General features: G+C 39.2%; 1 protein-coding gene across 1 annotated transcript; it reads left to right on the forward strand.

The window, feature by feature from the left end:
• Nucleotides 1-78,094: 78,094 nt before the first annotated feature.
• Nucleotides 78,095-78,961, forward strand: LOC128655811 (ankyrin repeat domain-containing protein 9-like). The gene has a single exon (XM_053709379.1). It carries the CDS (start codon nt 78,095-78,097, stop codon nt 78,935-78,937), a length of 843 nt encoding a protein of 280 aa, XP_053565354.1. The 3' UTR covers nt 78,938-78,961.
• Nucleotides 78,962-288,358: the final 209,397 nt, after the last annotated feature.

Consider the following 288,358-nt stretch of genomic DNA (forward strand, 5'->3'; position numbering starts at 1 on the left):
TCAAGTGTAAAGTCAGTGGGGATTGATAACATATAATGTGCAGTATCTTTGATACCAAATCGACACAAAACGTTTCTTTATGTGGCACAAATCAGCACAAACGGGATTTTTGTTTTTTAAATTTAATAACATGGGTGCAAAGTGGACCGTACTTGAATGTCCATTATCTCAGAAACCAAACTGGCACAAACAATTGTTTTTGCTACACAAATCAGCACAAATGCAGCACAAACAAATGCTATATTTGTTTTTAAAACTTAATAACATGGGGTGCAAAATGGGTGGAGTTTCAGCAAATTTACACCGAGATTACGAGTTTTGCAGTAACAGGGGTGCGTTGTTAACAAGCATTTTCTTTTTCAACGCTCCCTTAAGACAACGCTGGTATTACAGGATTTTTTAAACCCGGCGTCAGCCTCAAAAAAGTGAGCGGAGAGCAAAATTTAGCTCCACATCTCACTGTAATACCAGCGCTGCTTACGGTAGTGGTGAGCTGGCTAAACGTGCTTGTGCACGATTTCCCCATAGGAAACAATGGGGCTGAGCCGGCTGAAAAAAAACCTAACATCTGCAAAAGAGCAGCGTTCAGCTCTTTCCTATGGGGAAAGTAAATTTATGTCTACACCTAACACCCTAACATGAACCCTGAGTCTAAACACCCCTAATCTTACACTTATTAACCCCTAATCTGCTGTCCCCGACATCGTCACCACCTACATTATATTATTAACTCTGACGCTCCGGACACCGCCGCCACATACATTATATGTATTCACCACTAATCTACCTCCCCCAACATTGCCGAACCCTACATTATATTTACTAACCCCTAATCTGCCCCCAATGTCGCCGCAACTATATTAAATGTATTAACCCCTAATCTGCCGCCGCCAACGTCACCTCCACTATAATAAAGTTATTAACCCCTAAACCTAAGTCTAACCCTTACCCTAACACCCCATAATTTAAATATAATTTAAATAAATCTAAATAAAATAACTACAATTAAATAAATTATTCCTAATAGTTACATTGTGGCTAGCTTAGGGTTTATTTTTATTTTACAGGCAACTTTGTATTTATTTTAACTAAGTACAATAGTTATTAAAGAGTTATTAACTATTTAATAGCTACCTAGTTAAAATAAATACAAATTTACCTGTAAAATAAATCCTAACCTAAGTTACAATTACACCTAACACTACACTACCATTAAATTAATTACCTAAACTACCTACAATTAATTACAATTAAATTAAATAAACTAAAGTACGAAACACAACAAACACTAAATTACAGAAAAAAAATTACAATTTGTTTTAAACTAATTACACCTACTCTAATCCCCCTAATAAAAAAAGCCCCCCAAAATAAGAAAAATCCCTACCCTATACTAAATTACAAATAGCCCTTAAAAGGGCCTTTTACGGGGCATTGCCCCAAAGTAATCAGCTATTTTACCTGTAAAAAAATACAATACCCCCCCAACATTAAAACTCACCACCCACACACCCAACCCTACTCTTAAACCCACCCAATCCCCCCTTAATAAAACCTAACACTTCCCCCTTGAAGATCACCCTACCTTGAGCCGTCTTCACCCAGCCGGGCACAAGTGGACCTCCAGAAGTACAGAAGTCTTCATCCGATCCGGGCAGAAGAGGACCTCCAGACGAGCAGAAGTCTTCATCCAGACGGCATCTTCTATCTTCATCCATCCGGCTTCAATCCAGCCAACGCGGAGCATCCTCTTCAAACGAAGTCCAAGCGAAGAATGAAGGTTCCTTTAAATGACGTCATCCAAGATGGCGTCCCTTTAATTCCGATTGGCTGATAGGATTCTATCAGCCAATCGGAATTAAGGTAGAAAAAATCCTATTGGCTGATCCAATTAGCCAATAGGATTGAGCTTGCATTCTATTGGCTGTTCCAATCAACTCGAGTCGCAGAAGAAAAGTGAGCAGTACCCCTGTACCTGCCAGACTCGTAATACCAGCGTTAGAAAAAAAGCAGCGTTGGGACCTCTCAACGCTGCTTTTTACGGCTAACGCAAGACTTGTAATCTAGCCAAAATTGCGCAATATCTCCAAAACCAAACTGGCACAGATGTTTGTTTTGAGGCACAAATCAGCACAAACAAATGGTATATTTGTTTTTAAAATTGCATAACATGGGGTGCAAAGTGGGCGGGGTTTCACAAAAAATAATGCGCAATATCTCCTAAACCAAACCGGCACAAACATTTGTTTTTGCAGCACAAATCAGCACAAACACAGCACAAACAAATGGTATATTTGTTTTTAAAATTGTATAACATGGGGTGCAAAGTGGGCGGGGTTTCAACAAATTTATTGCTCAGTATCTCCAAAACCAAACTGGCACAAACGTTTGTTTTTGCGGCACAAATCAGCACAAACGCAGCACAAACAAATGGTATATTTGTTTTGAAAATTGAATAACATGGGGTGCAAAGTGGGCGGGTTTTATAAAAAATAATGCGCTATATCTCCCAAACCAAACTAGCACAAATGTTTGTTTTTGCAGCACAAATTAGCACAAACACAGCACAAACAAATGGTATATTTGTTTTTAATATTGCATAACATGGGGTGCAAAGTGGGCGGAGTTTCAGCAAATATAATGCGTAATATCTCCGAAACCAAACCGGTACAAACTATTGTTTTTGCAGCACAAATCATCACAAACAAATGGTATATTTGTTTTTAAAATTGCATAACATGGGGTGCAAAGTGGGCGGGGTTTCATTACAAAGTAATGCGCAATATCTCCTAAACCAAACCGGTACAAACTTTCGTTTTGCAGCACAAATCAGTACAAACGCAGCAAAAAACAAATGGTATATTTTAATTCAGTTTTTACAAACATGGGGTGCCAACTTCACATAGGTGTTCAAATCAGCATGGTTTTATAATTTAATCTGATTATATTTTACGTGTATGTAAATAAAAATATAGACAAAGGGGAACCAGTTGATGTGATATACTTGGATTTTGCAAAGGCGTTTGATACAGTATCACATAAGAGATTCATTTACAAAATTAAGGGACTGGAAATAGCTGAAAATGTTAGTTCATAGATAAATAACTATAAAAGACAGGGAGCAACGATTAGTAGTAAATGGATCATACTCAGATTGGATAAAGGTAATCAGTGGAGTCCCGCAGGGATCAGTACTGGGCCTGTTAAATTTAATAGTTTTATTAATGACTTGGAGCAAGGAATAAATAGCAACATCTCTATTTGTGCAGATTATACAAAGCTATGTAAGTTCATTAGGTCAGTGCAGGATGACATTCTTTACAAGGGGATCTACAAAAATTAGAATAATGGGCAGGTAAATGGAAAATTAGATTTAATACTGGAAAATGCAATGTTTTACATTTTGGAAGTCAAAATAAGCAGGCAACCTATTATTTAAATGGGTCTAGACCTGGCAAAACAAATGAGGAAAGGGATTTGGGAGTACTTATAGATAACAAGCTAAAGATGGGTGCACAATGCAGGGCAGCGGCTTCTAAGGCTAATAAGATAATAGCATGTATTAAAAGAGGCATTGATGCAAGGGAGAAAAGCATAATTCTGTTCTCTATATAAATCCTTGGTAAGACCTCACCTTGAGTGTGGAGTCCAGTTCTGGGGACCAATCTCAAAAAAATTGCATTTAAGACTTAGAAAAAGTTCAGAGAAGGGCCGCAAAACTAAATATATATATATATATTTTGAAATCATAAAATGTCTTAGCCTCTGTGTCTTTAAAGAATATAAATTGATTTTTGTGGACCTAAAAAGAAAAGATTAATAACACTTATTTTTTTATTTTTTTCAGATGGACCATAGAGGAATTCATGCATACAGAAATGGTTGGAGATATAAAACATGCTGTATTTGCATGAATGCCATATCAGGATTTTAAATGCCATTAATTTCAAAATAATTAGCAGCATAATTCTTTTAATATAAAGTAATAGTAAAAAGAATTTGAGGGCATACTGTGTTTCATGTCAAATTGATCAGAATATATAATGTGATATAATACAATACATATAAACATATAACTTATTAATGTAAGGAAATTATGACAGTTATTACACATTTTAAAGAAATATTTTTTTTCAATGTTGGGTAGTAAATGTATTGCTGTGTTTGTTTGTCATGCTGCATGTATTGCTGTGTCTGTTTGTCAAGCTGCCACCCGGTGTTATGATGCGAGAACTACAGCCAGAAGGCTTTTTAGGCTGTTAAAAATAAGATATTCCAGATATCCAATTAGCAGGGACAAGCACAAGGGCCAATCCAAGACAAGGTTTCTGTTTGGGCGTTTCCAAACTCACCAGTGATTAAAAGCTTATATAAGTCAATGCAAGAGGGAGAGAAGGACAGATTGTGCTGAGCTGATTTGCAACTGGGTTCTGGGCGTGAGATACCTTTTTACTTTGGCAAAGCTGATCTACCTTTTTTCTCATTGATTGCAATATATACTTATTGGTGACTCTGAGGTAAGATAATTCCTATTAAGGAGTATTGGATATCGATTGGTGTTTATCCTGGTAACGTATTCAAGATTATTGATAGATTGGAGAAAGCAAATTGTGTTTTTAAATTATATTTCATAGTATTGAATAGCTCTTAGCTTACTTTTTGTATACAAATATTTAAAGTAAATATTCATTATTGCTCTATGTAGCAGATTTAAAGAAGTAGTTTGTATTTGAAGTTAATATTTCATAAGCCTGTGTATTGTTAAACATATATCATTGATGCTAAGTAAATTATCTGTGAAAATTTTGATATTTTAAAGTAGAATTGTGTTAGAGTAAAGTATGGGTAAATAGCTGAGTATCTTACTTAGAATCCCATTGTGTTAATAGAATGAAAGGCTATTTGTAAATAAGGCTGGTTTTAAAGGTAAATTTTTCTGGGCTTTGTAAGAAGTATAGCATATCTTAATAGTTTTAAATGCATATAATATTGTTTCATGTTCTGGTATTACAAATATATTCCAATATGCTCATAGATATTAACTAAATAAAATAATTCAGATATTTATATTAATTGTATGGTTTCTAGTAGATGCATATTGATTGAGGGTTTATATTTTAAAGGATAATTTTTAAATGTATTGTATTATAGCCCTGCCATAGACTGATATATTATTTGGAGAGCACTACTGAATATTCTTATAAATATACTGACATATTAGTATGATATACTAAGTTACCATGGTAAATAGTAATGGAGGGCTAATCTAGGCTTTAGCAATAACAGGAACTGCATCTTGATATCATTACTACTATGGAAACCATCACATGACTTTTGATCTTGCCCAACATGAGATTTTGCACATGCATGCTTGCTGTTAGTTTACCACAGTTAGATACAGGAGTATAGAACATGAGGAGTGTAGTTGCACTTGTGCAATTGACATTGCATACACGCTATTGGTTGGCATTTTGGCACATCCTCACTGTGGGAGGTGCTTTGCTTAAATATTTAGCGTGTATGTATTTATACACAGTTTGCACATATGTTGGGTTGTTTATTTTTTTAAATGTCAACTTAATGCATTTTAATTTTGAGCAAGACTCTTAGAGTGTCAGTGAGGTTTTTTCACACCCCATTCTGCAAATGTTAGATAATCGGACCATCAGTCTTAAACAGCCTGCCTGACTATGCTCATTTCTATATATAGAAAGAATACTGTGCTTCTCTGTCTTTACAGTTCAATACAGTAAGTGTTGGTGAGTAGGTTATGAGTGGTGCTTGGTGACTCCTTCTCTGGAACCTCCTATGACCCTTTACCACTGTCTTTTTATGTACCACAATGCTCTGTCCTTGGTCCCCTTCTCTTCTCAATGTATAAATCTTCCTAAGGTTCCTTAATATAGTCCTAAGGGTTTCAATGTCATTTGTATGCTGATGACACCAAAATCTATCTCTCTGCACCAGACCTATCACCTTCCTTGCTAACCGTGTCACTAACTGTCTATCTAATATTTCATCCTGGATGTCCTCACACTATCTTAAGCTAGATCTCTCCTAAACTGAGCTCCTTATCCCCCCCAATTCCAAAATCTCTATCCCCCATTTTTCTATAACTGTTGATAGTAACATAATTACCCCAACCACGCATGCATGATGTCTTGTGGTAACACTTGACTCAGGTCTTTCTTTCAGTTCTCACTCCTCACATACAGTCCTTTAGATTCCATAAAGAATGCATCTGCCAGGCGGATCTTCCTTACACGTCTCTCCTCATCTGCTGCACCTCTCTGCGAATCCCTACACTCGCTTCCTCTAACCTGCAAAATAAAACACAAAATCTTGTCTAATTCAGTCTTGCAGATCTGCTGCTATTCAAGCCTCAAGATTTTGTTGTTGTTGATTACTACATTTTATTTGGAGATCCCTCTTCAATTCCTAACAATCAGTTTCAGATCCACTTTCTCTGATTATAGCTACTGTAAGGTTGGACTGTTTAAGTATTTGAACTTACATGGGACTTTTTCTCACGGCACTGCCATTTTCATTTCCATTTGTATAAGCTGCTTACCTTTGAAGATGTTCTGTTTCCTATAAACTGCACCTAACAGACTTCTGAGGTTTTCCCTATACTATGTTTCCTGATTATTGAGTTCTAGAGACGATATGCTTTAAGGTATCTGTAACTAACATCAGAATAGGTCTTCCGTCTTTTCTCCGGTATCAAGTCATCTGACCTTTGCACCTGTGACATCACGGCCTCTCTCATTATCCGCTACGAGGTGTAACATAAAGGGACAGTCAACACCAGAATTCTTGTTGTTTTAAAAGATAGATAATCCTTTAATTACCCATTCCCCAGTTTTGCATAACCAACACAGTTATAATAATACATGTTTTACCTCTGTAATTACCTTGTATCTAAGTATCTGCAGACTGCATCCTTATTTCAGTTCTTTTGACAGACTTGCATTTTAGCCAATCAGTGCTCACTCCTCGGTAAATTCATGTGCATGAGCTCAATGTTAGCTATATGAAACACATGAACTAACACCCTCTAGTGGTCAAAATGCATTCAGCTTAGAGGCGGCCTTCAAGGTGTAAGAAATTAGCATATGAACCTCCTTGGTTTAGCTTTCAACTAAGAATACCAAGAGAACAAAGCAAAATTGGTGATAAAAGTAAATTGGAAAGTTGTTTAAAATTACATGCCCTATTTGAATCATGAAAGTTTTTTTTGGACTTGTCCCTTTAACCTTTTTCCTGTGTACCGTGGTCTGTTATTTCACTAGCTGTAAGCTTACTCTCAGTGCTGTTACTTATCTCTCTTCTGTGTTTGCCTGTAAAATTATATCCCACATTTTTGGGTTTGTTTTCGTTCATATTGAGATTCCATTACCATTCTCTATATATGAGCAGTTGTTTAAAGAGACACACATCCTCAATCACATACATTTCTCTCATTTTTATTTGTGTCTACAACCTTCATTCACAAAGTATCAGTTTCACTGCAAATGGTACTAAGTATACTCTCTTACAATTAATTATATTGGATTCAATTATTCCCATACCTTGTAATAATATTCTAAAATTTAAAGGAACATACCCTTGCTATAATCTGCAGTTGTGAGCCACAAAATCATTTCAGCTACCCTGGTTAGTCATAGTATATCTGTCTCAGGCCCTAATGATACAAAATTCACCAGCTTGGAGAGAAATTGTAGTGTAGACTTCATGTGGGCTAAACTCACTGAATGATCAAATAAAAAGGGCGGAACTGTCCAGCACTGCAAAATCTCTCTCATTTCTGTATCTGAAGAAGAGACAAGCCCAGTGCAATATAGCACTGCATGATATGAGAGTTTAATTACACTTACACTTTGTGCTTTGTATTTTATATTACTTTACAATTCAGATTGGTTCTTTTCAGTATTATTACATTCAATTTTCTATTTTAATACATTTAGGTCCAGCAGTGATTTTATAAATTCTGGTTATGCTTTGAAAGAATGTCTGTTACTTTATAATTGAGATCATACTTTGTATATTTCTGTGTATTTTTTAGAACTTGCATTGAACTTGATATGTTCTCTTTTGTACAATAAAACACAGCTTCAGAAAGTGAGAGAGACAGGGATGTTACCTTTGTTCCCAGAGTATGGCTGAAACTCTGTAAGCATTTTAAACAAACTGATCTCACTGATTTCTCTCAGCAGCTGTATGCAGGTGTATTTGCTAAAAATTCACAATTCATTTATTTAACTGAAAGAAAAGTAAAATATATAAAAAAATATAGCCATATCAAGTAAAATTTTTAGTTAAAAAATGTCAGTTTAATTTATAATTGATTAAAAAATTTGTTATCACCCCAGCTGTTTTCCACTTAGTTTCATTACTTTCTGTGGAAAGCATCTCTCATCTCTCTGTGATTTCCAGGTTTTGCCCTTTTTCTTATAGAATTCAGTGAGTGAAGCCCCTGTGAAGTCTGTTCTATAATTTCTTTCCAAACTAGAGATTTAGCTTTTCTGGCCCATAGAAAGAAATAATGCTCTCTGGGGAACTTAAGCTGTCAGTTTTTCAGTTTTATTTTAAAATAAGAAATACAAAGTGCAATGTAATTTGTAAAAGATGCACATAAATATAAAAAGTATCCTTGGAGAAGTATAGCAAAATCTGCCTTTTAAGAATTTCTCTAGGGATCTCGTAGTGCTGGAGGATTATTTTAGATCATCACACCTGAGCAGAGAGCTCTATATCATTAGGCCCTCAGACACTAGAATGAGCACTTTGTCTCCTTCTACGGTATGGTCATCAGATGTGCAGGATTAGCCTCATGTCACTAACTGTTGCTCATTTGACTTTTACTCTTTATCTTCTCTTTTATCTGTCCTCTCTTGCATGCTTGTTTTTAACCTATTGGTGACCAGAGGGGACTGCTTGTGCAACCAGGTTAACATAATACATTTAACTACCTCGTGAAATAATAAACCCTGAAATTTTTTTTAAATTAGAGATTTTTAAAGGGACATGAAATGCAAATTCACTACTGGGAGATAGCTGAACACGAATGAGCCAATGACAAGAGGCATATGTAAGCAGCCATGAATCAGCAGCTAGCTCCCACTAATTAATTGCTGCTACTGAGCCTACCAAGGTATTTGTTCTCTAAATTATTCCAAGAGAACATAGCAAATTAGATAATATAAGTATATTGGGAAGTTATTTTAAAATGCTCTATCTGAATCATTAAAGTTTAATTTTGACTATAATGTCCCTTTAATATTGAATTAACATGTCTATTTAAAGGATACAATATTTATATAAAAGCACCTAGGTATAGGTGCCCAAATTGCCGATATACCCCCCAAGTATATGAAATAATATATGAGGGGTGGCCAGGTGGTGGCCCGAGGGCCACTTGAAGATTTCTGCACTTGTTTTTGCAGCCCCTGGGAAAAGGGTAACTAAAAATATGTGCTGCTTGTGGGTGGGTAAATATTGTAGCCTTCTGGAGGGGAACACAACAGGCAGAGGGTATCTTGTGACCTTACCTAGGTAGTCTAGCCCAGTGCAACTGAATATTTTTATAAAGTATTAGCTATGTTTTTATAGGCATACATTAAAATGCCACCCTTAAGGCTTCTAAAATATTTGTTTACAGCCACCATGTGTTAGGGAGCTGCCAACAGCTGAAATATATATTAAAGCCAGGGGGCAAGTCCAACCCTTCATTGGTTTTAAATTGCTTTCATTAACCAAAGTGTATAGATTATATACATATAAATGCAGTGCGTGTGTGTGTATGTTAGTCTGTGTTTAAAACAATATTAATTGTAAGGGGGTTAAAGCCTTGGTGAATTCCCACACTTATATGAATACATATAAAGGGGCCTATTTATGAAAGGTCTTGTGGACCTGATCCGACAGTGCGGATCAGGTCTGCAAGACCTCGCTGAATGCGGAGAGCAATACGCTCTCCGTATTCAGCATTGCACCAGCAGCTCACAAGAGGTGCTGGTGCAACGCCGCCCCCTGCTGACTCACGATCAATCGGCCACCAGCAGGGAGATGTCAATCAACCCGATCGTATTCGATCGTAGTGAATTGCAGCGATTCCTGTCCACCTCATCAGAGCAGCCGGACAGGGTTATGCCAGAAACACGGCCCTTCAAGCTCCATACGGAGATTGATAAATGGGCCTCATAGAGTGGGTACATCCCTAACATTTTTGTAAATATTTTATTATATCTTTTCATGTGACAATACTGAAGAAATGACACTTTGCTACAATGTAAAGTAGTGAGTGTACAGCCTGTGTAACAGTGTAAATTTGCTGTCTCCTCAAAATAACTCAACACACAGCCATTAATGTCTAAACCTTTGGCAACAAAAGTGAGTACACCCCTAAGTGGAAATGTCCAAATTAGGCCCAATTATCCATTTTCCCTCCCTGGTGTCATGTGACTCGTTAGTGTTACAAGGTCTCAGGTGTGAATGGGGAGCAGTTGTGTTAAATTTGGTGTTATCACTCTCACGCTCTCTCATACTGGTCACTGGAAGTTCAACATGGCACCTCATAGCAAAGAACTCTGAGGATCTGAAAAAAAGAATTGTTGCTCTACATAAAGATGGCCTAGGCTATAAGAAGATTGCCAAGACCCTGAAACTGAGCTGCAGCACGGTGTTCAAGACCATACAGCGGTTTCACAGGACAGGTTCTACTCAGAACAGGCCTCGCCATGGTCGACCAAAGAAATTGCATGTATGTGCTCAGCGTCATATCCAGAGGTTGTCTTTGGGAAATAAACGTATGAGTGCTGCCAGCATTGCTGCAGAGGTTGAAGGGGTGGGGGGTCAGCCTGTCAGTGCTCAGACCATATGCTGCACACTGCATCAAATTGGTCTGCATGGCTGTCATCCCAGAAGGAAGTCACTTCTAAAGATGATGCACAAAAAAGCCCGCAAACAGTTTGCTGAAGACAAGCAGACTAAGGACATGGATTACTGGAACCATGTCCTGTGGTCCAATGAGACCAAGATAAACTTATTAGGTTCAGATGGTGTCAAGCGTGTATGGTGGCAACCAGGTGAGGATACAAAGACAAATGTTTCTTGCCTACAGTAAAGCATGATGGTGGGAGTGTCATGATCTGGGCCTGCATGAGTGCTGCCGGCACTGGGGAGCTACAGTTTATTGAGGGAACCATAAATGCCAACATGTACTGTGACATACTGAAGCAGAGCATGATCCCCTCCCTTTGGAGACTGGGTCACAGGGCAGTATTCCAACATGATAACAACCCCAAACACACCTCCAAGACGACCACTGCCTTGCTAAAGAATCTGAGGGTAAAGGTGATGGACTAGCCAAGAATGTCTCCAGACCTAACCCCTATTGAGCCTCTGTGTGGCATCCTCAAATGGAAGGTGGGGAAGCGCAAGATTTCTAACATCCACCAGCTCTGTGATGTCGTCATGGAGGAGTGGAAGAGGACTCCACTATCAACCTGTGAAGCTCTGGTGAACTACATGCCCAAGAGGGTTAAGGCAGTGCTGGAAAATAATGGTGGCCACACAAAATATTGACACTTTGGGCCCAATTTGGACATTTCCACTTATGGGTGTACTCACTTTTGTTGCCAACAATTTAGACATTAATGGCTGTGTGTTGTTATTTTGAGGGGACAGCAAATGTACACTGTTATACAGGCTGTACACTCACTACTTTACATTGTAGCCAAGTGTCATTTCTTCAGTATTGTCACATGAAAAGATATAATAAAATATTTACAAAAATGTGAGGAGTGTACTCACTTGTGTGAGATACTGTTTATATACCTTTGCAGTCGAGTAGCTGAAAGCATAAATAAATACATGTATGTAGTATTCATATTTAATAAAGTGTTTAACTTTGTTTTTACTGTAAATATATCCAAAGTATTTATAAATAAATAATTATATATATATAATATATATATATATATATATATATATATATATATATATATATAGTCATGGCCAAAAATATTGGCACCTTTGCATTTTTGTCAGATAAAGCACCACTTCGCCCAGAAAAGTGTTGCAGTTACAAATGTTTAGGCATTCTCATGTTTCTTTCTTTTGTTTGTATTGGCATGACACAAAAAAAGTGGAGAAAAAAAGCCAAATCTGCACATTCCACACAAAACTCCAAAAATGGACTGAACAAAATTATTGGCACCTTCTTAAAATTGTAAGAAATAATTGCATTCCAAGTTTTGTGATGCTTGTGAATCTTGTAATTAAACTCACCTGTATCAATTAACAGGTACTGACAACCACACCAGCAACAAGTTAAAATTGTGAAAATTTGACTCAACCTTTCTGTTGTGTGTCTATGTGTGCCATACTGAGCAAAGAATTGTCTGAGGATTTTAAACAACAATTGTGAAAAAGCATGGACAATCTTAAGGTTACAAGTCTATTTACAGAGATCTTAATGTTCCTCTGTCCCCTGTGCGCACCATTGTCAAGAAGTTTACAGCCCATAGCACTGTAACTAATCTCCCTGGACGTGGACAAAAGAGAAAAATTGGTCAAAGATTGCAACGGATTGTTCAAATGGTGGTAAAGAACCTTAATCAACTTCCTGATAAATTCAAGCTGACCTTCAGGCACAGGGTACAGATGTGTCAGCTCGCACTATACATTGCCATCTCAATGAAAAGAGATGCTATGGTAGGAGGCCCAGGAGGACCCCACTCCTAACACAGAAACATAAAAAAGTCAGATTGGAGTTTGCCAAAACTTATCTGAGGAAGCCACAATCCTTTTGGGTGAATGTGCTGTGGAGAGACGAAACTAAATTACAGCTTTTTGGTAAAGTCCATCATTCTACTGTTTTCAGAAAAATAAATGAGGCTTTTAAAGAAAAGAGTACAGTCCCTACAAACATGGTGGAGATGCACTGATGTTTTTGGGGTTGCTTTGCTGCTTCAGGCACTTGATGTCTTGACTGTATGCATGGCATTACGAAATCTAAAGGCTACCAAATTGTGGTACAATGTAGGGCCCAGTGTCAGAAAATTGGGTCTCCGTCAGAGGTCATGGGTCTTACAGCAGGACAATGACCCTAAGCACATGTCAAAAAACACCCAGAAATGCTTTAAGACAAAGTGCTGGAGAATACTGAACTGGCCAGCAATGAGTCCAGGGGGTATATTTACCACGCAGCGGATGCTGCAATCTACCCCCAATGTTTCCGGATCGTCGGAAACAAGAGATAAGAAGCAGCAGTCATAAGACCGCTGCTCCTTAACTCGTCCGCCACCTCTGAGGTGGCGGACCGCAAGCATCCCGATCCCATCTGATCAGGATTGATTGACACCCTCTGCTAGCGGTTGATTGTCCGCAAATGTGCAGGGGGCGGCATTGCACAAGTATTTCACCAGAAATGCTTGTACAATGTTAAATGGTAACAGCGTATGCTGTCGGCATTTAGCGATGTCAGGCGGACATGATTCGCTACAGCAAATCATGTCAGTCCAGCATTTGATAAATAGCTCCCAGATATCAATTCCATAGAGCACCTGTGGAGAGATCTCAAAACAGCAGTTGGCAAAAGCAACCCTTCCAATCTTAGAGACCTGGAGCAGTTGGCAAAAGAAGAGTGGTCCAAAATTCCAGTAGAGAGGTGTAAGTAACTCATTGATGGTTACAGGAAGCAATTGATTTCAGTTATTTTTTTCAAGGGGTGTGCTACCAAATATTAAATTGAGGGTGCGTATAATTTTGTCTAGTCCATTTTTGGAGTTTTGCGTGGAATGTGTCAGATTTGGCTTTTTCTCTCCCCTTTTTTGTGTCATACCAATACAAACAAAAGAAATAAACATGAGACTGCCTAAACATTTGTAATTGCAACAATTCTTTTGGCAAAGTGGTTCATTATCTGACAAAAATACAGGGGTGCCAATATTTTTGGCCATGACTGTATATATATATATATATATATATATAAAAAGAAAGGGGCAGGGTGGCGCAGAAAACTCAAACTAAAAAATATATAATGAATAAATAAATAAAATATAATACAGTTTATAGTAAAATATTATAGCAATACGAAGTTATAAAAAAATATATATATAAAATAAATAGTATAATATATAGTGTATAGTGTTACAAATGTCCATAAGCTATAAGAAATCCTAAACGATCAGAGGTAATCAGGAGCACATCAAAATACGGAGAGCAAAGTCTTCAGATGTTAGTCCCCTATTAGATGTGCACTTACTTGAATGAACCTCAATCACATGAGGTAAGAATGTAGCACTTTCATAAAAGAGTGAGGCACTCCCTGTAGAAAAGATTGAATGATCTACTGGATCTCCCAGAGTGCAGGCTTCTGTATCTTGGAATATGGATAGTAGAATCCTCCAAATGTCCTCGTGCTCTCTTTAGTAAGTAGTAACTTCCAATTCCAGTGTTGGTGTCATCTTTGTGTGGGCTGGACTATTGTTTTCTCTTCTATATATATATTTATATATATCAATCAATCAGGGCTGGGCGATATGGGGGGGAAATAGATAAAGCGTATCCTGATGTGTCCGTCTGATAATGTGTGGCCATAAAGAAGTTGTAACCCCTTCTTTATGGCCACACATTATCAGACGGACACATCAGGATACGCTTTATCTATTTCCCCCCCATATCGCCCAGCCCTGATTGATTGATATATATAAATATATATATAGAAGAGAAAACAATAGTCCAGCCCACACAAAGATGACACCAACACTGGAATTGGAAGTTACTACTTACTAAAGAGAGCACGAGGACATTTGGAGGATTCTACTATCCATATTCCAAGATACAGAAGCCTGCACTCTGGGAGATCCAGTAGATCATTCAATCTTTTCTACAGGGAGTGCCTCACTCTTTTATGAAAGTGCTACATTCTTACCTCATGTGATTGAGGTTCATTCAAGTAAGTGCACATCTAATAGGGGACTAACATCTGAAGACTTTGCTCTCCGTATTTTGATGTGCTCCTGATTACCTCTGATCGTTTAGGATTTCTTATAGCTTATGGACATTTGTAACACTATACACTATATATTATACTATTTATTTTATATATATATATTTTTATAACTTCGTATTGCTATAATATTTTACTATAAACTGTATTATATTTTATTTATTTATTCATTATATATTTTTTAGTTTGAGTTTTCTGCGCCACCCTGCCCCTTTCTTTTTATGTTCTTTATTGAGGAGTGATAGGTCTCCTCTGCTATTTTGGGTTTTGGCAGCTGGATACTTCTTACTGAAAATATATATACTTTTATGAGGTGCTGGGTATAGAGTATATACCTTGTGGCATAGCTTTTATTTGACTGTGAGCGCCCAGGAGTGATTCAGTAGATTCTTTCTACTGGTTCATTTATCTTTTGTCTTTATATATATATATATATATATATATATATATATATAAAAATAAAATCATATAAGTAAATATAGATACAAAGATAGATAGATACAAAGATAGATAGATACAATAGATAGATACAGATATTTGGGTTAGATATATAGAAAAAGCAAATGGAAAGAGGCGCCAATGGTGCAGATCAATGATGCATCTTAGGAGATCAAAGCAGGAAATGTGTGCAGGGTACTAACTTGTAAAAAAAGCATTCAATCATGCCCATAGAGGCAGGCTGGATTTCTGCAGCAGTCCAGCTAGCTGATCAATTCCCAAGGTGCAGGATACCAGTAGACCAGGAGTGCACACCAGCTGACTAGGTGTATACACAGGAGACCAGGATAAGGGATTAGTACCCTATAGGTAGCGTAACTCCAAGAGATACTGAACACTGAGAGTTTTTAAAAACATAAAAAAGTTTTATTTAAAACCTGTTTAAAAAACAACTCATATTTGTGCCAGTCAAAACTTGAGCAAGTTTGGAGAAACAATGCAACGCGTTTCTCAGTAAAAACTGTTTCATCAGGCATGTTTAACACATATTTCTCTGTCCTTAAATAGGACTATGCTACCAACCGGTCTAATGATCCCTCCCCTCTCCTAACAAATCTCCTAACCAATGGGGACCCTTTGTTTTTACACACCCACCTTGCTGCATCAATGTTTATTAAAGTTGTAACCTATATTTATTTGATTGTTTGTAGTGCACAAGTAAGGTGCTCGCAGCGTCCTCAATATATATAAAAAGTGGAGCGTTCACAATGTTTAAATATTAAGCATATTTTGAAATGTCTTTACCAAACATTAATGTGATCAACGGGCCCAAATACTTCACCCTAATTGGTAAATATCAATGTCAATCAAATTACATCAAAGGCGATATCCATACAGGCCTTTTAACTGAAATCGTAAGGCCTGTTTGTCAGAATACCATCATGGCGTCGACGCCACCACCCACTTTTGTGACCAATCATATGAATGGGGAGTTATTCTAGTAATAGAAGCTACGGGGGACTCCGCCTATCATTACGTGATAGGTTATAACTAATGCTGGCGATGTTTACGTCACTTGAATACCTACATTCTTCATATTATGTGTTATGGTCACTGTATAGTTACACTTGTAGTTTTAGTTGTATCCAGCACTAGAATGATCAGTGTGACACTTATTGCCAATATTTTTACTGGATCTCAAAGTATAATACACTCATTGCCCATATTTTTATCGCAACTCTGTAATAAGTTTCTCACTATGTGAGGATTCCCATATGTGTCATAGTTTTATATGAAGGAGCTTTCTAACTTTGCTTATTGGAAACTGTGTATGTTGGTGAATTTTTGGATGTAGTCCTGACTTGGGGTAAGGATGATAAAGTTTATACATCCACCTTCTTTAAACAAGTAGACTGCAATAATTTCTTACACTTCTACAGCAATCATCTTAGCAGTTGGAAAGTTAACATTCCCTACAGCTAATTTTGTAGAATTAGGCGTAACTGCAGCTCCCTAGAAAAATATAATGAACAATCAGAGATTTTGAAAGAGAGATTTAGGGAAAAGGGTTATCCCCTTGAGCTCATAGAAAATGGTTGTAATAGAGCAAGATCTTTGGATAGAGGAGAACTTTTAATCTCCGGAAAAAAACACAAAAAGGAGCATAAGACAAAAAACTTAGAGGGACAACCCTTATTTGTTACTCAGTACAATTCAAACCAAAAGGCTGTTAGTAAGGTTCTAAAGAAACATTGGCCGATACTGCTAAAGAATCCCATTCTAAAGAAAATACTAGCCCCACAACCTAGAGTAGTGTATAGGAGGGCACCAACCCTAAAACAAAAATTAGCACCAAGAAAAGTGGTGATGTCCAGGAAATTTAGTAAAAATAAAAAGAATAACAACAATCTAATTCTACAGAGAAATCCAACAAACAAAGGCACTTTTAAATGTGGTAAAAGACGTTGCCACATGTGTAAATATATAACGCATGGAACGACCTCTTTAACCTCATACACTACAGGCGAACAATTCCATATTTTGGGACGTTTGTCTTGTGATTCCAGCTACGTCATATATGCGCTCACGTGTAAATGTGGGGTGCAATATATAGGACGCACCTGCAGAAAAATTAGAGTAAGATGGGGCGAACATTTGAGAAATGTGTTAAGAAAATCACCAAAACACAGTGTTTCAAGACATTGTTGTCAAGAACATACCCCAGGGAAATGTCAGTTACAAATTACTCCACTAGAAAGTATTCCCTTCAGTCACCATCACAATAGGTTTATACAATTGAGACAAAGGGAAACCTATTGGATTTTCAGATTTCAGACTTTATTTCCAATGGGGCTAAATGAAGTTATAGACTCTGCTGCCTTTGTTTAAATATTTGTGAGTGTTACAGGTATTGGGACCATTATATAGATTGCATTGGTATGTGTTTTCTTCTCGCTAATTAGATAATCCGTTAGAGAGATATATATGTTTTATACATTGGGGGTCCCTTCCCTTCTCCCATTAGATACACGTTTTGTACACCTGAGGTTTTTGTTTGCCCATGTTGCTGTAATAAGAATTGGATTCTTGACAACAATCATTATTATTTACATATTTTTATATTATTCATATTTATTCTGTTACATTTGTTTTAATTATAGCAGCACATGTGGTTGCAGGTGGTGTCCTCACATATATATATATATATATATATATATATATATATATATACCCAGGTCATTTTTTGTCATTATGAATATTTCATACTGAACTTAGGTTTATTAACCTACACATATCTGTGGCGTGCATAAGAAAAGTTGACTATTCACTGTTCAGGGTTTAATTTTCTATTTCTACATTTACTTATTCACACAAATATATTATTTATGTCATATTTAAATAAAATACCACTAATAGGTATTATACACACCACGGGTACACCTTTTTTGGTGACAAGGATGCATATTTTGAATACAATCATGCATCTGTACACGAATATTGTTTTCCTAGAGAGAAGAATCTTACGCCTAGATTTAGAGTTCTGCGTTAGGGTTAAAAAGCAGCGTTAAGGGGTCCTAACGCTGCTTTTTAACGCCCACTGGTATTTAGAGTCAGGCAGGAAAGGGTCTACCGCTCACTTTTTTTCCGCGACTCGAGGCTACCGCAAATCCCCTTACGTCAATTGTGTATCCTATCTTTTCTATGGGATTTGCCTAACGCTGGTATTACGAGTCTTGGAAGAAGTGAGCGGTACAGCCTCTACCGACAAGACTCCAACCGCAAAAAAAAGTCAGTAGTTAAGAGTTTTATGGGCTAACGCCGGAACATAAAACTCTTAACTACAGTGCGATAAAGTACACTAACAACCAAAAACTACCTATGAAACCCTAAACCGAGGCCCCCCACATCACAAACACTATAATAATTTTTTTTAACCCCTAATCTGCCGCTCCGGACACCGCCGCAACCTACATTATAGCTATGAACCCCTAATCTGCTCTCCCTAACATCGACGACACCTATATTATATTTATTACCCCCTAATCTGCCCCCCCCAACGTCGCCGCCACCTACCTGCACTTATTAACCCCTAATCTGCTGACCGGACATCGCCGCCACTATACTAAATGTATTAACCCCTAAACCGCCGCACTCCTGCCTCGCAAACACTATAATAAATTGTATTAACCCCTAATCTGCCCTCCCTAACATCGCCGCCTCCTATCTACAATTATTAACCCCTAATCTTCCGCCTCCAACGTCGCTGCTACTATAATAAAGTTATTAACTCCTAAACCTAAGTCTAACCCTAACACCCCCCTAAATTAAATATAATTTAAATAAAACGAAATAAATTTACTATCATTAAATAAATTATTCCTATTTAAAACTAAATACTTACCTATAAAACAAACCCTAATATAGCTACAATATAACTAATAGTTACATTGTAGCTATTTTAGGATTTATATTTATTTTACAGGCAACTTTGTATTTATTTTAACTAGGTACAATAGCTATTAAATAGTTAATAACTATTTAATAGCTACCTAGTTAAAATAATTACAAAATTACCTGTAAAATAAATCCTAACCTAAGTTACAATTAAACCTAACACTACACTATCAATAAATTAATTAAATAAATTACCTACAATTATCTAAACTAAAATACAATTAAATAAACTAAACTATAATACAGGTATACCCTGCTCATACAGCGAGTTAGGGACCGGAGTCTCGCTGTAAAGGGAAAAGCGCCTTAGAGTGAAACTTTAAGGCTATTTTAGCTTTCTTTTCACTTGCCAGTTTGTTTAAATACTTGAAAACATGTTTGAACTAACATATATTAGGGGTGCAATAGTGCTACGTTTAGTTTAACACTTGCACAACACAGTATTCAATAAATACTGTACCTGTAAAATATGGACAATTACTGTAGTAAAATTTGCCAGACTATAGCACTGAGACACAGATTGCACTGTAATGCTGTAAACAGAGTGAACTACGCATAATAAAATGGTGCCAGTCACTTTTCTCACAATCTCACAATGATTACAGTACTGTTTCAAAATCCTTGGAGGTTGAACTTCAGCTCCACAAAGCGCTGTATTAGCGAAGCGCTGTAAAGTGAAGCGCTGTAAAGTAAGGTATACCTGTACAAAAAAAAACAAACACTAAATTACAGAAAATAAAAAAAATTACAAGAAGTTTAAACTAATTACACCTAATCTAAGCCCCCAAATAAAATAAAAAAGCCCCCCCAAAATAATAAAATGCCCTACCCTATCCTAAATTACAAAGTAATCAGCTCTTTTACCAGCCCTTAAAAGGGCTTTTTGCGGGGCATTGCCCCAAAGTAATCAGCTCTTTTACCTGTAAATAAAAATACAATACCCCCCAACATTACAACCCACCACCCACATACCCCTACTCTAAAACCCACCCAACCCCCCCTTAAAAAAACCTAACACTAACCCCCTGAAGATCTCCCTACCTTGAGTCGTCTTCACTCAGCCGAGCCGAATTCTTCATCCAAGCGGGGCAGAAGAGGTCCTCCATCCGATTGACGTCTTCATCCAAGTGGGGCAGAAGAGGTCTTCCATCTGATTGAAGTGTTCATCCAAGCGGCATCTTCTATCTTCATCCATCCGGAGCGGAGCGGCAGCATCCTAAAGAACTCCGACGCGGAACATCCATCCTGGCCGACGACTTCCCAACGAATGACGGTTCCTTTAAATGATGTCATCCAAGATGGCGTCTCTCGAATTCCCGTTGGCTGATAGGATTCTATCAGCCAATCGGAATTAAGGTAGGAAAAATCTTATTGGCTGATTCAATCAGCCAATCGGATTGATCCCGCATTCTATTGGCTGATCGGAACAGCCAATAGAATGCAAGGTCAATCCGATTGGCTGATCCAATCAGCCAATCGGATTGAACTTCAATCTGATTGGCTGATTGAATCAGCCAATCAGAATTTTCCTACCTTAATTCAGATTGGCTGATAGAATCCTATCAGCCAATCGGAATTTGAGAGACGCCATCTTGGATGACATCATTTAAAGGAACCGTCATTCATCGGGAAGTCGTCGGCCAGGATGGATGTTCCGCGTCAGAGGTCTTCAGGATGCTGCCGCTCCACTCCGGATGGATGAAGATAGAAAATGCCGCTTGGATGAACACTTCAATCGGATGGAAGACCTCTTCTGTCCCGCTTGGATGAAGACTTCAATCGAATGGAGGACCTCTTCTGCCCCGCTTGGATGAAGAATTCAGCTTGGCTGAGTGAAGACGACTCAAGGTAGGGAGATCTTCAGGGGGTTAGTGTTAGTTTTTTTTAAGGGGGATTTGGGTGGGTTTAGAGTAGGGGTATGTGGGTGGTGGTTGTAATGTTTAGGGGGTATTTTATTTTTATTTATAGGTAAAAGAGCTGATTACTTTGGGGCAATGCCCCGCAAAAAGCCCTTTTAAGGGCTGGTAAAAGAGCTGATTACTTTGTAATTTAGGATAGGGTAGGGCATTTTATTATTTTGGGGGGCTTTTTTATTTTATTAGGGGACTTAGATTAGGTGTAATTAGTTTAAACTTCTTGTAATTTTTTTTTATTTTCTGTAATTTAGTGTTTTTTTGTATTATAGATATTAGTTTAATGATAGTGTAGTGTTAGGTGTATTTGTAACTTAGGTTAGGATTTATTTTACAGGTAATTTTGTAATTATTTTAAATAGGTAGCTATTAAATAGTTAATAACTATTTAATAGCTATTGTACCTAGTTAAAATAAATACAAAGTTGCCTGTAAAATAAATATAAATCCTAAAATAGCTACAATGTAACTATTAGTTATATTGTAGCTATATTAGGGTTTATTTTATAGGTAAGTATTTAGTTTTAAATAGGCTATAATGTAGGTAGCGGCGGTGTACAGAGCGACAGATTAGGGGTTAATAATATAATGTAGGTGTCAGAGATAGCGGGGTCGGCAGATTAGAGGTTAATAAGTGTAAGGTTAGGGGTGTTTAGACCCGGGGTTCATGTTAGGGTGTTAGGTGTAGACTTAGAGAGTGTTTCCCCATATCAAATTTTCTTCATTCTCTTGTTATCCATTGCTGAAGGGACAGCATTGCACTACTGACAGGAAGCTGAAAATATCTATTTAGCCAATCACAAGAGACAAATGTGTGCAGGCACCAATCAACAGCAGCTCCCACTAGTGTATGATATGTGCATATTCATTTTTTAACAAGGGATACGAAGCACATTTGAAAATAGAATTGAATTTGAAAGTGTCTTAAAATGACCTGCTCTATCTGAATCATGCAAGTACAATTTTGACTTTCCTATCCCTTTACATCATTATATGAGCTTTTCTAAAGGATCATGACTGATCCCTGTGGATTTAACTCCGGCAAAGGGGTTAAACACATTGATCTAGATTACAAGTGGAGCGCTATTGAGAGCGCAGGGTGTACAATACATATTGCGGCTCTGGGCTAAGAATAGCACACAGTCTGGTATTACAAGTCAATGGCAGAATAGTTTTACCAGAGAATGTAAGCATGGTCAACATTTGTAAGAGCTCCCTATACTTTTAATGGATAGCGCAGCTTTGCTAATATTGTTATGTGTAGCGTGCAAGCACAACATATAATAGTGCTGAAAAATGTAGTGCTACTGGTGACCTGAAGTGTTACAGCAAGAATAAACACATGTATAATAAAATAAAGTATTTCACAAACATATATACATATTTAATGTTGATTAGACTGGGAAGGAGTATAAATTTGTTTATCAGTGTGTGTGTTTGTGTGTTTGTGTGTGTATTTTTTTGTGTACACATACATTACATACTTACATATATACACATATACATAAAAATATATACATATACACATACAAATCCATACTCTCTCACACACACACACACACACCTATCTATCTATCTATCTATCTATCTATCTATCTATCTATATATATATCCTATATAATAAAAGGCCAAGTGTGTTTGTCCGAAGCTGTCATGCGCAGTGGAGACAGCACGAGGACAAAGACACCTGGCCTTTGAGTCCCTAGCTGATCTGCGGCAGAAGTGGGCATGGCCGGCGTGAAGGGGGCGTGGCCGGACATGAGTGGTCATGAAGGGGGCATGGCCGGTGTGTGAAGGGGGGCGTGGCCGGGCAGGTCACGCAATAGAGGGGAGAGAGATAGAGAGGGGAGAGAGATAGAGAGATAGAGAAGGGGGAGAAATAGAGAGGGGAGAGAGATAGAGAGGGGGGAGAGAGAGGTGGAGAGAGAGGGGGGAGAGATAGAGAGATAGAGAGGGGGAGAGAGAGGGGGGAGAGAAAGGTGGAGAGAGAGGGGGGAGAGAGAGGGGGAGAGAGAGGGGGGAGAGAGAGAGAAGTGAGAGAGAGGGGGAGAGAGGGGGGGAGAGAGAGAGAGGGGAGAGAGAGAGGGGGAGAGAGAGGGGGGGAGAGAGAGGTGAGAGAGGGGGAGAGAGGGGGGAGAGAGAGAGAGGGGAGAGAGAGAGGGGGAGAGAGAGGGGGAGAGAGAGGAGGGGAGAGAGAGAGAGAGAGGGGGGGGAGAGAGAGAGAGGGGGGGGAGAGAGAGAGGGGGGAGAGAGAGAGACGGGGGGGGGAGAGAGAGAGAGAGATGGGGGGAGAGAGGGGGAGAGAGAGGGGAGAGAGATAGAGAGGTGGAGAGAGAGGTGGAGAGAGAGGGGGAGAGATAGAGATATAGAGAGAGGGGAGAAATAGAGAGGGGAGAGAGCTAGAGAGGGGGAGAGAGAGGTGGAGAGAGAGGGGGGAGAGAGAGGGGGAAATTGCCCGTGTGAACGGGCTTTAGGACTAGTATATATATATATATATATATATATATATATATATATATATATATATATATGATAAAGTAGAATACACTTCCAACTAGTAGAAGTGTAAGCTTTTGATAAGGGGCACACAACAAAAGGGCAAATAGATGATTAACACATCAATCTTTAATTATAATAAAAGAGCTGAGATTGTGTCTGTGTATTTTATCTACAGGTGTAATTAGTTGTTGTATATTTATAGCAATAAATATACACACTAAACCTAATACAGTCAATGAGTGTGCTAGTGGTATTATGGGTGTACACTGTATGAGCTCCTATGAGTCCCATTAACCAATGGGGCAGGATGACATTTTCCAAGAAATCCCTAACAAGTAGAAAATTGAAACAAAGAAAATGGTACGGTTCCCAGCGCTATATGAAGAGTCCACCACTGTATGTACATCCAATTATTATTATACTTTATTTATAAAGCGCAAACATATTCCGCAGCGCTGTCCATGGGTACAATTAATTTAAATAAAACAATGATATAAAACTTGTAAGAGACAAGACAACATTTTACAAACACATACAGGAGGAATTAAGGGAAGAAATTGAATGTTACTAGAAATATGGTACAAAGCATAAACAGCACATATACTAAAATTAATCCCAATCTCACAGTTGGCACAAATAAACCACTATAAATATAGCTGTGGCTTAATGTTGACACATGTTAACATGCAACATATTTGATACAAATAAAGACTTGCTGGTAACCAATCAAAATGGCAACAGCACAAAGTCTATGGTTTGCACGGAGAGTAAATGAAATGGGTCAGTTCATATAAGCTGAGTTCCGATAATAACACGTAACATCTATTGAAATCAATATCACATGCAGAAAACCATATGGAAATCTACTTACAAATAATTACCCCAATCATAGGAGGTAATTAGGATGCGTATCTGTATTACAGATGTTGCGCTCAAAGAAAACTTGATCAGCTTGTAGCTTTATCTGTATCTACATATGCGTCTCTCCTACGAACTGTTTTACAGCTGGTATACTTCTAGCCCATATAAACGTCTGAGGCTGTGTCGTTATCCACCTATGAGTCTCACTCCGGTGTGAACGTCTCGTCAGAGTATGGGTCGGTGGGTAAGGAGACAAAGCGCAAAATAATAGTGCAACTCTGTTTATTTCAATTAAAACTCACAATAAAAACATAATTTATGTAAGAACTTACCTGATAAATTTTCCTACCTTAATTCAGATTGGCTGATAGAATCCTATCAGCCAATCGGAATTTGAGAGACGCCATCTTGGATGACATCATTTAAAGGAACCGTCATTCGTCGGGAAGTCGTCGGCCAGGATGGATGTTCCGCGTCAGAGGTCTTCAGGATGCTGCCGCTCCACTCCGGATGGATGAAGATAGAAAATGCCGCTTGGATGAACACTTCAATAGGATGGAAGACCTCTTCTGTCCCGCTTGGATGAAGACTTCAATCGAATGGAGGACCTCTTCTGCCCCGCTTGGATGAAGAATTCAGCTTGGCTGAGTGAAGACGACTCAAGGTAGGGAGATCTTCAGGGGGTTAGTGTTAGTTTTTTTTAAGGGGGATTTGGGTGGGTTTAGAGTAGGGGTATGTGGGTGGTGGTTGTAATGTTTAGGGGGTATTTTATTTTTATTTATAGGTAAAAGAGCTGATTACTTTGGGGCAATGCCCCGCAAAAAGCCCTTTTAAGGGCTGGTAAAAGAGCTGATTACTTTGTAATTTAGGATAGGGTAGGGCATTTTATTATTTTGGGGGGCTTTTTTATTTTATTAGGGGACTTAGATTAGGCGTAATTAGTTTAAACTTCTTGTAATTTTTTTTTATTTTCTGTAATTTAGTGTTTTTTTTGTATTATAGATTAGTTTATTTAATTGTATTTTAGTTTAGATAATTGTAGGTAATTTATTTAATTAGTTTAATGATAGTGTAGTGTTAGGTGTATTTGTAACTTAGGTTAGGATTTATTTTACAGGTAATTTTGTAATTATTTTAAATAGGTAGCTATTAAATAGTTAATAACTATTTAATAGCTATTGTACCTAGTTAAAATAAATACAAAGTTGCCTGTAAAATAAATATAAATCCTAAAATAGCTACAATGTAACTATTAGTTATATTGTAGCTATATTAGGGTTTATTTTATAGGTAAGTATTTAGTTTTAAATAGGCTATAATGTAGGTAGCGGCGGTGTACAGAGCGACAGATTAGGGGTTAATAATATAATGTAGGTGTCAGCGATAGCGGGGTCGGCAGATTAGAGGTTAATAAGTGTAAGGTTAGGGGTGTTTAGACCCGGGGTTCATGTTAGGGTGTTAGGTGTAGACTTAGAGAGTGTTTCCCCATATCAAATTTTCTTCATTCTCTTGTTATCCATTGCTGAAGGGACAGCATTGCACTACTGACAGGAAGCTGAAAATATCTATTTAGCCAATCACAAGAGACAAATGTGTGCAGGCACCAATCAACAGCAGCTCCCACTAGTGTATGATATGTGCATATTCATTTTTTAACAAGGGATACGAAGCACATTTGAAAATAGAATTGAATTTGAAAGTGTCTTAAAATGACCTGCTCTATCTGAATCATGCAAGTACAATTTTGACTTTCCTATCCCTTTAAATCATTATATGAGCTTTTCTAAAGGATCATGACTGATCCCTGTGGATTTAACTCCGGCAAAGGGGTTAAACACATTGATCTAGATTACAAGTGGAGCGCTATTGAGAGCGCAGGGTGTACAATACATATTGCGGCTCTGGGCTAAGAATAGCACACAGTCTGGTATTACAAGTCAATGGCAGAATAGTTTTACCAGAGAATGTAAGCATGGTCAACATTTGTAAGAGCTCCCTATACTTTTAATGGATAGCGCAGCTTTGCTAATATTGTTATGTGTAGCGTGCAAGCACAACATATAATAGTGCTGAAAAATGTAGTGCTACTGGTGACCTGAAGTGTTACAGCAAGAATAAACACATGTATAATATAATAAAGTATTTCACAAACTTATATACATATTTAATGTTGATTAGACTGGGAAGGAGTATAAATTTGTTTATCAGTGTGTGTGTTTGTGTGTTTGTGTGTGTATTTTTTTGTGTACACATACATTACATACTTACATATATACACATATACATAAAAATATATACATATACACATACAAATCCATACTCTCTCACACACACACACACACACCTATCTATCTATCTATCTATCTATCTATCTATCTATCTATCTATCTATCTATCTATCTATCTATCTATCTATCTATATATATATCCTATATAATAAAAGGCCAAGTGTGTTTGTCCGAAGCTGTCATGCACAGTGGAGACAGCACGAGGACAAAGACACCTGGCCTTTGAGTCCCTAGCTGATCTGCGGCAGAAGTGGGCATGGCCGGCGTGAAGGGGGCGTGGCCGGACATGAGTGGTCATGAAGGGGGCGTGGCCGGTGTGTGAAGGGGGGCGTGGCCGGGCAGGTCACGCAATAGAGGGGAGAGAGATAGAGAGGGGAGAGAGATAGAGAGATAGAGAAGGGGGAGAAATAGAGAGGGGAGAGAGATAGAGAGGGGGGAGAGAGAGGTGGAGAGAGAGGGGGGAGAGAGAGGGGGGAGAGAGAGGTGGAGAGAGAGGGGGGAGAGATAGAGAGATAGAGAGGGGGGAGAGAGAGGGGGGAGAGAAAGGTGGAGAGAGAGGAGGGAGAGAGAGGGGGAGAGAGAGGGGGGAGAGAGAGAGAGGTGAGAGAGAGGGGGAGAGAGGGGGAGAGAGAGAGAGGGGAGAGAGAGAGGGGGAGAGAGAGGGGGGGAGAGAGAGGTGAGAGAGGGGGAGAGAGGGGGGAGAGAGAGAGAGGGGAGAGAGAGAGAGAGAGAGGGGAGAGAGAGAGTTGGGGAGAGAGGAGAGAGAGAGAGAGAGAGGGGGGGGGAGAGAGAGAGAGAGAGGGGGGAGAGAGAGAGGGGGGAGAGAGAGAGACGGGGTGGAGAGAGAGAGAGGGACGGGGGGAGAGAGGGGGAGAGAGAGGGGAGAGAGATAGAGAGAGGTGGAGAGAGAGGTGGAGAGAGAGGGGGAGAGATAGAGATATAGAGAGAGGGGAGAAATAGAGAGGGGAGAGAGCTAGAGAGGGGGAGAGAGAGGTGGAGAGAGAGGGGGGAGAGAGAGGGGGAAATTGCCCGTGTGAACGGGCTTTAGGACTAGTATATATATATATCTATCGTAACATCTATCGAAATCAATATCACATGCAGAAAACCATATGGAAATCTACTTACAAATAATTACCCCAATCATAGGAGGTAATTAGGATGCGTATCTGTATTACAGATGTTGCGCTCAAAGAAAACTTGATCAGCTTGTAGCTTTATCTGTATCTACATATGCGTCTCTCCTACGAACTGTTTTACAGCTGGTATACTTCTAGCCCATATTAACGTCTGAGGCTGTGTCGTTATCCACCTATGAGTCTCACTCCGGTGTGAACGTCTTGTCAGAGTATGGGTCGGTGGGTAAGGAGACAAAGCGCAAAATAATAGTGCAACTCTGTTTATTTCAATTAAAACTCACAATAAAAACATAATTTATGTAAGAACTTACCTGATAAATTTCTTTCATATTGGCAAGAGTCCATGAGCTAGTGACGTGGGATATACAATCCTACCAGGAGGGGGCAACGTTTCCAAAACCTCAAAATGCCTATAAATACACCCCTCACCACACCCACAATTCAGTTTAACGAATAGCCAAGTAGTGGGGTGATAAAATAAGTAAAAAAGCATACAAAAAGAGGAACTGGAAATATAATTGTGCTTTTATACAAAAATCATAACCACCAAAAAAGGGTGGGTCTCATGGACTCTTGCCAATATGAAAGAAATTAATTTATCAGGTAAGTTCTTACATAAATTATGTTTTCTTTCATTTAATTGGCAAGAGTCCATGAGCTAGTGATGTATGGGATAGAAATACCCAAGATGTGGAAGACCACAGAAGAGTCACTAGAAAGGGAGGGATACAATGGGAATGCTAAAACTGGCAAACAAAAGCAAATAGCATAGCCCTCTGAGCATAAAGAAGGAAAGGAGCATATAGGAGGTGAGGTAAAATAAAACAAACATTTTTGGCGCCAAGTATGACGCACGATGCAAAAGGAAGTTTGACATTTTTTGGCGCCAACAAACATCCGGAAATTACGCAACTCGCATCATAACAAACAAAATATTGCCCCAAACAACCTAGCGTCAACTAAGACGCAGGAAATAACAAACTTGCATCATTACAGATGCACATTCACGCCAAACAATTCTCGCGCCAAGAATGACGCAATAAATAACAGCATTTTACGCCCTCACAAGCCTAATTTGCTTGCAAGTTTATAAAAGAAAAAACAAGTCAAATTGAAAAAAAGACTATACCCCAGGTAAGACAAACTTCCTAAAACATGATTCCCATAATGGAACTGCCAGACTGCAAAGGGAAATACACATAGACCTGACTCATGGCAAATTTAAGTAAAATACATATATTTAAAACTTTATACATATAGCGCCAAACCATAGCAGAGAGTGTCTTACATAATGATACATACTTACCGAAAGACACCCATCCACACATAGCAGATAGCCAATCCAGTACTGAAAACTTTCAGCAGAGGTAATGGTATATAAGAGTATATCGTCGATCTGAAATGGGAGGTAGGAGATGAATCCCTACGACCGATAACAGAGAACCCTTGAAAAGATTTCCCAAATTTGTAACTCTTTAGCTTCCAACAGATCACAAGTATCAAACCATTCACTTTAGGATGTTAGAGCATATTCAATAAACACATGTGTTACTGTATCTTATATGAATCCAGGGAATCCTACTCACCAGAATACGAAAGCTCGGTTTCAATAAGTGCTTTAATAACCGTTTTCTCTGACTTACTCTTTACTCCAGCGTGGAATTGGCATTCGGGTGGCCGTTACAAGCCTGCTGACGTGTTTGTATCACGTGTCTCCTTGCTCAGCCAATCAAGAGGTCAGTTTACCGGTGGTAGTAATATCAAACTTTGATCCGAGATTCCACTTGGTTAAATTCCTTTCAATATATACACTCAGTGTTTCTACCAAGGTTTTTCATGTGTATCCCAAAACACTTGATATTGATAATCTGTCTGTAATCTTTAGCGGAAATGTCATTTTTCAGGATAGCGACGAGTCATTCATACCAAATCCATATATAGATGGTCAGCTGCACAGAACTGCTTATCTACGTGTTTCAGCACAAAGCTTTTGTCAAGATAAGCCTGTGTACTTCCTCTCGTCCTTATATACCTCCTCTCTTAAAGGCATCATTTTGGATTGTTTTGTTCCAAGTTCATTAAAATATATAAATGCACAGAGTCTTGGGGGTTCATTAGTTCATAAGTAATAATGCAGTCGTGTTTTCTATTTTAGGACAATATAACATTGTTTCATGTATAGAATATTTGTGCAAAAGTGTATTTTATTAAAAGGTATATATTATTCAAAATGATACATATTCAAAAAAGCATATTTATATATCGAAAATCTAACCCCTATGTTATCATAATGTATTCCTAACTTCATAACGGGTATACCTAGATCTTAGTAAGAAATAGATGATAAAGCGAACACTTATTCTCCTATACTTACTCTCTCTGTCAACCTAACATTATGTAAAGACATTTATTAGTTAGAGAACAATATTTTATTTTTATTTTTATATATTAAAACATAAAAAGATAAAAATTATAACAATCAATTAAAAGCAAGTTGTAAAATTATATTAAAAACAGTGTTTAAATGAAAGGATTTAAATCTATTTCTGCATTGAGTCCTAATGGGTCTAAGGTCTTAAAAGTATATAGCAATTCTGCTTCTGTTCTTAGCATTTTTTTATTTAGATCTCCACCTCTCCAGTCTTGTGTAATCTTTCTTATTCCCCAATATTTTAAACCTTTTGGATTTTGGTTATGCATCTCTTTAAAGTGTTTAGAGAGCAAATGTCCTTCAAACCCATGTTCTATATTGAGAAAATGTTCTCTAATTCTATCCCTCAACATACGTGAGGTCTCACCTAAATACTGCTTTTTACATGGGCATTCAATTAAATAAACTACATTTCGATCTGAACATTTTATTTGATCCCAAATTTTATATTCTTTATTGGTTACTGTTGATTTAACACTCTTTGTTTTACAACTATATTTACAAGCTTTACAATGTATGATGGAAAATAACTCTCTATTTTATTCCCTCTTAGATCTACATCAATACCCCCCATTTTTTTGGGCTTAAAAGTGCTTGGTGCCAACATGTTTTTAAGATTCCTAGTTTTCTTAAACACCATTCTAGGTTTCTCAGTAAGAGATTCACCAATAAATGGATCTCCCTGTAATAAGTGCCAGTGCTTACGTAAAACATTCCTTAATTTATTGTGGTTACTATTAAAATCAGTAATAAAAGGTATATCTAGCAATCTTTCAGGGCATTCTTTAGGAGTTTTTTCTTTTAACAGTTCATTTTGAGTTTTTTCTTTTGCTCTATTTTTTGCTGTTCTCACATGGTTCATATCATATCCCTTCTTTAAATTTTGCTTCTAAGGTTATTGCCTGTTCCTCAAAATCTTCTATTTTGCTACAATTTTTCTAATTCTTAAAAACTGATTCATAGGTATGTTGTCTAACCATTTCTTATAGTGGCAACTTTTATTATGGATGTAGTTATTCGAATCCACTTCTTTGACGTGGGTTCTTGTAGTTATCTCCTCATTGTTGACCATTATATCTAAGTATAAAAAAACTTATATTTGTTGTACTTTTATCATATGTTAAATCAATACCAAATCTATTATTCTTAAAATCTTCTATAAAAACATCTAAAAGTTCTTCATCCCCCTTCCAAATTATGATAATATCATTTATGAAACGGTGATATAGCACCAAATTCACCTCCCAGATGGACCCAGGTGTCATTTCTTCTTCTATGAGTCCCATAAATAAGTTTGCATAACTGGGGGCGAATTTGGTGCCCATCGGCGTTCCCTTAGTTTGCAAATAAAATTGATTGTTAAAATTAAAATAATTATTATTCAATATAAATTTGATACTTTCCAATATAAAATCAATCTGCTCAATTTGTATTTCACCTCCTTTATATAAAAAATATCCCACTGCTTTTAGTCCTAACGTATGTTGAATATTAGTGTATAATGAGAATACATCGCAAGTTACAGGTATAAAGGCTTTGCTCCATTGTATATTTTTCAATTCTCTTTTAAATAAGAAGGGAGTTGGACCACATAATGTTGTAAATAGTTATCTACAAATTCGTATAAATTAGATGTAATCGATTGAATTCCTGAGATTATGGGCCTTCCGGGAGGATCTATTAGCGATTTATGAATTTTGGGCAGATAGAATAAATCGCTAATAGATCCTGTGAGTGTGGATTTGTATGTTTATATGTATATATTTTTATGTATATGTGTATATATTTTTATGTATATGTGTATATATATATATATATATATATATATATATATATATATCTATATGTAATGTATGTATGTATATATGTGTACACAAAAAAAATACACACACACTCATACACAAATATATACACCTTCCCAGTCTAACACCTTGTCATATACCATATGCATTTAAATCACTGTTAAAGGAACAGTAAAGCCATAATTAAGCTTTGATGATTTAGACAGTGTAAATCTAAATGACTTTCCAGTTTACTTCTATCATCTAATTTGTTTTGATATCTTGGTATCCTTTGTTGAAAAGCATACCTAGGTAAGCTTAGAAGCAGCAATGCAGTAGTGGCAACTAGCTGTTGATTGGTAGCTGCATATATATTACTCTTGTCATTGGCTCGTCTGATGTGTCCAGCTAGCTCCAGTGGCATATTTAGGTTTTGTGCTGCCCTAGGCATTCAGGGTGTAACATTATTTTTTCCCCCCAAAGTAAATAAGATGAGGGAAGAGAAAGGAGGTCGAGGAGAGAAGGAGTTAGATATGGCAGATGAGGGAGAGGAAATAACTAATGTAGTCAGAGTCAAGGAGGTGCTTCTCTATAAGATACCTGCCTAAAATGCACTTATCACAAGCAAAGATAATATAAACCACATATTAAATAAATATAAATAAATATATATATACACACTCACCGGCCACTTTATTAGGTACACCTGTTCAATTGCTTGGTAACACAAATAGCTAATCAGTCAATCATATGGCAGCAACTCAATGTATTTAGGCATCTAGACATGGTGAAGCCGACTTGCTGAAGTTTAAACCAATCATCAGAATGGGGAAGTAAGGGGATTTAAGTGACATTGGACGTGACATGGTTGTTAGTGCCAGAATGGCTGGTCTGAGTATTTAAAAAACTGCTGATCTACTGAAATTTTCACGTACAACCATCTCTAGGGTTTATAGAGAATGGTTTTAAAAAAGGAAATATCCAGTGAGCGGCAGTTGTGTGGATGACATTGCCTTGTTGATGTCAGAGGCAGGGACAAAACTACAGGGGGTACAGAGGTCGCAATTGCGACTTGGCCCCCAAGGGTGGGGGCCCAGGTTAAAAAAATCGTTGACTTGCCACTTCCTGCACTGATATCATGTGAGTGTGACATGATGCTTCACTAGTGTCTCTGACTACAGTGGTTAGTGTTTCTGTTTTACCCATTGGTATTTATGTGTGTGTATTTATGCATGTATGTGTGTATGTTTGCGGAACCAGAAAATTACAGACCTTGTTACTACAGCATGGGGGGGGTAAACAGTGTCCCTATACAGTACCACTATATACAGTACGGGGGGGCTGGATCATGTCACAGACTACTGTGGTCATTTTATAAAGTACTGGGGCGGTTAGGGTCAGGCCAGCCATCTCACCGGCAGATTACAAAATGTGTCACTGACTCACTATATACAGCACTGGTGGGTTAAACAGTGTCACTATATACAGTAATAGGGGGTCAGACCACCTCACAGAGTGTGGGCACAGGGTACCTCCTTTTGCAGACATGTAATCTGATTCACAATTTTTTTCTGTGTTATATGTAAAAAACAAAAAAAACAAAAAAGGTATCAAATTCACTTTTTTGGGGGGTGGGGGTGGGTGGGGGGGCCCTTCTTATATTCTTGCACCTGGGCCCTGTGGTTTCTAGTTACGCCTCTGGTCAGAGGTGAATGTGCAGATAATAGAAACTCCAGTTGTGGCGCTCTGGCTGTTGCCAGGGATGCAACGTTTTTTGTGAGCGTCCGTAGATGACGTAATCGCCGCATGTCTATTCCCCTCTCAAGCCAGTTGGATCCTTATAAATCCTCCTTGGTGTGAATCGGCGCCTATGTAAGTACCTGCATAACTTACATACACTGCCCAAGTATAGGAGTTACTGTGTGTGCTCCTGGGTGTTACTTATTGCTGAATTGCTGGATTTCCTAATTGTTACTGAACTCTGCCTGTCTGATCACTCTGCTGTTTAACCCCTGAATTACTGGATTGCCTTATTGTTACTAAACTCTGCCTGTCTGACCATTCAACTGGTTTACCCCTAAACTGCTAAACTGCTGGATTACCTTTTGTTGCTGACCTCTGCCTGTTCCTGATCATTCTACTGGTTTACCCCTGAACTGCTAGATTGCCTTTCTGTTGCCGAACTCTGCCTGTCTCTGACCATTCTACTGGTTATCCCATGAACTGCTGAATTGCCTTTCTGTTGCAAAACTCTGCCTGTCTCTGACCATTCTCTGCCTTAACCTTATTGCAGTGAAGGACTACCCGGTCTACCATGAGTACTGCTTACCTCATTTTTTAAACTCACTTTGTTCTGGGATATTTCCTTATTCTTCCACTTGACTCCGGGATAAGAAAACTACTGGCCAAGTTTGGTCTGATAGCATTACATTATACTTGGGCCATGGACCAAAATGAGGTAGCAAGAGCAGTCTCTCTTCAGGGACAGACCCTGGGAACCCATGCCATACACTTGCAGAATGTGGATTCTAAACTAGAGGCTATAACCGCTATTGCTCTCCTCCCTGGTTGCAGAGAAAAACGCTGCTCATGTTCCCATACAGCCGGTCCCTGATAATAGTGCTGCAACCTCCCCCCCTGTTTCTGGTAATATACCCCGGATACCGTTGCCTGACAAGTATGATGGTACTACTGACTGTAGGGGTTTTCTGAAGCAGTGCAGGCTGCACTTCCGCAAAAACCCTCACACCTTCCAGTCTCATCAAAGGTCACTTTTATAATTTCTTTATTTAAAGACAAGGCTCTAGCCTGGGTCTCTCCCCTTTTGGAACAGAGTGGTCAGCTCCTGAATGATGCAGATACCTTCATTTCTGCATTATCTTCCATATTTGGGACCTCTGGCCACACTTCTGCTGCAGAATACTCTCTCTTGGATCTCCGCCAGAGCAATAGATCTGTGGCACAATACGCCATCGAGTTTCGTACCTTGGCACATGAGACCAGTTGGGATGGCAGTGCTCTCAAAGAGGCCTTCAGGAGAGGCCTACACGAGCGCATCAAGGATGAGCTCCCTTATCGTGATGTTCCATCCTCCCCTGATGAATTCATAACACTTTGCATCAGTCTGCATTCTCGCTTTCAGGTGAGGCAAGCTGAGAGAGAGAGAGAACTAGCATAATCCTTCCCTCTCATCCTCCTACCCGTCCAGTCTTTAGAATATCCTCTACCCTTTCAGCACCTCCAGTTACCTCTGAAGAAGGACCCATGGATCTCTCTTCCCTTAAGCCCTCTGAATCTGAAAGACAGAGAAGAAGGAGATTGAGACTGTGTTTCTATTTCCCACTAACTCAAGAATTGTGATATACTATAGGGAAAAGCCAATGCTTAGAGGATAAAAGTGGGGTACCTCTAAGCCTGGTCACTACTAATTCCCCTCACTCTTCTCGGATCCTGGTACCTTTTTTTTTTTTTTTAAACAAGCTTTATTAAGGATTCAAGCACTTCAAAAGTAGAGTGATTATCATATCATACAATTTGGAAAGATAAGTACCCATACCAGGATCCTGGTACCTTTTAACCCTTACCTTTCAACGCTCAAGCCTTTATTGATTCAGGGGCAGCTGGAAATTTTCTAGATCACCATTTCATGATTCACGCAGGGTTGCCTCTTCTTCAGAAAAAACAATGTTTAAAATAACCACTCTGGATGGCACTCCCCTTGGATCAGGTTTAATCCATTTTGAATCAGCACCCCTAACCATGACTGTGGGAGTCATACACACTGAACAGTTGTAGTCCGAATTCATTCATTCACCTGCACAAACAGTTATCCTTGGTCTTCCTTGGTTACTTAAAAACAATCCTCAATTCGACTGGACTGAGGGACAGTTAGCCTCCTGGGGTAAATCCTGTTTTCACTCCTGCCTGGCTAAGGTTACTCTGCTGCATCACATCCCTATAGCCAGCCTTCTGACCCCTTCTAATCTACCCTCAGTATATGCAGAATTTACAGATGTCTTTGAAAAGAAAGCAGCTGATGTGTTGCCACCTCACCATCCTTACGACTGCAAAATTTACCTCTTTCCTGGAGCCCCACTTCCTAAAGGGAGGACTTTTTTTTTTGTCAGTAAAAAGGATGGTGGTCTCAGACCCTGTATTGACTACAGAGCCCTAAACAACATTACAATCAAGAATCGTTAACCTATTCCTTTGATCACTAAATTATATGATTCACTCCAAAATGCTTGCTACTTTACAAAGTTGTATCTACGTGGGGCGTACAATCTCATTTGTTTCATCCCAGGACATGAGTGGAAGACTGCCATCAACACAAGATCAGGGCATTACTAATACCTCATAATGCCATTTGGGTTGTGCAATGCCCCTGCTGTCTTCCAAGCATTCGTCAGTGATGTTTTCCATGACCTCCTTAATCGTACTGTTATCGTCTATTTGGATGACATCCTCATATTCTCCTCCACCCTTGAAGAGCATCATGATCATGTAAAACAGGTACTTCTTTGCTCTCAGAAACAATTCTCTGGTAGCCAAGCTGGAGAAATGTGAGTTTGATCAAGTTCAGATCCAGTTCCTTGGATATGTCATCTCAAAGGAGGGTTTTGCCATGGATCCTACAAAGCTAACCACAGTTCTGGAATGGCCTCAACCCACCTTATTAAAGGAACTACAGAGATTCTTGGGGTTTTCCAAATATTATCGCAAGTTTATAAAGAACTTCTCCTAAATCGTTGCTCCACTCACTGAGCTGACTAAATGAAACAGAGACTGCAAGAATTGGCCTCCTGTAGCTGTGGATGCTTTCTCTCATCTGCAAAAATGTATTTTGGGGGGTGGAGCCAAGAGCCAATGCAGTAAGACGTGTGTTGGTGGAGCTCCTGGCTTTACATTTTATTTATTTAAGTTTTTCTAGGGAAAATTACTTCAACTCATACAAAAAAGAATTATATATGGCAGTCTGAACTGAGATACTACTGGGAACTCCACGTCAGCTGTGATTATAATCAAAAAAGATTGGAGCAACTTCTCGTATGGTCTATACCGCTTCTGTAATGGAGGTTTGCACTTTTATTGAGATTCAAGCCCTGCTTCTGGATTATGAGCAACTAATACTCAACAGATTCGACTGCCTAATTGCAGCGGTAGAAGCGGAGAGCTTAAAAAACAAGTTGAATAAACTGGATGATTTGGGAGTGGCAGTTTGCTGCACACAGCTTGACACCATACAGTTGGCGGCAGGAGATTCTCCCTTTGTGCCTGTCCTACCCAAGAGAGAGTGGATCGAGCCCGGGAGTGATGACTCTGGAGGTACAGTGATCTCACCTGCTGTGTGGGACCATGGCCCACAGGCGCCCGAGGGAATCGTTCACGAGAGTAGAGAGGCTCCTGCCGTAAGGTGTGTGATAGTGGGAACAGCCGATGCCTGCCCCTGGGGGGTTCTACTTATTTCAAATTTGGAGTTCCTCATGCTTGGGGGACCGGAGCCGCACTGCACAAGGGTCCCTCCCTTGGACGCAGCCACAATAATCTTGCAAGGCGAGAGCACTTGGTGCTCTGTCAACCGTGTCAAAATTGCAGTTGGCTGATATCTCAAATGCGTCAGGGGATGCCGATTGTTCAGGCCCAGTACACCCTTTTGACCCTAACACACGCGCCTTAATGACCCAGGACATAGCTACTTTCAAGAGAATCTCCATTGTTAGACTTAAGGGCACTACATGCGCAAAAACTAAGGCCTGAAGATGTGTAGATCTTGCATCTACAACTTTTCCCTTTTTCTTTGTTTGTCTGTTCCCCCTGTTTATGAAGATCTGACTCCAGACACTCACCGGGGATAAAACAACCCCTCTTTGTGAGCCAAGTTTTCTTGTTATCTCAAGCCTACTGTGCGAATGGACTTATAATGAGGACGCTGCAGTGAACAAGTTTTATCCTACTTTTCTCTCCTTACAGTTCAAAGTGTTTTGCGTTAGATTTTTCTATGTTCAGAGTATGATTGATGCATGCCATGATTCTGCTATATGCTGACCGGACTACTGGCTACATGCAGTTTGAAGATTGTGAATGGATGACTGCTCCCCTTTCCATATGTCTGGTTATAAATTTAGCTTCCTATGAAACATAGATATAATATATTGTAAAAAGTGAAGCCACCCTCCAGTATATATGGAAATATGGGTTTGTGCCATGCCTCACTAATGCTGCAAAATTACTCAGTTTCTCTTACGCTGCCAATATGCTTATCTACCTTGTACGACTATATGTTCTTAGTACAGGATACCTCAGTTTAAAATTGTAACAGTGCCTTGTTGGTAGCGGTAGATAGTAAGCCATAACTTCAAGAAATATTTAGTCTTTATGGGGCACCTGTTATATTATGCTTGCCGCAAGGTTTCAATAGGCTGCACACATAGTGTAAAGCATATGCATATTGCTATTATTAACTAGTGCAAACAAGCTGACAATTGAGTATATTAAAAGGATCCTCAGTAATTGTCCATAGATTAATTAGGTCAAACTGTTTAGTTCTATTATGAGAACAGGCATATACTAAGCTTGGCACCCTCAGAGTCCTTATTGTGTTGGGCTCTGGAGCTCCTACCCACACACAGCTTGGAGAAGAGACTGCTCCCTAAATGCTGATAACTTGCCCCCCCCCTCCCAACTATGGGGCTAGGGATTAATATCTTATCCTCTGTACCCCCCTTTTTGGCAGAGTTAGGTAGCCTCTGCCCTGTTCGTAGAGCCTAGGTCTAGTTTGTCTCTATATGAGTGTCACTTAGGCTCTCCGGATTTTATTCATGAAATAATTCCTATGTTTATCCTTCTGTGTTTCAATTTTTCCTGACTGCTTACCCCTATAATTTAAGTACAACTGTTAGCTTGCATAAACATTTACTGTATGTGTTGGCCTACAGGCATGGTGTCTAAAGCACAAAAGTTAATGATGGGAGACACTGGTAGATTTGAACTATTACCCTGTTATATATGGCTAATTGCATGTGGAATTATTCTCTCCTTTATATAGCTACTGTACTATTCCCTTATTTGTCATTTTGCTGTTATGCCATCCATATAGATGTGAACAGTTGTATTCCTACATATATTAGTACCTAGATTTTTCTGTGAAGCAGTCCCTGAAGTTTGTTTTCCTTCTTCTCTTTTACACAGTCTTGAGTAATTGTATATTTAATGAGCTTGCTATTAGTTTCATAAACAAGCCTAAAATATTTATACGATGTCCAATTAAGATTAGTCTAAGTTGTATCCCTTACAGCTCCTAACCAGCGATGAGGGCTATCCATAGTTTTGAGACATGTCTTCAGATAGGCCCAGTCATCAGATCCTACGAGAGGATCTCTATTCCATGGAAGACGCTAGCGCCTTAATCATTAAAATTAGAGGCAGGGATGGAGGGTAACATTCTGCCTTGGTAACACCCCACTTACTGATATATTATTGTATACGTCTTTGGACTTGTATTATTGTTTTGGAGATGTTATCCTTCATGTTGTGACTGCTGTATCTGTTAATTGCTAATTAATAAAAAAAAATAAAAATGTATTTTGTTCTGCTCCTGTGCCCCGCCATCCTGATCCTGACCTACAGTTCACTCTAGAGGTTGATGCCTCTGAAATAGGAGCAGGTGCAGTCTAAACCCGAAGAGACCCTTTAACCTCCAAGTTGCACCCTGTAGCCTTTTTTCCCCAAAAGGTTTACTCCAGCAGAGAGGAATTACAATGTGGGTAATCATAAACTTGTATCCATTAAGATAGCCCTGACTGAATGGCGTCATAGGCTAGAGGGTACCACCAACTCTTTTCAGATTCTCACTGACCACACATCTGATGTACCTAGAGAATGCTCATTGACTCAATCTTCGACAGGCCAGGTGGGCCCTATTCTTTTCCCATTTTAACTTAATAGTCTCTTACCTTCCTGAAACCAAGAATAAAAAAGCTGATGCCCTTTCCCGTCAGTTTCCTCAGTCTAACCACTCTTCTGAAGCTCCTATCAAAACATCATACCTCCTTCCTGTGTGGTTGTTCAGCTCAACACCTCTTTTCTTCAAAGACTGCAACGTGCCCAGTCAAGAAAACCTACTGAAGCCCCTGCCGCTCCTGAGATCCTTTATGTTCCTCCAAACCTTCACTCTCCTGTGCTATCCTGGGCTCATGACAGCAAGCTGTCAGGTCATCCTGGTTTGGCAAGAACCGTTAAACTCCTTTCCCAACACGTGTGGTGGCCTACCATGAATGTGAGTTTGATCAAGTTCAGATCCAGTTCCTTGGATATGTCATCTCAAAGGAGGGTTTTGCCATGGATCCTACAAAGCTAACCACAGTTCTGGAATGGCCTCAACCCACCTTATTAAAGGAACTACAGAGATTCTTGGGGTTTTCCAAATATTATCGCAAGTTTATAAAGAACTTCTCCTAAATCGTTGCTCCACTCACTGAGCTGACTAAACGAAACAGAGACTGCAAGAATTGGCCTCCTGTAGCTGTGGATGCTTTCTCTCATCTGCAAAAATGTATTTTGGGGGGTGGAGCCAAGAGCCAATGCAGTAAGACGTGTGTTGGTGGAGCTCCTGGCTTTACATTTTATTTATTTAAGTTTTTCTAGGGAAAATTACTTCAACTCATACAAAAAAGAATTATATATGGCAGTCTGAACTGAGATACTACTGGGAACTCCACGTCAGCTGTGATTATAATCAAAAAAGATTGGAGCAACTTCTCGTATGGTCTATACCGCTTCTGTAATGGAGGTTTGCACTTTTATTGAGATTCAAGCCCTGCTTCTGGATTATGAGCAACTAATACTCAACAGATTCGACTGCCTAATTGCAGTGGTAGAAGTGGAGAGCTTAAAAAACAAGTTGAATAAACTGGATGAGGCGGGAGTGGCAGTTTGCTGCGCGCAGCTTGACACCATACAGTTGGCGGCAGGAGATTCTCCCTTTGTGCCTGTCCTACCCAAGAGAGAGTGGATCGAGCCCGGGAGTGATGACTCTGGAGGTACAGTGATCTCACCTGCTGTGTGGGACCATGGCCCACAGGCGCCCGAGGGAATCGTTCACGAGAGTAGAGAGGCTCCTGCCGTAAGGTGTGTGATAGTGGGAACAGCCGATGCCTGCCCCTGGGGGGTTCTACTTATTTCAAATTTGGAGTTCCTCATGCTTGGGGGACCGGAGCCGCACTGCACAAGGGTCCCTCCCTTGGACGCAGCCACAATAATCTTGCAAGGCGAGAGCACTTGGTGCTCTGTCAACCGTGTCAAAATTGCAGTTGGCTGATATCTCAAATGCGTCAGGGGATGCCGATTGTTCAGGCCCAGTACACCCTTTTGACCCTAACACACGCGCCTTAATGACCCAGGACATAGCTACTTTCAAGAGAATCTCCATTGTTAGACTTAAGGGCACTACATGCGCGAAAACTAAGGCCTGAAGATGTGTAGATCTTGCATCTACAACTTTTCCCTTTTTCTTTGTTTGTTTGTTCCTCCTGTTTATGAAGATCTGACTCCAGACACTCACCGGGGATAAAACAACCCCTCTTTGTGAGCCAAGTTTTCTTGTTATCTCAAGCCTACTGTGCGAATGGACTTATAATGAGGACGCTGCAGTGAACAAGTTTTATCCTACTTTTCTCTCCTTACAGTTCAAAGTGTTTTGCGTTAGATTTTTCTATGTTCAGAGTATGATTGATGCATGCCATGATTCTGCTATATGCTGACCGGACTACTGGCTACATGCAGTTTGAAGATTGTGAATGGATGACTGCTCCCCTTTCCATATGTCTGGTTATAAATTTAGCTTCCTATGAAACATAGATATAATATATTGTAAAAAGTGAAGCCACCCTCCAGTATATATGGAAATATGGGTTTGTGCCATGCCTCACTAATGCTGCAAAATTACTCAGTTTCTCTTACGCTGCCAATATGCTTATCTACCTTGTACGACTATATGTTCTTAGTACAGGATACCTCAGTTTAAAAATGTAACAGTGCCTTGTTGGTAGCGGTAGATAGTAAGCCATAACTTCAAGAAATATTTAGTCTTTATGGGGCACCTGTTATATTATGCTTGCCGCAAGGTTTCAATAGGCTGCACACATAGTGTAAAGCATATGCATATTGCTATTATTAACTAGTGCAAACAAGCTGACAATTGAGTATATTAAAAGGATCCTCAGTAATTGTCCATAGATTAATTAGGTCAAACTGTTTAGTTCTATTATGAGAACAGGCATATACTAAGCTTGGCACCCTCAGAGTCCTTATTGTGTTGGGCTCTGGAGCTCCTACCCACACACAGCTTGGAGAAGAGACTGCTCCCTAAATGCTGATGACTTGCCCCCCCTCTCCCAACTATGGGGCTAGGGATTAATATCTTATCCTCTGTACCCCCCTTTTTGGCAGAGTTAGGTAGCCTCTGCCCTGTTCGTAGAGCCTAGGTCTAGTTTGTCTCTATATGAGTGTCACTTAGGCTCTCCGGATTTTATTCATGAAATAATTCCTATGTTTATCCTTCTGTGTTTCAATTTTTCCTGACTGCTTACCCCTATAATTTAAGTACAACTGTTAGCTTGCATAAACATTTACTGTATGTGTTGGCCTACAGGCATGGTGTCTAAAGCACAAAAGTTAATGATGGGAGACACTGGTAGATTTGAACTATTACCCTGTTATATATGGCTAATTGCATGTGGAATTATTCTCTCCTTTATATAGCTACTGTACTATTCCCTTATTTGTCATTTTGCTGTTATGCCATCCATATAGATGTGAACAGTTGTATTCCTACATATATTAGTACCTAGATTTTTCTGTGAAGCAGTCCCTGAAGTTTGTTTTCCTTCTTCTCTTTTACACAGTCTTGAGTAATTGTATATTTAATGAGCTTGCTATTAGTTTTATAAACAAGCCTAAAATATTTATACGATGTCCAATTAAGATTAGTCTAAGTTGTATCCCTTACAGCTCCTAACCAGCGATGAGGGCTATCCATAGTTTTGAGACATGTCTTCAGATAGGCCCAGTCATCAGATCCTACGAGAGGATCTCTATTCCATGGAAGACGCTAGCGCCTTAATCATTAAAATTAGAGGCAGGGATGGAGGGTAACATTCTGCCTTGGTAACACCCCACTTACTGATATATTATTGTATACGTCTTTGGACTTGTATTATTGTTTTGGAGATGTTATCCTTCATGTTGTGACTGCTGTATCTGTTAATTGCTAATTAATAAAAAAAAATAAAAATGTATTTTGTTCTGCTCCTGTGCCCCGCCATCCTGATCCTGACCTACAGTTCACTCTAGAGGTTGATGCCTCTGAAATAGGAGCAGGTGCAGTCTAAACCCAAAGAGACCCTTTAACCTCCAAGTTGCACCCTGTAGCCTTTTTTCCCCAAAAGGTTTACTCCAGCAGAGAGGAATTACAATGTGGGTAATCATAAACTTGTATCCATTAAGATAGCCCTGACTGAATGGCGTCATAGGCTAGAGGGTACCACCAACTCTTTTCAGATTCTCACTGACCACACATCTGATGTACCTAGAGAATGCTCATTGACTCAATCTTCGACAGGCCAGGTGGGCCCTATTCTTTTCCCATTTTAACTTAATAGTCTCTTACCTTCCTGAAACCAAGTATAAAAAAGCTGATGCCCTTTCCCGTCAGTTTCCTCAGTCTAACCACTCTTCTGAAGCTCCTATCAAAACATCATACCTCCTTCCTGTGTGGTTGTTCAGCTCAACACCTCTTTTCTTCAAAGACTGCAACGTGCCCAGTCAAGAAAACCTACTGAAGCCCCTGCCGCTCCTGAGATCCTTTATGTTCCTCCAAACCTTCACTCTCCTGTGCTATCCTGGGCTCATGACAGCAAGCTGTCAGGTCATCCTGGTTTGGCAAGAACCGTTAAACTCCTTTCCCAACACGTGTGGTGGCCTACCATGAAGTTGGACTCTCAGGATTATTTCTAGGCTGGTCAGACTTGTGCTCTTAATAAGACTCCCCGTTCCTTACCTCATGGCCTACTTCAACCATTGTCCATACCTAAACAACCATGGAATCACATAGCCATGGATTTTGTTGTAGACCTCCCTCCTTCTGACCATCATACAGTCATCTGGATTGTGGTGGATCGATTCTCCAAACTTGCTCATTTTGTACCTATAACTAAGTTACCTACAGCTCAAGAATTGTCCACTCTTTTTCTGTTACACGTGGTACGGCTCCATGGTATACCCGTAAATATCGTCTCTGACAGAGGACCTCAATTTATTTCTACCTTTTGGAGAAGCTTTTGCAAATTGCTTGGAACCTCTGTTTCTTTGTCCTCTGGTTATCAGCTCCAGACTAACGGGCAGACAGAGAGAACCAAGCAGGATCTAGAAGCTTATCCCAGAGCATATGTCAATTCACAGCATACTAATTGATCTGGGTTGTTACCCCTAGCTGAACTGGGAAAGAACACTCATTGGCATTCTTCTCTACGATGCTCTCATTTCCAGGCCGCAGCTGGTTATCAACCTCATGTTTTTCCTCTTTCTGCTCAATCCACAGGAGTCCCTGCTGCAGAACGTAGCTTCACTGACCTCACTAACCATTGGCAACGAATATGCTCTCAGTTACACTAAACCACCTCCAGATACAAGAGGTTTGCCGATCTTCATCGAGCTAATATTCATGCCTTTGTTGCAGACACCAACCTTGTCACAAATTAGGACCTCAGTATATTGGTCCTTATAAAGTACTAAAAAGACTTTCTCCTGTTGCCTACAGAGTGGCCTTGCTTAAGACCTTGCACATTCACCCAGTCTTTCATATCTCCTCAAACCCTACATCACAAATAGGTATAATCGACTCAGATGTCCTCATCCTCCACTCCTGATTCATGGTGAACCAGAGTATGAGGTTGCCAAAATCCTGGATTCCAGAATCAGGCACAGGCAGCTCCAATGCCTCATACACTGGAAGGGATACTCTGTGGAGGAGCGTTCCTGGGTTCCTGCCCATAATGTGCATGCTGCATCTTTGGTCTCCAAGTTCCATGCTGCTCACCCTTCGAAGCCAACTCTGGTTCTCAGACATCATCGCTGCATGTCTATTCCTCTCTCAAGCCGGTTGGATCCTTTGAAGTCCTCCTTGGCCCGAATCAGTGCCTATGTAAGCACCTGCATAACTTATATACACTGCCCAAGTATAGGACTTACTGTGTGTGCTCCTGGGTGTTACTTATTGCAGAATTGCTGGATTTCCTGATTGTTACTGAATTCTGCCTGTCTGACCACTCTGCTGTTTAAGTTAGGAATTACTGGATTGCCTTATTGTTACTGAACTCTGCCTGTCTGACCACTCTGCTGTTTAACCCCTGAATTGCTGGATTGCCTTATTGTTACTGAACTCTGCCTGTCTGACCATTCAACTGCTGGATTACATTTTGTTGCTGACCTCTGCCTGTTCCTGATCATTCTACTGGTTTACCCCTGAACTGCTAAACTGCTGGATTGCCTTTCTGTTGCCGAACTCTGTCTGTCTCTGACCATTTTACTGGTTAACCCCTGAACTGCTGGATTGCTTTTCTGTTGCCGAACTCTGCCTGTCTCTAACCATTCTCTGCCTTAACCTTATTGCCGTGAAGGACTACCCTGTCTACCGTGAGTACTGCTTACCTCATTTCTTAAACTCACTTTGTTCTGGAATATTTCCTTATCCTTCCACTTGACGCCAAGATAAGAAGACTACTGGCCAAGTTTGGTCTTATAGGCTAATATCCCACAAGCATTACAGCCACAGCCTACCTGAGTATTGTTGCTGACCATGCCCATCCCTTTATAACTACAGTGTACCCATCTTCTGATGGCTACTTCCAGCAGGATAATGCACCATGTAATCAAATCATCTCAAACTGGTTTCTTGAACATGACAATGAGTTCACTGTACTCCAATGGCCTCCAAAATCACCAGATCTCAATCCAATAGAGCACCTTCGGTATGTAGTGGAACGGGAGATTGGCATCATAGATGTGCAGCCAACAAATCTGCAGCAACTGTGTGATGCTATAATTTCAATATGGATCAAAATCACTGAGTAATGTTTCTAACACCTTGTTGAATCTATGCCACGAAGAATTAAGGCAGTTCTGAAGGCAAAAGGTGTACCTAATAAGGTGGCCGGTGAGTGTATATATAATATTTTTATATTATTATTTAAAATTATATATTATTTATTTAAATAAACCCACTTACCACTATAATGCTTGTTAGTCCATGGGTTATTAAAGGCTAGACCAGGGCTTGACACATTTCTTAAAAATCAAGGAGGCAACTCAAAACGTTTTGGGGAGTGGGTTGAGATATATAAGTATAGTGCAACACTTAGTGAAGACTGGGCAGGCAGAGGGGTTAATGAGAGGATGAGGGCAGGGAGAGCAGTCAGTAAAAGAAAAGTCAGTGGAGAAGTTAATATATGGGGGTCAGAGACTGGGGCATGAAGTAGTCACTAAGTGGGATAAGCAGAGGTGTTGCAGTGAGAGAGGTAAAAATATGGGCGAGGTCAGTGAATAGGGCAGGCAGAGGAACAAGTGGGGTGTTTCCAATTACAGGGATAAGAATATGGAAACACGTGAAAGGAGTGTTCCAGCATTGGAGGCAGGTAAAGAAGTCACAGGTGGTCACTGAATGTTTTAAGCATCTAGAAGGGTGAGGACCATGCAAAGGACTTAGGAGCTGCTTCTTACCTTACCCCGGGAAATACCCGGTACCTGATCAACTGCATGTCCCACTCAGAACCCCAGTCAGGATCATAAAACAGCACAGGGCTAGCAATGAGCTCCTGTACCAGGCTAAGCTCACAATGATCTTGCGAGAATGTAAAATATCACAGAATGACATCTACCTCGGCAGATTGCCCCTCTAGCTTTGGCGCTCACTTTGGCGTCCATTTGTTGCAATGGAGATCAGTGCAGCTTGAGGGGCTTGTCAAAGAGCTGTAATGCTATGTGCCCAGACAAACAACACACACTTTGGTGTGATTTTGAAGTTTGATAGTTATCATTGCACAAACATCACATGTAATAGAAGTACATAAAAAATATGACAGGCTCCATACACACTGTTGCAAGCCTACACAGTGGCTCCAAAAATTGCTGCCTCCTCCAAGCTGCCGACCTAGGCATGTGCCTAGTTTGCCTAGTCAATACTACACCCCTGGCTAGCTCCCAATAGTGCATTGCTGCTCCTTATACAAAGGATACCAAAAATGCAGCTAATTTGATAATAGAAGTAAACTGGAAAGTTGTTTAAAATTGGATGTTCTATCTGAACTAAGAAAGAAAAATTTGTAGTTGTAGGATTTAGCGGGGCCGTGCTATCAAGCCCTAACATTTTACTTTCCACTTGTAATATAAAGGTAAATTGGAAGTGCTATATATTGAACTCTAGTGATGTTAGTGCACCATAACGCTACACTTCTAGACCAGAATTAAAGGGATATGAAACCCACATTTTTCTTTCATGAGTCAGATAGAGCATGCAATTTTAAGCAACTTTCAAATTTACTCCAACCCATTTTTGGTTCAGCACCCTAGGTAGTGCTTGCTGATTAGTGGCTACACAAGTTTAATTGTGACTTTACTGTCCCTTTAAATGACAAATACATCATGAAATGCTGCTGATCCTTTCCACTCATTAATTATCATTGTATGCAATCTCATCATTTGCTCAGCTCTGTTCCTGATTGATTCGAGCATATATATAACACACATACATGCTGACTTTTTCATTATATTTGCAGGCTCTGTTCAATAATTCATATGAACACACTCAGCTCCATACATTATTCACAATGTTACTGCTGAATCTCAGAAGTATAAGTTGTACCTGCTGCAGTTTCATGCAAGAACAGATCCTAGAGAAAGCATTAAGCATTTACACAAAAAGTTCTATCACAAACAGGGGGTGGAACTACCATTGGTGCTGGGGGGCCCATAGTAGCCAGTTTATATGTATTTGTGTGTCTATGTGGTCATTATCTGTGCAGCTTAATCATCAGTGTATAGTTACATCATTATACTGTGCAGCTTAATCATCAGTGTATAGTTACATCATTATACTGCACAGTTTAATCATCAGTGTATAGTTACATCATTATACTGCGCAGCTTAATCATCAGTGTATAGTTACATCATTATACTGCGCAGCTTAATCATCAGTGTATAGTTACATCATTATACTGTGCAACTTAAAGGGACACTAAACCCAAATTTTTTTCTTTCATGATTCAGATAGAGCATGCAATTTTAAGCAACTTTCTAATTTACTCCTATTATGAATTTTTCTTCGTTCACTTGCTATCTTTATTTGAAAAAAAAAAAAGCCATCTAAGCTTCTTTTTTTGTTCAGAACCCTGGAGAGCACTTTTTTTTATTGGTGGATGAATTTATCCACCAATCAGCAAGAATAACCCAGGTTATTCAACAAAAATGGGCCGGAATCTAAACTTACATTCTTGCATTTCAAATAAAGATAACAAGAGAATGAAGAAAATATGGTAATAGGAGTAAATTAGAAAGTTGCTTAAAATTGCATGCTCTATCTGAATCACAAAAGAAAAAATTTGGGTTTAGTGTCCCTTTAATCATCAGTGTATAGTTACATCATTATACTGCGCAGCTTAATAATCAGTGTATAGTTACATCATTATAATGCGCAGCTTAATCATCAGTGTATAGTTACATCATTATACTGTGCATCCTAATCATCAGTGTATAGTTACATCATTATACTGCGCAGCTTAATCATCAGTGTATAGTTACATCATTATATTGTGCAGCTTAATCATATGTGTATAGTTACATCATTATACTGCGCATTTGAATCATCAGTGTATAGTTACATCAATATACTGCGCAGGTTAATCATCAGTGTATAGTTACATCATTATACTTTGCAGCTTAATCATCAGTGTATAGTTACATCATTATACTGCGCAGCTTAATCATCAGTGTATACTTACATCATTATACTGCGCGGCTTAATCATCAGTATATAGTTACATCATTATACTGAGCAGCTTAATCATTAGTGTATAGTTACATCATTGTACTGCTGCAGAGGTTGAAGGGGTGGGGGGTCAGCCTGTCAGTGCTCAGACCATACGCCACACACTGCATCAAATTGGTCTGCATGGCTGTCATCCCAGAATGAAACCTCTTCTAAAGATGATGCATAAGAAAGCCCGCAAACAGTTTGCTAAAGACAAGCAGACTAATGACATGGATTACTGGAACCATGTCCTATGGTCCGATGAGACCAATATAAACTTATTTGATTCAGATAGTGTCAAGCATGTATGGCGGCAACCAGGTGAGGAATACAAAGACAAGTGTGTCTTGCCTACAGTCAAGCATGGTGGTGGGAGTGTCATGGTCTGGGCCTGCATGAGTGCTGACGACACTGGGGAGCTACAGTTTATTGAGGGAACCATGAATGCCAACATGTACTGCGACATACTGAAGCAGAGCATGATACCCTCCCTTCGGAGACTGGGCCGCAGGATTCCAAAATGATAACGACCCCAAACACTCCTCCAAGAAGACCACTGCTTTGCTAAAGAAGCTGGGGTAAAGGTGATGAACTGGCCAAGCATGTCTCCAGACGTAAACTCTATTGACCATCTGTGGGGCATCCTCAAATGGAAGGTGGGGAGCGCAAGGTCTCTAACATCCACCAGCTCTGTGATGTTGTCAGTGGAAGAGGACTTCAGTGGCAACCTGTTAAGCTCTGGTGAAATCCATGCCCAAAAAGGTTAAGGCAGTGCTGGAAAATAATGGTGGCCACATAAAATATTGACACTTTGTGCCCAATTTGGACATTTCCACTTAGGGGTGTACTCACTTTTGTTGCCAACGGTTTAGACATTGATGGCTGTGTTGAGTTATTTTGAGGGTACAGCAAATCTACACTATTTAACAGACTGTACACTCACTACTTTACATTGTAGCAAATTGTCATTTCTTTAGTGTTGTTACATGAAAAGATATAATAAAATATTTACAAAAATGTAAGGGGTGTACTCACTTTTGTGAGATACTGTATATATATATATATATATATATATATATATATATATACGTGGAACCTACTGGATTTACTATATGGGAACAATGCATCCAGCAGGGTTAAACGATGACATAGACTTAGCAGCATTTCTATAACAATGGAAATATTCAAATACATCCAGGTAGGCATACATACAGGAGTCCATAAAAAACATTTATAATATATACTAAATGAATCAAGGACCCAGAACACTTGATATAGATATCTGTACTGGGAACGCATAACTAAGTACAGACCCTTGCTTCTAAAGGGGTACTAAAAACTACTATAATATACATTAAAAGGGTTTACACTCTATATATCCCTCATATAAATGCAAAACAAAAAATACAATAACCACTTTATAGGTGAAATATACTGAAGGAAACCCTGCACAAATATCTAAGGTACTGTTATTTATAATAAAACATAGTACACAGACAGGTATATGCTTATTTATATTTTTATATATTAATGTGTGTATATATATAATGTCACTGAATATATTGACCTATATTTTCCAAAATGGATCATAAATTTGGAGGATCTTGAAGGAAAGAGAATATAAATGGGTAAATGAAAGCTTATAGAAAATAGATGATTAAAAACAATATCAGATGGAATCAATTTTTTTTTTCTTGGAATCAAATTAGAACTAGTAAAAAAGGTTTTTTGTTTTGTTTTGTTTTTTAAACACAGGCTATTTAAGCAGGGAAGCATATTAAGATAAAATATATGGATACTCAGCACACACATTTTAGGAATATGCAATACACAATGTTAACTGCAAACAGTAGAAAACAATTGGGAGATATGAAAAAAGTTTTTAATACCAAAGTTATAGGCATCTGACAAATAGACATGATATAGGTCACAAGAAAGGAGCGGATTGCAAGTAGAACATATAGAAACCCAGTAGACAATGATTCAAAATATGTTAATCTGGAGGACATTAAGACCATGTAGTTTGAACAGGACACCCCGTGAGCACATTATACTCCACAAGGGTTGTCATAGAAACATAGAAAAACAGAACAGCTGCAGTGGCGTGCGTGATGAGTGACATCACACGCATAGGAAAAGAGAAAAAATACGACCACTTGGCTCCCTTTAAATCGAAAGCTGGATACCCTGTTAATCCACAATCCTCTGAAGAAGTACAACACAACTTTGAAATGCGAACGGACTGCTATAGTGGGCAAGCAGGGACTTATATATACCGGCAGCCCTCCCTTGTGGTTTATTTTAAACATTTATTTTAAACATATGTAAACATTAGAGTCTTTTAATAACAAAATTGTTTTCATGAATATACTCTAAGACACTGAGCCCAATAGTGAGTCAATAAACACTTACTGTTCCAGGCGCACTACCAGCGCAATTTCTAAGGACATTATAAGCATTAACAGGCCATATTGAACCCTTATAAAGACGTGCTCACAAACCATATGCGGTGAACCGCAATAACTCAAACTTCCTAACAAGAAATGTTACTGGTACATACTGTATATATGCAAATGTATATATATATTAGTGACATTGTTTGGGAACAACGTATAAGAAATATACATGCAATTTATATTAGTGACATTTGTTTGAGAACATCGTATAAGGAATATATATGCAATTGGTTTTAAGCCTTAATCTTATCTCATCACAGATTGAGGGCATTTGATGTAAGTGCAATGCTGACTGTGTGTAATAAAAATTCTTATCTTTTACCATACAGTATTACGCTATGTGATTTTTTCTTTTCATATGTTTCTACGTTGGGGAGACTAACCCCACATTTCATGCTCCTGAGGTGGACAGGATTCTCACCACGGTATGAAAGATTGAATAAGAGTCCAAAGATACCATTTGAAGCAAGCATTCCACACAGATTGTTCTGGTATTATCCACTGAAAGCAGTCTGGAACTAAAGACCCTAGGAAGAGATCATACTCTGGGACTGGAGGACAAAGGTGAAATAACCACCCCCACAGAGATGAAAACTTACCTCATATGATTGGGATTAGTTTTGGTAAGCGGAAAATTTTACTGTCATAATTTATTTGAAGTGGGACTACTTCCAGAAGTGAACTGTATTAACTGTTATCAACCAACACTTGAGAACATTTCTCTATCTAAAGAGACATATTATATCAGTGCGCCATTTGTATATTGATTATATATATATATATGATTTTTTCCTTTCCATTAATATATATATATATATATATATATATATATATATATATATATATATATATATATATATATATATAAAATTCATTAAAATTATGGGGGGAGATAAAAAACTAAAATTAAAATCCTCCATGTCTCAAAATTAAATCAATGTAAATATTTGCATAGAAAATTAGTACATCTAGGCAAGTATCCCTGCTTGCTTTTCCCCAGAAATTCTTCATATACAATGTTTCCAATGCACAAGAGATTTGTAGGTAAGATATGCAAATTAGATATGCAAATTCTCAGTTTTTTTGCTTCAAAAATACTGTTTTGACACAGTGATCCTTTTAACAGGATTATGGTTTGCTGTCATAAATTCCTTTGCTGTCATTTAATTCACCAGCACAAACCGGTGTTTGTGCTGGTGAATTAAAAGTCTCTTGGTGCCCGGCTGGGTGAAGACGGCTCAAGGTAGGATGATCTTCAATGGGGTAGTGTTAGGTTTTTTTAAGGGGGTATTGGGTGGGTTTTAGAGTAGGGGGTGTGTGGGTGGTGGGTTGTAATGTTGGGGGGTATTGTATTTTTTTTACAGGTAAAAGAGCTGATTACTTTGGGGCAATGCCCTGCAAAAGGCCCTTTTAAGGGCTATTTGTAATTTAGTATAGGGTAGGGCATTTTATTATTTTGGGGGGCTTTTTATTTTATTAGGGGGCTTAGATTAGGTGTAATTAGTTTAAAATTCTTGTAATTTTTTTTATTTTCTGTAATTTAGTGTTTTTTTTTTCCGTAATTTAGTGGGGTTTTTTTTGTAATTAAGTTTATTTAATTTAATTCGCCTAGATTTAGAGTTCTGCGGCCAAAGGGGTGCGTTAGCTACGCATACTTTTTCCCCCCGCACCTTTTAAATACCTCTGGTATTTAGAGTTCACAGAAGAGCTGCGTTAGGCTCCAAAAAGGGAGCGTATAGCATAATTTACCGCCACTGCAACTCTCAATACCAGCGGTGCTTATGGACGTGGCCAGCTTCAAAAACGTGCTCGTGCACGATTCCCCCATAGGAAACAATGGGGCCGTTTGAGCTGAAAAAAAACCTAACACCTGCAAAAAAGCAGCGTTCAGCTCCTAACGCAGCCCCATTGTTTCCTATGGGGAAACACTTCCTAAGTCTGCACCTAACACCCTAACATGTACCCCGAGTCTAAACACCCCTAGCCTTACACTTATTAACCCCTAATCTGCCGCCCCCGCTATCGCTGACCCCTGCATTATACTATCAACCCCTAATCTGCCGCTCCGTACAGCGCCGCAACCTATGTTATCCCTATGACCCCTTGTGAGGATACAGTTTTGTTTTTAATAAAATTATCAGTAAGTATTTGTAATTTACCAGTTAAAGGTTTTGTATGAATACACAATCTCCTTAATACCATTACTTAGGTATAAGGTTCCTGTGTGTATTCAGTTTTAATGGTGGATTTAGTATTTAATGTCACAACTATGATTCTCTGTAGTTGTGACTGACTCATATGATTTATTTATAGACAGAGATAATTTGTATTTTGAGTTATGAATGTAATAAATGAGCTTCTCAGAAAGTAGGCTAAGATATGGAGATTCGATATAAGTAATAAGTTTGATATGACATATAATAGAAATTGAGCAGTGATGGCTGACGATTTCCAAACATATAAACATAGGAATTTCAGTAATGCATTACCCTTTATATAGTTGTCCTAGCATGCTTATATACTTTATCGATGGTGCACATACCTTGAATAAGAGAAATAAGTAATAGTTACAGCGTGTCTTACTTGGATATGGTGTTTAGTTCAATGTCTAAGGAGACAGGAGAGCAGCGTCTGATGCCTGCAGCGTGTGAGCAACTCCGGCGTGCTGCGCAGTGAATACTGAGAGTCGGAGGTGACGTCAGCAATAGTCTGAGCGTCCGATTGAAAACTGGTAACGTAGAGAGATGCAGCTTGACACAGGTGCAAAAGCAAAAGTGAAATTGATTTCCCATTCAACTTAGTATATCAAGTTATAGCGTAAAGTTAAAGCCATCAATAATAAAGGCAAAAATAGTGAGCAGAGTTTTAGAAAGTGAGAGGTTGAAATTATCCTCCAATATTAAGGATTGCTCAAGGCTAATTATTCTTTAAGATATAAAGAGACAAGATGCTGTCTCAGAACACTCTTTAATAATCAAGCAATGTCTTATGGGTAAAGTGTGTTTAAATAGTCAAACTGAGGGGGAGGAGAACTTGACTTAAAGGTACAGTGAAATGGTTGATGCTGACAGATCCCCCCATTCAAGAGGGCCTCCCAGCAGTCCGAGGGCCCGGCTTAAAGGGAAAGCGAACATGATAGTCCTTCAGCAAATCAGGTGCATTTAAATCACGGAGAGGGACCCAGGAATTTTCATCATCCCCATAGTCCTTCCAATGTACCAAGTATTCAAGGGTTCTTCTTCGATACCTAGAATCCAAAATCCCATCTACTTCATAATCTAGTGGATCAGGTATAGGGAGAATGGAAAGATCAGAGGATGGAGGTGTTGTTCCCAGATAGGGTTTCACCAAGGACACATGGAACGAGGGATGTATTCTCATTGTGGCCGGTAATTTCAAAGTCACCGCATTGTCATTTATTACCCTGAGTATAGGGAAAGGTCCTATAAATTGATCAGCAAGTTTTTTACTGGGTACAGGTAACCTGATATTTTTAGTTGATAACCATACCATATCTCGGGGTTTATATACCGGAGATGGTATCCTCTTTTTATCATAGTATTTCTTCTGAGCTTCTTTGGCAGAGGCCAAATGATCTTGTAGTGTGTCCATAACTTCTTTCAATGAATCAGTGTAGTTGGACACTGATGGAGAATGGGAAGAAGTTATAGTATTTGGATATGTTCGAGGATGAAATCCATAAGTTGCATAAAAGGGAGAGACTTTTGTGGAAGTATTGTTTGAATTATTATAGGCAAATTCCGCGCTTGGTAACCATTCCAACCAGTCATCCTGTTGAGATGAAATAAAACATCTCAAATACTGTTCAAGTGTCTGATTCAATCGTTCTGTTTGACCATTTGATTGGGGATGGAAAGCTGTCGTAAGTCTGAGTGTAATTTGTAAAGCTTTACATAAATATCTCCAAAATTTGGAAGTAAACTGACTTCCTCGATCAGTTACAATTGAAGCAGGTAAACCATGTAATTTGACTACATGGCTATGGAAATATTTGGCAGTGGTAAAAGCAGTTGGTATTCGTTTTAATGGGATGAAATGGGCCATCTTGGTTAAATGGTCCACTACAACCATTATGGTATTATGTCCATTTGAAATTGGTAAATCTACAATAAAATCAATTCCAATCATATCCCAAGGTTTCAAAGGTATTGGTAAAGGTGTTAAGAGACCATAGGGCTTATGATGTTCTTTCTTTTTCTTTGCACAAACGTCACAATTTATCACATAGGAATGAATGGTAGTTTTCATCTGGGGCCACCAGTATTCCCTACTTATTAGTTCAGCGGTTTTTTCAATACCAGGATGTCCGGCTAAAGGGGAATCATGGTGTTGGTGGATAATCTGGTTCCTTAAAGTTGGTGGAACATAGATCAACCCATCTTTCATATATAATCCAGATTCAGTGTCTGGTGTACAAATAGGTGGAATTTGAGTATCCACATTTTGTGCTTGATAAATATCAGATGTCTCTAGTATTGTTGCTGCAATGATTTTAGTTGGTGGAATTATATATGTATTAGTTTGAGACTCCTCAGTTGTCTCAAAAGATCGTGACAAGGCATCTGCTTTTTCATTTTTTGTTCCTGGAATATATGTTAGTTTGAAATTAAACCTGTCCAAGAAAAGGGCCCATCTTACCTGTCTTGATGACAGGGTTTTATTTTTCTTCAAATATTGAAGATTTTTATGATCTGTAAAAACTTGAAAAGGAATTACAGTCCCCTCCAAGAGATGACGCCAATGTTCCATTGCGGATTTCATGGCTAATAATTCCTTATCGCCTATAGAATAATTAGTCTCTGCTGTAGTTAACCGTCGTGAGTAATAAGCGATAGGATATAGTTGATTGTCATGTATATCTGGTTGCATTAATATTGCACCAATCCCAACATTTGAGGCATCCACCTCCAAGGTGTAAGGCAGATCTGGATCAGGGAGTCTCAAAATTGGTGCTGTAGTGAATTGTTGTTTTAAATTGTGAAAAGCACATTCAGCATTGGAATCCCAAACAAATCTTTGTTTTCCTGTCAATCTTGTTAGTGGCTGTACAATGGTAGAATAGTTATTGATAAACTTCCTGTAGAAGTTTGAGAAACCTAGAAATCTTTGTAAGGATTTCAGGTTTGTAGGAGTTTGCCAATTGATTATGGCTGTTACCTTTTCTTGGTCCATTTGTATGCCATTGGGAGAAATTATATATCCCAAAAATTTAATAGTGTCTGTATGGAACTGACATTTTTCCATTTTGGCGTATAATTGATGTTCACGAAGTGTTGAGAGAACCCATCTTACATGTTTTCTGTGGTCCTCTATAGATTTTGAATATATGAGGATATCATCTAGGTAAACAATTACGCACACATCCATAAGTTCTTTAAAGATCTCATTTATAAAGAACTGGAATGTGGCAGGGGCGTTTGTCAAACCAAAAGGCATAACATTATATTGGAATAGGCCATATCTTGTTTTGAATGCTGTCTTCCACTCATCACCGGATTTCATACGTATTAGATTGTATGCACCTTTTAAATCTAACTTGGTGAAGATGTTTGCACCTGTTAGTCGTTCAATTATTTCCGGGATGAGTGGTAACGGATATCTGTTTTTTATCGTGACTGCGTTTAGGGCACGATAATCAATTATGGGTCTAAGTGTACCATCTTTGTTTGTAACAAAAAAGATGGAAGATGCTACTGGTGATGAAGATGGGGTTATAAATCCCTTTCTTAGGTTCTCATCTAGATATTCTCTTAGATGATTTAATTCTTTTTGTGAAAGGGGAAAGATTTTCCCTGATGGTATCTCTATCCCTGGTTTTGTGTCAATTGGGCAATCAAAATGCCTATGAGGTGGGAGAGTTTCAGCATTTTTAAGATTAAAAACATCATTGAAATCATGATATTCTTGAGGTAATGTGGAACTTATATGTGCGATATTGACATATGGGTAACATGTTTTTTGACAGTATTGTGATGTGAAAGTGATTTTATTTTGTGACCAATCTATGGTTGGATTATGTTTTTGTAACCAGGGTATACCTAGTACTATTGGGTGAATTGAAGTGGGAATAATGTCAAATGTTAGAAACTCTTTGTGCCCATCAGGTGTGATGGTTAATAAGGGTATTGTATGGTGTGTGATAGGACCCTTTAAAATTTGAGATCCGTCAATTACCCTAACAAAAACAGGAGAAGATTTCTGCAATATTGGTATTTTATTTTGTTTAACTAAAGATTCAACAAGAAATAAGCCTTCAGCTCCAGAATCAATAATGGCTTCGTTCTGTAGTTGATGGCTGTCCCACTGTAAAGACAATATTATTGACAGGTAGGGTATATTTTTAGATTTTTCACATGAACAATTTTTTAATAACTTACCCTTCTTTTGACGGGATAGAATAGGACATGTGGAAACATCATGGTCTTTATTTCCGCAGTAAAGGCAGAGATTGCCTAATCTTCTTCTTTGTTTTTCTTCTAAACTTAGAGGACCACGTATGGTACCTATTTCCATTGGTATGGGATTTATTTGGGTTTTTTCTTGATAAGATTGAAAATTTCTTTTGGGAGTACTTTCAATGAAATGTTTTTCAGTCTTCCTTTCCCGGTACCTTCTATCCATAGCAATACATAACTTAATCAAAGCATCCAAACTTTCAGGAAAGTCCACTCTAGATAATTCATCCTTTAAGTGTTCTGACAATCCTAGGCGAAATTGATTTTTCAGACTTACTGTATTCCACTCTGAGTCTGTTGCCCATAGTTGAAAATCTGAAATGTAGTCTTCCACAGGCCTTTTTCCCTGTTTAAGGGATCTTAATCTATTTTCTGCAGTTTGTTGCTTATTAATGTCATCGTATAGTATTGCCATAGTTTGGAAGAAATTCTCAAGAAAATTTAAAATAGGATCTTCTGACTCTAGGAATCTATCTGCCCATGCTCTGGGTTCTCCAGATAGATAGGATATTGCAGTAAATACTTTAATCTTTTCTGATCTGTAGGTTCGTGGTTTTAAGGTAAAAAGTAATAAACATGCATTTTTATATTCACGAAATTTCGTGCGATCACCAGAAAATGGAGTTGGGGGATTAACCTGTGGTTCAGGTGTCTCATTAGTTTTTTGACTAATAAATTCATTTATTACTTGCTTAAGACTACTATTTTCATTTTTCAATTCGGTTAGTCCTTGTGCCAATATTTCCACCTTTTGATTTAGTGTGGTGATCTGATTAGCCATTTCATTAGGATCCATGTTGTACCTAGAAATATGTGTGTGAATTTAAATATATTTTTAAGGCTTGATTATTCTGTGAGGATACAGTTTTGTTTTTAATAAAATTATCAGTAAGTATTTGTAATTTACCAGTTAAAGGTTTTGTATGAATACACAAACTCCTTAATACCATTACTTAGGTATAAGGTTCCTGTGTGTATTCAGTTTTAATGGTGGATTTAGTATTTAATGTCACAACTATGATTCTCTGTAGTTGTGACTGACTCATATGATTTATTTATAGAAAGAGATAATTTGTATTTTGAGTTATGAATGTAATAAATGAGCTTCTCAGAAAGTAGGCTAAGATATGGAGATTCGATATAAGTAATAAGTTTGATATGACATATAATAGAAATTGAGCAGTGATGGCTGACGATTTCCAAACATATAAACATAGGAATTTCAGTAATGCATTACCCTTTATATAGTTGTCCTAGCATGCTTATATACTTTATCGATGGTGCACATACCTTGAATAAGAGAAATAAGTAATAGTTACAGCGTGTCTTACTTGGATATGGTGTTTAGTTCAATGTCTAAGGAGACAGGAGAGCAGCGTCTGATGCCTGCAGCGTGTGAGCAACTCCGGCGTGCTGCGCAGTGAATACTGAGAGTCGGAGGTGACGTCAGCAATAGTCTGAGCGTCCGATTGAAAACTGGTAACGTAGAGAGATGCAGCTTGACACAGGTGCAAAAGCAAAAGTGAAATTGATTTCCCATTCAACTTAGTATATCAAGTTATAGCGTAAAGTTAAAGCCATCAATAATAAAGGCAAAAATAGTGAGCAGAGTTTTAGAAAGTGAGAGGTTGAAATTATCCTCCAATAATAAGGATTGCTCAAGGCTAATTATTCTTTAAGATATAAAGAGACAAGATGCTGTCTCAGAACACTCTTTAATAATCAAGCAATGTCTTATGGGTAAAGTGTGTTTAAATAGTCAAACTGAGGGGGAGGAGAACTTGACTTAAAGGTACAGTGAAATGGTTGATGCTGACACCCCTAATCTGCAGCCCCTAACCCCCGCCGACCCCTATATTATATTTATTACCCCCTAATCTGCCCCCCCCAACGTCGCCGCTGCCTACCTACAAGTATTAACCCCTAATCTGCCGACCGGACCTCACCGCTACTCTAATAAATGTATTAACCCATAAAGCTAAGTCTAACCCTAACACCCCCCTAAATTAAATATAATTTTTATCTAACGAAATAAAATAAATCTTATTAAATAAATTATTCCTATTTAAAGCTAAATACTTACCTGTAAAATAAACCCTAATATAGCTACAATATAAATAATTAAATTGTAGCTATTTTAGGATTAATATTTATTTTACAGGAAACTTTGTATTTATTTTAACCAGGTACAATAGCTATTAAATAGTTAATAACTATTTAATAGCTACCTAGTTAAAATAATTACAAAAGTACCTGTAAAATAAATCCTAACCTAAGTTACAATTAAACCTAACACTACACTATCAATAAATTAATTAAACTACCTACAATGATCTACAATTAAACCTAACACTACACTATCAATAAATAAATTAAATACAAATACCTACAAATAAATAGAAATAAATACACTAACTAAAGTACAAAAAATAAAAAAGAACTAAGTTACAAAAAATAAAAAAAAACTAAGTTACAAAAAATAAAAAAATAATTTACAAACATTATAAAAATATTACAACAATTTTAAGCTAATTACACCTACTCTAAGCCCCATAATAAAATAAAAAAGCCCCCCAATATAAAAAAATGCCCTACCCTATTCTAAAATAAAAATTGAAAAGCTCTTTTACCTTACCAGCCCTTAAAAGGGTCTTTTGCGGGGCATGCCCCAAAGAATTCTGCTCTTTTGCCTGTAAAAAAACATACAATACCCCCCCAACATTACAGCCCACCACCCACATACCCCTAATCTAACCCAAACCCCCCTTAAATAAACCTAACACTAAGCCCCTAAAGATTTTCCTACCTTGTCTTCACCACGCCGGGTATCACCGATCCGTCCAGAAGAGGGTCCGAAGTCTTCCTCCTATCCGGGGCTGAAGAGGTCCATCATCCGATCTTCAGATTAGGGGTTAATACATTTAATAGCCTATGTGGGCTATGGCGGTTTAGGGGTTAATACTTAAATAGGTTAATTCCATTGTGGGCTATGGTGGTTTAGGGGTTAATAATTAGGCTTATTGCATTGTGGGGGGTTGTCGGTCTAGGGGTTAATACATTTATTATTAGTAGTGAGAGGGGGGGTTGCGGATATAGGGGTTTTACGTGTCGGGCTGTTTTTGGGAGGCGTGTTAGACTGTTACGGGAGATTTAAAATTATCTTTACTTTTCTTAGGCGCCGGCAGTTTCTAAAGTGCCGTAAGTCACTAGCGACTCCAGAAATTTGTAGTTACGCTTATTTCTGAACATCGCTAGTTTATCAGATTTACGGCACTTTAGGAACTGCCGGCGGGGTATATGTAATACCCCGATGTGCAAGGTGAAATTACGGGCGCCGCAGGTTCCCACGCTTGCGCCGAAACCTGCACCGTATATGGGATCATACCCAAAGACTATCCTTCTCTTGACTGTGCCTTGCCTGTTGGTATTGAGGACCTGTTACACTGTTACAGTCATCCACAGCTAAATTAGGGGAGTATTGTTTTAACTTGTTTACATATATTGCTTGTTTTGTATTCTCTTGTAATTGTGTTATATTTTATTGATCATATTAGTTATAAGAAGTCTTATAGCTTTGTCTGCAGAAAAGTATGCCTTATTTGTATTAGTATACATTATAGTTTATGTACTTAAACAAAGTAACCCTCTAAATAAGTGTAACTCTAAACCTTGCAGTATTGTAACCTATTGAATGGCCCACGGAGTATAGAGAATATGTTTTCACCTTTCTAGTTTACAGACAATGCTGCAATATCTCAGAATATTCTAGACCTTTCACCCTTGTAGAACACAGTGAGGAGTAGGACACGTCTTAGCTAGGCATTTATATCAATTATACAGAGAAATATGAGTTTTGGGAGTAGTATAATTATAATGGTATTGATGGTATACAGTATTTTCTACCTACAATGGCTCTTATTGGATCTGTGTTATGAAACTACATTTATTTTTCCCTTTATTAACTGGTATGGTATCTGCAATTTGAGTTTTGTAATTCCAGATGTTTGTCAGAGAAAGGAATTATCTTACCATAAAGATGTGTTTACCTTTAAAAGATTTTGTAATTTTAATAATGTTATGATTGTATTCTTTCCTCATACAGGAGTGCAAGAGAATTTAGGTTGCATAAAATAATTACAGAAGGGCTAGATTAGATGATAGGAATGGTTATTTTATCAACTCTAACAAACATTTGGGACAAGTAACTAATAACTATAATGAAAATCCTCTTTTCATCACGCAATTTAACTCTAATCATGTATTGATTAGAAAGGTGCTGGCCAAACATTGGGACATTCTAACTAAGGATCCCATTTTGGGTAAGTCGATAGGTACCAAACCAAAAGTGGTTTACAGGAGAGCTCCTACTCTAAAGACCCTGCTTGCTCCCAGCAAGATAGTTAAACATAAGAGACAACCAGCCCTCATAACACCGAAGTCTATTGCACCAAAGTTTGGTGCTTTCAGATGTAGAGCGAGCAGATGCAAGATGTGTCAGTCGATTGACACCAAACAAAAAACCTTTCGATCTACTATCACTAATAGATCTTATTCGATCATTGGACATATCTCTTGTGCTTCAACCTATGTTGTATATTTACTCACCTGCTTGTGTGGCATCCAATATGTGGGCAGAACCTGTAGGCGGTTCAGCATAAGGTGGTCTGAACATAAACGTAATATGAGGAAGAATTACAAGTACCACAGTGTCTCTAGACACTGCAACATTATGCACAATGGTGATACTAATTGCTTCTCCGTGACCCCTTTAGAACATATACCTAAATCTTATATCTATAATAGGTATTTTAGATTAAGACAAAGAGAAACGTATTGGATCCACGTTTTGAAATGCATGCATCCTGATGGGTTAAATTTGTGTATTGACCTAGCAGCCTTCCACTAATTAGGGCCAAGTACTAGAGCTGTATCCAGTCATTCAATCCATATCTTTTATTCTTTATTTTATATTTTTATATTTATATCTGAGCATTTAGTATAGTCAATGACTAAGTTTAATACTGTTTGATTTATTTTTCTTTGGTGCTTATAGTCATTATTAGTACAACTTCCGTTAATTAGGGTCATCCGTTAGAGTTGTTTCCAGTCACTCTACCCATATCCTTATTGGCACAATATCCATCAATTAGGGCCATCCGTTAGAGTTGTTTCCAGTCACTCAGACCCATATCCTTCACTTTCTAATTTTACAATTACATTTGAGCACCTTGTATAGTCAGCGACTAAGATTAATATTGTAATTTATTATTTTATTTGGAGCTTTTAGTAATTAGTAGTAGGATTTTATAGGACCCCCTGATATCCATATTTAGGACTTTGACATGGTCTTTTTCGCTGGTCCTCTTAGTCTTACCCTCTTATTATCTAAGGATTGCCCTTTCCCCCCCCCCCCCTCTTTATAAACACTTCTCTTATTCTTTATTTATTTTTTAAATCATTACTCAGCCCCTTTTTGTTAAAATGGACCATATATTTTTTTCTCTGGTCTGAATCTTTTAATGATACTGGGTTTTTACGATACACTATTATATTTTATTATACTATGATCTTAATTTGTGAGCGCTTTAATTCTTCACATGTTGTATATTGTTACAGTAATATTTATTATATGTATTATTTGAATGTGTATATTCTCTGTAAGGACAGACCAATTACGAACATATAATTCAGAATGTATGAAATATTTGTGTATGTTATTTGTTGTTGGTAGTCCATCCTTAGCTCCGGCTCCTGAGACACCTCCCACTCGATTCACATCCTATCATCAGTCATTCCCACCTGGAGGTGTGTCGGTAGTAGGAGCTCTGTGATTGACACAGGTGTGTTATAAATAGAGCAGGTATTTCCATGTATTAGTATCAGCCTGATGAAACGACTATTTGTTGAGAAACGCGTTGCTGTACGCTTGTTTTTATCTGTTTGTACTCAATAAATGTATCCTTGAGTACATCACACCTGCCTGTTTTCTATTACTATTGCCGCTGGAGCAATTTGGTTACGTTCCTGATCCCCTTTGGAGGTCCGCTGTGTCGAGTTCCCTTCGACTCTATTGGTTCCCCTGCTGGGTTTACTCTGACGCTGCTTGCTGAGTGACGTTTGCCTAGCGTACCGAGCTTACGCCTGTCTAACGGGCGACTTTTGGTTCCGTCCTGCCTGTCTGGGTACACGTTTGTACCGCCGCTCTTGTGAGTAACACTCTGTGTGGGGGGTCCGCTGCTTATGTGTGTCCCTTTGCTGCCTTAAACGATACTTGTCCCATGAGGCGCCTCTTCCATCTGTCATCCACAGGTTCCCGTTGTCCACTTACCATTTCTGAGAGAGCTGCCTGGATTGCTGTTTGCCGAATTCGCCATCTGCCACATGCTGTGATCATTTGCGCACTTCTATAGAGACTCTGTGTGCTATCTCGGTTCTCTTTAATCTAGCAAGTATTTGGGCCAAGGCCCACCGAAGTTTTGCTGCATTTGATTTAGTTCTTATTAGCAACTGCTGTTCCCAATGTATTACGACTTAATACTACTGTTTATTATATGTCTTTTTTAGGGTTTGTTGCCAAACCGATATATTTTTATATACTGCCTTGGTTGTTGCTGTTTTAGTAATTACTACTCTTGTCCAATACGATCCACATTGGTTTATGGTTTAATCATTTATTTATTTTTGATCACACTGTTTTTCGATTTTAGACCTATCTATATTATAGGGTTGTATGTTGTCTTCAATACCTTTTTTATTTGATAATCGTCACTTGTTCTGTTATTTTTTATTATCACGGTAGGAGTGTAGTTTGATAGCAAGTTTGTATCTTCTTTTTTACTTATCACCACTATCCGGAGGTACACTATTAGACTAGTGTATTAGTATAGGATTTATCTGATCAATACACCATTAGTCGTAACTATTTGGTTATTTGTTATAGACACATATTGTATATCTAATTTTTATTTTTTAAGCATTTTTTAGGCATCTAGGATTTGTTATATTTCTGTACTTCACTCATAGATTTCAAGTCTTTTCGATTCACACCATTGTTAGTTATATTATTGTTAGCACATATATCACTTATTCCCAGTTTCAACACTGTCACATTACTATTCACAGTTGTAATACTGCCATATTACATTATTATATTAGTTCACTATTTCTATCACTGGTTTACATTTGATTAAGACTATTTAGTCTCACAATCTAACACACAGGCCACTGCTAATCACGTGACCTGTGCATTTGATTTGTATTTACGTATTTGGATTACAGAGTATAATGTTATCTGTGAGTGAGAGGAACAACAAGAGATTGTTGCTCGTGTCACACACAGAATCCACTGCTGGCACAGCTGCATCTGACAGTTCTGTTGAGAATCTGTCCATTCATGCACTTTTTGCGAGATTAGAAGATGCAATCAATGTCGAGTGCAGACACTGGTTGGATGAAGAAATGCTGCAAAAATATATTGACAAAGAACAAATACCTTGTGGACTTAGGATTTTTAAAAGTTGTTCATTTAAAGATGACCCCACTGTCAATTCCCAATGGGAGAAAGCATTAACTTTATGTTCCATCACACTTTTGAAAATCTTGATTGCCCACAGGAAAATTTTAGTTGAACAATCCTCTAAAGAAATAGATTCCATTCAAAAAAGTTTAGAAAAATTCAAAACATCGCATCTTTATGATGAACTGAATACTATGGTTCTACAGAAAACAGATGCTTACCAAAAAGATTTGATGTTGGTCAAAAATCGTAAACTTATTAGGGATGAAGAGGATTACCAGAAAGGTCAGATACACACCTATCATAAGAATAAGAGAATTCACGAAACATCTAGCCCTGATCCTAAGAGCATCTTAGTTTCAGAAGTGAATGCCACCTCACAGGATAGGGTTATCCAGCAACCACCTTCAAGAGTACCACCTAATGGCCTTGAAAATGAGTGGACCACGGTATATTACCCGAAAAATAAAAATAAACATAAGAATAAAAACAAATCGAATAATACCACTTGGAATAATCATCAGTCCAATAATAATACTAATGAACAGTGGACGAACGCCAACAGACGAAACCATTATTCTTATAATGGTAATAACCACTGGAATAAAGATAGAGATTATCCACCATATGGCCTAGATCATAATGGTTATAGATATCAGGGTGAATATAATAGAGGACATCAATCCAATTATAACAACCCCAATTATGGATATAGACCTGATCACAGAAACCCTAAAGAAAATAGGAATGTTAACCATGTACAGCATTCCAATGGGTACCATAACTCCAGAAATGATACAGTTACACCATCTCACCGTGCTGTAGGAAATTATCATCAGACCCAAGGTGATCCAGCTAACCAACATATATCATTTAATTATGGCCATGGACATATGAGAGATAATTCTCTTAGTGATCAGGGTCCCTCACATACTAGGAGGGCTATTACGAGCAGCCATGAGATTACACCATCTAGAATGCCAAATAATGTGGGTGCAAATGCATATCCTAACCACATGTTTGCCCCCGATGCGACTTTAAGCCCACATTTTCCAAACGATAGCCAAGCTATCATTTCTGATACTGATTCTCCTAATCATTTTTTAGGGACAGGTCACAGACAATCGTCATGGAAACAGAAGACGATTGCCAGTTACCTAGAGCCGGTGATCTCCCTTACTGCACCCCCGAAAGGGAAAAGACCTCACGGAAACGAGGGTGTAGAGGACGGAGCACAGCCCGCAAAAAGGCAAGATTACAGACCCTAAGTAAGGGGATCTTTAATCTATCGTCCCATGTCTTGTCAAATGACGAAATTCGGGTATTGGGCAAAGGTCTTTCTTTTAGTCCTACCAACAAGCATAATGTTTTTTCACTTTTTGTGGATTTGAACCGGTTCACCCAAAAACTGTCATTGCAAAAATACTTTGCTGAAAAGACACTCAAGAATAGTACACTGTTGCCTATTCTGACAGACTCAATGGGAGCCAGACTCAATCAAGAAATGGTTCCGGTTATTGAACCTGACACTTTTATTGACCAACTGTGTGAGGGGTATATACATACCAACTTCAAAAATAAATCGAACTTTGTGCCCCAATTGAAAAACAATGCCCATATCGAAATTTTCAGACAACTTGTTAGTGACGATTTTGATAAAATAACCAAAAAGATACATGGACAAAATAATCTTTTTCCTAATGAGAAAAAAGCTTTGGAAAGTCTTAAAAACAACAAATCTATTGTCATAAGACAAGCCGATAAAGGCGGAGGGGTTGTGCTTCAAGACCTTGCTGACTATCTAACAGAGGCCCGGAAAATTTTATTTGATGTTAACTACTACACGAAATTGAACTCTGACCCCACTACAAGGTTTAAATCATCTCTTAAGGATATTGTTGATTCTGCCTTCAAAGAAGGTATACTCCATAAAAAAGAGAGGGATTTTTTGGTAACTGATGAGCCCAATTTGGCATTTTATTACCATTCTGGAGCACAATTATTTTGTGTTCCAGGATGAATTTTTTCTTCAAACCAAAGGTACTGCCATGGGTACCAGGTTCGCCCCTAGTTACGCGAATTTGTTTATGGGTCATTTTGAAAAGCGTTATATATATGACTCACACTATGGGGCGAGCCTGGTATTCTATGGCAGATACATTGACGATCTGATATTTATATGGAGGGGCAATGAGGACTCAGCCACTTCTTTTGTGGATTATTTGAATTCAAACGACAGGGGTTTGACCTTCACGAGTTCAATTAATACTAAATCAATTGTTTACTTGGACCTGCACTTGAGCTTTAATGAAGGCAAGGTGACCAGTACAACCTATTTCAAGACGGTTGACTGTAATAGCTATCTGGATTTCAAAAGTTGTCATTTTCATGCCTGGAAACAGAACGTACCATATGGTCAGTTCAAACGTATTCGCCGCAACTGCAGCACGTTATCTGACTATGATTCCCAAAGTCAGGTCTTGAGGGAACGTTTTCTGGAAAAGAACTATCCACTTAGCATTATAGACAAAGGTTACAGAAGGGCTAGATTAGATGATAGGAATGGTTATTTTATCAACTCTAACAAACATTTGGGACAAGTAACTAATAACTATAATGAAAATCCTCTTTTCATCACGCAATTTAACTCTAATCATGTATTGATTAGAAAGGTGCTGGCCAAACATTGGGACATTCTAACTAAGGATCCCATTTTGGGTAAGTCGATAGGTACCAAACCAAAAGTGGTTTACAGGAGAGCTCCTACTCTAAAGACCCTGCTTGCTCCCAGCAAGATAGTTAAACATAAGAGACAACCAGCCCTCATAACACCGAAGTCTATTGCACCAAAGTTTGGTGCTTTCAGATGTAGAGCGAGCAGATGCAAGATGTGTCAGTCGATTGACACCAAACAAAAAACCTTTCGATCTACTATCACTAATAGATCTTATTCGATCATTGGACATATCTCTTGTGCTTCAACCTATGTTGTATATTTACTCACCTGCTTGTGTGGCATCCAATATGTGGGCAGAACCTGTAGGCGGTTCAGCATAAGGTGGTCTGAACATAAACGTAATATGAGGAAGAATTACAAGTACCACAGTGTCTCTAGACACTGCAACATTATGCACAATGGTGATACTAATTGCTTCTCCGTGACCCCTTTAGAACATATACCTAAATCTTATATCTATAATAGGTATTTTAGATTAAGACAAAGAGAAACGTATTGGATCCACGTTTTGAAATGCATGCATCCTGATGGGTTAAATTTGTGTATTGACCTAGCAGCCTTCCACTAATTAGGGCCAAGTACTAGAGCTGTATCCAGTCATTCAATCCATATCTTTTATTCTTTATTTTATATTTTTATATTTATATCTGAGCATTTAGTATAGTCAATGACTAAGTTTAATACTGTTTGATTTATTTTTCTTTGGTGCTTATAGTCATTATTAGTACAACTTCCGTTAATTAGGGTCATCCGTTAGAGTTGTTTCCAGTCACTCTACCCATATCCTTATTAGCACAATATCCATCAATTAGGGCCATCCGTTAGAGTTGTTTCCAGTCACTCAGACCCATATCCTTCACTTTCTAATTTTACAATTACATTTGAGCACCTTGTATAGTCAGCGACTAAGATTAATATTGTAATTTATTATTTTATTTGGAGCTTTTAGTAATTAGTAGTAGGATTTTATAGGACCCCCTGATATCCATATTTAGGACTTTGACATGGTCTTTTTCGCTGGTCCTCTTAGTCTTACCCTCTTATTATCTAAGGATTGCCCTTTCCCCCCCCCCCCCCCCCTCTTTATAAACACTTCTCTTATTCTTTATTTATTTTTTAAATCATTACTCAGCCCCTTTTTGTTAAAATGGACCATATATTTTTTTCTCTGGTCTGAATCTTTTAATGATACTGGGTTTTTACGATACACTATTATATTTTATTATACTATGATCTTAATTTGTGAGCGCTTTAATTCTTCACATGTTGTATATTGTTACAGTAATATTTATTATATGTATGATTTGAATGTGTATATTCTCTGTAAGGACAGACCAATTACGAACATATAATTCAGAATGTATGAAATATTTGTGTATGTTATTTGTTGTTGGTAGTCCATCCTTAGCTCCGGCTCCTGAGACACCTCCCACTCGATTCACATCCTATCATCAGTCATTCCCACCTGGAGGTGTGTCGGTAGTAGGAGCTCTGTGATTGACACAGGTGTGTTATAAATAGAGCAGGTATTTCCATTTATTAGTATCAGCCTGATGAAACGACTATTTGTTGAGAAACGCGTTGCTGTACGCTTGTTTTTATCTGTTTGTACTCAATAAATGTATCCTTGAGTACATCACACCTGCCTGTTTTCTATTACTATTGCCGCTGGAGCAATTTGGTTACGTTCCTGATCCCCTTTGGAGGTCCGCTGTGTCGAGTTCCCTTCGACTCTATTGGTTCCCCTGCTGGGTTTACTCTGACGCTGCTTGCTGAGTGACGTTTGCCTAGCGTACCGAGCTTACGCCTGTCTGACGGGCGACTTTTGGTTCCGTCCTGCCTGTCTGGGTACACGTTTGTACCACCGCTCTTGTGAGTAACACTCTGTGTGGGGGGTCCGCTGCTTATGTGTGTCCCTTTGCTGCCTTAAACGATACTTGTCCCATGAGGCGCCTCTTCCATCTGTCATCCACAGGTTCCCGTTGTTAAAATAATTATTAAATTAGTAGTGTCTATATCAGATGAGACAGCTGATTCTATTAAGATCATATTTGGAGAATTATAAACATTGGATATAGTAGCTTTGCAGAATAAAGCAACACTAGGTTATTTTTTTAGTAGTTCAAAGAGAAAGTGTGAAGCAATTAATTTTAAAGAAATTATTTTTATTGACTGTTTTACTTTTCATTTTTGTTGCAGGGCAGGCCTTAGCATAAGTTACTAAGCATAGCCATACAGCCTCTTGATGAAGTCTAGCAGTTTTTACTTGCTCAGTATTTATGTTTAAGATATAATTTAAATTGTACAGGGAGTGCAGAATTATTAGGCAAGTTGTATTTTTGAGGATTAATTTTATTTTTGAACAACAACCATGTTCTCAATGAACCCAAAAAACTCATTAATATCAAAGCTGAATATTTTTGGAAGTAGTTTTTAGTTTGTTTTTAGTTTTAGCTATTTTAGGGGGATATCTGTGTGTGCAGGTGACTATTACTGTGCATAATTATTAGGCAACTTAACAAAAAACAAATATATACCCATTTCAATTATTTATTTTTACCAGTGAAACCAATATAACATCTCAACATTCACAAATATACATTTCTGACATTCAAAAACAAAACAAAAACAAATCAGTGACCAATATAGCCACCTTTCTTTGCAAGGACACTCAAAAGCCTGCCATCCATGGATTCTGTCAATGTTTTGATCTGTTCACCATCAACATTGCGTGCAGCAGCAACCACAGCCTCCCAGACACTGTTCAGAGAGGTGTACTGTTTTCCCTCCTTGTAAATCTCACATTTGATGATGGACCACAGGTTCTCAATGGGGTTCAGATCAGGTGAACAAGGAGGCCATGTCATTAGATTTTCTTCTTTTATACCCTTTCTTGCCAGCCACGCTGTGGAGTACTTGGACGCGTGTGATGGAGCATTGTCCTGCATGAAAATCATGTTTTTCTTGAAGGATGCAGACTTCTTCCTGTACCACTGCTTGAAGAAGGTGTCTTCCAGAAACTGGCAGTAGGACTGGGAGTTGAGCTTGACTCCATCCTCAACCCGAAAAGGCCCCACAAGCTCATCTTTGATGATACCAGCCCAAACCAGTACTCCACCTCCACCTTGCTGGCGTCTGAGTCGGACTGGAGCTCTCTGCCCTTTACCAATCCAGCCACGGGCCCATCCATCTGGCCCATCAAGACTCACTCTCATTTCATCAGTCCATAAAACCTTAGAAAAATCAGTCTTGAGATATTTCTTGGCCCAGTCTTGACGTTTCAGCTTGTGTGTCTTGTTCAGTGGTGGTCGTCTTTCAGCCTTTCTTACCTTGGCCATGTCTCTGAGTATTGCACACCTTGTGCTTTTGGGCACTCCAGTGATGTTGCAACTCTGAAATATGGCCAAACTGGTGGCAAGTGGCATCTTGGCAGCTGCACGCTTGACTTTTCTCAGTTAATGGGCAGTTATTTTGCGCCTTGGTTTTTCCACATGCTTCTTGCGACCCTGTTGACTATTTTGAATGAAACGCTTGATTGTTCGATGATCACGCTTCAGAAGCTTTGCAATTTTAAGAGTGCTGCATCCCTCTGCAAGATATCTCACTATTTTTTACTTTTCTGAGCCTGTCAAGTCCTTCTTTTGACCCATTTTGCCAAAGGAAAGGAAGTTGCCTAATAATTATGCACACCTGATATAGGGTGTTGATGTCATTAGACCACACCCCTTCTCATTACAGAGATGCACATCACCTAACATGCTTAATTGGTAGTAGGCTTTCGAGCCTAGACAGCTTGGAGTAAGACAACATGCATAAAGAGGATGATGTGGTCAAAATACTAATTTGCCTAATAATTCTGCACTCCCTGTATAGAGAAGCTGTGAGTTATTCTCTGTAAAAGTATAATCAATGTATTTAGTTTATATTATATATCCACAATGTTTTCCTGGTTTTAAATGATAGGATAAGTTAAGCTATTAAAGCAAATGGTGATGCTTACAAAAAGGTGAAAGATGTTTTTGTTGGACAGAATTGTGATTGTATCAGGGTGCGTGCTCATCTTGTGCTGTTTTGTTTCCTTCTTAGACTCCCTCTGACTCGAGTGTCTGCTTGCTATGGGGATCCACCTGCTTTCCTTGTCTACCCCATGAACAACCATCCGACTTCCAGCATGTACCTGCAAATGGACACTTGCAAAGCACCCCTACTGCAAATGGACTATGGTATTGAAGCAGAGTGTATGATGGAGGTGGAGCTCTAAGAGGACAAAGACTGTTCTTAAAGTGATCAGAGGTGACCCAGAGATATTTGTGCTGTTCCCATACCATGCTTCACTATGGAGAGTGTACAGAGCAGGAAACTGTTGATGCTATTTGGGGATGCTAGCTATGCAGGATGAGAAATAAAGATGCAGCATTGTTTGGGGGTAGATAGGGGGCTGGTTGGGTCTTTGTGCAGATAGACCAGTAGTTTGAGGATGCTGGGAGGTAGACGGAAAGTATTGGGGAGACGGTACCTATGTGCAGTGACAAATTGTGCCCTACTGGCCTATAAAATTATAGCAGTAAATGTGAATAGATTTCTCTACAGTATTCTCACATATATTCATGTTATACCAAAGTATTAGGCTTATATTGTTGTTAATGGATTTACCAATTTTCTGTGCCTTTTATATAGTCATTCAATTTTCATTTTATGTTATTCTGGTAGAATAAAAGGATGGTATGTTAGGATATAGTTAGCTTTACCGATGCCATTTTGTCTTTAGGCATCCATTTTGTCAAGAATGGTTTATTATAACAGCTTATTATGTACCAAGAAATCTGCAGATGTTAGTAATACTTCTATAGCTAGAATGGCCTTGTTAATGTTCCTGGCAATGCGCCTGGGAGCCACATTATCTATGTAAGATGCCCAAACGGCCTTGCTTTGGGCTGAGCTATGCGCCTAGATGTACTTTTTTTATTGTTATAGAAATACTCCTTAAAACTCCTCTTTTACCAAATTATATTATAATGAGCTTCTTTTGTTCCTGAGAAATATTGTGTAAGATGATGTAGTTATGAGTATGTCATTGTTTAACCCTATATGCTGTAACCACTATCTATAAAAGTATTGTGCACCTTATAATAAACAGAACACTGATTAGACTGACTTGCTGCGTCTCTGATTACTGTTCCCGAGTCATCTCGTCAGGTAACCCATTCAGTTCCAGGTGAAGGTGTAGAATATGGTTAAGTGCTAACTGACACTCCGCCCCTGAAAATTACACCTAACAAGAAAATTAAAATAAACCATCCGCATAGAGGATGATCTTCAACTGGTGTGAGACAATACTAGAGGCTCAAGTGCAAAATTAAATAACAGAGGGAACTTATCTAGAACAAAGTCCGATATGCAGGGGCGCCACAAAGTCCAGCTCTCAACTGAGCAATAAAGGGTCAAAATGCGATGGAATCAATCACAGAAGGATTCTCAAGGATTTGCTCGCTTATACAAGGGTCAGCTACTCTCTCCCATCACATGATGAACGTGAAGAAAAACTACCCAACTTCAGTCTGAAAAAAAAAGAAAATAGAAGAGGCACTTTCTTGTGCAAATCATCTACAATCAAATTAGCAGGTAAGGTATCACTCGCTCACAAAATACTCACATAAAAGGCAGCACTCGTCATGCAATTGAACACAGACTGGAGTCTCACAGTGCTCCAGCTCGCTGACACCGCAATCTCCAGAACAGAGGTTCGCTTGGATCAAACGATGCCTAATTTCAGTCTGAAGGAGCAAAAAATAGAGAACACACTTCTAGTGCAGATCGATTTCAAATTGACAGACAGGTCAAATACTCTCTCGCTCACAAAATACTCACAAGCAAGGCAGCACTCTGGCGTGGTATTGGGCGCAGACTGGAGTCTCACAGCGGCTCCAGCTAGCTGACACCATGTTCTGCATGGCCCGAATCCAAGACTGCTCAGTTTAGGGTAAAGGTATGGTACAACTATTGCAAATAAGCCCCTACTAGCCAGATTCGACTGATCGATATAGGGGAATAATCAAATAGATTGAAAGATACAAAGTGATAGAATAAAAAAACACACTTTAATACTATTAAAAACGATAAAAAACATTACAGCACTCGCAAGTCATCAGTGTGATGTGCTACTTTTTTTTATTCTATCACTTTGTATCTTTCGATCTATTTGGTCATTTCCACTATATCGATCAGTACACTCTGTACTGGAAGGAGGGATAGGGAGGGGGGAAATAAAGAATTAAGTATTGGGAAAGGGATCTGGGAGGGGGTAGGGTATTGAGGGGGGGGGCAGCTACACTGCAAAAAATGGGATATAATTATAAAAAAGCCAAAATTTGACCAAACTGGGTACTGGCAGACCCAGTTAACCCCTGATGAATATATCTTATACCTCCTGAATGCATTCTTGACCTAGTTGGATGCTTGTAGTTCTTTAATTTGATTTTTTTTATTCCATGAGTACATATATGCTTTGATTTCTCCCCTTAAAACAGCTTTAGATGTTACACAACATTTTTCAATCTTGTTAATGAGGAATTTAAATAAACAAAATATTTTCCATTTTTGTCTGATCCAATATGCAAATTTGTTGTTATTGAATAAGAATCGCGGGAACACAAGGCCTGTTTTATTATTTTTTTCCTTGTGTAAAGACCTGAAGGTCAGAGTAAGAATTGCATGGTCAGATATCAATATATCCTCTATCTTAGGGGTTGATTTATGAAGCAGCGGATGCTGCTTCCGACCCACTCTGCTTCAGTTCCACCTGAAGCGGAAGTTAAGAAGAAGCGGTCCTAAGACCACTGCTCCTTAACTCGTCCGCCACCTCTGAGGTGGCGGACAGAAATCAGCCCGATCGAATACGATTGAGTTGATTGACACCCCCTGCTAGCGGCCAATCTGCAGGGGGCGGCATTGCACCAGCAGTTCACAAGAACTGCTGGTGCAATGATAAATGTCGACAGCATATGCTGTCAGCATTTATCTATGTGCGGCGGACATGATTCACTATAGCGGATCAAGTCTGTCCGCACCATGATAAATTTACCCCTAAGTCTCTATTTCCAGGATGGAGAGTCTCTCAGAGATTAAAAAGAAATCGATTCTAGAAAACATTTTGTATGCTTTAGATTCACAGGTAAAAACCTGATTATCTAGATTCTGGATCCGCCATATATCCCTGACTTTTAAAGACTTGCAAAGTTTATTAAAAAATGTGGACATTTTATTCTGTTCCTGTATTCTCTTATTTGAAAGTCTATCCAGTTCTGGCAACAGAGACATATTGAAATCTGCACCTAATATCAAGTTGTCACAGATAAAAGAATATAATTTAGATTTATTTTTTTCCCAGAATGATGGATTAAAAGAATTTGGTTCATATATATTACAAATGACATATTTTGTGTTGTTAATTTCAATTTGAAGAATGATATACCTGGCTTCTGGGTCCTTCTCTATCTTTAAAATCCTATAATCTATTTTTTTATGTATTAAGACCACCCCACACTTCCTTTTAAAGCAAGGATTAGCTACAACCTTTTCTTTCCATCTAGATTTTAACTTAGGAAGTTCTATTTCTTTAAGATGGGTTACTTGTAACAAAATCAAGTCTGGATTATATTTTGCTAGTTGCCTAATAATAACTTTTTGTTTTGCAGAAGAAGTTATTCCCCCTACATTCCAGGACAGTAGAATTAAATCTACCATATTACTACTCTAAGTTTTTGTAATATCTGCATAATACAAAACCCCACCAGAGGGAGGGGGACAGGAGACAAAAAAAGGGGGAAAGAAAATTAAAACCCAACATCAAATACCAAAAGGTACCTATTTGACCAAATGGGTCCAACTTTACTCATTTAAAAAGACTTCATTTGAATATTTATTCAAGTCATCACAAAAGTAAACACAACAGAGAACCCTGCTAATTTTCTTTAGTATCTAGGAAATCTTTGCTTCTTTCATATTGTTAAGTACATATTCTTTAACTGTAAGCAAATACAATTTTTTATTATAATTTTATTTTCCACTTTATTAATATATGTAATATGTATTGCTGCCCTATGCATAGGTCTAGTTTGAATTCTGTAGATATGTGCTTGCATATATTTTTATATGTAAATACATACTGATATTTATTTGAGAACATAAGTGAAACTATTCCTATACATGGGGCAACAATAAATATTACTCATTACAATTTTTTTTCTACATTGAAACACGTGCATTATTTGCAAGATTTAAAATTTAATTGGGGAAATAGGCTTCAAACAGCTAATGTTTCCTCTTTTACACCTAATTGAGCTAGCTGTAATATTTTTTAGTGTATCTACAGCCTCCTACAGTGTATTAATGGTTTGCACTTTCATTGGAAACCTGATATAAGTTATCGCTTAATGACTTCTAATACTTTCTATGGTATAATTCAACATTGGAAGAAGTCAATAAACAAAATTGCTTCTTACAGCATGTCTATCGGTTTGTGACCTCATGCAAACCTAATTACGGCTCACTGGAAACCAGTAATTATCATTACACTTTGTAACAAAGTGTAGCAAAAAAAAATAATATATATATATATACACACACATACAGTATATAAATACACAGTAGAAGAATAATATTTCCTTTCTTTTTTTCTCCAGTAAGCAATAAATACAGCAACATATTTCATAGAAGTTCCACAGACTATAGATTTGCATTCATTTTTATGTATGACACACTATCTTTGTCACAATATTGTCTTCTGTAATTCAAAATATCAAAAAAATGACAAAGAAGCCAAGGATATATTGTTATTTTTGTGTCTCTACAAAGAACATTACCCATAACATTTTACAGTGAATTGCTTGAGTTAAAATCTTTGTTTTATAAACTGAGATGCAGCAAGACGCTACTATCATTGTCTATAATGTGTTGTTTTCTTATTTATGGTGGTCTGACACAGAGGGTCACTGCATAACCTGAAGACACTATATACATAAAACATATACATAATAGAAAATTAATATACAAGTGTTTTCTCACTATGCTGAGCTGACGTTGGTCCCTCCCCCCCTCCCCCTGTCTCAGAATCAATGCATGCAGCATACACCTCTGCTTTTACCACTGCAGTCAGAAAGCACATCAAGAAAATGATTATAAAGCAGTGTTACTGTGGCGGCATTGACAAGAGAGAGTGGGTTGGTGCAAAAATCCTTTAACCTAAAGGAGATAAAAGGACACTGAGACTGCTGCAGTAGCTGCTGCTGATGAGGATGCTTTAATAACATATGGACGTCTTTATTAATGACAAAGCATATGATCTGCACAATGGAACCCAGCACGGAAGGCTGCTACTTCTGTATGATGCACTGGTTTTATGAGATGGTGTTTGTTTCTCTGCAAGGATCATGAATACTACAGATTAATTGCTGTTGGATGTCTACAGGAAGCATTTGATTGATCCTTTTGTTATAACCTTCCCTGTGCATAAGATGTGTAGCAACCAAGCCAGCCTACAGGATGAACAATGCAAATTCTATTCTTACATGTTTTATCAGGCTGTTCGCGATAAGGAGCCTGTGTGGAAGTTGGAAGAAATGAGAACTATGGAATATTTTCACTGGGAGGATGATGCAAGCCTGAGGTGTTATTCTCCATCTGATGCTCTCATGTATGCTGTGGTGCATAATCACCTACGCTATGCCCAGTATTTGCTGTCTCACTTCCCAGAAGAAGCCTTAAAGGTGCCTGGCATAAAATTCTGCTGTTGCCCTCCTTCTGCACCTCACCTAGCCCTGGCTGTTACTTATGACAGAAGAGATATCTTAATAATGATCATTAAAATGGTTCATGAATTCCCTAATCTTCACTCCTATATTAACAGGGCAAGTTGCTTTCATCTATCAGATGGAAAGACTCCATTACATCTGGCATGCGAGCTTCTCAGCCCTGCAACCGTCTTGATCCTTCTTGGCAATGGAGCATCTTCAAGGATAGGGGACCGTAATGGAGAAACTCCACTGGATGTCATTTTGGAGCAATTATGGAGCTCCAAGGTTAATACAGATTCTAAAAAACTCTGCTTAGAATATCTTTTACTTTTTTCACCTTCATTGAATTTCAAGATGAGAAAGATGTTGCGTGACAATCCTGGCTTTTGGACACCTTTACTTGGAGAGGACAAGTTTCATTATCTTGTGGGTATTAAACCTGCTACGCTTTATCTTACAGCTATGCAAAAAGTTCTGCAGTGTCTGCACCCTTCAAATTTCCCCCAAAGCATTCAAGCCCTTCCTATCCCTCATTCTCTAAAACCCCTGCCAGGCTTGCATTAATTATTAGGTAAACCAAATACTCTTGTAGCGACCAGTAGCATTTTGTTTTCCATTTGATTCTGGGATGCTTGGTGCTTCTAATTTAGCATATCACTTTACACAGACAGCTTCTAAAAATGTCCTATGTTCTACAACCAGAAAAAAGAGAGAAGGCAGGAACACTATATGCAATCTGCAGAAGAAAAATAGTCATGGAGCTGTCTTTGTGTAAGATATGTGTCTGCCCCTGCACCATTATTAAAGATGTGCAGAATCCTTGTATACAGTATATACAGTATACACCACAGATAATATATCTATATTGAGATATATCTATATTGTACATTATATATATATATATATATATATATATATATATATATATATGAATATATATATATATATATATATATATATATATATATTATGTGTATATCAACCACTACACTACACATATATAAATTATATCTAATAATATGATATGTTTTATATAAGTAAACCTGAAGCAGTGTATACATGTATATATATATATATATATATATATATATATATATTTATATTTACATACATACAATATAAGATCTCTGGAGCAGGGCCCTCCCCATTCTGTACTAGTTTTGTTTAGTCTGTTATGTATTTTTATCTTATCACATATCTTCATTGTAACCCCCTATCCCTGTACCCAGGGCTACAGAACTCTGCATCACTATACAAGAAAGTGATGATAATAATAATAATAAATAATAATAATAATAGATACAGTATATACATACACACACACATATACATGTATACAGTTATATATGTGTGTGTGTATCTGCTTGGATAATTAAATATACAGTTTAGCTAACATAACCATGATATATGAATATTATTATTATTTTATTTAATACTTCATTTAACCCTTTCGCTGCTAAACCTTTTTTAAACCCTATTGTAAATCAAATTTCAGTAAGTGACCAACTCAAATTATATATTGGGGCCCATTTATCAAGCTCCGTAGTGAGCTTGTGGGCCCGTGTTTCTGGCGAGTCTTCAGGCTCGCCAGAAACAGCATATATGAAGCAGCGGTCACAAAGACCGCTGCTCCATAACTCTGTCCGGCTGCTCTGAGCAGGCGGACAGGAATCGCCGGAATTCAACCCGATCGGCCCCGAGTCTGCAGGGGGCGGCGTTGCACCAGCAGCTCTTGTGAGCTGCTGGTGCAATGCTGAGTATGGAGAACGTATTGCTCTAAGCATTCAGCGAGGTCTTGCAGACCTGATCGGCACTGTCGGATCAGGTCCGCAAGACCTTTAGGAAATAGGCCTCTTAGTTTTGTTTTTTTTCAGGTTTTTTTAATTCAATGCTAGAACACAGGATGCAGCAGAGGCTGAGCAGTGGCAGGTCACAACAGAGGCTAAGGTCACAGCAGAGGCTGAGTGATGGCAGGTCACAGCAGAGGCTGAGCAGTGGCAGGTCACAACAGAGGCTAAGGTCAGAGCAGAGGCTAAGGTCACAGCAGAGGCTGAGTGATGGCAGGTCACAGCAGAGGCTAAGGTCACAGCAGAGGCTGAGTGATGGCAGGTCACAGCAGAAGCTAAGGTTACAGCAGAGGCTGAGCAGTGGCAGGTCACAACAGAGGCTAAGGTCACAGCAGAGGCTGAGTGATGGCAGGTCACAGCAGAGGCTAAGGTTACAGCAGAGGCTGAGTGATGGCAGGTCACAGCAGAGGCTGAGCAGTGGCAGGTCACAACAGAGGCTAAGGTCAGAGCAGAGGCTGAGTGATGGCAGGTCACAACAGAGGCTAAGGTCACAGCAGAGGCTGAGTGATGGCAGGTCACAGCAGAGGCTAAGGTTACAGCAGAGGCTGAGTGATGGCAGGTCACAGCAGAGGCTGAGCAGTGGCAGGTCACAACAGAGGCTAAGGTCAGAGCAGAGGCTGAGTGATGGCAGGTCACAGCAGAGGCTGAGCAATGGCAGGTCACAGCAGAGGCTAAGCAGAGGCAGGTCACAGCAGAGGCTGAGTGATGGCAGGTCACAGCAGAGGCTGAGCAATGGCAGGTCACAGCAGAGGCTAAGCAGAGGCAGGTCACAACAGAGGCTAAGCAGAGGCAGGTCACAACAGAGGCTAAGCAGAGGCAGGTCACAGCTGATGCTGAGTGATGGCAGGTCACAGCCAATGCTGAGAAATGACAGGTCACAGCAGAGGCTGAGCAATGGCAGGTCTCAGCAGAGGCTGAATGATGACAGATCAAAGCAGAGGCTGAGCAGTGACAGGTCACAGCAGAGGCTGAGCGAAAGCAGGTCACAGCAGAGGCTGAACGATGGCAGGTCACCACTGAGGTAGAGCAGTGACAGGTCACAGCAGAGGCTGAGCAGTGGCAGGTCACAACAGACGCTTAGCAGTGGCAGGTCACAGCAGAGGTTAAGCAATGTCAGATCACAGCAGAGGCTGAACGATGGCAGGTCACCACAGAGGTAGAGCAGTGACAGGTCACAGCAGAGGCTGAGCAATAGCAGGTCACAGCAGAGGCTGAGCAATGGCAGGTCACAGCAGAGGTTAAGCGAAGTCAGATCACAGCAGAGGCTAAACGATGGCAGGTCACCACTGAGGTAGAGCAGTGACAGGTCACAGCAGAGGCTGAGCAATGTCAGGTCACAGCAGAGGCTGAGCAATGGCAGGTCACAGCAGAGGTTAAGCGATGTCAGATCACAGCAGAGGTTTAAGTGATGTCAGATCACAGCAGAGGCTGGACGATGGCAGGTCACAACAGAGGCTTAGCAGTGGCAGGTCACAGCAGAGGTTGAGCAGTGACAGGTCACAACAGAGGCTTAGCAGTGGCAGGTCACAGCAGAGGTTAAGAGATGTCAGATCACAGCAGAGGCTCAGTAGTGACAGGTCATAGCAGAGGCTGAGGGATGGCAGGTCACAGCAGAGGCTGAGCAATGGCAGGTCACAGCAGAGGTTAAGAGATGTCAGATCACAGCAGAGGCTGAGCAGTGACAGGTCATAGCAGAGGCTGAGGGATGGCAGGTCACAGCAGAGGCTGAGCAATGGCAGGTCACAGCAGAGGCTTAGCAATGGCAGGTCACAGCAGAGGTTAAGCAATGTCAGATCACTGCAGAGGCTGAGCAGTGACAGGTCACAACAGAGGCTGAGAGATAGCAGGTCACAACAGAGGCTGAGAGATAGCAGGTCACAACAGAGTTTGAGAGATAGCAGGTCACAGGAGAGGCTGAGTAATGACAGGTTACAGCAGAGGCTGAGCAATGACAGGTTACAGCAGAGGCTGAGCAATGGCAGGTTACAGCAGAGGCTGAGCGATGACAGATCACAGCAGAGACTGAGCAATGACAGATCACAACAGAGGCTGAGCGATGGCAGGTCACAGCAGAGGCTAAGCAATGACAGGCCACAGCAGAGGCTGAGCAATGGCAGGTCACAGCAGAGGATGAGAAATGACAGGTCACAGCAGAGGCTGAGTGATAGCAAGTCACAACAGATGCTAAGCAATGGCAGGTCACAACAGAGGCTGAGCGATGACAGATCACAGCAGAGGCTGAGCAATGACAGGTCACAGCAGAGCATGAGCAATAACAGGTCACAACAGAGGCTAAGCGAAGACAGATCACAGCAGAGGCTGAGCAATGACAGGTCACAGCAGAGAATGAGCAATGACAGTTCACAGGAGAGGCTGAGCAATGACAGATCACAGGAGAGGCTGAGCAATGACAGGTCACAACACAGGCTAAGTGAAGACAGATCACAGCAGAGGCTGAGCAATGACAGGTCACAGCAGAGGATGAGCAATGACAGTTCACAGGAGAGGCTGAGCAATGACAGATCACAGCAGAGGCTGAGCAATGACAGGTCACAACAGAGGCTGAGCGATGACAGATCACAGCAGAGGCTGAGCAATGACAGGTCACAGCAGAGGCTGAGCAATGACAGGTCACAACAGAGGCTGAGCGATGACAGATCACAGCAGAGGCTGAGCAATGACAGGTCACAGCAGAGGATGAGCAATGACAGGTCACAGGGGAGGCTGAGCAATGACAGGTCACAGCAGAGGCTGAGCAATGACAGGTCACAGGAGAGGCTGAATAATGACAGGTCACAGCAGAGGCTGAGCAATGACAGGTCACAGGAGAGGCTGAGCAATGACAGGTCACAGCAGAGGCTCATCAACGACAGGTCACAACAGACGCTAAGCAATGGCAGGTCACAGGAGAGGCTGAGCAACAGCAAGTCACAACAGACAATAAGCAATGGCAGGTCACAACAGGGGCTGAGCGATGACAGATCACAGCAGAGGCTGAGCAATAACAGGTCACAGCAGAGGCTGAGCAATAACAGGTCACAGCAGAAGCTGAGCAATGACAGGTCACAGGAGAGGCTGAGCAATGACAGGTCACAGCAGAGGCTGAGCAGTGGCAGGTCAAACAGGAACTGGTAACTAAAAACAAACTTTGCACTAATCCCAGGTGCTGCAAGGCTTCACATACTTGCAGCAAGTTAAACAGGTATGCTCAGACATTACAGAGAACCAGGTGTACTCATGAGCTGCAGCAAACAAGGGATACACAAGAGCTGCAGAGGACAATGAAAGTTCAGGAACTACAGCAAAATAATGAGTTCAGGAGCTGCAGTGGATAAAGTGCTCAGGAGCTGCAGCTCAAACCAGGAAACAAGGTCAGACTAGCTGAGTCGTTATCTCTCTGGCAAATACAGTGCAAGGGTGATCCAGAGGCTTGGTCAGAAAAAATGCAAGGCAAAAAATACCGCAGGTCAGTCTAAAATTAGGCATGAAAGCAACACACAAACAGAATTAGGAACTAGCCAAGCTCAATACCGAAAAAGGAAACAGCAAAGGATTCTTCTTCCACAGAGGCACAGACTGAGTAAACTCAATGTCTGGGCAAAGACTGATTAGCCAGGCAGGTTTAATAGTCTGTTGGTAATTGCATATTACCAACAGCTGGTAAGAGGTGGAGTCTGAGAGAGAAAGCGGAAAACCAACAGAAAAGCCCTCAGGGGAAAGTCACTGGGATACAACATGGAAGATCAGAGTTCAAGACCTGATGGGGGCATGACAAAGCTTTTTTTTCTTGCAAGGTGTTAGTTGTTACCACAATAATCACCTGACTATACAAACAAAATTGATATCTTTTTTAAGAGATGGACTTGTCTACTAGAAAATAAACTTATTAGAGGTCTCTAAACATACTAGATTTTTTTTGTTGATCATATAATGTCCCATTTCCAAGCAAATCCCCATGTGTTATTTTTTACTTTTTACATCTTTCCATATTACAGTTCCATGAACACCTCCATGTTGATTCTCTTTCAAATGAGGGGTCTTGGAGGTTCGTATCTGCTAAGGGAGCTGAGATCAAGGGGCTTGAAAAACATTCCCCATCCAGCTCCCTTGCAGCTACACTAAGCTTCTTGGTTCTGCCCCCTTGTGACATCATCACATGCATACACAGTGATGTCACTGACATTCCCATGAAGCCTGGGAGTGGGAGTGCCGGCCATTAGGCCACCAACCATCCCTTGCCTGTAGTGTGGGGGGATTGCCGAAAACAGCTTGGATTGGTGATCCCCCTGCATGACGAAAAGGACTCGTCATGGAGCCATAGGCTGCGATGAGCACATTTTGTCATGTGCATCGCAGTGGTTAAGATGTTTTTGAAAATTGTTATTGATATTATTATTTTATTTAACACTTAAGATGGTTTTGAAAATTGTTTATCATTTTACATATTATTTATAAAGAATGTCAACAGTTTTGCATGTCTTAAGCAATGCATTTGTTTCTCAATGGGGATTGTGTTTTGGCAAGAAAATAAATGCATACTGAGAATAAAGTGTGTTTAAATATATATAATAGTCTGTTTGAATTAAGTGGAGAAATTGGTTCACACAATCAAAGCTTGTCTACTTTTATATACAAAATAATTTACATCTATTGATAATTTAATGAAATAATAATAATCAGAGCCAAATGATTTTGAAACTGCTTACAATTATACCAAAGATGAATAAGCAAAAATTAGTATTGTGACAATAAATCAATCAATTGTTCCCCTTAACTATTTTTCTGAAATTCAAATCTTTCTATAGAATTGATAACACATTTAAATATTGACTTTTAATATTCAGATATAGAATATTAACAATTCAATAGCAAATATAACATTGGAATATTGATTGTTAACATTTGAATATTACATATGAATATTGATTCCCATAGACATTGATATCTAGGAGAATCATCTTTAGAAGGGTAATATTTAGAAAATGTAACAATCATACAATACAATCGTCAAATGGTACTTTCCATATTCAAAAGTACATTTTATGTATGGACTTTATTAACTTCTTTTTTTTTGTTTTTGCAAAGATAAAAGTGAATTTAACATTTTCTAGAATAAATGCGGCCAACATATATATTTTTAAACAAATGTGCCAAAGCATTTGTACATTTTGAACCACCAGATAGGCCTATGTAAACATGCTTCCTATAGAGACTTCCATTATGTATTGATTTCACCTCTTCTTGAGAGTTACAGTTCACTGGTTACAATGCCGAGATGCTGATATCCAAGCAAGGGGCTATTATTTAGCTTCAATTGACAGACATTTCATTTCAGCATTAGTGGCTTCACTGTCAGTGAGTTACCAAGTGCTAGAAATGGGAGTTCCAGCTTGGAATAGAGCCAGGAGAGAGGATCTGATAACGTAATCAAAAAGGTATGGGCACAATATGGTGGCAAATGTAATATGGTCAGAAAAAAGGGTATGAATGTCACAGAGGTGGATGAATGGTTAAAGGTACAGTCAACACTAGAACTTTTGTTGTTTTAAAAGATAGATAATCCCTTAATTACCAATTCCCCAGTTTTGCATAACCAACACAGTTATAATTATACATGTTTTACCTCTGTGATTGCCTTATATCTATGCCTCTGCAGACTGCCCCCTTATTTCAGTTATTTTGACAGACTTGCATTTTAGCCAATCAGTGCTCACTCCTCTGAAAATTCACGTGCATGAGCTCAATGTTATCTATATGAAACACATGAACTAACGCCCTCTAGTGGTTAAAAACTGTCAAATGCAGAGGCGGCCTTCAAGGTCTAAGAAATTAGCATATGAACCTCCTAGGTTTAACTTTTAACTAAGAATACCAAGAGAACAAAGCAAAATTGGTGATAAAAGTAAATTGGAAAGTGGTTTAAAATTACATGCTTATCTGAATCATGAAAAAAAAAAAAATTTGGACTTAAAGGGATATGAAACCCAAATGTTTTCTTTCATGATTCAGATAGAACATGTGATTTTAAGCAACTTTCTAATTTACTCCTATTATCAATTTGTCTTTCTTCTCTTTGTATGCTTTGTTGAATGAGCAGCAATGCACTACTGGTTGCTGACTGAACACATGGGTGAGCCAATAACAATCAGTAGATATATGCAGAAACCAAACAGCAGCTAGAACCTAAGTTCTTTGTTGCTCCTGAGCATTTCTAGATAAACCATTCAGCAAACGATAACAAGAGAGGGAAGCAAAATAAATAATAGAAGTAAATTGGAAAGTTGTTTACAATTGTATTCTCTATCTGAATCATAAAAGAAAAATGTTGGGTTTTATGTCCCTTTAACTGTTCCTTTAAGTTTAAGTTTAAAGGGACATTCAATTCTAAACATTTCTACTGTGCATACAAAAGAGCACTAATTAAACTATGTTCAAAAAAATTGTATTGTCACTTTTAATATGTTAAAAGTGTTTTTTTTTTCTTCAATATTTACATTTATTGATTGTAAAAGCACCATTTTCGGTTTTCGGTGATCTACATTTTATAACAAGAACAACACTACAGGTTTCTATTGAAGGGACATATGACATCTTGTTACACTGAAATTGTATCTGCAAAGAAGATGGTTAAAAGAGATTGCACCTTCGTGACCGGCTCCAAACACGTACATTTCTTGAAATCCCGTTCGTGAATACATGATCCCGTTGAATAATGTAGGCCTAATGTCATTTCCAATACAAACCTGGTCATGAAGGTGCAATCTTGTTTGAACATCTTCTTTTCAGATGTGATATTGCAATGAGCGGTTTCATGATTATAGTTTCGGCAATGTATAAGAAAATGTCATATATCCTGAAATGCCTTGTTCTTGTTTTGAGATTTAGATCTCATCAAACCAGAAAATGGGGCTTTTAAATCCATAAATGTAAATATTTTAAAAACCAATAGTGATAGAGCAAACATGCCTAGATACAAATCACATGGGAAAAAGTGACAGAATAGTAGCGCCAAAGGCTGAAGTAATCTATCAGTGCTATAAAAAATATAGGCGCAGTTAGCCACTTAAAAATAAAATTAAAAATAATAAAGATAAAATTACAAAAATGGTGGCCTATCTAACATATAACTAATAATAGCAAATGCAACTATAAAATGGGAAGTTTATTATACAGTTTACTCAATCTGGCAAAGCATAAACAGATGTTATATGACTTGTATTAGTATGTATAATGACCTAAGTGCGTGCCACCTAAAGGTGCAAATAATTGGTGCCAGATGTGGTAAGTGACAAATGAAATAACAGATATTGACACATGTATAATGTACCCTAATACAATCAAGTGGGTACCCAAGTGAATGAACGCCCCTCCTGGGGTAAAAAAGGATAACAAAACAATAATAATAAAAAATAATAAAAACAAAAATAAAAAGGTGTACACGTGTACAAAAAAAGTCTCTATTAATCACATGGACCGCCTGTCCTTAAAACATATAAGTGAAATGATCCTGAATAGTGTCCATAGGAATATCCTGATATGAATGTCCTAAAAAAAGTGCCCTTGATGGTGTGGTAATAGCCTAGGTAGTGCAGAACGGCTATGGTATAACAGCCAGTGGTAATGGGACCTGGATATGGTCAGCCTGTAAAAATAAAGATAAAAACAAATGCAAAAACCATCTAACAAAGTGAGTATAATAGGAAATTTACTCACCAGGGAAGAATACAAACCTCCTTATGTAAAAGTCAACGCGTTTCAGCCCAGAAAGGCCTTTCTCAAGACATAAGGAGTAATATGGGGACATGGCAATATATATGTATCACCTACCAATCCTAATTTGATGAATAGAGGGAGAATTGCCGCCAAAACAGTTATGTTCAAGTGTGTACCGTGTGTGTGATGCTGTTATCATTTTCAGTCCCGGTTTGCGGACTTCCAGTTAGGCGTGATCACGTAATTTCTGGTTTACGTACTTACGGTTTGGCGTGATAATACTACTTCCAGTTACGGAAGTGTGAGAAATTCATGTTTGATGAGGGCAATAAATGCCCATACACTAACAGTTATCTGTATAGGTATTAGGGGTATTATAATGTGAAAACTAGATAATAGATTAAAAAGTCGAACTTGTAAGCTCAACATGATAGGTGTTGCCTAAGGTAATATTTACAATAGAATCTTAACACTTGTCAGGCTCAACCTTTTTTAACTAAAAGGATACAGTGTATTTCAAAATATGTAGTGTATAGCTACAGAGAACAAGTGAACTGTGCTCACTATAGATTACAGTTAATGAGCAAGTGCCTGAAATGTAGCAGTGTTACTGAGCAAAAGAAAACAAAGTTCACTTTGATACAACTCACAGACAATGGCAAGTCAGAGTAAGTTACTTCCAGAATTAATTATAACTCTTCAGTAAGACAACAGCTGGTAAACTAACGGTAGCACGCTGTGTAATTTCTGATAGTGAAGACACAGTTAATATTGAGAGCTTTAGGCACGTTGATATGTAAGGTATAAATGGTCCAAAGAATGAACTAACAGCACATTTTAGATCCGATATGACATTGGATAACATAAATATCATTGATAACTCTCAAATACAAAGTTAAAATTGGCACAAGATACACACCAATTACAACATGTATTGTATATATTATACAACTTATTACGATCATTCCGCTCATCATAGTTACAAACATGATGTGAGAACACGAAAACGGCAGAGGTACTGAATGACATTGATAGACAGATCCGTCACCCAATAACATGAGATGGGCGTATGAAAGCCGAGTCACGAATGAGGATGACGTAAATCTGAATAATCTGATATGAATGCAAGATAGAGAGCGCATTCGGGCCAATCAACATCCGTGTCTCTGCTCTTGCAAGTCAAGTCACTATGATTGACAGATGCGGTACCCAATAACAGAAAGGCTACGATCACGACCAACGTAGTCATTTAACTAGTATACTACTATATACAAATAAATGAATGACACTAACATTATCATATAAGAGACCCAATAAGATCATGGTGCCAGCTAAATAACATTGTCAAATGTAAGCAGATAATAACATTGTCGAGTCAAATACAGATAAAAAGCTGAGGCAAATGGACCAATCAATACGCATCTTAAGCTACACACCCTCGATTATGACCAATCCAATCAAAGATTACAGATAAGGCCGTTCCTAACAGCCAATCCGCCAACACCTTAGGGTATTTAAATCTCACGCAAACAGAGTGAGGCTGCCCTTTGATACAGCCACCACGGCGAAACGCGTCAGTGGCGTCCCCCTGTTCTTCCCTAATTGTTGTTTTTAATTTAATTTGTTGATCCACCATCCTTATTCAAATGACAATATAAAATGGCATAAAAATAGTTTCTGCCGCGATAGCGGTGTCTAGTCTAAGCTGATCGAGCTACACTAGGTATACCCCAAACCTTGCTTACTCATAGGTAATATAGGTATTGATCTAGGCCAGGCCTGGTATATATAGTATTAAAGTTAATTACAAAAATATAGTTGGCAACAGAGTCATATCTACCTTAATTCACAATATTCTAGTGATACCTATAAGGTAACGGACTCTCTACCTAATACTTTAGGAAAATCTAGTACAAATCTTTACGGTATTAACAGGTAAAAATCAGGAGTGTGTCAGATATTAACGGTATTAACAGGTAAAAATCAGTAATGTGTTAGATATCCCACTCTCTATATCAGTGTGGGTAGCACAGTACTTATCTTTATGAACATAGATACTTAGTAGCAATATTTCACCAACGGTATTAACAGGTAATCTAATATCTGAGTTCATAACTCCTTACAACCTTACGTAAAAATATTCTAGTGCAAACTACTAAGATATTCATGGATAACCATCAATAGTCTATCTGACCTTTTACTTTTGATAGTCTAATTCACTGTAATTCATCAGTGGCATCCACAATAGTTATTCAGAGGTCTGTTTCCTCAAACACAGAAAAAACTAGTGGAAAACAAGTTCTATAGGCAACCTTATATGAGAGTGTATTAACTGACTCCTTACATTAACACTCTAGGAATTTCAAGTATAAGTCAATACGGCATAAACAAAAAACAAAAAGTATATCAGACCACAAACGTCTTATAGTGGTGGGGGTATACAGTATACATCTACACTAATCCAGATTATTATCAGAGATACCCAATAAAAGTGATTAAAGGTTATACAATATCTCATTTGAGTAACTCTATAAAATTACCATTTTTGGAACTTCAGTGTTCGCTATTGAGGCAGCACTTAGTAATTACTTTATGTATATCTGACTTCCCACTCTCTATCAGAGGAAGAGAATTACAGACAATCTGGGGTGTATACATAGACTATAGGTGGTAGACGTTTAACCAACACCCTCCATTATCAGTGGAGACGTTTAACTTATACCCTCCATTATTAGTGGCTACTGTATATTCCACACATCTTTTTCTTTATTTTTAATATCTGAACCTACCTCGAATCAGGAGTATTGTCACCTTATATGAGTAATATGCCAAGAGATAATCCTGTCATTTGATTTACAAGAGACTCACATATACCTAACAAAGGTGTTTGTCTCTATTAACCAGCAGTGACAGTATCTGGTTAATAAGTGGTGGATCCAAATTTATACTTTTAAAAAATGTCTGTTAATCCCCTGTTTTTAACTTGATCTAGTAAAAGTTATATTTTAATTTCCCATTTTCTGTACTAATAATAACGTTCATAGAGTGCTATATTTGTACCCTTTTGTCAGTTTCTCACTGATTTTCTGTATAGTTAATGAGCAAGTGCCTGAAATGTAGCAGTGTTACTGAGCAAAAGAAAACAAAGTTCACTTTGATACAACTCACAGACAATGGCAAGTCAGAGTAAGTTACTTCCAGAATTAATTATAACTCTTCAGTAAGACAACAGCTGGTAAACTAACAGTAGCACGCTGTGTAATTTCTGATAGTGAAGACACAGTTAATATTGAGAGCTTTAGGCACGTTGATATGTAAGGTATAAATGGTTCAGAATAATGCATAATGTTCAATATAATCAGCGCTGCGGAATCTGTTGGCGCTCTACAAATAACCGATAATAATAATAATAATATGCTTAAAGAAAGACAAGGCAGTATGGTATACAGAGTACTTGTGCTAAGACCGGAGTGGTCTGCAGAAGTTGGTTTTATGGAGTAAAGTCCGGAGAGAGTGCAGCTTAAAAAAGAGGTGAGCTGGAGGAAGACAGACAGCATCTGTAAAAGGAGGTATAGAGATCCGGTCTTATGGTCAGGTGAGGTTTGATTGTACTGGAAGTACACAGACAGCGTTTCTGCAATGTGGATTTGGATTCCGAAGTGCTGATGTAGTTAGTAGGTAAAGAGCAGGTAGAACACAGACAGCATCTGTGCAAAGTGGGAATAGATTCCGGTAATTCAATGGTAACAAGATTTCATGATGCAATAACTACTCTCAGGAGAGAGAGCGAAACAAGGCTCAGGTTATTCTCAATAATCAAGCAATTTGGAAGCACAGGAATTGGACATTTATAGGGAGCGTGGAGAATGGGAGGTATTTAGGATTTAAAGGTACAGGGATCTTACAACACTATACCAAATATTCTTTAACTTCAATGTTAAACATAGTAAACCTGTATAAAAGAAACCCATTAAAGAATGGGAATCGATAAGGCAGATAAAAAACTTTAGAAAAAAAAAAGGATCTTAAAAATCTATTATTGAAGGCAATTTTTAAAAGGACCAAATTCAAAGAACGTATAAAAAGAAATAATTACAAGAAATGGAGGCCTATATTCTTCATTCATAATAGAGTATGCTCAAGGATAACCTAGTCTGTGACATTGAATTTATACCTTGGACTCATCTCAACGATTATAAAAGAAATCATACTTAAACATGGAAACTAAATGATCTATATCATCGGCAGTGTCCTAGTTTCCAAATTGGACATATAAGTCAGTGTCGTCTGGGAATGGAACCAGACCCAATAGTTATATATAACACTATGATTAGTGATCTACAATCAACACTATGGGGCCCATTTATCAAGCTCCGGATGGAACTTGAGGGCTAGTGTTTCTGAAGACCGCTGCTCCATAACCTGTCCGCCTGCTCTGAGGAGGCGAGGTTTAGATGACAATATGTAACAATATGAGGACTACTTGCATTATAAGTGCCACTAATCGTACTGTTAAGAGGATTGCTCTTCGATCTAATGTATCAATTATGTAATCAACACATAATGATTTCAGAATCCCAGACAACTCAAGAGATTACAAACAATTTACAATAAATTACAAAAATTAGACAAAAGTTAATAGATGGATATCAATATACTATTGTGGTTAGCAAAAAAATGGACTGAGCTATACCTTTGTTTTATAATAGGAGCTAAAACAATGCAATACAAGCTAGTACAAACATACATACAAGTAATATGTTTTAGCCTAATATCACTAAAAAATATAGATATGACTCGTCCTAATGATGCATTATACAATACGTGATATGTATGACATTATAATTTATAAATTCTAAATACCAGCCTTAAAACTAAATATTAGAGTAAGATGTCCAAATTTATGGATAGGGTATGTGGACTTACATAGATAGAAACAATATCATATGTAGTGGTGATGTCATTATTTAAAACCTATGTACCACTTCAAAATTATCATTCAGACCTTTAGGGTAAATGCAATCAAGGTTAAAAATCCATTTAGATTCTATCCTGAGTATTTTTTGTTCGATGTCACCCCTGACCAGTCATTTGATATTTTACAAATAGCCATATATTTGAAAGTGGCATCATTCCCTTGATGTTTTTTCTTTGAAGTGTTGGTAAATAGGTAAGTCAATTTTCCCCCATTTAATCTGGAGGAGATGCTCCCTAATTCTGTCCTTCAAATGACGTGTTGTCTGTCCTACATATTGCAGACCACAACCGCATTCTAACAAGTATATGACAAACTTATCCATACATCTGATAGTATCTTTGACATTAAATGTCTCTTGGTTATTATGAGATTTGAAGGTGTCTGTTTTTTTTGCCATGAGTACAGGCTTTTCAAGAATGACAAGGAAAAAAACCCTTAAGTTTATTGCCCATTATATCCCGGTTGTTCTAATTTATCTTAGTTGATAAACTAGGGGATAGAATCATTTTAAGGTTATTGGCTTTACGATATATAATAAAGAACATGTGAGAAGCGCCACATAAATTCATTTAAATGTTTCAAATAAATAAAATAAACTTTGTGTACATATATGTGTATATACGGACCTTGTTTAAATGTACATTTATAATAAACAAACTAATAAATGTTTAAAAAGTATATAGAATATGATACTTAGTCCCAACTGGGTCAATCTTGATCCTAAAATAAAAGAACTTGATCCTCAAATGCTGCTCCTTCTCAGTCTTCTGGTGTTTCCTCCCAGGCTCAAAAAGATATGTGTGACAATTCAATCTGTATAACAGAGTAAATGGAGCGCACAAGAAAATCTAAGTGCAGAGTTAAAAATACATTTTATTTCATCACATAAAATACATATGTATATTCACTCACAAATGAACCCTCAAACATATGAGGTATGTTGTAGCAGTCAATGTATACTCTGTCCCTTTAAGAAAAAACGTCCTGCCCGGATTCACTCACAATCCTTTTGTTTGTCTGGCTCCTTATATTTGTCAGGCTCCTTAAATTGGGCCCCTAATACCTATACAGATAACTGTTAGTGTATGGGCATTTATTGCCCTCATCAAACATGAATTTCTCACACTTCACGCCAAACCGGAAGTACGTAAACCGGAAATGACGTGATCATGCCTAACCGGAAGTCCACAAACCGGAAATGATAATAGCGTCACACACACGGTACACATTTGAACATAACTGTTTTGGTGGCAATTCTCCCTCTATTCATCAAATTATGATTGGTAGGTGATACATATATATTGCCATGTCCCCACATTTCTCCTTATGTCTTGAGAAAGGCCCTTTCTGGGCTGATACACGTTGACTATTACATAAGGAGGCTTGTATTCTTCCCTGGTGAGTAAATTTCCTATTATACTCACTTTGTTAGTTTTTTTTTTTACAATCATTTTTATTGAGGTTACAGCAAACAATGTTATAGAAGTAAGACATAATTAGGTGTTTCTTTTCATTTTACATAGTAAACAAACATGCCGGATGAAAAACATCTTACATAGGTAATCTCGCTTCTCCTTCATAAAGGATCAGCAACACTTCTTGTACCTCAGAAAGATTTTTGTTTTTAAATATATACAAGAGAAAGAAAACAACAGAAAATTCTAAACAAGAAGAAAAGTATTGAAAACTAGCTTCTTGGTAGTATAGAGGTGGAATGCCCGGCATGAGACTAGCGGGGCTGAAGTATACAGCTCTGTACAAGATATGGCACAAAAATACAAAGATATATCCAGCACAGCCATAGTGTGTATCAACAACAATATAGGCTTCCTGTGTCTTCACAACAGGAAGTGCTTTAGGGAAGAAAAAGGAGAAAAGAGAAAGAAAGAAGAAGGAAGGTAGGGAGGGGAAGGGGGGAGAGGGGTAGCAGGCAGATATTAGTGAATAAGTTCTACTAGCCACATTCCATTGGAGCTCATCCCATGGGGCCCAAACATCAGTGTGTAGGTCTAAAATTCCTCTATTTAGGTATACAGCCTCCTCCATTGTCCTAATGTTGAATAGGATCTTTTTTACTTTTTTGATAGTGGGGCACTCTGTTGTTTCCAGTGTCGTGCGATAGCTAATTTAGTGGACATCAAAAGGTAAATTAAGAGGTGTTTTCTGGGCTTTGGGAGTTTGGGGATATCTAGGTGTAGTAGATAGGTTTCAGGACCTTTGTTGGTTGGGAGGGATAGATGTCTGAAAATACTGAAGCCTTTGGACCACAGCTTGCGGATTTCTGGGCATCCCCACCAAATGTGGATTTCATCTCCTCTTTGGCCACAACCTCTCCAGCATCTATCAGAGGTAGCGGGTGAGAATCTATGGAGCCTATTAGGGACCCAATGCCATCTTGTAAGCAATTAATAGTATAATTTGAAAAGGGTAACGCAATGAATTGCCCGTCTGGTGTCTGCAATGGCTCTCATCCATATCTCAGTATCGCGTACTCTGTCGAGGTCTCTCTTCCATGCCAGAACATTGGGTGTTTTTTGCAGGGTAGGGCACTGCGAAAGGTATTTGTAGTGTGCCGTGAGCGGTTTGTATCCCTGTAACCCTAGGGTCCAACGGGACTCCCACGGTGTATTGGTACGTGGAGGAGTTTTAAAGAAGTTCCAGCTATGTAGCAGGGACTTAAATGCATTTTCTGTGGGACTGTATACTGTGAGAGTAGTACCGGGTATGAGGTCCAAACATTCTCGACATAAAAGTCATGAATTGTAGTTATGTTTAAAGAGGTCCAGCCAGTGGCATTGGAGTCAGGTAGACCTTTAAGAAGTCCCTGTATACTTTTGATTGGGGAGAGATGCGGGGCAACCTTTGAGAAGTGATGCAGTTTGTGCCACATAGTTAGGCAATGCTTAATGACTGCATTAGAAGGGGAAGGCAGGGTTTTGCAATGTTGGGGTATCCATATCAGGTCTGATAGGAGGATTTCATGGGGGAGCAAGGCTTGTTCAATGTCATACCATCTGGGTGGTTCCTTAGAGGGGCCCCATCCCGAGATGTGGGTGAGCATGGCTGCCTCATAGTAAAGTTTGCAATTGGGGGGGGCCTAGGCCTCCTATATAAATTGGGGCGTGCAGTATTCTACTTGCTATGTGAGGATACGAGTCTGCCCAGACATATTTGTTTCAAATGGATTGATAGGTATCTAGGTATGTGGTTGACATTTTAAGTGGGAGACATCTATAGAGGTAAGTAAGTTTCGTCAGAATCATCATTTTAAATGCAGAGATTCTACCCATCCAAGACACCTCTTTGTACCGGGGTAGTGTTATCATTTGTTTAAGGGTCCGTAAGAAGTGGTCATAATTGGTCTCTACTGCCTTCTTGAAGTTGTGCGAGAGGAAGACACCTAAGTGTCTAATCCCATTCTGATTCCACTTAAATTTATATTTGTTCTGTAAGGCGTGGAGTTGGGCCGTCGGGATATGTAGTGGATAAGCTTCAGTCTTTGTCACATTAAGCTTATAAAATGAAAGCCGTCCAAAGAAGTCAAAGAGTTCCAGGAGATTGGGGAGAGAAAGTCCTGGGTCTGTTAGGAAGACTGTCAAATCGTCCGCAAATAGGCTAAGCTTCTGATTAGTCCCATTAATGTATACACCTCTAATCCCTTTGTGCGTCTGGATGGCAGTTGCCAGCGGTTCTATGGCAAGTACAAAACGGAGGGGGGAGAGTGGGTACCCCAGTCTGGTACCATTCTTGAAGGCGAAAGACCAGGAACAGAATCCCAGACCCCTCACTCTGGCATTCGGATGAGAATATAATGCTCCAACCGCCCGTCTGAAACTGTCCGGCAAGCTCACTGCGTCTAGTACTGCAGTTAGGTAGTCCCAGCGCACCCTGTCAAACACCTTCTTGGCATCAAATGACAGGGTGAGAAGAGGCCTCCGCAAGCTATCTGCTTCTGAGAAAATGTTCAGCAGCCGTCATGTACTATCCTTGCCCTGGCGGTTGATGATCAAACCCACCTGGTCTGTATGTATCACACTGGGGAGGAGGGAGCTAAGCCTGTTGGCCAATATTTATAAATCTTAATGTCCAGGTTGATGAGTGATATAGGCTGGTAGCTTTGAAATAGAGAGGGGTCCTTTCTCTCTTTCGGGATAGTCAATATGGAGGCTTTTATGAACTCCTCAGGGAGAGACCCTGTCTCTGAGGCCTCAGCGAATAATCTCCCCGGGTAAGGGGTAAGGATACCTGCGTACGTTTTAAAGAAGAGGGTGAACCCGTCAGGTCCGGGAGCCTTATGAATCTTAAGTGATCTGTTGGCATTTTTGATTTCAGAGGGAGTAAAGGGGTCGGAGAGATGTTCAGTCTGTGAGTCGTCCAGTCGCGGGAGGTTAAGGGAGAACAGAAAAGCGGCTATCACTTGTGGGTCGTCTTTAGGGGAATTTGGGCAAGTACCAAGGTTATATAGTCCATTATAATAGGCCATAAAGGCGTCTCCGATGTCCCCAGGGGCATGGAGGGATTTGTCGGAGTATTGGATTTTCTAAATCAGCGTAGACCTTGTCCTGTTTCTGAGCTTAGTGGCTAACAGCCTATCAGCTCTGTTCCCTGATAATAAAACAACTTCCGAAATCTCAGAATGGATTCCTGAACCCGCATTGTCCCTTTAGACGTAATTTCTGCCCGAGTCTGTCCTATACGGGAGGCCAGTATGGGGTCAGGATGGAGTTTATTTTTCTGTTCAAGGGTTCTTAGAGTCCCAAACAGTTGTGCCAAGGTGGCACCTCTTTCATGTCATAATTGCGCCGCCCTTTTCAGGAAAGTCCCTCTAAGGAAGGCCTTCATTGCTGCCCAAAGAGTAGCATCTGAAGTCTGTCTGTTATCATTTAATCTAAAAAAGTCCTGGAGGTCAGTAGCTGTCTGTTGGGTACAAAGGTTTTTGATTAGGTGGTCTGCTAGTCTCCATGACCTCTTAAAGCCCTCCGCGTGCAGTGGGTTAAGTGCGATAGTGACCATATCATGGTATGACCATGGGCCCTGATATGGTCCTATGATATATTCCTATGGACATTATTCAGGATCATTTCACTTATATGTTTTAAGGACAGGTGGTCCATGTGATAAATAGAGACTTTTTTGAACACGTGTACACCTTTTTATTTGTATTATTTTTTATTATTATTATTTTGTTATCCTTTTTTGCCCCAGGAGGGGTGTTCATTCACTTGGGTACCCACTTGATTGTATTAGTGTACATTATACATGTGTCAATATCTGTTATTTCATTTGTCACTTACCACATCTGGCACCAATTATTTGCACCTTTAGGTGGCACGCACTTAGGTCATTATACATACTAATTATACATACTAATACAAGTCATATAACCACTGTTTATGCTTTGCCAGATTGAGCGTATAAAAATTAAGACGTCCAAAGAAGTCAAAGAGTTCCAGGAGATTGGGGAGAGAAAGTTCTGGGTCTGTTAGGAAGACTGTCAAATCGTTCACAAATAGGCTAAGCTTGTGATAAGTCCCATTAGTAAACTGTATAATAAACTTCCTTTTTTATAGTTGCATTTGCTATTATTTGTTATATATTAGATAGGCCACTATTTTTGAAATTTTATCTTTATTATTTTTAATTTTATTTATCTGTTGCAGGTCTCTTTCCCACGTAGTTAGCTGGGTCCTTTGTTAGGAGGTCCCTTTATAGTGAGCTTGTTCCCTTTCCCGGGCGCAGTCAATTACATCTGTCATTGTTAGATACAAATCACAGTCAGATTGTTTAGCAGTGATGATAATGGATACGGATTGCAATAGGTTAAGTACACAATTGTAAAGTAGTATTTCCGTTACACACTGAATAAATGGGTTTATTCAAATGATCATTACTTTAACCTTAGAGGGACATTAAACTACAGTAGGACAGTTACTACTCACCGTGCTAGCGTTTTCCCTCCTGTTAATGCAGCCCTCTGTAAAACCATTCTCTTATTTTATCCCCTTCCCCCAAAAGGACGTATATATACGCTGTACAGTACTTTGACTATCGTACCGCACCACGTTTATATACATCCTAGCTTCAGGTTGCTTCTGGAGCTCCTGAAGCCTCAGGCATCTGCCACATATGGAGCAGGAGCGCGATTGGTTCTCCGCCTCCATATGAGGGCAGCTGCCTGATTGTTACAGACGGTAACACTGTGTGTGTTTCGCCGTCTGTAACAATCTTCTGTTAGCGCCGGCAGGTGATGTGGGTGGGAGGTGGATGGGCGACCCAGTAGTGGAGGTGGAAGGCAGAGGGTCTCTATGCTACAGAAAAAAAAATGGACAGGGAGGGATGGGGCAGCTACACTACAGAAAAGGGTATCTGGGGATGTGGGGGACCCTAAACTATAGAACGTGGGAGAGGGGGACACTACGCTACAGAAAATATAATGTTTTAATTTAAAAAGAAAAAAAAAGCAGTTTTATAGGTACTGGCAGACAGCTGCCGGTACCTAAGATGACACCTAACAGTTAGAGGGGGGAGGTTTAGAGAGCTTTTTTGGGGGGGGTCAGGCAGGTTGGGGGGTAGGGGGGAATTCTACAATGGAGAAATATAAAAAATAAATAAAAACAATTTATTAAGAAAGCCTTATTTTTTCATACTGGCAGACTGTCTGTTAGTACATAAGAAGAGGGTTACCAGTGGGGGGTGGGAGGTGGGGAATCAGGGTGTGGAGAGTGTGAGGTTGGAGGCTAATCTCTAGACCAAAGCTAACATTAACCTTTAAAGGGACACTGTACCCACATTTTTTCTTTTGTGATTCAGATAGAGTATGCAATTTTAAGCAACTTTCTAATGTACTCCTATTATCAAATTTTCTTCATTCTCTTGGTATGTTTATTTGAAAAGCAAGAATTTAAGTTTAGATGCTGGCCCATTTTTGGTAAACAACCTGGGTTGTCGTTGCTAATTGGACAGCACCAATAAACAAATGCTGTCCATGGTTCTGAATCACAAATTTGCTGGCTCCTTAGCTTAGATGCCTTCTTTTTCAAATAAAGATATCAAGAGAACAAAGAAAAATTGATAACAGATGTAAATTAGAAAGTTGCTTAAAATTGCATGCTCTGTCCGAATCATGAAAGAAAAAATTTGGGTTCAGTGTCCCTTTAACGCTACCTAATTAACCTCTTCACTGCTGGGAATAATAGAAGTGTGGTGCGCAGCTGCAGTTAGCGGCCTTCTGATTACCAAAAAGCAATGGCAAAACCATATATGTCTGCTATTTCTGAACAAAGGGGATCTCAGAGAAACTTTTACAAACATTTGTGCCATGATTGCACATGCAGTATGTAAATAATTTATACGAGAAACCCAAAGTTTGTGAAAAAAGTACCAAATCTTTGATGGCATTTGGCAGAGAAATGGTGGCATGAAATATACTAAAATGGGCCTAGATCAATACCTTGGGTTATCTACTTAAAACATATATATATATAGATTTGATAGGTAAATAAAAAAAAACAAGGCTCTATTTCTGTTTAAATGGAGTGATAGCAAAAATTCTAAAAATGCTTTGGTATTTTGGGCAAGTTTTTGGCTGGAAGCCCCGGTGGTAAAAGGGTTAACTCATTACAGAATCCAGTTGTTCAAACTCTGCATTTTATACTGGGAGCCTCCATCTTGTAGCTATTGTATTGTAGCGATTTTGGAGGAACAAGTATAGAGTGAGTGCACCTAGTGTGTGTATATTTAGAGATAAATAATTTTTATCTAAAGAAATAGTTTTTGTAACCTCGCTCTGTACCCTACAATAATTGACAGTTGTTCCTTCAAACGACTGTCTAATAAATGAAACGTGAATTAACCAAGGTGAGGGGAGCTTATGGTGTGGGTTAAGAAAGTTGTGTCAGAGTGTTTTTCACTATGTGTATTATCACAGTAGAAATGAAAATAAAAGTAATGAAGCTTATATATAGATAGTATTTATTTAAAACACTTAAAACAAGTTAGAATTTTAAGTATAGAGCTCTAATACTTTAAAACATTAAAAACAATATACAATAAATATAAGGACAACATTGGAGAATTATGAACAGTCTTTTTGATTTGTTTTCAATTTGTTCATATAGTCTGATCAATTAATTTGATTGAATTCGTTTTTTGTTTAGAAAGTTTTTTATATGAATGTTTTACTTTTACTCACGTTTTTGTCTTGGATAAAAAACTTTTAAAATGGCCTTATTATATGTCCAGGATAGGCCGTTGAGGAGACAAAAGTAAATAGATGACAGTCTTATGTTTAAGACGCTCTTTATCTTAAAAGGTCAAAAATTGCAACTTATGAAAAGAAAAATTGTAACGTTGTTTCAAATTTTTGCAAGTCTTTTAAGAGGAGAGGCAATTGGTGTTTCTATATTGGATATATCAGGAGAAGTCGATGTGCTTAAGGTTTCTTTGCCAATTTCACTTGTAGATGTGGTGTTTGATATTTGATAAAAGGAAGGACTCGTTGGTCTCCGAGACTTTTTACCCTGTTTTTGGTAGATTTGATGTATAGGGTTTGCAGGAGTCTCTAGGAGGCTTGTAGTGTTTGTTGGTATTTGGGTCTTTGGTTAAAATCGTGATCGTTGGTCTCTGAGACTGTTTACCCTATTAATATGGTGAATTTGATGTTCAGGGTTTGCTGGAGTCTCTAAGAGGCTTGTGGTATTTCTGGATGATATTATCTTGGATCCTGAAATCAGTTTCAGATACAGGTAAACTTACTTTGAGGTTCTGAGGACCGGGACAATTTGATCTGTCCGTAGAGGTTCTTTGTAGTGAATTGCTTCTTTTTTGCGTTTGTCAGCGTTCAAATGTTAGTTATGGTGAATCCGCTTGTAAGTTCAACATCCCACAGTGTGGGCATATAGCATCAAAAGAGGGTGCACACTCAGGAGGGCAAATCTACGCGTTTCGGCGGGTGCCTTTATCAAGATCAAGAGCACCCGCCGAAACGCGTAGATTTGCCCTCCTGAGTGTGCACCCTCTTTTGATGCTATATGCCCACACTGTGGGATGTTGAACTTACAAGCGGATTCACCATAACTAACATTTGAACGCTGACAAACGCAAAAAAGAAGCAATTCACTACAAAGAACCTCTACGGACAGATCAAATTGTCCCGGTCCTCAGAACCTCAAAGTAAGTTTACCTGTATCTGAAACTGATTTCAGGATCCAAGATAATATCATCCAGAAATACCACAAGCCTCTTAGAGACTCCAGCAAACCCTGAACATCAAATTCACCATATTAATAGGGTAAACAGTCTCAGAGACCAACGATCACGATTTTAACCAAAGACCCAAATACCAACAAACACTACAAGCCTCCTAGAGACTCCTGCAAACCCTATACATCAAATCTACCAAAAACAGGGTAAAAAGTCTCGGAGACCAACGAGTCCTTCCTTTTATCAAATATCAAACACCACATCTACAAGTGAAATTGGCAAAGAAACCTTAAGCACATCGACTTCTCCTGATATATCCAATATAGAAACACCAATTGCCTCTCCTCTTAAAAGACTTGCAAAAATTTGAAACAACGTTACAATTTTTCTTTTCATAAGTTGCAATTTTTGACCTTTTAAGATAAAGAGCGTCTTAAACATAAGACTGTCATCTATTTACTTTTGTCTCCTCAACGGCCTATCCTGGACATATAATAAGGCCATTTTAAAAGTTTTTTATCCAAGACAAAAACGTGAGTAAAAGTAAAACATTCATATAAAAAACTTTCTAAACAAAAAACGAATTCAATCAAATTAATTGATCAGACTATATGAACAAATTGAAAACAAATCAAAAAGACTGTTCATAATTCTCCAATGTTGTCCTTATATTTATTGTATATTGTTTTTAATGTTTTAAAGTATTAGAGCTCTATACTTAAAATTCTAACTTGTTTTAAGTGTTTTAAATAAATACTATCTATATATAAGCTTCATTACTTTTATTTTCATTTCTACTGTGATAATACACATAGTGAAAAACACTCTGACACAACTTTCTTAACCCACACCATAAGCTCCCCTCACCTTGGTTAATTCACTATTGTATTGTAGCGTCATGTGACTGAAGCAGTGCTCTGCTTTTTGACACCCGCACCTTTCACTTCAGTTTAGCTCACATAATACATAATAGAGAGCATTATTGTTACATTTTTGCAGTTTAAAAGTTACATAACAAATATAAGTTTCAAGATATCTGTGCCCAAAGTGAGGATGCAGAACTTCACTAACTGATAATTGTATGGTGTTAAAAGGAGAAAATGACTTTGAAGACAGTTAGTAACCTGCTACTGCTGTAGTTCTACACAGCAGTTTAATGTCCCTTTAAGAGGTGTGAAAGGGCTATTGTGTATGTCAGTTTTGAGTGTCTTCCCAGTACTTAACACACAAAAAGGCATTTTGGGGACATTTTCTGTTGAAAACACGTTCACGGCTACAGGCTTTTAACGCACAGATCCATTTTTGTCTTGTGATCACTCAAAAAAACACGCTGACCAATTTGGCCAGAAAGGAGAAGCAAATTCCTAATAGATTGTGACCCTTATGTGTTATTGTTTCAGAGGTTGTAGAATTGTTATTACATAACCTCATATTTTCTATGTAAATTATTTTCAACGTTTTCTTTCAGAAAGAAAAGTGATACAGCATTGAAGTATTTCCACATTTTCCCCAAACATTCTCTCTTAATAACAAAAAAATGGAGTTTATTTTTCAGGATGAACAGATTTGTGTTAAAGATAGAAATGAATAAAGAGCTCAACGTTAGATAACAATAGAGACAGGTGAGTACAAAACTTAGTGTAATAGGGATGAGGAGTCTGGAAATAATACCAGTAAATATAGGGCTAGATTACTAGCGGAACACCAAATATAATTAGCGCTCCACTTTGTAATTCCAGTGCACGCTAATGTGCTAGTGTAAAGATGGGCGCATTTCGTGGAGTGTTAGCTCCAATTTATAATCAGCTTGTTTTTAGCTTAAAACATGTAATCCCCTTGGGGAAAACATATTACAGATTATAGCGCATCGGTCTATTTTGGGGCCGAATTATCAAGCTCCGAACGGAGCTTGATGCCCTGTGTTTCTGGCGAGCCTTCAGGCTCGCCACAAACACAAGTTATGAAGAACCTGTCCTCCTGCTCTGAGGTGATGAACAGACATCGCCGGAAATCAACCCGATCCAATACAATCAGGTTGATTGACACCCCCTGCTAGCGGACGATTGGCCGCGAATCTGCAGGGGGCGGTATTGCACCAGCAGTTCACAAGAACTGCTGGTGCAATGATAAATGCAGAGAGCGTATTGCTATCAGCATTTATCAATGTGCAGCAGACATGATCCGCAATATCGGATCGTGTCCGCTCGCACATTAGTAAATAGGTCCCCCAGTAAAACTTATGAAACCTAACGCTCTGACAATATTGTAATTACAAAGCTGAAACAAGGTGTTTATATATACATGGGATGAATGTGTGTATAATTGTGTTCAATAATAATGCACTGAAATAGTACTAGTAGGTAAACTACATCCTTGATCATAATAGGTCTTAAAACTTTCTCCAGTCACTTTTTGGCTTAGCTTATTTAAGTTATTGCTTAAAGGGATAGGGAAGTCACCATGAAACTTACAAGAATAAGATAGAGCATGTCATTTTAAGACACTTTTAAAATCAATTCTATTTTCAGATGTGCTTTGTTCTCTTGGTATCCATTTTTAAAAATGAATACGCTCATATCCTACACTAGTGGGAGCTAGCTGGTGATTGGTGCCGGCATACATTTTTCTCTTGTGATTGGCTAACTAGATGTATTCAGCTAGCTGTCATTAGTGTGTTGCTACTCCTTTAGCAAAGGATAACAAGAGAATGAAGCAGATTTCATGATAAAATTACATTTGCAAGTTGTTTAAAATCTAATGTTCTATACAAATCATGAATGACATTTTTGGGTTTTCTGTCCCTTTAAGTTGAAAACACCCCTCCAATTATATATAAAGTGCAGGTTATAAATATGTTGTAGCTTACAAGCACTGTGTTGCAAAATAAATGTTTAAAATTATTTAACACTGTCATTTTATTAAAATTCTTTAATGCGTCACACAGAACATGGGATTTTAAACAACTTTCCAATTTACTTCTGGGGGTCAATTTATTATAGTGCGACCGGACATGATACGATGTAGCGTATCATGTCCACCGCACATCGATAAGAACTGCTGATCCGTCCCGTAGGCTGTCGGCATTTATCATTGCACCAGCAGTTCTTGAGAACTGCTGGTGCAATACCACCCCCTGCAGATTCACGGCCAATTGGCCGCTAGCAGGGGGTGTCAATCAACTCAATCGTATTTGATCGGGTTGATTTCTGTCCGCCACCTCAGAACAGGAGAACAGGTTATGGAGCAGCGGTCTTTTTCCTTCAGGCTCACCAGAAACATGGGGCATCAAGCTCCGTAGGGAGCTTGATAAATTGACCCCCTTATGTCTAATTTGCTTAGTTCTCTTGGTATCCTTGAAAAGCATACCTCGATAGGCTCAGGAGCAGCAATGTGCTACTGGGAGCTAGCTGGTGATTGGTGGCTGCTCATATATATACCTTTTGTCATTGGCTCACCAAATGCGTTCAGTTAGTTCCCAGTAGTGCAACGTTGTTCCTTCAACAAAGTATTACAAGATAATTAAGCAAATTTGATTATAGAAGTAAAATGGAAAGTTGTTTAAAATGGTATGCTCTATCTGAATTTGAAAGACAAATTTTGGGTTTTATGTCCCTTACCCCTTACCCCAATCCCACGTGCATCTATGTTGGACATGTTGGAAGCCCAAGGAAGTCAAATTGCCAGATTGTTACAGACTGTGACACTGTCTGTGTTGCTGTCTGTAAATATTATCTGTTGGTGCTGGTGGGAGGTGTGGGACCCTACACTACAGAAAAGAAGTTTTGAAAGGAGGTGGAGGATTGGGTACACTACAGAAAAAGGACAAATTAGAGGGAGTAACTACATAACAATTGTGGAGAGGTGGGGGGTGAGGGGGAATCCCTACACTACAGAAAAATATTAATAAATGTAAAATGATTATAAACTGAGGACAGCTGCCAATATCTAAGATGTCTGCTACTATAGTAGGAGGGGAAGGCTTAGAGAGTTGTTTGGGATGGATCAGGGAGCTGGGAGGGTTGAGGAGTGAACCCTACACTACAGGAATAAAAAAGCTCTAAACTGCATACTGGTGATGAGGAGTGTGGGCGAGGGAGAGCTGTTTGGGAGGGATCATGTAGAAATCAAAGAGATGGGAGGTGACAGTTGGGTGGATAATTCCTACACTACAATACTATTACCCCTACCAGCTAATTAATTAACACCTTGACTCCAGGAAATTTCAGAAATGTGGTGCACAGCTGCAATTAGAAAAAGCAATGATAAAGCTATGCATGTCTGCTATTCCTGCTCAAAGGGGACCCCAGAGAACCTTTTACAACCATCTGTGTTATGACTGCACAAGCTGTACGTAAATAATTTCAGTAAGAAACACGTTTGTGAAAAAGTTAACATTTTTTTTTTTAATATGATAGCATTTTGCATGAAATATACCGAAATGGGCCTAAATCAATATCTTGGGTTGTCTAATTAAAAATAAACAACAAATATATATATATATATATATATATATATATATATATATATATATATATATATATTTATATAGTTTTTATAGGTTAAGAAAAAACAAGTCTCTATTTCTGTTTAAATGGAGTGATAGCAAAAATGCTAAAAAAATTCTCCAGTATTTTGTTTTTTCTCTGAAATTCCTGGTAACAAAAATTACAAGGTTTTGCTAATTTGGAGCGGTTCAGGGATACACCACTTGAATAAAATAATGTAATCTATGTTTTTGAACTCCCTCTTTGGGGCCAGCTAGAGTAAATGAGCTGCAAGCGCCTGGGTAAAATGTTCCAGGCTCAGTTACATTTCATTACCATACTATGATGTAGGCACTCCTATTGAAGAGTGGAACAAGCACACTTTACAGCAGTATTTTACATAAAAAACAGGTAAAACAAAATGAATGAATATTGCAAAGATGTTTTATTTTCCTTAATTAAACATTTTACAGGGAGATGAGTTTAGCAATAGCATCTTTTTAATTCATAGTGATGTATTAAAAAAGTAATCAATGTGGCATATGTATAACTGCCAACCACTCTGGTTTCTGAAATGTCTTATTATCCCTCCTTACCCTGTTGAGGTGCCAGATCTCCCATCTGTCTTTGATCCAATGGTATTGTCATTTGGTGGAAGGTCTTTCTTCTGGTATTGTCTGACTAGGGCATATGCCCCTGTTTTCATGTACTGCTCTAGCTCTCCCCAAGAACAAACCCTGCCCATGATTTAGCAAAAACCCACCCGCAGGGGGCTCTACCTGTCTTCCAGGCAACCAAGATTTAGAACCCCCCAAAATTGTGGTCCTAGGAAGAAATATGGAAATGTTGGGAAGAATGCTGTAGTTATAGATGCATACCCTGAACAACATTACTAAAGGTTTTACAGAATGTTATGTTTTCTAATTGTGAGGTATGGAAAGATCCCAGGAAAATGCAAAAGAGAAATAGGTACAATTGTAGATTGGAACTACATGATCAGGGGACATTTAACTATTTTTTATTGAGTCTTTATTGAGAATACATATAAAATCCATAACAGTTTTCCTTATTTTCTATCTGCTCTTTCCTGAATTTGTGAGGAGTGTGTCCACCCAGCAGAGCTGTGGGAATTGCATTCCTTTTGGATATTTGGAGTCTTTTTTCATATTGCGAGGTGTGAAAATTATCAGCCAGTTAACAATCTGTCCCTAGAGAGAGAAGACCAGCAACTTGTGGACTGAATCTAGAAGGGAAACTAACACCTCCTCCCTTAGGGCCCGATCCAATATGCAGCGTCGCCCGCAAATGCCGGCGACGCTGAATTTTGCGCTGGTTTGGTATCCTATATACGGCGTAACCTAGAAGTTACGCTCGTATATTTCTGCCGTCGCCCATAGTTTTTTGGGCCATAGGCAGGTATACCAAACCAGCGCAGTTTGGTATCCAATATACAGCGTAAGGACTTACGTGGCGAAAATGGAGAATTCTTACTCCATTTTCACCTCGCCACAAAAAGCAGCCATAGTAAGCCTTACGCTGTCTATTGGAGCCCCGTAACTCCCTAAACTAGCTACAAAATAAACCTAACACCTAACGCATGCGCAATGTCTATCTATCTGTCAACCGCAATCTGCTAAATAAAACCTAACACCTAACGCATGCGCAATGTCTATCTACCTGTCAACCGCGATCCCCCGCCGCAATCCCTAATAAAATATTTAACCCCTAAACCGCCGCTCCCGGACCCCGCCGCCACCTACATTAACTACCCCCTAATGTGATCCCCCTACACCGTCGGCAACTATATTAAACTACCCACTAAAGTGAGCCCCTTACACCGCCGCCATCTACCTTACCTACCCCCTAAAGGGAGCCCCTACCCCGCCGCCATCTATTTTAAAATTATTAACCCCTAATTTAATCCCCCTACCCCGCCGCCACCTATATTAAATTATTTAACCCCTAATCTAATCCCCCTACCCAGCTGCCACCTATATTAAATTATTTAACCCCTAATCTAATCCCCCTACCCCGCCGCCACCTATATTAAATTATTTAACCCCTAATCTAATCCCCCTACCCCGCCGCCACCTATATTAAATTATTTAACCCCTAATCTAATCCCCCTACCCCGCCGCCACCTATATTAAATTATTTAACCCCTAATCTAATCCCCCTACCCTGCCGCCACCTATATTAAATTAATTAACCCCTAATATAATCCCCCTACCCCGCCACCAGCTATATTAAATTATTTAACCCCTAAAATACTAAACTATCCCTACCACTAAACCTAAGTCTAACCCTACAAATAGCTCTGAAAAGGGTTTTTGCGTGGCATTACCCCAAAGTAAACAGCTCTATTGCCAGCCCTTAAAAGGGCTTTTTGCGGGGTATGCCCCAAAGAAAACTGCTCTTTTACCAGCCCTTAAAAGGGCTTTTGGCTGGGCTTTGTCACAAAGTAAACTGCTCTTTTGCATCTAATCTAAATCCCCCTACACCGCCGCCACCAATAATAAATGTATTAACCCCTAATCTAATCCCCCTACACCGCCGCCACCTATATTAAACACATTAACCCCTAATCTAATCCCCCTACACCTCCGCCAGCTATATTAACTATATTAACCCTAATTATATTAGGGATAATATAGTTAATTAGTTATTATATTATATATATTAACCCTAATTATATTAGGGTTAATATAGTTAATATCGTTATTATATTATATATATATTAAGTATAATAACCCTATATAACTCTAACATCCCTAACTAAACTCTTATTAAAATAAATCTAATATTAATATTATTAATTGAAATATTCCTATTTAAATCTAAATACTTACCTATAAAATAAACCCTAAGATAGCTACAATGTAATTAATAATTACATTGTAGCTATTTTAGGGTTTATATTTATTTTACAGGTAACTTGGTATTTATTTTAACTAGGTACAATAGCTATTAAATAGTTAATAACTATTTAATAGCTACCTAGTTAAAATAATTACCAATTTACCTGTAAAATAAATCCTAACCTAAGTTACAAATACACCTACACTATCAATAAATTAAATAAACTACAAATATCTAAACTAAAATACAATTAAATAAACTAAACTAAATTACAAAAAAAACAAACACTAAATTACAAAAAAATAAAAAAAGATTACAATATTTTTAAGCTAATTACACCTATTCTAAGCCCCCTAATAAAATAATAAAGCCCCCCAAAATAAAAAAAATTCCCTACCCTATTCTAAATTAAAAAGTTAGCTCTTTTACCTTACCAGCCCTTTAAAAGGGCCTTTTGCGGGGCATGCCCCAAAGAAAACTGCTCTTTTGCCTGAAAAAAAAAACACAATACCACCCCCCATCATTACAACCCACCACCCACATACCCCTAATCTAACCCAACCCCCCCTTAAATAAACCTAACACTACCCCCCTGAAGATCTCCCTACCTTGTATTCACCCAGCCGGGCCGAACTCTTCATCCGATCCGGGCGATGTCTTCAATCAAGCAGCAAAGAAGTCTTCTTCCATCCGGGCGATGTCTTCAAGCAAGCGGCAGAGAGTCTTCTTCCATCCGGCGATGTCTTCAAGCAAAGCGGCATCTTCAATCTTCTTTCTTCGCTCCTCCGCCGCGGAGCATCCATCCGGCACGACGACTTCCCGACTAATGAGGTTCCTTTAAATGACGTCATCCAAGATGGCGTTCGTCGAATTCCGATTGGCTGATAGGATTCTATCAGCCAATCGGAATTAAGGTAGAAAAATCTGATTGGCTGATTGAATCAGCCAATCAGATTCAAGTTCAATTTTGGGGGGCTTTATTATTTTATTAGGGGGCTTAGAATAGGTGTAATTAGCTTAAAAATCTTGTAATCTTTTTTTTATTTTTTGTAATTTAGTGTTAGTTTTTTTTTGTAATTTAGTTTAGTTTATTTAATTGTATTTTAGTTTAGATATTTGTAGTTTATTTAATTTATTGATAGTGTAGGTGCATTTGTAACTTAGGTTAGGATTTATTTTACAGGTAAATTGGTAATTATTTTAACTAGGTAGCTATTAAATAGTTATTAACTATTTAATAGCTATTGTACCTAGTTAAAATAAATACCAAGTTACCTGTAAAATAAATATAAACCCTAAAATAGCTACAATGTAATTATTAATTAAATTGTAGCTATCTTAGGGTTTATTTTATAGGTAAGTATTTAGATTTAAATAGGAATATTTTAATTAATAATATTAATATTAGATTTATTTTAATAAGAGTTTAGTTAGGGATGTTAGAGTTAGATAGGGTTATTATACTTAATATATATATAATATAATAACGATATTAACTATTTTAACCCTAATATAATTAGGGTTAATATAGTTAATATATATAATATAATAACCATATTAACTATATTAACCCTAATATAATTAGGGTTAATATAGTTAATATAGCTGGCAGCGGTGTAGGGGGATTAGATTAGGGGTTAATGTGTTTAATATAGGTGGCGGCGGTGTAGGGGGATTTAGATTAGATGCAAAAGAGCAGTTTACTTTGTGACAAAGCCCCGCCAAAAGCCCTTTTAAGGGCTGGTAAAAAAGCAGTTTTCTTTGGGGCATGCCCCGCAAAAAGCCCTTTTAAGGGCTGGCAATAGAGCAGTTTACTTTGGGGTAATGCCACGCAAAAACCCTTTTCAGGGCTATTTGTAGGGTTAGACTTAGGTTTAGTGGTAGGGATAGTTTAGTATTTTAGGGGTTAAATAATTTAATATAGCTGGTGGCGGGGTAGGGGGATTATATTAGGGGTTAATTAATTTAATATAGGTGGCGGCGGGGTAGGGGGATTAAATTAGGGGTTAATAATTTTAAAATATATGGCGGCGGGGTAGGGGCTCACTTTAGAGGGTAGGTAAGGTAGATGGCGGCGGGGTAGGGGCTCACATTAGGGGGTTATAGATTTAATATAGCTGGCGGCGGGGTCCGGGAGCGGCGGTTTAGGGGTTAATAACTTTATTAGGTGGCGGCGGGGTCCGGGAGTGGCGGTTTAGGGGTTAATAACTTTTTTATTGTTAGGATAGTGAGGGGGATAGCGGATAGAGGGTTAGACGTGTCGGGCTATATTTAGGAGGCGTGTTAGACAGTACGGGTGATTTCATACTTTAGTCAGGTTTTGTAGGCGCCGGCAGTTTCTAAAGTGCCGTAAGTCACTGGTGACTCCAGAAATTTGTACTTACGCAGATTTCTGGACATCGCTAGTTTGTGAGACATACGGCACTTTAGCCTCTGACGGCGCCGTATATAGGATAGCTCGAGTTGCGAGCTGAAACTGCGGGCGGTGGGGGTTCCCTCGCTTGCGCCGCAAACTACGCTGCATATCGGATCGCGCCCTTATAGTCTGGTAAATATAATGATGTATCTATTTCATACCCTACTTTGCACTAGGGATGGGCGAATGTTTCTAAAAATTCGAAATTTAAAATGAATTTTGATACATTCGTTCGTGTGAATCGAGTTTCGAATGTTTATGTAACATTCTATCTTCGAATTTTCATTTTCGAATTTTTCAATAAAATTTGAAAATATTAGTTCGAAATAATAGAATGTTTAGCTATGTATTCATTCAATTTTGAAATGTAATATTCGAATTTGAATGTGACATTCGAATGTGACATTCAAATTTGAAATAGTATTTCTAGTCTACAACTGTGTTTAATAAATGTAATATTTGAATTCGAATGCTACATTCGAATTCGAATGTCACATTTGAATTTGAAATAGTATTTCTAGTCTAATACTGTGTTTTAAATGTTATATTCGATTCAAATGTGATATTCAAATTCAAAATAGTATTTCTAGTCTAATACTGTGTTTTATAAATGTAATATTCAATATTAATATTCAATATTCAAAATAGTATTTCTAGTTTAATACTGTGTTTTATAATGTGATATTCGATTCTAATGTGACATTCGAAATAGTGTTTCTAGTCTACAATTGTGTTTTATAAATGTAAAATTTGAATTCCAATGTGATATTCGAATGTAACATTCAAATTCGAATGTGACATTCGAATTCGAATGTGACATTCGAATTCGAATGTGACATTTGAAAACTGTAAATAACATTTGAAAATCGAATTTTTAAGAATATTCGTTCTTATCAACATTCTATTATGTAAATCAAATTTCTACAATAACATTCGTTCTAACATTCGAATTCGGATATAAACACATTCGCCCATCCCTACTTTGCACTCCCCATGCTCTACAGCACCTCTGTCAGGCACATAACCCTATAACATGAGACCCGTGACCCTGCAGCCCACATCTGACCTGACCCTACAGCCCTGAACTTAGCCCCTCTAAGAACCACATGCCTATACGTGACCACAGATCAGACCACTGGCCCTGCATTCACTTAACATAATGACACTGTCCAGGACTCTCTTTGTCTGCAGTTTCCTCTGTACTTGATATACTGTACCTGTGTGTGCAGAGGAATACGAGATGATAACTGCATCACTGGGCTGCTTCACTGCCTGACATCCTTCTTAATAGAATCATTTTTCAAATATTCTCTATGCAAATTTCAAATGTACTAATTTCTATTTCAAATTAGCCATTATGTCCCTTCAAATGTTTTGCTTATGTTTTATTTCTTTTGGGGTTTTCTGTAGACTAACTAGAAAATGGGGACAATTTTTACCAATATAGGAGTCTATCACAATCCTCCTCTAATGATCTTCTACAGAAAATCACCATTAAAGTCTACAGTGATTTTAGTTGATAAATAATTTGATGTTTTTCTAAAGGCTTTAGTTCAACTATATAACTTATCATCATTGCTAAATTTGCACTGCTGCCAATAGCCAGGAAGTAGCATTTTAAGGCTTCAGTGGGGCATAATCATTGCTCTGTACAGGTTACTTTCTGGAAAGGCAGTAAAATAAAGTGTTACCTAGAGCCAAGGGAATAAACTCATCGCTAAGGGGTCGCTTTATTAAGCAGTGGCTGCTGCACTGAAGCCCCATCATTTAAGGTCCACCTGAAATGGAAGTTAAGAAGCAGCGGTCTTAAGACCGCTGCTCCTTAAAGGGACAGTCAACACCTGAATTTTTGTTGTTTAAAAAGAAAGATAATCCCTTTATAACCCATTCCCCAGTTTTGCATAACCAACACAGTTATAATAATACACATTTTACCTCTGTAATTACCTTGTACCTAAGCCTCTGCAAACTGCCCATTATTTCAGTTCTTTTGACAAAATTGCATTTTAGACAATCAGTGCTCACTCCTAGGTCACTTCACGTGCATGAGCTCAATATTATCTATATGAAACACATGAACTAATGCCCTCTAGTGGTCAAAATGCATTCAGATTAGAGGCACTCTTCAAGGTCTAAGAAATTAGCATATGAACCTCCAAGGTTTAGCTTTTAAATAAGAATACCAAGATACAAAGCAAAATTGGTGATAAAAGTAAACTGGGAAGTTGTTTAAAATTACATGCCCTATTTAAATCATGAACGTTTTTTTTGGACTTGACTGTCCCTTTAACTTCTCCACCACCTTTTAGGTGCCGGTCTGAAATCATCACAATACGATCGGGATGACTGACGGCCCCTGCTAGAGGTCGATTGGCCACCAGTGAGCAGGGGGCAGCATTACACAAGCATTTCACCACAAATGCTTGTGCAATGTTAAATGCCGACAGCATTTAGCGAGGTCAAGCGGACATGATTTGCTACAGCAAATCATCACGCTCGACCATTAATAAATCTACCCCTTAGTGAATGTTACTGGCAAATGAGAGACAAAATAACCACATATATGTATAAATTAGAGGCTGGGGGTAAAATCACTGCTTTATTTTTTTTACTGGTAGTGTAAAGAACTTTACCTAGGGATCTCCGTTCCAGTCCTGCCTCCCAGTCTCTGCAAATGCCAAGAGTAACTGCTTCAGTCTTGGTGATCCACGTGGAGGGACACTGAGACCCATCTCCTCAACCACTGCTATGTCTTCCCCTAGGCGAGTGTGGATGCACGCTGCCGATATTTAAAGTGGCTATGCCCTAATTACTGGAACTGCAACCTAGAGGACTCTAGTGGGGGAATTACTATAAAAGATCACTCTGCCCTTCACTCAGATCTCAGATCTGAGTTATAGCCTTTCTACTTTGTTTTTGGTTCCTGTAAGTCAAAGCATACTTACCTGATACCTGTGTAGGCTCACCATATTCCAGAGACTCAAGCATACTTACCTTGTACCTGTGTATGCTCCCTTGTTTCAGAGACTAAGCATACTTACCTTGCACCTGCTTTTGCTCACCTTGTTCCAGAAACCATGCATACCTACCTTGTACCTGCATATGCTCACCTTGTTTCAGAGACCAATAATACCTTGTAACTGCATATGCGCACCTTGCTCTTGAGACCAAGCATACTTACGTTGTACCTGCGTATGCTCACCTTGTTCCAGAGACCACACATACTTACTTTTTACCTGTGTCTGCTCACCTTGTTCCAGAGACTAGGCATACTTATCTTGTACCTGCATATGCTCATCGTTTCAGAGACCAATCATACTTACATGATACCTGTGTATGCTCACATTGTTCCAGAGACCAAGCATACTTACCTTGCACTTGCTATGCTTACCTGCTTCCTGAAAGCCAAGCAGACATGCCTGATACCTGTGTATGTTCACCTTGTTCCTGAAGCTGTACCTATCTGGTATAGCGTGACCGTTTCACCAACAGTATCTGCAGAGTTTCCTGTGCCTGCTGAGAAACCCTTTCCTACTATACCAGTGACAGCCTCCCTAAACCAGCTGTACCTATCTGGTATCCCATGACAGTCTCACCAACAGTACACACTAAGCAAATAGAAATGCAAGGACACCCCTATATGAGGAGGAAGCTTGCATTTAAGCTTCAGTGTGTGGTGGTGAATGCACAAAGAGGACCTCTGACAGAAGATACAAACGCTTAGATTATGAGTCTTGCGTTAGCCTTAAAAGTTGAGATGTCTCAATGCTGCTTTTTAACGCCCGCTGGAATTACGAGTCTGGCAGGTATAGGTGTACCGCTCACTTTTTTTCCACGACTCGAGCATACCGTAAATCCACTTACGTAAATTTCGTATCCTATCTTTTCAATGGGATTTTCCTAACGCCGGTATTACGAGTCTTGGAAAAAGTGAGCGGTACAGTCTTTCCTGTCAAGACTGATACCGCATTTAAAAGTCAGTAGTTAAGAGTTTTAAGGGCTAACGCCGTAACATAAAACTCTTTACTAAAGTGCTAAAAAGTACATTAACACCCACAAACTACCTATTAACCCCTAAACCGAGCCCCCCCCACATCGCAAACACTATATTAAAAATTTTAACCCCTAATCTGCCTAACCGGACATCGCCGCCACTTCAATAAATGTATTAAACCCTAAACCGCCACACTCCCGCCTCACAAACACTAGTTAAATATTATTAACCCCTAATCTGCCGTCCCTAACATCGCCGACACCTACCTACATTTTTAACCCCTAATCTGCCAACCCCAACGTCCGCCGCCACTATATTAAATTTATTAACCACAAAATCTAAGTCTAACCCTAACCCTTATACCCCCCCTAACTTAAATATTATTTAAATAAATCGAAATAAAATTACTACAATTAAATAAATTATTCCTATTTAAAACTAAATACTTACCTATAGAATAAACCCTAAAATAGCTACAATATAACTAATAGTTACATTTGTATCTAGCTTAGGGTTTATTTTTATTTTACAGGCAAGTTTGTATTTTTTTTAACTAGGTAGACTAGTTATTAAATAGTTATTAACTATTTAATAGCTACCTAGTTAAAATAAATACAAATATACCTGTAAAATAAAACCTAACCTAAGTTACAATTACACGTAACACTACACTATCATTAAATAAATTACCTAAATTAACTACAATTAATTACAATTAAATTAAATAAACTAAATTACGAAAAAAAACACTAAATTACAGAAAATAATAAAAATAATTACAAGTTTTTAAAACTAATTACACCTAATCTAATCCCCCTAATAAAATAAAAAAGCCCCCCAAAATAATAAAAATCCCTACCCTATACTAAATTACAAATAGCCCTTAAAAGGGCTTCTTGCGGGGCATTGCCCCAAAGTAATCAGCTCTTTTACCTGTAAAATAAAAGACAATACCCCCCCCAACATTACAACCCACCACCCACACACCCAACCCTACTCTAAAACCCACCCAATCCCCCCTTAATAAAACCTAACACTACCCCCTTGAAGATCACCCTACCTTGAGACATCTTAACCCAACCGGGCAGAAGTGGTCCTCCAGACGGTCCGAAGTCTTTATCCTATCCGGGCAGAAGAGGTCCTCCAGACGGGCAGAAGTCTTCATCCAGGCGGCATCTTCTATCTTCATCCGGAGGGGAGCGGGTCCATCTTCAAGACATCCGACATGGAGCATCCTCTTCTTTCGACGGCGACTGGAACAATAACGGGTCCTTTAAATGACGTCATCCAAGATGGCGTCCCTTCAATTCCGATTGATTTATCAGCCAATCGGAATTAAGGTAGAAAAAATCCTATTGGCTGATCCAATCAGCCAATAGGATTGAGCTCACATTCTATTGGCTGTTTCAATCAGCCAATAGTATGCAAGCTCAATCCTATTGGCTGTTCTAATTAGCCAATAGGATTGAACTTCAATCCTATTGGCTGATTGGATCAGCCAATAGGATTTTTTATACCTTAATTCCGATTGGCTGATAGAATTCTATAAGCCAATCGGAATTGAAGGGACACCATCTTGGATGATGTCATTTAAAGGACCCGTCATTGTTCCAGTCGCCGTTGAACGAAGAGGATGCTCCGCGTCGGATGTCTTGAAGATGGACCCGCTCCACTCCGGATGGATGAAGATAGAAGATGCCGCCTGGATGAAGACTTCTGCCCATCTGGAGGACCTCTTCTGCCCGGATAGTATTTAGACTTTGAACCGTCTGGAGGACCACTTCTGCCCGGTTGGGTGAAGACGTCTCAAGGTAGGGTGATCTTCAAGGGGGTAGTGTTAGGTTTTACTAAGGGGGGATTGGGTGGGTTTTTGAGTAGGGTTGGGTGTGTGGGTGGTGGGTTGTAATGTTGGGGGGTATTGTCTTTTTTTTACAGGTAAAAGAGCTGATTACTTTGGGGCAATGCCCCGCAAAAAGCCCTTTTAAGGGCTATTTGTAATTTAGTATAGGGTAGGGATTTTTATTATTTTGGGGGGCTTTTTTTATTTTATTAGGGGGATTAGATTAGGTGTAATTAGTTTAAAAAACTTGTAATCATTTTATTATTTTCTATAATTTAGTGTTTTTTTTTTCCGTAATTTAGATTATTTAATTTAATTGTAATTAATTGTAGTTAATTTAGGTAATTAATTTAATTATAGTGTAGTGTTAGGTGTAATTGTAACTTAGGTTAGGATTTATTTTACAGGTATATTTGTATTTATTTTAACTAGGAAGTTATTAAATAGTTAATAACTATTTAATAACTATTGTACCTAGTTAAAATAAATATATAGTTGCCTGTAACATAAAAATAAATCCTAAACTAGCTACAATGTAACTATTATTTATATTGTAGCTATGTTATGGTTTATTTTATAGGTAAGTATTTAGTTTTAAATATGAATAATTTATTTAATAATAGTATTTTTATTTAGATGTATTTAAATTATATTTAAGTTAGGGGGGGTTAGGGTTAGACTTAGGTTTAGGGGTTAATAACTTTATTATAGTGGCGGCGACGTTGGGGGCAGCAGATTAGGGGTTAATAATTGTAGGTAGGTTGCGACGACATTGGGGGCGGCAGAATAGGGGTTAATAACTATAATGTAGGTGTTGGCGATGTTGGGGTCGACAGATTACGGGTTCATAAGTATAATGTAGGTGGCGGTGGTGTCCGGAGCGGCAGATTAGGGGTTAATAATATAATGTAGGTTTCGGGCGATGTCGGGGGCCGCAGATTAGGGGTTAATAAGTTTAAGATTAGGGGTGTTTAGACTCGGGGTTCATGTTAGGGTGTTAGGTGTAGACATAACTTTTAGTTCCCCATAGGAATCAATGGGGCTGCGTTAGGAGCTGAACGCTGCTTTTTTGCAGGTGTTAGACTTTTTTTCAGCCGAATCAGCCCCATTGATTCCTATGGGGAAATTGTGCACGAACACGTTTTGCCAGCTTACCGCTACCGTAAGCAGCGCTGGTATTGAGGTGAGATGTGGAGCTAAATTCTGCTCTACGCTCACTTTTTTGCGGCTAACGCCGGGTTTTTAAAAACCCGTAATGTCAGCATTACTGTAGGTGAGCGGTAAGGAAAAACTGTGCGTTAGCACCGCACACCATTACCGACAAAAACTCGTAATCTAGCTGAAAGAAAATAATAATCAGATGGAAGATGGAAGAAGATGGAAGAAGACCGGCACCAAGAAGATGAAGAGGACTGCCCCGGAGGACCGCTGACATGAAGAAAAAAGAGAAGCACCGCTGGAGCTGATCACGTAGGAGCCAGAGTCAAGTGTGGTGAATATAAACTTTGGGGTTTAGAGTTAGGGTTTTTTGGGGTGTTTTTTTTATTTAGAATAGGGTTTTTTTTTAAAAAAAAATTGCCCCAAAAAGCTAGTTACCTTTTTTTGTTTTGTTACTAATACAAGCTTTATTTGAACGTTCCAAAGTGCAATACAATAGAAAATCAGAAAGCAAAATAAGACATTGACTTTTGATTTTTCATATCATAGGAATATTCAAGTTATAAGACTGTCATGATCCGACCATTGCTGTGTCGCCGCGGCTCCCGGATCTCTCGCTGTATCTCCACATCTCGTTGCCTAGCAGCGTGACACAGTCTTCCTGTGTTATGCCCCCACACGTCACCGGCCTTTTAATCTTTGGCGGAACTGTCCACTGATGCCCGTTTGTTGGATAGCGTTCCTGCTTCCTGCTTCTTGGCTCCGTGAGTGTTTTCTCTACTACCTGCTTTTTGGATATTCGACCATTGCTTTGCCTGACCACTCTGCTGCCTCATCCTTAAACCTGCTTAAAGGGACATTGACCATTGCTTTGCCTGACCACTCTGCTGCCTCATCCTTAAACATGCTTATAGGGACATTGACCATTGCTTTGCCTGACCACTCTGCTGCCTCATTCTTAAACCTGTTTAAAGGGACATTGACCATTGCTTTGCCTGACCACTCTGCTGCCTCATCCTTAAACCTGCTTAAAGGGACATTGACCATTGCTTTGCCTGACCACTCTGCTGCCTCATCCTTAAACCTGCTTAAAGGGACATTGACCATTGCTTTGCCTGACCACTCTGCTGCCTCATCCTTAAACCTGCTTAAAAAGACATTGACCATTGCTTTGCCTGACCACTCATTTTCCTGCATAATAACTTTTTTGTTTCTTTCCTGAGTGTGTCACATCCTGGTTTCCTCTCAGTGTGCTAGCGTGTGTTTATAATATCACTCTAGCAAGTTGGGTCTAATCCTGGACTGATTCTTTATGGCTGACAGAACAAATGGGCCAAAAATATGGACCCTGCTGAGCTACCCATGGCTGTGGCCCACCAGGGACAATTGCTGGGATCCCATGACACACATTTGCAATCCCTGGACTCCAAACTGGATCAGATAACTGCTTTGCTACAAGGTTTGGTTGCTCCAATACAATCCAAACATACCTCACTGGCTTTGCCTCCTCCTTCAGTTCCAGCAACCCATCCTCAAGGGCAAACTGGCCCTAGGATACCCCTTCTTGACAAATATGATGGTAACCCTGAAGATTGTAGTTTTTTTTTTAACCAATGCCGCCTTAATTTTCGCAACAGCGCTGCACTGTTCACTACACCTTCTTCAAGGATAACATTTCTTATATCCTTGATGAAAGGAAAAGCCCTGACCTGGGTATCCCCCTTGTTAGAAAATAATGATCCTATACTCCAGGATATGGATTCCTTCCTGTCTGTATTTCCCACTGTCTTTGACAAACCTTGAAGATCTTCAGCTGTGGAAGACTCTCTTTTAGACCTACATCAGGGGACGAAATCTGTGGCACAGTATGCAATTGAATTCCACACACTTGCGGCTGAGACCTCTTGGAATCAGGGAGCTCTTAGAGCGTCTTTTCATAAGGGTCTCTCTGAACGTCTCAAAGATGAGCTAGTATATCGGGATCTCCCAGAATCCCTAGAAGATCTAATCAATCTTTGTATCAGACTTGATGCTAGGTATAGCAAACGGTAACAAGAAAGAGAGAGAACTCGCAAGCCTTTATTTTGCTCTTAATTTTGTCTAGCACCCCGTTTTTCCAATCCTGTGTCTCCTGCTTCTATCTTTACCGATCAAACAGAACTTACGGATATTGGTACCATAAAGTTAACAGAGACCGAATGCCAGAGAAGACGCTCTCTTGGTCTATGCCTATACTGTGGTTTAAAGGGACACTTGTTGAGAGATTGTCCCACAAGACCAGTAAAAGCCAAGGCTTAACTCCAGATTGAGGGACTGAGTTAAGCCAAATTGAAATCCCTCAACAACAAACTCTTTGTGCCAGTACCTCTTCATCTCGGAGATCGTAAACTCTATACTCAAGGTCTCATTGATTCCGGTGCTGGAGGTATGTTCATAGATTCTACCTTTGCAACCATACACAGAATACCTCTACGTTCTAAAGGGCACTCTGTCAAGGTCTCCACTGTCAGCGGTGGTCCGCTGGGTTCTGGACTCATTCAGTTTTCTACTAGGCCATTATTATTTTCCGTTGGAGTTCTCCATTATGAAACAATTAGTCTTGATGTCATTCCTACTCCCCAATTTCCCATAATCTTGTGTTTCCCCTGGCTCCAGTTACACAACCCTACATTTTCTTAGGCACAAGATGAACTCACTTCTTGGGGTTCTTCATGTTTGATCAACTGTTTACATACTCTCGTCAAATGACCAGTCACCATAGCACTCGCTACTGAAACCTCTAACTCCTTACCCATTCCCTACCTGGACTTTCTTGATGTTTTTTCCAAAAAAGAGGTGGAACGCCTTCCTCCACATCGTCCCTTTGATTGTCCCATAGACTTGCTCCCTGGAGCTCCTTTGCCCCGTAGCAAAACTTATCCTCTTTCCATACCCGAAAATCTAGCCCTGGAAGGGTATATTATATTATTTTCCGGGATTATCTGAATGTCTTTGTCCTCATCTACCTTGACGATATCCTCATCTTTTCACAAAACTATCAAGATCATGTATCCCATGTCAGGAAAGAACTTCAACGTCTTAGAGATAATCATCTTTTTGCCAAGATGGGAAAATTTTCTTTTCACCAGGACTCCCTTTCCCTTTCTAGGATATGTAATATCTAAAACTGGCTTCAAAATGGATCCAACTAAACTTAATTCCATACTTGAATGGCCTAGACCTGACTCCCTTAAAGTTCTCCAGCATTTCCTTGGCTTCGCCAGTTACTACAGGAAGTTTGTCAAAGGTTTTGCCACCATTATGGCACCCCTTACTTTCCTGACAAAAAAAGGGCAAAACTGCAAAGAGTGGACCCCTGATGCTATTCAGGCTTTTGATTCTCTAAAAAAGGCTTTTACTTCTGCACCCATTCTTTGTCATCCTAATCCTGAATACCAATTTATCCTGGAAGTGGATGCTTCCTCAGTAGCTGCAGGAGCAGTCCTTTCTCAACGTATTCCTGAGTCTGGCAAGATTCATCCAGTCGGTTTCTTATCCAAGAAGTTCACATCTTAAGAATTAAACTATGACATGGGCAACAAGGAGTTGCTGGCCATCAAAATAGCCTTAGACGAATGGAGACATTGGTTAGAGGGTACTATTCAACCCTTCTCGATCCTTACTGATCATAACAATCTACTTTATCTCCAGACAGTCAAACGTTTAAATTCCCAGCAAGCTTGATGGTCCTTGTTTTTCTCTCTGTTCCACTATGTTTTATACTACATTTCCGGCATGAAGAATTTCTAGACTGATGCTTTGTCAAGGTAGTTCCAAACCACAAATTTTCCATAATCTGGCAATATTCTCCATCCTCGTGAGATCAGAGCTCAGCTATCAGTCTCTACCTTACAAGAATTACAAGCTGCTTAAAAGGACCTTCCCTCCACTTGCAAACCCCCTGTTGGTCTACTTTTTGTTCCTGAGCACCTTCGATCTAAATTGTCATTATGGGCTCATGACAATCCCCTTTCCGGACATCCTGGTATCAGCAATACTATTTGGAACCTTAAGCAACATGTCTTGTGGCCCTGTTTAACTCGTGACGTCAAAGATTATGTTTCTGCTTGCACTGTATGTGCATCCAACAAGATACCTCGTCATTTGCCTTCTGGCTTGCTCCAACCTCTCCCTATTCCTTATCAGCCTTGGACTCATTTATCTATGGATTTCGTTACTGATCTCCCTCTCTCAACTGGAAACAATACTGTTTGGGTTATTGTCGACAGATTTAGTAAATCTGCCCATTTTGTGCCATTGTCTGGCTTACCCTCTGCTAAAACCATTTCCAAACTTTTTATTCAGCATGTTGTGAGACTGCATGATTTCCCACTTGATATCATCTCTGACAGGGGGGTTCAGTTTGTTTCTCAGTTTTGGAAATCTCTTTGTAAACAATTTGGTACTTCCATCTCTTTGTCTACTTCTCATCACCCACAGTCCAATGGCCAAACTGAGAGGGTCAACCAGTGCTTGGAAACATATCTCAGGCATTATGTGGATCTTCCCCACTCTAACTGGACCCACGACTTGCCTCTTGCTGAATTGGCTCACAATGCCCGATACAACACTTCTCTTAAAACCTCACCCTTAATATCACTTCAAGGAGTGATGGGAGACCTGCCGAATCAGTGAAGATATAATCTATTCTGGAATATTTTTTTGTGAGGGTGTGAATAGAAAGTAAAATACTTGGTCGTCAGATATAGGGCATGCCAGACATCATGTATAACTAAATCTCCAAGGGAAGTTGCTATATATTTTAAGTGTTTTGTTAGAGATGCTAGAGGAATCATGAGAGGTGTCAAGAACAGGCTCCAGTGGGACATTAAAATCCCCACCTAGAAACAAAATTCCTAACTGAAGTTCCAACAATTTTTTCACAACCCATTTAACAAAAGAGCTCTTGGCAGTATTGGGAGTGTATATATTAGCAAGAGTAACCGGTCTACCAAAAAGCAGACCTGTTTGTATGATATATCTGCATTCCAAGTCTTTCTCAATATGGGAAAGTTGGAAAGGAAAATTATTATGAAAATGATTCCAACTCCTTTTGTAGGGCAGGAAACTAAATATGCTGTTGCGGAGTGTCTGTTAAACCACTTGGGTTCCCTTCACCTGAAAAAGTGTGTCACCTGGATAAAGATTAGTCTATGAAGATATGAAGATCAAAGTAATATAGATCTTTTCCCTGTTATTAATTCTAAGTTGAGGGGCGTACACGCACCACACACTTATGTGCCACGCCAAAAGGGATAGGGAGGGAGGAGAAGAGTAGGGAAAAGAGTAATACAGAGTTACCAAAAGTGAGTGTCTGGGCTGCATGTACAATGGGGGTGCAGATCCCCTTCTACACTAATTGCAAACATAAAAAAGTTAATAAACATTGAGACTTATTTGCAGCTCTTAGTATCTGTCACTCTAGTATCATAAACATTTCCAACAAATAAACAATAACAAATGGGAGTAGTACCCCCAGTACAAGAAAATACAAACAATTTCACATTGAACATTCTTATGGTTAGATTTTGGGCATCTTAAAATGAGAAACACTAATTTTAAATGCCACTGTGTTTTTGCTTGCATCTGTAGCTTAAATATGTATATATTTAGACTTGTTTTGGTAACTTCGGCTATTGAGTTATTTGCTTCTAAACATGTCTGAAGGAGAGGTGTAGGTATGAGGGTTCCGCAGTGAGTAGTGAAGCAAAGAGGTGAGACTAGATAAAATTCTAAGAGTCTCACTAGAAACAGCACACTAGTTAGCCTTATGCTAAAGCTATGGGCTCCACGTATGCGTTGAGCTGGTGTGTTTATTGACACTGCCAGAACTGAATATATGCTTCAATAAGAGCTGGTTAATGCAGTACACATATAATCAAACTATAACTTAAACTTTAACATAGTCAACCTGTGTAAAGCTAAAAAAGATATCAATAATTCTCTAGGTCCAGCAGCTAAGGTATATGAAGGGTGCTGGCTGTCAGGAGCCACTGGCCAACTCCACAGGGGACAGCACCTCAATCATGCATGATTAAGGAGTTGCCCCCCGAAACGTTGCAAACTTTTTACTTGTCTCTGCAATAAATATTATTTGAAGCAAGGTGCTGCTGTTTCTTGGAACTAAAGCTAAAAAAGGGCACCCATCTACCCTTAAACCACCTTAACATGTTTCACCATACTTGGCTTTCTCAAAAATCTCAAAAATGGAGGTGCCCTAGCTTCCGCTGCCTTTTTACAGGAATTCAAGTCCGCAAACGGAGTGCAATATTGACCAGGATGTCTGTGACTCAGATTGGATCCAACCCATGATGATGTCACAATAGGAGAAGTTTGCAGACGTGAATTCCTGTTAAAAGGCCGTGGAACCTCCACTTTGAGAAAGTCAAGCATGGCGAAACATGTTAAGGCGGGTTAAAGGGTAGATGGATGCCCTTTTTCTAGCCTTACTCAGGTTGCCTAAATTGGAGTTAATCTTATAGTTTGATTATATGTGTACTGCATTAGGCGGTTCCTATTAAAGCATATATTCAGTTCTGACAGTGTCAATAAACACTCCAGCTCAACGTATACGTGGAGCCCATACCATAATGGGTCCTTAATACAGCTTGGCTAAGACTATAATATCTATAATTACTTAGATTGTTGTGGTACAATAGAAAGCTGTACCAGCTAAATATTTAGACACTCAGATTTATACTGCTAGTATTTAAAGGGACACTGAACCCAATTTCTTTCTATCGTGATTCAGATAGAGCATGCAATTTTAAGCAACTTTCTAATTTACTCCTTTTATCAAATTATTTTCATTCTCTTGGTATCTTTATTTGAAATGCAAGAATGTAAGTTTAGATGCCGGCCCATTTTTGTTGAAAACACTGTGTTGTTCTTGCTGATTGGTGGGTAAATTCACCTACCAATAAACAAGTGCTTTCCATGGTTCTGAACCCAAAAATTGCTTAGATGCCTTCTTTTTCAAATAAAGAAAGCAAGAGAACGAAGAAAAATTGATAATAGGAGTAAATTAGAAAGTTGTTTAAAAATACATGCTCTATATGAATCACGAAAGAAAAAATTTGGGTTCAGTGTCCCTTTAATGATCCCAGATATCTCATATACAATATAAGTGATACATTTTTAACATCTTATTACCCAATTTTGTGTTCATTGGAAGCTACATAGTGTTTACAAAGTAATAATACCGATTCCAACAGTTACTTTATATGCTGCTAACCGATGATATCTTCAACCTTGCTCAAATAAGCACCTATATTGTACTCCAGGGAATGCGGTACAGCAAGTGGCATACCCAATCTAATATTGATTTTTACAAACCTTGAAATATCGAAGCTCATTTATATTTATATATCTGATAACATAATCATACAATTTAATTGTGTTTAATATATCAACCGTTATTTAATACAGACCACTGGTTGGTTCGGCCTTCATTTAACGTTATAAACAATACACATGAGATCTGTGAATACTATACATTCACAATAGTGCTAAGCAGAATACTACTGCTGCTATATTTAAAGCTGACCAATCGCAGTTCACACATGGCTAATGTTCATATGTAGAGCCCTAACCATAATGGGTTCTTAACATGGCTCAGTTAAGACTACAATATCTCCTAGCACTGAGACTGCTGTGGTTCTACAGAAAGCTGTAACGGCTGAATATTTAGGCACTCAGATTCATACTGACAGCACTTACTCAGCCCTGATATACTATACAAATGGTAAACACATTTCACCACTTAATTTGCTAACTCTATTTAACAAAGTCTGCCGGACCTGATCCGACAGTGCGGATCAGGTCCGCCAGACCTCGCTGAATGCGGAGAGCAATACGCTCTCCGTATTCAGCATTGCACCAGCAGCTCACAAGAGCTGCTGGTGCAACGCTGCCCCCTGCAGACTTGTGACCAATGGGCCGCCAGCAGGGAGGTGTCAATCAACTCGATCATACTCAATCGGGTTGATTTCCGGCGATGTCTGTCCGCCTGCTCAGAGCAGGCGGACAGGTTATGGAGCAGCGGTCTTTGTGACTGCTGCGTCATAACTGCTGTTATGCTCACTACGGAGCTTGTTAAATGGGCGCCATAGTATTTATATTTAAAGGAATAATATTGATCCCCCACAGTTATTTTATATGTAACTTGTTGACGATACTCTGAACATCACTCTAATAAGCACTTACATGGTATCCCAGGGAATGCAGTATAAGAAGTGGCTTACCTAAATTAGAATTAATCTTTACTAACCTTGAATAATTGGAGCTCATCTATATATATATATATATATATATATATATATATATATGACAGTATTTTCACACAATTCAATTGTGTTTAATATATACAGTGTTACACTATACAGACCACTGATTGGTTGGGCTTCCTTCCATGTAATAAATGGTATATCTTTTGGTTGCTATACCATAATTAGATCTGTTTACTTGCTATAGTGCCTAGCAGAATATTATTTCTGCTATATGTAAAGCTGACAAATTGCAGTTCAATTTAGCTTTCCACACAAGCAGTATTTAAAGTCCTTTATAGCTTTTTACACTTTAAAAAAAAAAAAACAAGAAGGAAAAAAGGGCGCACTTCAACAGTGCAGGGGGAGCAGACTGGAAAGTTAGAAGTCGGCCAGCAGACTCTCACTCTTTCAGGTAATCTTTCCAAACCGAACCTCAAATGATACAGTGGTAGATGTGATGGCTCAAAGAGGTAGAGGTTGCCCAAATCAAACCGTACACATTCCGTGCGGGATATCAAACATCCAAGGAAATATATGAACTCAGAGTGACAAAAATATGAAAGATAGAAAAGCTTTAATTTAAAATCAATATAAAACAATTCATTAAAAACATCTCACAACGCATTTCTCGGGTTTACCGTTTCATCAGGTGAGCTGCCAGTAACTGATGCCTAGAGGATATCTATTTAATTACAATATTGATTTCCCCACGATTGCAACCTTTTTTTAATTGTGGATTTTCACCCATTTTAATGAGTTTACTAATAGACGACTAGATTACGAGTTTTGCGGTATGAGTGGTGCGGTATTAACTTGCACGTTATTGTCACCGCTCACTTTCCTACAGCGCTGGTATTACATGTTTTCATAAACCCGGCGTTTCATGTTAGGGTGTGTGACAGACCCTGTGGTCAGAACTAAAAGAATTGACCTTGTGTAGCTTTGAGAAGCTGTTTTCTAAAAGACAGGTTTGCTGGCCTCAGCTATTGTGTGCTATAATTACGTTTAAGTAATAAACATTCCATTGTTTAATCACATCTAGAGAGCATACGCCTAGTGATAAGAAAAGCCAAATGTGTCTTGTGTTTAAATTGTTATCAGCTTAAGCAAGGTAAATCTATTGTATCATGTCAAAGGGCGTTTTCCCCTCTATCTAATGTACAACATTCTTTCAACCCCCCCATCTGGGGTTAGACCTGCATATATACTGGGCATATGGCCCTTAATAAAGACATTCTGTTTTAAACCTGAAATGTGGAGCCTGGTCTCATGTTGAGGGGGAAACTGATTGGGGTTGTGAATTGCTGATTCCCTATGCAGGACATTGTTCATCTGGTATTAACCCTTGGTATCCTGTTGGTACCGTAACAATTGGTGGCAAGCGACGGAATGAACCTTATCGCCCAGAAGAGCAACTACACAAGCCAGTAACCTCAGGAAGAGGGGGGATTATTACAATACTGACTAAGATGGAAAGAGTACCAGGGACAGAAGGAACCAATGGGCCCAGCATATCAGACAGAACCCCTGAAGAAGCAAGCTTTGATCGGGCGGTTAAAATAAGACTGGCATATTATGGCCCCAACCCATCTGCGGAAATTATCGACCGGGTCATAGCAGCTGTGGAGGCCAACCTACTTCGCCAAAGCGGCGCTGCAGCAGCCCAAGTCACAGCAACCCCAGTGGAAAAGAGAAAAGTAAATTTTGCAGCTTTTAAAAATTTCCTGGAAACAGAAGGAGAGATTGATGGGTACCTTGCGGATTTTGAGAGGCAATGTGCACTTCACAAGGTACCCGCAGAGGACTGGGTCACGATATTATCCGGAAAATTATCCGGCCGGGCCAGTGAGGCTTTTCGGGCCATTCCAGATGAGGAAGTCGGGGATTATAATACTGTAAAAGAGGCTCTGCTCTCCAGGTATGCGGTTACACCGGAGGCATACTGGAGGCGGTTCAGAGACACTGTTAAATTAGCTGGTTATTCCTACATTGAGTGGGCATGTAAGGTACACCGCACAGCAGCTCACTGGATAGCGGGGTGCCAAGCCGTATCTGGGGAAGAGGTGCTGCAGCTATTCCTGTTGGAACATTGCTTTGACAAGTTATCAGCAGGAGTTAGAGAGTGGGTTCGGGACCATAAACCCTCCACCCTGCATGAAGCTGCTCGCCTGGCAGATGAGTATACGGATGCCCGCAAACTGGACTCTGCTACCACTAAGCCCTCTGCTAGAGTGGAGTACAGACCCCCAGTCACCCCAGCAGCTGCCAGTTACCCACCCCCGGCGCACCGCTATACCACACGGCCTCCGGCCACAAACTACCCTCAGAGAGCCCGGTTCAATTCGCGGGGCTACTCACAACCTATTCGGTGCTTTGGATGTAAGCAACTAGGGCACAAAAGACCAGAGTGTCCCCTAAACGCAGCGAACCAAGCACAGTCCTGGAAAAGACCCGCCGGCGGAATCCCACGTAATCCTCAGCCTGCGGCCCGCTACGTAGAGGCGCAAGAATGCTGGGGCAGCCTACATGAAGCAGACCCCGTGCAAGCTGCCCACCGGAATAACCAGCAACTGGTTAAAGTGAATGGGAAGGAGGTCAGTGGTCTACGGGATACTGGTGCTACCATGACCTTGCTTCGAAAGAACTTGGTGTCTGAGAAACAGCACACTGGAGACACTGTGGCTGTGAGGGTAGCAGGGGGCACTGTGTTCCGCCTACCTGTTGCCAGGGTACATTTGGATTGGGGAGTGGGCACTAGACCTGTGAATGTGGGGGTCAAGAAGGACTTACCTGCTGATGTTCTCCTTGGAAATAACTTTGCCCCCCTTGTTTCTGCGTATGCTCCCATGGGTCCCGCTGATGTTAACCCTGTGACTACCCGTGCTCAGATTCGTGCAGCAGAGATTGACCCCCCTGCTGCTAAGCCCCAGGACGCTGAGCTCAGTAAATCTCTATCCGCTATTGATACGTGGAAGTCCCGTTACAATGCGCTGATGAAGGAGAAGAGTCACGTAGAGGATGAAATGGTCACGTTAAATAATCATGTAACAGTGCTAGCGGGAGAGAAGAGGAGTGCAGAGGAAAAAGCACGTTTAGAACAGGAATCTCTGCTAGACAAGCTGCACCGACAGACTGCAGAAAACACCAGCTTGAGAGTGGAACATGAAACATTAAAGACAAACTTAACGACACTTGAGGAGAAGCTGACGCTGGCTCATAATGAGGTGCAGCAACTCAAGGGCACCCTATGTCAATATGAAGGGATTGTGGATACTTATAAAGAGCAGGTACAGAAAACTCGTAAAGAAGCCGATGGGATTTTGAAGGACTGTTTAGCCCTAGTCTGGGCACTGAGGAAGTTGAACCCTTGTTTGTATGGGCAGGAATTCTCTCTCATAACGGGAATACAGATGGATTGTCCCGGCAAACTGACATGCCTACCACCTCCTAGTCCGGTCATCCCCAAGTTGACCCGCCAAAGGGTCAAGCCGGGTCTGCCGGAGTGTTCCACAAGGGGGGAGCTATGTGACAGACCCTGTGGTCAGAACTAAAAGAATTGACCTTGTGTAGCTTTGAGAAGCTGTTTTCTAAAAGACAGGTTTGCTGGCCTCAGCTATTGTGTGCTATAATTACGTTTAAGTAATAAACATTCCATTGTTTAATCACATCTAGAGAGCAGACACCTAGTGATAAGAAAAGCCAAATGTGTCTTGTGTTTAAATTGTTATCAGCTTAAGCAAGGTAAATCTATTGTATCATGTCAAAGGGCGTTTTCCCCTCTATCTAATGTACAACATTCTTTCAACCCCCCCATCTGGGGTTAGACCTGCATATATACTGGGCATATGGCCCTTAATAAAGACATTCTGTTTTAAACCTGAAATGTGGAGCCTGGTCTCATGTTGAGGGGGAAACTGATTGGGGTTGTGAATTGCTGATTCCCTATGCAGGACATTGTTCATCTGGTATTAACCCTTGGTATCCTGTTGGTACCGTAACAGGGTGTTAGGCTTTTTTTCAGCCGGCTCTCCCCATTCATGTTTATGGGGAAATCGTGCACGAGCATGTAAATCCAGCTCACCGCTGCTTTCAGCAGCGCTCGTATTGGAGTGAGGTATGGAGCTCAATTTTGCTCTACGCTCACTTCTTGCCGCATCCTCTTCAAACAAAGTCTTCTTCCCGAATGAATGTTCCTTTAAGTGACATCATCCAAGATTGCGTCCCTTGAATTATGATTGGCTGATAGATTGGCCAATCAGAATTAAAGGTGAAAAAATCCTATTGGCTGATGCAATCAGCCAATAGGATTGAGCTTCAATCCTATTGGCTGATCCAATCAGCCAATAGAATTGAGCTTGCATTCTATTGGCTGATTGGAACAGCCAATAGAATGCAAGCTCAATCCTATTGGTCGATTGGATCAGCCAATCTGATTTTTTCACCTTTAATTCCAATTGGCTGATAGAATTCTATCAGCCAATCGGAATTCAAGGGACGCCACCTTGGGTGATGTCACTTAAAGGAACATTCATTCAAGAAGAAGACTTCGTTTGAAGAGGATGCTCCGCGCTGGATGTCTTGAAGATGGACCTGCTCCGCGCCGGATGGATGAAGAGAGAAGATGCAGTCTGGATGAAGACTTCTGCCCGTCTGGAGGACCACTTATGCCGGCTTGGATGAAGACTTCTTCCGGCCTCGTTGAGGACTTCTTGCCGCTTCGCTGAGAACTTCTCCCAGCTTCGTTGAGGATGGATGTCCGGTCTTCAAAACTGTAAGTGGATCTTCGGGAGTTAGTGTTATTTTTTTTTAAGGGTTTATTGGGTGGGTTTTAGTTTTAGATTAGGGTTTGGGCAATTGAAAAAAAGCTAAATGCCCTTTTAAGGGCAATGCCCATCCAAATGCCCTTTTCAGGGCAATGGGGAGCATAGGGTTTTTTAGTTAGGATTTTATTTGGGGGGGTTGGTTGTCTGGGTGGTGGGTTTAACTGTTGGGGGGTGTTTGTATTTTTTTACAGGTAAAAGAGCTGATTTCTTTGGGGCAATGCCCCGCAAAAGGCCCTTTTAAGGGCTATTGGTAGTTTATTGTAGGCTAGGTTTTTTTATTTTGGGGGGCTTTTTTATTTTGATAGGGCTATTAGATTAGGTGTAATTAGTTTAAATATCTGATCATTTCTTTTTTTATTTTGTGTAATATAGTGTTTGTTTGTTTTTTGTAATTTAGGTAATTATATTTAATTTAGGTAATTTATTTAATTGTAGTGTTAGGTGTTATTGTGACTCAGGTTAGGTTTTATTTTACAGGTAAATTTGTATTTATTTTAGCTAGGTAGCTAGTAAATACTTAATAACTATTTAATAACTATTCTACCTAGTTAAAATAAATACAAACATGCCTGTAAAATAAAAATAAAACCTAAGCTAGATGCAATGTAACTATTAGTTATATTGTAGCTAGCTTAGGGTTTATTTTACAGGTAAGTATTTAGTTTTAAATAGGAATAATTTAGGTAATGATAGGAATTTTTATTTAGATTTATTTTAATTATATTTAAGTTAGGGGGTGTTTTAGGGGTTAATAACTTTAGTATAGTGGCGGCTGCGAAGTTGGGGGTGGCAGATTAGTGATTAATAACTGTAATATAAGTTGCAGCGATGTTAGGGACAGCAGATTAGGGGTTAATAATATTTAACTAGTGTTTGCAAGGCGGGAGTGCGGCGGTTTAGGGGTTAATATGTTTATTATAGTGGCGGCGATGTCGGGAGCGGCAGATTAGGGGTTAATAATTTTATTTTAGTGTTTGCGATGCGGGAGGACCTCGGTCTAGGGGTTAATAGGTAGTTTATGGGTGTTAGTGTACTTTTTAGCACTTTAGTTATGAGTTTTATGTTACAGCTTTGTAGCGTAAAACTCATTACTACTGACTTTAGAATGGGTTACGAATCTTGCGGGATAGGCTGTACCGCTCACTTTTTGGCCTCCCAGAAAAAGCTTGTAATATCGGCGCTATGGAAGTCTCATTGAAAAAGGACTTTACGCAAATTCCGTAAGTTAATTTGCATTAAGGCCAAAAAAGTGTGCGGTGCCCCTAAACCTGCAAGACTCGTAATAGCAGCGGTAGTGAAAAAGCAGCATTATGAGCCTTAACGCTGATTTTTCACTCATACCGCAAAACTCGTAATCTAGCTGAATGAATTTTGTTTTTATTTCTTAACAGTTCATCCCAATACTTCTCCACATTAGAAGGGAATGAGTGTTTAAGAATGTATCCTGTCCAGCTTCTTGCTGGAATTGTAAATATAATAATGTCCCACTGAGTTGACCCGGCGAAGAACTTAAAAAGGACCAACGTACTTATGTTCAAGTTTGGAGGAAGGCTGTTTTAGTTTTAGACGTTTCGTTGAAAGCCAAACTGAATCACCTGGATGAAATGTTGGGGCCATCCACCTCTTGCGATTAGCAAACATTTGGTAATGATTAGTAGAGAACTGTAGCAACTGACGTATTTGTTTTCAGTGATGTTGCAGGTGGTAGGTTCTCTGGTCAGCTGCTGGTACCCTAGAGACATGGGTATCCAAGGGAAAGTTTTGGGGTTGGTACCCAAAGGCTTCATAGAATGCAGAAGTATAGTGAGCTGAGTGATATAGGGAGTTATGAGCCAATTCGGCCAGGGGTAGTAGTCATCTTGGGATGCTCTAACATAATTTCTTAGATAAGCTTGCAGGTCTTGGTTAACTATTTCAGACTGACCATTAGTTTGCGGGTTGTAGGCAGAAGAAAGGGTAATAGATATCCCTAAGCTTCAGCAAACAACTCTCCAGAATTTGGATATAAACTGTGTTCCTTTGTAAGATTCAAGGTTACTGGGCAAACCATGTAGGCATACCACTTGAAAGATGAATAGAGTAGCCAGCTTTGTATGGTATGGTATGGTATTAGGATGGTAGTGACTTTAGTAGAATAAAGTAAGCCATCTTTGAGAAGTGGTCCACTATCACCTATACAACAGTAGGACTTATGGTGGCGGTAAGATCTGTGATGAAATCCAAGATGAGTCCAATGTTTTTTTGGAACCTTTAGAAGGTTTAACAACCCACTTGCATTAGAGCGAGGTGTCTTATTGGGAGCACATAAGTGACAGGCTGCTACATAGTCTTTAGCATCTCCAGTCATATCAGGCCACCATACGTGAGACTTTAATTTTTGCAGAGTTCTTTCTATACCAGGGTGTCCAGATAATTTACTATCATGGGCCCACTGGAGAATCTGGTTTCTGAGAAGTGGTGGGACAAATAGTATATTTAGAGGGACCTTTAGGTCTCGGGCACCAGGCTCTGGGCAGACTTCAAACGGTAAAGAAGAGCAGTTGATAGACTGGCTATTATTCTTTGTGGAGGAATTATGAAGTCAGAAAGTCCTCATCAGTGAACTGTCAAGACACAGTGACTGCTTTCTTGTTTTTAGAACCAGGTAGATAACACAGAATAAAGTTAAATCGGTAGAAGAATAAAGCCAAGCGGGTGTAAGCTTTGAGAGGTGAACCCCTTAACAGGCAAAGCAAAGGATCACAAGTGCAGACCTGAGCAGGTACAGAGTTGTATCACCAATATACTTCAGGCTATTTATCAGCATAGACTGATTGAAATTAGGTGAAATAAGTTAATGTTATTTTAAAGTAGAAGGTAGAATATATTACTACCTATGTCTTTCAACAAAGGATACTGGAAGGATGTATCAGACCTTATTTTCAGTAGAAGGTTATGTTTACTTAGTGACACTTGCCAAAAGAAACAAAAGGTAGTCACAGGATTATTTCAGACAGTGGCTGTAACAGGAATAGGACAAAAGCAGCTTCAGACTTAATTACTTCAGAGCGGATAACCCAGACAGTGACAGTGACCGTACAACAGATGGTATAAGCTTGAAAACGTGTAGCATGGAGAACGGTCACTGCTTGTGAGCAGCTGGAGTCGTTACGCTTACTAGCGTGTACTGAGCAAAGCTGTCAGTTGCTCCGGACAGCTGAAAATCCTACGCCGCTACAGAGCGGAGCTGAGAGGAGGAGGGGGCGGTACAGACCTTATGAGTGACAGCGGCTTGTAATCTGTAGCTCCGAAGAAGCGATGACGTAGTTGGATCAGTGATTCTGAGTGACAGCGGTATACGCTGTTTGAAAGTCCACCTCAGAGCATTAAGTTCGTTTGGCGTTAGGTAGAAAGCAAAGTATGTAATCCAAAAGGAGGAATGTGCAGTTGAAAGCCTGTGAAGGGAACGGCTTAATAAACAAGATGGTTGGATTAGGTTTGAGAGAGCTGAGAGTACACCGGCTGATGAGAATGTTGTCAGAAAAAAGAAAGTCCTTTACAGGAGCAAATGTAACCCAAATTAGTAATCCACAATTGGAAAAGTTGACAAGAGTAGATTTTAGGCAGGTAGATTTTGTAATCCAAAGTTTTAGGCTTAAAGCTGATTCACAGAAGCGAAGTTGCAATAATGCTGTTAGCTGCTGCAAGTCTAATTACTAAGCACCTTTTTGCAGTCAGGTGACGACTTAAAAGCAGGTAGGGAGTGCAGGTAAGGGAGAGAAGGAAAAGGTGGCCTGGAATCCTTACAATACGCCCCTCATCAAGAAAGCCGATCCTCGGCTTGATGCTTAGGATGGTGAGGGTAGCGCCTATGGAACCGGGATATTAGGCGTGGAGCGTCTATATGTGTATATGGTTCCCAGGTGTCATCATCCGGAGAGTACCCTTTCCATCTAACCAGGTATTGTAATTGTCCGTTACAAATTCTAGAATCAAGAAGGTCTTGGACCTCGAAGGAATCAGAGAGTAATGGTGAGGTAGTTGGTGGTAGAATGCTAGAGGTAGGGGTAGAATCAGTGGCTGGTTTCAACAAAGAGACATGAAATGTTGGGTGAACAGGTATAGAGGAAGGGAGGTCCAGGGTGACAGCATTACGGTTTACAATATCAATCCAGAAAGTTTTTTACAAGGAACAGGTATCTTGATATTTTTCGTAGAAAGCCAAACCCTATCGCCAACTGCATAGGTTGGAGCAGGTCTTCTGTGAAGATCATAATACTTCTTTTGTGAGGATTGTGCATTCAGAATATTCTGTTTTAGAAAATGGAAATTTTCTGCGATGCTTTGCAAGAGGTCATCGACGATTGGGGAGTTTACAGGTTGAGTCTCCTCCAAACTGAAGTTGGGGTGAAAGGCATAGTTAGCAAAGAAAGGCGATAACTTAGTGGAACTGTTGGTAGAGTTGTTATAAGCATATTCAGCCATGTAGAGGTAGCGAGCCCAATCAGTTTGGTGATAGGAGCAGTAACAGCGCAAATACTGTTCAAGCCATTGATTCAGCCTCTCGGTCTGTCCGTTGGTTTGTGGGTAGAAAGCTGTACTTAGACGATGATTGATTTGCAAATGTCGGGTAAGATGTCTCCAAAACTTAGAAGTGAATTGGGTGCCTCTGTCCGTTGTTATGACAGTTGGAAGTCCATGAAATCTGACAACTGAATTTAGGAAGAGTTGAGCCGTTTCGTATGAAGTAGGTAGCTTATGAAAGGGAATGAATATCGCCATCTTAGTTAGAATGTCCGTGATGACAAGAATGGTGTTAAAACCAGTGCTTAAGGGTAATTCAACTAAGAAGTCCATGCCTATGTGAAGCCAGGGTCTGCTAGGTATAGGTGTAGGAATCAGATCACCATAAGGTTTGTTTCTATCCTTTTTGGAGGTTATACAGATGGTACAGTCTTGTATGTATGCTTTTATTGTGGAAATCATATCTGGCCACCAGTAAGATCTGTCAAGTAATCTTTTGGTTTTATTAATACCAGGATGTCCCAATAGAGGAGGATTATGATGTTGATGGATAGCATCATTTCTCAGGACTTTTGGTACATATATTTTCTTTCCATGGAAGTACAGATCGTTTTGAAAGGGAACCTGATTGTATGGTATCTCACTGTCAGTGAGCAAGGAAAGTTGTATTTGTGAGACAAAACTTGATAAAAGACCTAGAAATCTATCAGCTGGAATAATCGAAGTAGGTTCTTGTGTATTCAATGGTCTTGGATCTCTTCTGGAGAGGGCATCAGCTTTGCCATTCCTAGCTCCCGGTCTGTAGATTATCTGAAAATTGAATCTGCTGAAGTATAAGCTCCAACGAACTTGTCTACCTGAAAGGGTTTTGTTTATTTGTAGAAATTCCAGGTTGCGGTGATCGGTGTAGATCAGAATGGGAAGGGATGTGCCCTCTAAGAGGTGTCTCCAATTCTCAAAAGCTCTTTTGATGGCTAGTAATTCTTTGTCTCCGATAGAGTAGTTCATTTCTGCTGGGGAAAGTAGCTTTGAGTAAAATGCTACTGGGTGGAGATGTTGTTTAAGATCTTTCCGTTGAGATAAGACTGCACCGATAGCATAGTCTGAGGAATCGACTTCTAGAGTGAATTGTAAAGAGGTGTCTGGAAAGCGTAGAATAGGAGCAGAAGTGAAGGAGTCTTTGAGTGATTGAAATGCCTGTGTGGCAGCATGATTCCAAGTGAAAGGAACCGAAACACTAGTGAGTGAGGTAAGAGGTTTAACTTTATGTGAGAAGTTTCTGATAAACTTCCTATAATAATTGCTAAAGCCAAGAAACCGTTGTAAATCCTTCCTGTTGGTAGGTTGTGGCCAGGATCTAACTGAGTCAACTTTATTTTCTTGCATTTGTATACCCTTAGGTCCAATGGTATAACCGAGAAACTCAATCTCTGTGGTATGGAAGAGACACTTCTCCATCTTAGCATAAAGCCGATGTACCTGGAGACGGGATAGAACCCAGCTCACATGTTTTATATGCTCATCTAAGTTGTTGGAATAGATGAGGATGTCATCCAGGTACACAATTACACAAACATCAAGTAGGTCGTGGAACATATCATTCACGAAGTACTGGAAAGTTGCAGGCGCGTTAGTGAGACCGAAGGGCATAAACAGATATTCATATAGACCGTACCGAGTACGGAAAGCGGTTAACCACTCGTCGCCTTCCCTGATTCTGACAAGGTTGTAAGCCCCTCTGAGGTCGAGTTTTGTGAAAAGTTTAGCATGTTGTAACCTCTCAATCAATTCCGGGATGAGTGGCAAGGGATATCGATTCTTAACGGTTATTTTGTTTAATTCCCTAAAGTCGATAATGGGGCGTAGAGATTGATCCTTATTTCTCACAAAAAAGAAACCAGAGGCAGCAGAAGACACTGAGGGACGAATGAAGCCTTTCTTTAAATTATCATCCAAATAGGTTTTGAGGTGATCCAGTTCAGGTTGTGACAACGGATAGAGATGACCAAATGGTGGTCATGTGCCAGGTTTTAGATCAATAGAGCAGTTGTAAGGGCGATGTGGGGGAAGAGTCTCTGTTTCTTTCTTACTGAAGACATCAGAGTACTTCAAGTAGACTTCAGGTATTTGTGAGGTTTCCGATAAATGAAGTAAAGAACGATGTTGGAAACAGGTCTGCTTACAATAGGGTGAATTGAAGTGTACTTGTAAGGAACTCCAGGTGATGTCAGGTTCATGTAACTGAAACCAATGTATTCCTAACACAATAGGAAAGAGGGGTGATGTGATAACATCAAAAGTAACATATTCTTGATGTAACCCAATTGTAGTCACAAGAATAGGAATAGTGTGGTGCGTGATGGGACCAGAAGAAATTTCAGAACCATCAACAACTTTAATAGAGACAGAAGACAACTTTTTGCAGAGGGGTATTTTATTTTTTTTATTTTTTTATTTTTTTCAAAAAAGCTTTATTTGAAGACAAGGGTTATACATCAATAAGCAATACAATACAATAGAACTGTGACAGTATTAACATATATTGGTACAAAATGTATGAGTCTCGACCTTTTCTTATAGTTAAGTCTGTGAACAATCACTAGAGGCTAAGAAATCATAAATAATCTTCTGAACACATTCTCTACCTGTCTCTCAGACTGTACTGTGTTTTATTAGTCCATCATTTCTGAACTTGTCTCTCCATTCAGTGGTAATGACAGCATGAAAATTCCAGTATTGCCGTCAAGTTATAAGTTTACAATATATACATCAAGCATTTATTGATTGGTATAACAGTTTGTACCCAGCGTAAATTTTACACAGAGCTGGGTATATTATAATACCTGATGTTGTCGTCCATACTAGTGTATGGGTGAAAAGGAAGAGGAATAAAGAAAGAAGAAAAAGAGGAGGGGGAAAAAAAAAAAAAAGGGAGGGGGGGTGTTATTGGAAGGAGGGGAGGGGGAGAAGGTGGGGAGGGGAGGAAGGGTCGGAAAGGGGGGAAGGGAAGGGGAGGCAGTCAAAGACCGCCAAGGGGGATAAAGCAATGGAAGTCACTCCTACGCTCTGGAGAACTACAGTCCCCTACCCTCCCATGTTAGTAGCATCATTTCATGTGTAGTTAGTTTACCAGTTTTTAGGAAGTGATAGCGTTCAAGTCTTAGCAGGTCCCCCACTTTTGCCCTCCACTCTTGTGTACTAGGTGTCAGCTGATTCTTCCAGTAGGCCGGAATGAGCGCCTTTGCTCCGTTTAGCATCAGAATGAATAGGAGATATTTGTCTTCCCCCCTTATCTTAGGTAGCTCATGGTATATCAAATATGATGGTTTTGGGGGGATTATGATATTCAGGATTTTGCTCATTAGTCCCAGCACCTCCTCCCAAAAAGGTCGTATAAGCGGGCATGTCCACCAAACGTGGAGAAGAGATCCCTATTCTCCACAACCCCTCCAGCACCTCCCTCCTGAAAGAGGGTAAATTTTGCGTAGTCTTAGAGGTGTTAGATACCACCTGCTTAAGAACTTGTAATGCATCTCTTGCATTCGAGCCGATATCAAGGTCTTTTTGGCTCTCATAAATATTTTGGACCACTCCTTAGGTGATATCTCTATTCCCAGTTCTGCTTGCCAAGCAGCTGAGTACGTTGGGAGCGTTAATCCCCCTTTTGTTAATAAGATCCTATATATCTGTGAGATGAGGTGTGCCGGTGTGTGTGACAGAGTACCCAGTACCTCAAAGAGGGTCTTGTTTCTGGACAATGCTCCTCGTTCCCTAAGGGAATCGAGGTAGTGAGTCATTTGTGCGACTCTGAACCATGACGCGAAGATCGCATGATCCCATTCCTCCAGTTCTGCCTGTGGTTTAACTTTACCTTGTTGTAGGATGTTTGTGATTGCTGCCTCTGCCAGGCTGTAAGTGTCCCCCCGAATATGTGGTTTAATTTCCATTCCCAAGTCTGGGTTTTCCCTTATTGGGACATTTGGTGATACAGGAGTAGATATATATGCGCCGTCTACCATTAATTTGTCCCATGATTTAAAGGTTTCAGTTATCATAGGGTATCTTAAGGCAGCTTCTGGCCGGCTCCCCGCCGAGATCCAGGCCAGTGCCCCTACATTCCCTCGTTTGAGGATCTCATTATCCACCTGTATCCATCTCTTGCTATTTGTATTCCTACTCCACTCCACAATTCTCTGAAGAGAGATAGCTCTTTGATACTCCCTCAGAAGCGGGACTCCCAGACCTCCTCTATCTCTGGGTAAGTATATCGTTTGCTTTTTGATTCTTGGTCTGATCCCGTTCCAAATATATGTCTCCATGGCTGTTTGAATTTGTTGGATGTATTGGGAGGCCGCCGCCGCTGGGATTGTTTGCATGATGTATAGCACCCTTAGTAAAACGTTCATCTTTACCACCCCTATACGGCCCATCCACGATATCGTTTTTTTTTTCCAATTTAGCAGATCTTTACTGATCTCATCACATATATTTTTATAATTTAGGTCTACTGTCTCTGATATGTTGGGTGTGAGGGTGATTCCCAAATATTTGATGTTATATGTAGCAACCTTTATTGGGCAATTAGAGCTAAGGTCCGCAAAAGTCTCCGCTGATTCCGAAATGTTGAGAATCTCTGATTTCAGTGGATTGAGGAGGAAGTTCGAGACCTTCCCATATGCCTCAAACTCTATCAGGGCGGCTCTTAGAGAGTTAGCAGAGTCCGAGATCGTGAGAAGGATGTCATCGGCATACATAGATAGTTTATGCTCTGTGTTGCCTATAGTAACCCCCCTCACCACCGGGTTGGCTCTGATTTTACTTGCCAGTACTTCAATTGTAAGGGCGAACAGGAGTGGCGAGAGAGGGCACCCCTGTCTCGTTCCATTTTTGATTAGAAATGTATCTGAGAGCATGCCGTTCACTCTCACCCTTGCATTTGGGGAAGAGTATAGGGACATGGCTCTATTTATAAAGTTAGGCCCAAAGCCAAATTTTTGGAGTGTTACCCGGATGAACGACCAGTTGACCCGGTCGAACGCCTTCTCCGCATCAGTAGTGACCAGAGAAAGTGGTGTGTTGTGTATTTGGGAATGAGTTATGAGCTGGAGGACTTTGAGGGTGTTGTCTATTGCCTCCCGGGCTGGAATGAACCCCACTTGTTCAGTGGAGATTAGTTCTGGAAGGTGTATATTGAGGCGAGTGGCTAAGACCTTTGCAAGTATCTTTACGTCTGAATTAAGCAAAGATATTGGTCTGTAGTTTTCTGGTCTGTCCAAAGGCTTCCCAGGCTTGGGAAGGACTGTGATGTAGGCCTCTAGCATGGATCCGGGGAGGTCCGGGCAGTCCGCCAGAGAGTTAAACATATCAGTTAGTTTCGGGACGAGAATGTCCGCATAGTGTTTGTAGTATTTGATGCCAAAGTCATCGGGCCCCGGGGCTTTGCCCGAAGGGAGGTCTTTGATGGCTTTTTGCACTTCCTTTACTGTAAACGGGGTTTCCAAGGAGTCTGCATCCTCGATGGAGAGTTTGGGGAGATCTACTCCCTCGAGATATTTGATTATGTCTACGTTTTCCTGTTCCCTGACGGGATGCTCTCCTCCTGGCCGGTCTGCTTCACGTAGGTTATAGAGAGATTCGTAGTAGACCCTGAATACTTCTGCTATGGCTTCTCCATCCATTCTTTCCCCTCCGTCCACGTCCCTAATTAGGCGTACATATGTTTTCAATTTTTTCCTCGCAATTGCCCTGGCCAGGAGCTTTCCTGGTTTATCACCCTGTTCAAAAAACATCTGTCTCAGAATGAGGGCTTGTTTTTGATACTCTTCCTGCAGAAACTGCAGTAGATTTTTCCTGGCCAGGGTCAACTGAGCCAGTTCAGTCTCACTTTGTGGATTCATTTTGTGGAGTCGTTCTGTATTTTCGACTTGAGACAGTAACGCATTGTAACGTTCTTTTCTTATTCTTTTGAGCCATGCTCTCCGTTTTATCAGCAGGCCTCTTATAGTGCACTTATGTGCTTCCCAGATGGTGGTATCTTTCATCTGGTCATTGGCATTGATAAGAAAAAATTCAGTCAGGGATTTCCGTATGTCAGAGTTGAACACCGGATCGTTCAATAGCGTATCGTCCAACCTCCACACGAAGGGTGTGAGCGGAACACTAGGCCACTGTATGGTACAACCTACTGGGGTGTGGTCAGACCAAGTGATTGCAGAGATGCTGCTACTTTTAGTGATTATTAGGCCTGTTGAATCAGTGAATAGGTAATCAATCCTAGAATATTTTCTATGAGGATTTGAATAGAAAGTATAGTTTTTTTCTAGGGGATGATGCGTGCGCCATATGTCATGCACTGCAATCTCAATTAGTGAGGCTGTCATTCGTTTCAATATTTTTTGAGGGGTGCTAGAGAGGCCGTTAGAGGTGTCGAGGGATGGATCAAGGGAAGCATTAAAGTCCCCTCCCATGTAAAGGACTCCAATCTGTATCTCAAGGATTTTGCGGGTGACTCTTTGTAGAAAGAGGCGCTGGGACATGTTGGGGCAGTAAACGTTTGCAAGAGTTATTGGCCTTCCAAACAAAGAGACAGTGAGTATTATAAATCTGCCCTCTGGGTCGTTATGTACCTGAGACATTTGGAAGGGCATTCTCTCACTGAAGAGTATTCCTACCCCGTTTTTTTTTTTCGGGGCCAGATGCAAAGTATGCTGTTGGGAAGTGACGGTTAAACCATTTTGGTTCTCGTGTAGCTGAGAAATGAGTCTCTTGTAAGAATATTATGTCTCCACCCATGCGTTGCATGTCTTTTAACACTATGGAGCGCTTGTTAGGGCTATTAAGCCCCTTTGCGTTTATGGTGATAAGTTCAACCGGGTGGGACCTATGTTTCAGTTGTTGGGAAGTCATACTAGTCGGTTTTTGGGATATTTAAAAGACAGTAAAATCAAGGGATGCTTGTGTGGGGAATGAAGGGGAGGAGGGGTAGAGGGAGGAGAAAGGAGAGGGGATAGGGAAGAAAAAAAAAAAAAAAAAAAAAAAAAGGGGGGGGGGAGTTAGATAGTGAGAAGAGGAGTCTTGTGATGAGCAGTAGGAAGGTCAGTTAAATTAAGAATAGGTAGGGAGGGGGGGGAGTGGTATAGAGGGTGTAAGGAAAAGGGAAAGTGATAGGGTGTCCTCTTTAGAGAGGATCAAATCTAACAGTTATGTACAATGTACACTAAAAGAAAAATACAATAGAAATTCAAACCTGGTGGTCTAGGATAACAGTGATAAACAATAAGTTTAGTTTGATTAGGAAACTGTAACAACTACTTAATTAGTCAGGGGTAGTTGTCCCTGTGTGTATTGCATTTTGTATTATTTGTAAATAGTTTCTTTGTAACTCAGAATAATCAGTGATAACTGAGTGAGGTACTTGAACAATTCCCCACAAACTTTAAGGACTTTGAGAACTTTAAAACTGAGACAGTGGGCCTGTGTGATCTATATGTCCTATTTCTCTGTAATGTACGCATGGCGCTATGAATATAATGGGGCATAGTTTCTTTGCCCTTGCTGTGGTGCTATATGTGTTGACCCTGAGGTAATAGCTGTGACCTGGGCAATAAGAGCACAACTACTCTTCTGTCTAAGTGCTATATGCGATTGTCCCGCTTAACTTTGTGTTTTGGAGTTTCTTTTGTGAGAGCATTAGTTTAATTGCCTAGCGGGGTGCAGAGATTGTGGTATGTGTGTCTTTGAGGCTTTAAAGAGATGCACAATGGCCGTCAACTGCATTTCTCTATGCTGGAACTTATGACTTCAGAAGAAGTCTATATGTGTAGAAAGTAAAGCAATCCAGCCTTTCAACAGTGTTTAGTCCCTTCACCTTGTGCGCAGCCCCCTTTCTATCTCTGACCCTTATGAATTAATCTCTCTCTGCATTGCATATAGGGAATTTCTTATTGAGTGTGTCTGGTTATTTGCCCAAAAGAGTGTGAGTTTTGTAATGTTGAAACCATCAATGCAATGAGGAGTTGACACAAATAATAGCCCATGCCACTCTCCCCTGGGTCATATAACATCTTCATAAGGTAAGTGCAATAAGAGTCAACCACTGAAGGTTGGACAAATAAACAATTGTAAATATATAACAGCAACATTAAAACATTTATACTAATCTATAACATTTGTGTGAACATACGACCTGAGAGCTCATCTGAGATGTCCAGTGTTCTGTCCCAGTAACAGTTTAAACAAGGCCCAAAAAGGGCTACTGCTTATGTCCCAAAGTGGCGGAGAGTCGGGGAGGTAAGGGCCCTTCTCAAGCGTCCATAAGAGAGACAGTCTCATGATTACTGATTCCCTCCCCGACCTCTGCCCTGAAGAGCCCGCGGGGCTGCTGCTTCATCCTGAAGGAGGTCCAGTTCTATTCCCAGGGCCTGAGTAAAGCCTGGGAGTTCCTCTGGAGATCTGAGAATATGGGTGGTGTTATCTTTTGTGGCTATAAGACATGTGGGGAATCCCCAGCTGTAGAGGATTCTCCTCTCCCTCAATGCCATAGTGATATGTCTTAAGTCTCTTCTCTTTTGTAGCGTTGTGGGACACAGATCAGAGTACACCTGGATCTCTGATCCCTTAAATGTGATGGGATGCTTTGTTCTTGCAGTTTTTAAGACCTCTTCCTTGTCCTTAAACGAAAGGAATTTTAATATGACGTCTCTTGGTGGGGCCCTATTTGGTGGTTTGGGGCGCAGCGCTCTGTGAGCTCTTTCTATCTGCAGATCCTGTGCTGTGTCGCTGTTTTTGAGGTATCTGATGAAATCTTGGATAAACTGTAGGAGGGCAGGGGGGGTCAACGGTCTCAGGTATGCCCCTCAGCCGCAGGTTGTTCCTCCTGCTCCGATTTTCAAGGTCCTCCACACGATCCATTAAAGCATGCATAGTGCCCTCTTGAGCCTGTAAGATGCCAGACTGTTGCTGCACATCTGTAGTCAGGGTTTCTTGTTTTTCTTCCACCTGAGTGACCCTACTATCCACTGCCATGATATTTTTTTTAAGTTCCCCGAACATGTTTTTAAAGTCCTGCATTGCGCTTTTAATGTCCTCTTTAGAGGAGAGATGGGTGATGTCACTTTTTGTGAGATATTTATGTGCATGTGCTTCACAGTTGTGATCCTGCATTTGGGATGTGGCTGGTAACTCCATCTCAGCTTGCACTAACTTATTGGGGGTTGCAGTCATGTCCGCAGATATCAGATAGTTTTCCATAATTGAAGATTGCGACCCTTTGTGTGGCTTAGGGTTCCGTTTGCTAGTCATAATTAATGATTAGGAAGCTTCTTAGGCACTTTAAAAGCTTTTGAAGTGCTATTCACTATATAGTTCACTTTATGTCTTTAATGTTTAAGTGATGTGATGGTGTCAGATTATAGTGGCCCTCTTCAGCAAACTGCCATGCCGTGTAACGCTCTCCCTCATGCAAAGCCTTAGGTGTGTTATGGGCCTAGCAAGATACTGGCTCATAAGGGCTGCCTCAATGTGTCTTTTTGGTGTGTTGTGCGGCCCAAGTATAAGGTTTGTCTCTCCTGCTGGGATTTGGGCTTACCGGTCTCTTTTCTTAAAGTGCTCCTCTCCCGGTGCCCTCTGTCTCAACACCACAAGCTCTCAGGGGTCTTAGCGATCGCTGTGGTGTCCCACTCGTTGTTAATGGCTTCCAGACTGTGCCTCAACTTGCGGGGCTTTTACTAGGCCCGACTCCAATGGGCCCCGTATGAATTGACGTGCTCAGCAACTACCTGAAAAGTGTCGCGTTCCGTAGGCTTTGGTTGCTGTGCTCACCCCTGCAGTGCCCGGAATAGGAGAGAGGTCCAGCGTTCTCACTTTACTCCCCGGTCGGATTGCGGCCTTGTCGGGACCCGCCGTCTAAGTCTGACGGCAGGCCACGTGGGTGCTGCCCGTGCGTTGTTGTCAAGACCGGGGGTATGTATAGATTGGGCCGTTGCTTGTTCTTTCGAGAGGTGTACTCACTGCCTTCTATGAATCAGGTGAGCCTATGTCCAGTGTCTGTTCCGGCTTCTTTGGAAGAATAATTCTTTTGTGACCTTGCGATTGGCGCGCAACAAGCCACGCTGGTATATTGTCTTTTTTATTTTCTATTTTCCTCCAAATAATGATCCGCAGGCTGCTTGCTGTTATGGGGAGTATTGCCAAGTTCGTTAGGAAGTTAAAATGTTATTTGATCATGCTGAGTTTTTGCAATTTACACATGGGACTACGGAGCACTAGAAGAAAGCAGCCATCTCAAGTCGTGGCTAGGCTCCGCCCCCGGGGTATTTTATTTTTTAATACAATGGATGCATCAATATAATTTTCTTGTGCTCCCGTGTCAATTATTGCCTCTATCTTCATATGCCTGTTGTCCCACTGTAAAGAGAGAGGTAAAAGACAGTGAACTGGAGAATCACGTACAATCAATGAGGTCAAGCAAGAAAGTGACTTACTGGTTTTGTTCTTGCGTAGTGAAGTGCAGTCACGGATTGAGTGGGAAGGAGACCCACAGTACATACACAACCCTCGGGACTTTCTCCGGAATCTTTCTTCAGAAGTAAGTGGGCCTCTGAAGACACCAATATCCATAGGCTCGGCCTTACTTGAACTAGATTGAGAAGGAGTATGGAACGACATGGGGGGCCTTCTAGGGGCAGAATCACCATATTGGCGTTCAGATTTTCTTTCTCTGAGACGACGGTCAAGCTGCATGGAAAGTCTGATAAGGCCTTCCAAGGTTTCTGGGAGCTCAGTGCGAGCTAGTTCATCTTTCACTTGCTCGGCCAGGCCAAGGCGGAATTGATTTTTTAATGCAACGGTGTTCCATTGACTATCAGTTGCATATTGTTTGAAGTCAGTTATATAAGATTCCACTGGCCGGTTACTTTGTTTTAGCTTCCTTAGTTTTGTCTCAGCTGTCAGCTGTACGTTTGAATCAGAGTAAAGTTCATCCAAAACGGCGAGAAAAGATTCTAGAGATGAGAGGATTGTACTGTTAGTCTCAAAGAGGGTATCAGCCCAAATACGGGGTTCCCCACGAAGATAAGAAATCATGGTTAAGACCTTCACTCTATCATTTGGATAAGTGGTAGATTTTAGTGTAAAAGTCAAAAGGCAAGCATTTCTATATTGCCGGTATAAGGCTCTATCCCCATTAAAAGGTTCCGGAGAGGAGATAAAAGGTTCAATTGAAGAATCTGATGTATGACCTTTGGAGGCTGACATATCCTGAATTGCTTTCTTTAGAGTGTCATTTTCGGCCTTTAACTCTCTCATCCCCTGAGTGAGTTCATCCACCCTGTGGGACAAATTGTAGACTATATTTGGCAAGTCTGCTGGATCCATATTGGCTTAGTAATTCTGTAAGCTTTGAGAGGTGAACCCCTTAACAGGCAAAGCAAAGGATCACAAGTGCAGACCTGAGCAGGTACAGAGTTGTATCACCAATATACTTCAGGCTATTTATCAGCATAGACTGATTGAAATTAGGTGAAATAAGTTAATGTTATTTTAAAGTAGAAGGTAGAATATATTGCTACCTATGTCTTTCAACAAAGGATACTGGAAGATTGTATCAGACCTTATTTTGAGTAGGAGGTTATGTTTACTTAGTGACAGTTGCCAAAAGAAACAAAAGGTAGTCACAGGATTATTTCAGACAGTGGCTGTAACAGGAATAGGACAAAAGCAGCTTCAGACTTAATTACTTCAGAGCGGATAACCCAGACAGTGACAGTGACCGTACAACAGATGGTATAAGCTTGAAAACGTGTAGCATGGAGAACGGTCACTGCTTGTGAGCAGCTGGAGTCGTTACGCTTACTAGCGTGTACTGAGCAAAGCTGTCAGTTGCTCCGGACAGCTGAAAATCCTACGCCGCTACAGAGCGGAGCTGAGAGGAGGAGGGGGCGGTACAGACCTTATGAGTGACAGCGGCTTGTAATCTGTAGCTCCGAAGAAGCGATGACGTAGTTGGATCAGTGATTCTGAGTGACAGCGGTATACGCTGTTTGAAAGTCCACCTCAGAGCATTAAGTTCGTTTGGCGTTAGGTAGAAAGCAAAGTATGTAATCCAAAAGGAGGAATGTGCAGTTGAAAGCATGTGAAGGGAACGGCTTAATAAACAAGATGGTTGGATTAGGTTTGAGAGAGCTGAGAGTACACCGGCTGATGAGAATGTTGTCAGAAAACAGAAAGTCCTTTACAGGAGCAAATGTAACCCAAATTAGTAATCCACAATTGGAAAAGTTGACAAGAGTAGATTTTAGGCAGGTAGATTTTGTAATCCAAAGTTTTAGGCTTAAAGCTGATTCACAGAAGCGAAGTTGCAATAATGCTGTTAGCTGCTGCAAGTCTAATTACTAAGCACCTGTTTGCAGTCAGGTGACGACTTAAAAGCAGGTAGGGAGTGCAGGTAAGGGAGAGAAGGAAAAGGTGGCCTGGAATCCTTACAGCGGGCTTGTCTGGCTTTGAGTCATTTAGCTGACTGTAGCTATAAAAGATTTGTATGATCGGTTAGAATTACAATTGTTGTTTGGGTACGTTCAAGAAGATGTCTCCACTCAGTTAAGGCCATATTTATATCCAGTAACTCCTTATTAGCAACATCATAATGGGTTTAAGTCTTAGAAAATGTATTAGAAAAGAAAGCCACAGAGACTCCAGCTCTCTCTAAGATAGAAAATACCCAGAACAATCTCAGAAGCATCTACCTCCAATATATATTGGTGTGCATGATCAGGGTGTTTAAGCATGGGTGCTGTACTAAATATTTCTTTGAGTTGAGAATAGGCTTTCACAGCAACTGGTGGCCAGTCTTTTCATAATTTAGGTTTAGAGGTCAAAGCTACTAAAGGCGCTACAATAGATGAGAATCCTTTTGCCTATATGCCTATAGTAAATAACTCCATTTAGAGTGGTAGGCTGAGGCCAGTCTAACATTGTGGATAGCTTGGTTGGGTCCATAGAAATTCCAGAGGAGGATATAATGTAGCCAAGGAAAGGTATATTACTTTTATGGACTAAACACTTTTCCAGCTTAGAATAGAGATCGTTTTGTCTCAGGCATTGTAGAACAAGTTTCACATGCTGTATGTGCTCAGAAAGGGACTTAGAGAAGATTAGTATGTTGTCTAAATATATTATTACAAAGTTGTTCAGATAATCCTTGAAGATATTGTTGATGAAACTCTGGAAGACTGTGAATGCATTGCAAAGCCCAAATGGCATTACAAGATATTTGAAGTGCCTAAAACTGGTATTGAATGCCGCTTTACACGCATTTGATACGGACAAGTTTGTAGGCCCCACGCAAATCTAACTTGGTGAAAATGGTTGTATCCTTGAGGTAATTAAAAAGTTCTAGAATAAACGGTAAGAGGTAAGAGTACTTTACAGTTATTAGATGTAGGGCTAGATATCAATGCAGGGTCAAAGCCCTCCATCCTTCATCTCAACAAAAAAAATCCTGCTCCAGCAGGGGAGGTAGAAGGTCTGATGAATCCATGTTCAAGGTTTTCCTTTATGTAGGTGTTTAAAACTTTGAGTTCAGGTTGAGAGATAGGATAAGTCTTACCTTTAGAGATTGTAGCGCCCGGATACAACTCTATGGCACAGTCAAATTCTCAATGAGGAGGTAATATTTCTGCTTTTTTTTGGAAAACACATCCAAAAACTCTTGATAGTAGTCCGGGGGATTAGAGTCCACATAAAGAGATAGAATTGTGGAAGGTTCCCCCCCCCCAAGTCGTTATTTAATTTTTGGACCAGGAGATTGTGGGTTCATGTAATTTTATTTAAGTATATCCCAAGTATATCCCAAGATGATCGGTACATGTGATAAAGAGACTAAATCGAATTGCATAGTTTCCACATAAAGCACCCCCACGTTTATTGTAAGGGGTATAGAATGGTACAATATAACTTCAGTACCTAACGGTTGTCCACTAATTGTGGCAATATGGCTGAGGTTCTTCTTCTGTACACTGGAAATATCATGTTGTCTGGCAAAATATAAATCCATCAACATTCCATCAGCTCCGGAGTCAATAAGGGATTGGGAATTGATCTTGTTAGAGGGTTGTTTTGAGTTCAGGCTTAATTCTGCCCTTCCAAACATAATTAAGCCTGTGCTTTTTCCTGGCCTGATGGGACAATCCTTCAATAGATGCCCTTTTTGGCCACAGTAGAGACACAGACCGTGATTATGTCTCCTAAGTCTTTCTGCTTCTAAAAGTCAGCTGTTACCCTACTTCATAGGCTCTTCAACTTTTGGTGATTAAAAGAGATGATGTAGGGGTAGTAAATGTTGCTAGGTGTAAGTGAGATAAGTAGAGCGCTGGAAACAGTGATTCCAAACACCTCACAGTAAATAAGTCCTTCAGACTAATTTTGTGTTATACAAAAAAGAGGGGTGGGGCGTGAGGGCGCTAGTGAAAGCTTAAGAAATCTAAATGGTGAATATTTAACACAGTATGTGTCTATGTATTCAGTGTCTGCTCAAATAATTGCTTTAAATATATAAAACTAAAATTTCAGTGTTTGTTTATATAAATGCTGTGTAATAGTTTGTGTATTTTATAACGTTTTAGGATATATTATGACCATATATCATAATTTATAATAATTTAAATAAAGTGCACTGTGTGACAAATTTTCTGCAACCAAAAATTCTTTGATTTTTAATATACACTGCTATATAGAATCAATATTTCTCTTGAAAATTTCATACGTTTTAAACTTGGTTTTAACTTACAAATTCTAAGTATACCGATGTTCAAATATATATCTTCATTCAAATACTATATAGGTATTTCTCTTTTGTACAAATATATGCCAAAAGAACAACAAAAGAGGAGATTAAATGTTAATAAAAGTTATTTATTATAACAATATAAAAATCGAATTAAATAAAAGGGACGTCTCCCCAAAATTAAAAAATTAAAATAAAAACAGTATCTGTTAGCAGTAGATTCTGAATTCCTAATAATTTCTGCAACTCTATATAAACAAGGGAGTCTTTGCAATCAGGTTTCTAAGGATTTCCCATTGCCGTATTTTCTTAACAGAAATGTTTCTTATTATGGCAATTTAAAGTTGTACAAAGTCAGTAAGGTTTTGCAGTATGCAGTCCCAGACTTAGCGGTTCAAAGTGAGGTTAGATGAATATTGTGATACTTAGCGTATGAGTTACCTTCTCCCTTACAGCCGGTTTATTCACTGCTGTTTTCCTCGATGCGACTGTAAACTCAGACCCGCCGCATGTAGTCGGCGTCTGACGTCACTGTCTGGTCTTTGATCTTCTGAATCCGTTATTAAGTAACAGTTTGGCTCTTTAATTTTTCAGAGCCTCTGTGTTTCAAAAAATCCTGCACTTAGTGTTGTACACGCAGGAAAGAGATGCTTGAAAGATGTTATGTAGTAGTTGTTGGTAGTAAAAATAACCCGGGTTATACTGTCATAACACTTTTTCGATTGCTTAATTCAAAAGCTTGTAGAAAAGTCACTTAGTACCACTGAGGGTCACAGGAATCACTGGAAGCCACCAAGGGTCACAAGGGTCGACACGTTTCGCTCTTATTCAGAGCTTTATCAAGATACTTGTGAGTCCTGAGTGTAGATATTTATAGCTGGTGCCAGACTTTGATTGGTTATTGCTTCAATAGATTAAAGGTGGAATTTTTTTGCTCGCATTCTGTTAAGGTGGAATATTTGAAAAACTCATACTTGTATCACAATGAATAGTTGAACTCCCTTGTTTTACTATTACAGTGCTATTTTTGCTAGTAATGCTTAAATTATAAAGTGGATATAAAATAAAATATATGTTGCAAGGTAAAATATCATGAATTAAAATTAAACTTCAGATACATCAATTTATAATTATAAAATTAATCGGCCTATCCAATAGGTATTGCTCTAAAACCTAGGTAAAATATTACACATTCCATATTTTGGAGACTTTGCTGGGCCTAACAATAAAAATTAACTATATAATATAAAAATCCATAATTCATTATAAAAAGGTGAATATATATTATATACAATGTCTACTAATAATGTAGATTAATGTGAATTAAAGTATTGTTGGGGGGTGGTTTATGGTATTATTCCAATAGAAAGGGGGAAAGATCTAATTCAGAATTCAGGCCTCTGGGGTATAGTGTGTCATATTTATATATTAATTCTGCTTCCTTGATTAATAATTTCTTTTCAAGATTTCCTCCTCTCCAATGTTTATGTACTTTTTTTAATCCCCAGTATAACAGGTCTTTGTTGTTCCCTTTATGGACTGTTTTAAAATGTTTGTAAAGATGTGTATCATCGATCCCATTTTTTATGTTATTTAGGTGTTCTCTGATTCTGTCCTTTACCATTCTTTTTGTTTCACCTAGATAGAAAAGGTTGCAAGAACATTTCAGGATGTATATTACATTTTTCGTTGTGCACCTTATTGTATCTTTAATTGTGAAAGGTTTCTCTATTTTATTGATTTTAATATTATTTAACTTTTTACTGTGTTTGCAGGCTTTACAGGAATAGCATGGAAAGAACCCTGCAATTCCTTTTCCATTCAGATCTTTTTGTTTCAGATATGTCTTTTTAGGTGGTTTGAACTCACTGGGAGCTAGTAAATTCTTCAGATTAGTAGCTTTTCTGAATATAAAATTTGGTGTTTCAGAGATCTTATCTCCCAAGATGTCATCTTCCTTAATAAGGTGCCAGTGTTTTTTTACTATTCTTTTTATTATATTATGATCATCATGATAATCAGTAATAAATGGTGTTTTTATTTTATCTTCAGGATTATTTTGTTTTTCTTTGTATGTTAATAGATTATCTCTTTCTGTATTCCTAGCTCTCTCTTCAGCTTTTTTAGTAGTTTCTCTATTATACCCTCTAGATAAAAATCTATCTGTTAATAATTTGGATTGATTTTCAAAGTCTATAGTTCTAGAACAATTTTTTTTTATTCTTAAGTATTGGCCTGTTGGAATACTTTTTTTCCAAGTTTCTAGATGACAACTTTTGGAGTGTATGTAGTTATTTGAGTCGGTTTTTTTAAAATGTGTTCTAGTTTCTATTATTTCATCTATAACCATAATTTCCAAATCTAAAAATGTTATCGAACTTTTACTCCAGTTAGACGTAAATTTTATACCTAAATTATTGGTGTTCATGTTGTTATACATTTTAGTTAAATCTTGTTCTGTTCCTTCCCAAATAATAAGCAGGTCGTCTATATACCTCTTGTAGAGCACAAGGTTTGCGCCATAGCTATTATCTCTGAAAAAATCATTTTCCCAGGAACCCATGAAGAGGTTGGCATAGCTAGGCGCAAACCTTGTGCCCATAGCCGTACCTTCTGTTTGTAAGAAAAATTTTTGATTGAAGGAAAAATAATTATTTTCTAGATCACTCCAAAGGCATACAAGCAGTTGATTCCTTCTTAAAATCAGATTCCAATATGACAGACCAACAAAGAACCTTTATTCTAAAAAGCATTAGATACATTCTAGAAAGTAATTATTTTTCCTTCAATCAAAAATTTTTCTTACAAACAGAAGGTAAACAGATAGATTTTTATCTAGAGGGTATAATAGAGAAACTACTAAAAAAGCTGAAGAAAGAGCTAGGAATACAGAAAGAGATAATCTATTAACATACAAAGAAAAACAAAATAATCCTGAAGATAAAATAAAAACACCATTTATTACTGATTATCATGATGATCATAATATAATAAAAAGAATAGTAAAAAAACACTGGCACCTTATTAAGGAAGATGACATCTTGGGAGATAAGATCTCTGAAACACCAAATTTTATATTCAGAAAAGCTACTAATCTGAAGAATTTACTAGCTCCCAGTGAGTTCAAACCACCTAAAAAGACATATCTGAAACAAAAAGATCTGAATGGAAAAGGAATTGCAGGGTTCTTTCCATGCTATTCCTGTAAAGCCTGCAAACACAGTAAAAAGTTAAATAATATTAAAATCAATAAAATAGAGAAACCTTTCACAATTAAAGATACAATAAGGTGCACAACGAAAAATGTAATATACATCCTGAAATGTTCTTGCAACCTTTTCTATCTAGGTGAAACAAAAAGAATGGTAAAGGACAGAATCAGAGAACACCTAAATAACATAAAAAATGGGATCGATGATACACATCTTTACAAACATTTTAAAACAGTCCATAAAGGGAACAACAAAGACCTGTTATACTGGGGATTAAAAAAAGTACATAAACATTGGAGAGGAGGAAATCTTGAAAAGAAATTATTAATCAAGGAAGCAGAATTAATATATAAATATGACACACTATACCCCAGAGGCCTGAATTCTGAATTAGATCTTTCCCCCTTTCTATTGGAATAATACCATAAACCACCCCCCAACAATACTTTAATTCACATTAATCTACATTATTAGTAGACATTGTATATAATATATATTCACCTTTTTATAATGAATTATGGATTTTTATATTATATAGTTAATTTTTATTGTTAGGCCCAGCAAAGTCTCCAAAATATGGAATGTGTAATATTTTACCTAGGTTTTAGAGCAATACCTATTGGATAGGCCGATTAATTTTATAATTATAAATTGATGTATCTGAAGTTTAATTTTAATTCATGATATTTTACCTTGCAACATATATTTTATTTTATATCCACTTTATAATTTAAGCATTACTAGCAAAAATAGCACTGTAATAGTAAAACAAGGGAGTTCAACTATTCATTGTGATACAAGTATGAGTTTTTCAAATATTCCACCTTAACAGAATGCGAGCAAAAAAATTCCACCTTTAATCTATTGAAGCAATAACCAATCAAAGTCTGGCACCAGCTATAAATATCTACACTCAGGACTCACAAGTATCTTGATAAAGCTCTGAATAAGAGCGAAACGTGTCGACCCTTGTGACCCTTGGTGGCTTCCAGTGATTCCTGTGACCCTCAGTGGTACTAAGTGACTTTTCTACAAGCTTTTGAATTAAGCAATCGAAAAAGTGTTATGACAGTATAACCCGGGTTATTTTTACTACCAACAACTACTACATAACATCTTTCAAGCATCTCTTTCCTGCGTGTACAACACTAAGTGCAGGATTTTTTGAAACACAGAGGCTCTGAAAAATTAAAGAGCCAAACTGTTACTTAATAACGGATTCAGAAGATCAAAGACCAGACAGTGACGTCAGACGCCGACTACATGCGGCGGGTCTGAGTTTACAGTCGCATCGAGGAAAACAGCAGTGAATAAACCGGCTGTAAGGGAGAAGGTAACTCATACGCTAAGTATCACAATATTCATCTAACCTCACTTTGAACCGCTAAGTCTGGGACTGCATACTGCAAAACCTTACTGACTTTGTACAACTTTAAATTGCCATAATAAGAAACATTTCTGTTAAGAAAATACGGCAATGGGAAATCCTTAGAAACCTGATTGCAAAGACTCCCTTGTTTATATAGAGTTGCAGAAATTATTAGGAATTCAGAATCTACTGCTAACAGATACTGTTTTTATTTTAATTTTTTAATTTTGGGGAGACGTCCCTTTTATTTAATTCGATTTTTATATTGTTATAATAAATAACTTTTATTAACATTTAATCTCCTCTTTTGTTGTTCTTTTGGCATATATTTGTACAAAAGAGAAATACCTATATAGTATTTGAATGAAGATATATATTTGAACATCGGTATACTTAGAATTTGTAAGTTAAAACCAAGTTTAAAACGTATGAAATTTTCAAGAGAAATATTGATTCTATATAGCAGTGTATATTAAAAATCAAAGAATTTTTGGTTGCAGAAAATTTGTCACACAGTGCACTTTATTTAAATTATTATAAATTATGATATATGGTCATAATATATCCTAAAACATTATAAAATACACAAACTATTACACAGCATTTATATAAACAAACACTGAAATTTTAGTTTTATATATTTAAAGCAATTATTTGAGCAGACACTGAATACATAGACACATACTGTGTTAAATATTCACCATTTAGATTTCTTAAGCTTTCACTAGCGCCCTCACGCCCCACCCCTCTTTTTTGTAGTAAATGTTGCTGCCAACCTCAAGACAGATCTTTGGGATTTCGGTGTCCTATCTTTTTCAAGCTGACGCTCCATGTGTCGGGTATCAAGTTTGCCTTCATTTTCTAAATAATTGTGGTTTACTATGGGTAAGATAAAACCTCTTGGACTGTAAATTAATGGCCAGCAATAAGAAGGATCAGCTTTATAATTCACTCTCAGAACCCAATCATTAAGAAGATCTCCACTCCATGGCCTTACAAAGGTATCACGGTAGAACAACTGGAAGGTACTATGAGGTTGCCGCCTCACACATGGCACTCGAAGCGCTGCTGCCTCTGCTATGCAAATCATATCATGCCAGGAGTCATGAGGCCACAGAGATTAGTGGCACTGCTGCCACATTCGCTGCTTGAACAGCTGCCTCCTCCAGGTAAGCCCCTTGCTGAGTTGATGGTTATGATCCCGGTGGCTTCGCACTTCAGTGTGTACCGGCCACAAAGACCTTAGAGCAATGTCCAGTCCCAGTTAATTACGAGGCAGCATCTATTGAGCGCTACGCCATCGGCACATGAGCAGAGCCCTAGTGGTCAACGAAGGTCCAGCAATATATCCAGGGTTTAAATGAGGGTGTTTAATATGTAGGTTTATGCCCAAATGCTGTTCTTTTGTACACAGGGTTTCAGAGCGTGTTATCTATGCAGCCATCTTCCTGCATGGCCAGACTCCACCCCTTTTTTAAATTAGGATTTTTTTAAAGAAAAATATTATTTTTCAGGAAAGGGTTATTTTTTAGATTTGGATTTTTTTTTTGGGGGGGGGGGGGCAAAATAGCTTGTTAGACTTTAGGGCAAGGCCCAACAAAATGTCCTTCTCCTGGCATCTATTTTAGGATGTTTTTTTTTCTATTTGGAATTTTTTTTTAGAATAGGGCTTTTTTATGGGCTAAAGTTTATGGCCCTAAAGTTCACTTTAGGGCACTGTCCTACCAGAAGCCCTTAATTAAGTTTTTTAAGATACATTTTTTTGGGAGGGGGGTTAACTTGGTTTTAGATTAGAGATTTTTGTGCCAAGTATAAGATATTAATCACTTTAGGGCACTGCCCTGCAAAATGCCCTTCTAATGGCAATGCCTAACCAAATGCCCCTTTCAGGACAATCTTTTTTTGGATAGGATTTTTTTAACTATGTTTTTTTTAGTTTAGGTTTTTTAAAATAGGCTTTTCATTTGGAAGCTGGGGGTTACTATGGTTTTAGATTAGGGATATTGGTGTCAATAAAATAGCTTAACCACTTTAGGGCAATGCCCTACAAAATGCCCTTTTCAGGGCAATTTTTTTAGAATAGGTTTTAGTGTTAGTATAGGGTTTTTTATAATGAGGTGGGCTTTTTTTAAGAGGAATTTAGCTTTAGGATAGGCATAAATGTTTTTTTTTTTTTTGGTAGTGCGTTGTTGTTGTTTTTTTGTAATGTGTGCTTTTTTTAATGTTCAGAGATCTGTGAATATAATCACAAAGAGAGAGGGCGCCTCCTAGTGCAACATTGATATGATGATGAATGTAGTAGATTTTAATCTGAAATGATACTCACAAAGGGAGCAGCACCAAATGTGCTAAGTGGCGCAGGCTGGGGATTCACAGTGGCCCAGCTGCACTGATCCTGCAATAGGATGTAGGGATCCAGGATAACCACGTGGTGTGGTGGATAAGACAGGCTCAGGCTTTCATATGGTACAACATATATTTATTTTAAAATGATATTTAAAAACATAGGGTGTAGAACATCACCCAAAAGGTATAAAAACAAATGTTGTGACAGATTGCAACGCGTTTCTCAGCTCAAGTTAGCTGTTTCCTCAGGCATATATGTTGTACCATATGGAAGCCTGAGCCTGTCTTATCCACTGCACCACCTGGTTATCCTGGATCCCTACATCCTATTGCAGGATCAGTGCAGCTGGGCCACTGTGAATCCCCAACCTGTGCCACTTAGCACATTTGGTGCTGCTCCCTTTGTGAGTATCATTTCAGATTAAAATCTGCTACATTCATCATCATATCAGTGTTGCACTAGGAGGTGCCCTCTCTCTTTGTGATTATATTCACAGATCTCTGTCCTTTGTTGATTATCTACAAGAGAAGTTGCTTTTATCCACTGGAATTTCTCTGATTTGGTTCATTTTGGATCACTGATTTCAGATGTTTTATCACCATTGATGAATACATCAGGACAATCTTGATCACCTGAACTTGGGCCATAAAGTTCTTTCAAAGACATAGCCAAGATTTATTCCATGACTGGTGATTATAATTGTATACCTGTTCTTGATGTTTATATAACTATTTGGTTGTTATCAATTATATATACAAGAGTTGTTGTGCACTCTACTAATGTTGCAAATACTTAAAGAGACAGGTGCTTGCAGTCATAACCAAATTAACCTTAAACTTAAAAAAGAGAAGTCATAACTAATTAAAAAGTTATGAAAAAGAATGACAAGGCAGCACTCAGATATCTTTATAACAAGTGGTTTATTATTGCTTTTCCCAATGTGTCAAAAGACATAAAAAAAACCCCTAAACAATTGTGTGATTAAGAAGGAGATACATGTATAACCAGGCCTGGTAAACAGAACAATTCCTTACATCAAAAAGTTATAAAAACCATTTGCAGTGAAGCACAATTAATTAAGCAACACTGCTTCCATTTATAACAATTTTAAGGATATAAAGGCAACAAACCGACATTAGACACAAAGTTGCAAATGTCCAGAACCATTTCTTGGTATATTGAACACTGATAATGGGTATAACATCTTCCTTACACATGAAATGAGTAAAGAAGAAGCTACATTCTTAGATTTATCTATTAAAAAGGAAGGTAGACGTCTAACTACTAAGGTACATCGCAAATCAACAGCCACCAATAGTCTTCTACTAGCCAGTAGTCATCACCCAGAAAGTTTAAAAACTGGGATACCAATAGGTCAGTTTCTTTGTTTAAGAAGAAACAGTTCTAACTCTGAGGATTTTGAGGAACAAGCAAAAGAAATGTCATATAGGTTCCTTGAGAGAGGTTACTCAAAAATACAGATCAAAAGGGCATGGACACGAGCTAGAAATAGCACCAGGACGGATCTATTATATAAACAACATGTAGCGAAAGTGAATACAGATAAGGTACGTCTAATAACAAAGTTCAACTCACATTGGGGCAAATTGAGACACATAATGAAAAAATATTGGCATGTGTTAACTATTGATGATGAACTAAGAGAATATATAGGAGATTACCCTCTCCTTACAGCACGTAGAGCTAGCAGTCTTAAAGACAAGCTAGTAAGAAGTGAATACATGAAGCAACCTACAACCACATGGCTTAGTGCAAGAGGCAGATGGCAGGGTTGCAGCCCATGTGGGCATTGTGTGTATTGTAGGTTTATACAAAAAAACAGCAAATTTGAAACCTCAACAGGTAAACAATACAACATTAGACAATGGATTACCTGCAACACAACAGGAGTGATCTATCTCTTGCACTGCTCATGTCCCCTATATTACATTGGAAAAACTTAGCGTGACTTGAAAGATAGAGTGAGGGAGCATAGGGGTGACATTAAAAATAAGGAACAGGATAGTCCGGTAGCCAGGCACTTTGAGCAATACCATAATTCAGATTTCACCATTATGAAAGTGACAGGCATACAACATATAAAACAACATCGCCGTGGAGGAGATGTGGACAATATGTTATTAAGGAGTGAATCCCGCTGGATTTATTGTCTAGACACACTGGCACCTAATGGCCTTAATGAAAAAATAGATTTCTCATGCTTTCTTTAAGATCCCTTTATTTAGGGATGTTGAATGGTTCACTATGTTCTGCAAAATAATTATATCTATCTAGTTAGCATAAGAGATATAGTGTTTTTGACCTAAAATAACAATGTGTCATAATGTTTTTCGCTAGTTTACGTTTGATACATGCCATTTGCCATTGCCAGTTTGAAACTGCCCCATGATTATCTTTGCAAAAAGTGAAGCAGTGTTATACTGCATGCGCAATCAATTTGTGTGTTTTTTATTCTGTACATAAGTTTGCTGTGTTATATTTTACATTGTCACAAATTAAATATTCAAATGAGCATCCATGCTATAAATGGAGTACAAGTGCCATACGTAATCATCTGACGAAGCCCTGAAGTCAGCCCACTAAGGGGAGGGGCGAAACGCGTCATGACTGACGTCTGAGAAGCGGCAACTTTCGAATTGGAGTATACTTACCTGGCAGCGGTTTTGAACTACCGCATTACTGAGGAGCATTTGCAGTTATCAGCATTGAAGCCAGCAGCCTTGTTTGGGGAGTTCCGTGTCTTAATCTACAAGGAAGCGACTATCTCTGAATGGAAAAGAGGATCATACATAGTTGCTTTTCTGGAAAAATGTCACGCTTTCTGTGAAGCTTGCAGACAGAGGAAACGACACAGGTGTATTAGGAACTTCTACTGCGTATGGTGGTGAGGCTGCTCTTTTCTTGTTATGCTGTTTGGCTCAAATTCAGTAACGCTGGAACTTTATTTTGGCATCATTCCTTTTGCTATAAAGAGCGTGTGATTCACACTAAGTGCTCTGTTGGTTCTGGACATTTGCAACTTTGTGTCTAATGTCGGTTTGTTGCCTTTATATCCTTAAAATTGTTATAAATGGAAGCGGTGTTGCTTAATTAATTGCGCTTCACTGCAAATGGTTTTTATAACTTTTTGATGTAAGGAATTGTTCTGTTTACCAGGCCTGGTTATACATGTATCTCCTTCTTAATCACACAATTGTTTAGGTTTTTTTTTATGTCTTTTGACATGTTGGGAAAAGCAATAATAAACCACTTGTTATAAAGATATCTGAGTGCTGCCTTGTCATTCTTTTTCATAACTTTTTAATTAGTTATGACTTCTCTTTTTTAAGTTTAAGGTTTATTTGGTTGTTATCCATGTGATATATACCTATGTATTAGACCATTATAGGAATTATTGTAAAAACACTCTTTTAACTATATCTTACTTATAGTTTGGTCTAGATTAGATCGACTCATACACTTTTTTATATATAGCGCCCCCTAAGGTTGGACACTTAGGTGTCACAACAGCTGCATACATTTTTTTTAATGTTAATCACCTATATTACGAGTTTTGCGGAACGGCTTTTATAACCGCAAGCATATTAGCCTGTATTGCGACGTCCATTGCACGCTCAAAAAAATTACGTTTGAGTGCAGGATTTTCATAGCGCCGGTATTACAGGTTGTGCGGTCCGGCTAAAATTCTTGCGTTACAGCCTACACTGACACAATCTATTCCGCCATCTAAGAGCAGTAACAAAAATGTTTCACAAAACTCATAACTAAAATGTTACAAAGTACACTAACACCAAAAAACTACCTATTAACCCCTAAACCGCGGCCCTCCCGCATTGCAAACTCTATTTAAAACGTATTAACCCCTAATCTGCCGCCCACCCTCCCACATTGCCAACATTATTTAAATATATTAACCCCTAAACTGCCGCTCCCCAACATCGCTGCCACAAAATAAACCTATTAACCCCTAAACCTCCGGCCTCCCACATCGCCACCACTAAATAAACCTATTAACCCTAAACCTCCGGCCTCCCACATCGCTGTCACTAAATAAACCTATTAACCCCTAAACCTCCAGCCTCCCACATCGCCGCCACTAAATAAACCTATTAACCCTTAAACCTCTGACCCCCCACATCGCAAAACACTAAATTAAACTATTAACCACTAAACCTAACACCCCCCTAACTTTAAATTAAAATTACAATATAACTATATTTAAATAAATAAAAACTTACCTGTGAAATAAAAATAAACCTAACATTAAGCTATAAATTAACTTAAAAGATAGAGAGGGAGACAGCGCAATCCTCGATTCAAGGTAGTATTTATTGTAAGACCATCACAGCACGCTAGTAATGAAACACTTACTAGATAGATAATATAACACGCCTTTAAAATCAGGGATATCAAACAGGAGATAATCCGTGTCTTTCAATCAGCAGTGGTGAGTCCATGTTCCAGGGGATAGAACAATTCAGTTCAGTCTGATTCAAAACTCCCAGCTTGTGGCACACCTACTTCAGCTGACGGGTGACGTCACCACACACACATCTCCTATGGAATCTCAACAGGACCAAAGTACTCAACGTGTTTTGCTGGTATAACACACCTTATCAGTAACTCATAATGGCAGCGATATGGAGAGTAAAATAACACAACTTTTTTGCGTTATTTTCATACCCAGTTTAACTCTAAACTCGTAATCTAGGCGAGTGTTTGTTATTTTGTGTAATTTAGGAGGTGTTAAATTAGGGGTTTTGGATGTAATGGATGAAAAAATTTTCAGGATTCCATACACAAATAATTAATGAATATTTCTATATAGAGAACATATATATAAAGGTATCGATATATAGTTTTCAGTTTGCACATATATATTCAGTGTATATAAATATGTAGCGCATATATCCCTTTAAAAGAAGTTATGTTACACCTGTTTCTCTGTTGTTTGCTCTGATGCATCTGATACAGGGCTTATCTCAGAGGGAGGGGGGAGTACATTCCATTGGATATACTGCTGGGAGAGAACCTGTCTCTGAGAAATTTGCAATGTATTCACTTTTGTTTTGGGAAAAACTGAAAGCTACCTAAAAAATTGCTACGCAATATCATTGACATAACACATAGACAAGCCTGCTACTAATGGTTTAATTAGTAGAATTGCAGGGAGAGAGTAGACTGAATGACCGACAGAAGAAGAGAAGTGACTATATTGGGATTGAGGCATGGTGTGATCAAGGGTAGACTTTTTACTAAAAATTCCAAAGTAGTTTATTTATTAAAAAAACTTTTAAAACATGTGGCTAGTTCAGTAACAGTACACGTCACAGACCGAGTGGTCTTACGCATTTTGGACAGTTGGCCATAATCATAGACCCTAAAGCCCTCACACTTCTTACTGAATTCAAATAATAAACCTTAAAACCATTGGTTGTCTGCAGTCATGTGAGATCACATCCACATGTATTGGACAATCAGCCAATAGGATTGAGCTCTCATTCTATTGGCTGATTGGAACAGCCAATAGAATGCGAGCTCAATCCTATTGGCTGATTGGATCAGCCAATAGGATGAAAGCTCAATCCCATTGGTTGATTGCAACAGCCAATAGGATTTTTTCACCTTTAATTCCTATTGGCTGATAGAAATCTTTCAGCCAATAGGAATGTAAGGGACGCCATCTTGGATGACGTCACTTAAAGGGAAACTTCATTTTACAGCGACCATTGTAAGAAGAGGATGCTCCGCGCCGGATGTCTTGAAGATGGACCCGCTCTGCGCCGGATGGATGAAGATAGAAGATGCCGTTTGGATGAAGACTTCTTGCCGTCTGGATGAGGACTTTGCCGGCTGGATGAAGATGGAAGAGGCCACCCAGAAGAAGACTTCTTGCCACCTGGATGATGACTTCACCGGCTGGATGAGGATGGATGTCCGGACTTCAAAAACTGTAAGTGGATCGTCGGGGGTTAGTGTTAGGTTTTTTGGGTGTTTTTTTTTTCTTAGCTTAGTAATGTAAAAGAGCTAAATGCCCTTTTAAGGGCAATGTCCATCCAAATGCCCTTTTCAGGGCAATGGTTAGCTTAGGTTTATTTAGATAGGTTTTTATTTGGGTGGGTTGGTTGGTTGGGTGGTGGGTTTTACTGTTGGGGGTGTTTGTATTTTTTTTTACAGGTAAAAGAGCTGATTTCTTTGGGGCAATGCCCCACAAAAGGCCCTTTTAAGGGCCATTGAAAGTTTAGTGTAGGCTAGGGTTTTTTATTTTTGGGGGGGATTTATTATTTTGATAGGACTATTAGATTAGGAGTAATTTGTTTTTATTTTTAATAATGTGTTTTTTTAGTTTTTGTAATTTAGTGTTTATTTTTTTTGTAATTTAGAAAATTGTATTTTAATAATTTAATTTATTTTATTGTAATGTTAGTTTTTAGTGTAAGGCAGGTTAGGTTTTATTTTACAGGTAACTTTGTATTTATTTTAACTAGTTAGTTATTAAATAGTTAATAACTATTTACTAACTAGTCTACCTAGTTAAAATAAATACAAACTTAGCTGTGAAATAAAAATAAAACCTAAGATAGCTACAATATAACTATTAGTTATTTTGTAGCTAGCTTAGGTTTTATTTTACAGGTAAGTATGTATTTAGTTTTAAATCGGAATTATTTAGGTAATACAGGTGGCTCTCGGTTTACGCCAGTTCAATTTGCGCAGTTTCAGAATAACAACCTTTTTTTCAGTCATATGACTGCTATTGAAAAGCTTTGGAAATAAAAGTGCACTAATTAAAATAGCCAGTAGGTGGAGCTGTCCGCAAAGTTGTGCAACTTAACAGCTTGAAAATGATCTGTGTACACAGAGCAGACATTACCTATCGAGCAAGAAGATTTAGCAACCACTTCCCTTTTATCTTCCTGTCCAGCAGCTTGAGGTGAGGGTGCCTAACTGCTTAATCAGTCCAGATTGAAATGCATAGAATAGGTGCAGACCCAATATTATCTAACATGCTAACAATGTAGAGAACTGATTGCAGAAAAATGCAAGTAAAAAAAACGTTTTTTTTTTATTAAACTTAGATTGATGATGACGATGCAATCTGTTGTGTAATTATTTTATTAGGTGATGTTTAGCAAATGTTTTTGTTCATTAAACTTAGTTTGATGATGATACAATCTATATTATTAGGTTTATAATGCTGTTTAGCATTTAAAGTCTTCATTTCAAAGCTTTAAAATAATATATTAGGTGTTACTTATGACAATTTTGAGAGGGGACTGGAACCTAACCCCCTCACTTCCCATTGACTTACATTATAAACTGGGTTTCAATTTACAACGATTTTGATTTACAACCATTCCTCCTGGAACCTAACCCCTGCGTAAACTGAGGGCTACCTGTAATTGTAAGGTTTATTTAGCTTTATTTTAATTATATTTAAGTTAGGGGGTGTTAGTGTTAGGTTTATGGTTACGTTAGGGTTAGGTTTAGGGTTTAATATATTTATGTAGAGTTAGTGATGTGGGAGGTCAGAGGTTTAGAGGTTAATAGTTTATTTAAATATATTTCATTGTGGGGGCTTGCAGTTTAGTGGTTAATAGGATTATTATAGCGGCAGTGTTGGCGGACGTCAGATTAGGGGTTAATAATCTTTAAATGGTTTTTGCAATGCGGGTTTAGGGGTTAATAGGTTTATTATAGTGGCAATGATGTCGGGGAGCGGCGGAATAGGGGTTCATAATTTTTTTTTAGTGGCGGCGATGTCCGGAGCAGCAGATTGGGGGTTAATAATTTTATTTAGTGTTTGCAATGCGGGAGGGCCTCGGTTTAGGGGTTAATTGGTAGTTTATGGGTGTTAGTGTACTTTTTAGCACTTTAGTTATGAGTTTTATGCTACAGCTTTGTAACTTAAAACTCATAACTACTGAGTTTAGATGGTGGTACAGATCTTCTCGGTTATACGGTGCACCACTCACCTTTTGGCCTCCCAGGCAAACTCGTAATACCGGCGCTATTGAAGTCCCATTGAAAAAGGACTTTTTAAAAAGTGCGGTACTGACGTTGCGTGACGGCCAAAAAGGTGTGTGGTACACCTATACCAACAAGACTCATAATAGCAGCGTTAGGGAAAAAGCAGCGTTATGAAGCATAACAATGCTTTTTCACTCATAAATAATGCAAAACTTGTAATCTAGCTGTAAGTGTCAAAATACTAAACTATTAAGGATTTTTTCATACCAAGATAAACTGATTAGTATGCTTGATCTTGGCAATGAACATCATAATGAAGGCAATCTCTGTTAAATTCCTTAATGAACAGAAGTTAAAAACCATATGACAATAATGCAATGTGATATGATATTACTATAAACATATACTTTATTACTTAAAGGGACTAAGATTGTAAACAAAATGCCCTAATGTCCTAGAGACGGGTTCGGCAACATATTACCCATGGGCTCCATGGTGCAATACTAAGGTAAGTAAGGTGCCTGCTGGTTGGCCAGGTTATTGCCTGACAGTTAAAGCTACGGTATGGCACATAACTCAGCCTATTCAGTGTTGCAGAACTGAGTTGGCTTGCAGCACTGTTGTAGTTTAATATGGCCAGCACTAGATCAGTGTCAGGCCCCGGGTGCTAATCTCACCAAGTAGACAGGGATCACTATTGTGACCAAGAGAGGCTAACTGGAGCCCATCAGTCTGTTTCTGAACCTGACAATTGACATGGAGCAGTTCCCTAGCAATCTGCAAGTTCTGCTGCCAAGTGCATAGAGTTGAGACGAGAAGCCCATCAGCCTTATTTTCGTGCATTCACTGTAAGAAGTGATTATAATCAAATCCACACATACATCTAAACAATTCTTACATGCCAACATAACTACTTCATTATATGAGGAGATCTGCCCATAGTAGGGTCATCTGTCCAACAGACACTAGCCCCTCTCGACTTCTTAAATAACCAGAAAAAATCCTACTTAAAAATAGACCATATACAGATAACATTCTGCCTAGAAAAGTATTCAGTTGCACTGTAGTGAAATCAGTAAGGACGGCCACAATGATGATGGGCATCACAGTGTATGACCGTTCTTATGTTAGTGACCTGAAACCTTTCTATTTTGTGTGGGGTTTTTGTTATGAAAGTACATTTATACTATAAGCCTTCTGTTCCACAGACCTACACAGAGTGTCAATGTGAAATGTGTTTGTATTGTGGTCTATTAGAATGAAAAACATATTTAAAAAATTGTACATTTATCATATAATTCATAGTGCAAATATTGGAAAGATTTCCAGTTAATCTTGATTTATATGTTAGCCAAACAAAAGCATATTCTTCTCATATATCGCAAAAAAATATATGGTGTGACATCGCCAGGAAATCTTCCAAGATAAAACATAGGGGTCAATCAAAATCTATCGGCTGATGTATTTTTCTGGTCAAAAAGGTCACTTTTTGTTTAAGTGCAATCACAACACAGTACCTGGCAAGAGCTGCTTGTGCCCGATGCTCAGGGATTCTCTGGTGTCTCTGCAGGTATACACTGTATAACGGGGCCGGTTACTCTAGCACAGGAGCCGCTGTACCGGGTGTCGCCCCCTGTAAAGTGCCGCCAAAAAAATACAAGCAATAACAAAAATAATAATAATAATGGCAGCATGATATAGAAAAAAAGAGTGTTGCAGCAAAAGTATGCACCAGCTTGTATGAGCGTGGGGCCCCTCTTACCACAGGCCCCTTGGCGGCTGCCTTGATCGCCTTGCCCTAAGGCCGGCCCTGGATAAATCAGCACAATTGAAACAAGTATGGGTACAGCTCTGTAATGAGGTAAATCTAAATACACATTATTACTATTAGTATCCACTAGGGGTAACTGCTGTCTAGGCTAAAAATAATTAAGAACTATGATTCAATGCTACTATGTATCTTTACGTTACATTAATATAAAACTTGCCCTTGATACATTAAAGGCAGCTTTTGTTAATAAACATTTTTCAGCATTATTCCCAGTTATGGGCCAGATTACGACTGTAGCACTAACAGTTACGTGCGAGCGATAAGGGGTTTATCGTAGGTGTTTGCATGTGTTGGGTTTTCCACTCATATTACAAGTTGAAAGTAAACATGATCACTTAAGCGCAATCACTATTTGCATTAGAATGATTACCGTGTCCTCAGAGCTCTGGTTATCAGTTTCGCAAAACAAAAATTTGCACAAAACAAAAAGTTGCACAAAACACATAAAAATACACGTAAAAGTAACAATCATTATAACACTACCTGGTAAAATACATTTTTTTAAAAATATTGCACAAAAAAGTTAAGGGCTCAAAGAAAAAATGACGTAAACTTCTTCTGAGTAAGATTCTATTTAGTTTCCAAGATGAAGAAATGTTGTAATTGTAGTTTAGACATTTAGGGCTAGAATATGAGAGGAGCGTTATTTAATGCTCCCACTTGAGCGTTAACTGAGCTCGAAGTAAGCTTTTTGTACAGATCGGGTTGCGCTCGTATTACAAGTTAAAAGTACGCTGAATTTAGAAGATCGCTTGCGCGATAACCTCTTCCCCCATAGAAGTCAATGGAGCACAAAAAGTGGAAAAAACCTAGCAACTTACTTGCGCACATATTTTCAAGTGCACTAACACGACATGGAAATATGAATATTTAAAATTTCAAAGTTCTTCACATACAAGAATATGTTCTATGTATTCATCAATACACATTTCTACATATTTCTGATTTTGTTTTGGTAAAATAAATATTTATATTTATATATATATAAAATTCCCATCGTAAAAAAAAGGCACTCACTGGACTTAATATAATTCCAATTATTTAATTCCAATTCAAGCACATGTCAAAAACATAACGTTTCGGTGTTATACTAACACCTTTGTCAAATGTCAGACCATCAAACAAAACATGTCCCCATAAGAACTCCTAACACCTTAACCCATAACATCACCTTATATACACTTAAAACTCCCGGTTCGCCATCTCACATCAACTCCTGATGACGTCATTACGCTAGAAGGTGAATGTGACGCGTCATCGCGGTTTGATTGGCTTTAAGTTTCCACAGTAACCACCTAAACAAAAGCGTGTGGTCCCGTTCACAATCGCAAATGACAAGCCTGTCAACATAACCTGGCTAAAGTCTTCAAGTAAGGGATGCTTTTCTTGTGGCAACAGCATGATGAGGGGTAAAACCTTCCAACATCCCCACACGAATAAGCGTTATAGCATTCGCCATAGGCTTACATGTACCAGCACTCATGTAATATATATGTTAGTTTGCCCATGTTCCCTGGTATATATTGGGAAAACTATTACAAGCTTTAGGGACAGGATGGCCAATCATTGTTGTGCCATTCGGGAAGCTCTCAAAACAGTGGACTCGGAACAGCCAGTGGCACGTCATTTTGCACAATATAAACACAGTGTATCCAGCATGAAGACAATGGTAATTGACCATATTGCTCCTCTGGCCAGGGGAGGTAACAGAGCAAAAAGGCTTCTCCAAATGGAGACTAAATGGATTTACACATTGGATACCCTGATACCAAGGGGTTTAAATACTTTTCTTGATTTTGGGCCATTTTACACTAAATAACCAGTGGACACTAAATAACCAGTGGACTTGCTATACAGCAACACTATCTGATTGATCCAAATTGATCATCAATACCTGCAAGGATCCTACATGAATTTTCATTCTAGTGGGTACTCATGGGTTTCTATCCATACATTAAGAGGCATGAAGAAGATAGTTTTGACTGTATATAAAATATGTATTTATAAAAATAGGTTAGTTTGTTCACCTTCAATTTTGATTATCTAATATATATGAGAGAATAAACCTGTGTTTGTTGCAAGGTCACAATATAATATATGTTATGTTACAATTATTGATTTTAATGTTTGCAGTGGGTGTGATTGCGTCTCCGCAATTTGACATAAAGGCTGGATTGGGTCTGTATTATGGATGATCAATGAGGATTTCCTGTTATGGTAATATTAGATTGAATTGGGCATTGTTGTGCTTTATACATTATTCTGACCGTATACCTGCCTTGGTACTGTTATGTTGACAGGCTTGTCATTTGCGATCGTGAACAGGACCACACGCTTTTGTTTAGGTGGTTACTACGGAAACTTAAAGCCAATCAAACCGCGATGACGCGTCACGTTCACGTTCTAGCATGATGACGTCATCGGGAGTTTATGCAAGATGGCGAAATATATAGGAATATCTATTTATAAATACTTAGAATATATCCCCCTATGTGCAGAACATTGGAATGTGAAATATTTACAGTACATACACAGTATAACACTTTATTAAATATGAATATTGCATAAATAGGATTTACATGTTTCCATCTACTTAAAGGGACACTGTACCCAAAAAATTTCTTTCGAAATTCAGAATGAGCATGAAATTTTAAGCAACTTTCTAATTTACTCCTATTATAAAATTTTCTTCATTCTCTTGTTATCTTTATTTGAAATGCAAGAATGTAAGTTTAGATGCAGGCCCATTTTTGGTGAACAACCTGGGTTGTCCTTGCTGATTGGTGGATACATTCATCCACCTATAAAAAAGTGCTGTCCAGAGTACTGAAACCAAAAAAAAAGCTTAAATACCTTCTTTTTCAAATAATGATAGCAAGAGAACAAATAAAAATTGATAATAGGAGTAAATTAGAAAGTTGCTTAAAATTCAATGCTCTTTCTGAATTACAAAAGAAAAAATTTGGGTACAGTGTCCCTTTAACTGCAAAGGGCTCCAATGCACATATATTTATGTCTATCTATGTATACATATGTATGTATGTGTTTATATGTCTGTAAATACATCTAAATACATACATACATATGTACATATACGTATATACAGTATATATATATATACAGTATATATATATATATACCTACATATACATCTTTAGAGATGTATATGTATGTATCTCTATGTTAAAGCCCTTTGTCTGCCTTTTTTTTTCTGACACCTGAGACCTCATATTTTTGAGCCTTTATAAATTTTGTGTGCAATATTTTTTTGTAATCATTTTTATTAGATGGTAATATTATGATTGTAACGGTACTTTGTAATGTATTTTTGAGGTGTTTTGTGACAATATTTTGTTTCAAGAAACAGTTAACCAGAGCTCTGAAGTCATGATAACCCTGACGAACATTAAATTATATTGTGCTCAAGCGATCTTGTTTACTTTCAATTTGCAATACGAACGTAAGCCCCCGATGTGCATAAACAGCCATGATAAACCCCTATTCACTTGCACGCAACAGTTAGTCCGGCTATTGTAATCTACCACTTAATGAGGCTAAAAGTAAGTAAAAAGCAAACGTCTCAGGCACACAAACTTCAAGACTTCGGATAGCATGACCGCGCTAACTTCTTCTCCCGTAGACTTCTATGGGGCATGCTAGAAAAAAAACAGTTATCGCTCTCATACTAACCCGACACCTTACTAGACCAACTGTGCTGAATCCAAAATGAGTTAGAGATACTTTACATTACTAAGTTCTACAAATAGAAGATAATGTTCCTTTTATTTTTAAATAGATAGTTCTATATATTTATATACATGGGCGGCTCTCTTCCATTTGGCCTCACTTAAACAGGGGACTCACAATTTGTCTCTATCTTCATATGGGGATTATTTTTATGTGCGGCATGTGCATGGCATGTCAATGAGAAAATAAAGTAGTTGACATGAAAGCATAGGAGGTGCCTGCGAGCTCTGTCCCTCACTTTCTGCCGGTTATTACAGTTTACCTGGGGACGACATGTTCCAATATGCAGCGCTGCAAGAGGAGAGGTGTGGCCGTGAGGTTAAATTGCGCATGTCTTAATGCCACCCCTGTTGCCATCTAAGTACCATGCAGGGCAGTTATGGTGCACAGTGTAAATCGCACACAGTGAGTAGGCATATTCAGGTGTGATTAAGAGGAGGAGAGAAGAGATTAGTGTGATCTATTAAAGAACCTGAGGATGTGAGAATTAAACACACACTGCTTGATGAGATGCAATGAGCAGGTGATTGCCTGTTTGAGGGAGCTCCAGAGGAAAATCCTGTCTGTAATACTGATTAAAATAAATAAAAAATCAAACAACATCTGAAACAACATCTGCCAGGTGTGCTATGATCTTCCTTCACTAGCTACATTCTCTTTTTCTGCCCCTTTTCCTTTTTTCTCTCTTCCCTGACCTTATTCACTATCTCTGCCTCTCCCTTTACTCTCTTTCTCCGCTCCCTCATTCCATCTCTTGAATCTCTCTTTTCATGCTCTCCCTTATCTCTCTGCCCATCGCTATTCTATGCACACTCTCTCACTGATTATATTGCTAGTTGCTTGCCTATAAGGATCGCTGTATATGGTTCATGTTTGCAGTGTTTTACAATAAAGGACTTTGTTTTATCAACATCATTGACCTTATACCCTTATGGAGTGAGCTTGTCACTACCATCCCGCTGAAGTGGGGAGAGTGAGAACCGGAGAGAGACAGCTGGTTAGCTCTAATAACCAGCCTGCTTCAACAAGCACATTGGTGTTTTCATCAAAATTGTGAGTACCCTGCGTAAAGATTACAGCTGTGCAAGTTGAAATATTACTTCAGATACACACATTTGGACGCCTCTTTGTGTTTGAATATTCACTTCTCTTTTCTGTTTTTCTCCACTCTCTCTCACTTTCCTTCTCTTCAATCTCTCTTTTCTCCAATCTCTCTTCTCTCTCCCCTCTATTTTCCCACTTTTCCCTTCTCTTTCTCCCTTCTTTATTTTCTCACTCTCTCCTCTCTATTTACTCTTCTCCCTCTATTCTTCTCTTCTTCTCTCCTTCTCCAGTTCCTTGCTCACGCTCTTTATCTCTCCCCACTCTCTTCTGCTCTATTCTTTCTATTCTCTCTCTCTCTCTGTTTCTCCACTGTCCTCTCCTCTTTCTGTCTTTGTTCACTATCTTCCCTTCTCTCCTCCTTTCTCTTTCTCACTCCTCTCTATTCTTCTTCTCACTTTCTCTTTTCACTCTCTAATGTCTCTCCCTATTCTCTTCTTTCCTATTATTTTTGTTTTCTCTCTGTCTCTCCACTGCCTTCTACTCTTTCTGTCTTTGTACACTTTTCATTCTCTCCTCCTATATTTCTCTTTCTCTACTCTCTCCTTGGGTGCGATCCGATATACATCGTAGTTTGCGGCGCAAGCGAGGGAACCCCCGCCGCCCGTAGTTTCAGCTTGCAACTTGAGCTATCCAATATACCCCGCCGGCAATTGCTAAAGTGCCGTAAGTCGGTTAAACTAGCGATGTCCAGAAATCTGCGTAAGTACAAATTTCTGGAGTCGCCAGTGACTTACGGCACTTTAGAAACTGCCGGCGCCTACAAAAACTGGCTAAGTTATTAAATCTCCCGTACTGTCTAACACGCCTCCCAAACATAGCCCGACACGTATACCCCTCTATCCGCTATCCACCCTCACTCTCCTAATAATAAATGTATTAACCCCTAAACCGCCGCTCCCGGACCCCGCCGCACCTAATAAAGTTATTAACCCCTAAACCGCCGCTCCCGGACCCCGCCGCCACCTACATTAACTACCCACTAATGTGAGCCCCTAACACCGCCGCCACCTACATTACCTACCCCCTAATGTGAGCCCCTTACACCGCCGCCACCTACATTACCTACCCTCTAATGTGAGCCCCTTACACTGCCGCCATCTACATTAACTACTCCCTAATGTGAGCCCCTTACACCGCCGCCACATACATTACCTACCCCCTAATGTGAGCCCCTTACACTGCCGCCATCTACATTAACTACTCCCTAATGTGAGCCCCTTACACCGCCGCCACATACATTACCTACCCCCTAATGTGAGCTCCTACCCCGCCGCCAGCTATATTAAAATTATTAACCCCTAATCTAATCCCCCTACCCCGTCACCAGCTATATTAAAATTATTAACCCCTAATTAAATCCCCCTACACCGCCACCAGCTATATTAAATACATTAACCCCTAATCTAATCCCCCTAAAGTAATCAGCTCTATTACCAGCCCTTAAAAGGGCCTTTTGCGTGGCATTGCCCCAAAGTAATCAGCTCTTTTACCAGCCCTTAAAAGGGCTTTTTGTGGGGCATTGTCACAAAGTAATCAGCTCTTTTGCCTCTAATCTAAATCCCCCTACACCACCGCCACCTATATTAAATGTATTAACCCCTAATCTAATCCCCCTACACCGCCGCCACCTATATTAACCCTAATTATATTAGGGTTAATATAGTTAATATAGTTATTATATTATATATATTAACTATATTAACCCTAATTATATTAGGGTTAATATAGTTAATATAGTTATTATATTATATATATATATTAAGTATAATAACCCTATCTAACTCTAACACCCCTAACTAAATTCTTATTAAAATAAATCTGTTTGGGAGACATGCTGGGCCCGGTCGAAATGGCGACCTTCGCATCAACGTTAGTTACGCCCCTGACAATGGAGATTACTTCTGTATCCAAAGAGGAGTACCTGCTATTAAAACCGGAGAGGGATAGATAATTATAAGACATACTGAGCGTGATGTATTCTGTTATAGAGTTATGTAGTGATTGTTACGTGTGTGCATTTGTTTCCTAAATGTGGGTTATATAATTTGAAGTCCCTTCGGTTTTTTTCAAACAGAGGTTTAATTCATACAGAGGTAATTGAGTTTGCCCTGTGTTGTTATATCATTATCTGTACCTTCTAGTTAATGGTTGGCTTGCAATGTACATGTTACTTATGATTTTACGCTGCTGAAAAGCCTTTACTTCCTCCATCTTGCATTAATTTTATAGAAAGGGACTGTCTCACACAAAATTGCCACCTACATCTTAGCTGGCTACGTTTGATCGTGATGGTAATTTATTTTCATGGTTTGACTCTTGCCTTGCGGCTGTTGGCCGCGGCTGCAGACAGGTTGGTACAAATGATCACTGTACATAAAACAATAACTTTCACCAAATGTCATACTGGATGTAGGATGTAAACCACTGATCTCATGAAATTTCGCAGGAAGATGGCATTCCATTGCTATAACCACTATTGAGCTACGGTCCCATAACATATAATATGTTCACTTAATAGAAACATAGAAACATAGATATTGACGGCAGATAAGAGCCATAGGCCCAGCAAGTCTGCCCGACCTTACCTAACAGTATAAACTTATCTAGTTCGTAGGATAGCCTTATACTTGTCCCATGCATTTTTAAAGTCCCCCACAGTGTTTGTTGCTACTACCTCTTGAGGAAGTTTATTCCATAAATCAATCACTCTTTCTGTAAAGAAGTGCTTCCTCAAATTACTTCTGAATCTACTACCCTTTGGCTTGAGCTCATGACCCCTTGTTCTTGAATTTTCCATTTTATGTAAAATACCCACAGCCTCAGTTTTACTAAACCCTTTAATGTACTTGAAAGTAATACCTTTGCAATGTGGCCCGCACAATCTAGAGGAGGGATATTGCCATTAATGCTTTAACTTGCACAACTTTCTATGCTGCCTTACACCATGACCCCGTCTCCTATCTTGGTGCTCAGCATATATCTTCCCAGTATACCCACAAAAGGCATTAAATAATACTCCCCTTCACTGTCGCATTATGACAAGCAATCCGTCCACCAATTTATTTAACCTCTAAACATTACATCTCCTGACAAAGAGGCTTAATAGTTTAACAGATATTCAGTTATATCAATTTGAACACTGACTGTCCAGCAGATACCCATAGTTGATAACCTGTGTTTTTTCTTTCTTTTTGTTTTGTATATTTTGCTTGATATATATACATGTAAAATCATACTTATGCAATATTTATATTTAATAAAGGGTTTAACTATGTATTTACAGCAAATATTTCACATTCCTATGTTTTAAGTATTTATAAATATTTATTCCTCTATATATATCGGTATATATCTACACCTACGTATATATAATTATACAGTATATATGTATTTTACTAACAAAACATCATATATATATATATATATATATATATATATATATATATATATATACATATATATATATATATACATATACAGTATCTCACAAAAGTGCGTACACCCCTCACATTTTTGTAAATATTTTATTATATCTTCTCATGTGACAACACTGTAGAAATAACACTTTGCTACAATGTAAAGTAGTGAGTGTACAGCCTGTATAACAGTGTAAATTTTCTGTCCCCTCAAAATAACGCAACACACAACCACTAATGTCTAAAGCATTGGCAACAAATGTAAGTACACCCCTAAGTGGAAATGTCTAAATTGGGCCAAATTAGCCGTTTTCCCTCCCCGGTGTCATGTGACTCGTTAGTGTTACAAGGTCTCAGGTGTGAATGCGGAGCAGGTGTGTCAGACCATATGCTACATACTGCATCAAATTGATCTGCATGGCTGTCGTCCCAGAAGGAAGCCTCTTCTAAAGATGATGCACAAGAAAGCCTGCAAACAGTTTGCTGAATACAAGCAGACTAAGGACATGGATTACTGGAAGATAAACTTATTTGGTTCAGATGGTGTCAAGCGTGTGTGGCGGCAACCAGGTGAGGAGTACAAAGACAAGTGTGTCTTGCCTACAGTCAAGCATGGTGGTGGGAGTGTCATGGTTTGGGCCTGCATGAGTGCTGCCATCACTAGGGAGCTACAGTTCATGGAGGGAACCATGAATGCCAACATGTACTGTGACATACTGAAGCAGAGCATGATCCCCTCCCTTTGGAGACTGGGCCGCAGGGCTGTATTCCAACATGATTATGACCCCAAACACACCTCCAAGATGACCACTGACTTGCTAAGGAAGCTGACGGTAAAGGTGATGGACTGGCCAAGCATGTCTCCAGACCTAAACCCTATTGAGCATCTGTGGGGCATCCTCAAAAGGAAGGTGGGGGAGCGCAAGGTCTCTAACATCCACCAGCTCTGTGATGTTTTCATGGAGGAGTGGAGGAGGACTCCAATGGTAACCTGTGAAGCGCTGGTGAACTCCATGCCCAAGAGGGTTATATATTTATAATTAATGTGAAAATACATAAATAAATATAAAATAATAATATTTCATTTTGGGTTAGTGTACTTGATTAAAAACGATCTGTTTGCGTGATTTATTCCCCCCCCCACCTCTGAAGTCTATGGGGGAACACGGTCGCAATATTCTAACTTCGGCCTTTTGCGTGCATTGGGTTAGCGCAAAAGTGGAAACTTTTTACTTTCAACTTGTAGTACGCATGGTACCCAATGCACGCAAAAAGCGAAAGTTGAATGCAGTTAATGCACAAGCAATAAAAAAACTTTGAAAATATGCATAACAAAACACATCAAAAATAGATTGCAATATATAATTTCACTCATATTTCAACATAATATTAAATGTAAAATCAAAGTTTATTATTATTAGATAAAATTGCTATTGATTGCGCTCAAGTAATGTTTTGGTACTCCACTTGTAATATAGCCCTAACTCTGCAAAAGACATTTTTACCAAGTCTGCTTACAGATTCAGATATTACAGTCTTTGAGAACAAGTTGCTAGATTGCTTTATCTCACTTCATCAAAGGGTCTTGACCTGTAAAATTATGGTTCTCAGCAGCTGACTTGCAATTCCTCCTGACCCTTGACACCGTGTCATGTGCTGTCTGTGTTGGATGATTGGGAGAAGATGTAGAAACAAATATTGTCACATAATGGGACTCTGGAAATTGTCATAGATCCATATCTGTTTTGGATCTTTAGAAAAAATGGAAGAGTGCCTCATTACTTCATCATACATGTTCCTGTAAAGACCCCTGAAATAGTTGTGCTGGACCTAGTGGTATGCTGTTCACTCACTCTTAGTGCCCTCAAATATGCTGCAAAGAAATTTGCTTGAAAGGGACATTAACCACTAAACAAATGCTAAATAGAGTATTGTATTAAAAAGAAAGATTTGCATATGAATTATATATTTTTTAATTATATCGGTTGCCTAAATATTAATTTAAGCTTTAGGTCCAGATTACAAGTAGAGAGCTTTTGATAGCGCAGGGTGCAATATACAGTTTTCTAGACCCTTATCTTAATATTTGTTTGTGTGTATGTATACATGTCTATATATGTGAATCTATGTGCTTATATGTGTAAATATGTATGTGCACACATATTTACACATTTATAGACATATATATATATATATATATATATATATATATATATATATATATATATATATATATATATATATATATATATACTGTATATATATATTTATTAGGGATGGCCGAATCGTTTGTTCATTTTTAATATATCTACAACATTCTAGCATTCCAATGCTATCTTTATATGTAATATTCAATTAAAAATGTTCTCATTCGAATAATGATATATTTGGATCGAATTAGGAAACATTTGAATTAGAAAAATACGAATTGATATTTGTAATAGTATTTCTAATGCTCTCTTTAAATGCAATATTTGCAATAGAAAACTTTGTATCTATTATGTATCACTGTATTTACGATATTCCCTACAACATGAACTATTGAACATCTGAATAGTATTTGTTAAAATCGAATGTTACATTCCAAATTTTAAATGTGGATATTCAATCTAATACAAAAACCAAAGTAATATCTAGGGATACTTGCCTAGATGTGATGATTGGCTATGCAATAATTTTTATGGTTCTTACTTTTATGTAATGGAGTAATTTAATCTCACAGTTTAATCTTCTCTAGGGGCTCCATGCCCTTGCTGGGTAGGTTAGCATATGCTTCCCGCAATGTAAAAAGCGGCAGTTATTAGACCGTTGCTTCTTACACCTAACCCCACTACTGAGGTGGCGAGGGAAAATCCTAGAGAGCTTGCTCGCTCTTGGTGATTGACAGCCCCTTCATGAATGAAGGAGCGGGCATTATACACTGCAATGAGTGTGTAATGATACATACGTGCCAGCAGACAAACAGATCGCAAGTTGAGAAGCTTTCCCCCCGCCTGCCTCTTAATACATGGGGCCCCATAACTTAAATGAATAGTGCCTAATGACAATAAAATGTAAAGCCACGGCAACCTCCAGTGGTGAGAGTACTTCACTGCACACAATGTTGTAGTTTCAAATTATCAATATTGTAAAAACAGGAACGGACATTATTTTTTTATGTTAGCAAATTGATTACAACCTTACCAAGACCAACACAGCCAGCATTGATATTCACACAACGGTTAAGCTCTATTTTTAGGAACAGTTCATGAAATGATTATTAATGGATACCGTTCCGCAAGCAATGGAACCATTATACAAAATTATTTTAACAGTTTAACAAATGATAAAAAACCCATTATGTTTTTGCACTCTTTCCATATTACATTATATCTACATTGATTCACAGCCAGTCACAAATCCCAACCAAATTACTAAAAAGCAACACAAATAAAATGAAATGCACAACCTCAATTTTAGAACCAGGCTAATGCAGGGAAGAGAGAAGCAGCAGAGGCAGGAGATCAGGTCAATAAAAAAAAATTCTATACCAGTGGACAATGGAGGAAGGCAGCAGAGTCCACGGGGTGGTGCAGGTAGTGTCAACGAGGGGCAAAAAGGGAAACCAAGGAATACATTAGAGGCCGGGGAGGGGGCAGTAAGCTCTATAAACACAAAACAAATAGCGATGTTACAGATGGAGGAACACATGGAAAGGAGAACACTGCAAGGGGCAGAATTGCAATAACACATGAAGAAACTATTGCTTTAATTTAGGTTATTATACTACACCATGACTAAAAAAAGTTATTGCATTAAAAAAATGCCATATGGGACAAATATCAGGGACAGCATGTGAAGTATTATTAGGCACAAACAAAACATTAGCTGCATCAAACACAGGTTCTATTATTGCAAAGCAGTAGTCAAGAAAAAAAATGGGCATGATCCACAAACACTCCAAAAAGACAATACAGACAGCAACTTGGATGGAAGGGTAAGGACCATTGTGTGATTCTTCTGTGCGAGAATGAGACTATGTACAAGTATATTTTTGTGGCTGTTATGGGTTGGTGTTATCAGTACTCATGCATTGTAGTATGCAGGTGCTCACTGGTGGTGACAGGTGAGTTTTTCATGAAGGCAAGAAATTGAGGGCATGCAAGTAGTGTGGGGCTGTATGTATAGCTGGTGTTAGATTGCAGGGGTGTGCGAAGCTTTGAGAGTCCTCATGCACGAGTTAGCTTACCCAGCAACCATAGAACAGGGAATTATCCATTCCTAAACCTTTGAAAGAGGGCCACGTGATATAGGATATATGAGTTGTGAGTGTTTCCAGGGAATTATGCATTGATACTCTGTATGTGCATGGAATGGTTACAAACTAATTGTATATTAAGAGAGTGAAATTGCTTGAGGTTCCGTTATATGGCCTCCTGATCTTCGGGTGGCCTATGTTTCATATGGGTAAAAACTGCAGTGCCCAGGACATTGGATAATCTTCCCCATTGGCAGAATTCCCTTTGCCTCAGGAGCAAATACATTTATTGCAGTGAGTGTGTAGTGCCTCCAGGAAACTTGGCAGCACTTTAAAAAAGGTGGAGTGCGACATTCTACTGATGATGCCCTCCGTCCTCTGAAATCTGCCAGAGGACATAAAATGAATCATGCTTAAAGGGACAGTTTACTTCAAAATTATTATTGTTCAAAAATATAGATAATCCCTTTATTACCCAGTCCCCAGTTTTGCATAATCAACACCGTTATATTAATATACTTTTTACCTCTGTGATTACCTTGTATGTAAGCCTCTGCTGACTGCCTCCATATCTCAGTTCTTTTGAAAGACTTGCATTTTAGCTAATCAGTGATGACTCATAAATAACTCAACTGAAATAATGATCCTTAAAGGTGTGAATAAAGTAATATTTTGAGACCTTTATGTTTAATTATGGTTAGGAGGTATAGAATATGGCCACTAGGTGGCATTAGATGCATAAGTCATAATAGGTGAGGTATACGTACCTGTAAGGGTTAAGTTGTGTAGTGGGTGTGGCTTGTGAACTATTTAAGGATGGAAAAACTGTGTTAATTTAGACATGATTAAGGATATGAATCTGAAATGTTGTCTTTCTATGTTGGCTCAATAAATTATTTGCTTTTATGCTTTGGTGGTGCTGCTATTTGCTTTTTTGGACATAAATAACTCAACTGAAGTGAACACAATTTTATCTATATGGCAATGGCACACATAAACTAGCACTGTCTGTGAAAAACTGTCAAAATGCACTGATGAAAGAAGTGGTTTTCAATGGCTTATTAGTGTTTCTAGTTGTTTCTAGTTGTTTAAAATAGCATGTCCTTTCTGAATTATGAAAGTTTTAAGGGACACTCAAGTCAAAATAAACTCCCATGATTCAGAAAGAGCTAGCAGTTTTAAGACACTTTCCAATTTACTTCCATTATCAAATTTTGCACAGTCTTTTTTTATTTACACTTTTTGGGGAACAAAATCCTACTGAACATGTGCAGAAGCTCACAGGGTATACGTATACTAGTTTGTGATTGGCTGATGTCTGTCACATGATACAAGGGCAGGCAAATGGAAGAAAAAATTAATTTGTCAGAAAAAAATCTAATGCTTATTTGAAATTCAGAGTAGGTGCTATTGCATTGTCTTTTTTATTATGTACTTGTTAAATATGTAATTCTACTGCATTAAGTTGTCTTTTAATTTTGACTTGACTGTCCCTTTAACATGAGTGCCAGTTTGAGTACTCTAGTCATCCTTGAAGAGGTTGTATAGATTAAGGAGAGTTGTTAAATGTTAAGCTATACCTCTTGACTATTTCCACATCTCCCTGAATTAAAACCCTCTGGCATATTATCATATGGGCTCTGTTTTTACCTCTTTGTTGACTGGGGGCTTTCATTCTTTCCTGCGCTCCAGCCTGAACAGCAGCTCTCAACAGCTGGCCAGGCCTCCCATGCACCCTCTCATGGCTAGTTTCACCCCTATGCATTCTTGCCCGATCACCAGCTCTCACCAACTGGCCAGGCCTCTTGTGCACCCTCTCATGGCTAGTTTCACCCCTATGGATTCTTGCCCGATCACCAGCTCTCACCAACTGACTAGGCCTCCCATGCACTCTCTTGTGGCCAGTTGACCTCCTATTCTCTCGTGCCTGATCAGCAGCTCTCGCCAGCCCAGAGAGCTTTAGATCATTGGCCCTAAAGTCTTGATTTTAACGGTGATGCCTATTTGGACTATGGGGTAGATTTATTTAAGACCGGGCAGACAGTGGTAACAATTTCACCCCTGTCCAGCTGGCATTACTTCTGGCGGGCAGCAATATCATATTGCACACTCACACCTAGATTACAAGTGTTGCGGTATGGTGCGGTACGGCTATACCGCTGAAAAAACATAATTTATGTAAGAACTTACCTGAGTCCATGAGCTAGTGACGTATGGGATATACATTCCTACCAGGAGGGGGCAAAGTTTCCCAAACCTCAAAATGCCTATAAATACACAAAAAAAATAATAGCAAAAAATAATAAAAATAATAAAATAACAGGCAAGGAGTCAAAACCAGAGCGAATAGTCAGACGAGCCAGAATCAGGAACAAGGAAAACAGCAGAGTCAGGAACAAGCCAGGGATCAGGAACCAGGAAGGACGTCAGGCAGCCAGGTAATACACAGGAACTCTCACAAACAGGTCTGAGACAACGCAAAGGCAAAGCATACTGAACAGAGGCCCTTTAAATAATAAGTGATGACATCACAATTCTGAGACTGCATCCTGTCTCACACGGATGATGCAGACCAGTCTGGCCATAAAAAGAAGTACAGGAAATGAGCAGCATCCCCCACAATGCACCATAGTCAGGAAGAGAGGTGAGTAAAATGGCTGCCAGCAGCACATGGCAAACACAACAGGGAAAAACCCTGACAGTACCCTCCCCTCAAAGACCCCTCCCTCATGGGAGGACAAAATGCTTATTGGGGAAATGGGCATGGAAGGCACGGAGGAGGGCGGGAGCATGAACATCAGAGGAGGGAACCCAAGAACGCTCCTCCGGACCGTATACCCTCCAGTGAACCAAATACTGTACACGGCCCCTGGACATACGAGAGTCAATAATGCTGCTGACCTCATACTCCTCATGGTTGTCAACAAAGATAGGACGGGGACAAGGAGGCAACACAGTGGTAAACTGATTACAAACCAATGGTTTCAAGAGGGAGACATGAAAAACATTGGAGATGCGCATAGCAGGAGGAAGGTCAAGAGCGTAGGCCACAGGATTAACCCGTCGGAGTATTCGAAAAGGATCAACATAACAGGGAGCCAATTTATTGGAAGGCACACAAAGGTTCAAGTTGCGGGAGGACAGCCAAAATCTCTCACCAACCTGGTAGGAAGGTACGGGCAGATGCCTACGATCAGCCTGGAACTTTTGGCGCTGCATAGAACGATGAAGGCAATCCTGAATCTGCACCCACGTGGAACGGAGTTGCTGGAGATGCTCCTCCAAAGCCGGAATACCCTGAGACATGAATGAATCGGGCAACAAGGATGGTTAAAACCCATAATTCACCATGAATGGGGATAACTTGGAGGAAGCATTAATAGCACTATTACAAGGAAACTCTACTCAAGGTAACAGTTCAGACCAATTATTGTGGTGATCTGAGACATAGCAATGGAGGAACTGTTCCAGAGATTGATTAGACCATTCTGCAGCCCCATTGGATTGAGGGTGGTATGCCGAGGAGAAGGAAAGCTGGATCCCCATTTGAGCACAAAAGAATGCCAAAATCTGGAGACAAACTATCTACCTGGTTCGACACTATTTCCTTGGGTAACCCATGTAAACGGAAGACCTCCCGGGCAAAAATTGAAGCAAGCTCCTGAGCGGTAGGCAGCTTCATCAAGGGAATGCAATGTGACATTTTAGAAAAACGGTCAACCACCATATGGATAACAGTATTGCCATTGGAAACAGGGAGCTCGACAATGCAGTCCATGGAAAGTTGTGTCCAAGGACACTCACCATTAGCAATAGGTTGAAGAAGACCCACAGGAAGATGTCGAGGAGTCTTATTCTGTGTACAAACTGATCAGGAGGCAACATACGCAGCAACATCAGAACGAAGACCTGGCCATCAGAATTGTCAAGTGACAGACCAAATCATTTGGTTCTTGCCTGGGTGACTTGCGGCTTTAGGATAGTGGTAAGTGTGCAAAAGTTTAGTTTGAAGATTCTCAGGAACAAAACACTTACCACTAGGTTTCTCAGGAGGTGCATTAGTTTGTGCAGCCAGGATCTCCTCCCCCAAGGGAGAAGTCAAATTAGTACGTATGGTAGCCAAAATATGGTCAGGAGGTATAACAGGAGTAGGTACAGACTCCTCCTTGGACAGAGGTGAAAATTGTCGAGAGAGGGCATCAGCCCTAACATTCTTACTACCAGGCAGGTAGGAGACCACATAATTAAACCGAGACAAAAATAGTGCCCATCTGGCCTGTCGGGGTGACAAACGTTTTGCTTCAGATAGAAGATGCCTCCATTCCTTGAGTGCCAAAATTATGGCCAGTAATTCTCTGTCACCAATTTCATAATTGCACTCAGCTGGAGACAATTTCTTAGAGAAGAAACCACATGGATGCAAGGAACCGTCAGGCGTAGGACGTTGAGATAAGAAGGCACCTACTCCAGTCTCAGATGCATCGACCTCAAGAACGAAAAGCAGGACAGGGTTAGGATGAGCCAGAACTGGAGCGGCAGCAAAGGCAGTCTTAAGACTATCAAAGGCCTTAATGGATTGGATCATTCTCTTTGGATCATTCTCTTTGCGGGTCATGTCTATGATAGGTTTAACCAAGGAAGAAACGTTTTTTATAAACTTTCTATAGTAATTGGCGAACCCCAAAAAAAGTTGAATAGACCGAAGACCAACTGGGCGAGGCCACTGCAGAACTGCAGATAACTTGTCAGGATCCATGGAGAAACCTGCAACAGAGATAACATAACTTAGGAAGGTTACTTGAGTCTGATGGAACTAACATTTCTCTAGTTTACAAAACAGGCCATTCTCACGTAGTCTCTGAAGAACCCGTGTAACATCAGAACGATGAGCCTCAAGTGTGGGTGAGTGTATGAGGATGTCGTCTAAGTACACCACAACACACTGTTGCAACATATCTCGTAGGACATCATTAATAAATTCCTGGAAAACAGCAGAAGCATTACATAGGCCAAAGGGCATTACAAGATACTCATAATGCCCGCTCCTGGTGTTAAATGCTGTTTTTCATTCATGACCCTCCTTAATCCTAACGAGATTATACGCTCCTCTCAAATCAAGTTTAGTAAAGACCGTAGCTCCCTTGAAGTGGTCAAAGAGTTCCGTAATGAGCGGAATAGGGTAAGCATTCTTAATGGTAAGACGATTAAGACCCCTATAATCGATACATGGTCTTAACTTGCCACCCTTTTTCTTCACAAAGAAGAAGCCAGCCCCTGCAGGAGAGCAGGATTTGCAGATGATCCCCCGTGACAGAGCTTCGGCAACATACTCCTCCATAGCACAATTCTCTGCAACAGACAGAGTGTACACCCGGCCCCGAGGAGGAATGGCTCCGGGTTGCAGGTCTTGCACAATCGTAAGACCGGTGAAGAGGCAACGTACCAGCACGCACCTTGTCAAACATGTCTAGGAACTCTCGGTACACCTCTGGCAATTGAGATACCGAAAAAGTGCACAAGACTTTAACTGGTTTCTGAAGACAAGTGGAAGTACATTGCGGGGACCACGACAAAATTTCGGACCTGCGCCAGTCGAGACTGGGATTGTGCTTTTAGAGCCAGGGATAACCCAGAACAACTGGAAAATGCGGAGAGTTTATCACCTGGAACTGGAGGGTTACAAAATGGAGAGCCCCAACAGCCATGGACAACAAAGCAGTTTTGTGAGTAACGAGTGCGGGCTGAAGGGACCTGTCATCAATGGCCTCAACAGCAAGCGGAACAGACCGAGGCAAAACAGGAATGGAGTGCTTTGATACAAAATCACTGTCAATGAAATAGCCCACAGCACCGGAGTCAACAAGAGCCTGAATGACTATGGAGGAGTACACCCAGGAAAGGACAACCATGACCAAAGGTTTCTCCTTAAGAGATTCCAGGGACGAGGATAAACCACCCAAGGTCTGCCCCCAACAGGACCTTAGGTGTGAGCGTTTCCTGGCCGTGTAGGACAAGACTTCAAAAGGTGGCCCTGTAACCCACAATAGAGGCAGAGCCCCTCCCTCTTCCTAAAGGCCCTCTCCTCCACGGAGAGATGCGTAAATCCCAACTGCATTGGCTCAGCAGTACCTGGTGACTAGGGACCAGGAGGCATGGGAGGAGAGGGAGGCATGGGTGGGAACGAACACATAGGAGACAATGGAACAGGAGGCTTCTGCAAGGGCTCCTTGAAAGAGGGCCTCTCTCTGAATCTGATGTCAATTAGGATCAAAAAAGACACCAATGCCTCGAAATCCTCTGGTAAATCTCTGGCAGCAACTTCATCTTTAATCGCATCAGAGAGCCCATGAATGAAGGCGGCAACAAGGGCTTCATTGTTCCAACCTACCTCTGCGGCAAGCGTACGGAACTCAATAGCATTCTGAGCAACAGATCTTGTACCTTGCTGAATGGACATGAGTCGTTTAGCAGCAGAGGAGGAGCGAGCTGGAACATCAAATACCCTTCAAAAGGAGGCCACAAATTCAGGGTAATTTGAAATCACAGGTTTATTAGTCTCCCACAAGGGATTAGCCCAGGCAAGAGCTGTGTCAGAGAGTAACGAGATGAGAAATCCCACCTTAGCTCTGTCAGAGGGAAACGCCTGAGGTAACATCTCAAAGTAAATGCCCACCTGGTTCAAAAACCCTCTGCACTGAATAGGATCACCTCCATATCGCTGAGGTAGAGGTGCAGAACCGGACATGCTCCTGGTAGGCAAAGGTGCAGCAGCAGAAACAGGAGCAGCCATAACTTGCGGGACACTTTGGTCCAAATGTGCAGTGCAAGTCAGCAGGGTTTGCAGGGCTAGTGCAAATTGATCCAAGCGGTGATCCTGTTCATCCATCCTGGAAATGATGGCAGGTAAAGGTGGATTATAAGCACCATCAGGATTCATGGCCTTCGCGTAATGTCAGGGTGCTAGGAATCAGACTGGGCGAGAAGTGCAAAAATAATCACACGTTTATTAATACCAAAAAATAATAAAAAGTCCACAAGTCAAATAACAGGCCAGAAGTCAAAACCAGAGTTGGTAGTCAGATGAGCCGAGTCAGGAGCCAAAGCAAATAATCAGACAACTTGGAATCAGGAACAAGGAAAACAGCAGAGTCAGGAACAAGCCAGGGATCAGGAACCAGGAAGGACGTCAGGCAGCCAGGTAATACACAGGAACTCTCACAAACAGGTCTGAGACAACGCAAAGGCAAAGCATACTGAACAGAGGCCTTTTAAATAATAAGTGATGACATCACAATTCTGAGACTGCATCCTGTCTCACACGGATGATGCAGACCAGTACAGGAAATGAGAAGCATCCCCCACAATGCACCATAGTCAGGAAGAGAGGTGAGTAAAATGGCTGCCAGCAGCACATGGCAAACACAACAGGGAAAAACCCTGACAGTATCCAAGATACTTTTTTCATTTCTAAAGAGTTGCAAGTCCCTCCCTGATGATTGGCATATGCCACTGTTGTGATATTGTCTGTCTGAAAACAAATGAAAAGTTCTCTCTTTAACTGAGGCCAAGCCTGAAGAGCTCTGAAGATAGCACAGAGTTCTAAAATATTGATTGGTAACCTCGCCTCTTAAAGTTTCCAAACCCCTTGTGCAGTCAGAGACCCCCCAGACAGCTCCCCAACCTGTAAGACTTGCGTCTGTTAAGATCACAGTCCAGGAAGGATGAACAAAAGAGGCCCCTTGAACAATCCAATGATGGTCCAACCACCATGACAGAGAGAGTTGAATGTTGGGATTTAAGTATGTCAGTTGTGATACCTGAGTATAATCCCTGCACCATTGATTCAGCATACAAAGCTGCAGAGGTCTCATATGAAAACAAGCAAAGGGGATCGCGTCCAATGCTGCAGTCATAAGACCTAAAACTTCCATGCACATAGCCACTGAAGGGAACGATCGAGACTGAAGGTTTAGACAAGCTAATACCAATTTTGTTCTTCTCTTGTCTATTAAAGACAAAGTCATGGACACGGAATCTATCTGGAAACCTAAAAAGGTGAAATTTGTCTGAGGAATCAAGAAACTCTTTTGTAAATTGATCCTCCAACCATGCCTTTGAAGAAACGACACTAGTTGTTTTGTGTGAGATTCTGCTAAATGAAAAGACTGAGCTTTTACAAAGATATTGTCCTAATAAGGAAACGCTGCAATTCTCTGCTCTCTGATTACAGATAGATGGGCACAGAGAACCTTTGAAAATGTTCTTGGAGCTGTTGCTAGGCCAAATGGAAGAGCAACAAACTGGTAATGCTTGTCTAGAAAAGAGAATCTCAGAAACAGATAATGGTCTGGGTGAATTGGAATATGAAGATAAGCATCCTGTAAGTTTATTGTGGACATAAAATGCCCATGCTGAACAAAAGGCAGAGTAGTTCCTATAGTCACCATCTGGAAAGTTGGGAATCTTACAAATTGATTTAAAACTTTCAGATGCAGAACTGGTCTGAAAGAATTCTCTTTCTTTGGGACAATGAATAGATTTGAATAGAACCCCAAACCCTGTTCCTTTAGAGGAACTGGAACAATCACCCCTGAAAGCTCTAGATCAGAAACACACTTCAGAAAAGCCTGAGCCTTCACAGGATTTGGATTTGTTGGAACATGAGAAAGAAAGAATCTTCTCACAAGAGGTCTCATTCTGAAACCTATTTGATACCCTTGAGACACAATATTTTGAATCCACTGATTCTAAACGGAACCTGACCAAATTTCCTGAAATTATTTCAATCTGCCCCCACCAGTTGAACTTTATTGAGGGCTGCACTACTTTCCCACCAGTAATAGTGGAAATAATAGAATCTAATTGAGATCAAAATAGATTCTTACCCTGAAAAGACAAAGATAATAATCTAGATTTTGACACCATATCAGCATTGCAAGATTTAAGCCATAGCGCTCTTCTGGCTAAAATAGCTAAAGACATATATTTAACATTGATCTTAATAATGTCAAATATAGCATCACAAATTAAACGATTAGCATGTTGAAGCAGAAGAATAATGCGGGATAAATCATGATCTTCTACCTGACGAGCTAAACTGTCCAGCCAAAAGGTTGAAGCAGCAGCCACATCAGCCATAGAAATGGCAGGTCTAAGAATACAACCAGAATGTAAATAACCTTTCCTTAAATAAGATTAAATCTTTCTATATAAAGGAGCCTTAAAAGAAGTTCTATCTTCTATAGGAATAGTAGTACGTTTGGCAAGAGTGGAAATAGTCCCATCAACCTTAGGGACTTTTTCCCAAAACTCCAAATTAGCCACAGGTAGAGGATATAACTTCTTAAACCTAGAAGAAGGATTAAAAGAAGAACCAGGCTTAGACCATTCTTTAGTAATCATATCAGAAACAGCATCTGGAATAGGAAAAACCTCAGGAGCAACCTTAGGAGGTTTAAAAACAGAATTTAAATGTTTACTGCTTTTTTTATCAAGAGGACTAGAGTCTTCAATACCCAAAGTAACCAGAACTTACTTTAACAAAGAACGAATATAATCAATCTTAAACAGATAGGAAGATTTGTCAATTTCAGAATCTGAATCAGAAGCCTCTGAATCAGAGGAATCCTCATCAGCAGAGGACATTTCACTATGCTGTCGGTAAATACAAAGTTCATCAGAAATATGAGAAGTTTTAAAAGACATTTTACATTTATTTAAAGGAGAAATAGCAGACATAGCCTTATCTATAGCTGCAGCAATATAATCTTTTACATCTGCAGGAATATTAGGTACATTGGACATTGAAGGAACAACAGACAATGTATTAGTACTAATAGAAACATTATCTGCATGCAAAAGCTTATCATGACAGATGCCACATAACTGAGCTTAAGAAATAACATTAGTTAATTTACAACAGACACACTTAGCTTTGGCAGAACTGTGTTAAGGCAGCATGGTTTCTACAGCAACATCAGAGGCAGGATCAGACTGAAACATCTTGCAAAATGTAAAAAGAAAAAAACAACATTTAAACAAAATATCCAATTTCCTAATATAGTAGTTTCAGGAATGGGAAAAAATGCTTATGCTAAAGTAAAATGCAAAAAAATAAGCACTATAGCTCTTGAAAATATAAAGAGAACCAGAAGCAATAAAGGAAGAGGGGTAATAAAAAAAAATATTTGTAAAAGGAAGTTCCTAAAAAAATATTTGGCACAAAAACTAACATCAGGAAGTGATGCAAATCGCGTCATAACAAGCACAACTTTGCACCAAAACAACTTACGTCAACAAAGACGCAGGAAACAATGAAACTTGCGTCACCTTAGACGCAATTCCGTGCCAAGAATGATGCCATAAAGAATGGCATTTTGCGTCCTCGCAAACCTACGGCTAGATTACGAGTTCGGCATTAGCCTTAAAAAGCAGCGTTAAGGGGTCCTAACGCTGCTTTTTAATGCCCGCTGGTATTACAAGTTTGGCAGGTACAGGTGTACCGCTCACTTTTCTTCTGTGACTTTTCCATACCGCAAATCCCCTTACGTCAATTGCGTATCCTATCTTTTTAATGGGATTTTCCTAATGCTGGTATTACAAGTCTTGGAAGCGGTACAGCCTCTACCTCCAAGACTCCTACCGCATATAAAAGTCAGTAGTTAAGAGTTTTATGGGCTAATGCCGGAACATAAAACTCTTAACTAAAGTGCTACAAAGTACACTAACACCCATAAACTACCTATTAACCCCTTTTTAATGTGATTTTCCTAATGCTGGTATTACAAGTCTTGGAAGCGGTACAGCCTCTACCTCCAAGACTCCTACCGCATATAAAAGTCAGTAGTTAAGAGTTTTATGGGCTAATGCCGGAACATAAAACTCTTAACTAAAGTGCTACAAAGTACACTAACACCCATAAACTACCTATTAACCCCTAAACCGAGCCCCCCCCCCACATCGCAAACACTATAATAAAATGATTTAACCCCTAATCTGCCGACCGGGCATTGCCGCCACCTACATTATACCTATGAACCCCTAATCTGCTGCCCCTAACATCGCTGACACCTACATTATAGTTATTAACCCTTAATCTGCCGCCCCCAACGTCGCCGCCACCTAACTACAATTATTAACCCCTAATCTGCCGACCAGACCTCGCTGCCACTATAATAAATGTATTAACCCCTTAACCGCCGCACTCCCGCCTCGCAAACACTATAAAATTTGTTATTAACCCCTAATCTGTCATCCCTAACATCGCCGCCACCTACCTACAATTATTAACCCCTAATCTGCCGCCCCCAACGTCGCCGGTGCTATATTAAATGTATTAACCCCTAAACCTAAGTCTAACCCTAAACCTCACACCCCCCTAACTTAAATCTATTTTTAATACATCTAAATAAAATTACTATAATTAAATAAATTATTCCTATTTAAAACTAAATACTTACCTATAAAATAAACCCTAATATAGCTACAATATAACTAATAGTTACATTGTAGCTATTTTAGGATTTATATTTATTTTACAGGCAACTTTGTATTCATTTTAACTAGGTACAATAGTTATTAAAAAGTTACTAACTATTTAATAGCTACCTAGTTAAAATAATTACAAAAATACCTGTAAAATAAATCCTAACCTAAGTTACAAATACACCTAAAACTACACTATCAATAAATTAATTAAATAAATTAACTACAATTATCTAAAATAAAATACAATTAAATAAACTAAACTATATTACAAAAAAAAAACACTAAATTACAAAAAATAAAAAAATATTACAAGAAGTTTAATCTAATTACACCTAATCTAAGCCCCCTAATAAAAAAGCCCCCCAAAATAATAAAATTCCCTATCCTAAACTAAATTACAAATAGCCCTTAAAAGGGCCTTTTGCGGGGCATTGCCCCAAAGTAATCAGCTCTTTTACCAGCCCTTAAAAGGGCTTTTTGCAGGGCATTGCCCCAAAGTAATCAGCTCTTTTACCTGTAAAAAAAAGAAATACAATACCCCCCCAACATTACAACCCACACACCCCTACTCTAAAACCACCCGATCCCCCCTTAAAAAAACCTAACACTACTCCATTGAAGATCACCCTACCTTGAGCCGTCTTCACCCAGCCGGGCACCGATGGGGCAGAAGAGGACATCCGGACCGGCAGAAGTCTTCATCCTATCCGGGCAGAAGAGGACATCCGGACCGGCAGACATCTTCATCCAAGCGGCATCTTCTATCTTAATCCATTTGACGAGGAACGGCTCCATCTTGAAGACCTCCGGCGCTCAACATCCTTCTAGGCCGACGGAATAACGACAAATGAATATTCCTTTAAATTACGTCATCCAAGTTGGCGTCACTCGAATTCCGATTGGCTGATAGGATTCTATCAGCCAATCAGAATTAAGGTAGGAAAAATCTGATTGGTAGATTTAATCAGCCAATCGGATTGAAGTTCAATCAAATTGGCTGATTGGATCAGCCAATAGAATGCAAGGTCAATTCTATTGGCTGATCCAATCAGCTAATCGGATTGAACTTCAATCCGATTGGCTGATTAAATCAAACAATCAGATTTTTCCTATCTTAATTCCGAATGGCTGATAGAATCCTATCAGCCAATCGGAATTCGAGGGACGCCATCTTGGATGATGTCATTTAAAGGGATATTCAGTCGTCGTTAGTCCGTCAGCCTAGAAGGATGTTCTGCGCCGGAGGTCTTCAAGATGGAGCCGTTCCTCGTCAAATGGATGAAGATAGAAGATGCCGCTTGGATGAAGATGTCTGCTGGTCCGGATGTCCTCTTCTGCCTGGATAGGATGAAGACTTCTGCCGGTCCAGATGTCCTCTTCTGCCCCATTGGTGCCCGGCTGGGTGAAGACGGCTCAAGGTAGGGTGATCTTCAATGGGGTAGTGTTAGTTTTTTAAGGGGGGATCGGGTGGGTTTTAGAGTAGGGGTGTGTGGGTGGTGGGTTGTAATGTTGGGGGGGTTATTGTATTTCTTTTTTTTACAGGTAAAAGAGCTGATTACTTTGGGGCAATGCCCAACAAAAAGCCCTTTTAAGGGCTGGTAAAAGAGCTTATTACTTTGGGGCAATGCCCCGCAAAAGGCCCTTTTAAGGGCTATTTGTAATTTAGTTTAGGATAGGGAATTTTATTATTTTGGGGGGCTTTTTTATTTTTTTAGGGGGCTTAGATTAGGTGTAATTAGATTTAACTTCTTGTAATATTTTTTTATTTTTTGTAATTTAGTGTTTGTTTTTTGTAATATAGTTTAGTTTATTTAATTGTATTTTATTTTAGATAATTGTAGTTAATTTATTTAATTAATTTATTGATAGTGTAGTGTTAGGTGTATTTGTAACTTAGGTTAGGATTTATTTTACAGGTAATTTTTTAATTATTTTAACTAGGTAGCTATTAAATAGTTAGTAACTATTTAATAACTATGGTACCTAGTTAAAATAAATACAAAGTTGCCTGTAAAATAAATATAAATCCTAAAATAGCTACAATGTAACTATTAGTTATATTGTAGCTATATTAGGGTTTATTTTATAGGTAAGTATTTAGTTTTAAATAGGAATAATTTATTTAATTATAGTAATTTTATTTAGATTTATTAAAAATAGATTTAAGTTAGGGGGGTGTTAGGGTTAGACTTAGGTTTAGGGGTTAATACATTTAATAAAGTAGTGGCGACGTTGGGGGCGGCAGATTAGGGGTTAATAATTGTAGGTAGGTGGCAGCGATGTTGGGGGAAGCAGATTAGGGGTTAATAAATATAATGTAGGTGTCGGCGATGTTGGGGGCAGCAGATTAGGGGTTTATAAGTATAATGTAGGTGGCGGCAGTGTCCAGAGCGTCAGATTAGGGGTTAATAATATAATGCAGGTGGCGAGGATGTCGGGGGCAGAAGATTAGGGGTTAATAAGTGTAAGGTTAGGGGTGTTTAGACTCGGGGTTCATGTTAGGGTGTTAGGTGTAGACTTAGAAAGTATTTCCCCATAGGAAACAATGGGACTGCGTTAGGAGCTGAACGCTGCTTTTTTGCAGGTGTTAGGTTTTTTTTCAGCCGTCTCAGCACCATTGTTTCCTATGGAGAAATCGTGCACAAGCACGTTTTAGCCAGCTTACCGCTACCGTAAGCAATGCTGGTATTACAGGGAGAAGTGGCGCTAAATTTGCTCAACGCTCACTTTTCTGAGGCTAACGCAGCCATTCAGAAAACTTGCAATACCAGCGTTGTTTAAAGTGAGCGCTGGAAAAAAAAGGCTCGTTAGCAACGCACGGCTTTACCGACAAAACTTGTAATCTAGCCGCTAGTTTGCCCGCGAAAATTTTGGAAAATAAGTCAAATTGAGAGAACTAGAACCCCAGGTAAAAAAAAATAATCTTCCCAATTGTAAATTCCATACTGAAACTGATAGACTGCAGAAAAACAGGGAAATATACATAGACCTGACTCTTGGCAAATATAAGTTAATACATATATTTAAAACTTTATAACATAAAGTGCCAAACATAGCTGAGAGTGTCTTAAAAAATTATACATACTTACCGGAAGACATCTATCCACATATAGGAGACAGCCAAACCAGTACTGATAAACATCAGCAGAGGTAATGGTATAGAAGTGTAACATCAATCTGAAAAGGGAGGCAGGAGATGAATCCCTGCGACCGATTACAGAGAGCCTTTGAAAGGATTTCTATTGGGTGAAACCACTAAATCAACAGGCAATACTAACTTCACATCCCTCTGACAAACACTGTACTCTGAGAAGAATTGGGCTTTAGCATGCTTAGAAGTGCCTATCACAGAAGAAATCAAGCACAACTTACTTCACCACCTCCATAGGAGGCAAAGTTTGTAAAACTGAGGTATGTGTGTGGTGGGAGATGTATTTATAGTCATTTTGAGGTTTGGGAAACTTTGCCCTCTCCTGGTAGGAATGTATATCCCATATGTCACTAGCTCATGAACTCTTGCCAATAAGACATAAGCCCTTGCCAATAGGAATGTGTTATGGTATAACCCGGATATCAAGGGTTAATACCTGATGAAAGATGCCCTGAATACGGGATCAGCAACATGCAAACCCAGTTAATTCCCCCCAAACATGAGACCAAGCTCCATCTTGAGGGTAAAACAAAATGATGTACTTTATTGAGGGCTATATGCCCAGTATTTATGCAGAACTCCCCTAGGAGACCAGATGGGGGGTTGGAAAAAGATAGTACATTAGATAGAGGGAAGACGCCCTTTTACAGGATACAATAGAATTGCATTACTTAACCAAATAAACTATTAAACACAAGAAAACAAGGGAGTCCTTCTTGACACCTGGCAGTCTGATTAAACAATGTGAACGCTTATCACTTAAACTTAATTATAGTAAACAATAGCTGATGTCAGGAAACCTGTTTTCAGAAAATAGTTTCTCAAAGCTGAACAAAGTTAACCCTTCCAGTACTGACAGAGGGGTCTGTCACATGGCTCCCTCCTGGTGGGACACTCCTGCAAACCCGGCTTGACCCTTTGGCGGGTGAACTTGGGGATGATTGGACTAGGAGGTGGTAGGCATTTCAGTTTGCCAGGACAATCCATCTGCATTCCCATTATGAGAGAGAATTCCTGTCCGTATAAATAAGGGTTCAACTTCTTCAGTGCCCAGACCAGGGCTAAACAGTCCTTCAAAATTTCATTGGCTTCTTTACAAGTTTTTTGTACCTGCTCTTTATAGGTATCCACAATCCCTTCATACTGACATAGGTTGCCCTTGAGTTGCTGCACCTCACTATGAGCCAGCGTCAGCTTCTCCTCCAGTGTCGCTAAGTTTGTCTTTAATGTTTCATGTTCCACTCTCAAGCTGGTGTTTTCTGCCGTCTGTCGGTGCAGCTTGTCTAGCAGAGATTCCCGTTCTAAACGCACTTTTTCCTCTGCGCTCCTTTTCTCTCCCGCTAGCACTGTTACGTGATTGTTTAACGTGACCATTTCATCCTCTACTTGACTCTTCTCCTTCATCAGCGCATTGTAATGGGACTTCCACGTATCAATGGCAGATAGAGATTTACTGAGCTCAGCATCCTGGGGCTCAGCAGCAGGTGGGTCAGTCTCTGCGGCACAGATCTGGGCACTTGTAGTCACAGGGTTAACATCGGCGGGACCCATGGGAGCGTAGGCAGAAACAAGGGGGGCCAAGTTATTTCCAAGGAGAACATCAGCTGGTAAGTCCTTCATGACCCCCACATTCACAGCTCTAGCGCCCACTCCCCAATCCAAATGTACCTCGGCAACAGGTAGGCGGAACACAGCGCCCCCTGCTACCCTCACAGCCACAGTGTCTCTGGTGTGCTGGTTCTCAGACACCAAGTTCTTTTGGAGCAAGGTCATGGTAGCACCAGTATCCGGTAGACCACTGACCTCCCTCCCTTTCACTTTAACCAGTTGCTGGTTATCCCGGTGGGCAGCTTGCATGGGGTCTGCTTCATGTAGGATGCCCCAGCATTCTTCCTCCTCTACACAGTGGGCCGCAGGCTGAGGGTTACGTGGATTTCTGCCTGCGGGTCTTCTCCAGGACTGTGCTTGGTTCGCTGTGTTTAGGGGACACTCTGGTCTTTTGTGTCCTAGTTGCTTACATCCAAAGCACCGAATAGGCTGTGAGTAGTCCCTTGAGTTGAACCAGGCTGTCTGAGGATAATTCGTGGCTGGAGGCCGTGTGGTAGAGCGGTGCACCGGGGGTTGGTAACTGGGAGCTGCTGTGGTGACTGGGGGATCTGTACCTAGTCCTCTGCGGGTACCTTGTGTAGTGCACATTGCCTCTCAAAATCCACAAGGTACCCATCAATCTCTCCTTCTGTTTCAATGAAGTTTTTAAAAGCTGCAAAATGTACTTTTCTCTTTTCCTCTGGGGTTGCTGTGACTTTGGCTGCTGCAGCGCTGCTTTGGCGAAGTAGGTTGGCCTCCACAGCGGCTATGACCCGGTCGATAATTTCTGTAGTCGGGTTGGGGCCATAATGTGCCAGTCTTATTTTAACCGCCCGGTCAAAGTTTGCTTCTTCGGGGGTTCTGTCTGATATGCTGGGCCCATTGGTTCCTTCGGTCCCTGGTACTCCATCCATCTCGGTCAGTATTGTAATAATCTCCCTCTTCCTGAGGTTACTGGCTTGTCAGCCCGGTTGTTCTAGCAGGTCTTTAAGGGTGGCTCTTTTCAGCCTTTCATACGGTACTCCCATTAGGTCTGGATGTGTAGTTGCTCTTCTGGGCGATGAGGACCATCCCGTCGCTTGCCACCAGTTGTTATGGGATAACAAGGATATCAAGGGTTAATACTTGATGAAAGATGCCCTTAATACGGGATAAGCAACACGCGAACCCAGTTAATTCCCCCCAAACACGAGACCAAGCTCCATCTTGAGGGTAAAACAGAATGAAGTACTTTATTAAGGGCTATATGCCCAGTATTTATGCAGAACTCCCCTAGGAGACCAGATGGAGGGTTGGAAAAAGATAGTACATTAGATAGAGGGAAGACGCCCTTTTACAGGATACAATAGAATTGCATTACTTAACCAAATAAACAATTAAACACAAGAAAACAAGGGAGTCCTTCTTGACACCTGGCAGTCGGATTAAACAATGTGAACGCTTATCACTTAAACTTAATTATAGTAAACAATAGCTGATGTCAGCAAACCTGTTTTAAGAAAATAGTTTCTCAAAGCTGAACAAAGTTAACCCTTCCAGTACTGACAGAGGGGTCTGTCACAGAATGCAAGGTAAAAAATAAATAAAAAATCCAAGCCAATATGGCTAAATAAAAATGTGTTATGAGAAATTAGAAAAAAACGTAGGGCATTTAAATTATTCAAAGAAAATAGTACAGACTCAATATACCAAACTTATAAGGAATGTAACAAAGCATTCCAAAAGGCAATCAAATTAGCCAAAATTGAAAATGAAAGATTAATTGCAAAGGATTCTAAGGGGGATATTTATCAAGCCGTCAACCGCAAATATGCTGGAATTCCGCAGCGTAATTGTTGCAAGCTTGATCTGACCTAGTTATCAAAGCCTACAGACCGGCAAAAGTTGAAATCTGTGACGTAACATACGATCTGCCGGTCCCAATCTGACACAGATCGATGTTTACGTCATTACAGATGTTCCGAATACACATTCGGCACTATTTGACACTTTTTCAAAGTTATCAAATAGTTGACAGGTACGCTTGAGGCTATTCCGGCCCAGCGTACCTGGTTTTCAATCCGCCACCCTAAAGGACGCTGATGCTATAGGAATCAATGGGAGTCTGAAAGCAGCAAAAGCTTATGTTCGATGCTGCTAGATATCCCATTGATTTATATGGTAGAATACCAGTTATGTTTACACCTAACACCCTAACATTAGCCCTGAGTCTAAACACCCCTAATCTTCCGCTCCAACATTGCCACCACCTACATAATGTTATTAACCCCTATTCCGCCGCTCCCCGACCCCGCCGCAACCTAAATTAAAGTATTAACCCCTATCCTGCCACCCTATTTTAAAATAAATTTAAACTTACCTGTAGAATTAAAATAAACTATTAATTAACCTACCCTAACTATTATACTACACTTAGATTAAACTACCAATTAAATTAACTAAATTACATATTAAAAAACCCCTAACCCAACTCAAATTATTTAAATATACATTGCCCCCAAAAAATCATCTCTTTTACCTATAAAAAAAAAAAATACAAACACCCCCCAAAAGTAAAACCCACCACCCTCACAACCAACCCCCCCAAATAAAAATCCTATCTAAAATAACCTAAGCTCCCCATTGCCCTGAAAAGAGCATTTGTATGGGCATTGCCCTTAAAAGGGCATTTAGCTCTTTTACTGCCCAGACCCTACTCTTAAACTAAAACCCACCCAAAAAAAACCTTAAATAAACCTAACACTAACCCCCGATGATCCACTTACAGTTCTTGAAGTCCCGCTTGAAGGATCCATCCAGCCGGCAAGAAGTCTTCATCCGGTCGACCTTTTCCATCTTCATCCATCCGGCGAAGTTTTCATCCAGACGGCATCTTCTATCTTCATCCATCGGGCGCGGAGCGGGCCCATCCTGAAGACATCCGGCGCGAATAGTATATTTAAATAATTTGAGTAGAGTTAGGTTTTTTTAATATGTAATTTAGTTAATTTAATTGGTAGTTTAATTTAAGTGTAGTATAATAGTTAGGGTAGGTTAATTAATAGTTTAAAAATAGTTTATTTTAATTCTACAGCTAAGTTTAAATTTATTATAAGATAGGGATCTTGTAATTTTAATTTAAAGATAGCGGGTTGTTAGGTTTAGGGGTTAATAGCTTAATTTAGTTTATGGCGATGTGGGGGGCTGGCAGTTTAGGGGTTAATAGGTTTAGTTAGTGGTAGTGATGTGGGAGGCCAGAGGTTTAGGGATTAATACATTTATTTAGGTTGTGGCGGGATCCGGGAGCGGCAGGATAGGGGTTAATAACTTTATTTAGGTTGCAGCGGGGTCCGGGAAGGGTGGGATAGGGGTTAATAACTTTATTTAGTGGCGGCGGGATAGGGGTTAAACATTTTAGTATAGTCATGGGAAGGGAACCCCAAGGGGAACCGTGTGCGGGGTGCGCTGAAAAAAGTTAATACGTGGTATTGGTCTAAAAACAAACCATAAAGTTCATGTGAGTTTGATAGTGCTGAATCTTGCACTCAAATATACTGGCGGCAAACGCTCCTCTGGTCTTCGGAAAGGAGATATCTGTAATTAGAGATAAAAAAGAGGGCGCCACATAGGGTGATATTGTTGGATAAAAGTTCAAATGGGTAATTATTATCGTCGCTTACCGGAGAACGATGCACCGTATTGTAACCGGTGCTGACAGGCAGGCTAACACTTTCAGTGGTTAGCACACTGGGTGGCCTCCGGCAGGTTGTACACAGCTGGTACTCAGCGTTCACTTGATTGGTGTGCGTCTGTGCAGCTGCAGCTAGCGAGTCAGACACTGTGGTGGATCAGACAATTTCAAACCTTTGTCAGGGAGGAAGCACTGCAGTAGATCGAACACTTTGACACCTTAACCAGGAAGGTTCAAAAGAGAACAGAGGACAACTTCCGTATATAAAATAAATGAATTTTATTCCATACAAACTGCTACGCGTTTCTAGACCTACACCGGTCTTTTCATCAGGCATACAAACAATGGATACAAATTTCTTAAAATAACAATCTTATATACAATTAAAAACGGAAGTTGTCATGGTTTTCAGCAACAACCAATGGGCTGAAAATGGATACTCTGTATCCCATTTGTGCTAATTAGGCTTGGTCACCTGTAAATATCATTAACCCTTGAAGACCAACACAGATCCAACTGGGTTCCATTCAACAACAGAACACAACACAACCAATATCCTACCCCCAAGGGCCCATACCAATCACACTCATACAATTCACAACATTATCACCAATCTTTGAATAGAGAGCATGTGCCTCATAATAACAGAGAGTTCAAATTTAGGCACAACAATAACAAGGATTCATACAACATGTCCTACCAGACAGCTCAAACATATCATCACAAAGGTTCTTATCAAGGAAATAATAGAAATCAAAATGGTAATTATAGATTCCAATCTGAAAATTCCAGTAGACATGACTACAATAGTCAGAATGACACAACACATCAGTCTAGACGACCACCAATTAACCCATCATCTAACCAGTTTTGGGTCAACAATGAGAACCCACATACCCCAACCACACCATATGAACAATACGAACAACATAATAGATTTAGTCCGCTCTTAACTATAAGAGATGACGAAAGTCCGAGTACCAGTAGCAATCCACCACCACCTTTTTTAGGAATAGGTCACAACAGAAAAATGGAAAATTTTCCAACCAGACCAACAAAAAGACCTCATATAACAGAAAACGAGGCAGGAGGGGCAGAGGCCTTACCGCCAAGAAAGCGGAATTATCCAGATTAGACCAGGGCCTCTTTAACTTATCATCACATACATTAACTGTAGAGGAAAAAAGAGTACTCAAGAAAGGCCTTTCCTTTTGTCCACCCAATACTCCAAATATTTTCAACCTATTTGTCGATATTAACAATTTCACACGAAAGTTATCCTTACAGAAGTATTTCGCAAGTAAAAAATTAGTTAAAGACCAACTTCATAACCACAATTCACAAATAATATTAACTGACAACATGCCGTCTAATAAATCAACACCATGTGTTATAACAAATATTGAAGACATAACTGATCACCTATTTGAAGGATATATACATACCAATGTGAAAAACAAATCAAATTTCAATCCCAATATTAGCAACAATAAATACATAGAATTATATCAAAATATGGTTCTAGAAGATTGTGAAAAATTACTAAAAACAACAGCTAAAAAAACCAATTACTCCTTTCACAGACACAAAAAAGCTTTACATAGTTTACAAAACAATCCTAACATCATTATTCGTGATGCGGACAAGGGGGGGGGGCATTATCATTCAAGATTACAAGGATTACATTAAAGAAGCAGAAAGAATCCTGGGTGATTCTAATTACTATAGAATTCTACCTAGAGATCCGACTCCTATTTTTAAACTAACGTATCAGAAACTAATAGACAAAGGCGCACTACAGGGTATTTTAAATAAAGAAGAAAGAGAGGTTCTTTTGAACCTTCCTGGTTAAGGTGTCAAAGTGTTCGATCTACTGCAGTGCTTCCTCCCTGACAAAGGTTTGAAATTGTCTGATCCACCACAGTGTCTGACTCGCTAGCTGCAGCTGCACAGACGCACACCAATCAAGTGAACGCTGAGTACCAGCTGTGTACAACCTGCCGGAGGCCACCCAGTGTGCTAACCACTGAAAGTGTTAGCCTGCCTGTCAGCACCGGTTACAATACGGTGCATCGTTCTCCGGTAAGCGACGATAATAATTACCCATTTGAACTTTTATCCAACAATATCACCCTATGTGGCGCCCTCTTTTTTATCTCTAATTTTAGTATAGTGGCAACGTTTAGTGACAGGGTATAAATAAAGTTGGTAAAAAGCCAAATAGACGCGAGATCGATGACTGTTAGTTAACAACAGTTCGATGCTCATCGCCCCGTACTTGGTGTGCAGCTTTTTGCCGGCTTTTTTTATAAATATGGAGATCGTATTCAGGTCTGTGGCCGCAATGTTAGGCGAGCGTATTGGTGCCGTCGAATTCAACAAAGTTGACGGCTTGATAGATATCCCCCTAAGTCTAACCCTAAAAGGTTCTTTTAAATTTTCTGGGGTTAGTGTTAGTTTTTGGGTGTTTTTTGGGTGTTTTTTTTTTAGATTAGGGATGGGCAGTAAAAGAGCTGAATGTCCTTTTAAGGGCAATGCCCATACAAATGCCCCTTTGGGGCAATGGGTAGCTTAGGTTTTTTTAGACTTAGGTTTTTTTATTTTGGAGGGTTGGTTGGGTGTGTGAGGGTTACTGTTAGGGGGACTTTGTAATTTTTAGGTAAAAGAGCTGTTTAACTTAGGGCAATGCCTTACAAAAGGCCCTTTTAAGGGCTATTGGTAGTTTATTGTTAGTTTAGAGGGTGTTTTTATTTTGGTGGGGCTTTTTTTGTTTTTATATGGGCATTAGATTAGGAGTAATTTTTATTATTTTGGATAATTTCGTTTTTTTATTTTTCGTAATTTTAGAATTTTATTTTTTGTAATGTAATGTTTTTGTATTTTTTCGTAGTTAGGATTTTTTAAATTTGTAATTTAGTTTTTTTTATTTTTCGTTCATTTACTTGATTTACAATAGTAATGTTAGGTTAATTTATAGTTTAAAATTAGTTTTTTTTTTTTATTTCACAGGTAAGTTTTTATTTGTTTAAAGATTTAAATACATTTAATTTAAAATTCGGGGGGTATTAGGTTTAGGGGTTAATATTTTAATTTAGTGTGTTGCGATGTGGGGGGCAGTGGTTTAGGGGTTAATAGGTTTATTATAGTAGTTGCATTGGGGGGGGGGCATTTTAGTGGTTAATAGGTTTATTATAGTAGTTGCGATGTGGGGAACCAGCGGTTTAGGGGTTAATATGTTTATTATAGTAGTTGTGATTTGGGGGGCCGGCGGTTTAGGAGTTAATAGGTTTATTTAGTGTCAGTGATGTCGGCGGCGGCGGATTAGGGGTTAATCATTTTATTTAGTGTCAGCAATGTCGGGTAGCGGCGGATTAAAGGGACACTATACCCAAACATTTTCTTTCATGATTAAGGTAGAGAATATAATTTTAAACAACATTCCAATTTACTTCCATTACCTAATTTGCTTCATTCTTTAGATATACTTTAATGAAGAAATATTGATGCACACGGTGAACCATTCACAGGAGGCATCTATGTGCAGCTACCAATCAGCAGCTACTAAGCATATTTAGATATGCTTTTCAGCAAAGAATATCAAGAGAATGAAGCAAAATAGATAATAGAAGTAAATTAGAAAGTTGTTTATAATTGTATGCTCTTTCTAAATCATGAAAGAAAAAATTTGGGTTTCATGTCCCTTTAAGGGTGTTTAGACTAGGGGTTTATGTTAGGGTGTTAGGTTTTAACATAACTTTCTTTTCCCCATAGATATCAATGTGGTTGCGTTACAGCGATCTCCATTCCGTGATCGCAGGTTTTTTTCTAACACTCTCTCTCCATTGATGTCTATGGGGGAAAGCGTGCACGAGCACGTAAAGTCAGGCCTTGGGTTTTGTGCGGTATGGAGCTTAACACACCATACCATACAACAAAAGAAGTTTTGGCTTAACTCTAGGCTGACCATATTGCCACTTTAAAAAGGGACACATATGAAAAATACATATGTCAGGGCTGTTTTCAGGGCTGTTTAAAGAAATGGTTTTGTATAAGAACCCTCACATATGTATTGTTCATATGTGTTCCTTCTTAAAGCGGCAATATGGTCAGCCTACTTAACTCGTAATGGCAGCGCTATGGAAAGTGTGCTAACGCTCATTCTTTTGCATTATTTACGCACCCGGTATAGCACAAAACTTGTAATCTTGATGTCACTGAGGTGTACAACCCTGTCCCAAGCTTGTGTTCAGCCAATTGCGTGCAAGCTGTGAATGTGAATCTCCCTGGTTGGAAAAGTCTGGGATGACTGAAATCTGTCACATAGCAAGTAGTGTAGTTGGATAAAGAGACAGTCTACACCAATTTTCATATAACTGCATGTAATAGACACTGCTATAAAGAAGAATACGCATAGATACTGATCTAAAAATCCAGAATAAAACCTTTTAAAAAGTTACTTAGCAGCTCCTAGTTTAGCACTGTTGATGAGGTTAGGCTGGGACACCTACTGAAATGGGCTCTCCCACCTTCCCCCCTCCCCTACATATGAAAAAAAAAAACACATTACACATGCAGGAGTTTGTTGTATACATCTAAAACTTTCGACTTGGTTAGGAATCTGAAAAACAGCACAATGTTATTTAAAAATTAGCAAAACTATACATTTTTAGAAAAACATCCCAGATGAACTATATAAATGGATCATCTACAAAACATTTATGTAAAGAAAAATCTAGTGAACAATGTCCCTTTAAGAAGCAGCAGTCTGATGTTTTACTGTTAGGGCTATTTTTATTGTTAGGTTATGTTTAAGCAACTGCTTATGGGGTTCCTTCTTACTGTTGGATACCTGGATAGCCCAGTGCTAAAATTCTGTCTTTGTCGTCTTATGTTGTTTGTTGTGTATGCTTGTTAACTGATACAGTGTTTATTAAAGGGATTTTTTTGTGTGGTGTTAGTTATTGCTCAGATGCAGCTTATATTTGCCACATTCGTTCAAGCTATAGTTGTTTTTTATTCGTTATGGTTTTATCTCCTTCAGTGTTATGCTGTGTTCAGTGGCATATTTTGGCCTAGGCAATCTTGCACTAGGGTGGCAGTTTTTGGGGGGCAGCAGGTTTTGTGTGTCACTACACACACACTCACTACACCCATACATACACACACACTGCAAAACACTCACGCACACTTGGGGCGCACACCGATATACGTTGTAGTTTTCGGCGCAAGCGAGGGAACCCGCGCCACCCATAATTTCACCTTGCACATCGGGGTATCCAATATACGGCGTCGTCAGATGCAAAAGTGGCGTAAGTAGGACAAACTGGCGTTGTTCCGACAAGTGCGCAAATACACATTTTAGTCGTCGCAAGTACTTACGCCAGTATTTTGTCCACGTAAAGTCTCAATAAAGTGTAGTTTTATGCAAATTAGGCTAAGACTCGTAAAAATTACCCGCGACTCCATCTAAAAATTCGCAACGTAATTACGCTATTTAAAAGTCATATATAAACCCATGCGCAGCCGCCATTTTCTTCAGTGTGTTTGGATGGTTTGTTGAGCTAAAGCACACTACAGTGAGTTTAGGATTCGAAAGAGTAGTGAGACAGGCACAGCATAATAGTTAGTTAAGTCGGATTTTTGTTTGGGTAAGCTTGTACATTTACTTACACTTATTTTTACATATTGCACACATATTGCATACATACATATACAAAATACACAACACTTTTTTTTTTCTAACACCTCACACATTTTATTTCAATGTTACAGTGTGATAGGCTGAGTGTTTGGTTGTGATTGTGTGTGATTGAACTGGGAGTGAGTGTGAGTGTGTCAGTGGGTGTAGTGTGAGGATGGCAGGGAGAGGTAGGGCCGAGGGGAGGAGGGGAGCAGAGTTGCAGGGAGAGGAGTATTGTAGCGGACAGGAGGAGCAGTGGGGTCCCCGTCAGGGAGTAAGTGGAGTGGTGAGAGGGAGAGTTAGAAGGAATGATGGGAGTGGAGATGCCCAGAGACCAGGCACACTTAGAAGAGGGACAGAGGGTGCACTTGGGGACAGAAGGGGGGAGGAGGGAGAGGATAGGGAGGAACCCACACCAGGGACATCACAGGGAGCAAGCCAGGTGGCCACAGAGGAGGAGCGCATGAGATGCCCAAACTTCTCTTTCAATGAGAATGTTGCGCTAGTCCAGGCCATCATGGACAACCATAGTGCCCTCTTTGGCCAGGAGAAGGGCAAAGGCATTGCCCGAAGGCGTAAGGCAGCATGGTTGGCGGTAGAGGATGCTGTAAACAGTGTGGCCCCGCAGAGGAGGACTGTCGAGGGACTTAAAAAAAGGTGGAACGATTGCAAGAGGTGGGTGAAAGAGAAGATGGGGCAGGAAGCCATGCACCAGAGGGAACAAGCGATGGTCCACCCCTGGAAACTGAATACAACACCTGTCAGGAGATGGTACGCAGGTCCCTGAGTATCACAGCAGTCCGTGGATTTCCATGGGCTCGTGACTCAGGGGCTGCAACCACAGCACCTCATGCTGGTGAGTAACATCCCACACACCAGTATTATATGTATTTGAGATATAACATCCTTTAATTTCACACATTCATGTACACAATGAGGAGCATGGTATTTGGCCTACTAACAAAAACATCTACAATTATATTTCACATCAATGCTACTTAATGGGATACTAACCCCACATTTTTTCTTTCATGATTCAGATAGAGCATGCAATTTTAAGCAACTTTCTAATTTACTCCTATTATCATTTTTTCTTTGTTCTCATGTTATCTTGATTTGAAAAAGCAGTAATAAAAGGTTAGGAGCCGGCCCATTTTTTACTTCAGCACCTTGGTAGAGCTGCTGATTGGTTTGCTACATTTAGCCACAAATCAGCAAGTGCTACCCATGTGCTGAACAAAAAATGGTCTGGCTCTAAAGCTTACAGTACTGCTTTTTCAAATCAAGATAGCATGAGAACAAAGAAAAATTGATAATAGGAGTAAATTAGAAAGGTGCTTAAAATATCATGCTCTACCTGAATCATGAAAGAAAAAAAATGGGTTTAGTATCCCTTTAATACAATGCAATTCATGATATGTGGTGGAATAGTGCAATACTAACATGTCTTCAGGCAGCAACATGTACAGTATGTTCCCAGGCATTAGCAGGGTTGGATTGCCTCTGTTGAGGACCCAGAAGTGATGCCGCCACCATTGGCAAACGACCCCTGGCAAGATACCTGGCCTGAGGAATATCCTTTTGACTTTGAGGGGGAGCCAAGTCAGCCACGAAGGGTACATGTCTTTACCCCCCAACACAATATCAGGCCAGTCATGGCTTTTCCACACAGGGGATGTCGCAAGAAATGCAAACTGGACAGGCTGAGTGGTCACACACTAGTCGTCAATGGGACTACCAATCCAGCCTGAGAGCTACACCATCCGCTTCCCTTGGGAGAGCTCCACCATCCGCTTCCCTTGGGAGAGCTCCACCATCCGCTTCTCTTGGGAGAGCTCCACCATCTGCTTCCCATGGGAGAGCTCCAGCATCCTCAGATGAGCATATAGCTGAGGTTGTCCCTGAAGCACCAGCAGCTGAAGTTGTCCCTGAAGCACCAGCAGCTGAAGTTATCCATGAAGCAGATGCAGCTGAAGTTATCCATGATGCACCAGCAGCTGAAGTTGTCCCTGAAGCACCAGCAGCTGAAGTTATCCATGAAGCAGATGCAGCTGAAGTTGTCCATGATGCACCAGCAGCTGAAGTTGTCCCTGAAGCACCAGCAGCTGAAGTTGTCCATGATGCAACAGCAGATAGAGCAGAACCTGCACCTAGAATCACTGCTGCTCAAGAGCCTGTAGATCCACTGTATTCTCCCCTGGGCGAGGAATACATTTCACTCCAGAGGAGGCTCATAACAAGCTGCAAGAGCATTCAAAGAGGCCAACAGAGGTTTCACAGGAGCCAAGGGAGGTTACTCAAGCGTAGCATCGAGCTGCAGAGGGACATTGCAGCATCATTAAATGGAATTGTACAAAACCAGTCGCAGGATGATGAGAATTCAGTCTGATATGCAGATGCAGATGGACGGGAACAAAATTAACTCTTGAGTGTGTTGGTTGAGCACTTTACACACCAGCAGGACACTGCCTCCAGCCTATCATCTATGGCCAGCACTCCAGCAGAAACATCTGAATCGTCTCAAACCAGGAGACCAAGGAAATCCACTACAGTCACCTCAGCCCCCTCATCCAAGAAGCCTAAAACGAAATAAATATTCTTATAGTTCACCATAATTCTTGTCCTCTGTTATTTACCATATAATTGTCATCCACATCCAAACCAGGTGTGTTTTAGTACACTAATATTGTTAAAACATATAATAAGACCGTGTGGAAATGGCCCAAAAAAGGTAATATTATCCTGTTTATGACATATTCTTGTACTATAACTCTCATCCACAATAGTTGTTTATGAAGGGTACATATAGTAATATTCACTTCTAAGATGTAAATCAATGTATCTCACATCCAATATAAATTGACACATTGTTATATATAGTAGTGATGTTACTGATAGGGTGGGTATTATCAGGTGTTTTAAGTCTGCAGGTGAGAGGTTGTGGTGTCGGTGATTGGTTTGACACAATTGCAAAGAGGCAGCCTTCAAGAAGGTGTTAGAAATGATCATATGACCCATCCTAGGTTTTGCTTTCAACTAAGAATACCAAGAGAACAAAGCAAGTGTTCTAATTAAATCTGAAAGTAGCTTGAAATAACATGCCCTATTTAAAACAAGAAGGTTTTCTTTGGACTTGACTGTCCCTTTATATATTTTGGCATCAGTGCCAAGCTGTGTTAGCATTAGAATAAATTACACTGCAGTGGGTTCTAAAGAGATGAAGGTAATCCAATGTAAAGTAAATAAGCAAGTATATGTCCACAATGTGATAAAGTACCTTCAAGCGCAATCCATTTGATTATGTTGTGGCTTGAAACTATTTCAAATACACAAATAAACCTTGAAAAAGCAATATCATAGTATACTGCTCCTTTAACCTTGAGATGCTGCTTAAATGTATGTTTGTTAAGGTTTCCAGGGAGTTAAGTTGCTTTTTTAGTCAGTGCAAGGGTTCCTGAGCCTGCAATTTGTGGCGAGATGAGAATGGAGTAGATTTTCTGAAATCTGCGCGTGTAAGTCCTTACGCTGTATATTGGATACCAAACTGCGCGTCTTTTGTATGTCAGTCTATCGGTAAAAAAAATATAATAATATACGCGCGTAAGTTGTATGCTACGCTGTATATGTGATATCAAACCAGCGCAAAATTTGGCGTCGCCGGCTTTTGCGGGCGACGCTGCATATCGGATCGGTTCCTTGATCATGGATATTTACTTTGGAAATACCATGAAGCAAAAATCACGTTACACTATCACCAAAAAAAAAAAAAAAAAAAGATGCTCAAAAAAGGCCTAAAACCTGTGGGGGTAGTTGGGAGCAACATCATTTTGGGTGCCTAGGGTTGAACAAAACCTAAATACACTACTGGCTGTGTTTTGATTAAATCTCACTTCCACATTTTGTTTTGAAAGTTGGTTTCAGTTTTATTTGATACGTTTCTCATTTGCTCCTTTTTCTCCCTGTAATCCCTGCAGGTAATTTTTCAGCTTCCTGTGCCTTGGATATTGGTCCTCTGGGTTCTACACTCAGGGCCTCACCTGCCATGGCCAATCTGTCTTATGCTTTTAATTTGTCACTAAGAGGCTTTCCTTCAGACGCTACTAGGCCATATTGGCGCCTCTGTGTTCCTTCCTTTTTCAGATCCACTATCTCCAGGGATTGACCATCCCTCCGACAGAGTGCCGCCATTTTGCTGTTCTATAAGGACTTTCTACTATTTTTTGCCATTGGTGAAAGTATTTATAGTTTATTTTGCTTAATTGTGGTTATTATAATATGTACTGTCCATTTTGGTTACAGGATTTTTAGTAGGGAAGCGCCCCCTATGGGATTTCTTTTTGTTTTAGATCCCATTTTATATTTCCTTCTCTGCTACAACACTCACTGGGTTGCCCAAATCATGTTTAGTGCCTCTATCTGCCTCTTGGTAATTAGTGCAGGGCCTCACTTACCTGTTAGCTAATTGCTTCAGCCAGACCTGCCCCCTTTTGCTAGTGTGTCATACCTGGTCTCTGTTTATGTACTTGTTATATATTTGTAATGTCCTAGTAGCTCAGTTTCATGTTGTTGTTGTTCATTTTTGTCTCCTTTTCTTTCCTCCCTATCTTATAATTATCTTTCATCACCTTTACGTATTATTATTAGTTTCTTTTTTTAGTTCATTTTCCTTTTACATCTATACTTAGCTGCATCTTTTTGCCCTTAAGTCAGCCTGATCGTGGGTGCTCTCTGTATTTTTTATGATATGAACAATTTGCCTTTTATTCTTTAGATGCTTGTATAGCCGTTTCCTCACTAGGCGCCTTTATCACAGATAATTTTGATCAGTACTCTAAACTGTTGTGGCTGATGCCCCAGCCTCCATGTAAGGTGACCCTATTGTTGTCATTAGGTTGCTTGTCTGTTGGGGGTCTGTGGTTACAGTACATTGCCACAGCTTGTATGTGAATGAAACATGTTGGATCTTTCTTGATTACACATTTTCCTGTTAAGATTATTTGTTGTTCTTCTATGCCCTTTTTAAAGGTTTACTGTCATGTTGGTCCCACAAAACCTTAGCCACTCTGTCATTCCTGCTATAGTTCCACTCAGCCTCTTCCCCAACTACAAATACAAAAAGCTTAGGCCTGTAGTTGAAGGAGGGGCTTGCAGGACTGTGTATATTGCCACTTACCTTACTTAGGTTCCAGCAGTTATAAATAACAATTTGTAAGTAGTGAACCTGCCTGCAGTCAGATATCCAACTTGGTGCTCACTGTATGAAATCCACTGGAAAGTAATTGAGCACTCTTCAATTCATTTTTTTTTTATTTGTGTTCTTTTTGGGAAATATTATTCCCTGCTAACTCACACGCATAAATATTACTGATACAGACTCAGAGATGGGAAATTCAGTTAGACTGGATGTGCCAGGTACAAAAATATACCAAGTAAACCAAAGGTAAAATAAAGAATACCCGAAGATGATACTCACTATTTTATATATTTGCAATATATGTTCATTATTTATTTTGCCCCATTTCATGTATTTTAGTCAAAATTGTGTTAATTTGTTTTAAAAACATTTAGATTTGTCTGATCACAAAACAGAAATGTCTTGTAATTATGCAGTGTTTACTGTCCCTTTGACTCCACAAATAACATGCACATATATACGGCACTGATATGATATCTATTTAAATAATAATAGGAGCACCAGGCTTTAGGATTGTGAATAAATAACTAGTGAAAATACATATATCTGCTGGAATAGAATAGTGACAGGTATGCTTGCGCCCACCTTGTCATAGAGCAAACACTCATTAAAAACTAAACAGGCAACTAGTGATGACTGACACTGGAGTATGTTTGTTCAGCTTCGTTACCGACATAGAACTCTCTATAATCTTAGTTACTATAAGATTTTCTTTTTTTGTACTCGGTATACTGCTGTTCCCATATGGAGACACTAGATGGCAATGTTTGACTATTGTGTACTACAATTGATCACCAATTATGAAAACAGGTGTATGGGATCAGAGACATGGAAACAGGGAGGGAATAAAATACTATTATAAAGTTGTTAAAATGCCCTCAGTTACCACTGTCAGCAGGAACTTAATATAAAAAGAGAGGCTAATAATCAAATAATTATACTATTGGTAATTATGTTTCATTTACATTTCTTTTATTCTAGTTTATCTTGCAATTCCCTGGATAAAGTAGTCTTACAAGAAAAAACAAAGATCTTCAATGTAGATTACATTTACCCCTAAACTGCCATTTTTACCCCCTGTGCTAAGCTGTTTTGGAGTTTTTAGATGCTGCTCACATTTAAGCCCTATTGTACGTAATTTTTCAGTGAGAAACACACACCTATTGTAAATCTTTTTTTTTTTTAGCAGACCCAGCAGATTCAAGCGATATCATTATTTTATGTATATATCATGACGTGTAAGAAACCTGCAACATAAAGTGTGGAAAACATTTTTTTCGTTAACATTTAATAAAGAAGATTGGAAACAATTGTGTGTGTTTTCTAAATACTACAGTTAAAAGAAGGGGTTATACATTTAAATTGCACATAAGGGCTTCCCTGAGACTATACTAAAATAAATGCACATTTATTCACACTTTGGCTATCAAAACACATATAGGGGACATTTTTAAAGATGGGCTTTTGTGCTTTAAAATAATGGGTCTTGGGTGTTTCTGGACCTTTGTTAAAGTGTCTAGAGACCCCTCATTAAAATATGTATATATATATATTATAATAAAAAATTAAATGAGTAATAAAGGTTAGAAACAATTGTGTGTGTGTGTTTTTTTTCTAAAAGCTAAAGCCAAAAAAGAAAGCTGTATCCATATATAAATTAGGGCTTCTGGGTATATCTACTCCATGAATGCACATTTATTCACACTAGGTGATCAGTAGTACCACAGTGATCACCTGTCTTATAGGGGCTTTACTTTAAAGAGGGGTTTATGGGCTTTATAACAGGGGTCATGGGGGTCTCTAGGCCTTTTTGATAGCCTATTATAAGCATAAGTGTATGTAAATGTGTTTTTTAATTTTTAAATTATGTCTTACTCTTACATATCCAAGACCCACCATTTGAATAGCAAATTATTTTTCTTACAACCAGTCGGTCTTGGGTCTTTTTAGGGCTTAATGGTGCTGAGATTGAGGAATTTTAATATTTACCCCTCCATCCAGCTCTTAGCTTGGCTTGTGGTGACGTCACTGGCATCCCCAGAATTTCCTGAGTCATGCCACGTCACTTAGCCATCTCTTATTTCAGGGGTAAGTGTGGATGATGTGTCACGATTAGCTCCGAAAGTGCCCATACATGTAAATACACCCGTACATGTATATAGTGGAATTTGAGGTAAAAAATTAGACTATGAGAATTTCAAATCCAAAGATTCCAGATAAAGAATTTGTCATCAGTGTCAAGCTGTTGTCAGTGGTGCAATGAGTCTAACAGAGGTCAGCCTAGTGGTTATTACTTGCCAGATTGTGATTAACAGATCAGACACAATAATGAAGTGTCCAGTAGTGTGAATAGGACTGGTAATGGTAGGTTAAGTAAGCATTAATCAGTTGGCATTAACCCCTTAACGACCGAGGACGTGCAGGGTACGTCCTCAAAAAAAAGGCAGTTAATGCCTGAGAACGTACCCTGCACGTCCTCGGTGTGGAAAGCAGCTGGAAGCGATCCTGCTCGCTTCCAGCTGCTTTCCGCTTATTGCAGTGATGCCTCGATATGGAGGCATCCTGCAATAACCTTTGGTAGCCATTCGGTGCAGAGAGAACCACTCTGTGGCCCTCTCTGCACTGGAGATCGGTGGCTCCCTGCGTTGGTGGGTGGGAGCCGGACCGGGAGGCGGGTGGCGGCCATCGATGGCCCTGGTTATGTGCAGGGGGGGGCGGGATCGTGGGCGGGGATGAGCGGGGGCGCACACGGACGCGCGCGCGTGCACGGGAGGGCGGGGGCGGGCGCGTGCACGGGGAGGGAGCGGGTGGGAACCGCTACACTACAGAAAATGTATTAATAAAAAATTTATAAATGTCTAAATATTTAAAAAAAAAAAAGATCAGCAAGGTGGTGGGGGTTTGTCTGTGTGGGGGGGGGGGAAGCTACACTACAGAAAAAAGCCAAACAAAAATAAAAAAAGCACTTTTTTTTGCAAACTGGGTACTGGCAGACAGCTGCCAGTACCCAAGATGGCCCCCAATGAGGCAGAGGGGAGGGTTAGAGAGCGGTTTTGGGGGGGATCAGGGAGGTTGGGGGATAAGGGGGGGATCCTACACCCTAGCATATGTAAATATGCTAAAAAAAAAATTTTTTTTAAAAAACCCTTTTATTTTAGTACTGGCAGACTTTCTGCCAGTACTTAAGATGGCGGGGACAATTGTGGGGTGGGGGAGGGAAGGGAGATGTTTGGGAGGGATCAGGGGGTAGGATGTGTCAGGTGGGAGGCTGATCTCTACACTAAAGCTAAAATTAACCCTGCAAGCTCCCTACAAACTCCCTAATTAACCCCTTCACTGCTAGCCATAATACACGTGTGAGGCGCAGCAGGATTTAGCGGCCTTCTAATTACCAGAAAGCAACGCCAAAGTCATATATGTCTGCTATTTCTGAACAAAGGGGATCCCAGACAAGTATTTACAACCATTTGTGCCATAATTGCACAAGCTGTTTGTAAATTATTTCAGTGAGAAACCTAAAATTGTGAAAAATTTAACTTTTTTTTTCAATTTGATCGCATTTGGCGGTGAAATGGTGGCATGAAATATACCAAAATGTGCCTAGATCAATACTTGGGGTTGTCTACTATACTACACTAAAGCTAAAATTAACCCTACAAGCTCCCTAAAAGCTCCCTAATTAACCCCTTAACTGTTGGGCATAATACACTTGTGGTGCGCAGTGGCATTTAGCGGCCTTCTAATTACCAAAAAGCAACGCCAAAGCCATATATGTCTGCTATTTCTGAACAAAGGGGATCCCAGAGAAGAATTTACAACCATTTATGCCATAATTGCACAAGTTGTTTGTAAATAATTTCAGTGAGAAACCAAAAGTTTGTGAAAAAATTTGTGAAAAAGTGAACGATTTTTTGTATTTGATCGCATTTGGCGGTGAAATGGTGGTATGAAATATACCAAAATTGTCCTAGATCAATACTTTGGGATGTCTACTAAAAAAAAAATATATACATGTCAAGGGATATTCAGGGATTCCTGAAAGATATTAGTGTTCTAATGTAACTAGCGCTAATTTTGGAAAAAAGTGGTTTGGAAATAGCAAAGTGCTACTTGTATTTATGGCCCTATAACTTGCAAAAAAAGCAAAGAACATGTAAACATTGGGTATTTCTAAACTCAGGACAAAATTTTGAAACTATTTAGCATGGGTGTTTTTTGGTGGTTGTAGATATGTAACAGATTTTGGGGGTCAAAGTTAGAAAAAGTGTGTTTTTTTCAATTTTTCCTCATATTTTATATTTTTTTTTATAGTAAATTATAAGATATGATGAAAATAATGGTATTTTTAGAAAGTTAGTTTAATGGCGAGAAAAATGGTATATAATATGTGTGGGTACAGTAAATGAGTAAGAAGAAAATTACAGCTAAACACAAACACCGCAAAAATGTAAAAATAGCCTTGGTCCCAAACGGACAGAAAATGGAAAAGTGCTGTGGTCATTAAGGGGTTAAAGGCTGTTTTGACCAGAAAGTACAATAGGCTTGTTTGGCCAACAGATATGGCAGGAAGGCAGAGAGTAAAGACAGGTAAGGCAGGCAGGGATTATAGGCAAGTCAAATGACCAGGGTCATAGGAAAGTTATGAAGGCAGGGGCTGTAAGCAGGCCAGTAAGACAGGGGCTATAGGCAAGTCATGCAGGCTGGGAATATAGGCAAGTCAGATGACCAGAGCTAAAGGCAAGTCATTTAGGCAGGGGCTGTAAGCAGGTCAGGAAGACAGGGGCAATTGGTGAGTCATGAAGGCAGGGGCTATAGGCAAGTCAGATGCCCGGGGCTATAGGCAAGTCATGGAGGCAGGGAATATAGACAAGTCAGATGACCAGAGCTATAGGCAAGTCATTTAGGCAGGGGCTGTAAGCAGGTCAGGAAGACAGGGGCTATAGGTGAGTCATGAAGGCAGGGGCTATAGGCAAGTCAGATGCCCGGGGCAGGGGCTGTAAGCAGGTCAGTAAGACAGGGGCTATAGGCAAGTCATGCAGGCTGGGAATATAGGCAAGTCAGATGACCAGAGCTAAAGGTAAGTCATTTAGGCAGGGGCTGTAAGCAGGTCAGGAAGACAGGGGCTATAGGTGAGTCATGAAGGCAGGGGCTATAGGCAAGTCAGATGCCCGGGCTATAGGCAAGTGATAAAGGCAGGGAATATAGACAAGTCAGATGACCAGAGCTATAGGCAAGTCATTTAGGCAAGGGCTGTAAGCAGGTCAGGAAGACAGGGGCTATAGGTGAGTCATGAAGGCAGAGGCTATAGGCAAGTCAGATGCCTGGGGCTATAAGCAAGTCATGAAGGCAGGGGCTGTAAGCAGATCAGGAAGACAGTGGCTATAGTCAAATCAGATGTCAGGTGTTATTTGCAGGTCAGGAAGGCAGGGACTGTAAGCAGATCAGGAAGATAGGGGCTATAAGCAGGTCAGGGAGGTTAGGGCTATAAGTAGGTCAAGAAGGAAGGAACTTTAGGTATGTCTGAAAGGCAGGCGCTATAGGCTTTGAGTATTATATTGTAAAGTGTCTTCTTTACACCCAGAACCCTGCATAGAGAGTAAATAGCTCTAAGGGTAAAATTTCCCTTTTAATAATTCTTTGAGGGACCTCATATTGCTGACGAGGCTTCTTAGATAATTATGTTACACCAGAGAACTTTAGATCCTATGTCAGATGTTCCTTATTTCTGGGGTATTTTCTTTAAAACCAGATCATTTAAAGCCTCTCAAGAAGAGTGCACCCTTTTAGTTAAAATAGCACAACAGACACAATAACATGTGAGGAGTAACATAGTGGGAGAATATTGCCAAATGCAGCTACATCAAAATCCATAAGAAATATCTAAGCACATGACCATGGGAGGCAGCATGCAGGTGGTAATTACAATGTCCCTTGAGCCATCTCTGCTGTTAGTGCGTTGTGATATTCTTCAAATACTTATTTAGGTGTAACTAGAAACCACAGGGCCCAGGTGCAAGAATCTAAGAAGCCCCCCCCCAAAAAAAACAAACAAACAAACAAATATATGTGAATTTGATACATATCTTTTTATTTTTAACATTTTACACAAAAAAAAATGTGAATCAAATTACACGTCTGCAAAAGGAGGTACCCTGTGCCCACAGTCTGTGAGATGGTCTGACCCCTATTACTGTATAAAGTGACACTGTTTAACCCACCAGTACTGTATATAGTGAGTCAGTGACACAGTCTGTAATCTGCCGGTGAGATGTCTGGCCTGACCCTACCTATCCCAGTACTTTATATAGTAACCACAGTAATCTGTGACATGGTCCAGCCCCCCCGTACTGTATATAGTGGTACTATATAGTGACACTGTTTAACCCACCAGTACTGTATATAGTGAGTCAGTGACACAGTCTGTAATCTGCCGGTGAGATGGCTGGCCTGACCCTACCCGCCCCAGTACTTTATAAAGTGACCACAGTAATCTATGACATGGTCCAGCCCCCCCATACTGTATATAGTGGTACTGTATAGTGACACTGTTTACCTCCTGCCCCCCCATGCTGTAATAAAAAGGTCTGTAATCTGCTGGTTCCACAAACATACACACACACACATACATACATGAATAAATACACACACAGTCACATACTAACATACACACATACACACACACACACACATAAACACACACAGTCACATACTAACATACACACATACACACACACACATACATGCATAAACACACAGTCACATACTAACATACACACATACACACACATACATGCATAAACACACACAGTCACATACTAACATACACACATACACACACACACACATACATGAACACACACAGTCACATACTAACATACACACATACACACACACACATGCATAAATACACACACAGTCACATACTAACATACACACATACACACACACACATATAAACACCAATGGGTAAAACAGAAAGACTAACCCCTGTAGTCAGAGACACTAGTAAAGCATCATGTCACACTCACATGATATCAGTGCAGGCAGCGGCAGGTCAACATTTTTTATTGAAAACAAAAAGTTGAATTTCTTTTCTGAAGCTTGCCCCCCCCCCCCTCTTAGGTTGCGTCCTCTGCAACCCCGGTAGTTCCGCCCCTGGGTACATGAGGTTGGAAGAAGACAGAAGTCCATCGAGTTCAACCTATACAGATCCTACGAGATTTACAATAAAAAGCTGATCTATTTAACACAAACAATCATATCCCTGAATTCTGTTTCTAGATAGAAATGTATCTAAGCCATTTTTAAAATGTATATAAAATGTATATAAGGTATTGTCATTCACTACTTCCTTAGTCAACCATTTCCAAAATTGTATTGCTCCTACAGTGAAAAAATTTTTTTTTCACTGTAAACATATCTCTAAAATATATCTTCCATAATCATCTGATGGGTATCACATTCATTTTTTTTCTAGATTCCTAAATATATATTGTGCTCGAATGTATAATTTTATTTCATTGTTGCAGCTACTCTATGATTTCACTAGATGTCAGTGTTGTATGGCCATAAAATGTTTTTTTTCTTAATTTTTTTTTTAATATACTGTTATCAGATTACTCAAATATAAATCTTTATAGGGTGGAGAGATATGTCACTACTACAAAAGTTCTTGTACTAAGAGATTTCAACAAATATTTTTTTGATGCAGAACCATGAATTATACTTATTTTAATGTTTAACTAAAAGTAGAAGGAATAAATGAAAATGCTAAAAAAAAAAATCATAAAAAAATAAAAGACACTCGGCTAGATTTAGAGTTTTGTCGGTAAGGACCCGCGTAGCTAACGCTGGCTTTTTTCTGGCCGCACCTTTAAAATAACTCTGGTATTGAGAGTCCATATAATGTCAGCGTTAGGCTCCAAAAAAGGAGCGTAGAGCATATTTAACGCAACTGCAACTCTCGATACCAGAGTTGCTTACGGACGCGGGCAGCCTCAAAAACGTGCTCGTGCACGATTCCCCCATAGGAAACAATGGGGCTGTTTGAGCTGAAAAAAAACCTAACACCTGCAAAAAAGCCGCGTTCAGCTCCTAACGCAGCCCCATTGTTTGCTATGGGGAAACACTTCCTACGTCTGCACATAACACTCTAACATGTACCCCGAGTCTAAACACCCCTAACCTTACACTTATTAACCCCTAATCTGCCGCCCCCGCTATCGCTGACCCCTGCATATTATTATTAACCCCTAATCTGCCGCTCTGTAAACCGCCGCTACTTACATTATCCCTATGTACCCCTAATCTGCTGCCCTAACATCGCCGACCCCTATATTATATTTATTAACCCCTAACCTGCCGCCCACAACGTCGCCGCCACCTACCTACAATAATTAACCCCTAATCTGCCGACCGCAAAGAGCCGCCACCTACATTATAGCTATGTACCCCTAATCTGCTGCCCCTAACACCGCCGACCCCTATATTATATTTATTAACCCCTAATCTGCCCTCCTCAACGTCGCCTCCACCTGCCTACACTTATTAACCCCTAATCTGCCGAGCGGAACTGAGCGCTACTATAATAAAGTTATTAACCCCTAATCCGCCTCACTAACCCTATAATAAATAGTATTAACCCCTAATCTGCCCTCCCTAACATCGCCGACACCTAACTTCAATTATTAACCCCTAATCTGCCGAATGGAGCTCACCGCTATTCTAATAAATGTATTAACCCCTAAAGCTAAGTCTAACCCTAACACTAACACCCCCCTAAGTTAAATATAATTTTTATCTAACGAAATTAATTAACTCATTAAATAAATTATTCCTATTTAAAGATAAATACTTACCTGTAAAATAAACCCTAATATAGCTACAATATAAATTATAATTATATTATAGCTATTTTAGGATTAATATTTATTTTACAGGTAACTTTGTAATTATTTTAACCAAGTACAATAGCTATTAAATAGTTAAGAACTATTTAATAGCTAAAATAGTTAAAATAATTACAAATATACCTGTAAAATAAATCCTAACCTAAGTTACAATTAAACCTAACACTACACTATCAATAAATTAATTAAATAAAATACCTATAATTATCTACAATTAAACCTAACACTACACTATCAATAAATAAATTAAATACAATTCCTACAAATAAATACAATGAAATAAACTAACTAAAGTACAAAAAATAAAAAAGAACTAAGTTACAAAAAATAAAAAAATATTTACAAACATTAGAAAAATATTACAACAATTTTAAACTAATTACACCTACTCTAAGCCCCCTAATAAAATAACAAAGCCCCCCAAAATAAAAAAAATGCCCTACCCTATTCTAAATTTCTAAAGTTCAAAGCTCTTTTACCTTACCAGCCCTGAACAGGGCCCTTTGCGGGGCATGCCCCAAGAAGTTCAGCTCTTTTGCCTGTTAAAAAAAACATACAATACCCCCCCAACATTACAACCCACCACCCACATACCCCTAATCTAACCCAAACCCCCCTTAAATAAACCTAACACTAAGCCCCTGAAGATCTCCCTACCTTGAGTCGTCTTCACCCAGCCGAGCCAAATTCTTCATCCAAGCGGAGCAAGAAGAGGTCCTCCATCCGGTAGAAGTCTTCATCCAAGCAGGGCAGAAGAGGTCTTCCATCCGATTGAAGTCTTCATCCAAGAGGCATCTTCTATCGTCATCCATCCGGAGCGGAGCGGCAGCATCCTGAAGACCTCCGACGCGGAACATCCATCCTGGCCGACGACTGAACGACGAATGACGGTTCCTTTAAATGACGTCATCCAAGATGGCGTCCCTCGAATTCCGATTGGCTGATAGGATTCTATCAGCCAATCGGAATTAAGGTAGGAAAAATCTGATTGGCTGATTGAATCAGCCAATCAGATTGAGCTCGCATTCTATTGGCTGATCGGAACAGCCAATAGAATGCGAGCTCAATCTGATTGGCTGATTGGATCAGCCAATTGGATTGAACTTGATTCTGATTGGCTGATTCCATCAGCCAATCAGAATATTCCTACCTTAATTCCGATTGGCTGATAGAATCCTATCAGCCAATCGGAATTCGAGGGACGCCATCTTGGATGACGTCATTTAAAGGAACCGTCATTCGTCGTTCAGTCGGCGGCCAGGATGGATGTTCCGCGTCGGAGGTCTTCAGGATGCTGCCGCTCCACTCTGGATGGATGACGATAGAAGATGCCTCTTGGATGAAGACTTCAATCGGATGGAAGACCTCTTCTGCCCCGCTTGGATGAAGACTTCTACCGGATGGAGGACCTCTTCTTGTTCCGCTTGGATGAAGAATTTGGCTCGGCTGGGTGAAGACGACTCAAGGTAGGGAGATCTTCAGGGGCTTAGTGTTAGGTTTATTTAAGGGGGGTTTGGGTTAGATTAAGGGTATGTGGGTTGTAATGTTGGGGGGGGTATTGTATGTTTTTTTTAACAGGCAAAAGAGCTGAACTTCTTGGGGCATGCCCTGCAAAGGGCCCTGTTCAAGGCTGGTAAGGTAAAAGAGCTTTGAACTTTAGTAATTTAGAATAGGGTAGGGCATTTTTTTATTTTGGGGGGCTTTGTTATTTTATTAGGGGGCTTAGAGTAGGTGTAATTAGTTTAAAATTGTTGTAATATTTTTCTAATGTTTGTAAATATTTTTTTATTTTTTGTAACTTAGTTCTTTTTTATTTTTTGTACTTTAGTTAGTTTATTTCATTGTATTTATTTGTAGGAATTGTATTTAATTTATTTATTGATAGTGTAGTGTTAGGTTTAATTGTAGATAATTATAGGTATTTTATTTAATTAATTTATTGATAGTGTAGTGTTAGGTTTAATTGTAACTTAGGTTAGGATTTATTTTACAGGTATATTTGTAATTATTTTAACTATTTTAGCTATTAAATAGTTCTTAACTATTTAATAGCTATTGTACCTGGTTAAAATAATTACAAAGTTACCTGTAAAATAAATATTAATCCTAAAATAGCTATAATATAATTATAATTTATATTATAGCTATATAAGGGTTTATTTTACAGGTAAGAATTTATCTTTAAATAGGAATAATTTATTTAATAAGAGTTAATTAATTTCGTTAGATAAAAATTATATTTAACTTAGGGGTGTGTTAGTGTTAGGGTTAGACTTAGCTTTAGGGGTTAATACATTTATTAGAATAGCGGTGAGCTCCAGTCGGAAGATTGGGGGTTAATAATTGAAGTTAGGTGTTGGCAATGTTAGGGAGGGCAGATTAGGGGTTAATACTATTTATTATAGGGTTAGTGAGGCGGATTAGGGGTTAATAACTTTATTATAGTAGCGCTCAGTTCCGCTCGGCAGATTAGGGGTTAATAAGTGTAGGCAGGTGGAGGCGACGTTGAGGGGGGCAGATTAGGGGTTAATAAATATAATATAGGGGTCGGCGGTGTTAGGGGCAGCAGATTAGGGGTACATAGCTATAATGTAGGTGGCGGCTCTTTGCGGTCGGCAGATTAGGGGTTAATTATTGTAGGTAGGTGGCGGCGATGTTGTGGGGGGCAGGTTAGGGGTTAATAAATATAATATAGGGGTCGGCGGTGTTAGGGGCAGCAGATTAGGGGTACATAAGGATAAAGTAGGTGGCGGTCGGCAGATTAGGGGTTAAAAAAATTTAATCGAGTGGCGGGGATGTGGGGGGACCTCGGTTTAGGGGTACATAGGTAGTTTATGGGTGTTAGTGTACTTTAGAGTACAGTAGTTAAGAGCTTTATGAACCGGCGTTAGCCCAGAAAGCTCTTAACTACTGACTTTTTTCTGCGGCTGGAGTTTTGTCGTTAGAATTCTAACGCTCACTTCAGACACGACTCTAAATACCGGAGTTAGAAAAATCCCATTGAAAAGATAGGATACGCAATTGATGTAAGGGGATCTGCGGTATGGAAAAGTCGCGGCTGAAAAGTGAGCGTTAGACCCTTTTTTGACTGACTCCAAATACCGGAGGTAGCCTAAAACCAGCGTTAGGAGCCTCTAACGCTGGTTTTCACGGCTACCGCCAAACTCCAAATCTAGGCCACTCTATTTTGGGGGCATTTGGGGATCTGATCTGATCTCTGCTTAATTTTCTGAGTTCTAATTGCTTGCAGTAGCAATAGCCAGCAACTTGTAATGGCTGGTTATTTATCATGCCCTTAAATTTGCTCTCCCCTTGTAATCTTGCTCGTAGTGAGCAAGCAGGAGCAATAAATAGTGCTCCACTCACAATCTAGCACTTATTAATTGAATATAAAGCAATACATTGCTTCTACACTATTCAATTACAAGCACATTTTTTTTAATTAAAATTTGCATTTTTTGTAAGTCAAGAGCATAATTGGTATGTATGTTTTAAAGGGACAGTCAAGTCCAAAAAAAAACTTTCATGATTCAAATAGGGCATATAATTTTAAACAACTTTCCAATTTACTTTTATCACCAATTTTGTTTTGTTCTCTTGGCATTCTTAGTTGAAAGCTAAACCTAGGAGGTTTATATGCTAATTTCTTAGACCTTAAAGGCCTCCTCTAATTGGAATGCATTTTGACAGTTTTTCACCACTAGAGGGCATTAGTTCATGTGTTAATATAGATAACATTGAGCTCACGCACGTGAAGTTACCTAGGAGTGAGCACTGATTGGCTAATATGCAAGTCTGTCAAAAGAACTGAAATAAGGGGGCAGTTTGCAGAGGCTTAGATACAAGGTAATTACAGAGGTAAAACATGTATTATTATAACTGTGTTGGTTATGCAAAACTGGGGAATGAGTAATAAAGGGAATATCTATCTGTTTAAACAACTAAAATTCTGGTGTTGACTGTCCCTTTAAGCAAAATCAATTAAAGAATTCTGCACTAGAAAATAATCTTTATAAATAAGGGAAAAACAATCTTTTGTGTGCAATATTTTTGCATTCTAGAAAAAAATGAAATTTATTTAATTGCTTATAATTCCCTTACTAAGGGCTACACTACAGGTGGAAAACTAATTTGCGCTCCAGCTCATGCGTTAACTTCGCTAGACAGAGGCTTTTGTGCATGCCGTGTTGCGCTCGTATAATGAGTTAAATATAAAAAGTTAGAGCACAAGCAAAAACCTGACACGCATAAAAATGGAACTTCAAATATCTTGACCACATTAACTTATTCTCTCATAGACTTCAATGGAATGCAATAACAGCAACAAAAATACCAAAGAAGTTGAGTACTCGTGCTCAGCACCATATCCAGAGGTTGTCTTTGGGAAATAGATGTATGAGTGCTGCCAGCATTGCTGCAGAGGTTGAAGGCATGGGGGGTCAGCCTGTCAGTGCTCAGATCATACGCCGCACACTGCATCAAATCTTCTAAAGATGATGCACAAGAAAGCCTGCAAACAGTTTGCTGAAGACAAGCAGACTAAGGACATGGATTACTGGAACCATGTCCTGTGGTCCGATGAGACCAAGATAAACTTATTTGGTTCAGTTTGGTGTCAAGCGTGTGTGGCGGCAATCAGGAGAGGAGTACAAAGACAAGTGTGTCTTGTCTACAGTCAAGCATGGTGGTGGGAGTGTCATGGTCTGGGCCTGCATGAGTGCTGCCAACACTGGGGAGCTACAGTTCATTGAGGAAACCATGAATGCCAACATGTACTGTGACATACTGAAGCAGAGCATGATCCCCTCCCTTCAGAGACTGAGCCGCAGGGCAGTATTCCAACATGATAATGACCCCAAACACACCTCCAAGATGACCACTGCCTTGCTAAAGAAGCTGAGGGTAAAGGTGATGGACTGGCCAAGCATGTCTTCAGACCTAAACCCTATTGAGCATCTGTGGGTCATCCTCAAACAGAAGGTGGTGGAGCACAAGGTCTCTAACATCCACCAGCTCTGTGATGTCATCATGGAGGAGTGGACAAGGACTCCAGTGGCAACCTGTGAAGCTCTGTTGAACTCCATGTCCAAGAGGGTAAAGGCAGTGCTGGAAAATAATGGTGGCCACACAAAATATTGACACTTTGGGCCCAATTTAGACATTTCCACTCAGGGGTGTACTCACTTTTGTTGCCAACGGTTTAGACATTAATGGCTGTGTGTTGAGTTATTTTGAGGGGGCAGCAAGTTTCCACTGTTATACAGGATGTACACTCACTACTTTACATTGTAGCAAAGTGTCATTTCTTAAAGGGACACTGAACCTAAATTCTTTTCTTCTGTGATTCAGATAGAGCATGCAATTTTAAGCAACTTTCTAATTTACTCCTGTTATCAATTTTTCTTCATTCTCTTGCTATTTTTTTTTTTTTAAAATAAAAGCTTTATTGAATGAACACATATAGAATGACATCCTTTACATTGAGTGCGACAATAAACATACTTATCGACAAGATATTTACAGCATATCAAGAGAGATAAATTGAGATAAATAAATGTTACATATCCATATTATTACATTTGGTATGTTCAATGCTTATGCATTTAACTTAGTAAGTTGCCAATTATATGCAAAAATATTTTGAGGCTAGCGCCATCGGGCCCAAAAGCACTATATTTACAGCCCAGCAAGGCTGTCACTTTAATGTTAGGTATGGATGGGCGCGACTACGCACACCCTGGATGGTCTTTGAATATTTTAAGTAAGACATGGAAAGGAGCGGGGAAAAAGAAGGGGGTATAACAGGGGGGGGGGGGCAGGGAGGGAGCATGTTAATAAGTGGAGGAGGGGGGGGGGGCTAATGAGTGGGGGGAAGGAAAGGAGAAGAAAAAAAAAAAAAGGGGAAGGGGGAATGAATTTTGGCCAATTTTGGCCTAGGGGAACTAATTTTGTCACAGGTTCCACCACCACGATCCATACAAATGCCCCTATTGTGTCATGTTCTATATAATCTTACCCTCCCGGATCAGAACCATGTATTCATGTATTTCCAACCTCCCTGTTCTCATGTAATGGAATCTCTCCAGGTTCAGTAAGTCCCAGACCCCGGCCTTCCATTCCTCAAGGCTGGGTGTGTGTAGTGACTTCCAATATCTTGGAATAAGTCCTTTTGCACAGTTTAACATCAGGAGGAGCAGGTGTCGTTTTGCGTCCATAGCAATTTTAGGTAGCTCATGGTATATCAGATATTTGGGGTCCAGGGGGTATAATAACTTCAAGCAGCTTGCTACACTCCCGGAATATCTCGCACCAGAAGGGTTGTATGCAAGGGCAATGCCACCAACATAGATTCCTCTTCTCCGCATCCTCTCCAACACCCTCCGTCCGTGTGCGGGTAAATTTTTTTCAGCCTCTGTGGCGTGAGGTACCACCTACTCAGGAACTTAAAATGTAATTCCTGAAGTCTCATCGAGATCGATGCCCGTTTTGCTTTTCGAAATATAGATATCCACGCCTTGGAGTCAGGCTCCAGCTCCAGCTCTTGTTGCCAAGCAATCACATAGGAAGGGAGTGCATCATCTCCTTCTTCCAATAGCAGCTTGTATAGAGTCGAAATAAGATGTTTCGGCAAGTTCGGTGAGGTGCAAAGGATCTCAAAAGGTGTTTTCTGTCTATTTAGTGGCTCTCTGTCCTGCAGGGCATTAAAATAGTGGTTAAATTGCGCCGTTCTGAACCATAATGAGAATAGGTCGCAATCCCAATCGGCCAGTTCCGCCTGTGGCTTGATTTTATTCCCTGCCAGGGCGCTCGAGATCGCAGTCTCAGCTAGTGCGTAGGAAATTCTCAGAGAGTAGTTTGTATTTGCCAACCCGTTATCCGGGTTTTCTCGGACAGGCATCACCGGTGAGAGGGGCGTGGAGATACGCGGTCTCGACTTAATCAATTTGTCCCAGCTACGCAATACATCGTCGATCAGAGGGTATTGTGAGAGCCAATTGGGGCGCTGCATTGGGCTGATCCACGCGAGGGAGCCGACATTGCCCCGCCGAAGGATCTCTCTGTCTAAGCATATCCAAGCCTTGTTGGATGAGCCATGACACCATTCCACCAAGTGTTGCAATTGGATGGCTTTAAGGTATTTGCGCAGGTGAGGGACACCCGCTCCTCCTCGATCTCTAGGGAGGTACATCGTTCTCTTATTAAACCTTGGCCTCAGACCATTCCACACATAGGACTCTAGTGCTGACTGAATTTGTTGGATTATGTGCTCTGCTGACGCGAGAGGGATCGCCTGCATAATGTATAGGACTCTGGGCAAGATGTTCATTTTTGCCACTTGGATTCTACCCATCCAAGCGATGGTCTTGTTCTTCCAAGACGCCAAGTCCCGGGTTACCTCCTCTCTTATACGCTTGTAGTTTGCATTTACTATTTCTCTGACCGAGGGAGCCAAGATGACGCCCAAGTATTTTAAATGTTTTGTTGCAATTTTTAGGGGGTAACGGTCGTTGTGGGACGCAAAAATATCTCCAGGTATCGAAATTTTCAACATCTCAGACTTGGAGAGATTGAGCGAAAAGTCCAACACCCTCCCGAATTTCTCAAACTCGGCTAGAGCCTCCCGCAAAGACATGTCATTGTCAGCTAAGGTTAGAAGCACATCGTCGGCATACATAGCCAATTTGTGTTCCACACTCCCTGTTCGGTATCCACGAATCTAAGAGTTCTTGCTTATTCTGCAGGCCAGGACCTCCATAACCAGAGCAAATAGTAGGGGCGAAAGGGGACATCACTGTCGCGTTCCATTTGAAATCTGAAACGCTTCCGAGAACAATCCATTCACCCGCACTTTGGCGTTTGGATTGGAATACAAGGAGAATATACAATTTACAAAACGCGGTCCGAAACCCATTTTTCCTAGAGTATGCCGCATGAAGGTCCAAAAAGGCTTTTTCCGCGTCCGTTGATATCAGTACCAATGGAGCGGAATTGGCCTGTGCATGTGCGATCAGCTGGATCACTCTGAGGGTGTTATCCCACGCTTCTCTGGCTGGGACAAACCCCGTCTGGTCCGTGGAGACCAGCTGGGGTAGAAATTTTTGGAGGCGGTTCACTATTATTTTAGCCAGGATCTTAACATCGGAGTTAAGCAGTGATATTGGCCTGTAACTGCCAGACAGGTTTTCTGGTTTGCCCGGCTTGGGTATAACCGAAATATATGCCTCCAGTATCATACTCGGTAGAGTGGGGGCTTCGAAAAGTCGGTTGAACACCCAAAGAAGGTGAGGTATCAATATGTCAGCAAATTTTTTGTAATAACGCATGCCAAACCCGTCGGGGCCAGGACTCTTGCCTGCTGGAAGACACTTGATGGCTGTCAGTATCTCTTCAACTGCTATAGGCGCCTCTAGATGACTCGCCTGTTCAGCAGACAGCGATTGTACCTCTGCATTTTCAATATAATCAAGGGTCTCCCGCTAAAGAGTTAGTCCATCTCGGGGGTCTCCCTGTAAATCCTCTGCCGTACGTATATTGTATAAGGTTTTATAGAAGTTGCCAAAGATATTTGCTATGGCTTGACCTTCCTTATGCGTTTTCCCCTGTTTGTCTGTAGACTCATAGACATACGATCGCAATCTTTTCCATGTCAGTGCTCAGGCCAGGAACTTCCCTGCTTTGTTGCTATGTTTGAAGAACATTTGATGCAGTATGAGCGTTTTTTTGTGCTGCTCTTCCTGCAGATGATGTAGCAGTGCCGATCTAGCTGATGCTAGCTCTGTTTGCAGAGTGCAGTCGGCGGGCTTTTCTTTATGCGCTAGTTCTATTTGTGTTACGTGTGCTAGCAGTACGCGATAGGCTTCTCTTTTAGATTTGCATTTAGCTGCACCATAGCCAATCAGGCAACCCCTGATCACACTTTTGTGGGCTTCCCATATAACAGAGCTGTCCATAGCGTCATTAGCATTCAGGAGGAAGTATTCCTCTATGTTTTTATGTAGGTCCAGTGCTAAGATTTTGTCGTCTAGGAGGTACTCATCGAGTCTCCAGACATAAGGGGTAATTGGAGTGTCTGGCCAGCTAATAGAGCATTTAACCGGAGCATGGTCCGACCACGTGATTGTATTAATACTGCAACCCGTTGTCACCCCTAGGCCCGCAGAGTCGGTAAAGAGGTAGTCGATTCTGGTGTACTTCCTGTGGGGATGTGAATAAAAAGTATAGTTTTTATCCAAAGGGTGGAAAGTACGCCAGATATCATGGATGCCTAAGTCTTTTAAGGACCGAATCAGACGCATTGCTACCTTTTGGGGGGGCGCTGGAGAGGCCATCCGACGTATCTAAGCTGGGATTTAGTGAGATATTAAAATCACCTCCCAGATAGAGGACACCCTTTTGCACTTCTAAGATACGCTGCATTACTTTCTTAAAGAACACATCTTGAGCCTTATTTGGAAAATATAGGTTGGCCAGGGTCATGGGTCTACCATACAATTTACCTGTCATAATTATATATCTTCCGTTAGGATCTTTCAGCGTTTGCTCTGCCTGAAAGGCGACACCTCAGTGGAACAAAATGCCGACTCCATTCTTTTTGGAGGGTCCTGATGCAAAATCAACTGTTGGGTAGTATCTATAAAACCACCTGGGTTCCCTATATTTAGAGTAGTGGGTTTCCTGGATAAAAATGATGTCACCACCCATTCTATGTAAATCTCTTGTGATAATTGAACGTTTCCCCGGATTGTTTAAACCCTTAGCATTTATTGTGAATAGATCCAGATTATGGGCTCTATTCTGTGGTTGTGGGAGCGCCATTGAGATAGGTGGGGGGGACGAGACACAAAAAAAAAAAAAAAAAAGGGTGGTGGAAAGCAAGAGGGGATAAGGGAGGGGAGTAGGTAAAGGGACCAGAAGGAAAGACTTTAAATGTGGAAAGTGGAGGGCGATTAGAAAGAGAAAGGCAAGGGCAAATTCAGGAGGATAGGGGAGGCCTAAAGAGGAGAGGGATATTAGACAAAGAAGAAGGGGAAGAAAAAGCAGATCTGGAGGACTTCGAGAGGGACCAGGCAGCAAAAGGTCGGATCCTCACACGAAGCTCAGTAGAATCTGGGGGTATAGGATTAGAAGAGAGGGAATTGGTATCTCTATGTCAAACAAATAAGTCAATAGGAGGTATTAGCCTCAACACTCTTGTTACAATATATTAACAGATATATAAACTTTGTAGGTAAAGTAGCTCAAAAACATATCATATAACGTTGTCAGAACTTAGATATAGACTAAGGACGAGTATATGGACCGTCCATCAACACAGCACTCACTTGATACTTTATATATTCTAAACAGTACTTGAACAATAAAACCCATTCAATATGCATTAGCTTATAATTTGCTAAATTCTTCTTTTGTTTATCCCCATAAGACCCTTCAATTGGGCCAATAAATTTCTCGACTAGTGTTTTTTTTTTGTTTTGTTTTTTGATTATATTTATTATATATTGTTGTACCTTAAGTCTCTAGTTTAGCTTATATAAGAATTCTGGTGTCTCATGTCTGATGCCACAAGTTCCAAGTGCCTATCCCCCCCCCCTCCACCGAACCCTGTGTGATCCATTTGCTTACATCCTATATTATTTTATTATATATACATTCTGCTAAATCTAAGGGGAGAGAGAGAAAAACGGTCAGTAGACCCACTGATCACATTTATGAGCAGAGATTATTTCAGTGTGTGATATATTGTGAACACCAGCATCAATTCAATAATAACTATTAAGCACAAATAAACAGTTAGTTCAGCGCTATTGAGGGACATGTTTATATGCAATACATCAGGTCCAAGTATATGTCCGCCTGTATTGATCTTGCTGTTCTTTAAGGCAGGAAGTAATGTGGCGCAGTTCTCTTCGTTTCTGGAGAGTTGCAGGGCATAGATCCGTGAAGACCTGAATTTCTGTACCTTCACATGTAAGAGGATGCTTGTTTCTGGACAGTTGAAGGATATCTTCTTTATCTTTATAGGAGAGTAATTTGATAATTATGTCCCTTGGCGGGGCCCTGGCCGGTGGTCTGGGCCTAAGGGCCCTGTGTGCTCTTTCAACTTGTATGTCTGCAGCGGCAGGTGCACTTTTCAGAAATTTGAAGAAGTCTTGTATATATTGGCCTTTTTCAGGAGGATTCACCGTTTCAGGCACTCCGCGCAATCTCAAGTTATTGCGCCTGCTCCTGTTTTCCAGGTCCTCAATCCTGTCGGTCAAGGTCTGGACCGTTGCGTCTTGGGACTGTATGCAGCTGGCCTGGTGTTGGAGATCTGAGCACATTTTTTCTTGTACTTCTTCCACCTGGGAAACTCTATGATTAACTGCTGTTATGTCTTTTTTCAATTTCCAAAACATGAGCTTGACATCCATCATAGCTTCGTGTATGTCATGTTTGGATGACAGGTGCTTAATGTCATCTTTGGTAAGGTAGGAGGGTTGTTGAGGTTCCAGATTAGATGTCTGCACAGCTGTAGAGTGCTTACCGATGTCTTGTGATTTTCTATGAGCACCAGGGGTAGTGTCAGCTGAGATTAAATAGTTCTCCATATTGGATGATTGTGAGCCCTTGGGTGGCTTGACTATTCGCCTATTAGCCATTCTTCAGGATTCAGGACAATACAACAGGGCAGAGAAGTGTTCCCCAGTGTGCAGCAATAGCAAGTGAATGACTGTATACCTATAAGTGTTGTAAAAGCAGGGGTGATAGACTTATACACTCCAGCTGTTTTGCCTCATATGGGGTCTAACCAGAATTGTCCTTTTACTTCTGCCAGGCCCTGCTAGCTGTCTCGACCAAAATAACTCAGCATATGCATAGGCCACCACAAAACAGAGTCTGTTTAGTGCTGTTAGCTGGAAAGGTTTTAAACTTTTAATATACAAGTTCCCACAAGCTCTTATTTAGTTTTGCAGGCTGTCAGCAAAGCCTGTGGTGCCACTACCCTATTAGGGTCTAACCTTCATGCCACCCCGGTCCTCTCTATAATGTACCTGTTTGCTGCTACTTCGTTGTCCTAGTGAAGTTTTCCAGGCCAAGCAGTCTACCGGGTCAGTTCAGCTGCAGACAGACCGGCACTTAGTTGTAATGTGGCGCGGGAACTCCTCACTGAATGCGCTCCTAATGCAACCGCCACTGCTGATTCCCGTCCAGCTCCGGACCCACTGATCTGTATTAGTTGCCGGATGTCTCCGTCTCACCTCTGTGCGGCTACCTCCGGCTCCCGGACTGCTCTTAGACGTAAGGGGAAGCTGTAGGCCCAGCGCGTCTCAATGTCTCCGGTCTCCGATGCAGCGTGTTACCGCACCATGCCGCCCAGGACTGTCAAGCTGTGGGGAGTCCGGGTCACAGTCAGCCCGGTCCGGTCAGCGGCAAACGGCAGTATTAGCCTAAGTGTGGTATGAGCCGTTACTAGTCACATGTGCTCTCCGATGTTGCTGCTTCCTTTTCAGTCCAGGCCTCAATGCGCTCTGCTTAATGCAAACCTTCTGCCCCCGCTATAACCTCCAGGGTCACAGCCAAAGGTGTCCAGCTCGACCTTAGGTGCTATGTATCACGGTTTGAACAGGTTCCAACTTGCTGAGAGCTACCTGAACCTATAACAAGAGTCTTGAGGCTTCAGAGCTAGATTAATGTGCGGCCATCAACAAGTGTGGCCAAGCTCCGCCCCCCATTCTCTTGCTATTTTTATTTGAAAAAGAAGGCATCTAAGCTATTTAATTATGATAAATACACAGTTGCAAAATTTAATGTTTCATACAACACGTCACTTCAGTCTAAGTGAGATATGTTGTTCGCATCAATATTGCTTATTCTCTGCAAAGAGGCTCATGATATAAATACTGCAACAGATTATAGTACAGTCTTAATAATTAAGTAGGGAGTCTAGGTTGAAGTAAGTATACCAGCTATTACAGTATATATTATATATTATATTTTTGCCTAACATATAGCACATTGTTAGTTAGGATGTTGAGGGTTACTCCTCATTGATGAATATAAATAATCAACAGGAATTCCAAGCAAGCAATCCTAAATAAAGCCATATCTACTTCAATTACAGGTGACACAATTTGTCTGCCATAACCACATGCATATTGGGGTAAGTATAGTTCGGCAATGTTAGAGCATCACTATAGCACCAATTGCTAGTTAAAAAGTAAAACTCCTCGTCCCCACTCCCCTGACATGTTTCGCCTGTAGGTTTTATCAAAGGTGGAGCCATCGCCTTCTTTCCGGCTTTTTGTAGGCTGGTGATATCGTGATATAACCTTGTGTCTTTGTGTGTTTTCTAAAGGCTGTCTCTGTGGGTGTTTCCTTTGGTGTATGTACAAGTTTGTGTTTGAGCTTTTGTGTGTGTGTGTGTGTCCATTGTCTGTTCCTTTTTTAGGACATTTTTACCGTACTACTGATTATTCACATCTTTCTACAGACTTTGAGACTAGTGAGACCTTTCCGGAAGTCACCAATCCACCATTTAACCTTTAAATTATTGTTTAGGCAGTTCAGGGCCCTTCCTTTAAGCCACTGAATGCTGTTGTCATCATTTAGTTGGCATCTTCCTTGACAAAAAGATAATCAGAACTCAATATTTTGTCTTGTAAATCTCCTTTTTTTGACAAAACTGTAGTCTACCTCATTACTTGTCAGGTCAATGTAAACAAGTGCTGAGTGTCTGTTTGGGTGTCTGTGTCTGAGTGTGTTTCTTTGCGTGTCTGCTAGAGTGTCTATATGTGAATCTTTATGTGTGAGTGTGTGTTTCAGTGTATGAGTGTGTCTGTGTGTTTCTGTGTTTCTACCTTTACAGTATTCCCAAGTTTGACTACACTTAAGAATAAAATGCATATACGTTTTAGTCACTTGGTCAAAAATTACACATATCAAAGGTGGGTGGGGCTGATCAATGGTTAAGTAAGGGGCCCCAAAATTTTTAGTGGTGGCCCTGAGTGTAACTGTACTGTTAAATATATTTTGATGTGCTTTGCAGAACTTTTTTTTTCTCGCGTAACAATTAACCAGAGCTCTGAGGTCGTGCTAACCCGATGAGCGTTAAATTTGATTGCGCTCAAGCACTACAGTAGCCTTGGATCACTCATTCCTTTGTGGCTGCTTTGCATCAGGAGTCCCTGGATTTACAATACCTTATCGTTCTTTATTTGTCCATTGGAATCTGTTGTTGTCATTTCATCATTGCCTCTCATATGTATGATGGGCTCTGTGCGTATATACGATTTATTTTATTTACCCATTTCTATATGTGTATGTTTTAAACCTTTTTTATTTCTGTTTTTTATCATTAAATATATATTTTTTAACTATTTTGATAGCCGGACACTGCATATATTAAGCTTATTTAGTGCCTCAGTTTTGAAACCTTTTTGTTGTGTTTTCACACATTAAAGTTTCTTTTTGTGCTCTACGAAGGGCGTTCTCTTTCAAATAATCAATCAGTGCCCTCTTGGTGTTACAAAGTCAGTAAATCAAGTACAAAAGACATCTGCAGAAATATAAACAAGTGGCCAAGTAAAGTGTGAAACTATTTCTATCAAAAATAAGCCCAAAATACCCCTCACTTTAACAAAACAATCATTTTTTTAAATTTGTGTCACGTTACCCACTAAATATCACAGGGTTATAAAAAATGGCAAGTAACTGAAAGATAATATTGTATTCAGCTACACTGATATTACTGATGGACAGTTTTAGTGAATCACCCAAAAACCATTCCGGGTGGCTCTTTTTACCAGTATTCAGTTCATCTTCATATGGGGAACATTTACAAATCTTACACCATAATTTATTGGAGCACTTTTAAGTATGTTTTTCATATAATCCATATTTTATAGTATACATAAAAACAATATAACGTACAGGGAAAAAAGAATTAGCAACACTTTGAAGACACTTGGATGTTTACAAGTGCTTACTTAGTGTTCTGAAAGTAGGTTGCCGAGAGACAGGCTCTCAATGATAAGCATGAAACTCAGTGCTTATGAATTAAAAGAACTGATTAAGATTTTGCTTCAATTGATAAGCGTTTAAAGAGGCATAAAACTCTCTCGGCTAGATTACAAGTTTTTCGTTTTTAGCTGTGTGGTGCTAACGAGCAGTTTTCTCTCACCACTCACTTACCTGCAGCGCTGGTATTACGGATTTTTACAAACCTGGCGTTAAAAGGCAAGAAGTGAGCATTGAGCAAAATTTTGCTCATTAGCCCACTCCTATACCAGCGCTGCTTAAGTCAGAGGTGAGCTGGTCATACGTGCTCGTGCACGATTTCCCCATAGGAATCAACGGAGAGAGCCAGCTGAGAAAAAGTCTAACACCTGCAAAAAAGCAGCGCAAAACTCAGTAACGCAGCCCCATTGATTCCTATGGAGAAATAAAATTTATGTTTACACCTAACACCCTAACATGAACCCCGAGTCTAAACACCACTAATCATACACTTATTAACCCCTAATCTGCCACCTGCATTATATTTTTTAACCCCTAATCTGCCGCTCCAGACACCGCCACCACCTACATTATAGTTATGAACCCCTAATCTGCTGCCCCCAACATCGCCACCACTTACATTATAATTATTAACCCCTAATCTTCTGCCCCAACGTCGCCGCCACAATACTAAATGTATTAACCCCTAAACCTAAGTCTAACCCTAACACCACCTAACTTAAATATAATTTAAACACATCTAAATAAAATTACTATAATTAACTAAATTATTCCTATTTAAAACTAAATACTTACCTATAAAATAAACCCTAAGCTAGCTACAATATAACTAATAGTTACATTGTAGCTAGCTTAGGCCTAGATTTAGAGTTTGGCGGTAGCCGTCAAAACTAGCGTTAGAGGCTCCTAACGCTGTTTTTTTCCACCCTCTGGAATTTAGAGTTTAGTTACCGACATTCAAAAATCACCCAACGCACAAATCTCTACCGACAGCTCAGACCCAGTAGTTAACATCTACCGACAAAATAAACATCCACGAATCACAAAACAAATATTACACAAAGTACACTTACACTCATACAAACACTACACTATATTTATTTTTCTGATTTAATATTTTTTCTTCTAAATAGAAAGGATCAAAGTTGCGAGATCTCGGGTGTTAGAAAAAAAACAACACAAATCCATTTTGCCATTGACTAACATTGACACACGGGAAAACTCACTCATATAGCTACATCTAACTAATAATATTATCACAAACATACACTCATCGATGCATACAAAAAATATACACCACATTACATACACAAACAAGTTATTTATTACAAAATGAACACGATTTAGCTGCTTTTTCACACAAGACCATGACGTCACTCACTTTACGAGGAAAATCAGTCTTTGAATTTTTTTTTACCAAAATTTTGAGCCTCCATTGACTTCTATGGGGAAGACGTGCTAGTGCACGCGACAGACAGATTTCCCTAACGCACGCAAAAAGCGTAGACCAAAAAACTCCAAATACCAGCGCTAGAAATCTGAAAAAAAAACATGCTTTTCTGCGTTAGACCCAGCTATGACAAATAGATCAAGAAATTACTATTTCCCTATGGTGGACTTATGGATTTTACTTATTGAATATTCACAACAGTATTAAATTGTTTGATACTTTTACATTACATCAACTACAAATCAACATCACTAGTAACAAACATTTTTTTAAATAAAATCACATTTAAATGGATACAAAAATAATTACAACATTTCAGGATTCACAAACAGTACAGTACAATGGGTACAGTACAATGGGAAACACCTCTCATTTACCTTTATTATTGCATTTCATTTATTCAACTCATATGCTTGCAGCAACAGCATATCTACATAGGCTTAACACATGATCAGTCATGGATGCACATACATTACTTTTAGCATTCACTCATACATGTGCATTCAAATGATGGGGGAAAAACACATTACATTCTCTCTAGGAATCACAAAACAGAACATATGGATTTTAATGTACTTTTAACATCATGATTCCATCACAATAAACCATTAGGAATTACGTACAAGAAGAACATCATTACACCAGATTACAGATGTCACTTTATGGGAAGGAACAACAATGCCAGACCGCTATATAGAAGTCAGCATATGTGGGACACAATCACAATATATACGTATATGTACATAACACGCATCACCCATCACGCAACCACAAAGCACACATTTATATTTTATTCAGCACACAATAACAATGTAGCACAATACAACAACACAATGAGGATTTCAGAACTACATAGGCAGGTTAATAATATGATGAAGTCATTAGAAGATTCAACCATACACATTACAGATTCACGACTGTACCGCCCCTTTCAGAAATTTACCACTCAATACTACAATACAACATATACGTAAACAACAGTTTGGAACAGCATTATTAGGGCGATTTGAATGGGACAATTAATAAATATTGTCAGCTCGCAAATCACTTATATATATAATACTACAGATGACAGCCAGAAGTTCTTCAGTATTAGTGCCATTTGAATGGGACGCATACAATATTGACAGCTCGGCAATCACTTATATATACAATACTACAGATGACAGCCGGGAAGTTCTGAATTATTATTGCGATTTTAAAGGGACGCATACAATATTGACAGCTCGGCAATCACTTATATATACAATACTACAGATGACAGCCGGAAGTTCTTCAGTATTAGTGCCATTTTAATGGGACGCATACAATATTGACAGCTCGGCAATCACTTATATATACAATACTACAGATGACAGCCGGAAGTTATTCAGTATTAGTTCGATTTGAATGGGACGCATACAATATTGACATCTCGGCAATCACTTATATATACAATACTACAGATGGCAGACGGGAAAGTCTGAATTATTATTGCGATTTGAAAGGGACGCATACAATATTGAAATCTCGGCAATCACTTATATATACAATACTACCGATGACAGCCGGGAATTTCTGAATTATTATTGCGATTTTAAAGGGACGCATACAATATTGACATCTCGGCAATCACTTATATATACAATACTACAGATGACAGCCGGAAGTTCTTCAGTATTAGTGCCATTTTAATGGGACGCATACAATATTGACAGCTCGGCAATCACTTATATATACAATACTACAGATGGCAGACGGGAAGTTCTGAATTATTATTGCGATTTTAAAGGGACGCATACAATATTGACATCTCGGCAATGACTTATATACACAATTCTACAAATGACAGCCGGAAGTTCTTCAGTATTAGTGCGATTTGAATGGGACGCATACAATATTGACATCTCGGCAATCACTTATATACACAATACTACAGATGACAGCCGGAAGTTCTTCAGTATTAGTGCGATTTGAATGGGACGCATACAATATTGACATCTCGGCAATCACTTATATATACAATACTACAGATGACAGCCGGAAGTTCTTCAGTATTAGTGCCATTTTAATGGGACGCATACAATATTGACATCTCGGCAATCACTTATATATACACAATACTACAGATGGCAGCTGTTACTTTATCGTTTACAAACAATGTTGCAGCAACATTGATCGATCACATTCGATGCACATTATACACAACTATGCACTTTCATTCATGTTAGCCTGGACGTGTGCTTGTTACTATAAGATCGCGTTTAATAAATATTGATGACGCATATGATCAAACATTACAAACATGCACTGTATGTGTGATATTTGACACTTTCACATTGAGATTCATTGGGGGAAAACAACATTTCAGCAAACACCAAAAAAACGCCCACTGTGAAAGCATTCGCGCCGCTCACATACAAACAAGTGAATACAATTAGCAATCATTACAAACTCACTACCATTGGACTAATTGTACTATAAATCCCCCAAACAACATGGCCAAAGCATCACTTGTGATCCACATCAGATCAATTTGCATACCTTGTTACGCCTTGCCCTGCTGTTTGGAAAGATGGATGATGATGACATGGTAGACGCTGCTGGTGCTGCTATTGGTGAACTAGCTGTTGATAGAATCAGGCAGCCTCGGCGGCTCCGAGTGAGACGAAGGGCTCGTCTGGTTCGCGGTCCTCGTGTCTACAGGGTGAGACCCACCTTGGAAAACATGAGCGACTTTGAGGTTTATGATAAGTATCGGCTCAATCGCGAACAGCTCATTGGCCTTTACGATCTTCTTAAACCTCATTTGGAGCCACGTATAAGAATAAGGACTGCTGTTCCCGGCATGAGTAAGATGCTAAGTTGTCTATACGTCCTGGCCTCTGGGAGTTTTCAATCCGGAGAAATGTACATGCATGGCCTGTCTCAAGGTACATTCTCTGTGGTGTTTGATACATTTCTGGACGCCATGGTACGTATCAGTAAGCAATACATAGGATTCCCACAGAATGATGGTGATTGGAGGCGCCTGAAGCGGGAATTCTTTGCTATAGCTGAATTGCCCAATGTCTTGGGAGCCATAGATTGTACCCACATTGCGCTGCGTGCTCCAATTGATGACTTGCCCTTCAGAAATCGCAAACATTTTCATAGCCTCAATGTGCAGTATGTTTGTGACGCACAGATGAGGATTATGCATGTGTGTGCGAATTTTGGAGGGGCTTGTCATGATGCCTGCATCCTCTCTCTGTCGTCCCTGTGGCGGCCGTTTGAGGAAAGACAAATGCGCCCTGGTTATCTCGTTGGTGAGTATTCGTGCACAACATGGTTAATTAGTTAGACAATTGCCACTGTAGTTTTAAAATGTTAGCGTAATGTTCAGCTATAGGATGCAATTTAACCATTTTATTTTTATTTCCGCAAATGTCTAGTTTTAGTTCAATGCAGATATGTAGCATGTCTTACCTTAAATGCTCAGAGAATGCAATGTAACCATTTAGTTTGTATTTTACACAAGGTCTGGTTTAGGCGAAATACGCATATGTAGCATGTCTTAGCTGAAATGGGAAGATAGCAGGCAATGCAATTTAACCATGTCATTGTCTCTTTCCGCTAATGTCTAGTTTTAGTTCAATGCAGATATGTAGCATGTCTTACCTTAAATGCTCAGATAGAGAATGCAATGTAACCATTTAGTTGGTATTTTACACAAGGTCTGGTTTAGGCGAAATACGCATATGTAGCATGTCTTAGCTGAAATGGGAAGATAGCAGCAAATGCAATTTAACCATGTCATTGTCTCTTTCCGCTAATGTCTAGTTTTAGTTCAATGCAGATATGTAGCATGTCTTACCTTAAATGCTCAGATAGAGAATGCAATGTAACCATTTAGTTGGTATTTTACACAAGGTCTGGTTTAGGAGAAATACGCATATGTAGAATGTCTTAGCTGAAATTGGAAGATAGAGAATAATATTGAACTAGATTATTCTTTTAAAAAATAAACATTTGTTAGTGGATTATTGTGTACACAAACTTTTTTTGGAATCAAAATACAATTTTGAGGATTCAGTTTGAATTATGTTCTGTTCATAATTTATAGGTGATTCTGGTTATATGAGCCGCCCTTGGCTTATTACTCCCTTACGTAGCCCTACTGATGTGGCTGAGGAGGGCTACAATAGGGCTCATAAGAGAACCAGGGCGGTGGTTGAACGAATGTTCGGGCTCCTGAAGATGAGGTTCAGGTGCCTTGACAGGTCGGAAGGAGCCCTCCAGTACAACCCAAAGAAGGTGGCTAAGATCGTTATACCCTGTAGTGTCCTGCATAATATTGCACAGCGGGCTGGGATGCTGCAGGCCGTCCAGGCGCACCGAAACCTCCTCAGAGATGAGGAGGACGATCCAGTTCTAGAGGGGCCATTCCGGGACGAGGGGCTCAATGTCAGAGCAGACATCATCAACCGCCACTTTAGACGGTAAATAATAGAAGTTGGAGTATTGTCAATAGATGTGAACTCTAGGGAAATGACAAGTAGAGAATTGTGCAAACATGTTAGGATTGTTCATCAAATGCTAAAAATGTGTTTCATTTATTAATATAGGTGATGCTCTGGTCATTGGGTCCTGTAGCGAGTCTTTGCCACCTGGTTTTTAAAGAGGACATCAGCTGGTAAGTATAAATGTATGGACTGTTGCTGGCATGAATTGTACACAAATACATCATATGGCATACATTTTCAAAACTAGTATTTAGTTTACACATTACTTAAAATGTAAATACTCAGAAAGGGATCCTCTAGCATAACTATCCTCTAGCATGACTATGGTTAAAAGTCACACAGAGGTTCGTTCTGCTCAATATGACTCATCTTCACACTTGATAGAACATAACACAAGATGCTACACATGCTTAGTAAGCTAGTGACAGAAATTGATTCAGAAATGGGGGGTGGGAGAGGGGTACAGAACTGATTCACACACTTGTAGTAGTAATTTTAATAAACCTTTTTATGCGATTAGGGAGATGACTTCATGTAAAGACTGAAAGGGAAGAATTCGAAGAATGACAGTGAAGAATTCCCAGACTGACAGTGGAAAAAGACAAGATTGAAATTGAAGAATACCAATGGGATCATGTCTGGCATTATCTTTCAAATCTGCTGACCTTGAAAACCATACAAAGACATGTTCACATGGTAAGTGCCAACTATTTGATAGAATATGGCTGTGGAGGCATCCTATTGGAGACATTTAGATTATTTTTTAATTTTTAGATGGTATTTCACAGTCCTCTATTTTTGAAATGATGAATAAGACACCTATTGAAGATCAACTGTTTTCTCCAGAATTGACTTTCAAAGACCATGCATTATCCAGGTTGGTTTACCAATGCATGATAGTTAAGAATCACAGGAAGAATGTAGAATATTTGTAGCTTACATACATTAGTCATACTTTGTTCATAATTAGATATTTAGGTATCACAATCAGACACTTAGATTCATTTTTCAATTTTTAGTTGGGTTTTCAGTCCTCTATTTTTGAAATGATGAATAAGACACCTATTGAAGATCAACTGTTTTCTCCTGAATTGACTTTCAAAGACCATGCATTATCCAGGTTGGTTTACCAATACATGATAGTTAAGAATCACAGGAAGAATGTAGAATATTTGTAGCTTACATACATTAGTCATACTTTGTTCATAATTAGATATTTAGGTATCACAATCAGACATTTAAATTATTTTTTAATTTTTAGATGGTTTTTCAGTCCTCTATTTTTGAAATGATGAATAAGACACCTATTGAAGATCAACTGTTTTCTCCAGAATTGACTTTCAAAGACCATGCATTATCCAGGTTGGTTTACCAATGCATGATAGTTAAGAATCACAGGAAGAATGTAGAATATTAGTAGCTTACATACATTAGTCATACTTTGTTCATAATTAGATATTTAGGTATCACAATCAGACAAAGGAATACATATTATAGTTGATATAGAGGTATTTGAATGGACATGAAATATTACATTTATGTTCAGCATACATATATATTTATTATTTAAATGTGATATACATTATTATGTATAATTATAAATGCTGATATTTAAATGTAATTTTTATTACACAATATAATGGTGTATGGTTTTTTTGGTTTTTAATCCAAAAATTTAATTCATAAATATCGTGATAAAATTTAGCACAAAGTTTGAGCATAGACACAAGATGATTGTAAATGTATTTTATGAATATTTTACAACGTGTGTATTAACTTTGTAAAATATATTTTTTTATTTTCAGATTTTCATCTGATGACTTCCAGGAATATTTTTTTTGTTTGTTTTTGTTAAAAGAACTTTTTTTTTTTAAATGGTAATAATCAACATTTTATTATTAAATTCCCTCTTTTGAACAGATTATAATAAATATCCATATAATCTGTCAATAAAAAACAATTTGACTCCCATGACTGGTAGTTGTCTATTTGACAAGCACATGCATAAGATCAAATTAGGCATCATGTATAGCATTAATTTTAGAAAATCCACTGATTCAGAGAATATTAAAGTCAGCTATCTTTTTTAAATTAATTGGGGAGTGAAATCCATCGATGCTTTTATTGTGTAATTTTTAGATGTTAAAATATTTTCGGATATGTAGTAAGAATTTGACATAAATTTATTTGTTTCACTTTTAAGAAGGGGAAGTGGTTCACTTACATTAAAGTGACAGTGTTGTTGAATGTAAAATTTATTTTATAAGATCTTGTATCTTCCTTAGGTATCTAAAAACATTATTTTAATAAATTTATATTTTTAAAATTTAAAAATGGTAGGTCAGTTAACTTCATATTTTGCACAAGCTAGTTATTGGATGCCATGTTAATAGATTTTATTTTCTAGTGGAGTCATTTAAAGGGTCATTTAACTATAGTTATTAATATTATGTATTTTTTTAAATCTTACCTCTTGGGTTAGACATCACATATCTATATATAATTTTCATTCCCCTTTAGTTTCTTTCGACAATGTTAAATCAACATTCCGAATGTTTTGGTCCTTAAAGGGACATTCACAAAATATATTGTGTATTGAATTTTAAACAATCATAAAAGAATTTTAACATATTTATAAAGTACTATAGAATTACATTCAGTCTTTAAATATACTTAGAAAAAGATACATCAATGCACATATCTTAGACAATTACATAAGGCATCTATGTGCAACCAACAATCAGCATCAAAATAGCCTATGTAGATATGTATTTAATCCAAGAATATATATAATTAAAATCTAATGATCGAATAACAAAACATATTAAGTTGTTCAAATATTATAATCTTATCCAAAATGCATAAATAACATATAGCTTAATGTCCCTCTAAGCTGAAGACTGCGAAATACATCCATTACAATATATATTTCAGTCAGTGTGTAAAACAAACCAGAAGTTAATCTAAATATGCTTTACTCATATGTTATACTAATTTTGACAAAGGAAGGTGCCTAGGTTTATGATATTTCAAGCATTATTGTGAAATGTCTCCTTAAAGAGACATGAACTCAAAATATACTTAAAGGGAGACAGTAAAAAAATTAATTATTTATACATTCAGAACGAGTATTCTATTTTAAGCAACTTTATAAATTGACTCATATTATCAATGTTCCTCGTGATGTTGCTATCATTACTTTAAAAATAAGGCATTCAATTGATAATTTATTTGATTCAGTACTCTGGACAGAACTTTTTTTTTTTGGGTGGATTAATTTATCCAACAATCATCAAGGACAACCCAGGTTTTTCGCATCGCAAAAATTGTCCGTAATATAAAATATCATTCTTGATTTGCAAAGAAAGATAACAATATAATTCTTAACATTTGAGAATCGGATTAAATTATAAAGTTGCTTAACATTTCATGCTCAATCTGAATCACGAACGCTAAATTTGTTTGGACAGTGTCCCTTTAAGAGATTTAAAGAGTGTATTTACTTCTCTTCTTATCTTGACATACTTTGCTTGAAAAGCATATCGAGATAGGCTCAGTAGATGAAGATTGGTGGATGCACAGAGATGCCTTATGTGATTGGCTCAACCATGTGCATTTAAATTTCTTCTGTTGAGGATATCTAAATACAAAGATAAATTGAGTTACATTTTAAAGTCTAAACAATTTTTTATCTCTACAGATCATTTGATACAATTGTTTGGTTGTAATGTCTATTTATAAATAAAGACGCTATTGCACAATAACATATATGAGCAGTTCAGACAAATACAAGCTCGAGGTTTATTTACTAATAACAAACAAACCTGTAGTTTAACATCTATAAACAGATTATCCAAGTTACTGACATTATAACCTGAATTTGAACATTCAGAAATGTTGCGTAGGAAACGGATCTTGAAACACCAGACTTGCATCTTTAAACATTAGAGTCTAATGTCATGCATAGCACACAATCAATGTGCATTATAAATACATTTAATAGAGCAATGTCAATACTTCACAATAAGTCACCAAATTGATTTTATGAACAATAAAGACATACAATATTAAATGTGTATTTGTATTAAAGAAACAGACCGTTATTAAACCGAAAAATGTCTACAACATTTAATAATGTGACAGTATTAGATTTTAAAGAGAATTTAAACATTAATATTTAACGGATCACGGATATTAAATCTGCGTCACACATATCCGCATGACAGGCCCATGAGTTACAAATAAGTCTACATGAAAAATGAAGTAACAGCACCCCCAGGAGGTATGTGTATGGAAGTTACTAAGATATGAAACATTAAGGAACGGCCAATCAGAGTTCATCACACAAGCACAACTTGAGTCAGGATGGTCTCACAGACATTCTAACAATATTTCAAACTTTTATCCAATCAGATGTACAGATAACTTGTCCCATGGTGCATCTCATGTTTACTTCACCATATAAAAGTCCATTACACGTTGCCATCTTTGTCAGTTCTCTAATGCCTGCTGGTATATTATAATATTCTCTCTCTCTCTCTCTCTATATATATATATATATATATATATACACACATCTCGGCAGGCATGAAACCTCCCAGGTTTACCAAGCAGGAGAGCGCTGCACTGGTCCACGCCGTCAAGGACTTTTATCCCCAGCTGTTTGGGAACAAGAGGAGGTCGACAGATGCGCCTGTTAAGAAGGCCCTCTGGGAGTCTATCACCAATGTGGTTCAATTGGTGTGTGGCGTCCAGAGGAGCCAGGATCAGATCATGCGGAGATTCGGAGATATGAGGTTGCGCTTGACAAAAAAAGTCAACCTCATAAGGGAGTGGGTACAAGCCCGTAAAAGAGGGGGCAAAAGAGAGGCCCACGCGGAAACTCTACCTACTCCCTTATGAGGTGACTTTATGCGAGCTCCTCACTCTCCGGGTCCCCAAAAGATTTAGATCCTCGCCATCCTCTGCCTCCTCTTCTTCCCTCCCAGCTGCTGGATCTGAAAGTCCTGACCCGGGGGCCAGGGCAGCTGCTTCTCCATCCGGTGGCCTGGGAGGAGATGAAAGAGAATCTGAACCAGGTAACTATCCAACTTCATATAATATCTTAATATTTTATTAGATTTTTTAAAAATGTGTATATAGTCAGATACTAAACCTATATAGATCTCACAACATACACTACATATGATGTTTAGATATCTGATTTTAGATTAGTGACACATGAAATAGGAATGATGTTTCTTGCGCTCTACAGAATATACGTCACAGAGCGAAAATTGAATTGAGCATACACGTTAACATGGGTTTGCTGTAAGTGGCATTTACACATGTTGGTCAAATGACGGATGCGTAATTCCGCTTGGAATCATTGCGCAATGATCGCGAAAATTAGAATTGCGCATACACGTTAACATGGGTTTGCTGTAAGTGGCATTTACACATGTTGGTCAAATGACGGATGCGTAATTCCGCTTGGAATCATTGCGCAATGATCGCGAACATTAGAATTGTGCATACACGTTAACATGAGTTTGCTGTAAGTGGCATTGCTTTACACATGTTGGTCAAAATGAAATGTGAATTATTATATATGTGAAGAATACAGTATTCTTATTTTCAATATTATACATAATAAAAAAAGACTAGCAGAATAAAAAAAAATAATAACATATGTCCATCAATTGATGAGAATGAAATAACAAAAAAAATTAATTAAAGCTACAGTAAACAACACAACTGATTGAAAATAAGAGTACAGGATATATTTATCATGAATTTAATTGAGGAAACAATTAACTCATGGGACTACCAAAAGATTAATAGTTTTTAATTGATTTGCTAATAATTTAAAGATTTTAAACATGGCATGATTTGTATTAATGATATCCAATCCTCATTTAATATATTACAGATCTGGATGTTGGTGCTGGAACCTCAAGCCATGGCTTGTCACAGTATGGTATGTCTCATTTTAATTGACATTTGTCTTAGAAACATGGACAGAACATTACATACTAAATCCACATTGTTCAATATTTATATGTATCTGCAAAATGTATTAGTAAAATATTTACAAATAAGAATAAAAACAAACAAACATAGGATTACATTGTAATACTAATCTGAATTTTTATAGATTTTAAGATATCCCATCTATTCTTGATATCTTCATTTTAATGTAAGATTCTTTGAATGTCCAATTTATATTCTTCCCCTGTGTATTGCTTAATCTTATTTGGATACATTTTGACAAAATACACACACTTTTGCATATGTTTTGATTTTAAAAATATAGATTCAATTTTTTAAATTGATCACGTCATTTAAGGGACATGCCAACTAAATTTTACATTGAATGATTTGGAAACGTGATTTTATTGTTTTGTTTAAACATTTTATGAGCTACATTGGTTCAGTCTATTGTTTTAGTTCTTCTAAAAACATATTGATTTTGGTTTAGGTTAAACAATGCATTACTGGTATTATCCGGCGATTTTTTTCTGCATAAATTGGCATTTTGACAAAAGTTAAAATCATGTGTTCAGATAACAGTAGTACATAGTTTCAAAAAGTATACAATTACACATTTTGAGCTTCATGCCTCTTTAATAGAGGAAAATTAAATAATTCTTAGGATATCCTTAACTAACATATTAGATTGTAATTGAATGCTCCATCCCATTCATTACATCAACATATGGAGTAGAGAATTCATTAACAGCAACATTGTCAAATCAATATATTTTTATATTAAAGGGACACTGAGCTAAAATTATTAATGTCATTCAGATAGAGCATGCAATATTAATCAACATTTAAATATAATACTATAATCATATTTTAAATATTCTATTGCTAAATGTATTTTAAAATCAAGAATGTACGTTTATCTGCAGCTCCATTTTGGTTGACCAACCTGGGTTTTTATTGACGATTGGTGGATACCTTCAACAAACAATATTTATTGAATCCAATATTGCTTATCTGCCTTTAAGATTAAAATGTAGCAAAATTAAAATTATAATAGGAGTCAATGTTAAATCATTTGTAACAGTTTGAACAGTGAAATCAATGATTGAAATAAATCATGTCAGTGTCCCTTTAATAAACAATAGATTCATTAATCCTTACATTCTTTGGATTAGACAATATTGATATATAATTCACATATTCACTGTTGGAGTTACTTTATAGATATAAGCATACTCTAACAGCACCATGATTACATATTTGTACTAATCAATTTGGTTTGGTATTGTGATCAATATGTGTTGTGTCCTAAACAAGATTACTGTGCATTGCACAAATGGCTCGATGTGCCACATGTCTTTGTTTATACTTGTCAACAGCTGTTATTCAAAATGTAGTTTGTGTGTATTCTTTTAAGAACATTGATCAATGGGTATATTTAGATATGCAATAGCATCGTATGAGATGAGTTTGATGTCTAATATAGTCACAAATTAAACATATGTTAAATACATAATTTTTTACAGAATCCCCTTGATTCAATCAAGCATTTTTTGTTCTAATGACTGTTTTATTCTTCACATTTTCAAGTTGATTATTCTTATAAATTGATACAGATGTGATTTAGTGCTATCCCAAATGTGTTCACTAATATATATCTATATCATTCATAGAGAGAGTTGTTGTGGGGAGCCCAGAGGGATCCAGCACCGACACAGAGCTGCCTTTGCGGTCTTCTGGTAAGTCCATTGACTCATTTATATGTCATTGAAGGTGTATTGGTAATCAATATTATGAGCATGATTCTGATGAAGCATAACATTTGAAACAAACATATAATTTACTCCTCTGATTATATATTAATTTTATTTTAATATTGAAAGATTAAGAATTAAAACTTTCTTAGTCTACACCTTTGTTATTCAGAAGATGTATAGCATATGTTTGTTTCCATGTTCAATTTTGACAACAATCATCAAGTGATACACACATGAGAAATCTTAAATGTTCAATGTACTATGCTTTTATGATTTGAAAATTAATACAAACAATAAACCGAAAATCGGAATAATTGAGAATAACAAATCTAATGTCATTTGTATGCTCCATCAAAATGATGTAAATCATAACTTTGGGTGTGTATATCTTTAATGCAACATTGATGTGTGTCTTTGAGCAACAGTAACATATGTTATAATATCTGATCCTAACGTGTACACAACATGTTATGTTTTACAGAGATTGATTTAAAATGTGGGACGGAGGAGGAAGAGGCTCCCTTGAAGTCTGATGGTATGTGAAATATATCTAACATGTATCCAACATGTTTCTTTATTGGAAATCATTTTATTGAAGACATTCAAAGTCTACAGCTTTTGCACTTTAAAACGGAATATTATTTGTCTGTTCAAATACACTACTGCCCCCTTTATATATCAGGCAGATGAGGCGGTGGAATTCAATGCTTGAATCTGTAGCTAGACAGGCACAGGACGATGAAGGGGATGACCAGTAAGTGGAGGATCTGGAGATGCTCCAAGGGCGCAGAGAAGAATCCTCCGTCCACATGTTGATGTTTGGTTTTATGGTTGCCATTTGGCCTTTTTTTTCTTGTTATTATTGTGCCTGTTGCACTCTTTTACCTTGTCATATGTCTCCAATGGGGCTATGCTGGCCCTTGGCTACTCTCTTCATGGACTGTGATGCACTCTGTTCCCTTGTCATATGGCTCCAATGGGGCTATGCTGGCCCTTGGCAACTCTCTTCATGGACTGTGATGCACTCTGTTACCTTGTCATATGGCTCCAATGGGGCTATGCTGGCCCTTGGCAACTCTCTTCATGGACTGTGATGCACTCTGTTACCTTGTCATATGGCTCCAATGGGGCTATGCTGGCCCTTGGCAACTCTCTTCATGGACTGTGATGCACTCTGTTACCTTGTCATATGGCTCCAATGGGGCTATGCTGGCCCTTAGCTACTCTCTTCATGGACTGTGATGCACTCTGTTACCTTGTCATATGTCTCCAATGGGGCTATGCTGGCCCTTGGCAACTCTTTTCATGGACTGTTATGCACTCTTTTACCTTGTCATATGGCTCCAATGGGGCTATGCTGGCCCTTGGCAACTCTCTTCATGGACTGTGATGCACTGTGTTACCTTGTCATATGGCTCCAATGGGGCTATGCTGGCCCTTGGCAACTCTCTTCATGGACTGTGATGCACTCTGTTACCTTGTCATATGGCTCCAATGGGGCTATGCTGGCCCTTGGCAACTCTCTTCATGGACTGTGATGCACTCTGTTACCTTGTCATATGTCTCCAATGGGGCTATGCTGGCCCTTGGCTACTCTCTTCATGGACTGTGATGCACTCTGTTACCTTGTCATATGTCTCCAATGGGGCTATGCTGGCCCTTGGCAACTCTCTTCATGGACTGTGATGCACTCTGTTACCTTGTCATATGGCTCCAATGGGGCTATGCTGGCCCTTAGCTACTCTCTTCATGGACTGTGATGCACTCTGTTACCTTGTCATATGTTTCCAATGGGGCTATGCTGGCCCTTGGCAACTCTCTTCATGGACTGTGATGCACTCTGTTACCTTTTCATATGGCTCCAATGGGGCTATGCTGGCCCTTGGCTACTCTCTTCATGGACTGTGATGCACTCTGTTACCTTGTCATGTGGCTCCAATGGGGCTATGCTGGCCCTTAGCTACTCTCTTCATGGACTGTGATGCACTCTGTTACCTTGTCATATGTTTCCAATGGGGCTATGCTGGCCCTTGGCAACTCTCTTCATGGACTGTGATGCACTCTGTTACCTTGTCATATTGCTCCAATGGGGCTATGCTGGCCCTTGGCTACTCTCTTCATGGACTGTGATGCACTCTGTTACCTTGTCATATGGCTCCAATGGGGCTATGCTGGCCCTTGGCAACTCTCTTCATGGACTGTGATGCACTCTGTTACCTTGTCATATGGCTCCAATGGGGCTATGCTGGCCCTTGGCAACTCTCTTCATGGTCTGTGATGCACTCTGTTACCTTGTCATATGTCTCCAATGGGGCTATGCTGGCCCTTGGCTACTCTCTTCATGGACTGTGATGCACTCTGTTACCTTGTCATATGTCTCCAATGGGGCTATGCTGGCCCTTGGCAACTCTCTTCATGGACTGTGATGCACTCTGTTACCTTGTCATGTGGCTCCAATGGGGCTATGCTGGCCCTTAGCTACTCTCTTCATGGACTGTGATGCACTCTGTTACCTTGTCATATGTTTCCAATGGGGCTATGCTGGCCCTTGGCAACTCTCTTCATGGACTGTGATGCACTCTGTTACCTTTTCATATGGCTCCAATGGGGCTATGCTGGCCCTTGGCTACTCTCTTCATGGACTGTGATGCACTCTGTTACCTTGTCATATGTCTCCAATGGGGCTATGCTGGCCCTTGGAAACTCTCTTCATGGACTGTGATGCAATCTGTTACCTTGTCATATGTCTCCAATGGGACTATGCTGGCCCTTGGCAACTCTCTTCATGGACTGTGATGCACTCTGTTACCTTGTCATATTGCTCCAATGGGGCTATGCTGGCCCTTGGCTACTCTCTTCATGGACTGTGATGCACTCTGTTACCTTGTCATATGGCTCCAATGGGGCTATGCTGGCCCTTGGCAACTCTCTTCATGGACTGTGATGCACTCTGTTACCTTGTCATATGGCTCCAATTTTCCTGATCTTCAAAAGATTATTTATAAACGTTGTTGATGTTTTCTGACATACTAATAAAAGACATGTCATTGCACGATTCTTTGTCCTCTTTATTCATGTCATTGATTGAAACCTCTAGTTTATCTGGTTGATCCTTAAAGGGACCTTAGCAAAAATTATGGTGTTTCCGGAATCATATACGTAATACAATTGTAAATGACTTTAAGATTAACATCTCCAATGTAATTTTATTATTTGTCTTTATATATTTTTCGTAAAGCTTTATCATTGCATGATTATGATTAGCATAGTAATTCTTTTATATATGCATATATAGATTGTTATTTGTGTATATATATGTATATTGCAAATTTCACAGCCATGTGTGTATTTATAAACTCTGCATGAATTGATGCACCTTTATCAAATGATCTGAGGATTGATACAATGATATAATCCCTGTAAAGTGTTCATTTTATTGAAATAGTATTGTCTCTGTGTATCCTCTTTTTACAAATAAAAATCATGTCCCTTTAAGTGATGCTGAGCACAATTGTTAATGAATGGATTTCCATTTCTAAAGCATTTTTGTCCTTTTTACATGAACAAGGACATATAATCTTATTAATAAACAATCTTATTGTAATGTTGACAGCACATGTATTTCATTTTCAATTCTATCTTATTGTAGTAGTGTAACCAAATCAATCTCTGTGTGTAATGCGCATATTTTAGATGAGGAATATGTTTTTCCAAATATTTGAAAAAAATACTTCTCCTCCCATATATGGCTATAGGTAGGCTGACCATATTTCAACTTGAATAAATGACACGTTTGATCAATACATGTGTCATTATTGTTATTCCAAAACAATCTAAACATATCTTAAACATCAATGGCATATGTATTTCTCATGTGTATCTTTTAAATGTTAAAGATACACACCATAGCTATAGTTAAAGGGACAGTCAAGTCCGAAAAGATGATTAATGATTTCGTGACATTCCTAGATAGCAATATAGACATATACTAGTTACTAAAATATAAATACGTTTCTTATTGATATGCCAAGCTGTCAACTGAGTCCTTGTATTGGCTGCAGTTTTACAGCGATCTCGGGTGCGCCATGTTGCTTAAGACGTCACCTGCCAGGCTGTCCAATGATTCCTTGTATTGATTGACGGTTTTATGCGATCAAGGATGCACCTTTTATTGGATGGCGTTTTTACGCGATCAAGGATGCGCCTTTTTTTGGATTGCATTCTTACGTGATCAAGAATGCGCCTTTTAATGGATTGCGTTCTTACGTGATCAAGGAAGCGCCATGTTAATTAAGACGTCACATGCAAAGGTAAAAAAACGTCTGATTGTATTACGTAGTCCCGCAATATTTGTTTGTGCACGTTACACACGTTTGTGAATGAGAAGACAAGTTTAAAAACATGGCGAATATGGATTGTTTGCATCATGTTACATTGTTGACCCATAGCTGATAAAGACCACCACATTCTCTTTTGCTGGATGTCTGGTTGAATAAACGAACAAAAGCAAAATGTTTTCATGCATAAGATATTTCGAGGCAAGTGCAAATCTCTATAATTCATCTTGTTTAATATGTTTGTCAACAATATGTTCCTTTTTATGAAAAATGACTGTTGTGTTTAATGTTAAAGATATCTAAATATGCGCTATTGTATTAGAATAAAGTAATCAATATGCATTTATCTTTATCATATGCTAAATATATGATGCCGACTTCATCTAAATGTAATTTCGTCGTATATTTTATTAAAGGTTCATTAGACACTCACATTAAAAACCAAAATATTTTATTTGGTCTCTAGTTATATAGTCCATTGTTTACCAAATACATGCCTACTTTTGCTTCTGTTCAAATAAAATTGAAGTAATTTTCAGACTCCTCGCCAAGCCTCTGAGTTTCATGTGAGTACCATCTCCAGTTTTCTCCTGTTTGTGTAAAGGGCCTTTTCATATGTTAATGATGGGGTATTGTCTTGTTTTACGGTTGTAATGGGGGTTTATCTATCTTTTCAATAGAGATAACCCGATTTTCTTTGAAAGTGTTTAAAGCTTTTTAATATTGATTTTGATATCAGTATATGTTAATCTTGTTGTTTCTAGTAGTGTCTATTACATGCAGTTCTGTTAAAAAGATAGTATACTGTCCCTTTAATGCAAATGTTGATTTTTGTATTATGTATGAATTCCAGATTGGTTAATCTCCAAATATATTATTGTTAGCATTTTTTTTTTTTCACTCCTAAAAGGACTTTATACCATATTCATTGTTAAAACAAACTAAAAAAAAAATAAACACAATAATGTCTCTTTAAGAAAATAGACTTTATTTAACACATCAATATAAATATTTTTTCAATATTTCTTGTTTGAACAAGTACATGTAGATATACCAACAATCACCAAATATTATATGTTAGCATATGTAATTTTGTTAAAGGGACAGTTTAGAAAACAAATAATGTTTAGCATTATTAAAAAAGTCAATTTTGTAATATCAATGATATCAAAGGTTTCTCACCAATTAATCATTTGTCTGTGTTTATTTTAATTTGCTAGCTAAACCTATGATGTTCGTGTGCTCATTTCTTAGAGCTTGAAGAGTGCATGTAATCAGAATGCAATTTGACCACTAGAGGGCATTTGGATAGCATTTGTATATCTAAAACCTTGAGCTCATACAGCATATTTACCATGTATTGATCATTGATTGTGTAAAATGTTGTTATGTCAGAACAACAAATAAGTGGTCATTTTTCATAGGCATAGATACAAGGGTAAGCACATAAGTCACACGTATTTCTCCATGTTTTGTTGTTTCCAACTTGATAATGCGTAATACAGTGTTTTCTTTGTAATCAATAATGTTCTGACTGTCCCTTTAAGCTGTGTTATTGGCATTCAAACAGTAATATGCCATCATGGATAATTGTAATGGTAATTTTGTTTGCGATTCGGGAAACAGTTTGGACATCACATCACAGAAACCAATCAATATCATGAACAAGGATAGGTATGTGATGATGTGGTTTTCACACACTTATAACCCACACTCTGCAAACAATCTGCCTCCATGGACCCGGTCCCATAGAAGTAGATTATATACAGAGTGTGGTCCACAAGTGTATGAAAACCACATCATCACATACCTATCCATTACACATTACATAAAAAAACATTAAACATGAAAACAAATACTTACTTCCTCTTCCTTCCCCTCTTCCCATGGGGCTGAGGCTCTGGGAGGGTCAACTGCTAACTCCGACGAGTTCTCATTGGAGATGTTGTGGGAAGAGTGGAAGGAAGAGTACTGGGACGACCAAGGTGAGGAGGAGGAGATGGCCGAGGAGATGGCCCGGCAGGAGAAGATGGCCCGGCAGGAGAAGATGGCCCGGCAGGAGAGGATGGCCCGGCAGGAGGCCCAGCAGCAGGAGGCCCAGCAGCAGGAGGCCCAGCAGCAGGAGGCCCAGCAGATGGCGGCCCAGGAGCAGGAGGCCCAGCAGCAGGAGGCCCAGCAGCAGGAGGCCCAGCAGCAGGAGGCCCAGGAGCAGGAGGCCCATCAGATGGCGGCCCAGGAGCAGGAGGCCCTGCAGATGGCGGCCCAGGAGCAGGAGGCAGACCAGCAGATGGCGGACCAGGAGCAGGAGGCAGACCAGCAGGAGGCAGACCAGCATGCGCCTCCCGGAAGAAATTAAACATTTCTTGTTGGAGTCTAAAGGTTCTGTTTTGGGCTTCTTCTATTCGAGTAAGGAGGTGTATGATTTGGGTTTGGCCTTCAATGATTTTGTTTTGTCCTTCAATAATTCTATTTCTGCCTTCTATATTTTGGATCCGGGAGTTACGCATCTGGTCAATGTAGTCTAGTAGAACCCGCACCTCCGCTATTTCCTCTTGTTGTGCACGGCGGGGTGCCCATGCACGGCGGCCTGCTGGTGCATGGCGGCCTGCTGGTGCACAGCGGCCTGCTGGTCCTTGAGGGGCCTCTGCTTCCGCGGCCTCTTCCTCTGCTTCCGGGGCCTCTTCGTCAAGGGGGACCTCTTTGTCAAGGGGGGCCTCTTCATCAAGGGGGGCCTCTTCGTCAAGGGGGGCCTCTTCGTCAAGGGGGGCCTCTTCCCTCCGAGTTGGAGATTCATCCCCACCACTCTCATCCCGGGGAAAAGGAGGAGCCGGTAGTTGCTGTGCTGCCTCCTCCCCAGACTCTGTATATTTGAAAAAGAAATAAATGTATATATTAGCATATTTCCAAATAAAGCTTTAAATTACTTAGCTTACGATACAATTACAAATGCAGCCTCATTAATCCACTTTGAAATCTAACAATCAATACGATGTCCGCATTTTCTAAACCGTGTTTGTGATATCTCTGGTCAATCTGAATGTTTTAGCGTTTGTTTTCAGTCTGTTTAAATGCACACCTAACCTATAGCCTAGATACTAATGTAACCGCAAAGTAATTGTGAATGCGTGTAAACAACGTAATAGCATTAATCTGATCCTTAAAGGGACATGAAACCCAATGTTTTATCTTTCATGATTTAGAAGCATACAATTATAATCAACTTTCTAATGTACTTTTCTTATCTAATTTGCTTCATTCTCTGGATATTCTTTGCTGAAAAGCATATCTAGATATGCTTAGAAGCTGCTGATTGGTAGCTGCATATAGCTGCCTCCTGTGATTGGTTCACCATGTGCATGGCTATTTCTTCATTAAAGTATATCTAAAGAATGAAGCAAATTAGGTAATATAAGTAAATTGGAATGTTGTTTAAAATTGTATTCTCTACCTTAATCATGAAAGGAAAGGTTTGCGTATAGTGTCCCTTGAAATACATTTGTATGTTAATTTATTCTTAAATGAGCTTACCGTCAGATGAGAAGGATCCCCGGTATCAATTCCTCCGATACCGACTATATCCACCTCGGAGATGCTGGGACGCAACATTTCCTCCCATTGGCAGTAATCGATTTCCAGTGCAGGGCTGTCACCGGTTCCTGCGGCATGTTGGGCCTCCCAACTTTTTCTTAAGCTCCATCTTGCAGTCCCGGTAGCGATGTTTAATAGAGTCCATATCTCTGTTCCGGCCACCCACTGCATTGACTGCATTCCTTATCTCCTGCCAGAGCTTCCTCTTCTCAGTCGGGGTGGTCTTCTGATGCTGCAGCCTCCTATACCTGGCCATATAGGCTTCTACGAGGGCCTCCTTCTCCTCCATAGAAAACCTCGCCTCCCTAGTCACCTTGGCCTTCCCCTGTGACGATGCCCTCTGTTTCCCGGACTTTGAAGCCCTACTCTGTCTGCCACTGGGCCCAGCCACTTGTTCATCTTGAACCAAGTGGCTGGGTCCACCCACCGCTTCCACCCCCGCTTCCTGCCCCCCTTCTTGCCCCCCTTCCTGTCCTGTTCCTCTCCCCCTCCCTCTCCTCCCCCCTCTACCTCTCCCCTGCCTGCCCTCCATCTCTTCCCTAAACTAAACCCCAAATAAGCAAACAAAAAGTGAGTGTGATCAAATGAAAGGGGGTCAAAATAAAGAACGAAAAAGACCAAAAAAAGTGCAGAAAGTGTGAAAGGGATATAAATAAAAGAGGGTAAGGAGTATTTAAATGAACAAAATGAAGAAGAAGACTAAAAGGAGGATATGTAAACTAAATGTAACTAGGGGATGGTGATGGGATGGGGATGGGGTATGGGATAAGAGTAAATGGGATTACAGGGAATGGGACTACAGGGAATAGGGTATGGAGTGTAGCATGAGAGGGTATGGGGTATGGAGTGTATGTAGTGTTATTGATAAGTGTATGTATGTATTGCATGTGTTTGCGTGTAAATGTGTTAAGTGTACAGAAAAAGCACTCGCACACTCACCCAAACCAACTGTCGCTCACTAACTCACACTACCACTAACTCTCTAACTCACACTACCACTAACTCTCTAACTCACACTACCACTAACTCACTCACGATAACACTAACTGACTCACAATAATGCACAAAATCTCTAAGCTCCAATCTCCAAAAACCCACCAGCAACACAGTGAAAGAAGCCATGCTTGTGTGGTGCTTATATACCCTGTGTAAATGTTTAATGATGTACCGGTTTGCGTTGTAAATTGTGTTCAGGTGTGCTTTATTCTTACTTATTATTTGTGCAATGTGTATTAGGTGTGTGAATTTGCGCATGCTCATTTTGAGTTAGTATTTGTGGAATGTGTAGAATGCGAGGATGTCATAGTGCTTGTTTTCTATAACATTGACCAATAGTATTATGGTTAAATGTGAATTTGCGATGGTGTGGTATTAGTGAAGTGTTGTATATGTATGTTTGTCCTAATATATAGTAATATTGAATGCGAGTATTTTGCTAGTGTATGATTGTGATTTTTGTTTTCCTTGTTGTTATTTTCCGTATTTCCGCATCTTAAATGATATGCGTATTCCCTGTATTTTATTTTTTTAAATTCCCCCCGCTTCTGAATGTGTAATGCTTATGTGCTTTGTTTAGTGATTGTTGTTGTGACTTTTGCGGCGTGTTATTGTTGTGCATTATGTGGTATGCGTCATATGACCGAGCTGTGCGTATTTCTCGCGAGATCGAGTGTTAGATGAAAAAAGCGTGTTTGTTTGCTTTTCCATTGATCTATATGGGAGACTGTCTAACGCGGGCAGGATTCCGCGTGTGAAATACACGCATTAGGAGTATCGTTAGAAGGATTTTTTTCAAATCTAAATACCGGCGTTAAAAAATGCCGTCCGTTAGACATAAACCACGCGTAGCTATCGCACCCCATCTACCGCCAAACTCCAAATCTAGCCGTTAGGGTTTATTTTTATTTTACAGGCAAGTTTGTATTTATTTTAACTAGGTAGAATAGTTATTAAATAGTTATTAACTATTCACTAACTACCTAGCTAAAATAAATACAAAAGTACCTGTAAAATAAAACCTAACCTAAGTTACAATAACACCTAACACTACATTATAATTAAATAAATGAACTAAATTAATAACAATTACCTAAATTAAATTAGCTAAAGTACAAAAAACAACAACACTAAATTACAGAAAATAATAAACAAATTACAGATATTTAAACTAATTACACCTAATCTAATAGCCCTATAAAAATAAAAAAAAAAACCTAGCCTAAACTAAACTACCAATAGCCCTTAAAAGGGCCTTTTGCTGGGCATTGCCCCAAAGTGATCAGCTCTTTTACCTGTAAAAAAAAATATACAAACAACCCCCCAACAGTAAAACCCACCACCCACACAACCAACCCCCCAAATAAAATACTATCAAAAAAACCTAAGCTCCCCATTGCCCTGAAAAGGGCATTTGGATGGGCATTGATCTTAAAAGGGCAGTTAGCTCTTTTGCGGCCCAAACCCTAATCTAAAAAATAAAACCCACCCAATACACCCTTAAAAAACCTAACACTGACCCCCTAAAGATCGACTTACAGTTCTGAAGACCGGACATCCATCCTCAAGGAAGCGGCTGAAGTCTTCATCCAACCGGGCCAAAGTCCTCAACGAAGCCGGGAGAAGTCTTCATCCAAGCCAGGCGAAGTGGTCCTCCAGACGGGCAGAAGTCTTCATCCAGACGGCATTCTTCTATCTTTATCCATCCAACGCGGAGCGGCTCCATCTTCAAGACATCCGGCGCGGAGCATCCTCTTCAAACGATGGCTTCTTACTGAATGATTGCTCCTTTAAGTGATGTCATCCAAGTTGGCGTCCCTTAGATTCTGATTGGCTGATAGAATTCTATCAGCCAATTAGAATTAAGGCAGAAAAAATCCTATTGGCTGATGCAATCAGCCAATAGGATTGAGCTCGCATTCTATTGGCTGTTCCAATCAGCCAAAAGAATGTGAGCTCAATCCTATTGGCTGATTGCATCAGCCAATAGGATTTTTTCTACCTTAATTCCGATTGGCTGATAGAATTCTATCAGCCAATCGGAATCTAAGGGACGCCATCTTGGATGACGTCACTTAAAGCAACCGTCATTCAGAAAGAAGTCATTGTATGAAGAGGATGCTCCGCGCCGGATGTCTTGAAGATGGAGCCGCTCCGCGTCGGATGGATGAAGATAAAAGATGCTGTCTGGATGAAGACTTCTGCCCATCTGGAGGACCACTTCACCCGGCTTGGATGAAGACTTCTCCCGGCTTCGTTGAGGACTTAGGCCCGGTTGGATGAAGACTTCTGCCGCTTCCTTGAGGATGGATGTCCGGTCTTCAGAACTGTAAGTCGATCTTCAGGGGGTTAGTGTTAGGTTTTTTTAAGGGTGTATTGGGTGGGTTTTATTTTTTATATTAGGGTTTGGGCTGCAAAAGAGCTAACTGCCCTTTTAAGGGCAATGCCCATCCAAATGCCCTTTTCAGGGCAATGGGGAGCTTAGGTTTTATTAGATAGTATTTTATTTGGGGGTTGGTTGTGTGGGTGGTGGGTTTTACTGTTGGGGGGTTGTTTGTATTTTTTTTTACAGGTAAAAGAGCTGATTTCTTTGGAGCAATGCCCCGCAAAAGGCCCTTTTAAGGGCTATTGGTAGTTTAGTTTAGGCTAGGTTTTTTTTTATTTTGATAGTGCTATTAGATTAGGTGTAATTAGTTTAAATATCTGTAATTTGTTTTTTATTTTCTGTAATTTAGTGTTTGTTTTTTTTGTACTTTAGCTAATTTAATTTAATTTAGGTAATTGTTTTTAATTTAGTTAATTTATTTAATTATAGTGTAGTGTTAGATGTTATTGTAACTTATGTTAGGTTTTATTTTACAGGTACTTTTGTATTTATTTTAGCTAGGTATTTATTAAATAGTTAATAACTATTTAATAACTATTGTACCTAGTTAAAATAAATACAAACTTGCCTGTAAAATAAAAATAAACCCTAAGCTAGCTACAATATAACTATTAGTTATAGTGTAGCTAGCTTAGGGTTTATTTTATAGGTAAGTATTTAGTTTTAAATAGAAATAATTTAGTTAATTATAGTAATTTTTATTTAGATATATTTAAATTATATTTAAGTTAGGGGGTGTTAGAGTTAGGGTTAGACTTAGATTTAGGGGTTAATACATTTAATATAGTGGTGGCAATGTTGGGGGCGGCAGATTAGGGGTTAATAAATGTAGGTAGGTGGCGGTGATGTTAGGGACGGCAGATTAGGGGTTAATAATATTTAACTAATGTTTGCGAGGCGCGATTGCGGTGGTTTAGGGGTTAATATGTTTATTATAGTTGCGGCGATGTCCGGAGCGGCAGATTAGGGGTTAAAAAATGTATTATAGTGTTGGCGATGCGGGAGGGCCTCGGTTTAGGGGTTAATAATAGGTAGTTTATGGGTGTTAGTGTACTTTTTAGCACTTTAGTTATGAGTTTTATGTTACAGCGTTGTACCATAAAACTCTTAACTACTGACTTTTAAATGCGTTAGGACTCTTGACGGGGTAGGGTGTACCGCTCACTTTTTGGCCTCCCAGGCCAGACTCATAATACCGGCTCTATGGAAGTCCCATTAAAAATAGACTTTACGAAGCTTACGTAAGTCGGTTTGCGGTAAGGCCAAAAAAGTGTGCGGTGACCCTAAACCTTCAAGAATCGTAATAGCAGCAGGCGTAAAAAAGCAGCGTTAGGACCTGTTAATGCTGCTTTTTTAGCCTAACGCACAACTCGTAATCTAGCCGTCTGTGATCCATGTAAAGTAGCAGGCTTCAAGCGGTTTTTTTTTAAATTGAACGTACAATAAATCCAGAGAAGTGTTACTCCAATAGGACTCTGCACATGCATTTTGTGTATTTTAATTTACCATGTGACCTGACATATTGATACTACTGCAACAAAAATGTAGCAACAGCTCCACTTTAGCAATCTGATCATACTCATACTGCTAATACATAGAGACCGCACCCTCTCTGATTAAACAATAAAATGACTAACTTGCAGATTTCTTTTTTTAATATGAGAAGGAATCCCTAAGAGGTTGAGAAGATGACAATGATAAAGAAGAAGGCTTGTTGCTTATGGTTGAAGGCTAAACAAACTTCAACTGGACTTTAGGAGAGGTAATATTAGAGAAACTATTATTTTCTAAATAAGTGTTTTTAATTGTGTTTTATTTTGTGTTTTGGAGTTATTATTGATAGGTAGAGGATAGAATAGGAGGGAGGTTACCTTTTGAGGGAAGATACTCTTCGGGGTATATTTATCAAAGTGCAAGCGGACATGATACAATGTAGCGTATCATGTTTGCTGCACATAGATAAATGCCGACAGCATACGCTGTCGGCATTTATCATTGCGCCAGCAGTTCTTGTGAACTGCTGGTGCAATGCCGCCCCCTGCAGATTGGCCGCTAGCAGGGGGTGTCAATCAACCCGATCGCATTCAATTAGGTTGATTTCTGTCCGCTGCCTCAGATCAGGCGGACCACTGCTTCATAACTTCTGTTTTCAGGCTCGCCAGAAACAAGGGGCATCAAGCTCCATTCAGAGCTTGATTATTTTGCCCCTTGGAGGGATGTGTGAGAGGTTTTGATGGGAGGAATATTTAGGAGTGATTACAGTTACATGTAGGATTGCAATGGGTAATAACAAAATAGTAGGGTAGATATCTTGACAGCTAATAAGGTTAGGGTAAATATCCAGGGGCATCTGGACAGTGCAGTTCATGTTATTAGTGGTTGGTGGTCAGGGTTAATTGTGATGATGTGTAGCTAACTCTATATAGAGGATAATTTCTTTTTAATCCTCTGAATTAAAGGGGCATAAACCCCAAATTTTCTTTAATGATACAGATAGAGTGTACATTTTAAACAACTTTCCAATTTACTTCATTATCTTGGTATCATACTGGAAATTAGTTGATCAGATTAGGTAAGCCAATGACAATAGGCATACACATTCTGCCACCAATTAGCAGCTAGCTCCCAGTAGTGCAGCTCTGCTCCTGAGCCTACCTAGGTTTCCTTTTCCACAAAGGATACCAAGAGAATGAAACTAATTAGATAATAAAAGTTAACTGGACACGTTTAAAATTGCTACATCTGTATCATGAAAGAAACAATTATGGTTACATGTCCCTTTAAGTTTGTCCTCCTGAAACCAGTTATAAGACAACTTAAAGCAGCTGTAAAACTAGTTAAGAAGCTGTTATTTGAAATGAATCAGTGGAATTACCATGAGCTGCTGTACATAATGGTTTTAAACATAGGATAGGGTGGTTTAGTGGTTCCATTAGATACTTTTATTAACTGCAAGCTGCTGAAGTGTTTGAAATGCTACTTGAGTGTGATTCACCGCTAATGATAGCAGCATGGGTGTAACTATGGCGTTGTCACTATCAATAGTGGTTGACAAGGAGGTCAAAATTAAACTTTCATGATTTAGGTAGAACGTACAATATTGAAAACACAGCTTTCAGTTTTACTTAAAATGGGCAAGATTATGAGTAGAGTGCAATTTAGTGCCCACACTCAAGCGTGCACTTTGCTAGACGGTGGCTTTTTGTACGCGTCGGGTTGTGCTCGTATCACAAGTTGAAAGTTACACATTTGCCCGTGAGCAAAACCCGATAGGCACTAAAAATAACAGTGACCGCGTTAACTTTTTCTCCCCATAGAAGTCAATGGAGAGTGCAAACTGAATAATATATATATATGTATATATATATATATATATATATATATATATAAAAATATAAACCTATACTCACCCTAACCCGACAGAAGCTATTAATAGTTCATATTCCAATGTTCCTTACATGCAGAACAATGTCCTTTTTAATTGGAAATACATATATATATATATATATATATATATATATAAATATATATATATATATATATATATATATATATATCCCTATACCTGCAGGGGTCAAGTCGAGCGGGAATGAATGGGAACAGAGTTCCTGCACTATTTTTCAGGAGTAACTAAGTTCCCTCTGGACAAAGAACAGAAATGCTTCAGTAAACAATGCTGCTGCTGGTGGGAGGAGCTGGAGCACAGTCTGATTAGAGGGATAGTGAGATTATCTAGTAATGGGTAGTAATACTTCCTAATATACACTAAATGCAAGCCTGTCAGAGGTCCTGCTGTGTGATCACCCCACACTGTGTGGAACACATGGTGCTTGCATTTCTGTGTGGCTTGCTCTGGGATTATTTAGCTCCCCTCAGCAAAAATAGGACTATTTCACCTTAAGTGGGTGAAACTCTGTGACAGGGGAGAATTTTCTGGCCCAAAGGCAACCATTTAACCCTTTATTGGATTTACTTTGCTTTTACTAATTAAGTGTATAGATTATATATATACAAATACAGTGTGTGTGTGTGTATATATAAAACAATATTAATTGTGAGGGGGGTGGAAGTCTTGGTGAGTTTCCACACTGTTTTTTATAGGACTTGACCCCTGTATGCCTGTATATCTATTCCTATAGATATATGGTATAGATATGTATTTTCTACCAGATATATATGGAAATATATATTTAATAATAGAAAGTACATTATTTTCTATGTAAAGAACATAGGAATGTAAAATATGAGTAACGCACATTGGGGTTCGGAATTTAGGACTAACATGGTCAGGTTAGCGCACATGAATGCCTGTATATCTATTCCTATACATATATGGTATAGATATGTATTTTCTACCAGATATATATGGAAATATATATTTAATAATAGAAAGTACATTATTTTCTATGTAAAGAACATAGGAATGTAAAATATGAGTAACGCACATTGGGGTTCGGAATTTAGGACTAACATAGTCAGGTTAGCGCACATGAAGAATTGTTATCTTCAATGCACGTTATTGAAATATTCAAAATAATCTATAAAATATATCTCTAATTTTTACAATATGTATAATAATTTTAAATACATTTTATTTATATTTTTAAATATTTAATATTTATTATTTCAATAATGCTCATTGAAAATAGCTATTTTTCATGTGCGCTAACTGACCATATTAGTCCTAAATTTCGAACCCTGAAGCGTATATTTTACATTCCTTTGTTCTTCACATAGACTATAATGTACTTTTTATTGTTAAATAAATATATATATATACTGTTCTTGTAAAATTCATATCTTTACCTATATATGTATAGGAATAGATATACAGGTATATGTATATATAAATATAAAAATATGTATATACAATAAAAAGAACATTAGCCTGTAAGTAAAGAACATTGGAATGTGAAATATGTACAGTACATATATGGTAAAACACATAAATACTTAACTACATATGTACTCACATATAAACACACACATATACATATATATATATATATACACATACGCATAAATATTTTATAGGTATGTATCTATATTAAAGCCCTTCTAACACCTGAGACCTAATATATTTGAGCCCTTATAACTTTTTAATGCAATAATTATCAGACAGTGTTATTATGAGTGTAACTGTACTTTTAAATGTGTTTTTAATGTGTTTGGTGCCACTTTCTTGTCTCACATAACCGTTAACCAGAGATCTGAAGTTGTGCTGATCAGACGCACGTTAAATCTGATGGCGCTAAAGTCAAAGCATTTACTTTGCACAGTACAATTAGAGCGTCACTCGTAAGATGTACCTCTTTATCTCCTTGCATCTTTAACTACTTTCCTTAAAGGGACAATAAACACCTCAAGATAGCAATAACATTTTTTAATTACATGTAGTAAAACAACTTTGCAATATACCTTCATTATTAATTTTGTTCTTTTACTGTAATTTAATTCTGAATATTGTGGGCTTTGCAATTCATGTTAAACAAGTGCAGACACAGCTATATTCCACACAGTCATTGGTTGCACACTCTAGTAAGCCATTTATAACCATTTCTAATTGGCCTCAGCCGAAAAGGTAACCTAAGTTACAATATGGTGGCACCCACTGCTTTATGGACATTAACTTTACCTTTAATTGTTTTCAATATTTAAACATCTAATATAATTTAAAAAAATACATGAATAAATTATCCCCAGGGTAATCTTTTTCTGAATACAGTGTGCAAGCAATGATTTATTAAGGGTCAGATTATGAGTGGGCGGTATTTAACGCTCCTGCTCTTGTGCTAACTCCGCTAGAAGTAAGCGTCGGGAGCACTCACATTACAAGTTGAAAGTAAAAAGTTTTCACTGGCAGGCTAACCCTATGTGCGCAAAAAGCCAAGCGTATTCCCCCATAGAAGTTCATAGTTCAAAAAAAGTGGGAAAAAAAAACCCCTACTCGAGTGCAAACCTGATCGCATTTTCTCAAGTGCGCTAACCCAACACGAAAATATAAATATTTCTCATTCCAATGTTCTTTACATAGCAGAATATGTTCTATTTATTCAGAAAAACATATTTCTACCTATGATGATATTGTGGTACATAATATATATATAATTTAAATATAGGTATAGATATATACAGATATATATAGCATATTCTGCTATGTGAAGCATATTGGAATGTCAAATATTTAACCCCTAAATATGAATATTGCAAAAATATTCTGTAACATGTTTTCATCTACTTGAATTGAAAGGGCTCCAATGCACTTATATAAATGTCTATATATGTATACATACAGTATGTATTTATGTGTTTATAGGTATATATATATGTATATATACAGTATGTATTTATGTGTTTATAGGTGTATATATATACATACAGTATGTATTTATGTGTTTATAGGTGTATATATGTATACATACAGTATGTATTTATGTGTTTATAGGTGTAGATATGTATGCATACAGTATGTATTTATGTGTTTATAAGTATATATATATATATATACATACAGTATGTATTTATGTGTTTATAGGTATATATATATATATATATATATATATATACGTACAGTATGTATTTATGTGTTTATAGGTGTATATATGTATACATACAGTATGTATTTATGTGTTTATAGGTGTATATATGTATACATACAGTATGTATTTATGTGTTTATAGGTGTATATATGTATACATACAGTATGTATTTATGTGTTTATAGGTATATATATATATATATATATATATATATATACATACAGTATGTATTTATGTGTTTATAGGTGTATATATGTATACATACAGTATGTATTTATGTGTTTATAGGTGTATATATGTATACATACAGTATGTATTTATGTGTTTATAGGTGTATATATGTATACATACAGTATGTATTTATGTGTTTATAGGTGTATATATGTGTTTATAGGTATATATATATATATATATATATATATATATATATATATGTATACATACAGTATGTATTTATGTGTTTATATGTGTATATATGTATACATACAGTATGTATTTATGTGTTTATAGGTGTATATATGTATACATACAGTATGTATTTATGTGTTTATAGGTGTATATATGTATACATACAGTATGTATTTATGTGTTCATAGGTATATATATATATGTATACATACAGTATGTATTTATGTGTTTATAGGTGTATATATGTATACATACATTATGTATTTATGTGTTTATAGGTATATATATGTATACATACACATATAAAACACACACACACACACACACATATATATATATATATATATATATATATATATATATGTATATACAGTATATGTATGTATCTCTGTTAAAGCCCTTTGCCTGCCTAATACCTCATATCTTTGAGCCCTTATAACTTTTTTGTGCTATAGTTTTTAAATAATTTTTTTTAGTGTTAATATAGTTGTAACTGTACTTCTCAATGTATTTTTGATGTGTTTCCATGACAGCGTGCATTAGAACTAGCTTTTACGTCAATAATTTCGAAAGCAACAAAAACCTATTGTAATAGTCTGATTGCAAATTTTTTAACTAATCATGTTTTTCATCAATTCACTCAACATCTTCTTTTTCATAATTTTCAAACAAAATATTGTTTTATTCCATCAAAAGAAAGTGGTTTAGCCTAGTCTGATTCAAACTTGTACAAAAATTGTCAATATTTTAATGATGTCAATTACACACTGTAACTAATACCCACTGTAACTAATATCCACTGTAACGAATATCCACTGTAACGAATATCCACTGTAACTAATACCCACTGTAACTAATATCCACTGCAACTAATACCGACTGTAACTAATACCCACTGTAACTAATATCCACTGTAACGAATACCCACTGTAACTAATACCCACTGTAACTAATATCCACTGTAACGAATATCCATTGTAACGAATATCCACTGTAACTAATATCCACTGTAACTAATACCCACTGTAACGAATATCCACTGTAACGAATATCCACTGTAACTAATACCCACTGTAACGAATATCCACTTTAACGAATATCCACTGTAACTAATACCCACTGTAACGAATATCCACTGTAACTAATATCCACTGTAACTAATACCCACTGTAACGAATATCCACTGTAACGAATATCCACTGTAACAAATATCCACTGCAACTAATACCCACTGTAACTAATACCCACTGTAACTAATATCCACTGTAACTAATACCCACTTATATCATTTCTATGATTACGGCCGCCTCGGCTGAAACACGTAAGACAGCACTCTTACCTCTGAGCATCTGTTGTTGCCGATCTTATTGAGATTTCAATAAACTACTTGTTTTAAACGACTGCTTATGGATGTCTGTGATCCTTCTTTCTTTGAATATGCACTGTAGCTAATCGCCACTGTAACTATTTGCCACTGTAACTATTTGCCACAACACATTAAAATTGCTGGAGCATACAGGGAAATCAGATCTCTTTATTTACCACTTTCTATACACACATTTCTCCTACCTACCACTGGGAGTGTAATTTCTTCTGTTTTTGTGTTTACATAGCTTTTCTATAGCCAATGCTTGAAATTTTCAGTATAGTTGGGGATACCAGTGGCAAAATCAGCTTTTTCAAATGCCAAAGTAAATATAAATGAACTTCTTTTAAACAATTTAATATACTCCAGCAGGTAGAATGGATACTAATGAATAAATTACAGGGTAGAAAATGTTACTGTACACTTTCCCTTTAAAGCATTTAAAAAGAAAAAGGTGCTAACATATTTGTGGCGTGTTATAATGTGCTATAGTTTTTTTTAAAATGTATTTATCTATAACATTTAGTGGATTAGGACCTTTTTCCCTCTGGGTTAGTAACTTTTAAAGGGATATGAAACCCAAATTATTTCTTTCATGATTCGGATAGAGCATGCAAATTTAAGCAACTTTCTAATTTACTCCTATTACCATTTTTTCTTACTTCTCTTGGTATCTTTACTTGAAAATGCAGGGATTTAAGCTTAGGAGCCAGACCATTTTTGGATCAGCACCCTGGGTAGCGTTTACTAATTGGTGGCTTAATTTTAGCCGCCAATCAGCAAGCGTTACCCAGTTGCTGAACCAAAAAAGGACGATTACAAAGCTTACATTCCTGCTTTTCAAATCTCTGATGAAGCGCATGTGAGCATGCGCGAAACGCGTCAGATCTAGCACCCCTTGCACACCTGTGTCAGTGCTACTCACTCTGTATATCGAATAAAGTCACCTGGCTTCAAGTTCCTGAGTCCTCGCCTTCTTCCTTGTATCATGCTTTTCAAATACAGATACCAAGAAACCGAAGAAAAAATTGATAATAGGAGTTAATTAGAAAGTTGCTTCAAATTTCTGCTCTATTTGAATCATGAAAGAAATAATCTGGGTTTCATATCCCTTTAACTGCTTACTGATAAACTATACCGATATAAACCCAACTCCAGTAGAATAATTTTATGTACTTTATTTTTATTAGTACACAAGTCCCTGAGGAATAACGAATTGCAGCGCATAACTAAAAAATTTGACATTTTCCTCCTTTTATCATTAAGCGAACTAGTAACTTTTTATGTGATCATATTTCGCCGTTCACGTGATATAAAAGTGTTATTTATAAGGCAAATTAGAAGCAATTTGGTAAATTGTTACTTCCAGAGTGGTAACATTTATCATGTATGTGATTTGCCAGCCGTACAGTGCAAACAGTGTGCAAGTACATTCGCCTCTCACGCAGGATACTTAGGTTACCTGAAAATGTCTGAGACAAATGCGCATGTGCACAACCTACAGCAGTAGCTACAACAGGTTGCTGCTTTTTATTAATACGGTACCTTTTAGGTCCCTGTATAATACTTTTTTCAGGAGACAAACAAAGGTGTTTTAAGTATAGATAAGAGTAGAATAAAAAAAAGTTAAAGGAACAGTAAAGTCAAAATTAACTTTTATGATTCAGACACAGCATGCAAATTAAACAACTTTCTATTTTACTTCTATAATCAAATTTGCTTTGTTTTGTTGATATCCTTTGTTAAAGGGACAATCTAGTAAGAATTAAACTTTCATTATTCAGAAATGGGCATGTCATTTTAAACAACTTTCCAATTTACTTTTCCCATCAAATTTGCTTTGTTCTCTTGATATTCTTAGTTCAAAGCTAAACCTAGGTAGGCTCATGCTAATTTCTAAGCCCTTGAAGTTTGTGTCTTATGTGAATGCATTTTGACAGTTTTTCACAGCTAAAGGGCGTTAGTTCATGTGTGCTATATGGATAACATTGTGCTCACGCCCGTGGAGTTACATAGGAGTCAACACTGATTGGCTAAAATGCAAGTCTGTCAAAAGAACTGAAATAAGAGGGTAGTCTGGAGAAGCTTAGATGCAAGATAATAACAGAGGTAAAAACTATATCAATATAACCGTGTTGGTGATGAAAAACTGGGGAATGGGTAATAAAGGGATTATCTATCTTTTTTAAACAATACAAATTTTGGAGTAGACTTAGGAGCGTTCACTTGTCTTTAGTATTGTATGGTAGCAGTGAGTGCAACTATGTATAACATTGGTATAAACAAAGTTGCAAACACTCTTTTCAGATGGCTAAAGACACATGCACGCCCCTGAGATCCCGCTAATGTTGTTCTTTTACAAAGGATGCCAAAAGAACTAAGCAAAATTTATAATAGAAGTAAATTGGAAAGTTGTTTACAATTTCATACTCTGTCCAATACATTAAGTTGTTTTTCACTTTACTGTCCCTTTAAGAAGTAGAAGTGAAATTCTGGGAATCTTGCCAAATCTTTTTATATACAGTGCATACAGAGAGCTACTATCCGTTGTGAAACATGTACAGTATATTACGGTGATATCATTGCAAAATTACTCAGCTACAGGGAATAGCAGCGCCCGTCTGACTCACTAACCAGAGATCATTCTCAATTGTACAAAGCAAATTAGTATCTATCTTGGTAACACTTTTGCGTCTGCAGAATTTAATAGATAGAATAAAAATAATTTATTTGTAGTAATCCAGACTTTCAGTACAATTCAATCTCCTGGGAAAAAGCTCAATTAAATAAAGCAAACAAATATAAACGGCAGATATCTATACAGAGCTTGTGAGTCACTGAGAACAACCACTAATGACGCTGCCTACGAGCACTAGAAGGTAACTAATTGCATTGCTTTTTCTACTAGATAGATATTTGTGCAGACAAGATGCATAATCTGTTAATTTAGTCATTTATGTTTTGTTAAGAAAACAGCTGTGAAGTAAATTATAATGTTGTTTAAAATCACATGCTCTATCATGATTTTTTTTTTGGGGGGGGAGGGGGTTTATGTCCCTTTAAGTAGTTTTACAGCTACTTTACAGATTTACAGCTGCTTTGGCAAAGTTTGACATGAAACCCCATTTTTTTCATGATTCCAGCTAAATCTAGCCCCAATCCTTAATACTAAAAGTAACTTTAATTCCTGTCCTTAACACTATTGCTCACCTAACTCAGGCTGAGAGGAGCACCCTCCCCAGGACCTGTCATCAGGGGTGAGAGAGTGAGAAGGTACAATGTGCACCCTGTATTTAGTTTATGAAGAAGTGTTTATGGAATCAGGAGGTGTATTAAATAATGTTATTCCGAGTATTGAGACAGGAGTTGGCCAGGGGAATAAGGGGACGGGCTGCGGGGCCCCAGAAATTTGTCTGATGCCCATCCCTAACCCTTACTGAAGTACCTACCTGTAACCTTACTTTACTCTCAATCCCTAACACTATCCTTAGTCATAGCTGTATTCCTGATGCCCATCTCTAACCCTTACTCAAGTACTTACCTGTAACCTTACTTTACTCCCAATCCCTAACCCTATACTTAGTCATAACTGTATCCCTGATGCCCATCTCTAACCCTTACTCAAGTACCTACCTGTAACCTTACTTTAATCTCAATCCCTAACCCTATACTTAGTCATAATTGTACCTCTAATGCCCATCTCTTACCTTTACTCAAGTACCTACCTGTAAACTTACTTGAATATGTAAAAATGATCACCTCGAACTACTGGGAGGGCTCCCCAGATAATACAATAAATTAACTTTCAAACATAAAATTGAAAGCAAACTAAACCAAGAAAGTTTATGATTTTCCTATTGTGTGCTTTAGATGCTGAACTGTTTTTAACATTTTTAATTTTAATGAGGCGCTTGGACTGCCTGATAATCCATGAGTTAATCCCCTAGTGTGAGCAATCGAATATCAGTGGAGATTACAACACTGGACTTGCTGTCAAGAAACTGTCAATGGTTTTTGAATCAAGGCACAGGGAAGAAGCCACATCAATACGGCCATATTGAAACAAATATGCTGCTTGAGAAGACACGATGACCCGCTTGATGGATGTGGGGCACGAGAAGGGGGATGAATCCCCAAGCAAGGATGTTGTATAATGAATTATGAATTATCCTGTCGTGTGTATTCATCTAATCGTCTTGTAGCAGAGTGAGTGACGACATAGGGGCATATACACGGGGCCATGAATATGGTAATTAGCCATGCGGTCCGAGTGCTCCAACTACGATCGGAATCCACATTGGCCATTGTGATTGATGACAACCTCCAATTGGATGTGAACCCTACCTGGAAGTTGGGTGGACGTGCTTGGCTGCACACGGAGTGCCTGCTTTTGATCAAACACAAGCTGCTTGTAATTGCTCACAGAGGTAGGGTTATAAAACTCTGGATATGTTATATTAACAAGAACGCTTTCCTTTGGGACATCACTATGATGGTGTACATTTGACTCTTGGAGACATTTGATAAAGATGCCAGTAAGGCATCAAAACATCATGTTGTTTTCCTATTTTTAACTATCTATAATTAAAAGTTATTTTTTATGGAAGACTAGAGAGTGTAGTCTTTTTTACTAAATACTGTAATATATATACAGTAATATATGTAATATATATACAATAATGTAATATATATACAGTATATTTCTCTTTAGCCATGTATATGTATGTATCTCTATGTTAAAGGGACAGTATACACCAATTTTCATTTAACTGCATGTAATAGACACTACTTTAAAGAATAATATGCAGAGATACTGATATAAAATCCAGTAAGCTATATAAATAGATCATCTACAAAACATTTATGCAAAGAAAAATTGAGTGTATAATGTCCCTTTAAAGCCCTTTGCCGGCCTTTTTTTCTAACACCTGAGAACTATCTTTGTGCCTTTATAATTTTTGTGTGCAATGTTTTTTTAAAAATATTTTTATTAGATAATATTATTATGTGTGAAAGTGTACTTTGTAATGTATTTTTGATGTGTTTTCTCACACTTTTATGTTTCGCGAAACAGTTAACCAGAGCTCTGAAGTCTCTGTAATCATTCTAGCATAAATCGCGATTGCGCTCACCCGATCACGTTTACTTTCAAGTCGTAATATGAACAGTAAGCACCCTGTACCCTATGCACTATACCCTTTCTCGCTCGGGTGCAAACGTTTGCGCTCCATTCTTAATGTGGCCCTGTATTGTTAAGGTGCTTCAAAAATCATAATAAAATTGTACACCAAAAATTGCATTTTAGCTAAAACTTAAAATTTGTATGTAATTTACAAAGGAATAAATCATATTAAATATGGGCAGCATAAATTGTGATTTAAATACACTGGATATGCAAAAAACAAATAGAAATGTGTACTTATAAGTACAAAATACAAAGTGTTATTGTTGTTTTATAATAAAATAGGCTGAACATGGGCGTTCCATGGGTGTGTATGAAATTGTCTGTTATATGCAAGCGTAATTATCTAAACATTTCCCCCAGTCAAATCTCACTGGTTTTTCTCGCATACTAAAAGTGACGAGGTTGTTATAAAATACGCAAATTACTTAATACCCTAATAGAAAAACACATGCATACGAATATAGAGGTGATTATAAGATGCTATATGCAGAAAACAGCGCATGTGATTTGTTTTTGATACAGAGTTTAATTTTTAAATAGCGCCCCCTGCTCACTGCTAACTTTGCTCTAACCATAGAGGTTTCCTTTTCCAGCGACCTCCTTTACTTTCTAAAACATCTCACCACTCGCAGAAACTGCCCCTTTTTATAGATAATTCTACAAGGGCAGCCCCTGCAAGGGTCGGTGTGAAAAACCACATCTGATCTGGCAAAGTTTAGTTCATTGGCCATTAACCCACAATCTTTATACTTTTGGGAGAAGTGTAATCTTTACAAAACCCTCTAGGCCAGGGGACAACTCTGCAACATTTTGCTTTAAAAATGATAAGCTACACAAAACATTCTATAATAATTTCTATTTTTTTACATAATATAAAGTTTCTGTCCTTTATATTAATAAAAAACCCTGGTCATCTCTCCATCTAAATCATAACATCTGTTTACAACCAGCTGAAGCTATGACGGCAGTCATGTAAGAGAAAAAGGGGCTGCTTTTTTGTGACTGAGTCATCCTTCCCCCTTGAATAGTCTGCTCCAAAGTATAACACTTGCATGGCCTTACTGTACACATATAAAGGCAGGTTACAATGTACCATAACACTGTGGCGGACATATTGGAAACCCAGACACCATATTGTAAAGGGAAATCTATACACGTTCCTTAAGCTGTGAGACCTATTTTGCAGGGTAACACACAGAGGGTTCAGACAGGATGCTGTTAGAGTCTATGCCCCATTAGTCCACCCAGTAGCAAAGCCTGCAGGGCCAGCTGGGCCCCCTAGAGGTGTGGGTCTGGTCTCAATTGAGACCTCTGAGACTCCTAAAGTTATGCTCCTGCAAACATCTAAAAAAAATATAATAATATATTAAATATCAACTAGCCACATTCCTCCAAATGATACTAGCCTAGCAAGGGCTAGATTACAATTGGAGGGCTAATTTATTGTACCTGCAAACAGGCACATTTTCCCGTTTACTCAGGCATACAATAAATAACCAGCCATTACAAGTGGCTGGTTATTGCTACCGAGAGCTGAAAAGTGCCTTTACATAGCGTTCTATGGGAACTATGTGTTCCCTGTAAATATATATGTATATGAATATATACATATATATGTATGTGTTAAAATGTTTATTGCACCTCACCTGGACAGAGCTGGTTGGAATCTTCAAAGCAAACACTTACTTTAGCAAAGTATCCAATAATCGATGGACAATACAAATGTGAGATAGTTTATTTAAAAATATTATTGCTACAGTAACCCCCCTCCTTTTCTAACTATTGGAAAATAACAAACTTCTTGCAGGACAAATAAAAGGAAGTGTTCATGATTTTGGTATAATGAGTGTTAGATAAAGGTAAGATTATAATACAACAGTATACTGGGACAGTATACTGTAAAAATTGTTTTTCCCTTAACGTATTTTCAAATACTTATACCAGCTGCAGAATATAAAATGTATGAGAAATTGCATTTTCAGGTTTATTTGTGTATTTGAATTAGCAGTTTTTGTGCCTTGAAACAACAGCCTATTACAATGGGTTGAGCGTACAGGTAATATCAGCTCTCATTATGTTATCACTTTTATGTATACACGCTTGCATCCTTATCTTATATCTGTTTTAAAATCAAAGCTAAATACTAAGAGAGAACAATGGAATATACATTTATATTTACAATATGCTTACCCCCTTCAATGCCTGAAGTTCTGATGCCACGAGGTTCTTATGCCATCACATTATCGTGCGCTGGTATTACAACGTAGAGCGCTTATACTTTAATTTATCTGTAAATGGGAGAAAACAACCTATTTAAAATATTTGGAAATATTTGGATGAACAATGGGAAAGTCTGTGACTAATTATTTGTTTCTAATTGAATGTGACATTGTATATAATATAAAAGATGTGTGCTCAGTGTGACCAAATGATATTAGACTACAAGTGGTAGCACAGGATGCAATATCGCTACATCAGCTCGCAACTTGATATTACAAATCCATAGTAAATGTCATTTTCCAGAGAAGGGTTAGCATGGCCGATATTGCTCCAGCGTATTCTATACTTTCAATGGATATCAGCTGCATGCTAAATAGCGCTCATATTACAAGTTGAAAGTTATAGGTTGCACTTGAGCAAAAACCCGCTTGCGGGGCTCAATAAATAACCAGCCATTACAAGTGGCTGGTTATTGCTACAGCGAGCTTGCGGTAGCAATTAGAGCTCAGAATATTAACCAGAGATCAGATCTCTGGGTCATTTTCTAAAAGTGCCCCAATTGCCCTCAAAATAGAGGATCTTTTTGTTTTTTATGAAAAAAAAAAGTGCCCTTTTTCCATAAAAAAACTACTGCACTAGGCAGTTTTTTTAGGGATTAAAAGTGGCGGGTGTGGGGTGTAAGAAAAAAAAAATGGCACTGAAAAGTCCCATTACATTGCGTTCAATGGGAACTGTTTGTTCCTTGTAAATATATATGTATATGCTTATATATCTATGTGAATATACACATATTAACACATAAATATTATTGTATATATTCATATACATACTATATACTTACATTTGCTGCCCATCGCTGCACGACTTAACAACTTTTCTGCACTAGTTCTCATGCCGTGTCTGACAGCATGAGAACGAGGCTCCCATTGGAGCCTATGGAAGCCCACTCTTGTGAGCACAATGCTTCCGTGCAATGCGAATGTATGGTCACATTCGCATTGCACCTAACTCGTAATACCAGTGACCATTTGCGTGTGCTGGTATTACCAAGTTGAGCGCAAATATCAATTTTGTGGAAGCGATATTTTGCACTCAACTTGTAATCTGGCCCTTAGTGCAACTTGATACCTGAAGTAAAATGTAAAGGATAAAAAAAATATTCTCAAAACGCTCATTCTTCTCTTAACTAGTTGGGATCCTTTATACCTCTACATCCCTGTATATGGTAATTTAACAAGATTCTGAAAAAATGTACTACCCCACAGAAAAAAAAACTGTTTAATATAATGTGTAACAGCTTAAAAATTCTTATTGCAAGAAACTGGAGGAGTAAGGCCGTTCTAACCAGCCCAATGGACTCAGGAGTGCAATAACACTTTACAATTAGAGGAGTATTGCTATATTAAATTTAAATGCGCTACTGTATATAACAAATGAAAATTTTCTGAGAGGAATATATCTGCAAGAAATGTAGGGCGAGATTACGAGTGGAGCATTATTTAACGCTCCCGCTTAAACATTAACTGCGCTCATAAGGTTTCGCTGACTTTATGAGATGAAAGTAAACAGTTTTCCCTCTCGCGCTAACCCGATGAGCACAAAACGGCATACTTAGAATATTGCGTGCGCTATAACCTATTCCCCCATAGAAGTCAATGGAGCAAGAATAGTGGGAAAAAAACGAACACCCCACTCTGGTGCAAACCCAATCGCATTTTCTCATGTGCGCTATCCCAACATGAATATTTCACATTCCAATCTTCTTCACATAGAAGGATATGTTCTATTTTTTCATAAATACATATTTCTATATACAGTACTGTATAGCTAATATTTTTTTGGTACAATATATATCTATCTAAATACAGTATTTATACTGTATATATACATATACATGATTATATATAGGTATAGATATATAAAGATATAAATAAATATATATATATATATATATATATATGAATATATATTTTGAAATACGTGTCTATACATGTGTACATATGTATTTATATGTGTATAAATGTCTGTAAATACATTTATACACCATATCTTTGAGACCTTATAACTTTTGTAAGCAATATTTTAAAATAATTTTTATTAGATGCTGTTATTATGATAAATATAAATGTACATTTTTTATGTGTTCTGTGCAACATTTCACGAAACAGTTAACCCCGCAATCATGTTTACTTTTAATTTGTAAGATGAGCGGTAAACCCAACGAGCTCAAACACCCATGATAAACCCCTTTCGCTCACGCGTAACTGTTAGCGCTACACTCGTTATATGGCCCTTAATGTTTAGTGTGCCTGGTTTAAGATTTGTAAGATTACTGCAATGTACATTGCAACATTGTGCTCATGGGTGGATTGTACATTTTTATGAACGGAATTGGGAGGATATCCCTATGATTGTATTAACTCGAGGCCCAGGGCATTTATAGTGCAATGGACTGCACCAAATGGTTGTTTTAAATGGTTGTGGAATTGGATAAGGTTTTGTCTATTTATACATAGTATTTGGTTAGTTTTTTAAAATGCAAACAGGATTCAATATAATATTAATCTTTAGATTTGTTTGTAATCTGCTACTTTCAATAAAAAATGTATTTAAAATAATTCTCTACACACATCAAAAACATATTAAAATAAACAATTACACTTATATATAAACTTTTTAATAAAAAATATTGTTTTAATATTAAAAATGTTTTAAAAGTGTTAAACAGGGTTATGGTATATGGCAAGATATTTGACCATAAAGGGCTCCAAAGTGTGTTTGTATATATAACTATACATACATACATACTGTATATGCACATAGAAACACATGCAAAGATATATATAGTGTGACAAAGATAACCCCTCTCCTTGGGTATTTTGTCCTGGGAAAAGCTTTGTGACGCAGGATATGTTTTTTTTTGTGTGTGTTAGCGAAAACACAGCAAGCGTTAAGCTTTTTGCACTTGTCAGGTTTAACTCGTATTACAAGTTGCAAAAAAAATGATTTTGCGGTATCCGGAAAATCGCAAAAATCCTAACCTAATGTTTTGAGTGTGTGTGCAAGTATTCCCCCATAGAAATCAATGGATATAAAAAAGGATGGGGGGAACCTAACATCATACACGCGCAAACAACCTCGCATTTTCGCATTCCGCCAAGAAGTCAATGGAGAAAATTTTTTAAAAAAACTTACAACCTACCATAAGCACCTTGCCTAAAAACCCCTAAACCACCATCCCCCCACATCGCAAACACTAAATAAAACTATTACCCCTAAACCGCCAACCCCCACATTGCAAAGTCATAAACTACACTATTAACCCCTAAACCGCCAGCCCCCCACATCACAAAGTACCTAAACACACTATTAACCTCTAAACCACCAGCCCTCCACATCTCAAAGTAAAAAACTATGCTATTAACCCCTAAACCTCCAGCCCCCCACATTGCAGTTATAAACCAACATCTAAACCCCCTAACCTTACACCCCCTAACTTAACCCAAATTAAAATACACAAACATTACAAAATAAATCCTAACTTCCATAAAAAACTTACCTGTAAAAATAAATTAAACCTAATAAATTCCTATCTTTGCAAAAAAATACAAAATTCTAACATAACAAAAAATAAAAAGCCCTAACATTACAAAAAATAATTTACAGAAAGTAATAAAGTCCAAATCTACAGAAAATAAAAAAGTAATTATCCAAAAAATAAAAAATCTAATCCTATTCTAATACCCTTAAAAAAACAACCCAAAATAAAAAAAAAACCTGTTCTAAAAATAAACTACCAATAGCCCTTAAAAGAGCCTTTTGTAGCTTTTAGTGAAAAAAAACTCCCACTAAACCCTCTAACAATATAAACCCTCAACCCCCAAAATCAAACAGCTTAAAAAAACCTAAATTAAAAATTGCGCTGAAAAGGGCATTTGGATGGGCATTGCCCTTAAAAGGGCATTCAGCTCTTTTGCTGTCCAAAAAAAGGAAACCCCTATTCTATAAAAAGACACCCCCAAAATAAAACAACAAAACTTAACACTAACCCCAAAGTTGGTACTCACCGATGATGATGGGTGGCGCTCCATCTTCATCCATCGTTATCGTGGGTCAATCTTTATCACAGCATTTTAAGATTGTGTTTTTTATTTGAGGGGGGGTTTGGTGGTGATGAGGTTCTAATGTTAGAGGGTTTAGTGGGGGGGTTCCCCAAAAGAGCTGATCACTTTAGGGCAATGCCCCACAAAAGGCAATTTTAAGGGCTATTAGTAGGTTATCTTTAGAAAAGTTTTATTTTTTATATTGGGGGTGTTGTTTTTTAAGGGGTATTAGAAATGAATTACATTTTTTTATTTTTTTTGGATAATTACTTCTTTATTTTCTGTAAATTGAGACTTTGTTATTTTTTTGTAATGTTAAGATTTTTTATTTTTTGTAATGTTAGGAATTTTTTTTAAAAGTTAGATTAGGTTTAATTTATTTTTACAGGTAAGTTGTTTTTTTATGGTAGTTTGGATTTATTTTGAAATTTTTGTGTATTTTAATTTGGGTTAAGTTAGGGGGTGTTAGGTTCAGGGGTTTAGATGTTAGTTTATGTGGGGGGCTGGTGGTTTAGTGGTTAATAGTGTAGTTTATAACTTTACGATGTGGGGGGCTGGCAGTTTAGTTCTCAATAGTGTAGTTTATGATTTTGCGATGTGGGGGGATGGCGGTTTAGGGGCAAATAGATTTATTTAGTGTTTGCAATGTGGGGGGATGGTGGTTTTTGGGGTTAATAGTTTTATTTAGTGTTTGCAATGTGGGGGGAAGGTGGTTTAGGGGTTAATAGTTTTATTTAGTGTTTGTGATGTGGGGGAATGGCGGTTTAGGGGTTAATAGTTTATTTATCAGTGTAAGTGTACTTTTTAATGTATTTTTGATGTGTTTTGTGAAACTTTTTAGTTTTGGAAAACAGTTATCCACAGCTCTTAGATCGCAGAAAGGATTGAAGCGTAAAAGGCAATTGCGCTAGTGCAATCACAATTTCGCTGCACTTGTAATATCAGCGGAATGAAAATGGCTCGCGAAAACTCACTTGTAACCTAGCCCATTTTCACAGCAGAAAACACTTTAAACACACTGGATTAGGTGTAAAAGCCTTGGTCTGTTTATTCACAGACAATAAACATAAGGAATAAAGTTTAAATTGTGTTTACTAAATAGAATAAAGTATCTCTAACTAAAGTTGTGAGGCTTTTCCACACATCTGCAAATTTACAAAAATAGATTTCAAACCTCACAGGCCTAGAACCTCTAGACAGCAGCACAACTCCAAATCCTCTGTCTTTCACATACAAGTTCTAACTAACAGATTCAGCACACACTACTTAAAGGGACAGTCAAGTCCAAAAAAAACGTTCATGTTTCTAATATGGCATGTAATGTTCAACAACTTTCCAATTTACTTTTATCACCAATTTTGCTTTGTTCTCTTGGTATTCTTAGTTGAAAGCTAAACCTAGGAAGGCTCGTATTATAATTTATAAGCCCTTGAAGGCCACCTCTTATCACATGCTTTTTTCTTTTCTTTTCACAACAGGGGAGAGCTAGTTCATGTAAACCATATAGATAACATTGTGATCACGCCCGTAGATTGTGGCAGACACTGCACTATTTGGCTAAAATGAAAGTCAATAGATAATAAATAAAATGTCATGTGATTAGGGGCCTGTCAGAAGATGCTTAAATACAAGTTAATCACAGAGGTAACAAGTAAATTAATATAACAGTTGGTTATGCAAAACTAGGGAATGGTTAAAGGGCCACTGTAAGTAAATATTTTCTATGCCTGTTACTAACTAACTACCCCAAATACGCTTTTTATCAATAGCATTTCATTAACATATCTCTACCGTATATCAGAAATCTTGTCTGCAAATTTAATTGTTTTCCAAACCCACTCTGTGGGTATCCTTTGCTCTGTACCAATCCGTTTACAATACCTAGGTTTCAAAATGGCGCTTTGAACACAATTTAATTGGTTTAAGTATTTTGAACATGCAGTGCTGAAAATAGTGGGCAGGATAACGTGACATCATCGGCAAATGAAAGATATAACTTTTAGAACGTTATGAAACTTCGTTTTGGAGAAAATATAGGTCAGTAGGTTTTAATTAATGTTTATTAACTTTAATATGATAGTTATTTGGCTTAAAAATTATAATGGAAAGTAATCCTTTAATAAAGGGATTATCTATCTTTTAAAACAACAAAAATTCTGGTGTTGACTTGAACCCACATTGTCAAGTCCTTCTTAACCCTAACAATAAATACACAACTCCAACTTGGGTATGAAAAGGCCGCAGCTCAATTTATTAAATACAATCTTAACCAACATAACACGTCAACTCAAACAAACCATGGTGCTTGCCCATATCCACTGTATAATCCCCACCCCCTCGTCCTGGGGGGGAGTGTCCCATTTTCCATAAATCCTCCCCTTTTAACTAACCAGGGGGTACCACAATTCCTCCCAGGCGTAAGCCTCTAGAGGTTAACACAAGCAACCCGCCATATCTGTGACTTCGAATCACCTCCAAACCTCTCCCCTTTAGGGAGGGAGGGCGGGAACTTAACCTGCCATGCTGTCCAGATTTCAAGAGGCCACCTGACTTCCTGTCTAGGGCTTATAAGCCCCCCTTCCTAACCCCACCTCTTGCCCTGACTTTCACCCCATTCCTTCCCAGTGGAGTCAATTGCTCCTCCCTTCCATCCTGTCATCCGGATCTTCCTTGACCCCACATTGTCAAGTCCTTCTTAACCCTAACAATAAATACACAACTCCAACTTGGGTATGAAAAGGCTGCAGCTCAATTTATTAAATACAATCTTAACCAACATAACACGTCAACTCAAACAAACCATGGTGCTTGCCCATATCCACTGTATAATCCCCACCACCACCAGTCCTGGGGGGGTGTCCCATCTTCCATAACTCCTCCCCTTTTAACCAACCGGGGGGTACCACAATTCCTCCCAGTTGTAAGCCTCTAGAGGTTAACGCAAGCACCCTACCACAGTTCGGCCCCTAGCCGAGCACCACCCCAGGCCTTTTCAATACCCTCCTTCAACATATAGTTAAACAAGTGCAGCCCCACCTCATTGAGGTGCACCCCGTCCTGTAGATTAAAACACCTCCCCGACTCACCCTCGAACTCTACATGCCGGAGCCCAAAACCCCCTAGTCTCCTCACATACCCTGATATTGTCCTGTTTATCTTCCGTCTGGAAGCCTCCAACTTCTTCAAATCCCAAGCCGCCCTCCAAACCACTCTACACTTGATCTCTGACCATATTATCAATAACTCTGGGAACAGCTGCTTTAGTCGATCCAGACCCCCTTTTATCCTGTCGACTAGCTCTTTTTGTGACACAAATCCCAAATCATTGCCCCCCGCATGAATCAACAATATGTGAGGAGGGGAGAAAAACCTTGCATAATCCATGACCTTACCCACAAGTTGGTCCCATTTTAGGCCCCGAATCCCCAACTATGTCAGTACAATCTTGTCCCTTGGCAGCCCAAATTGAATGCCGTTTTCTTTCACCGCTGCCGCCTTTCTTGCCCAGTAAATATACGAGTGTCCCAAAATCCAACATCTAACAGGACCTGCCAAGACAAAATACATGACCTAGTACCCTTCACACTCTCAATTCAGGCCGAACATACCCCTTAAACCGGTCAGACTTCCATCTCCCAATCCTTTTTATCACACCCACATCCAGCCCCAAGCATGCAGCCTCAGTCGCTGCCCCAATGCGGAATGAATGGGACCCGAAATCCGTTCCCCGTAAACCCAGCCTTTCCACCACCCTCCGAAACACTGCCACAAATTGAAATTTTGATAGGATAGATCCGTCCATATGGATCAGGAACTGCCCTCGCCCCCCGGCCTAACCTTCATGAACTCCCGTACTGCCGTTACCGGGCAGCAAGGCCCCGATATCGCCCCTATCTGAATCATCGTCCCTCTGCTCCCTTGATTCATTTTGGATATCCTCAGCCATACCTCCAATTCATCCCTCTTCGCAAACACATCCTTCCTCAACAGACCTCCCGCCACTCGTTTACTCTGATCTACCAACTCCGAGATTCTAAAAGCCCCAAAGAAGGCCAGCGCGAAAGCCATTCTAAACAACAGGCCCTCCTGCTCAGTAAAACATATCCTAGGCAAACACCTCACCACCTCCCCCAGCAGAGCGAACGTGACTGGCCTCCTGCTATCCCCTTGTTTCTAACCTCTGCAAAGACCTCTAACTGCCATTCATACCAAAAATACTTTTGTCACATCCTCCCAACCCAGTAGTTGGAATAAAATGCTAACGCCGCCATCCTCTTCCTCACCTCTGAGGGCGAAAGCCCTTCCGTACCCCATAAACCAACCCACTGCACCAATTTTTCCAAATTCTCCTCCTTGCTCCCCAGCTGCACCATCCCCCTTCATTGAAACCACTGTTTCCAGAGCCGGGCATACGCCCTCCACGTTTTAGGAGCCACCGCCCCCTGCACCAGACTGATTATCCTTGACACCCTAGCTGCCACAGCTCCTTCGGGCATGTCGCCCCTCTGCTTCCGCGTCCGGGGCCACCTCGCGAAATAGCTGCCACTGGAAACGGGATAAAGAGTCAGCTATAACATTAAGCTTTTCCCGGAACGTGCAACGCCCGAAAAGAGATATTACTGCGCAAACATTCCAATACAAACACTCTCAATAGGCGGATGACTGGGGGGGGAGGATGCCGTCAACTTGTTGATGGCCCATACCACACCGAGGTTGTCTGAGTGAAAACACACTCTCTTAGTCCTCAACACGTCCGGCCAAATATGCAGCGCCACCACAAGGAGGAAAAATTCCAAAAATGTTGTTTTTCATAAGACCCAAAGCCATCCAATCCCCCGGCCATGCCTCCGCACACCACCTGCCCTTCAAGTATGCCCAGAAGCCATGGGCCCCCGACGCATCAGTAAATAAGCATAAACTGTCGTCCGACCAGTTTATTTCCTGGAACAATTAAATGCCGTTGAATACCCTGAGATCTTCTTTCAGCTCCGCCGGGAGCCGCACATGATGATGCACCCCAGGAATACCTGCCGTAGCCAACGACAGCCTCCTACAGAAAACCCGGCCCACTGGAATGATTTTGCAGGCAAAGTTCAGTTTTCCAATAAGTGATTGCAGCTTCCTTAGCGTGATCTTTGGTTTTTCTAAGGTCTCCTGAATGTTCGTCCTAAAGTCCAACAACTTGTCCTCCGGTAACCTTTACTCCATCCTTTCCCTATCCAACTGGATACCCAAAAAGCTTAAGGACATTATTGGCCCCTCCGACTGGGATCTCGAATTCCCCTGCCTCCTCCCCGAACATTCTTACTAATTTCTCACAAACTCCAGACCTGGCCGGGCCCACAAACAGGAAATCGTCCAGGTAATGTACCAAGGACGAAACTCACGATTTCTGCCTAACCACCCAGTCCACAAAATAACTACATTTTTCTAAAAATGCGCATGATATGGAACATCCCATGGGGAGGCACAATGAATGAACCTTCGAAAACACAGCCCAGTAAATGGTGGCATGTAGGGTGGACTGGCAACAACCTGAATGCTGATTCCACGTCTGCCTTAGCCAAGAGGGCCCCCCACCCCGCGAGCCTGATCACTGCCACTGCCCTATCAAAAGATGAATACTACACGGATACCAACCCTGGGTCAATTCCGTCATTCACCGAAGAGCCCTTAGGGTACGACAAATGGTGGATCAACCTAAATTGCCCTTTTGCTTTCTTGGGGACCACCCCTAAGGGGGAAACCCTCAAATTACCAAAAGGGGGGGAAGGAAATGGGCCCGCTATCCTACCCAACGCAATCTCTTTGTTCAGTTTTTCCCTCACCACCTCCGGGAACTCCCTTGCCGATTTCATGTTTCCCCCGAAACGCCCCAATTTTTGCTCCCTGAACGGGATCCTAAAACCCGAACTGAAACCGGTCAACAGCAACTCTGCGTTCCCCCCATGACCCCTTTTACGCCCGTACAATTCGAGCCACGGGACCATCTTTACGACCCTCACTGATGTCCTGGCCCGCAGGACCCACCTCCCCTGGCTTCCCTCCAGCCTTACCCTTCTAGAAACATCTAGCTGAGTGAGTTCCTCCACAGTGGGAACACTTGTGTTTATATTTACACCCTGCTCCAAAACGGCATTATCCCTCATTAAACTGGAAACAGAGGCCTTTCCGTATTGCCGTTGCTGTACCAACTCCGGCCCCGCACCAGTTCCGGAGTTGGCTGTCCGAAAGGACTGCCCCCCCTCCGGAGCAGAGTCATGATTTCGAGCCATATTCCCATGTCTCTATCATCCCACCGCTTCTCAGGCCTAACCGCCATTCACTGGTGGAACCTCTCATTGTACCGCCACCATGCAATGCCCCCATATGTGCGATACGCACTAAAAATCTCTTCTGCACTCAAAATCTCTTCTAACAAAAAAGAGCCGAACATTGCTCTGGAAATTTTTCCCCTATTATGCTAGCCATAATGTAAAACGCCTTGGCCCAATTCCCGAAAATTTGGGGTATTTTGTGATACCGCTTCTTCCTCTCCTCTTCTTCCTTTTTTCCTTTTTCTTTCTCGTCCTCTTTCAGCTCCAATACCTGTTCCAACGGTAGCAACGTGAATATTTCCATGAACTCCCTTTTCCATATCTTCTCCTTCACCTCCATTGCGAGATGAATCCCCAATGGACCCACCGAACACAGGCACGGCCACCTAAGGAGATCCTCCGGGACCTTCAGCACTTCCCCGGATCTTCCTGGGGTAATCTCCAGCCCGCCTACCCCCACTGCCACTGCTAATCCAGTCCTCGCCTGTCTCCATGCCCCCGCCACCCCCGTGGCCTGATCCTTCCCTTCCAAAGCCGCAATCAGCCCCTTCAGACCATTCAACAATGTCTCCCTCTCTCCACTCACCACTCCACCCATACCAGTCCCTACCGCAGCGGTAATCTCACCTGAGGGCTGTACCGCAGTAACTGGTCCTTCAATAGGTCCTGCCTGCACCGCCATTTTGTTCCTCAGTGAGCCTCTGACACTCCTGTTGCTTCCCCTGTTGCCTACGTGCTCCCTCCTGCCATCGACTGTGTCCACCCTGTCTCCTCTCCTCCTGCTGGGCGACCGCCCTCTGTCCAGCCTGCTCCTGGGTGCCGACCGTTCCACCCGAGCCCAGGTAGGCGAGATAACCTCCCTTCCTCTGGGCCCTCTCCTCAAGGGTGAACGTGATCTCCTGACCGGGGCGCGGCCATTATCCCGACCTGCTCCAGATTCTGTAGTCTGTAGAGAAGGGGAAGAGATGAAAACCCAGATCCTACCTGAAATTCATGCCTGGAACCACAGAGCTATTCCTAAGAAAACAACCCTTCACCAGGACTACTGACCCCCACCCCTCCATCCGACCCCGCTGCAACATCTCCTTTTTCTTTTTTTCTTTTTTTTCATTATATCTCCCCAGCTGCACCACTTTCCATCACCTGTCCTACACCCTTTCTGCCCCCTTTATTGCATCCCCCCGGCCCCCCCCCCCCCACAGGCAGACAAGAAACCCCCCTCTGTGCCCGTCAGCTGTACACTCATGCCCAGCCACTCCCAAACGCACAGAAATCCCTGTACTGCGCATCTCCTGAGCTGCAGTGGTTCAGCTGCTGTATCAGTCAGCCTCCCAGTTCAATGACAGTCCTTGTCCCCCACATCCCACCACTACCGGGTTACCAAGTTCCTTAACCCCTGTTCCTCTGCACTGTCTGTCTCCCCCACCTCTGTGCCACTACCCCTTATACAGGCTCTCCCTCGGTTACCATTGCTTCTATCCCCCAGATATGCACTCCGCCCCCACCCGCTCCCGGTGTGATATCATACCACACTCTCAGCCGTCTCCCGGTCATCCCCCTCTTCCCTCCAACACTTACTGCTGTTTTCTCTCACTGTCCTACTGCTCCGCCCAGATCTCCTGCCTCTTCCTGCACCCGGCGCTCTGGATGACGCCTCCCGATGATGTCATTGGCCGGAGCCGTAGTAGGCCTTGCACCTCCCTCTGCATCTTGGCGCCGACCTCCACCACTTGCACCTCCACGACCCTGCGGCCTGACCAGCGATCTCCTGGCCCTAAATGTAGGCTCACCAGGACTGAGCCTTTCTGGGGGCCTCGATCTTCTCACAGGAGGTTCCTTGGTCCTGGGCCCTGCAAACGACCCCCCTCCTAACACAGGGGGCTGTACCTGCTCCGGACTGTCTGACTGAGTACCAGCCAGGCGGTCCCTTATCCAGGTAATGCCGTTGGTCCTGGCAGCCTGCAACACCTGCTCCAATAGCTCCTCCATTCTGTTCCCAGACACTGGCAAGGTAAGTCAGATGCTGAACTCACTTAACCTAACTTAAC

Source organism: Bombina bombina, chromosome 4 (genome assembly GCF_027579735.1).
Source record: "Bombina bombina isolate aBomBom1 chromosome 4, aBomBom1.pri, whole genome shotgun sequence".
NCBI lineage: Eukaryota > Metazoa > Chordata > Amphibia > Anura > Bombinatoridae > Bombina > Bombina bombina.

Excerpts from the sequence above, each read along its gene's own strand:
- LOC128655811 (XM_053709379.1), top strand. The coding sequence starts at position 78,095 with ATGTGTAGCAACCAAGCCAGCCTACAGGATGAACAATGCAAATTCTAT.